Source organism: Homo sapiens, chromosome 1, assembly GCF_000001405.40.
Source record: "Homo sapiens chromosome 1, GRCh38.p14 Primary Assembly".
NCBI classification, from domain to species: Eukaryota; Metazoa; Chordata; class Mammalia; order Primates; family Hominidae; genus Homo; species Homo sapiens.
This window is the reverse complement of record NC_000001.11, coordinates 212544762-212817036: the sequence shown is the minus strand read 5'-3', so window position 1 is coordinate 212817036 and position 272275 is coordinate 212544762. Positions and strand designations below refer to the sequence as shown.

The 272275-nt window shown below is 42.9% G+C and overlaps 5 protein-coding genes, 2 long non-coding RNA genes, 1 other non-coding gene and 1 pseudogene across 33 annotated transcripts, besides 53 other annotated features; 3 read left to right on the top strand and 6 right to left on the bottom strand.

Annotated features, from left to right (window-relative positions):
• Window positions 1–206: 206 nt before the first annotated feature.
• Window positions 207–25143, bottom strand: TATDN3 (TatD DNase domain containing 3). Of its 12 annotated transcripts, none has more exons than NM_001146171.2 (10): window positions 25050–25143; window positions 21910–21942; window positions 20447–20520; window positions 19841–19925; window positions 14274–14336; window positions 12608–12717; window positions 12386–12441; window positions 9189–9301; window positions 4709–4810; window positions 207–2024 (listed from the first exon to the last, which is right to left on the bottom strand). In NM_001146171.2, exons 1-10 carry the CDS (start codon window positions 25113–25115, stop codon window positions 1881–1883), a joined length of 846 nt encoding a protein of 281 aa, NP_001139643.1. In that variant the 5' UTR covers window positions 25116–25143; the 3' UTR covers window positions 207–1880. The 12 variants fall into 12 exon arrangements, with proteins under 12 accessions (NP_001139643.1, NP_001139641.1, NP_001036017.1 ...); NM_001146169.2 differs by having other exon boundaries at window positions 207–1990; NM_001042552.3 differs by having other exon boundaries at window positions 4709–4789.
• Window positions 22082–22131: an enhancer, noted in NCBI's record as "active region_2519". NCBI's record gives its function as "activates an Ori minimal core promoter by ATAC-STARR-seq in GM12878 lymphoblastoid cells {active_cell/tissue: GM12878}" and the evidence as "EXISTENCE:reporter gene assay evidence [ECO:0000049][PMID:35858748]".
• Window positions 22420–22920: an enhancer, noted in NCBI's record as "H3K4me1 hESC enhancer chr1:212967459-212967959 (GRCh37/hg19 assembly coordinates)". NCBI's record gives its function as "activates a minimal SCP1, AML or CMV promoter by ChIP-STARR-seq in naive H9 embryonic stem cells {active_cell/tissue: H9 hESC(naive)}" and the evidence as "EXISTENCE:reporter gene assay evidence [ECO:0000049][PMID:30033119]".
• Window positions 22472–22541: an enhancer, noted in NCBI's record as "active region_2518". NCBI's record gives its function as "activates an Ori minimal core promoter by ATAC-STARR-seq in GM12878 lymphoblastoid cells {active_cell/tissue: GM12878}" and the evidence as "EXISTENCE:reporter gene assay evidence [ECO:0000049][PMID:35858748]".
• Window positions 25055–25334: an enhancer, noted in NCBI's record as "active region_2517". NCBI's record gives its function as "activates an Ori minimal core promoter by ATAC-STARR-seq in GM12878 lymphoblastoid cells {active_cell/tissue: GM12878}" and the evidence as "EXISTENCE:reporter gene assay evidence [ECO:0000049][PMID:35858748]".
• NSL1 (NSL1 component of MIS12 kinetochore complex) lies at window positions 25260–90884 on the top strand. 5 transcript variants are annotated; one of them, NM_001042549.2, is made up of 7 exons: window positions 25260–25507; window positions 29400–29478; window positions 32544–32674; window positions 34611–34665; window positions 50764–50848; window positions 77436–77503; window positions 78351–90884. In NM_001042549.2, exons 1-6 carry the CDS (start codon window positions 25274–25276, stop codon window positions 77491–77493), a joined length of 642 nt encoding a protein of 213 aa, NP_001036014.1. In that variant the 5' UTR covers window positions 25260–25273; the 3' UTR covers window positions 77494–77503; window positions 78351–90884. The 5 variants fall into 5 exon arrangements, with proteins under 5 accessions (NP_001036014.1, NP_056286.3, NP_001284668.1 ...); NM_015471.4 differs by lacking the exon at window positions 50764–50848; NM_001297739.2 differs by lacking the exons at window positions 50764–50848; window positions 77436–77503 and having other exon boundaries at window positions 89858–90884.
• Window positions 25809–26587: an enhancer, noted in NCBI's record as "H3K27ac-H3K4me1 hESC enhancer chr1:212963792-212964570 (GRCh37/hg19 assembly coordinates)". NCBI's record gives its function as "activates a minimal SCP1, AML or CMV promoter by ChIP-STARR-seq in naive H9 embryonic stem cells {active_cell/tissue: H9 hESC(naive)}" and the evidence as "EXISTENCE:reporter gene assay evidence [ECO:0000049][PMID:30033119]".
• Window positions 55935–56783: an enhancer, noted in NCBI's record as "H3K27ac-H3K4me1 hESC enhancer chr1:212933596-212934444 (GRCh37/hg19 assembly coordinates)". NCBI's record gives its function as "activates a minimal SCP1, AML or CMV promoter by ChIP-STARR-seq in naive H9 embryonic stem cells {active_cell/tissue: H9 hESC(naive)}" and the evidence as "EXISTENCE:reporter gene assay evidence [ECO:0000049][PMID:30033119]".
• Window positions 56784–57633: an enhancer, noted in NCBI's record as "H3K27ac-H3K4me1 hESC enhancer chr1:212932746-212933595 (GRCh37/hg19 assembly coordinates)". NCBI's record gives its function as "activates a minimal SCP1, AML or CMV promoter by ChIP-STARR-seq in naive H9 embryonic stem cells {active_cell/tissue: H9 hESC(naive)}" and the evidence as "EXISTENCE:reporter gene assay evidence [ECO:0000049][PMID:30033119]".
• Window positions 73024–73224: a silencer, noted in NCBI's record as "peak688 fragment used in MPRA reporter construct". NCBI's record gives its function as "represses an SCP1 promoter by STARR-seq MPRAs in K562 erythroleukemia cells {active_cell/tissue: K562}" and the evidence as "EXISTENCE:reporter gene assay evidence [ECO:0000049][PMID:32103011]".
• Window positions 79064–79264: a silencer, noted in NCBI's record as "peak687 fragment used in MPRA reporter construct". NCBI's record gives its function as "represses an SCP1 promoter by STARR-seq MPRAs in K562 erythroleukemia cells {active_cell/tissue: K562}" and the evidence as "EXISTENCE:reporter gene assay evidence [ECO:0000049][PMID:32103011]".
• Window positions 103939–104492: an enhancer, noted in NCBI's record as "NANOG hESC enhancer chr1:212885887-212886440 (GRCh37/hg19 assembly coordinates)". NCBI's record gives its function as "activates a minimal SCP1, AML or CMV promoter by ChIP-STARR-seq in naive H9 embryonic stem cells {active_cell/tissue: H9 hESC(naive)}" and the evidence as "EXISTENCE:reporter gene assay evidence [ECO:0000049][PMID:30033119]".
• Window positions 117180–117259: a silencer, noted in NCBI's record as "silent region_1805". NCBI's record gives its function as "represses an Ori minimal core promoter by ATAC-STARR-seq in GM12878 lymphoblastoid cells {active_cell/tissue: GM12878}" and the evidence as "EXISTENCE:reporter gene assay evidence [ECO:0000049][PMID:35858748]".
• BATF3 (basic leucine zipper ATF-like transcription factor 3) lies at window positions 117197–130620 on the top strand. Of its 2 annotated transcripts, XR_001737289.2 has the most exons (4): window positions 117197–117364; window positions 119972–120076; window positions 128616–128910; window positions 129138–129167. XR_001737289.2 is itself a non-coding variant. In NM_018664.3 (3 exons), the coding sequence occupies exons 1-3, from the start codon at window positions 117275–117277 to the stop codon at window positions 130244–130246; spliced, it is 384 nt and encodes a 127-aa protein (NP_061134.1). In that variant the 5' UTR covers window positions 117197–117274; the 3' UTR covers window positions 130247–130620. The 2 variants fall into 2 exon arrangements, 1 of the variants encoding a protein (NP_061134.1); NM_018664.3 differs by lacking the exons at window positions 128616–128910; window positions 129138–129167 and adding an exon at window positions 130058–130620.
• Window positions 117450–117899: a silencer, noted in NCBI's record as "silent region_1804". NCBI's record gives its function as "represses an Ori minimal core promoter by ATAC-STARR-seq in GM12878 lymphoblastoid cells {active_cell/tissue: GM12878}" and the evidence as "EXISTENCE:reporter gene assay evidence [ECO:0000049][PMID:35858748]".
• Window positions 124670–124773, bottom strand: LOC124904694 (U6 spliceosomal RNA). Its single transcript, XR_007067233.1, has one exon. It is a non-coding gene; the product is annotated as a U6 spliceosomal RNA (small nuclear RNA).
• Window positions 129801–130300: an enhancer, noted in NCBI's record as "H3K4me1 hESC enhancer chr1:212860079-212860578 (GRCh37/hg19 assembly coordinates)". NCBI's record gives its function as "activates a minimal SCP1, AML or CMV promoter by ChIP-STARR-seq in naive H9 embryonic stem cells {active_cell/tissue: H9 hESC(naive)}" and the evidence as "EXISTENCE:reporter gene assay evidence [ECO:0000049][PMID:30033119]".
• Window positions 132115–132638: an enhancer, noted in NCBI's record as "H3K27ac-H3K4me1 hESC enhancer chr1:212857741-212858264 (GRCh37/hg19 assembly coordinates)". NCBI's record gives its function as "activates a minimal SCP1, AML or CMV promoter by ChIP-STARR-seq in naive H9 embryonic stem cells {active_cell/tissue: H9 hESC(naive)}" and the evidence as "EXISTENCE:reporter gene assay evidence [ECO:0000049][PMID:30033119]".
• Window positions 133038–134237: an enhancer, noted in NCBI's record as "MED14-independent group 3 enhancer chr1:212856142-212857341 (GRCh37/hg19 assembly coordinates)". NCBI's record gives its function as "activates an origin of replication core promoter dependent on BRD2, BRD4, P300/CBP and CDK7 cofactors, and independent of MED14, by STARR-seq in HCT116 cells {active_cell/tissue: HCT116}" and the evidence as "EXISTENCE:reporter gene assay evidence [ECO:0000049][PMID:35650434]".
• Window positions 133086–133586: an enhancer, noted in NCBI's record as "H3K27ac hESC enhancer chr1:212856793-212857293 (GRCh37/hg19 assembly coordinates)". NCBI's record gives its function as "activates a minimal SCP1, AML or CMV promoter by ChIP-STARR-seq in naive H9 embryonic stem cells {active_cell/tissue: H9 hESC(naive)}" and the evidence as "EXISTENCE:reporter gene assay evidence [ECO:0000049][PMID:30033119]".
• Window positions 133616–133765: an enhancer, noted in NCBI's record as "active region_2516". NCBI's record gives its function as "activates an Ori minimal core promoter by ATAC-STARR-seq in GM12878 lymphoblastoid cells {active_cell/tissue: GM12878}" and the evidence as "EXISTENCE:reporter gene assay evidence [ECO:0000049][PMID:35858748]".
• Window positions 134686–134745: an enhancer, noted in NCBI's record as "active region_2515". NCBI's record gives its function as "activates an Ori minimal core promoter by ATAC-STARR-seq in GM12878 lymphoblastoid cells {active_cell/tissue: GM12878}" and the evidence as "EXISTENCE:reporter gene assay evidence [ECO:0000049][PMID:35858748]".
• Window positions 137982–138191: an enhancer, noted in NCBI's record as "active region_2514". NCBI's record gives its function as "activates an Ori minimal core promoter by ATAC-STARR-seq in GM12878 lymphoblastoid cells {active_cell/tissue: GM12878}" and the evidence as "EXISTENCE:reporter gene assay evidence [ECO:0000049][PMID:35858748]".
• Window positions 138272–138371: an enhancer, noted in NCBI's record as "active region_2513". NCBI's record gives its function as "activates an Ori minimal core promoter by ATAC-STARR-seq in GM12878 lymphoblastoid cells {active_cell/tissue: GM12878}" and the evidence as "EXISTENCE:reporter gene assay evidence [ECO:0000049][PMID:35858748]".
• Window positions 144793–145405: an enhancer, noted in NCBI's record as "H3K27ac hESC enhancer chr1:212844974-212845586 (GRCh37/hg19 assembly coordinates)". NCBI's record gives its function as "activates a minimal SCP1, AML or CMV promoter by ChIP-STARR-seq in naive H9 embryonic stem cells {active_cell/tissue: H9 hESC(naive)}" and the evidence as "EXISTENCE:reporter gene assay evidence [ECO:0000049][PMID:30033119]".
• Window positions 144793–145470: a biological region, named in NCBI's record as "Sharpr-MPRA regulatory region 1202".
• Window positions 145176–145470: a silencer, noted in NCBI's record as "tiled region #1202; K562 Repressive non-DNase unmatched - State 20:ReprD". NCBI's record gives its function as "represses a minimal TATA promoter and a strong SV40 promoter by Sharpr-MPRA in K562 cells {active_cell/tissue: K562}" and the evidence as "EXISTENCE:reporter gene assay evidence [ECO:0000049][PMID:27701403]".
• Window positions 149553–149772: a silencer, noted in NCBI's record as "silent region_1803". NCBI's record gives its function as "represses an Ori minimal core promoter by ATAC-STARR-seq in GM12878 lymphoblastoid cells {active_cell/tissue: GM12878}" and the evidence as "EXISTENCE:reporter gene assay evidence [ECO:0000049][PMID:35858748]".
• Window positions 151328–151637: a silencer, noted in NCBI's record as "silent region_1802". NCBI's record gives its function as "represses an Ori minimal core promoter by ATAC-STARR-seq in GM12878 lymphoblastoid cells {active_cell/tissue: GM12878}" and the evidence as "EXISTENCE:reporter gene assay evidence [ECO:0000049][PMID:35858748]".
• LINC02773 (long intergenic non-protein coding RNA 2773) lies at window positions 151392–188109 on the top strand. Of its 2 annotated transcripts, none has more exons than NR_183482.1 (4): window positions 151392–151694; window positions 152350–152450; window positions 184474–184665; window positions 185574–188109. It is a non-coding gene; the product is annotated as a long intergenic non-protein coding RNA 2773 (long non-coding RNA). The 2 variants fall into 2 exon arrangements; NR_183483.1 differs by having other exon boundaries at window positions 151392–151718.
• Window positions 158128–158944: an enhancer, noted in NCBI's record as "NANOG-H3K27ac-H3K4me1 hESC enhancer chr1:212831435-212832251 (GRCh37/hg19 assembly coordinates)". NCBI's record gives its function as "activates a minimal SCP1, AML or CMV promoter by ChIP-STARR-seq in naive and primed H9 embryonic stem cells {active_cell/tissue: H9 hESC(naive and primed)}" and the evidence as "EXISTENCE:reporter gene assay evidence [ECO:0000049][PMID:30033119]".
• Window positions 160227–160316: an enhancer, noted in NCBI's record as "active region_2512". NCBI's record gives its function as "activates an Ori minimal core promoter by ATAC-STARR-seq in GM12878 lymphoblastoid cells {active_cell/tissue: GM12878}" and the evidence as "EXISTENCE:reporter gene assay evidence [ECO:0000049][PMID:35858748]".
• Window positions 160579–161396: an enhancer, noted in NCBI's record as "NANOG-H3K4me1 hESC enhancer chr1:212828983-212829800 (GRCh37/hg19 assembly coordinates)". NCBI's record gives its function as "activates a minimal SCP1, AML or CMV promoter by ChIP-STARR-seq in naive and primed H9 embryonic stem cells {active_cell/tissue: H9 hESC(naive and primed)}" and the evidence as "EXISTENCE:reporter gene assay evidence [ECO:0000049][PMID:30033119]".
• Window positions 166718–169763, bottom strand: RFKP5 (RFK pseudogene 5; annotated as a pseudogene).
• Window positions 170265–170774: an enhancer, noted in NCBI's record as "H3K4me1 hESC enhancer chr1:212819605-212820114 (GRCh37/hg19 assembly coordinates)". NCBI's record gives its function as "activates a minimal SCP1, AML or CMV promoter by ChIP-STARR-seq in naive H9 embryonic stem cells {active_cell/tissue: H9 hESC(naive)}" and the evidence as "EXISTENCE:reporter gene assay evidence [ECO:0000049][PMID:30033119]".
• Window positions 178395–179594: an enhancer, noted in NCBI's record as "BRD4-independent group 4 enhancer chr1:212810785-212811984 (GRCh37/hg19 assembly coordinates)". NCBI's record gives its function as "activates an origin of replication core promoter dependent on BRD2, P300/CBP, MED14 and CDK7 cofactors, and independent of BRD4, by STARR-seq in HCT116 cells {active_cell/tissue: HCT116}" and the evidence as "EXISTENCE:reporter gene assay evidence [ECO:0000049][PMID:35650434]".
• Window positions 180103–180222: a silencer, noted in NCBI's record as "silent region_1801". NCBI's record gives its function as "represses an Ori minimal core promoter by ATAC-STARR-seq in GM12878 lymphoblastoid cells {active_cell/tissue: GM12878}" and the evidence as "EXISTENCE:reporter gene assay evidence [ECO:0000049][PMID:35858748]".
• Window positions 185996–186527: an enhancer, noted in NCBI's record as "H3K4me1 hESC enhancer chr1:212803852-212804383 (GRCh37/hg19 assembly coordinates)". NCBI's record gives its function as "activates a minimal SCP1, AML or CMV promoter by ChIP-STARR-seq in naive H9 embryonic stem cells {active_cell/tissue: H9 hESC(naive)}" and the evidence as "EXISTENCE:reporter gene assay evidence [ECO:0000049][PMID:30033119]".
• On the bottom strand, window positions 190262–192563 carry GARIN4 (golgi associated RAB2 interactor family member 4). Its single transcript, NM_153606.4, has one exon. The coding sequence runs from the start codon at window positions 192157–192159 to the stop codon at window positions 190375–190377; it is 1785 nt and encodes a 594-aa protein (NP_705834.2). The 5' UTR covers window positions 192160–192563; the 3' UTR covers window positions 190262–190374.
• Window positions 190632–191132: an enhancer, noted in NCBI's record as "H3K4me1 hESC enhancer chr1:212799247-212799747 (GRCh37/hg19 assembly coordinates)". NCBI's record gives its function as "activates a minimal SCP1, AML or CMV promoter by ChIP-STARR-seq in naive H9 embryonic stem cells {active_cell/tissue: H9 hESC(naive)}" and the evidence as "EXISTENCE:reporter gene assay evidence [ECO:0000049][PMID:30033119]".
• Window positions 195116–195410: a silencer, noted in NCBI's record as "tiled region #14805; HepG2 Repressive non-DNase unmatched - State 23:Low". NCBI's record gives its function as "represses a minimal TATA promoter and a strong SV40 promoter by Sharpr-MPRA in HepG2 cells {active_cell/tissue: HepG2}" and the evidence as "EXISTENCE:reporter gene assay evidence [ECO:0000049][PMID:27701403]".
• On the bottom strand, window positions 196260–251630 carry ATF3 (activating transcription factor 3). 9 transcript variants are annotated; one of them, NM_001206484.3, is made up of 5 exons: window positions 208107–208276; window positions 206190–206197; window positions 201776–201971; window positions 198803–198910; window positions 196262–197679 (listed from the first exon to the last, which is right to left on the bottom strand). In NM_001206484.3, the coding sequence occupies exons 3-5, from the start codon at window positions 201842–201844 to the stop codon at window positions 197482–197484; spliced, it is 375 nt and encodes a 124-aa protein (NP_001193413.2). In that variant the 5' UTR covers window positions 201845–201971; window positions 206190–206197; window positions 208107–208276; the 3' UTR covers window positions 196262–197481. The 9 variants fall into 9 exon arrangements, with proteins under 9 accessions (NP_001193415.1, NP_001193413.2, NP_001025458.1 ...); NM_001206486.2 differs by lacking the exons at window positions 206190–206197; window positions 208107–208276 and adding an exon at window positions 201977–202019 and having other exon boundaries at window positions 196260–197991; window positions 201776–201889; NM_001030287.4 differs by lacking the exons at window positions 206190–206197; window positions 208107–208276 and adding an exon at window positions 251554–251630 and having other exon boundaries at window positions 201776–202019.
• Window positions 207455–207634: a silencer, noted in NCBI's record as "silent region_1800". NCBI's record gives its function as "represses an Ori minimal core promoter by ATAC-STARR-seq in GM12878 lymphoblastoid cells {active_cell/tissue: GM12878}" and the evidence as "EXISTENCE:reporter gene assay evidence [ECO:0000049][PMID:35858748]".
• Window positions 207645–207784: a silencer, noted in NCBI's record as "silent region_1799". NCBI's record gives its function as "represses an Ori minimal core promoter by ATAC-STARR-seq in GM12878 lymphoblastoid cells {active_cell/tissue: GM12878}" and the evidence as "EXISTENCE:reporter gene assay evidence [ECO:0000049][PMID:35858748]".
• Window positions 207645–208650: a biological region, named in NCBI's record as "H3K27ac-H3K4me1 hESC enhancer GRCh37_chr1:212781729-212782686".
• Window positions 207693–208650: an enhancer, noted in NCBI's record as "H3K27ac-H3K4me1 hESC enhancer chr1:212781729-212782686 (GRCh37/hg19 assembly coordinates)". NCBI's record gives its function as "activates a minimal SCP1, AML or CMV promoter by ChIP-STARR-seq in naive H9 embryonic stem cells {active_cell/tissue: H9 hESC(naive)}" and the evidence as "EXISTENCE:reporter gene assay evidence [ECO:0000049][PMID:30033119]".
• Window positions 207895–207954: an enhancer, noted in NCBI's record as "active region_2511". NCBI's record gives its function as "activates an Ori minimal core promoter by ATAC-STARR-seq in GM12878 lymphoblastoid cells {active_cell/tissue: GM12878}" and the evidence as "EXISTENCE:reporter gene assay evidence [ECO:0000049][PMID:35858748]".
• Window positions 208405–208614: a silencer, noted in NCBI's record as "silent region_1798". NCBI's record gives its function as "represses an Ori minimal core promoter by ATAC-STARR-seq in GM12878 lymphoblastoid cells {active_cell/tissue: GM12878}" and the evidence as "EXISTENCE:reporter gene assay evidence [ECO:0000049][PMID:35858748]".
• Window positions 208651–209608: an enhancer, noted in NCBI's record as "H3K27ac-H3K4me1 hESC enhancer chr1:212780771-212781728 (GRCh37/hg19 assembly coordinates)". NCBI's record gives its function as "activates a minimal SCP1, AML or CMV promoter by ChIP-STARR-seq in naive H9 embryonic stem cells {active_cell/tissue: H9 hESC(naive)}" and the evidence as "EXISTENCE:reporter gene assay evidence [ECO:0000049][PMID:30033119]".
• Window positions 210005–210184: a silencer, noted in NCBI's record as "silent region_1797". NCBI's record gives its function as "represses an Ori minimal core promoter by ATAC-STARR-seq in GM12878 lymphoblastoid cells {active_cell/tissue: GM12878}" and the evidence as "EXISTENCE:reporter gene assay evidence [ECO:0000049][PMID:35858748]".
• Window positions 219955–221154: an enhancer, noted in NCBI's record as "P300/CBP strongly-dependent group 1 enhancer chr1:212769225-212770424 (GRCh37/hg19 assembly coordinates)". NCBI's record gives its function as "activates an origin of replication core promoter dependent on BRD2, BRD4, P300/CBP, MED14 and CDK7 cofactors, with strong dependence on P300/CBP, by STARR-seq in HCT116 cells {active_cell/tissue: HCT116}" and the evidence as "EXISTENCE:reporter gene assay evidence [ECO:0000049][PMID:35650434]".
• Window positions 220314–220793: an enhancer, noted in NCBI's record as "active region_2510". NCBI's record gives its function as "activates an Ori minimal core promoter by ATAC-STARR-seq in GM12878 lymphoblastoid cells {active_cell/tissue: GM12878}" and the evidence as "EXISTENCE:reporter gene assay evidence [ECO:0000049][PMID:35858748]".
• Window positions 220396–220690: an enhancer, noted in NCBI's record as "tiled region #14467; HepG2 Activating DNase unmatched - State 5:Enh, and K562 Activating DNase unmatched - State 4:PromP". NCBI's record gives its function as "activates a minimal TATA promoter and a strong SV40 promoter by Sharpr-MPRA in HepG2 cells, with weaker activity in K562 cells {active_cell/tissue: HepG2 | K562}" and the evidence as "EXISTENCE:reporter gene assay evidence [ECO:0000049][PMID:27701403]".
• Window positions 230292–230421: an enhancer, noted in NCBI's record as "active region_2509". NCBI's record gives its function as "activates an Ori minimal core promoter by ATAC-STARR-seq in GM12878 lymphoblastoid cells {active_cell/tissue: GM12878}" and the evidence as "EXISTENCE:reporter gene assay evidence [ECO:0000049][PMID:35858748]".
• Window positions 247620–247789: an enhancer, noted in NCBI's record as "experimental_3744 CRE fragment used in MPRA reporter constructs". NCBI's record gives its function as "activates a minimal promoter by MPRAs in K562 erythroleukemia cells, with activity observed for both the introgressed and non-introgressed 1:212742675 variant alleles {active_cell/tissue: K562}" and the evidence as "EXISTENCE:reporter gene assay evidence [ECO:0000049][PMID:34662402]".
• Window positions 249529–249578: an enhancer, noted in NCBI's record as "active region_2508". NCBI's record gives its function as "activates an Ori minimal core promoter by ATAC-STARR-seq in GM12878 lymphoblastoid cells {active_cell/tissue: GM12878}" and the evidence as "EXISTENCE:reporter gene assay evidence [ECO:0000049][PMID:35858748]".
• Window positions 250029–250138: an enhancer, noted in NCBI's record as "active region_2507". NCBI's record gives its function as "activates an Ori minimal core promoter by ATAC-STARR-seq in GM12878 lymphoblastoid cells {active_cell/tissue: GM12878}" and the evidence as "EXISTENCE:reporter gene assay evidence [ECO:0000049][PMID:35858748]".
• Window positions 257661–257800: an enhancer, noted in NCBI's record as "active region_2506". NCBI's record gives its function as "activates an Ori minimal core promoter by ATAC-STARR-seq in GM12878 lymphoblastoid cells {active_cell/tissue: GM12878}" and the evidence as "EXISTENCE:reporter gene assay evidence [ECO:0000049][PMID:35858748]".
• Window positions 257810–258547: an enhancer, noted in NCBI's record as "H3K27ac hESC enhancer chr1:212731832-212732569 (GRCh37/hg19 assembly coordinates)". NCBI's record gives its function as "activates a minimal SCP1, AML or CMV promoter by ChIP-STARR-seq in primed H9 embryonic stem cells {active_cell/tissue: H9 hESC(primed)}" and the evidence as "EXISTENCE:reporter gene assay evidence [ECO:0000049][PMID:30033119]".
• Window positions 257971–258240: a silencer, noted in NCBI's record as "silent region_1796". NCBI's record gives its function as "represses an Ori minimal core promoter by ATAC-STARR-seq in GM12878 lymphoblastoid cells {active_cell/tissue: GM12878}" and the evidence as "EXISTENCE:reporter gene assay evidence [ECO:0000049][PMID:35858748]".
• Window positions 258301–258430: an enhancer, noted in NCBI's record as "active region_2505". NCBI's record gives its function as "activates an Ori minimal core promoter by ATAC-STARR-seq in GM12878 lymphoblastoid cells {active_cell/tissue: GM12878}" and the evidence as "EXISTENCE:reporter gene assay evidence [ECO:0000049][PMID:35858748]".
• On the bottom strand, window positions 260971–271343 carry LINC01740 (long intergenic non-protein coding RNA 1740). The gene is made up of 3 exons (NR_125985.1): window positions 271272–271343; window positions 262589–262625; window positions 260971–261194 (listed from the first exon to the last, which is right to left on the bottom strand). It is a non-coding gene; the product is annotated as a long intergenic non-protein coding RNA 1740 (long non-coding RNA).
• Between the last annotated feature and the right edge of the window lie 932 nt (window positions 271344–272275).

The following is a 272275-nucleotide window of genomic DNA, read 5'->3' as shown; positions in this document are numbered from 1 at the left end:
TAGGAGGAGGGGCTTAATAACTGAAACAAACAAATGGATGAATACATGAAGAAAATGGCTAAACAATTTAGAGGGCAAAGATCATGTCTGGCTGGGTGATGAGGCAAGATGAAGTAATTTAACTTGAACCTTAAACGATTTAATGGTAAGAGTCTGACAAAGGGTATGTGTACAGAAGGTAGGAAATAGGGAAAAGAAATACAGAGTTGGAAGAGAGCTTAAAAGTCCAGTTTTAATATAATCTCCTGTTAAATGTAGGAATTTCATTTAAAATGGTGCTGATGAGTCATTAAATACCTCATAAAATACCCTATTCAGTTTCTTAGTCTGGTTTGGACAATCTGACCTAGTTTTGATTCTTCCATAAATGAATTCATTTCAAAATATTTATTGAAGATCATTTCATAAAATCACTTTGATTTAGGAAGTTTATTTTTTTCTATGACAGGTACTTTTTCCAGCATTTTCTGCTTATATAATTTAACAAGATTAAATACCTAAGTTTTGATATTGACCACACCTGTTAAACTACATATACGATTTTTAAAAAATTGTAGTAAATACACATAACATAAAATTTATCCTAATTCGTTATAAGTGTACAGTTCAGTGGCATTAAATACCTTCACATTGATGTGCTACCATCACTACCATCTATCTACAGAACTGTTTTTACACTTGAGATTTTTAATTTTTTTGAGATTTTTATTTATTTACATTTTTAGAGATAGGTGCTCACATCTATGTTGCCCAGGCCTGACTCAAACTCAGGCTTAAAAGGTCTCCCATCTCAGCCTCCTGAGTGGTTGGCACTACAGGTGAATGCCACTGTGCCTGGCTTACACTAACATTTTTAAACTTAAAAATATGAAATATTACTGTTCACAGAGAAATCAGATACATTTTTAATAATGCCATTTACATTCTAAATATGTTGACAAAATTCAGACCAGAACTTACAATTGGTGTATTAACTAAACTTTTGGGCTTGGTATTCAATAATGATTGTTTAAACCACTGGCCTCATAAGTCAAAAATCTAAGATCAGTGTAAAAATCGTATGCATTTTTATCTTAAAGAGAAATAATTCGAAGTACTAAAAGTTCAATTTTACAAACCTAGAAAAGAGATTTCTGACAGCATAGAAAACCAGACATTCTCCCTTCACTGGCTAACTCCTATGGGAAGAAAAATAGGTGGTAAGAACACACTTTAGGCTGGCGCAGTGGCTCATGCCTGTAATCCCAGCACTTTGGGAGGCCGAGGCGGGCGGATCACCTGAGGTCGGGAGTTCGAGACCAGCCTGACCAACATGGAGAAACCCTGTCTCTACTAAAAATACAAAATTAGCTGGGCATGGTGGCACATGCCTGTAATCCCAGCTACTTGGGAGGCTGAGGGAGGAGACTCGCTAGAACCTGGGAAGTGGAGGTTGCAGTGAGCCAAGATCGTGCCATTGCACTCCAGCCTGGGCAACAACAGCGAAACTCCATCAAAAAAAAAAAAAAGTATACTTTAGCTTACTCCATCCTCATCACAGTAGTGCTTATACTCTTCCTGTGGGAGCCACCCTTCCCAGTAGCAATGGTTTCAGTTCAGGTGGTGGTTCTATATAAAAGGGCAATGTAAGAAGTAGCAGTATTTTCCCAATATCCTGCCAGAACTCGGCTAATTGAAAAGCAGCACAAGGCTAGAATCAGAACCCAGGGTTTCAGGATCCAAGCCCAGTTTTATTTCTAAGAGAAATATTTCTCTACAATTACAATCTTCTATAACCCTATAAAACAGCTTCTTCAGTTCAGATTCTTCATCAGAACATTTCTATTTTTCAAATGCTGCCCCCTGCAGTTGATTCGATTTTGTAATGGATGGTTTTGAAGCTATTTCTGGAGCAAGTGTCGGAGCTTAGGAAACAGTTTTAATGCATTCTGTGTCGTCACTTCTATAACTTCTTCCACTGAGATCCCTTTCACCTGGGCAATATATTCTGCTGAAATAGAAATGTTCCAGGGCTCATTCCGTACCTGAAACAAGACAGCAGACACCATGTCAAACATGACACTGAAGGGAAGCAGATCCTTGGAGACTATAGATAGAAGAAAATGAGTTGGTAAAAACAACTGATGGGCTCCTTTTTAATTTTTTTCTTTTTAGGTGGGGATGAGGGCTGGGAGGGAGGTGTGGCTGCAATGTTGATTGTAAATCTGTGCTGCTCCTGAAAAGAACCCTGGGGTATTTACAATTGAAGTCCCTAGCTCCTAGCACATGAAGCAGTCTGCAAACAGTGAACACCTGGTAACCTGCCTGACTAATGGATTAATTGTCCTTTGGTTTGTTGCTTAGGTGAATGCTTGTAAAAGGTCACTGCTCTGCTGCTTGGCCGCCTACCTCACAGGCTACATGACAGTTTGATTCAAGAATTGCCAACATGTATTGGAAAGATGAAATAGATTATGTACTGGCATTTCACTGATTCTAAGATGCATTTCCTCTCCTATTTTAACATCTCTGAAATTGATACAGTATATTTCATTTAGATTCAGTGGTATTTCATAGTATAACTGGCAGTGTTTTTTCTTTCTTAATGGTCATAAAACAATGGTAAACAATGGTGCCTCTACAATCAGTAGCATTTAGATTTTATGAAATAAATTATTATTGTTACTATCAATAAGTATCTACTCAGGATGATAATGTTCAGAAGAATAACATTATTGTTAAAATTTTTAAAATGCACTTTGGTAATGTAGCCCAAAAAAATTAAAAATGGGCATAGAGATTTATGTTAATCATGTTGTTTATAATACAATCTAGATGACCAATAGCAAGTTAAATATGGTAAACTCACATACTGGAATATTATGCAGTTATTAAACATGATGAAGAAAAGTATGTTTATTAATATATACAGAGGTTCAGCCAGGTGCAGTGGCTTACACCTGTAATCTTAGCACTTAGGAAGGCCGAGGTGGGAGGATCACTTGAGCTTAGGAGTTTGAGACCAGCCTGGGCAACATAGTGAGACCTTGTCTCTATTAAAAAAAAAATTAACAAAAAAAATATATATACAGAGGTTTACCACATAAAGATCAGTTATAAAATAATATGTCCAAGTTAATCCTGTTTTTATGAAATATATGTGCACTAAAAATACAAAAATCAGCCGGGCGTGGTGGCACAAGCCTGTAATCCCAGCTACTAGGGAGGCTGAGGCAGGAGAATTGCTTGAATCCAGAAGGCGGAAGTTGCAGTGAGCTGAGATTGCGCCACTGCACTCCAGCCTGGGCGACAGAGCAAGACTCTGTCTCAAAAACAAAACAAAAACAAAAACAAAAACAAGTAGCCAGGCATGGTAGCACATGCCTGATGGAGAATCATCTGAACCCAGAAAGTCGAGGTTGCTGTGATCACGCCACTGCACTATAGCTTGGGTGACAGAGTAGACCCTGTCTCAAAAAAAAAAAAAAAAAGAAAAGAAAGAAAATAAAAATAGAAACATTAATTGAACATCAGTTAGTAAAATTCACATTGCAATCACATATAATCATAGTTTCTGAATAAACGGATAATAATTGCTACTGTTCCCAAACCTCTAAATTTTGAGTGCCAATTCTCTGAATTTGGCAGGCATAGAGACACAGATCTGATGGGTAGTCAAAGGCACTTATTAAACTGCACATTGGGAGGTCATTGTAATAGGTACTGCCTAAAGCAAATAAAGCATATACTGTGGCTTACTTTCAGAAAATTATAATTTAAAATAGTAGCAATATGAAAGAGAGTGAAATTTAAAATATGATTCTTTGTGGCCTACAATAACAAAAAGAGATACTAACAGCAAAGATCATATAAATAAACCCATGATTATATCAATACTTGTATTGAAAGAAATAGAACTTCATTATAACATGCTAATTAAAAGAAGAAAAATGAACACTCATTGAATACCTACTGTATACCAGATACTGCTAGTTACGTTCACATACGTTACTTCATGTAATACTTACCATAATCTTTTCTTTTTTTTTTGAGATGGAGTTTTGCTCTTGTTGCCCAGGCTGGGGTGCAATGGTGCAATCTCGGCTCACTGCAACCTCCACCTCCCGGGTTCAAGCGATTCTCCTGCCTCAGCCTCCCGAGTAGCTGCGATTACAGGCGCATGTGCCACCACGCCCAGCTAATTTTTTTGTATTTTTAGTAGAGACAGGGTTTCTCCATGTTAGTCAAGCTGGTCTCGAACTCCTGACCTCAGGTGATCTGCCCGCCTTGGCCTCCCAGAGTGCTGGGATTACAGGTGTGAGCCACCGTGCCCAGCCCACCATAATCTTTTAATGTATTTATTATTTTACCCATATTTTATAAATGAAAAAGCAGTTTCAGAGAGATTAAGTAGCTTGCCCAAAGTCAGCTACTAGGTAGATAACAGGATTTGAATTTGTCTTTCTGACTGCAGACACTGTGCTTTTTACTACACTGGTCTGACTCTTATTATTACATACATTAGGACATGCTTCATTATCAAATAATATTCTCTGGAGTGCAACAGCTATATTTAGAAAGACCTGAAATAAAGTTAATATAAGCCCTCAATCTGGCAGTATATGAGGATTCCACTGTATTTACACTATAATGAGAAATACAGCTAAATTGAAAAGAACTCAAATGAAAGATACAATCTAAATAATATAGAAATTAGAAAACCATTTACCTGTTTTTCTGGTCCTAGTGCAGGTGAATCTGTTTCTAAGCATATAGAAGTTAAAGGCAATTGTTTCACAAGTTTCTGCTTCTTAGAGAAAAGAGAAAGCAGCTAAGTTTAAAACATGAGAAATAAAGATAAAGAGCATTAAATTGACATACTAATAATGCATTTTATTCTGCAATAACTTAAAATTTATGCTTTAGGCTGGGCGCGGTGGCTCACGCCTGTAATCCCAGCACTTTGGGAGGCCGAGGCGGGTGGATCACGAGGTCAGGAGTTCAAGACCAGCCTGACCAACATGGTGAAACCCCGTCTCTGCTAAAAATACAAAAATTGCCAGGCACAGTGGCTCATGCTTGTAATCCCAGCACTTTGGGAGGCCGAGGCAGACAGAACATAAGGTCAGGAGTTCAAGACTAGCCTGGCCAACATGGTGAAACCCCATCTCTACTGAAAATACAAAAATTAGCCAGGCATGGTGGCAGGCACCTGTAATCCCAGCTACTCAGGAGGCTGAGGAAGAAGAATCACTTGAACCCGGGAGGTGGAGGTTGCAGTGAGCCGAGATCACCCCACTGTACTCCAGACTGGGCAGCAGAGCAAGACTCCATCTCAAAAAAAAAATAATAATAATAATAAAATAAAAATACAAATACAAAAATTAGCCAGGCAAGGTTGCAGTGAGCCGAGATCACGCCACTGTACTCCAGACTGGGCAACAGAGCGAGACTCCGCCTCAAAAAAAAATTATTTTTTACTATTCAACTGATAGGCCGGTTGTGGTAGCTCGCGCCTGTAATCCCAGTACTTTGGGAGGCTGAGGTGGGTGGGTCACTTGAGACCAGGAGTTCGAGACCAGCCTGGGCAACATGATAAAACCCCATCTCTACTGAGAATACAAAAATTAAGCCGGGGTGGTGGCTCATACCTGTCCAGCACTTTGGGAGGCCAAGGCAGGCTGATCACTTGAGATTGGAAGTTCGAGACCAGCCTGACCAACATGGTGAAACCCCGTCTCTACTAAAAATACAAAAATTAGCCGGGCGTAGTGGTGGCTGCCTGTAATCCCAGCTACTCGGGAGGTTGAGGCAGAATCACTTGAACCCGGGAGGCAGAGGTTGCAGTGAGCTGAGATCGCGCCACTGCACTCCAGCCTAGCCAGAGTGGAAAAAAAAAATACAAAAATTAGCCAGGCATTGTGGTACACGCCTGTAATCCCAGGTACTCGGAAGGCTGAGGCAGGAGAATTGCTTGGACCTGGGAGGCGGAGATTGCAGTGAGACAAGATCACATCACTGCACCCCAGCCTGGGCGACAGAGTGAGACTCTGCTTCAAAAAAACAATTCAATTGATAAATGCTAACTGGATGTTCTCATAATTCCACTACTAAAAGTTATGTTAAAATATAAACACTAATTCCTAAAAATTATCCAAAGCTTCTAGGGAAACCAAAGAATAGTAACCATAGCAAAAATGAGGTATACCCAGCAAGCAGAAATCCAAACATCTGGTATCATGTGCCGACATTGACAAGGAAGTGATTTCTGTTGTTTCTCCACCCTCATCACATTCAGTGTTTCTTTCTAACATCCACTTTAAGGCACTCAAAGCTTTATGTTTATAAATCTAAGGGTTTTGTTTGTTTTTGAGACACAGTCTGGCTCTGTCACTCATGTTGGAGTGGAGTGGCACGTACTCGGCTCACTGGACCCTCCATCTCCTGGGCTGAAGACATCCTCCCACCTCAGCCTCCCAAGTAGTTGGGACTATAGGCACACACCACCACACTCGGCTAATTTTTTTTTTTTTTTTTTTTTTTTTTGAGACAGAGTCTCGCTCTGTCACCCAGGCTGGCGTGCAGTGGCGCGATCTCGGCTCACTGCAAGCTCCGCCTCCCGGGTTCACGCCATTCTCCTGCCTCAGCCTCCCAAGTAGCTGGGACTACAGGCGCCCACCACCATGCCCGGCTAATTTTTTGTATTTTTAGTAGAGACGGGGTTTCACCATGTGAGCCAGGATGGTCTTGATCTCCTGACCACGTCGTGATCCACCCGCCTTGGCCTCCCAAAGTGCTGGGATTACATGCGTGAGCCACCGCGCCCTGCCTTCACTCGGCTAATTTTTATATGTTTTGTAGAGACAGGGTTTCGCCATATTGCCTAGGCTGTTCTCAAATTCTTGAGCTCAGGTGATCCGCAACCCTTGGCCTCCCAAAGTGCTGAGGTCACAGATATGAGCCTCCGTGCCTGGCCCAAATCTAAGGTTCTTATGCAATTTAAATTTTATTTTTTTATTAATTAATGTATTTATTTTTGAGATGGAGTCTCTGTCGCCCAGGCTGGAGTGCAGAAGCGCGATCTCAGCTCACTGCAACATCTGCCTCCTGGGTTCAAGTGATTCTCCTGCCTCAGCCTCCTGAGTAGCTGGGATTATAGGCATGCGCCACCACACCCAGCTAATTTTTGTATTTTTAGTAGAGAAGGGGTCTCACCATGTTGGCCAGGCTGGTTTTGAACTCCTAACCTCAGGTGAACTGCCTGCTTTGACCTCCGAAAGTGCTGGGATTACAGGTGTGAGCCACAGTGCCTAGCCCAATTTAAATTTTAGATTGGGTTGTGGATGGTTTTCTTTTTTCTTTTTTTTTTTTTTGAGACGGAGTCTCGCTCTGTCACCCAGGCTGGAGTGCAGTGGCGCGATCTCGGCTCACTGCAGGCTCTGCCCCCCCGGGTTCACGCCATTCTCCTGCCTCAGTCTCCCGAGTAGGTGGGACTACAGGCGCCCACCACCATGCCTGGCTAATTTTTTGTATTTTTAGTAGTGACGGGGCTTCCCCGTGTTAGCCAGGATGGTCTCGATCTCCTGACCTCGTGATCTGCCCGCCTCGGCCTCCCAAAGTGCTGGGATTACAGGCATAAGCCACTGCGCCCGGCCTAGTTTTTAATTTTTAAAGCTATAATTCACATAACCATAATATTCACTCTTTAAAAGTACACAATCCAGTGTTTTTTGCTATATTCACAAAATTGTACAATCATCACCATTATCTAGTTCTGGAATATTTTCATCACTCCAAAAAGAAATCCCATACCCATTAGCTGTCACTCCCTATTATCCTTCCCCTCAAAATTCTGGAAACCACTAATCTATATTGTGTTTATAGATCTGCCTCACCTGGACATTTCACATGAATGGAATAATACAAGATGTGGTTTTTCGTCTGGTTGCTTTCTCTTAGTATAATGTTTTCAAGGTTCATCCATGCTGTAGCATGACTCAGTACTTCATTTCTTTTCATGACTTTATTCCTCTTCATTCCTTTTTATGACTTTATATTCCATTATATGGATATAGCACATTTTATTTATCCATTCATCAGCTGACGGAAATCTAGGTTGTTTCTACTTTTTGGCTATTATGAATAATGCTGCTATAAACATTTATGTACAAGTTTTTGTGTGGACATATGTTTTAATCTCTTTTGGGTATCTACCTAGGGGTGGAATTGCTGGGTCACATGGTAATTTTATTAAGTTTCTAAGGAACTCCAAACTTAGTGGTATGAAGTTGTATCTCTCACTGTACCTTTGATTTCTATTTCCAAAATGGCTAATGAGGTTGAGCGTCTTTTTATGAGCTTATTGGCCATTTGTATGTTTTCTTTAGAGAAATATCTAATTTAAATAATTTGCACATATTTTAATCAGGTTATTTGTCTTTTTATTGAGTTGTAATGGTGCTTTATATATTCTGGATACTAGACCCTTATCAGATACATGGCTTGAAAATATTTTTTATCTTTCTATGGGTTGTATTTTCACTTTTTTGATAATGTGCTTTGAATTATAAGTCTTAAATTTTTTATTGTGAACATTTTAAATTTTGATTATGTCCAATAAATTTGTTTTTTTCTTTGGTTGCTTACGATTTTAATGACCTATCTAAGAAGCCACAGCCTAATCAAGGAGTCACACAAATTAAGGCCTGTTTTCCTCTAAGAATTTTTAGTTTTTTTTTTTTTTTTGAGATGGAGTTTCGCCCTTGTTGACCAGGCTGGAGTGCAATGGCTTGATCTTGGCTCACTGCAACCTCCACCTCCTGGTTCAAGCGATTCTCCTGCCTCACCCTCCCAAGTAGCTGGGATTACAAGCACATGCCACCACGCCCAGCTAATTTTTGTATTTTTAGTAGGGACGGGGTTTCACCATGTTGGCCAGGCTGGTTTCGAACTCCTGGCCTCAGGTGATCTACCCGCTTCAGCCTTCCAAAGTGCTGGGATTACAAGCGTGAGCCCCTGAGCCTGGCCTTATTTGGTTTTATATTTAAGTCTTTGATCAATTTCTGAGTTCATTTTTATATATATGTGAGGTAGAGACCTAAGATTAATTTTTGTAATGTAACTAGAATAGTATCACAAGTATGGAAGAAAAGCTCATGTTTTAAATTTTATTTCATAAGTATTAGATGAGTTTCAATGAAAAAATTTACCTGTCCACTTCTTATGATAGAAGGGGGAATTGAGAAGAAGTACCCAGCTCTTACTCCTTCCATGGCTACAGATGGCCGACCATCAAATGCATGCAGCAGTACCTTCTCAGCACCTTTCAAAAATGAAAGATAAGGCAGTATTCCATTTTATGTCCCATCAATCAAATTAAATAACAGAAGTCTGAAATTTTAAGTAAATGTTGGTCACTAGGATATAAACAAGAGGTTCTATAACTTCTAAAGGGCGGATAAATGTACGGTGTTCAAAGAGTGGAATAAAAATATAGTAAATTTTAGGCCAGGCACAGTGGCTCACACTTGTAATCCCAGAACTTTAGGAGGCCAAGGCAGGCAGATCACTTGAGCCCAGGAGTTCGAAACCAGCCTGGCCAACATGGTGAAACCCCGTCTCTACAAAAAATACAAAATTTAGCTGGGCATGGTGGTGCAGGCCTGTAGTCCCAGCTACTCGGGAAGCTAAGGTGGGAGGATCACCTGAGTCTGAGATGTCAAGGCTGCAGTGAGCTGTGATCGCACCACTGCACTCTAGGCTGGGCATCGGAGTGAGACTCTGTCTCAAAAAATAAACTAATAAAAACATATAGTCCGGGCGCAGTGGCTCACGTCTGTAATCCCAGCACTTTGGGAGGCCGAGGTGGGCGATCACCTGAGGTCAGGAGTTCAAGACAAGCCTGACTAGCATGGTGAAACCCCATCTCTACTAAAAATACAAAAAAATTAGCTGGGCGTAGTGGCAGGCACCTGTAATCCCAGCTACTTGGGAGGCTGAGGCAGGAGAGTCACTTGAACCTGGGAGGCAGAGGTTGCAGTGAGCCAAGATTGTGCCACTGTACTCCAGCCTGGGCGACAGAGTGAGACTCCATCTCAAAAAAAATAAATAAATAAAATAAATAAATATATATATATGTATATATGTGTATATACATATGTATATATGTGTATATACATATGTATATATGTGTATATACATATGTATATATGTGTATATATGTATATATATGTATATATGTGTATATATGTGTATATATGTGTGTGTGTGTGTGTATATATATATATATATATATATATATATATATATATGGAGAGAGAGAGAGAGAGAGAATAAATTCTTAATCTTCAGAATAAAATTGAAATATTCAATAATGTTGGCCAGGCACAGTGGCTCATGTCTGTAATCCCAGCACTCTGGGATGCTGAGATGGGAGGATCTCTTGAGCGAGCTCAGGAGTTTGAGACCAGCCTGGGCAACATGGTGAAACCCAGTTTCTACGAAAAATACACACAAAAGAATTAGCAGGGTGTGGTGGTGTGTGCCCATAGTCCCAGCTACTTGTGGGGCTGAAGTGGGAGGATCTCTTGAGCCCAGGAGGTGGAGGTTGCAGTGAGCAGAGATCGCCCCACTGCAATCCAGCCTGGGCAACAGTGTCAGACCCAGTCTCAAAAAAAAAAAAAAAAAAAAGAGAGAGAGAAATATTCAATTTTAAAGACAAATATAAATTTTCTGCACCATCAGACCTTTTCTAGAAGTCTGTGAGCTAATTGTTTCTAACAGGAGGTTTTTAAGCAGTCAAATGGATTATCTTAACAAAAATGCTAGTGAAAGAAGAAATGGGGAACTAAGTGACACAAACTCAATAGTCAGAGTGGACTTCATAAAACTATCCCCAGTTATTAAAGGGTAGCTGCTCAGCCTGCATAAAAATCATGCTTTCAGTGACTCCAGAACTATTCATCACTGATTTCTAGTTGCAGGCAATTTCATTTACTTTATTATTTGACAGAGTTTTTTCAAATGGTATGAATGACTATTAGACGGTTCTGAACATAAGTGAGTTATGAAACCAACTTAGTTTAGTTTCATAAGCACAACCAATGAGTGCTTATATGTATGTGTGTATGTAGCACACACTTACATACCTATACGTACACACACATATGTGGATTGCTTGTTAAACTTTTGTTAGCTTTCTTTATGTAAATATGAGTCTCAAAATAAACTATATTTCTTACTGCGGATGGCACCTTTAAAATATTGAAAAATAATGCCATAAGATGTAATTTTACTTTAGGAACAACTGGCAAAGAAGAGAGTGTGTATGTATGATGGCCAAAATCTGTATTTCTGCATTTCTGTAAATTCTGCATTTCTGAAGTAGCAGCTATAAAACATAAAAAAACAGTGACGCAATGTGATTGCTGTGATTGCCCTTCTTTTTTTTAACCTTTTCCCCATTAATCAGCTGATTGAGCTGATTAAGAAACTGGAGCTGCTGGCCAGGCACAGTCGCTCACGCCTGTAATCCCAGCACTTTGGGAGGCCGAGGCGTGTGGATCACCTGAGGTCAGGAGTTCAAGACCAGCCTGGCCAACATCGTGAAACCCCATCTCTACTAAAAATACAAAAATTAGCTGGGTGTGGTGGCACGCACCTGTAATGCTAGCTACTTGGGATGCTGAAGCAGAAGAATAGCTTGAACCCAGGAGGTGGAGGTTGCAGTGAGCCAAGATTGCGCCACTGCACTCCAGCCTGGGCAACAGAGTGAGACTGTGTCTCAAAAAATAAAATAGGGTGGGCACGGTGGCTCATCCTGTAATCTCAGCACTTTGGCAGGCTGAGGCGGGTGGATCACTTGAGGTCAGGAGTTCGAGACCAGCCTGGCCAACATGGCAAAACCCCAGCTCTACTAAAAATATAAAAATTAGCTGGATGTGATAGTGGGTGCCTGTAATCTCAGCTACATGGGAGGCTGAGGCAGGATAATTGCTTGAACCCAGGAGGCAGAGGTTGCAGTGAGCTGAGATTGTGCCACTGCATTCCAGCCTGGGCAACAGAGTGAGACTCCGTCTCAAAAAATAAATAAATAAATAAAAGAAACTGGAGCTGCTAATTTTGTTTTGTTTTGTTTTTTATGAAGCTGCTAATTTTTAAATTAAGGGACATAAATTATTGTATTCAACTTTTCATTTACTCTATCTGGGCCTGGGAAATATCATAATTACACTGAAAACCTTGTAAACAATAGCCTGACCTGCAACATCATCTTAGATGATTTCTGCCCCCCTTCTTGCCCCTGCCCTTCAAGAAATCAGATTAAAACATGGCTTGCTTTATGAGAACATAAACTGGAATTGTCAAACTTGAACATTAGGCCTATTTTTCTCAGGAAACGAAATACCTTGCTCTTGTAAAAGGTTGATGGTAGGTCTTCCAGCAGAGCGTGAGTGCACATTTCTGTTTAACGATAACAACATTTCTTTTAAGTACCATTCTGAAAGTATTGTTTTTGATCTATTAAAGTAGTTTGGAGAAAAATAAATGTAGAGTTCCATTTCAGGAGAACTCTGATCATTATTTAATTTGCTCTATAGCTATTAACATAGGAAAATAATTAACCTACACAGGCAAATTTAGTCTTTTGGCTAACTGGATCTGTCTGATTAGGACTTGTCTTTGCTCTTCCTTCTGTTCACCAGTGCCAGCAAATCTGGGGGAGAAATCTAGTCCAACCTAGAGCAGAAAAATAAAAGATATTACATATTTAGGTTTAAGGAACCTCAAAAGAGATCTTTGGATTGATGCTATCCAATAGAAATATATAATGTGAGGCACAAAAGCAAGCCACATAAAAATATTAATTCTAGTAGCCACATTAAAAATATTCACAAAAACAGGTGAAATCAATCTTAATAATATACTTTAACCCAATATATCCCAAATATTATTATTTTAAACATGTAGCCAATATAAAATATTGAGTTATTTTATATTCCTTTTTTTTTGTTTGTTTTGTTGAGACGGAGTGTGGCTCTGTTGCCCAGGATGGAGTGCAGTGGCGTGATCTCGGCTCACTTCAACCTCTGCCTCCTGGGTTCAGGCGATTCTCTTGCCTCAGCTTCCTGAGTAGCTGGGATTACAGGTGCCTGCTACCACGCCCGGCTAATTTTTGTGTTTTTAGTAGAGACAAGGTTTTACCATGTTGGTCAGGCTGGTCTCAAATTCCTGACCTCAAGTGATCAGCCCGCCTTAGCCTCCCAAGGTGCTGGGATTACAGGTGTGAACCACTGTGCCCAGCCTTTTTTTTTTTTCTTTTTGGTACTAAAACTTTGAAATACACAGTGTATTTTACACTTACAACACATCTTAATTCAGAGCAGTCACATTTCAAATGCTCAGAAGCCGTTAAGTGGCCACTATATTGGACGGCACAGACTATAGATGACTCCTCCTGGGACTATTTTGGCATGCATTCTATAATCTATATTCTGAATTTAAGTGTTATTCTTATCTTTTGTCTCTAATTAAAAATGGAATTTATTACCAAGTAATAAAAATATTTCACAATTGGCCGGGCACGATTGCTCAAGCCTGTAATCCCAGCACTTTGGGAGGCGAAGGTGGGTGGATTACTTGAGGCCAGGTGTCCAAGACCAGCCTGGCCAACATGGTGAAACCCCGTCTCTACTAAAAATACAAAAAAATTAGCTGGGTTGGTGGTGCATGCCTGTAATCCCAGCTAGTAGGGAGGCTGAGGCAGGAGAACCACTTGAACCTGGGAGGCAGAGGTTGCAGTGAGCCGAGATTGCGCCACTGCACTCCAGCTGGGATTGTACCACTGTACTCCAGCCTAGGTGACAGAGCAAGGTTCTGTCTCAAAAAAAAAAAAAAAAATTCACAATTATAAATTATTTAAATAAAAAAGTTCTTTAATTACAAACTCTAGCCCATTTAAAGTGTGTTTCTAAATTACTTATGAAGAATTATAGATACTATATTAACTCACCAGAGCAAGGACCCATATTTAAGCATAAGAAAAAAAAAGCAAAGTATTTAGAAATGCTATTATTTTTCTCCAATTAAGGTAGGCCTATGGTAAGGCTTTTGATTGTTTCATCCCCAAGCTTTCTTGCTTATTAAAGAAGTATCAACGAATTATTATTTGGCTAAGTGGGGTGAACATAATTATACAAGTCAGTTATAATCACCAATACTGAACTAAAGATTATTTTCATATATCATATAGAAGTCTGAATTAGAAGCTGTTTGATCAGTTAGTGGGTGTTTACCTCTCCAATTGCCAACAACCGATCCTTATAATTCTCAATAATGGGCAAAGCTACATCCAAATCCTGGGAGAAAAAAAGTAAAATTGTTAAAATGGAAGAAAGGAACTGCTATTTCACAAGCTCCTATTATGTGCTAGGTGCTATGCCATCCTGGTGCTTTACATACATTTAATCCATTTAAGCAGTCAAAAAACTACCAATAGTAATCCTTCTAAAATGGTGAGTACCTCTACCTGTAAGTTTGAGTAGAAACATATCCCATACCCATTCGGGTTACAAGAATATGACTTTTTATGAAGAGCGCCACTTAAACATGGCCTTCTGTTTGGGAGGTATTTCCTGACATTTAGGAGGCATTTGGACATTCTGAAATCACTAAGAAAAAGAGAGGCAAACCACCAGGGAGTCATCTCTGCATGTGAGCTTTGCGATTGCATTGTTGTGTTCTCCCCTTAGAATTCGTCTGGTTGGTGAGTTTATAATGATAATCCCATACTTCCTTTGCACTGTTTTCACTGATTTCATTTGTCTTTATAGCCCTGCTTTGACTACTTGTTCTAGATGCCCAGCAATATAAACAATGAGTATCTCATATATGCTTGTTAAATATTGAAGTAGCTGTGTACCATTAGTTTCAATGATATTACCTTTTCCACTGAGGAGAATTTGCCCTGTAGGGTTCCCTTCTTAGGCAGGGAAAATAAATATATGGAAAATTGCTTCTAGATACCTTTTAGACTACATTGCAAATTTTAGTTTCAGGATATATAAATTGCAAAGCATTTCTCCTGAGGATAATCAGAACAAGAGAGAATTAAGAAAAGGAAGGTAAAGCAGATGATAGAGGAACAGGAGTAGATTTTACAACTATGAGAGAGAGAGAACAAAGATGAAGGAGGGTAAGTTAAGGCCTTGAAATATATTCTAGTAGACTTGAAATATATTCTAGTAGACTTGAAATATATTCTAGTAGACTGGAAGAAGAATTAACATTGTCATGAAAAATGATGGGTATATGACCCTAGATGTCAGAAAAGCTATTTGACAACAAGCTGAGTAGGTTAAACAGTTCCAGGCAAAGCTTTTTCCATATCACACATCCAAACTACTGTATGTCTCTGAGATCTCAGAGGGACTGGAGAAGTAGGAGAAATCACCCAGGAAATGTCTAACACTTAGAAAGCCTGAGTCACAGAAATTACACAGTTGGAGGAAGATCAGATGAAGAAAAAACCATGCCTCTTGGAATATGTATTACCTATGAAAAAGCAAAACAGATTTACAGTGAGACTATTCAAACTCCTAATAAAATAGATCTGGAAGCTTTCAGCAAGTCAAGAATGATAAGTAGAAATTAATAGTAGAATATAATTCATATTACTTATTTAATATGTACAAATTTATTTGTGTGTGTGGTCTTTGTCATTTTATTTTAGTAGATGTAAACATATTTATAAGGCTATTTACAGGTCTATTTCTGCCCTCAGTTCTATCCCCACTCCCTTCATAAGGTCTCAAGTTCCTTAACAGCTAATGGTTCTATTATACTTTTGTGTTTTTGTTTTTTTTTTAAAGATAGGGTCTCAGTTTGTGACCCAGGCTGGAGTGTGCAGTGGTGCGATCATAGCTCACTGCAGCCTTGAACTCCTGGGCTCAAGTGATTCTCCCATCTCAGCCTCTCGAGTAGCTGGGACTATAGGCACATGCCACCATGCCTGGCTAACATTTTAAATTTTTGTGTATGTTGCCTAGGCTGGTCTCCAACTTCTGGCCTCAAGCAATCTTCCCACCTCAGCCTCCCAAAGTGATGGGATTACAGGAGTCAGCCATGGCACCCCACCCTATTACGGTTTTTGTAAAAAAAAAAAAAAAAGATTACATACCCCTATACCTTATGATTGGGCATAATACTACTATATAATTATTCATTATTTACAAATGAGGAAATCAGACTTGGCAAAGGTAAGTAATGTGCCACAGATCACAGAAGTCAGTAGGCCAGGTCCCTCTGACTTCAAAGCTCATGCATGCTGTTTCCACCATGCTGCTGAAAGAAGAAAGGAAGAAGGGACAAAAAAGGGAATGAATGAAAGAAGGAAGGAGGGCAAAAGGGATCAAAGGAGGAGAAGAGATTTATTCAGAATGATTTTAAATAATTACAATAGATTTTTTTATTATAGAAAATGTTTAGTCTTCAGAACCTTTAGAACAGGGGTCAAGTGTTTAACAGAAATTAGTAAAGTGGAACAAGTAGAAACAGTAGCTAACTGGAGAGCAAATACCCTCCATGCAGGGGCAGCAGAATGCCGCCAGTGAATTGTATTATGGCGCCACTGCACTCCAGCCTGGGTGACAGAGCAAGATTCTATCTCAAAAAAAAAAAAAAAAAGAAGTACCTATCATACTGTTGGCATATTAATTACTTTGGTAAGTTAACCAGTCCAATCAATTCTATATTAATGCCAAATATATGCCAAATCCACCCATTTCTCTACCTCCAATGCTAGTACTCTGGTCCCGTCCAGCATCATTTGTTCACCACAGTTCATTGTGGTTTATCCCCAGTGCCTAAACTGTGCCTGGTAATAGTATTTATTGAATGAATTAATTAATTCAGGAATATGTTAAAAGGTTTGTGTGATACTAGGTAATTCATCTTATAAAACAAGTTAATTTGATGAATACTTACTACATACCTAGCTTTGTACCACATATTTTAGAAGCCTGTAAAGGTGCAATGAGGCATACTTCCTGTTTTAAAGGGGTTTATAATCTAATCAGCAGGAGAAAACTAAACTGCAGTATGGACTACAAGTGCAACTGGAATAAAATAGGGCTAACTCTGCTCATCTCTAGTCTATTCCAGAGTATTATCACAACATTTGATAAGTTCATATCTGCTTTGATAATCAAGAATTACCTATTGGCCGGGTGTGGTGGCTCACACCTATAATCCCAGCACTTTGGGAGGCCAAGGCAGGTGGATCACTTGAGGCCAGGAGTTTGAGACCAGCCTGGCCAACATGGCAAAACCCCAACTCTACTAAAAATACAAAAAATTAGCCGGGTGTAGTGGTGCATGCCTGTAATCCCAGCTACTCAGGAGGCTGAGGCACGAGAATCACTTGAACCAGGGAGGCGGAGGCTGCAGTGAGCCGAGATGGCGCCACTGCACTGCAGCCTGGGTGACAGAGCAAGATTCTATCTCAAAAAAAAAAAAAAAAGAAGTACCTATCATACTGTTGGCATATTAATTACTTTGGTAAGTTAACCAGTCCAATCAATTCTATATTAATGCCAAATATATGCCAAATCCACCCATTTCTCTACCTCCAATGCTAGTACTCTGGTCCCATCCAGCATCATTTGTAGCCTTCTAACTTTTTCCCCTTTTCATTTTTTACCCTCTTCAAAACTCACTCTTCATACCTTAGCCAAGGGGTTTTTTTTCTTCACCAAACTCATTTTGGCCAGAGCCAAGAGGATCTTTTTAAAACATAAATTACGTCTTGGTACTTCTCACATTAAACCCTCCACTGCATGTAAACTAAAATCCAACAAGGTCCTGTATGAGATCTCCACCCATCCCTCTTACCCCATCACTATCACTTCCTCTCTTTCTCTAGCCATATGAGCCCTCTTTCTGTTTCTTGACTACACTGAGCTTATTCCTACCTTGGGACCTTTGTGCTTTGCTGTTTCCTTTGCACATAACACCCTGATCCTCTCTTTGCATGGCCAGTTCCTTTGTAGCATTCAGGTTGCAGCTCAATTGTCACTACCAGAGTCCTTCCTTGATGATATCATCTAACAATCAGCATTCACAACACCTACTATATAATCTTGTTTTACTGTCTTCAAAGCACTTAGTGCTATCGAAAGTTTTCCTGCTCATGTAATTGTTGACTGTCTGTCTGGGCCATCTAGAATCTAGCTTCCATGAGCAGGATCTTACTCATTATTGGGTCTGCAGTGCTGACAGCAGTGCCTGGCATGTAGCAGGTGCTCAGTACACACTGGTTGACTACCTAACTAAATGAATGTCTATTAGTATAAATCCCCACATAAATGAAAGAAGTGCTGCCTTGCTATGATTCCACATTTGTAGAATTGTGATTGGCAATGTAGCTAATTTTATCATACTTAACAATTCAGGATAGCTACAGGATAAGCATTTTTACCTGAAATGAATGAATTTTCTTTTCTTTTTTTTTTTTTTTTTTTTTTGAGTTTTTGAGAGATAGCGTCCATGTTGCCCAGGCTGGTCTTGAACTCCTGAGCTCAAGTGGTCCTCCCATCTCGGCCTCCCAAAGTGTTAGGATTACAGGTGTGAGCCACCATGCCTGGTCATGAATTTTATTTTGAAATAAGTAGAGCTAGCTACCTAAGGTATCTTAATATAGGAAGAGAGATACATTATTATTATTATTTTTTTTTTGAGATGGAGTCTCACTCTGTCACCCAGGCTGGAGTGCACTGGAGCAATCTCAGCTTACTACAATCTTCGCCTCCTGGGTTCAAACGATTCTCCCACCTTAGTCTCCCGAGTAGCTGGGACTACAGGTGCACGCCACCACACCTGGATAAGTTTTTGTATTTTTAGTACAGACAGGGTTTCACCATGTTAGCCAGGAAGGTCTCAATCTCCTGACCTCATGATCCACCCACCTCAGCCTACCAAAGTGCTGGGATTACAGGCACGAGCCACTGTGTCCAGCCTACATTATTATTTTTTAAATGGCACTATATCTTAATTTATTCATAGGTAACAAAAAGTCATTACTTCTTTGAAATGGGGCTATCAAACCCATTATGCAATAAAACACTCATGAAACTGTGGATCTTCCTGATGCTGAGTCAGGAGACAAGTGTGAAATATAAGACATACCAACTATCGTGAGTCAGTGCGGGTAGGATGTTTTTAGAGAGGGTACAAAATCAGTGCAATTTAATAGCTGGAGAGCAATCCTGTAACAATGGTTCTATGTTCAAAGATAATACTACTTACTTGAACTAATCTGTTCCCTAATAGTATATGGCACCTCTGAATTTGTATCTTTCTTTTTCTAGATATTCTATCACTTTTTTGCCAAAGCAACATGACTACAGTACCAAAAAAATGTGAAAAAAGTTACAGATAATTCTAACAGATCATCACAATTACTATCATTTCTGTGTTTTCTCTGCAGTCTTTTCCTTATGAATATATGCTTATGTAGATGTCACTCATAGTGAATATGCTATTTGGTATCCTGCTTTTCTCCCTATATTATACAGTAAGTATTTTCCATGTGCTATAATACTTTATAATCCTCATTTTCTATAAATGCATTATATTTAACACTCTACAACTTAACTAATGATTCCTTTGTTTCTGAACCTCTAGGCTGTTTCTACTTTTTCTCTATTACGAATAATGTTGCAACAAACATCTTTGTTAAAGAAGGTAATGTTTCCTTCTTTTGGATTATTTCCTGAGAATATAAATTAGAAAGAGGAGGATTACTGAGTCAAATAATTCTTTCGTTTGTTTGTTTTTAATGGTTCCTGTTTTGTATGACTGTTACCTTTAGTGTGACACTTCTTTGGTCTTCTGGTGGAAGTCCTTGAACTGGATGAACACCCAAGCATGGCAGGACAAACCCATTATACCTAAAAATGTAGAACCAACTGAGAAAGCAGGAACAGTAGACTAGTAGATTACAACGTATTCTAAAGAATAAGTAGAGGTCGGGCATGGTGGCTTATGTCTGTAATTCCAGCACTTTGGGAGGCTGAACCAGGTGGATCACTTAAGGCCAGGAGTTTGAGACCAGCCTGGCCAACATGGTGAAATCCTGTATCTACAAAAAATATAAAAATTAGCCAGGCCTGGTGGTGCATGCTTTAGACCCAGCTACTTGGGAGGCTGAGGCAGAGAATTGCTTGAAACCAGGAGGCAGAGGTTGCAGTGAGCCAACATTGCGCCACTGCACTCCAGCTTGGGTGACAGAGCAAGACTCCATCTCTCAAAGAAAAAAAAAAGGAATAAGTAGAAAATAATCTCTTTAGGGCTATGTTAAAATGCTTTTTCCTCTTTATTCTCTTTAAAAATGGATCTTTGATATTATAAACTGGATGTCATAACTGTGTTCTTATTAGCAACCCTTTAAAATCTTAATTAAAAGTAGCACCTTTCTGAAAGTTGCATAATCTTTTCAAATTCTCCTGAATGTTCGGCAACTGCCACAAGGGCCACAACATTGGCCTGAAAAAAAAAAAAAGAATAAAGTTACAAACAATATACATTTAATATAAATTATAGAAAATTTTAAAGTTTTCTCTGCATTTTAGTTATCCTTGTTCAGCCATGCTTCATCAATACAATCAGAAGGGCTATCATTGAGTATTTACTATGTTTCAGACCTTATGTTCAGTGAATATAAATATTGCCTCATTTAATTTACAGAAACCTATAAAGTAGGCTATAGTCTACTGTATAGATCAGGAGACAGAGTTTTGGATGTCGAATAACTTGCCCAAGGTCATCAGGTCTATATATGTCCAAAGCCCACATTCCTAATTAAGCTGCCACAGTGAAAGTTACCTGTATGTAAAAATGCACTACAACCATTTCTGGCTGTATCATTTTTTGAGATGGCCACAAAATGCTAGTTACAATGAATTTCATAAACACTTCCAAAAAAATAATTTTTCTAAGCAAATCAAAACATCTCAGAAAACTTTAATAATATATCCCAGATCTCCAGAACCACATGAATTTAAAAACTGAAAGATGGACCAATTTGTTCCATAGGGCTGTTGAGCATGGTAGCTATAGGAACATGTTTTGAATTCAGACTAACTTGTCTCTATCAGTTCACTAGCATGTGTCTTTGGACCAGTTACTCATCTCTAGGCCTTAGATTCCTCATCTATAAAAATGGGGAATGATTGGCTATAAATTAGTAATTTCCTCAGAAGGCTATTGTGAAACATTGAATGAGGTAAAGTCGAGAAAGGCCTTAGCTCACTACCTGGCATGTAGCAAACACTTAATAAATGCTACTTAGGCTGGGAGCAGTGCCGCATGCCTATAATCCCAGCATTTTGGGAGCCCAAGGTGGGTAGATTGCTTGAGCTCAGAAGTTTGACACCAGCCTGGGCAATATAGTCAGATCTTGTCTCTATTTTAATTATAAATAATAAAAATTGGCTGGTCGTAGTGGGTCACGCCTGCAATCTCAGCACTTTGGGAGGTCGAGGTGGGCAGATCACCTCAGGTCAGGAGTTCAAGACCAGCCTGGCCAACATGGTGAAACCCTGTCTCTACTAAAAATACAAAAATTATCTGGGTGCAGTGACGTGTGCCTATAGTCCCAGCTACTCAGGAGGCTGAGGCAGGAGAATCACTTGAACCTTGGAGGCAGAGGTTGCAGTGAGCTAAGATCACACGACTGCACTCCAGCCTGGGCGACAGAGCGAGACTCTGTCTCAATAAATAAATAAATAAATAAATAAAATAATAAAAATAAAAAATGCTACTTACTATAAACTACTGAAACATCAAGGTAGTATATCTAAATTTCAAGCTGTTTTGGCTTGAAATGATAGTTAAAATAAAAAACCAAAAGAGCAATTACAAATATTGACTTACCTTCTTGGCTTTCTCCAACACATCATCCAAATCCTAAAACAAGCATAAGAAATCACCATTATTTTAGATGAATAAGCAGCTAATCTTGGACTGTATATGTCAATGTAGTTGTGGCATCACAAAAAATAACAATGATAGCAACTAATGGAGTGGTGGAAAACAAAGAGCCTACACTGACCCACTTCCTGTTTACTCTTACTATCAGTAAAGTCTGGCTACTGTTCCCAGCACTAAAACAGAAGCCTCTATTGTCAAATATACAGGGTATTTCTCTGTCCTCATCTTACTCTACTCCTCAGCAGCATTCGGAATCCCTCACTTGCTTACTCCTTCCTTCTTGAAATGCTTTCCACCCTTCACTTCTGCAATACCACTCTCTCATTGGTGGCTACTTGTCAGTCTCCTTGACTAGCTCCCCTTCCTCTTTCAGACTTCAAGAACATCTGCTCCTCTCTCTGCACTTGCCTTGAGTGATTTCACTTCCTCTCATGGTTTTATCATCATTATGCTGAGGCCCCCATTTTTTTTCTTTTTTTTGAGATGAAGTTTCACTCTTGTCTCCCAGCTGTAGTGCAATGGTGCGATCTCGGCTCATTGCCACCTCTGCCACCCGGGTTCAAGTGATTCTCCTGCTTCAGCCTCCAGAGTAGCTGGGATTACAGGTGACCGCCACCACACTCAGCTAAATTTTGTATTTTTAGTAGAGATGGTGTTTCACCATGTTGGCCAAGCTGGTCTTTAACTCCTGATCTCAGGTGACCCACCCACCTTGGCCTCCCAAAGTGCTGGGACTACAGGTGTGAGCCATCGAACCCAGCCTGAGTCCCCAATTTTTTTTTTTTTTTTTGAGATGGAGTCTCGCTCTGTCACCCAGGCTGGAGTGCAGTGTCACGATCTCGGCTCACTGCAAGCTCCGCCTCCCGGGTTCACACCATTCTCCTGCCTCAGCCTCCCAAGTAGCTGGGACTACAGGCACATGCTGCCATGCCCAGCTAATTTTTTTGTACTTTTAGTAGCGACAGGGTTTCACCATGTTAGCCAGGATGGTCTCGATCTCCTAACCTTATGATCTGCCCACCTCGGCCTCCCAAAGTGCTGAGATTACAGGCATGAGCCACTGCGCCCGGCCCCCAATTTTTATCTTTAGCTTGTAATTCTCTCCTGAGCCCATGACTCATGTTTAAAAATTATGACATCTTCATTTGGATGGGATTAGGTTTCCCAATATGCCCCAAACATAAATCTTTATTTTCTCCCCACAAACCTATTCCTTCTGCTGACCTCCCCACCTCCACCTCAGACCTTGGTCTTCCCTTATCTCAGTAAACCAGCACCACCATCTTCCCTATAGCACAAGCTAATAATCTGAGTCATCCTTGACTCCTCCCTTTCCCTTGCTATCCACATCCAATTCTTCAGTACTTACTGTGGATTCTCTCTCTAAAATGTATCTTGAATCCATGTATTCATCTCAAACTCACCTGCTATCATCATAGTACCAACAGCCAACATCTCTTGCCTATATACTGCAAAAGCCTCCTAACTAGTCTTGTAGCTTCCACTCTTCTCCTCCACCCATTTGCCATACAGCAGCAAAATGGTGTTAAAATGGATAGCATCATGCCTATCCATTTTTGTGTAATCCCAGGACTTTGGGAGGCCAAGGAGGGTTGATCACTTGAGGCCAGAAGTTCAAGACCAGCCTGGACAACATGGCAAAACTCTGTCTCTATTAAAAATACAAAAAATTAGCCAGGCGTGGTGGGACACACCTGTGATCCCAGCTACTTGGGAGGCTGAGACAGGAGAATTTTTTGAGCCCAGGAGGTGGAGGTTGCAATGACCTGAGATCATGCTATTGCATTTCAGCCTGAGGGACACAGCCAGACTCAATCTAAAAAAATAAAAAAATGAAAATAAATTTTAAAAAAGCCCTTTAATGAATCTGCATTGTGCTTCAAATGCAATCCAAATTCCTTACTGACCCACCTCATCTATCCCCTGCAAACCTCCCCAGTTTTGTTTCATGCCTTTCTCTTTCTAGCTCATCAGGCTCCACTTAGCTTTTTGGCAACTGAAATGTGCCAAATTCTAGCTTGTCTGGGGGCCTGCAACCTATCTGTTTCCCTAACCAGCATACACTCACCCCCTTGCTTGGGTGGCTCCTTGTCTTTTCAGCCTTAAGTGTCAGCTCCTGGGAGGATTTCCCCCTGAAATAAAACCCCCCTTAATCCTCTATTATTAGTCTCTAGTTTCCCACGTAATGGGTAAAACAGTTTGTAACTGATTTTACGTGTGTATTATTATTTTAATTGAGACGGGGTCTCACCACATTGCCCAGGCTGGTCTCAAACTCCTGGGCTCAAGCGATCCACCCACTTCGGCCTCTCATAGTGCTAGGATTACAAGTGTGAGCAACCACACTCGGCCATGTATTTTTGTTTGTTTGTTTGCCTCTCTCCCCCATTTGTGAATTTTTTTTTTTTTTTTTTTTTGAGACAGGGTCTCACTGTTACCCAGGCTGGAGTGCAGTGGCTTGATGTCAGCTCACTGCAACCTCCACCTCCTGGGCTCCAGCGATTCTCCCACCTCAGCCTCCCGAGTAGCTGGGACCACAGGCAAACGCCACAATCACCGGCTTTTTTTTTTTTTTTGTAGGGACGAGGTTTCACCATGTTGCCCAGGCTGGTCACGATCTCCTGGACACAGGAGATGCGCAGCGCCCGCCTCGGCCTCCCAAAGTGCTGGGATTACGGGCGTGAGCCCGCGCCCGACCTCTCCCCGATTTGAACGCGTTTCGAGGACCGCTTCCCACAAAGAGTGGCATCTCAGCCAGGAGGTGAGAGCCCCGAGGGGAAAAACAGGCCAGCCAAGGGGAGTGAGGGAACGATTCCAGGAACTCAGAAGAGCAAACAAAAGCCTTGTGGAGATAGCTTACCGCTACTGAATCAGGAAAAAAAAATCGGTATGTCTGAGGTTAAATAGGGAATAGGGAAATGAGGGGCAAGGTCATATGGCCATAAACAAGGGTCTGGGCGGGGGATATGGGGTTTCGTCCCAAGGGAGGAGAGCAAAGATAACACGAGGGGAAAGGACGGGGGCCTCCCTGCTCCCTCTGGTCCCGTATCGCCCTCACATACGCGGTCAAAGTCCGGGGCGGAGAGGTGGCAGTGACAGTCCACCAAGCCTACGCCAGCCGCTCGCATTGCGCCCCGGCGGCTGCCGCTTTAGACCGGCCAGCAGAGCCGGAGCCGGAACGTTTCAGCTGCAGCGTCCTGAGTTTCCAGCCGGATGCATGCTGGTTACACCAGTGTGAACCCGCTTTTCCGCTCCCAGAGTGCCCCGCCCACAGTTCCGACGAAAAATGGCGGGGTCTCCTGAGTTGGTGGTCCTTGACCCTCCATGGGACAAGGAGCTCGCGGCTGGCACAGAGAGCCAGGCCTTGGTCTCCGCCACTCCCCGAGAAGACTTTCGGGTGCGCTGCACCTCGAAGCGGGCTGTGACCGAAATGCTACAACTGTGCGGCCGCTTCGTGCAAAAGCTCGGGGACGCTCTGCCGGAGGAGATTCGGGAGCCCGCTCTGCGAGATGCGCAGTGGGTACGGGACCAGTTAGCCAGTTCTTTACTCATCATCCTCTTACCCAACACCCAGGATCTTAGGATTCAGAAAGATCCCACGCCAGGCCTTGGCAGAATTAACGGTGCCCCAGGCTACTGTAGAACCAGTTCGAGAAACGCTAGAGGAGAAAGAAATAGATGCTAATGTCAGCTGGGTCTTATTAATTACTTAGACCAGCGCTGTCCAGTGAAAATACAAGGCAAGCTAATCTTTATGTAGTTTTAAACTAAAAGTAAGAAATAGGTGAAGTTAATGGAAATAAGACATTTTGTTTAACCCAATAAATCCAAGGTATTTTAACATGTAATAATATCAAATGAATGAGATATTTTACATTCTTTTGTTCGTACTAAGCTTTTCAAATCTGGTGTGCTGCATTTACGGCACATCTTCGAACTAGTTACATTTAAGCGCTCAGTAACTACAAAGTGGCTAGTGGCTCACCTGTTGGACAATGCAGCCGCAGACAATGAGGAATTCTCCTGGAAAGGGTAATTCTGGAAGTCAGCCATTCACCCAAGCAGCATTTGATCTTTCCTTTTGCATGTTTTATTTATTTATTTATTTTATTTTATTTTTTTTTTTTGAGACAGAGTCTCGCTCTGTCGCCCAGGCTGGAGTGCAGTGGCGCGATCTCGGCTCACTGCAAGCTCCGCCTCCTGGGTTCACGCCATTCTCCTGCCTCAGCCTCCTGAGTAGCTGGGACTCCAGGCGCCTGCCACCACGCCCGGCTAATTTTTTTGTGTTTTTAGTAGAGACAGGGTTTCACCGTGTTAGCCAGCATGGTCTCGATCTCCTGACCTCGTGATCCGCCCGCCTTGGGCTCCCAAAGTGCTGGTATTACAGGCGTGAGCCACCTCGCCCGGCCTATTAACCTTTATTTTTACTGTTTGCACTGTGGTCATTCATAACTCACAAATGTGCGGTATTATGAGCTTTTAAATTTTTTCCGCTAATATAAGTAGATTGGTGCCTGTTATAAGGAAGCACACAATCCCTTTATTTCTTGTGTTCCCAAAAAACTACCACCTTCAGGGCTTTGCAAAAATATTTAAGAAAGGCTTGGGAAATGTGGTATAGAGGCAAATGTATGATCTTAGTAAAGTTTTCAACCAACACAATTTTTTTTAACCTATTTTAGTCTTGTAAAGAAAATGTTTTCACTCTAAAACAGGCAAAAGGGGTCGGGCGCGGTGGCTCACGCCTGTAATCCCAGCACTTTGGGAGGCCGAGGCGGGCGGATCACGAGGTCAGGAGATCGAGACCATCCTGGCTAACATGGTGAAACCCCGTCTCTACTAAAACAATAATAATAATAATACAAAAAATTAGCCGGCCATGGTGGCAGGCACCTGTAGTCCCAGCTACTCGGGAGGCTGAGGCAGGAGAATGGCGTGAACCCGGGAGGCGGAGCTTGCAGTGAGCCCAGATCTCGCCACTGCACTCCAGCCTGGGTGACAGAGCGAGACTCCATCTCAAAAAAAAAAGGTTCAGTGGAAGAATGAAGAAACACTTCCTGGGTTGTGACTCTGTATGTAGTTTTGTATATAGTGACTCTTACGTCATTCCCTCCTTGCAAGCAAGGCAAGAATAGGGATATATCTCAGGACGTTTTTAGTAGTTTTTTGGGAGAAGACTTTTGTTGTATAATCTTAGAATTTGTCTGATTCTAGGAAATGCTAAGGTATTTAAAACATTTAGGTGTCTTACAGAAAAAGAGGAACTTGGCTTAACCTATTATATCCTATTTAGTGGGACGATAAAGTGAATTATAAGATAAAGTTTACAGGGCTTAGACTACCACAGGAATTCACTTGTGTTTTATTTTAAATAAAGCAGAAGCTTTATTTTGTATCTCTGTTTAAAACTGCATATTAAGTAGCAGATTTTCTTTAAAAACAGTATTGGTAGCAGTCTGCAATGAATGTTACAAAGACAATATGTTTTCTCAGCAATTCTTGAAAGTAATTCTAGAAAATAATTTTAAAACATACATAGGCCGGGCGCGATGGCTTACGCCTGTAATCCCAGCACTTTGGGAGGCTGAGGCGGGCGGATCACCTGAGGTCAGGAGTTCCAGACCAGCCTGGCCAACACGGTGAAACCCTGTCTATACTAAAAATACAAAAATTAGCCGGGTGTGATGGCGCTTGCCTGTAATCCCAGCTATTCGGGAGACTGAGGCAGGAGAATCGCTTGAACCTGGGAAGCGGAGGTTGCAGTGAGCCAAGATTGCGCCATTGCACTCCAGCCTGGTTGACAAGAGTGAAACTCCATCTCAAAAAAAACAAAAAACAAACAAACAAAAAATAAAATAAGGATTTTACTTTATGAAATCTTTGAAATGTAGAATATGTACTTTAACTCATAATTATCAGTAATTTGGTTTATGTTATTTTTAATTATACAAAGGGTACAAAATATATGCTCATAAAAAAATTCAAACAGTAGCATAAAGCAAAATTCTTTGAGTTCCCCTTCCCCATCCCTCTTCCTTCTAGGACATAAGGTACTATTTTGGAGAGTACTTGGGGAGAGTAAACTTTCTATACCCCCTTTCTGTGGCTTTACCTCTTTCTCTCTGTTTATGTTTGTTTGTCTCCATTAATAATGTCATGCTGATGAATTGTTATTGACCTGCCTTTTTTGAAACCAAACATGTCTATTATTTGTTAGTGTTACGTAGAGCTTGTCTTCATCCTTTTTAGGTACTGCGTGGTATGAATATTGTCTATTTAACTCTTCTAATTTTGACTTTAGGTTTTTTCCCACAATTTTAAAAATTTCAAACAGTGCTGAAATGAACATTTCTAGCACATTCTCTTTAGTTTTTATGAGAGTAGTCCTTTAGGATGCATTGCTAGAAGTGAAATTGTTGGGTAATAGGAAATGTGTACTGCCGAATTCCTTTAGTCCATCATTTAAAAAAAATTTTGATGAAGTCCAATTTGTCTATTTTTTGTTTGTTTTTGTTTTTTGTTTTTTGGTTCTTTATCTTTTAATGTATTATGAACATTTTCAACCTTACAAAAAATTAGTTTAGTACAGTGGACACCCATATATCCACCACCAAACTCAACAGTTGTCAAAATTTTGTTACAGTTGCTTCTCCCTCTGTCTCCCAGGCTGGAGTACAGTGGCAATCATAGCTCACTGTATTCTCAAACCACTGGGCTCAAGTAATCCTCTAGCCTCAGCCTTTCAAGTAGCCGGGACTACAGGCATGTGCCACTGTGCCTGGCTAATTTTTAAATTTTTTAGTAGAGAAGGTTGTCTCAGTGTGTTGCCTAGGCTGGTCTGGAACTGGCCTCAAGCAATCCTCTTGCCTTGGCTTCCCAAAGTGATGGGATTATAGGCGTGAGCCACTGCACCTGGCCTACGTTTGCTATTTTAAAGCATATCTTAGATCTCATGTCATTTCATCGCTACATAAGTGTTCATCTCTCAAAAATACAGCCCTTTATAAAATATAATTTTATTTTTAAGCATGTATGTTTTCCCTCTTGTTAACATCAACAGTCATTCAGCAGCATATATAGTACTTATACCCCTGAGATTCAACTGAGCCTAAATTTGTTAGATTTTATTTTTTCTTTCATTCTAGGAGTACTTTTTTTTGTTTGTTTATAAGAATATTCCAAAATTTTAAATCAGATTTTCTCTTGGGTAGCATAATGGCTATGAGACCCAAAATGTAGGTAGAATCAATGATTGAAGTGGAATCTTCATTGAAAAGAATAGATATACTAATTAGCTATTCTGCTACTTTTATTTCCTCTGTCACAAATCTGGAAGTATTATTTTGCTAAAACGTTTGAATTTAGTATTTAAAATTATTTTTAGTGACTTGACTACTGTGAATTTATTGCAGACTTTTGAATCAGCTGTGCAAGAGAATATCAGCATTAATGGGCAAGCATGGCAGGAAGCTTCAGATAATTGTTTTATGGGTATGTGACTTTTTCCTTCCATTATTAATTTCTGGGTTATTTTTGCAGCTAATTTTGTTTTGAATGCTGTTTTTTAATCTCCATATTTAGTGTCATTTATTTTCAAGAAGTTGTTTACTAGGGGAGTAATAAAGAACTGAGATTATGACTTCAATAGTCTTCTTTGTCAATAGTTTATTGGAAAATACTGTAGAGCTATCTCCAGATGACAAAAGAGGCCCAGGGAATTTCTGTAATTATTTACAAAGCAAGTTGTATTTTTGTAAGTGATCTCTAGAGTGAATAGTGAAGTACCCTTAAAAGTGTGAAGTTATTATTAATTATACAAGTACCGTGTAAAGGATGAGGTTACATCTTTGTAGAAGGTTCCTTAAAAAGACAATTTTTTTTTTTTTTTTGAGATGAAGTCTCACTGTCACCCAAGCTGGAGTGCAATGACACAGTCTCAGTTCACTGCAACCTCTGTCTCCCAGGTTAAAGTGATTCTTGTGCCTCAGCCTCCCTAGTTGCTGGGATTACAGGCATGTGGCCACCACGCCTGGCTAACTTGTATTTTTGGTAGAGGACAGGGTTTCATCATGTTGCCCAGGCTGGTCTCAAACTCCTAGCCTCAATCTCCTAAAGTGCTGGTATTACATATGTGAGCCACTGCTCCTGACCTTGTTCTCAACTCTTGGCTCATAGTAGGCACCTATGAAATATGTTAAATTAATGAATAATTCTTTCCTGTTCAATTTTTCTTTTCTTTCTTTTTAGACAGAGTTTCACTCTTACCTAGGCTGGAGTGCAGTGGCGCGATCTCAGCTCACTGCAACCTCCACCTCCTAGGTTCAAGCAGTTCTCATGCCTCAGCCTCCCAAGTAGCTGGAATCACAGGTGCTTGCCACCACGCCTGGCTCATTTTTGTATTTTTAACAGAGATGGGGTTTTACCATGTTGGCCAGGCTGGTCTCGAACTCTCAAACTCAGGTGATCTGCCTGCCTTGGCCTCCCAAAGTGTTGGGATTACAGGCCTGTGCCTGGCTTCTGTTCAAATTTTGTGATACATTTTAATTGTAGCTTTATCACTAGGTAGTGCTAAGAAAGCATGTTCCTCTCTACAAAAAAGATTTACCTGGGAGACTTTTCTTTTTTTTTTTTTTAACTAATTGTGAAATAGTACATTATTTTCTTCAGGCTAATTATTTAACTTTTTTAATGGATAAATGAAAATTTAGGGAGGGCTGCTTATATAAATAATTATTCAAAGTAAGAAATAACTATTATTTCTTGCCCTCAAAAGAAGGGTACTTTCACAATGTATACTACTGGGTGATGAGTGCACTAAAATCTCAGACTTCACCACTGTACTATTCATCCATGTAACCAAATACCACTTGTACCCCAAAAGCTATTGAAAATCAATCTGTGTGTGTCTCTCTCTCTATCTATCTATCTAGGAAAGAAGGAGGGAGGAAAGGAAAGAAAAGAAGGAAAGGAAGGGAGGGAGAATGAATGGGAAGGAAAGGGAAAGAAAGAAGGAAGGAAAGAAAGAGAAAAAGGAAAAAAAGGGTGCCCTCAAAAGAACTAATTTAGTGGGATTCAATTAATATTTGTGACATGAATGAAAGACTATACCTGATATACTTGATTATCTGATATGTATATACCGAAACATATCAGCAATTTCTCAAAATGTTTCAAAAATTATGTTTCAGATGTTAGATTTCTTCCTAATAAAGCTTCTGATCAATAAAATAAATAGGTCCATTTCTAGCTTAGACTTTGACACAACAGAGCAATATGAGGACCAGTTAAGCTAAGAACTTAGCTCTTTAGTATTTGTAACTACTTAGTATTTTTACTCTTTAAAATGATTTTCAAAATAAAGTTAGATGGATCACCTACATTCCTTTCATCTAGGGTGCTTCATTTCTGGGCCCCATCTCAGACTTACTGAATCAAAATTCTGTACTCCTGAAAACCAAACACCGCATGTTCTCACTCATAGGTGGGAATTGAACAATGGGAACACTTGGAAACAGGTTGGGGAACATCACACACTGGAGCCTGTTGTGGGGTCGGGGGAGTGGGGAGGGATAGCATTAGGAGATATATCTAATGTAAATGACGAGTTAATGGGTGCAGCACACCGACATGGCACATGTATACATATGTAACACACCTGCACATTGTGTACATGTACCCTAGAACTTAAAGTATTAAAAAAAAAATCTGTACTCCTAACATACTCGTTAGGTGATTCTTCTAACATTTGAGAATCACTGTTTTAAAACATGAAAAAGCATATGATAAAGTAGAGTTAGCTAAATGAAAGAAACTCTAAACTCACTGTATCTTTCAGTTTTTCCTACCATCAATCCAGTTGAGTCCTATTTCAGATCTAGTTACTCCACTCACTGCTACTGTCATAGCTTTGGGTCAGTTCATAATAAGTCAAAACTTCTTAGCATCCCTGATATTAAATACCCTTTACAGCCTGGTTCTTATATATTTTATCATCCATTTCTCCTTTACTTTATTCTGTAGCCATTTAGAACTTTTCTCAGGTCTCCAAAGACTAGGATCTTGCAAATACTGTTTCCACTGCCTAAAATGCTTCTCCCTATTCCTTTTTTCCCGTACCACTTTTTATCCATTGGACTTATACTTCTATTTCAAGCTCAAATGTTACTTCTTTAAAGTCTTATATTTCACAGTCAGTCAGTTTTCCATTGTTCTGTGTCCTGATGGCATTTTGCTCATACCTCTATTGCACTTATCAGGTTGCCTTGCAATTGTCTGTTTCTTTCAGCAAACTGTGAACTCTTAGAGAGTAGGAATCATGTTGTGCTCATCTTTGTATTTCTCTTGTTTAGGCCTGGCTTCTTATAGATGCTCAATAATTGATTGTTCAATGCGTAAATAAATTAATCACCAAAGTGGGGGCATTCATTAACTTGCCATATTTGTTTTCCTTCATTATTTTGTGTTTTCTAAATTTAGTTTATAGCACATTTCCATACAGAATGTAAACAATGAGTTTTAGGGAACTTTTTATATATACATTTTTTTTTCTCAAATAGATTCTGACATCAAAGTACTTGAAGATCAGTTTGATGAAATCATAGTAGATATAGCCACAAAACGTAAGCAGTATCCCAGAAAGATCCTGGAATGTGTCATCAAAACCATAAAAGCAAAACAAGAAATTCTGGTAAGATGATTTGCCTTTAAAATGTTATAGTATATTTTACCACAATAAAAACATTAAAATATAAGGCTCTACGTGGAGATAAGTGACATTTTGTTGTCTTTTTCTTTCCTGCCTCAATTAGTATTGTTTGTCTCTTGTAAGACTTTACTCTTCTAAGTTGTACTATGACATAGTATAGTCATACTATACTGTGTTTTGAACACACTGGTTCAAAAATGAAAAAAATGAAAGTTATAGTGAGTGGTTAAAATTGAAATTGGTGATGGAAGACTGACAATGACTTTATGATTCTGAGACAAGGATGGAAAAAGAAGCTTTTCTTTTAACACTTTTCTTTCTGTTTGTTGTTTTTTTTTGGCATATATTTGTATGTTTGTATATTTTGGAAGACCATTTAGTTAAATTGATGATGAAGATTGTTTTAGTACCTGTTCATAACACTGAAATTTGCTTTATGAATTGGGTGTAATTTGTTTTGCTGCAAAAATCATGAACATCTGGGTGACAAGACCAGGAATTCAGCTCCTTCAGCACGAGCTTTTTAGACAAGCAGAGCCGTAGACTTCCTTCTTATAATTACTATAGATATCAATGACCAACCATATCACACCCTCATCTTTTCAGATTTATTAGGACTAGAATAAATAAAAAATAGGAAATCCACAAGAAAATTGGACCCAAATCTTCCCTTGGTGGGGAGGGGAGGTTTGCTGGGAATAGCATTGTCCCTCCAGTGAGGTACATGTTGTGTTTAGATTGTGCTATACTATTGCCTTTAGTTTTTGAAATTAGTACATAAATGTTCACATATAAATCTTCTAGTTGCCTCAGTTTCAGGATTGTTTCAGGTCATTATATGCCCGGCTTAATATTGTATCTAAAACATTTTAGTTATTCTGTGAAAAACAGTATTCATGAGCAGAATTTTTAATTTTCTTTATAGCAGTTCTCAAATACCGCATTCCATCACTTCCCCCACCCCTCCCACTTGAAAGTTTTTTTCAGGAAAAACATTGAAAGTGTATTTTTCAGTGTTGCCCTTGTTACTGCCCCACTACCCCTAAACCCCCAAAACTAGTAATCAATATTGCAGAAAAGAAAGATGGCTGGCCTAGGTGAGGTACTGCTGTGGTAGTTTAAAAAGTAATGCAAAATAGATAAGGTGAGGATACCAAAGACCTTTTCAAAATTTTTTCCTGCCCTGCCCTGCCCTGCGTCTTTCCTCCCTTCTTCCCTCCTTGTTGCTCAGACTGGTCTCAGACTCCTGAGCAAAAGACATTCTCCTGCCTGGGCCTCCCAAAGTGCTGCAATTACAAGTGTGAGTCACCACAGCTGGCTGAAGACCTTTTTTTCTTCTTGTTTTCTTTCTTTTAACCTTTTTGGCTTCTGCTGGCTTTGGGCAAGAATAAGGAAGAGCAATTTCCTCTTTCTTTTTGCCTGCATTGTAGATTCTGTGCCAGTAATTCTGCTACTATAATTTCAGTGTGTCGCAGGATATATAGGCTTAGTGTGGTGGTAATGTAGCCTCGCCACCTTTTAGAACTGAGTTTTCATGGAAATATGCATTTTGAGTTCTAAACACTTGTCCTGAATGAACTTTTGAAACACAGTCCCTTCATAATTGGAGACTACCCTGTACTTTAAACATAAAATTCAGTTTCTATGCTTTTAATTTGCTTGATTGCTTTTTCTGATTATACTTTTTTATGGTGCCACTTCTTAGTATATGCAGCAGGTGGCAGTACTGTAAAAGACATAATTCAGACTTAGTTTGGTTTTACCTTCTCACCTCCTCTTCCCTACAGACAGTAGGATTTAATTTTTTTTCCTCAAAAGAATGGTACTGACTCTATAGTATATCTCCCATATTAGCTGAAAGAGATGTTTATATGAAGCATTAAGTGATTAAATCTGTTTTAATTTATGTTATGTTTAGAAGCAGTACCACCCTGTTGTACATCCACTGGACCTAAAATATGACCCTGATCCAGGTGAGTCAGTATCCATTTGTGGTAAAAATGAAGCATCTGCTTATAATTTTTATGGGTTTCTGATATTCTTCTAAAAGGGTCAGCATCAAGGATATTCTCCCTTTGATGCTTTAACTTCCTACCAGTCATTCATGTTTAGCATTTCATCTAGAATTAAGAGGACTAGCTTTACACCCATTGACTCAGAATTCCAGGGGTGTTACCCCGGAATCTGAGCTTTTATAAAGTTCTTGCCTGACCCAGACTATTATAACACATACCCATCTCTAACTTCTAATACCCTCCTATCTCTGTCATTGTACTATCTATTCTTTGCATTACAGCCAAAGCTATACTATTAAAGCATTCTCTCATAGTGTCACACCTGGTGCAGTAACCATCATTGGTTTCTCATTATTTCTAAAATCAAATAAAAATATATTGAATTTAAGAAGAAATAAGTATACTCATTATGCCTTTGAACTCAGTTTTGTTTCCATTTATATGTATCCCATACAACAGGGAGAAATAAACTTGACACAAACAAATTTATGTAAATCCAGCAGCAGAACTAGCATTGCTAAAAATGTGGATTATGTATATTTTCAAATGACTGTATTCTCACATTTAAAAATTTATAACAGTTTTTCTAAGAGTCCTTTTGGAATTTCCTTTTGGCACTTAAAATGACATTTCTAAACTGTTAGGATAAAACAGTTAAATCCCGGATTTATTTATATGGGATATTTATACTTAAAGCTTTGAGTACTTTGTTGAATTCTGAACTACTCTTTAATATGTTCCTCCACCTTCCCCAAATATCCTAAGCTAATGGGATAAACTGAGAGGGGGGGAAGTATAAGCATAAAGCTACTCTGAAGTTGACTAAAATCACATCACTTATTGTGTTTGACATTAAAAATTGACCTAGGACCTAACACTCCTCAGTTTTCATGGTTCACTAAAAAGGGGTAGTTGCCAATATGCAGTGGTTGACATATACTTGTTTTGGTTTTGAATAACAAAAAAACAGTAATTGAAACTTGTGGTATTATGATATACTCAAGTATTACTTTTTAGATACAGTTAATTTCCCTCTAAAGAAACTTGGTTACCGTTTTATCGTAGGGAAAACACACTTAGTTAATGACCCTTTGAAATGTGATTTTACTTTCACTGTTCTGATTATGTAGTATTAGTGGAAGAATCTTCTGTATCATATGATTCAGACTTCAAAAGTAAGCAAAAGAATTAGAATCTGTCTTTTGGATAAATTTTGAGTTTTTTCATTATGCATTTTCATAATGTTAACAAGCTTAGAATAGCATCAGTTCCTTAAGGAGAGCAAAATTAGCCTACAGTTATTAGCTTTATATCTTTGGCCAAGTCACCTGACTTCTTCAAGCATCAGTTTCATTATTAGTAAAATGACGAATTCTGGATTTGCCGCCTGATGCTTTAGGCGTGAATTCCAGCTCTGCACTAAATATTACAGAATGTCTTGCCTACTTATCTAGGTGGTAGTATAACCAAGCCACATAAGGGGCTGTATAAACTATATAACCAAAACAATACATGACTAGTAGTTTATAAGGATATATTGTATAATAATAACCCTATTATAAATTGCATCCCATTTATAATAGTATACATTATAGTATTGTATACCTTATAATCTACCGAACTGGTAGAATCATATGAAACTGATTAAAATGGCTTAGTAAGAAAGTGGAAAGCATAAATTTCTATGGGCCTTAAAAGTCTGAATCAGCAGCATAGGAAAACTTTTGTGGGAACCTCTTGAAAGTTTTTTTTCCTTTATTGTAATATTAAGTGATATAAAATGTCTTTGAAAACTGACACTTTTTTTTTTTTCCTTTTTTTTTTTTTTTATTGATCATTCTTGGGTGTTTCTCACAGAGGGGGATTTGGCAGGGTCATAGGACAATAGTGGAGGGAAGGTCAGCAGATAAACAAGTGAACAAAGGTCTCTGGTTTTCCTAGGCAGAGGACCCTGCGGCCTTCCGCAGTGTTTGTGTCCCTGGGTACTTGAGATTAGGGAGTGGTGATGACTCTCAACGAGCACGCTGCCTTCAAGCATCTGTTTAACAAAGCACATCTTGCACCACCCTTAATCCATTTAACCCTGAGTGGACACAGCACATGTTTCAGAGAGCACAGGGTTGGGGGTAAGGTCACAGATCAACAGGATCCCAAGGCCGAAGAATTTTTCTTAGTACAGAACAAAATGAAAAGTTTCCCATGTCTACTTCTTTCTACACAGACACGGCAACCATCCGATTTCTCAATCTTTTCCCCACCTTTCCCCCCTTTCTATTCCACAAAACCGCCATTGTCATCATGGCCCGTTCTCAATGAGCTGTTGGGTACACCTCCCAGACGGGGTGGCGGCCGGGCAGAGGGGCTCCTCACTTCCCAGTAGGGGCGGCCGGGCAGAGGCGCCCCTCACCTCCCGGACTGGGTGGCTGTTCGGGCGGGGGGCTGACCCCCCCACCTCCCTCCCGGACGGGGCGGCTGGTCGGGCGGGGGGCTGACCCCCCCACCTCCCTCCCGGACGGGGCGGCTGGCCGGGCGGGGGGCTGACCCCCCCACCTCCCTCCCGGACGGGGCGGCTGGCTGGGCGGGGGGCTGACCCCCCCACCTCCCTCCCGGATGGGGCGGCTGGCCGGGCAGTGGGGCTCCTCACTTCCCAGTAGGGGCGGCCAGGCAGAGGCGCCCCTCACCTCCCAGATGGGGCAGCTGACCGGGCGGGGGGCTGACCCCCCCACCTCCCTCCCGGACGGGGTGGCTGGCCGGGTGGGGGGCTGACACCCCCACCTCCCTCCCGGACGGGGCGGCTGGCTGGGCGGGGGGCTGACCCCCCCACCTCCCTCCCGGACGGGGCGGCTGGCCGTGCAGAGGGGCTCCTCACTTCCCAGTAGGGGCGGCCGGGCAGAGGCGCCCCTCACCTCCCGGACGGGGCGGCTGGCCGGGCGGGGGGCTGACCCCCCCACCTCCCTCTGAGATGGGGCGGCTGGCCGGGAGGGGGGCTGACCCCCCCACCTCCCTCCCGGACGGGGCGGCTGGCTGGGCGGGGGGCTGACCCCCACCTCCCTCCGAGACGGGGCGGCTGGCCGGGAGGGGGGCTGACCCCACCCCCCACCTCCCTCCCAGACGGGGCGGCTGGCCGGGCGGAGACGCTCCTCACTTCCCAGACGGTGTGGTTGCCGGGCGGAGGGGCTCCTCATTTCTCAGATGGGGCGGTTGCCAGGCGGAGGGTCTCCTCACTTCTCAGACGGGGCGGCCGGGCAGAGACGCTCCTCACTTCCTAGATGGGGTCGTGGCCGGGCAGAGGCGCTCCCCACATCTCAGACGATGGGCGGCCGGGCAGAGACGCTCCTCACTTCCTAGATGGGATGGCGGCCGGGAAGAGGCGCTCCTCACTTCCTAGATGGGATGGCGGCTGGGCAGAGACGCTCCTCACTTTCCAGACTGGGCAGCCGGGCAGAGGGGCTCCTCACATCCCAGACGATAGGCGGCCAGGCAGAGACGCTCCTCACTTCCCAGACGGGGTGGCGGCCGGGCAGAGGCTGCAATCTCGGCACTTTGGGAGGCCAAGGCAGGCTGCTGGGAGGTGGAGGTTGTAGCGAGCCGAGATCACGCCACTGCACTCCAGCCTGGGCACCATTGAGCACTGAGTGAACGAGACTCCGTCTGCAATCCCGGCACCTCGGGAGGCCGAGGCTGGCAGATCACTCGCGGTTAGGAGCTGGAGACCAGCCCGGCCAACACAGTGAAACCCCGTCTCCACCAAAAAAATACGAAAACCAGTCAGGCGTGGCGGCGCGCGCCTGCAATCGCAGGCACTCAGCAGGCTGAGGCAGGAGAATCAGGCAGGGAGGTTGCAGTGAGCCGAGATGGCAGCAGTACAGTCCAGCTTCGGCTCGGCATCAGAGGGAGACCGTGGGGAGAGGGGAGAGAGAGGAGAGAGGAGAGAGCGAAAACTGACGCTTTTAAAGAGGGTTGTCTGTTTTTCAAAACTAGGCAGTGTGTATAACATTGATTCAACTTAGTTACATTATGAACTTTGGGGGATACAAAGATAAAGCAGACAGATTCTCCCCATAAAGAGCTTATGTCTGAGTAGGAGAAATAAAAGATGAACATAAAACAGGATTCTTTCATGCCCCCTAACTGGTTCCTTTGCCACCTTTCCCTGTTTGAGTAAGTGGCATCTATGCCTACATGTTGCTTTAGCTGAAGTTAACCTTGATTCCTTCTTCTGTCAAGCTCCTCATACCCAGTCCATCAATAAGTCCCATAAATTGTTCTTAATATAATCTCACATTCGTTGACTTCTCTTCATTTTGTTATTGTCATCTCTATTCTAGGTTACCATCACTCTAGCCAGGATTTCTACAAATGCTCTCTTAGAAGGTCTTCTTGTTTCACTCTTGCTCTCTTCCATTTCATTCTGCATACATAGGGCAGTGTGATTATTTTATTCTTCGAAATATTTCACATATTTGAAAGAAATATAGAAAATAAAGAATGCAACATAATGAACATCTCTGTTCCCACCACCCATATTTAAGTGTTAATCACATTTTGTCATACTTGTTTCAGACCTTTTTAGGAACTAAAATGTTCAGATATAGTTGAAACTTTCTTTGTGTCTTCCACTATTCCATTCCACTCCCTCTCTTACCTCAGAAGTATAACCAGGATCCTCAAGCTGTGTAAATCCTTGCTATTCATGTTTTTATACTTAATTTATAGATACATATCCATAAACAATGTATGGGATTTAAGTTTTTATATAAATTGTATCATACTGATCATATCATTTTGTAACTTTTTTCTCCATCAACGTTGTGTACACGCAGAGCTCTCTATTCATTTAGCTATTGTATATAGTATTCTAGTTTATGAATATTCCACTATCCATTCCTTTACAGGGGGACTAACTTAGATTGTTCCTTTTTTTCTTGACATCTTGTTCTAGGTTCCTTTTTTTTTTTGAGGCAGGCTGAAGCCACCCAGGCTGAACTGCAGTGGTATGATCATGGCTCATTGCCACCTCAATCTCTTGGGCTCAAGTGATCTTCCAGCCTCAACCTCCTGAGTAGCTGGGACTTCAGGCATGTGTCACCATGCCTGGCTAGTTAAAAAATTTTTTTTTGTAGCGATGGAGTCCCACTATGTTACCCAGGCTGGTCTGGAACTCCTGGGCTCAAGTGCTTCTCCTGCCTTGGCCTCCAAAAGTGCTAGGATTACAGGCATGAGCTACTGCACCAGCCTAGGTTGTTTTTGTTTTTGTTTTTTTTTTTTTAGTCTTTTCAGAGAGTCAGCTTTTAGTTTTGTTGCCTTCTCTAATTTTTTTGTTTGTTTGTTTTCTGGTTCCTTGATTTCTAATCTTTATTATGATCCTCCTGTTTTTGTGAGGTTCCCGTTATTTTTAGCTTCTTGAATTGAGCACTTAATTCATTTGTTTGTCTTATTTTTTAATAAATTCATTTAAGGCTACACATTTATCTCTAAGTCCTGATTTAGCTACATACCACAAGCATTGACATGTAGAACTTTCATAGTTCAGCTCTATTTTTTAGTTTCCAAATACTATATAGAAGTTTTTGTTGTTGTTGGTTTTTTTTGTTGTTGTTGTTGTTGTTTTGTTTTGTTTTGTTTTACCGTTTTCCTTTTATTGCCTTCCATTGTGTTGAGTGAATTTTCTTTTTCCTCTTATTTTTCTCTTTCTCAGTTTGGAAACTGTATACTGTGTTTCTGTTCCATTTGTGTTTCCTATAAATTTTATTTAATTTTAATTTTTATTTTATTGAGACATAGTCTCGCTCTGTCACCCAGGCTGTAGTACAGTGGTGCAATTACAGCCTCACTGCAGTCTTGACCTCCCAGGCTCAAGCAGTCCTCCCACCTCAGCCTCTCAAGTAGCTGGGACTATAGGTGCAAGCCACCATGCCCAGCTAATTTATTTTATTTATTATTATTATTATTTATTATTTTTTTTTGAGACGGAGTTTCTCTCTTGTTGCCCAGGCTGGAGTGCAATGGCGCGATCTTGGTTCACTGCACTGTCCGCCTCCTGGGTTCAAGCGATTCTCCTGCCTCAGCCTCCCAAGTAGCTGGGATTATAGGCATGTGCCACCACACCCAGCTAATTTTGTGTTTTAAGTAGATACAGGGATTCACCATGTTGGTCAGGCTGGTCTTGAACTCCTGACCTCAATTTTCCTTATTGTTAAAAAACACAATTTACGGGCTGGGCGCAGTGGCTCACGCCTGTAATCCCAGCACTTTGGGAGGCCGAGGTGGGCGGATCACGAGCTCAGGAGATTGAGACCATGGTGAAACCCCGTCTCTACTAAAAATACGAAAAATTAGCCGGGCGCAGTGGTGGGCGCCTGTAGTCCCAGCTACTTGGGAGGCTGAGGCAGAAGAATGGCGTGAACCTGGGAGGCGGAGCTGTCAGTGAGCCGAGATCGCGCCACTGCACTCCAGCCTGGGCGACAGAGTGAGACTCCGTCTCAAAAAAAACAAAAAAAAACCACCAATTTATGGTTACTACTTTTTTTGTACTCAATGATTAATTACATTTATGAATCAAAATTCCCAAATTTTGTAAGTTGTTTCTTGAATTTTATACCTTTTTTTCTGTGTTCACTTTTATTCTTGCTGAAGTGCCTCTGTAGATACTTTAAAAGTCTGTGGGTAGTAAACTCCCTTAGTTTTTCTTTCATCCTTGGTATTGAGTTTTGTTTTGTTTTTTTTTTCTGGTAGAGGTGGGGTCTTTCTATATTGCCTAGGCTGGTCTCTAACTCCTGGCCTCAAGTGATCCTCCTGCCTTGGCCTCCCAAAGTGCTGACATTGCAGGCTTTTGAAATTTGTTTTATTTACTCTCATTCATTATACTGAATCTATTACATCATTATCTTTGACACTCTTTATAAATGGCTTTATCAAGATATAATTCATATACCATACAGTTCACCCACTTAAGGTGTACAACTCAGTGGCTTTAGTTTATTCACAGAGTTATGCAACATCATGATAATCAATTTTAAAAATGGTTTATTATTCTGAAAAGAAACCCAACACTCCTTAGCCATTATTTCCAGTCTCTCATCTTGCTTCCCTGGTCCTAGGCGGCCACTAATGTACTTTCTATCTCTATAGACCTGACTATTCTGGACATTTCATATAAATTGAATCATGTGGTATGTGGTCCCTTGTGATCAGCTTCTTTCAATTAGCATAATGCTTTCAAAGTTCATTTATGTTGTAGTATGTATCAGTACTTCATTTCTTTTTATTGCAAAATAATATTCCATTGTATGGACATATACTATGTATTTTATATATTTATATATTCATGAGTATACAGACTTTTTAAAAAAACTTTTCTTCTTGTCACTTGTTAACACTAGAATGTACAGACATTTTACTCAATGACATTTTACTCATTTTGGCTACTACGAATGATGCTGCTGTGAACATTCATGTACAAGTTCCTGTACGGATATGTTTCCAGTTCTCCAGAGTATGTATACCCACAAATGGAACTGCTGAGTCATGTGGCAACTCTTTATGTAGCTTTTGAGGAACTGCCAGACTGTTTTCTAAAGTGCCTGCACCATTTACATTCCTCCCTCAGTGTGTAGGGGTTCCAGTTCTTTATGCCCTCACCAACTCTTGTTACTGTCTGCTCTTTTATCAACCTAGTAGGTATAAAGTGGTATCTTATTGTGATTTTAAATTGAATTTCTGTAATGGCTAACAATGTTGAGCATCGTTTCATGTGCTTATTGGCCATCTGTATATCTTCTTTGGAGAAGTATCTATTCAGATCCTTTGTTTTTTGAGGGAGGTATTTGTCTTTTTATTGTTGAGTTATACTGGTTCTTTATGTATTCTGGACGCTAGTCCCTTATCAGATATATGATTTGCAGATATTTTCTCTCATTCTCACTTTCCTTAAATTTTTTTTAAATTGGTACATAATATTTGTACATATTTATGGGGTACATGTGATATTTTGATACATATATACAATGTGTAATGATCAAAACAGGTATTTAAGATATCCATTACCTTAAATATTTATTGTTTCTTTGTGCTGGGAACATTTCAGATCTTCTCTTCTAGCTATTTTGAAATATATGACATATTATTTTTAATCATTGTCACCTTACTGTGCTATCAAGCACTGGGTCTTATTCTTCTATCTAACTGTATGTCTTTACCCAAATAATTCTTTTTTAAACCCCTGCCCCACCCCCAACTAACTTCTCTGCATCCTCTCCATACTCCCTTCCCCGCTCCGCACATACCCTTCCCAGCCTCTGGTAACTATCATTCTACTCTCTACCTCCATGAGATCAATTTTTTTAGTTCTCACATGTGAGTGAGAACATGAGATTTTTTTTTTTTCTTTTTGTCTTTCTGTCCCTGGCTTATTTCACTTAACCTAATGCCAGTTCCATCCTTGTTGCTGCAAATGACCGGATTTTCTTTTTTATGATGGAATAGTATTCCATTGTGTATATACACCACTTTTCTTTATTCATTCATCTGTTGATGGACACTTAGGTTGATTCCGTATCTAGGCTATTGTGAATAGTGCTGTAATAAAAATGGGGATGTGGATATTGCCTAGATATACTGATTTTGTTTCCTTTGGATGAATACCCAGTGGCAGGAATGGTGGAGCATATGGTAATTCTATTTTTAGTTTTTTTTTGAGGAACCTCCATATTGTTTTCCATTGTAGCTATACTAATTTACATTCTGACCAACAATGTCTAAAAGTTCCCTTTTCTTCACATCCTCACCAGCATTTGTTATTTTTTATCTTTTTGATAGTAGTCATATCTTAACTGGGGTAAGTTGATAACTCATTGTGATTTTGATTTGCATTTCCCTGATGTTTAGTTATGTTGAGCATCTTTTCATATATCTTTTGGCTATTTGCATGTCTTCTTTTGAGAAATGTCTATTCAGATCCTTTACCTTCTTTTTAACAGGATTTTTTTTTCTTTGCTGTTGAGTTATTTGAGCTTCTTGTGTATATTGGATACTAGTCCCCCATTGGATGAATAGTTTGCATATAGTTTCTCCCATTCAACAGGTGTCTCATTACTCTGTTGATTGTTTCCTTTGCTGTGCAGAAACTTTTTAGTTTGATGTAATCCCATTTGTCTGTTTTTGTTCCCTGTGCTTTTGAGGTCCTAGCCGTAAAATCTTTGCCTGGATGTCCTAGAGTGTTTTTCCTATGTTTCCCTATAGTAGTTTTATAGTTTTGGGTATTATGTTTAAGTCATTAATCCGTCTTGAGCTGATTTTTCTATGATGAAAGATAGGAGTCTAGTTTTATTCTTGTGCATATGGATATCCAATTTTCCCAGCACCATTTATTGAAGAGGGTGTCCTTTCCCCATTGTGTGTTCTTGGTGCTTTTGTTGAAAATCAGTGGCTATAAATACCTAGATTTCCATGCATCTGTTCTGTTCCACTGGTCCATGTCTTTTTAAATACCAATATCATGTTATTTTGGTTACTGTAGCTTTGTAGTATATTTTGAAGTGAGGTAGTATGATGTTTCCAGCTTTATTATTTTGGTTCAGTATTGCTTTGGCTATTCGGACTCTTGTGGTTTTGTACTAATTTTAGGGTTTCTTTCTTTCTTTTTTTCTTTTTTTGAGACAATGTCTCACTCTGTCACTCAGGCTTGAGTGCAGTGGTGCAGTCTCAGCTCACTGCAACCTTGGCCTCCCGAGTTCAAGTGATTCTTGTGCCTCAGCCTCCCAAGTAGCTGGGATTACAGGTGCACACTACCACACCCAGCTAATTTTTATTTATTTATTTATTTATTTTTGTTTTTTGGTAGAAACAAGAGTTTCACCAGGTAGGCTGGTCTTGAACTCCTGACCTCAAATGATCCACCTGCCTCAGCCTCCCAAAGTGCTAGGGTTACAGGTGTGAGCCACTGTACCTGGCCTAGGATTGCTTTCTCTATTTCTGTGAGGAATGTTATTGGTATTTTGGTAGGAATTACATTGTATTCGTAGATTGCTTTGGGTATTATGGTTATTTTATAATGTTAATTCTTCTGATTTGTGCACAAGGGATGTCTTTCTATTTGTATCCTGTACTAGTCTGTTTTCATGCTGCTGACAAAGACATACCTGACACTGGGTAATTTATAAAGTAAGAGTGGTTTAATGGACTCACAGTTCAACATGCCTGAGGAGGCCTCACAATCATGGCAGAAGACAAACGGCACTTCTTAAATGGCGGTGGCAAGAGAGAATCAGAGAGCCAAACTAAAGGGGTTTTCCCTTATAAAACCATTGGATCTCATGAGAATTTATTCACTGTTACAAGAGCAGTATGGAGGAAACCGCCCCCATGATTCAATTATCTCCCACCAGGTCCCTCCTGTAATATGTGGGAATTATGGGAGCTACAATTCAAGATGAGATTTGGGTGGGGACACAGCCAAACTATATCATATTCTCTTCAATTGCTTTTAATAGTGTACTGTAGTTTTCCTTATAGAGGTCTTTTGCTTCCTTGGTTAAATTTATTTCCAGATATTTTATTTTTTTTATAGCTATTATAAATGGGATTGACTTCTTGATTTCTTCTTTAGCTAGTTCATTATTGGTGTATAGAAACACTACTGATTTTTGTGTTTGTTTTGTATCCTGCAACTTTACTGAATTTGTCTATTAGTTCTAAGGTTTTTTTTTTTTTTTTTTTTTGGTGGAGTCTTTAGGTTTTTCTCTATGTAAGAACATGTCATCTGCAAAGATGGACAGTTTGACTTCCTCATTTCCAGTTTGGAAGCCTTCTGTTTCTCTTGCCTGATTGCTCTGGCTAGGACTTCCAGTGCTATGTTGAATAGGAGTGGTGAAAGTGGGCATCTTTGTCTTGTTCCAATTCTTGAAAGACTTTTAGCTTTTCCTCATTCAGTATGTTAGCTGCAGGTTTGTCATATGTGGCTTTTATTATGTTGAGGTACATTCTTTTGTTGAGAGGTTTTTTGTTTTTTGTTTTTTGAGATGGAGTTTTGCACTTATTGCCCAGGCTGGAGTCCAATGGCACAATCTCAGCTCACCGCAACCTCTGCCTCCCAGATTCAAGTGATTCTCCTGCCTCAGTCTCCTGAGTAGCTGGGATTACAGGCATGCGCCACCACGCCTGGCTAATTTTTGTATTTTTAGTAGAGATGGGGTTTCTCCATGTTGGTCAGGCTGGTCTCGTACTCCCAATCTCAGGTGATCCGCCTGCCTCAGCCTCCCAAAGTGCTGGGATTATAGGCGTGAGCTGCTGCGCCTGGCCTGTTGAGAGTTTTTTTTATCATGACAGAATGTTGAATTTTATCAAATGCCTTTTCTGCATCTATTGAGATGATAGTATGATATTTGTGCTTCATTCTGTTGATGTGATGTATCACACTCATTGGTTTGCACATGTTGAGCCATTCTCATATCTCTGAGATAAATCCCACTTGATCAGGGTGTATTATGATCTAGTGGGACTTTTGATGTGTTGTTCAATTCAGTTTGCTAGTATTTTGTTAAGGATTTTTGTGTCTGTTCATCAGGGATATTGGCCTGTAGTTTTCTTTTTTGTTGTGTCCTTGTCTGGTTTTAGTATTAGGGTAATACTGTTCTCACAGAATGAGTTAGGAACAATTCTTCCCTCTTGAGGTTTTTGGAATAGTTTGAAAAGAATTGATGTTAATTCTTCTTTATAAGTTTGGTAGAATTTAGCAGGAAAGCCATCTGGTCTGCAGCTTTTCTCTTTTGGGAGCCTTTTTATTACTGATTCAATCTTGTTATGTGTTATTGGTCTATTCAGATTTTCTGGTTTTTTTGTTTGTTTGTTTGTTTGTTTTTTTCCTGGTTCAATCAACGTAGGTTGTATATGTCCAGGAATTTATTCATTTCCTTTAGGCTTTTCAGTTTGTTAGTGTATAGTTGTTCTGTTTTAATAGTCTCTGATGATCATTTATATTTCTGTGGTATCAGTTATAATGCCTCCTTTTTTTGTTTCCAATCTTGGTTAGTCTAGCTAGCCATTTATCAGTTTCATTTATCTTTTCTGTTGAGAGTGGGCTGTTGAAGTCCTTGACTACTATTGTGTTGGTGTCTCTCTCTTTAGATTGATAATATTTGCTTTAATCTGGATGCTCTAGTGTTGGGTACATATATATTTAGAATTATTATATCCTCTTTCTGAATTGATCCCTTTATCATTATGTAATGGCCTCCTTTGTCCTTTTTTACTGTTCTTGACTTAAAATCTCTTTGATCTAAGTATAGCTACTCCCCCTCACTTTTGGTTTCCATTTGTGTGGAGTATCTTTTTCCATTTTTTCACTTTTAGTCTGTATGTGTTTTTACAAGTGAAGTGAGGTTCTTGTAGGCAGCATATAGTTGGGCCATACTTTTTTATCCATTAAGCTATTATTTGTCTTTTAAGTGGATAATCTATTTACATTCAAGGTTATTATTATTGATATGTAAGGGCTTATTCCTGTCATTTTATTAGTTGAGTTCTGGTTGTTTTATATATCCTTTGTTCCTTTCTCTCATTGTTTATCATTGTGGTTTAGTGGTTTTCTGTAGTGGTAACATTTGAGTTTTTTCTCTCTCTCTCGTTTGTATGTCTGTTCTACCAGTGAGTTTTATACTTTTATGTGTTTTCACATGATGGTAGATACTGTCTTTTTGCTTCCAGATGTAGAACTTCCTTAAGCATTTTTTGGAGGGCTGGTCTAGCAGTAATGAATTCCTTCAGTTTTTACTTGTCTGAGAAGACTTTATTTCTCCTTCATTTTTGAAGGATAGCTTTTCTGGGAATAATATTCTTGGCTGACAGGTTTTTTTCTTTCAGCACTTTAAATATATCATTGCATTCTCTCCTGGCCTGTAATGATCCTGCTGAGAGATACACTGTTAGTCTAAAGGAAGCTTCCCTTCTATGTAACTTTAGGCCTTTCTCCTGTTTTTAGAATTTTATCTCTTTCTTTGCCTTTTGATAGTTTGAGTATAATGTGCCTTGGTGAAGACCTTTTGGGATTCAATCTATTTGCAGAATTTTGAGCTTCCTGTATCTGTATGTGTATATCTTTTGCAAGATTTGAGAAGTTTTTAGCTACTATGTTGTTAAATAGATTTTCTTTTCCTTTACCCATCCCTTCTCCCTCTACAACACCCAAAATGCAAATATTTGGCCAGTTTATGCTGTCCCAAAGTCAGTTAGGCTTTCTTCATTTTTTTTTTTTTATTCCTCCTCCATTTTATTGTCATTGTTTGTTTTGAGACAGGGTCTCACTCTGTCACCCAGGCTGGAGTGCAGTGGAGTGATCATAGCTTACTGCAGCCTCCACCTCCTGGGAGGCTCAAGGGATCCTCCTGCCTTAGTCTCTTGAGTAGCTGAAGTTCTGAAATTCTTTATTCTGCTAGATCTAGTCTGTATATTTTTTAAATTTTATTTCAATAGTTTTTGGGTCACAGGTGGTTTTTGGTTACATGGATGAGCTATTTAGTGGTGATTTCTGAGGTTTTAGTGCACTCCTCACCCAAGCAGTGTACACTGTACCCAAAATGTAGTCTTTTATTCCCTCAGCCCCACAACCTTACCCCAAAGAGTCCCTAAAGTCTATTATATCATTCTTATGCCTTTGCATCCTCATAGCTTAGCTCCCACTTATAAATGAGAACATACAATGCTTGGTTTTCTGTTCCTAGGTTACTTCACTTAGAATGATGGACTCCAACTCCATCCAGGTTGCTGCGAATGCTATTATTTTGTTCTTTTTTATGACTGAGTAGGATTCACATTTTCTTTATGCACTAGTTGGTTGATGGGCATTTGGGCTGGTTCCATATTTTTGCAGTTGCTAATTGTGCTGTTATAAACATGTGTGTGCATGTCTCTTTTTCATATAATGATTTATTTTCCTTGGGGTAGATATCTAGTGGTGGGATTGCTGGATCGAATGGTAGTCCTGCTTTTAGTTTTTTTTTTTTTTTTTTTTTTTTTGAGACGGAGTCTCGCTCTGTCACCCAGGCTGGAGTGCAGTGGTGCAGTCTCGGCTCACTGCAAGCTCCGCCTCCCAGGTGCACGCCATTCTCCTGCCTCAGCCTCCTGAGTAGCTGGGACTACAGGCGTGTGCCACCATGCCTGGCTAATTTTTGTATTTTTAGTAGAGACAGGGTTTCACCATATTGGCCAGGCTGGGCTCAAACTCCTGACCTCAGGTAATCTACCCTCCTCGAACTCCCAAAGTGCTGGGATTACAGGTGTGAGCCGCCGTGCCCGGCCCTGCTTTTAGTTTTTTAAGGAATCTCCATATTGTTTTCAATAGTGGTTGTACTAATTTACATTCCCACCAGCATTGTGAAAGTGTTCCCTTCTCAACACAGCCATGCCAACATCTATTGTTTTTTGACTTTTTAATTATGGCCATTCTTGCAGGAGTAAAGTGGTATCTCATTATGGTTTTAATTTGCATTTCTCTGATGATTAGTGATGTTAAGCATTTTTTTCATATGTTTGTTGGCTGTTTGTACATCTTATTTGAGAATTGTCTATCCATGTCCTTTGCCCACTTTTTGATGGGACTATTTGTTTTTTTCTTGCTGATTTGTTTGAGTTTCTTGTAGATTCTGGATATTAGTCCTTTGTCAGATACATAATTTGTGAATATTTTCTCCCACTCTGTGGGTTGTCTGTTTACTCTGCTGATTATTTCTTTTGCTCTACGGAAGCTTTTTAGTTTAATTAGGTCCCATTTATTTATTTTTGTCTTTGTTGCATTTGCTTTGGGGGTGTTAGTCATGAATTCTTTGCCTAAGCCAATGTTTAGAAGAGTTTGTCTGATGTTATCTTCTAGAATTTTTATGGTTTCAGGTCTTAGATTTAAGTCTTTGATCGATCTTGAGTCGATTTTTGTATAAGGTGAGAGATGAGGATCCAGTTTCATTCTTCTACATGTGGCTTGCCAATTAGGATGTCCTTTCCCCACTTTATGTTTTTGTTTGTTTTGTCAAAGATCAGTTGACTGTAAGTATTTGGCTTTATTTCTGAGTTCTCTGTTCTGTTCCATTGATCTGTGTGCCTATTTTTATACCAGTACCATGTTGTTTTGGTGACTGTGGCCTAACAGTATAGTTTGAAGTCAGATAATGTAAAGCCTCCAGATTTGTTCTTTTTCCTTAGTCTTGCTTTGGCTATGTGGGCTCTTTTTTGGTTTCATATGAATTTTAGGATTGTTTTTTCTAGTTCTGTGAAGAATTATGGTGGTATCTTGATGGGAATTGCGTTGAATTTGTAGATTGCGTCTGGCAGTATGGTCATTTTCACAATATTGATTCTACCCATCCATGAACATGGGATGTGTTTTCCATTTGTTTGTGTCATCTGTGATTTCTTTCAGCAGTGTTTTGTAGTTTTCCTTGTAGAGGGCCTTCACCTCCTTGGTTAAGTATATTCCTAAGTTTTTGTTTGTTTGTTTGTTTTTGCAGCTGTTGTAAAAGTGGTTGAGTTTTTAAATTTGATTTGATTCTCAGCTTGGTCATTGTTGGTGTGTAGCAGTGCTACTGATGTGTGTACACTGATTTTGTACTTTGATACTTTACCAAATTTATTTATCCAATCTAGGAGCTTTTTGGATGAGTCTTCAGGGTTTTCTTTTTTTTTCTTTTTTTTTTTTTTAAGATGGAGTCTCGCTCTGTCACCCCAGGCTGGAGTGCAGTGGCACGATCTCGGCTCACTGCAAGCTCCACCTCCCAGGTTCACACCATTCTCCTGCCTCAGCCTCCCAAGGAGCTGGGACTACAGGCGCCTGCCACCATGCCTGGCTAATTTTTTTTGTATATTTAGTAGAGACAGGGTTTCACCATGTTAGCCAGGATGGAGTCTTCAGGGTTTTCTAAGGTATACGATCATATCACTGGCAAACAGTGACAGTTTGGGTTCCTCTTTTGCAATATGGATTTTCTTCATTTCTTTCTCTTGTCTGATTGCTCTGGCTGAGTACTATGTTGAATAGAAGTGGTGAAAGTGGGCATCTTTGTCTTGTTCCAGTTCTCAACGGGAATGCTTTCAACTTTTCCCCATTCAACATGATGTTGGCTGTGGATTTGTCATATATGGTTTTTATTACTTCGAGGTAAGTCTCTTCTTTGCCTAGTTTGTTGAGGGTTTTTTTGTTTTTTTTTTTTTGAGATGGAGTCTCGCTCTGTCGCCCAGGCTGGAGTGCAGTGGTGTGATCTCGGCTCACTGCAAGCTCCACCTCCCAGGTTCACGCCATTCTCCTGCCTCAGCCTCCGGAAGAGCTGGGTCTACAGGCACCCGCCACCACGCCCAGCTAATTTTTTGTATTTTCAGTAGAGACAGGGTTTCACCGTGTTGGCCAGGATGGTCTCAATCTCCTGACCTCGTGATCCACCCACCTTGGCCTCCCAAAGTGCTGGGATTATAGGTGTGAGCCACTGCGCCCAGCCCGAGGGTTTTTAATCATAAAGAGATGCTGTTTTTTTTGTTTTTTTTTTTAAAGACAGAGCCTGACTCTCTTTCCCAGACTGGAATGCAGTGGTGCGATCTGGCTCACTGCAGCCTCCACTTTCCAGGTTCAAGCGATTCTCCTGCCTCAGCCTTCTGAGTAGCTGGGATTACAGGCATGCTAATTTTTGTATTTTTAGTAGAGATGGGGTTTCACCATATTGACCAGGCTGGTCTCAAATTCCTGACCTCAGGTGGTCTGCCTGTCTCAGCCTCCCAAAGTGCTGGGATTATAGGCATAAGCCACTCTGCCCAGCAGAGATGCTGGATTTTACCATATGCTTTTTCCATCTCTGTTGAGATGATCATATGGTTTTTGTTTTTAATTCTGTTTCTGTTATGTAGCATGTTTATTGACTTGCATATGTTAAACCATCCCTGCATCCCTAGTTTGAAACCCACTTGATCATGATGTATTATCTTTTTGACATGCTGTTGGATTTGGTTAGCTAGTATTTTATTGAGGATTTTTGCATCTATGTTCATCAGGATATTGGTCTGTAGTTTTCTTTTTTTGTTATGTCCTTTCCTAGTTTTGGTATTAGGGTAATACTGGCCTCATGGAATGATTTAGGGAGGATTTCCTCTTTTTCTGTCTTTTGGAATAATTTTAGTAGGATTGGTAATAATTCTTCTTTGAATGTCTGATAGAATTCAGCTGTGAATCCACCTGGTCCTGGACTTTTTTTTGTTGGCAATTTAAAAAATTGCTGATTCAGTCTCACTGCTTGTTATTGGTCTGTTCAGGGTTTCTATTTCTTCCTGATTTAATCTAGAAGGGTTATATATTTCCAGGAACTTATCTACCTCCTCTAGATTTTGTAGTTTGTGCACATAAAGGTGTTCATAGTAGCCTTGAATGACCTTTTGTATTTCTGTGGTATCAGTTACAATATCTCCAGTTTCTTTTTTTTTTCTTTCTTTCTTTTTTTTTTTTTTTTTTTTTTTTTTTTGAGACAGTCTTGCTGTGTCACCCAGGCTGGAGTGCAGTGGTGTGATCTTGGCTCACTGCAACCTCTGCCTCCCAAGTTCAAGCAATTCTCCTTCCTCAGCCTCCCAAGTGGCTGGGATTACAGGCGCCTGCCACCATGCCTGGCTGATTTTTGTATTTTTAGTAGAGAGAGGGTTTCACCATGTTGTCCAGGCTGGTCACAAACTCCTGACCTCAAGTGATATGCCTGCCTTGGCCTCCCAAAATGCTGGGATTGTGGGCATGAGCCACCGTGAATTGAGCTTATTTGGATCTTCTGTCTTCTTGGTTAATCTCACTAATGGTCTATCAATTTTGTTTATCTTTTCAAAGAACCAGCTTTTTGTTTCATTTATCTTTTGTATTTTTTGTTTTTTTGTTTGTTTCAATTTCATTTAATTCTGCTCTGATCTTTGTTACTTCTTCTCCTGGGTTTGGGTTTAGTTTGTTCTTGTTTCTCTATTTCTTTGTGATGTGACATTAAATTGTCTGTGCTATTTCAGGGTTTTTGATGTAGACATTTAACACTGTGAACTTTCCTCTTAGCACTGCTTTTGCTGTATCCCAGAGGTTTTGATAAGTTGTGTCACTATTATTCATTTCAAAGAATTTTTAAATTTACATATTGATTTCATTGTTAACCCAAAAATTATACAAGAGCAGATTATTTAATTTCCATGTATTTGTATAATTTTGAGAGTTCCTTTTATAGTTGATTTCCAGCTTTATTCCACTGTGGTCTGAGAAGATACTTGATAGGATTTTGATTTTCTTAAATTTATTGAGACTTATTTTGTGGCCCATCATATCACCTATCTTGGAGACTGTTCCATGTGCTGATGAGGAGAATGTATATTCTGCAGTTGTTGGGAAGAATGTTGTGTAAACACCTGTTAAGTTCATTTGTTCTAGGATATAGTTTAAGTTTGTTGTTTCTTTGTTGACTTTTTGTCTTGATCTTTCTAGTGCTGTCAGTGGAGTATTGAAGTCCCACACTATTATTGTGTTGTTGCCAGTCTCATTTCTTAGATCTAATAGTAATTGTTTTATAAATCTGGGAGCTCCAGTGTTAGTTGCATATAAATTTAGGATTATAGTATCCTTATGTTGGGCTAATCCTTTTATCATTGTATAACATCCTTCTTTGTCTTTTTTACTGTTGTTGCTTTAAAGTCTGTTTTGTCTGATATAAGAATAACTACTGCTCGCTTTTGGTTTCCATTTATATGGAATGTCTTTTTCCACCCCTTTACCTTAAATTTTTATGAGTCCTTATATGTTAGGTGAGTCTCTTGATGACAGCAGATACTTGGTGGTTTTTTATCCATTCTGTCATTCTGTATCTTTTAAGTGGAACATTTAGGCCATTTACATTCAACGTTAATATTGAAATGTTAGGTACTGTTCTATTCATCATGTTAGTTGTTACTTAGATACTTTGTTTTTTTTTCATTCTGTTGTTGTTTTTTAGGCCCTGTGAGATTTATGCTTTCAGGAGGTTCTATATAGGTGCATTTCAGAGCTTTTGTTTCAAGATTCAGAACTTCTTTCAGAACTTCTTTGAGACCTCAGGCTCCTGGGATAATGTTCCAGAGGGTAGTTAACTGCATCTGCTGCATAGAAGAGTTCCCAAAGGGAGTGGAGAGTAGTGGGCAACAATGAGCCTCACCCAGCTCTTTCACAGTTGGCGACGCTGGTCTCACTCCCACAGTGCTTCGCTTACTGGATTTAGTTCCAGGCAGTCTGCGCACGGAACTCAGACCTGCCCAAGGCCATAACCATGCCTTTCTCCATATGCCCATAAGGCCGGACGCCCAGCTCCTCTGCTCATGTCTGTAGCACACTTTACACTCACCCTGTGGGTTCTGTTCAGGAGAGCTCATCCCTACTCAAGATTATATCGCAAAATTCATCTGGGAGCTTCTTTCACCCTATGACCCCTCCCTGAACTCATTGACTGCTTCTTCGAGGGCCCCTATGAGATGCAGTCAGGAATGGCTTGCCTCTGTTCATGCTGGAGACTGGGAATGCCTACAAGGCACTTCATGCTGCTGCGTCTACTTTTGTATTTCACATAGACTAAATCCATTCCAGCTCTCGGTAGGGTTAAGGCTTTCTCCCATGGTCTGGATTTTCAGACTTGCAGGTGGGGATGTGTGCTCCGAGACAGGCTCATTCCCCTGCTTACACTCTGGGAACTTAGTTTTTCACCTGTCTCATGCAGTAGGCTCCAGCCTGCTGCTTCTTTCAGAGGGTTTGTGGATTCCTTCCATCTTCCTGTGGTGGTTCTTGGAAAAAAGAAAATTCACAGTGTGACTCTCTAGCCACTATTCTTTCCTTCCAAGTGGGAGAGGCATGCTAACACTGACTCTTATCTGTCATCTTGGAAAGTAAATAAATAAAAGATCTAATTCAAGCTTGTCTAACCTGTGATCCATGGGCCTTATGCAGCCTAGGACAGTTTGAATGTGGTCTAACACAAATTCGTAAACTTCTTTTCTTTTTTTTTTTTTTTTTTTTGTTTCTTTTAAGACAGAGTGAGACTCTGTTGCCCAGACTGGAGTGCAGTGGAGCGATCTTGGCGCACCGCAACCTCTGCCTCCCGGGTTCAAGTGATTCTCCTGCCTCAGCCTCCCAAGTAGCTGAGATTATAGGCATGCGCAACCATGCCTAGTTAATTTTTGTACTTTTAGTAGAGACATGGTTTCACCATGTTGTCCAGGCTAGTCTCAAACTCCTGACCTCAGGTGATCCACCCACCTCAGTCTCCCAAAGTGCTGGGATTACAGGCATGAGCCACCGCGCCCAGCTGTAAACTTTCTTAAAACATGATTTTTTTTTTTTTTTTTTTTTTTAGCTCATCAGCTGTCATTAGTGTTACTGTATTTTATGTGTGGCCCAAGACAATTCTTCCAGTGTGGCTTAGGGAAGCCAAAAGATTGGACACCCCGATCTAGTCTGTTTCTGAAGCTCTCAATTGTATTTTTTATTTCATTCATAGAACTCTTCAGATGCAGGATTTCTGTTTGATTTTTTAAAATGATATCTCTTTGTTAAATTTCTCATTCAGATCATGAATTGTTTTTCTTATGTCCTTGTGTTTGTCTGTGTTCTCTTGGATCTCACTGAGCTTCTTTAATATCAGTAGTTTGAATTATTTTTCAGGTATTTCATGTTTTCTTTTATTTTTTATATTTTATTTTTTCAGACAGGGTCCCAGGCTGGAGTGCAGTGGCACAGTCACAGCTCACTGCAGCCTTCCTGAGCTCAAGCAATTCTTCCACCTCCGCCTCCCAAGTAGCTGGGACGACAGGCATCTGCCACCAAACCCAGCTATTTTTGTGTTTTTTGTAAAGGCAAGGTTTTGCCGTGTTGCTAAGGCTGGCCCCAAACTCCTGGGTTCAGGCGATCCTCCTCCCTAATAATTTTTTGTAATTTTTGTGGAGAGGAGGTTTCGCCACGTTGCCCAGGCTGGTCTCGAACTCCAAGGTTCAGGTGATGCACACACCTTAGCCTCCCAAAATGCTAGGATTACAGGGGTGAGCCACAATGCCTGTCCTATAGATTTCTTTTTCACTGGAATCTTTTGCTGGAGAATTATCATAGTTGTTTTGGAAGTGTCATGTTTCCTTGCTTTTTCATGTTTCTTATGTCTTTAAGTTGATACCTGCACATTTGGTGAAACAGTTACTTCTTTCAGATTTTTAGATTGGCTTTCATAGGAAAAGACTTTTGCCTGTAGTTGTATCTATAATATTGATTGGGTAGGGTGCTTTAGCTTTGATTCCGGGTGTGTGCAATAGTATAGTCTCTGCATGATTTCTTTGGGTGTAATCAGTGTCAGTGATGTTTGTGAGTTCCTTAGTGACTTACGCTATGGTTGGTACTAGAGGGTATGATAGGTCTTTACTTGGGATGGGGACTCCAGGCAGGCCTGTTCTTGGGCCCCACTGGTGGTGATGGCATGCCAAATACATCCATTTTTGGTTCCCTTGGCAGTGTACACAGATACTAGTGTTATCAGGTCCAGGCAGACCAATTCTTGGGCCTCCAGGTGGCTTGCTCAGGTACCAGCAGTGACAGCAATGGGATGGGCAGGCAGGTGGTTTCATGAGTCCCTGGGCAGTATGCGTGGTGTTGGTGATGGCAGTAGCAGTGGCGGGTCAACCGTCAGGCCCCCAGGCAGCAAGCACAGGCGGCAGTGGTGGTGGCAATGGACTGGGCTGGCCAGTCCCCCCAGAGCACATTTAGGGGGGTCCTGGCGGTGATGGTGGTGGTGATGATAGGCTAGTCAGGCCCGTCCTCAAGCCCTGGGGAGGAGTGTGTGGATGCCGGCAGTAGTGGCCAGTGGGGTGAACCTCAGGACCTCAAACGGTATGCTCAGGCACCCGCAGTATGTTGGCTGGGCCTGTTATCAGGCCCCTTGATGGCTGAGTGTGTGCACCTGCCCACAGCAACAGACAGAATGAGGCTATTCCTGGGCCCCTAGATGGCGCTCTCAGACACTGGTGTGGTAGAGTGGTGCAGAGCAGGGTGGGCCTGATCTTAGCCTCCTGATGGTGTGCCTAAAGTTGTGGTGGGCAGGGCAGGGCTATCCCTTTGCCCTTGGTTAGTGTGCTCAGGTACCAGTGGCCCACAGGCTGGACCTGCTGTTAAGCTCCCTTATGGTGTGTGTGTGTGTGTGCCCCAGAAGCAGCTGGCGGGGCAGGTCAATCCCCAGGCCCTGGACAGTATGATTGGGCACTGGCGATGGTCTGTTGTCTTGGTGGTCTGTTGTCTTGATGTGCTCACACACCCACCATGACAGATAGGGCAGGGTGATTATCAGGATCCCAGGACAGCATCTGGGTGGGCCTGTCCCTAGGCACACTAAAGGCACATGCCAGTGCGCAGTAGCCTTGCTGCTGGGTGGCCCCAGGGAAATGGCTCTCAGGCTCTGAGGAGTGTGCGCTTCAGCTCCCTCTGTCCCACGGGCAGCCTCCCTGGTGCACTGCACTGCTGGTTCCTTGGGGTGTAGGACACTGTGTAGGCTAGAGTGCCGGGGACCTGGTTTTACTATTGGGTTCAGTCAGTGTTGTGCCACTGCAGCTCTCCAGGTGGATGCAGTGGGGATGTCAGCAAGGCTCCAGGGATGTGGAGATGTAGGGGCTTTTGGGCCCTAGGGAAGGATACAGTCTGGTGGGGGTTGAATTCTCAAAATGGTGCTATGCTGCGGTGTCTTGGGCCTTGGGGGTATGTGAGGTACCCAGTGCTATCTCTCTGGAATTAATGTTGTATGGACTCCAGACAGCTCCCTATACTAGTCTTAGGGCCTGCAGGGGCCAAGGGGCTCTCCTGTGGTTAGTACTGCAGGATTCTGCAGTAGAAATGTGGGATCTCTCATTTACATTTTCCCTGCTTCCCTTTCTTCCCATGCCTCAGTTGTTCCCTGTCACTGTTCTGCTGAATTCCACTGTTTTTTCTTGGATGCTGTCTTTGACATGTGATTATCTACCCACTGTTTAGTCCTTCTTTGTGGAGGAGGCAGGTGCCAGGTGCCCCTAGTCAGCCATCTTGAAGCCCCCTCCCCATCTCACTTTCTTGATGATGTTCTTTGAAGCACAGAAATTTTAAATTTGGCAAAATCTAATTTACCTATTTTTTTTTCCTTTGGTTGCTTTGGTTTTAGTTTTATATTTTAGAAACTGTTGTCTAATATAAAAGTATAAAGATTTATGCTTGCCTTTCTCCTAAGAGTTTTCCACCTTCATTCTTTTGTATGTATATATCCAGTTGTTTTAAGCACCATTTGTTGAAAATGCTTGAATGGTGTTGGAATCTGTGTCAGAAATCAGTTGACTGTAATATGTAGATTTCTTTCTGAACTCTCAATTCTGTTTCATTGATCTTTGTCTGTCCTTAGGCCACTACTACACTGTCTTGATTATTATAGCTTTGTAAGAAATTTTGAAATCAGAAAGTATGAGTCTTCCAACCTTGTTCTTCTTTTTCAAGGTTGTTTTGGCTCTTCTGATCCCTTACATTCAAATTCCATATGAATTTTGGGATCAGTCAGTCAATTTCTGTCAAGAAGTCAGCTGGGATTTTGGTAGGAATTGTGTTGAAATTGTAGATCACTTTGAGAGTAATGCTATCTTAATGTTAAGTTTTCTGATCCCTGAATAATGGATGGCTTTCCATCTGGAAATTGATTTATTTCAACAGTGTTTTCCAGCTTTTAGCACTTCTTTTGTGAAACTTATTCCTAAATACTTTATTCTTTTGATGCCCTTGTAAATTGAATTATTTTTAAATTTTATTTTTGGTTTCTTCTTTGCTACTGTGTAGAGATAGAATTAATTTTTGTATATTAATCTTGTATCTTACAACCATGTTAAACTCATTTATTAGTTCTAATAGTTGTTTAATGGATGTTTTAAAGGATTTTATATATAAAAGATCATGTCATCTGCAAACAGATATTTTACTTCTTTTCTTTCTAATCTGGATGCCTGACATTCATTGTTGATGAGCAGTGTCTTGAGAATCTGATTACCATTCCTTTATAGATATTGTTCTTTCTCTTCTGACTTTTCGGATTTTCTCTATATTCTTAATGCTCTGAAGTTTACCACAGTATAGCTAGATGTTTATTTTCTAGTATGGTGTTTGATATGTACATTTTCTGATTTATTTCACACTGAAAATAATATTATTGCTTTTTCTTGCTTGTATGAACAATACATGCACATTCCAAAAATGTTAGAAGCATAAGAAACAAGTTTAAATCACATGAAATCATATGCCCAGAGATAAACACTATTAGCATGTTTATGACCAGTAACCAGTATTATGATATATTGCATGATGCCTGTACATCCTCAGTCCATCAGTAGATCCTGCTGCCTTTACCTTGGAAACATATTTCAAATCCTGCTGCTTACCAACCAAATCTGTCTCTCCTGCTCTTATCCATGTCACCATATTCGCTTAGGACCACTATAATAGCTTTCTCACTGATTAATATGGTTTGGATGTTTTGTTCCTTCTAAATCTCATGGTTGAAATGGGACCTTCAATGTTGTAGATGGACCTAGTGCAAGGTGTCTGGGTCTTGGGGGCAGATCCCTCATCCGTGGCTTGGTGCCCTCCTTGTGGTAATGAGTGAGCTCTCCCTCTGAATTCACCTGAGAGCTGGTTGTTTTAAAGACTGTGGCACCTCCCCACATCCACATCCTTGCTCCATCTCTTGCCATGGATGTACCGTTCCTCCTTTGGCTTCCATCATGATTGAAAGCTCACTGAGGCCCTACCAGAAGCTGAGCAAATGTTGGTGCTATGCTTGTACAGCCTGCCGAACTGTGAGCCAATTAAACCTCTTTTCTTTATAAATTACCCAGTCTTACATATTCCTTTATAGTAATAAAACAGACTAACACCCTGGTCTCCTTCCATCCAGTTCTACTTTTCACACAGCATCCAAACAATTTCTTTTAAAGCATAATCAGATTATGTCACTCCCTGTTGAAGGCCCTCCAGTGGCTCCCCATTATAATTCCTTTGGTCTAAGAGGCCCTCAATGATATGGTCCCCGGCTGCTTCTCTGATCTCATCTCTGACAGTGTTCACTTACCATCTCACCCTCGCTTACTGTGCTCCACTAACACTAATATTCTTGCTATTTCAGGACATACCAAGAACACACTGGCCCTACGACTTTCATACTCGCAACTCCCTGTATTTGAAACTGCTCTCCGAAACTACCTGCCTGACTCTTGCACTTCATTCAGCTCTCTGTTCAAAGTGTCACTTCATCTGATACACCTTACAACCTGTGTCAGATTCTCTTATGACTCCCTTGATCATACTGTATCCCTTTAACCTGCTTTATTTTTCTCTGCCACTTACAGATATTATATAATTTCTCCTTATTTTCCTCTTCCCTCCCCACAGTATTGTAAGCTCCCTGTGAGCAAGAACTTTGGGATGCCCAGTTTTCCCTCTTTTTTCTTTTCTTTTCTTTTTTTTGAGACGGAGCCTTGCTCTGTCGCCCAGGCTGGAATGCAGTGGCACGCTCTCAGCTCACTGCAACCTCCACCTCCCAGGTTCAAGTGATTCTCCTGCCTCAGCCTCTAGACTAGCTGGGATTACAGGCACCCGCCATCACACCTGGCTAACTTTTGCATATTTAATAGAGACAAGGTTTCACCATATTGGCCAGGCTGGTTTCAAAGTCTTGAACTCGGGTGATCCTCCCACCTCGGCCTCCCAAAGTTCTGGGATTACAGGCATGAGCCACTGCGCCCAGCCCCTGACTCTTAAGATTATTTTCTGACATGGTACACTCAATAAATATTTATATTTTTGCAAACAATACATAATTTTATATAAATAGGATTGAATTACATATTACATTGTCCCTTTTAAAAACCAAAGTCGGCCGGATGCAGTGGCTCACACCTGTAAGCCCAGCACTTTGGGAAGCTGATCGCTTGAGCACAGGAGTTTGAGACCAGCTAGGGCAACATGGCAAAACCCCGTCTCTACAAAAAATACAAAAATTAGCCAAGCATGGTGGTGCATGCCTGTAGTTCCAGCTACTCGGGAAGCTGCAGAGGGAGGATCATTTGAACCCAGGAGGTCAAGGCTGCAGTGAGCTATGGTCCTGCCACTACACTCCAGCCTGAGTGACAGAGTGAGAACCTGTCTCAAAAAAACCCAACAAGGATAGCATTGTATTTTTACTTTTTGTTTTTGGTTTCTTCTCTCTCTTCCTGTCACCCCTTTAGATATCCAACATTAACCTGGTATGAATTCATTTATCCTTTTTTCTGTGCTTATATAATTGTTACAGGAATAAATATGCACTGGACATTTTGGGGGCATAATTTACAGAAAATTTATTCATGTGTTCAAATTATCTGCAATTTCCTAGCTTAAGTTTATGGTAGACATCCTCCATTCGACTGCCGTAGCTCTAACCTTATTGTTTTAAATTGTGGTTATCTTTTAAATTGTATTTCTTGTGCTTTTAATAAATGCAAGCTTAATGTAAAATTTTTAATAATTACATATAGATATATATGAAAATATATACATATTCATATTTATATGAAATATACCATAACTTCGCCTCCCAATCTGTCACATCCCACACATCTTCAAATAGGCAACTATTATCAGTTTGCTGTGTCTAATTTTAGATCTTTATCAATGCATTTGTATGCACATAGGTAGACACAGGGGTTTTTTTAGTTGTTTATATAAATATTACATAATGCATTTTATTCTGTCATTGTTTTTCTTTTTTCACTCAACATGTAACATAGTTCAACTCCATGGTTTTTATTGGTAATTTTTTTCTTGCTTATATACACAGAGACAATTTTATTTAAATAATATTATATATGTATTTTTGTTTTTTGTGAGAGATTATTTGGTTTTGCTAGATTCCTCTTTTCTCCCATCTTCCATTAACATCTCCATATATACTTTTATCTGAGGACTCCTATATTCTAGAAAATCTTTAACCTAATCCTTCAACTTTGCTTCTTTCTCATTTCTTCTATTTTTGTATTTTATGTTTTTATTTTATAACCTATTTTTCTTTTGCAATGTCTTATGATTTTCTTTAGCTATTGGAGCTGTGTAGCATTTTAAAGTCATTTTTATATTGCTCTATTTTCATTTCATCTGCAGTAAATTCCTCTCCCTGACATTGGTTATACTGGCTGTCTTTCATGGTTTTAATTTCTTCATGTATTTTAGACTTTTGATTTGCAAGTGCTTCTTGACTAGAATTTTTCATGTGCATATCTGTCTACCACTGCTTTCACTCCCTCTGTCTAGTAGGTTTGGTTGCCTTCCATCTGGCCCCAAACAATCCCAGGCTGGAGCCATATCTTAACACTGGCAACAGAGGGCCTCTGTCCCAGTGTGACACTGGAGATTGGTCCAGGCCCAGGCTTGGAGGCATTATCTGCTTCCCATCATTTCTGGTTTAGCTTTAAGTAAGCTTTGCTTCCTGGCAGCGGTTAGGAGCAGTTTTGTCTTTTGAGTTGGTTTTTTTTTTTTTTTTGAGACAGAATTTTACTCTTGTTGCCCAGGCTGGAATGTAATGGTTGCTCACTGCAACCTCTGCCTCCTGGGTTCAAGTGATTCTCCTGCCTCATCCTCCTGAGTAGCTGGGATTACAGGTGCCCACCACCACGCCCGGATAATTTTTGTATTTTTAGTAGAGGCGGGGTTTCACCATGTTGGCCAGGCTAGTCTCCAACTCCTGACCTCACGTGATCCACCCATCTCAGCCTCCTTAAGTGCTGGGATTACAGGTGTGAGCCACCGCGCCGGGCTGGTTAGTGGCAGTTTTTTTCAGCCACCTTTTCAGGGTGGGTAAACTCTGTCTCAGCCCTCGGTTTCAAACAGTGAAGCTGTCTCTTCGTTTCCTGTTCTTCTGGAGCACTTCGAACACCTTTTATCTTGCAGGAGGCCAATTCCTGGCTACTTCTGCTTACCGGTAGGCCTGCAGCTTTAGCCTGACTTGCAGCTTTTTCTCTTCTCCTTTTTTTCTGGTTCATTGAAATGTTTTATTTTGTATATGCTTTAGGATATGTCATTTTAATTTTCTATATTCACTGATGCTTTTGGACATAGGAAGGGAGTTTTATGCACTACTGAAATCAACTTGACTAGGAAGTCTTAGGATACTTTTAAAAATGCAAATCAGTTTTCAGTCCTCTGCTTAAAATCCTAAACTCTAGACTTTTAGCATTCCCTTAGGTGATCTGGCCCCTACCTACCTCTCCAGATTTATTTCAGGCACTTTCCTGTTTGCTGCCAGTCTTTCAGTTCTTTGAAAGTGCCTCACTGTCACACATGCATGCCCCCTTGCCCAAGTTTGACATCTTCCCAGTTCTCTTTTCTCATTTAAATGTTACCTCCTCAGAGAGATCTTACCTAACCACCCTCATTAAAATACTCTCCCCAGTTGTTTATCATGACACCTGTTTATTTCCTTAATAGTACTTGTTACAGCTTATAAGTATTTGTGTTTATTTTCTTGTTTATGCTCTCTCACAAAACTGAAAGCTCCATGAGTTTTTTAATATTATATTTACATTATATATAGCCAGCATATAGCAGCATGCCCAATAAATACATCATGAGTGACTGTTACTCATTGGTCCATTCAGTTGTATATATTGAATGGCTACAGTATGACAGAACTGTTCTCAATGTGGCAGATGTAATATTAGTGAGCAGCACAAAGTTCTTACTCTATAGAGTTTATATTTTAGTGGGAGAAGAAAAGTAATAAATATAAAAATAAATAAGTGACATCAGTGCTTTAGGGTGGTGTGTTTAGGTGATGGGGAAACACTTTTCTGAGGTAGTAACAGGAAGGAATTTATCTGGTGATGATCAAGAAAAAGAGCTGTCAAGCAGAGGGAAGAGCTAGAATAAAGTTCTTAAATCAAGAATGAGCTTGAGTATTCATGGAACAAAAGACCAGAGAGGCTGTAGTGAAGTGAGTAATAGAGGGAAGAAGCATTGCAAGACAATGTCAAAAACTTGGCTGAGGCCAGATAATAACGAGCGAGGGTCAGGAGTTTGAAAGTGTGCCTTAAGAGAGGTGCAACATGGTACTGAAGGAGGTGGTGAGGTGTAGGTGGGAAGGTGTGCTGCAGAGGATTTCATCTACTGAGCAAATGGGTTCAACACATCTCTATAAATTGTAGCAAAGGGTTATCTTTCAGAAAATCACAAATCACTGCTGTGTTTTTGGTTTCATTTTCACCAGGGATGCTGCTTTCTAATTCTTGGTTCTAATGGCTTAATTACCTCTTTAGAAACCAGTAGAAGCCACACATCTGATGCTGTGCGTGATTGCTTGTTTATATTCATAAAATACATTGGAAATAGAAAGGAAGTACTCACTTAGTGCTTTTTTTTTTTTTTGCTGAATTTCTGAATTTGGGCAGGCTTTTGGAAGTTCATGTTTCCTAGTTTAGTCAGTACAGTGACCTGAAAGCAAAACTAGGTTGATTACTCAATCTTTCATTTCCACTTTTTCATTTCCCTGTGTTTTAGAAAGCAAGTGACTAGGGAAGGCAGTGTTCTCAAGGATGCCTAACTTCCACATTTTTAAGAGCAAACTCTTTTTAAAAATATCCTTATAGCAATCTACTGATGAGCTGTCCACCAATAAGATGTGGTCTCATTTGACATTTACAACCTTTTATAATCCTGTTGTAATGAATAATTGCTTCCATATTGCCTTTTTTTAAAAGTTCTTTGAAATTAACTGAAGATCCCTTTTTTCCCTGTCCTTCGCTAAACATGTAGCGATGGCAAGGAGCTATTTTAAGTTTCTGTATGGTAAACTTAATGATACTTCCAGTTCTTTTGCTGACCCTACAGGCAGAGGACTCAGAGGCAGTTCCGCTTCTTTCCTAATAATGCTGTCTTGCTTAAGCCACTGTCACAATATTTACAGGTAGCCACTCACAAATAGTTACACTTTAAAAATTCATGTAAGTCTGAGTTTTGGAATTTGAAATACACTTCCCACTGGGAAAAAAATGTATAAATAAATAAATAAATATGTTTCTAGGCAACCCTTTACAGGCTTATTAAACCTTAATCTATAATGTAGCTGAAATACTATACATTTATGATGAAAAAATTAGGAAAATCATATTTCAGATGCATATTAGTTCCACTATATGACATTTAAGTAGGATTTTATATGGAATAGTTTGGCTCCTTTAACACCATTGTTGGTGGTGAGAAGGGTAAGTAGTGGTGTCACGAGGTTCTAGAGAGAAGACATTGAGAATGGTCCTCGAGAAAGCCCATCCCATCTCCTGTGTGGCATGGACCAGCCATCTGCATGTGAGACAGTCTTAAGTCACATACTTGTATATCAGGAGTATTGTATGATCTTACTAGTTGCAAAATGTGAAAAAATTCATTTAGAATAATCTTGAGTGAGGGAGTGAAAAGTATATATATTTTGAAATTTCCTAAGCAGATATTGTTGGAAAAATGCCTTTTTCATGCATTTACAGATAATATATTCATATATTTAGTGACCATTTTTAGTTGTGTTTTCCTTCTTTTGTCTTTAAAAAAAATGGTTTTATTAATTATTGGTGCTACTTAGTTTTAAATGTAAAGGACTTAATTCATTTAAAAAGAAAAAAAGGTACCATAAAGTTAATAGTTTAAACATTTAATTCTATAATTGTTCTAGAGTTTTAATGTTTTAGTTCTTTACCAGGCACAATTATTTCAAGAGATTTTCATTATGTTGAAGCTAACTTTTTACCATTAGTTAACTTATATTCTTATGAGGACAGTATAATTCCTGACAAAGCAGTATTTTGGAAAGTTATAGAATGTAGAAGAGTGTGTGCTTTGGATTCTAGGAGGGAGATGTGAGTTCTTATTCAAGTCTAGATACATTTCTCAGCTTCTGTTTCTTTACCTACAAAAGGAGGCTGATGAAACCCACTTGCCTCCCAGGGTTGCTAAAATTGCATAAGATTGATTGAGAATGTATGTCAGCCCATACTACTATAGGAATGGGCTGTCCATGGAACAGGTAGGGAAAGTTTTCATGCCATTGTGTTTTTCTTCCTTGTACCCTTCTTCCTTTTATAACTAAGTTTCTCAAATGAATAATCTATACTCAGTAGCTTCACTTTTAATCTTTCATTCTTGTAAAAAAAATCAATAGTATTTCATATTTGTATTTTTATGACTATGTAAGTGTTCTTCAATCTGAGTCAGGTAATTATTATTTTGTTCCTGAGTCAGATAATTATTACTACGAGTATATTCTTTCTTGAATAGCTTTCTACCCCTTTTGGAACAATAATTGCTTTATTATTATTTTTTTTCGTTTGAGGCAGTCTTGCTCTGTGACTCTGGCTGGAGTGCAGTGGCGCTATCTCGGCTCACTGCAACCTCTGCCTCTCAGGTTCAAGCCATCCTCCCACCTCAGCCTCCCTAGTAGCTGGGATTACAGGCGCCCGCCACCATGCCCGGCTAATTTTTTGTATTTTTAGTAGAGACAGGGTTTCACCATGTTAGCCAGGCTAGTCTCGAACTCCTGACCTCAGGTGATTTACCTGCCTCTGCCTCCCAAAGTGCTGGGATTACAGGTGTGGCTCACCATACCTGGCCTATTTTTCTGTTTGCTTTGTTTTCTGTTGTGTCTAACAGAACTGTAAAATTCATCTCAATATGGCAAACACTTAAGGTTATCTCTCAGATCCATTTTTAAACTTTATCTTTTCCTCGGAGATACTTCTCTGGGAACCTTCTGTCCTCCTATTCCAGTCTGGACTGGCTGCTGTCTAGGCCTGGTGCAAAATTTTCATCCTGCCTGTTCCTTTCATCATCGTCCTGGGAATTTCCCTTCCTTCTCTCATGTTTTAAATCGTGTTTCCTGGTTCCTGTTTTCTACTCTTTCTTGATTTATTCTCTTGTCTTTGATGTATCACATCCTCTACCACCCACCTCCTCCCAGCTCACCTAGCCCCAAATCCTCTATTAAGGCAACTTTCTTACATCACCTGTGAAGATTTCCCTCTCCCTTCGGTTCCCTTGTTAGATTGATCTCACCCTCCTTTGTGCCTCCATGGCACCCTCTATCATAGCCTTGGTCCATCATGACTACTGAACACCTACTGTACACGTTAGGCACTCTGTTCAACATTAGGGATTCTGAGATTAAAAGAATGTGTTTCCTGTTCCCAAGGGAGTTCTGGAAGCTAAATGAGAATGCCAGGGTTCTCACTGGGGTTAGTACTGCCCTCTAGTGGACCCTTTGAAAAAGTGAAAGAAAGTTTTTGGTTGCCATATTAATGGGAAAGTGTAGCTGGCACTTTGTAGTCAGGGGCCAGGCATACTAGATGTCTCATATGTCCAGCACAACTTTAGGATATCTCACTAGACATTCATTTGTTAAAATATGTTTATAATTATTCAGCCTAGGACCTAATTCCATTTTACACACAAACCCAAACTACTCTTAGCACTTTTTACATTGTCATTGCTTGTGCAACCGATAGAAAACAGCTGTTGTTCAGCAATGTGAGTTTAGAGACAAATTTCTTTTTAAGGTAGCATGAGATATTTTAAGAATTCTTTATATTGGTCATTGATGGCGCTTAGTCTCTAAGAATCCTAGTGAGAGGCTTCACAAATCAGTGAATATGGTTATCAGTGCTGTTAATTAAAAAATAAAGTGTAGGCTGGGCATAGTGGCTCACACCTGTAATCCCATCACTTTGGGAGGCTAAGGCAGGAAGACTGCTTGAGTCCAGGAGTTTGAGGCTGCAGTGAGCTATGATCGTGCCACTGCACTCCGGCCTGGGTGACAGAGTGAGATGCTTGAGCCCAGGAGTTTGAGGCTGCACTGAGCAGTGATCACATCACTGTACTCCAGCCTGGGTGACAGATCGAGACCCTGTCTCAAAAAAAAAAAAAAAAAAAAAAACACAATAAAACGCAAAATCCCTTAAGTGATGGATTATTTTGTAAAGTTTGTAATGTAAACAATATAATAACAATGAAGAAGAATATGATTTTACCTTACCCTATTCATAAAAGATAACTTTTCATATTAAATGTTAATAAATATTTTGTTCATTATTGTATGTGTGTGTGCACATATATTGCAGTATAACATATAATGCACAGCTTTATGAATTTATTTACATGCATACACCTACACACATGTAACTGCCACCATGATCTAGAAATAGAATATCTGCATAGTTGGAAAATATAGGATAAACTTATTTTTAAACAGTATATTGATTATATTTTTTTAATACTGTGCCTATTATGTTTTCATGTATACAATAAATACAATTCAGAGTGTCCAAAAAACCTGGAAGCATAAAGAAAACAGTGCGTTTATTGTATTTTTAAAAATATTCACAATTGGGGCCACTGCTTTAAATTTAGAAGTGTTTTACTTGGAAAAATATATTGAGGTTGAAGAAAAAGATATTGAACATATTATTTGAAAATGTAACTAGCACATATTTATCCTGTTCCCCAGCCTTATGGATACCCTGTATAACATTTCCAGTACCCCAAAATGTTTCCCATACCCCTTTTTAGTCATTATACCATTTCTATCAGGTATAACCACTATTCTGACTTACATCATCATAGATTTTTGTCTTTTCTTGAACTTCATGTAAATGGAATCATATAGTATGCATTCTTGTGTTACCTTCTTTAAATTGGTGTTATTCCTATGAGATTCATCCACGTTTTGAATGTAGCAGAAGTTCTTTGTTATTGTTGTGTAGTATTCCATTGTGTGTCTACAGACAATTTATCTCTTCTGTTGTTACTTGATTTGTTTCCAGATTTTGGCTATATGAATAAAGCTACTATGAACATTCTTATACCACATTTATACTCATCTCTCGTAGATATATATCTAGAAATAGAATTTTTGGGTCACATGTAGGCATATGTTTGGCTTTTATAGCTATTACTAAAAAGTTTTCTGAAGTGGTTATTTCAATTTATACTTCTAACAGCAGGTATGATAGTTACAGTTGTTCCATATCCCTAACAACAATTCATAGTGTTACTAGATTACATAATATTTATTCAATCAGTGATAAGTAAAAAGTTAACAGATATTATCATATCATTAAATATATTTGAAACTGCAAGAAGATGACATAAATCACATTAAAGTGAAGGAATTATAGTATTTATCTACAATCATATATTATTTGAAAGTAAGGCTGGTCACAGTGGCTCATACCTGTAATCCCAGCACTTTGGGAGGCCAAGGTGGAAGGATCACTTGGGGTTGGGAGTTCGAGACCAGCCTGACCAACACGGTGAAACCCCATCTCTACCAAAAAATGCAAAAATTAGCCAGGCCTGGTGGCACATGCCTGTAGTCCCAGCTACTCAGGAGGCTGAGATATGACAATCACTTGAACCAGGAGGCAGAGGTTGCAGTGAGCCGAGATCACACCACTGCACTCCAGCCTGGGTGACAGAGTGAGACCCTGTGTCAAAAAAAGAAAAAAGAAAATAAATCTCACTAGGAATTTTATTTCTACCTAAGATAAGCCTAAATTTATTCCTTTGAAAATATATTGCTCTCATGTTGTATTAGTTATCTATTGCTGCCTAACAAATTATCCCAAAGTTTAGCTGCTTAAAACAATAAATGTGTTATCTCTTACTGTTTCTGAGGGTCATTAATCTGATAGCAGCTTAGCTGGGTAGTTCTAGCATAGGGCTCTCACAAGGTTGTAGTCAAGATGTCATTTGGAGCTGCAGTTATCTTTCAGGGCTCACCTGGGACTGTGGGAAATCCACTTTCAAACTCACTCACATAGTTGTTGGCAGTACAGCCCTGGCTGGTGTGTTAGAGACTTTAGTTCCTTACAACGTGGGCCTCTCCATAAGCTTCTGTAACATGTCAACCTACTTCTTGCAGGACGAATGATCTGAAAGGCATAGGGAATGAATGAATAAATGAATACCCAAGACAGAAGTTGTCTTTTTTATAACCTAATCTTGGAAGTGATTTGCTATTACTTGAGCTGTTAGTTACTGGTCATGCAGGCTGACCTAGTACACTGTGGGAGAGGACTGCACAAGGAGGCATGAATACCCTGCACAAGGCAGAGATCACTGGGGGCCATCTTTTTTTTTTTTTTTTGCTCTGTCGCCCAGGCTGGAGTGCAGTGCGATCTCAGCTCACTGCAACCTCCGCTTCCTGGGTTCCAGTGATTCTTGTGCTTCAGCCTCCCTTGTAGCTGGGACTACAGGCACACACCTCCATGCCTGGCTAATTTTTGTGTTTTTAGTAGAGATGGAGTTTTGCCATGTTGGCCAGGCTGGTCTCGAACTTCTGGCTCAAGTGATCCACCCACCTCAGCCTCCCAAAGTGTTGGGATTACAGGCCTGGGCCACCGCACCTGGCCACAGGGGCCATCTTGAAGACTACCACACATATGGATGCTTATTTTTTGTTGTGGCAGTGGCAAAGTACACATAAAATTTACCATTTTAACCATTTTGAAGTGTATGATTCACTGGCAGCACATTCATAAAGTTGTGCAACTCATCTAAGCAGTTTCTTACCTTTGGCATGGAGCATCTTAGTTTATTTTTTCATTTTCAACCTATGTTTGTCTTTGGATCTAAAGTGAGTTATAGACAGAATAGAGTTGGAATCATGTCTTTCTTATCCGTTTGCCAACTTTTGTCTTTAATTGGAAAGTTTAATCCATTTACACTTACTGATAAGGAAGGACTTTTGCTATTTTGGTATTTGTTTTCTATACTTTTTTACTTCCACAATTCCTCCATTACTGTCTTCTTTTTTGTTTAATTGAGCTTTTTGAAGTGTGCCACTTTTATTATTTTCTGTATAGTTCTTAGGGGTTTTTTTTAGTGGTTTCCTTGGGGATTACAATTTGCATCTGAAATTTATAACAATGTAGTTTGAATTAATACCACTTTAGTTTTAATACTGTATAGAACTTCTTCTATACAGCTCTGTTTCTCCCCCTTTATGTTGTCATTGTCACAGATTTCATCTTTATACATTGTATATCCATTAATGTAGATTTATAATTGTTGTTTGATGCATTTGTCTTTTAAATTATGTAGAAAAAAAGGAGACGTCACAAACTAACTTTTATATTTACCTATGTAGTTACCTTTATTGGTATTCTTTATTTGTTCGTGTGGCTTCAAGGTGCTGTCTAGCATCCTTTCATTTCAGCCTGAAACACTGTTAGCAGTTTCGTAGTCCAGGTTTACTAATTATTAACTCCTTCAAGTTGTTTTGTTTTGTTTGTTTGTTTGTTTGTTTTTGAGATGGGGTCTTACTCTGTCATTCAGGCTAGAGTGTGGTGGTGCCATCATAGCTCACTGCAGCCTCAGCCTCCCTGGGCTCAGGTGATCCATCCACCTCAGTCTCCTGAGTAGCTGGGACTACAGGCATGTGCCACCAAGCCCAGCTGATTTTTTTGTATTTTTGGTAGGCATGGGGTTTCGCCATGTTGTCCAGGTTGGTCTCAAACTCCTGGGCTCAAGTGATCTGCCCACTTCAGCCTCCCAAAGTGCTGGGATTATAGGCATGAGCCACTGTGTCCAGACAATTCCCTCAGTTTTTATCTGGAAATGTCTTAATTTCACCTTCATTTTTGAAGGATATTTTTGGCAGATAGTGAATTCTTGGTGGACAGATTTTTTTAGAAGTCTTTCAGCACTTTAACCATATCCTCCCAGTGCTCTATTCTTCATGGTTTCTGATGAGACATTGGCTGTTAATCTGATTGAGGATGTCTTATATGTAATGAATCACTTCTCTCTTGTTGCTTTCAGGATTCTGTCTTTAGCTTTCAGCAGTTTGATTAGTATGTATCTTGATGTGGCTTTCCTTGAGTTTTTCTGCTTGGAGTTTGTTGAGCTTCTTGGATGTGTAAATGCTTGGAGTTTGTTGAGCTTCTTGGATGTGTAAATGCATGTATTATCAAATTTGGGAAGTTATTGGCCATTATCTCTTAAGATATTTTTTCTGCCCCTGTCTCTTCTCTTCCCCTTCTGAGACTCTTGTTATGCATATGCATATGCATATATATATATATATATATATATATATATATATATATATATAGTTTGTTTGTTTGTTTGTTTGTTTTGAGATGGAGTCTCACTCTGTTGTCCAGGCTGGAGTGCAGTGGCACAATCTTGGCTCACTGCAACCTCGGCCTCCCAGGTTCAAGCAATTCTCCTGCCTCAGCCTCCAGAGTAGGTGGGACTACAGTCATGCACCACCACGCCCAGCTAATTTTTGTATTTTTAGTAGAGACGGGGTTTCACCATGGCCAGGCTGGTCTCAAACTCCTGACTTCACGTGATCCGGCCGCCTTGGCCTTCCAGAGTGCTGGGATTACAGGCGTGAGCTATGGCACCTGGCCTTGTTATGCATATATTGATGGGCTTGATGGTACCCACAGATCTCTTAGACTTCATTTGGCCTACCTTCAAGTTCCTTAATTCTTCTGCCTGCCCAAATCTGCTGTTGAACACTCACCGTCTCCCCTCTGAGTTTTTCATTTCAGTTATTATACTTTTTAGCTCCAGAATTTTTTTTGTTCCTTTTTATAATTTCTGTCTGCCATTGGTATTCTCTGTTCGGTGACACACATTATTTAGGTTTTCTTTAGTTCTTTGAGCATATTAAGATAATTGATGGAAAGTCTTTATCTAGTCAGTCCAGTGTCTGAACCTCCTCAGTGACAGTTTGTTAATTTCCTTTTTTTCCTGTGAATGGACCATACTTTCTTGTATTTTCGCATGCCTCATAATTTTTTGTTGAAAACTGGACATTTCAAATATTTTAATATGGTAACTCTAGAAATGAGATTCTTCCATCTTCCCAGGATTTGTTGTTGCTGCTTGTGGTGAGTTGTTTGTTTGTTTAGTGACTTTTCTAAAGCTTTTTTGGAAATACCATGTTTTTTGTTGTTTGTAGTCACTGAAGTCTCCATTCCATTAGCTTAGTGGTCAGCTAGTGATTTGTCAGAGATTTCCTTAAATGCCTGGAGCAAAACAAAACATTAAACTCTGTAGGTGTATGTCGGGATATGCCTTCAGCTCTCAGCCAGGCAGTTCATAACGGCCTTTGCCTTCCCATCCTGCTTGTTTGGAGCTTTTCAGCAAGCAGTTTGTTTGCCCCAACTGACTTCCTGTGCTGCACGCTGCATCTGCTGCTTCGTTACCTTTCAATGTTTTTAACAGATAACCTCCAGGTAACCACTTTTCCACCCTGAGAGAGTTCCAAATCAGGTGAAATAAAGGCAAGCCTTTTGTGTTAGTCCTTCAGAGAGCCACTCACCAGGTCAAAACAATACAATTCTTTGAGAGCAGAGTCTACTCTGTTATCTCCAGCACCAGTAACCCACTCTGGGAATTACTGCCACCGAGCCAGGAAGAAGGGAATGGGGCAAGGGTAAATTAAAATATACCAAGTTCTCCTACCAGATTTCACTTGCTCTTGCCTTGATTAAACATTCTGTTGATTGGTGAAAACCCTTGACTGTTTTCCAGATTTTTGATAAAGTTGATTGTGACAGATTTTGCCAGCTTTTTTCTGTGGAGGGATGGGCCTTTGGAATCTCCTATGCCACCATTTTTGATGATGTCACTCCTATGCATGCTATTTTTAAGATAGGGTGATTATATTTAAAGATTGTATATACAAGGTATTTAAGAATTTGAATATACATGAAGTATATTTGGAGTATACATGGAACCTGTTAATGAACATGTGGAGGAAGGGAAAATTGAGCTAAAAAAAAAAAAACAAATAAGCCAGGCGCTGTGGTTCATGGCTGTAATCCCAGCACTTTGGGAGGCCAAGGCGGGCGGATCACAAGGTCAAGAGATCGAGGCCATTCTGGCTAACATGGTGAAACCCTGTCTCTACTAAAAATGCAAAAATTAGCTGGGCATGGTGGTGCATGCCTGTAGTCCCAGCTACTCAGGAGGCTGAGTCAGGAGAATCACTTGAACCTGGGAGGTAGAGGTTGCAATGAGCTGAGATCGCACCACTGCACTCGCTGCTGGCGACAGAGGGAGACTCCATCTCAAAAAAAAAGAAAAAAAAACCAAAGTAAACAAAAATCTTTGCAGCTAGAGCTACATTTAATCCGTAAATGTTTTAGATTCAGTTGAGACTTTCATACCTGTTTTTTCCTAAGGAATTACTTAGAGCATTTCCAACAATTTTAATTAAAAGGGATTTTAATTAAATGCAGTATTTAGTTATTGCAAAAGCAGCAAAGCTGATGGAAAATATGTAACAAAGTTTGAGAGTCCTTAGGACTAGAACCAAATGTTACTGAATTAACAGAAGCACACAAAATACAGGGATCTCATTTTTTTTTAAGCAAAAGTGGTTTAGGTATATTTGCTATTGTCAAACTAAATATTAAAAATTATATTTTTGTACCACAATGATAAGAAATTATGTGAAGATTTAAAATGTTTAAAGTATTCTAATTATAGTTTTGAATTGCCTGTTTTGAGTGTCAGTCAGATTAACTACAGAGGTCAGCCACATATCATCTCTATAGTTTCTTGTATTAATATTTTGCCTAATCCATCCTCTATTTCTCATCACCTTTCGACAGTATGATCTTTGAAGTCTTTTTAAGTTAATGTATATATTGACTATAGTCTAAATTATGGGAATTTTGAAGCAGGAGATATGTTTTCTGGTAGACTTTAATCTCGCACTTTTTCATGTTATAGGGGATAATTTTGACACTACACTTTTAATAAGGACATTTCATTTGTAGAAATAATGTACTTCCTAATTTTCACCAGTTCAACAGTCAGTACTTTGTCTTGGTATGTTATCTCTATTTCAGTTTTTCTTCCTCTTATATTCAAATAAATCTAATCTATTATTTCTTATGTAACATTAAGTTTTATTCAAGTTCCATCCATACTTCTGATCTTCTGCTTTCTGTATAGAATGGCTTCAAATGTAAATTTTCTTAAGTCCAAGCTTACTCATTATAAGTAGGCACAAGTCTGAGAGTACTTCATTATGTCTTTGGTATAGTTGGGTCTGAGCATATTTAAACATATTAAGTACATATTTTGATGAATATTATTTCTCCCTTTATTTCTATTTATATGTGTAGAAATATTACCTATGAATTTTGCTTTAGAATAGTAATGGGATCTTTACAAAATATGTTCTGAAGTGGGGGGTGGTGTTGGGTCGGGTCTGATAGGGTTGAGAAATTTATTCTACACAAATTAGTGCAATGATGTCTTCCAGGCATTGTACTAGAACTGTGCAGGACCCAGTGGGAGCCTGTAGCAAGGCAGGGTCCATTCAGGCAGGAGGTGAGGTATGTGTTAACCGAGATCATGGAAACATGAGACTACCCAGGAAAAGTTTGAGCTAATTTTGAAGAACTTCCTGTGTTTCTCTCTTCTAAACTGAATGTTCCTTGATGGGCAGGGACCATTTTTACTTATTATAAGTACCTACTGCTCAGCTGTATTAGTCTCTTCTCACACTGCTGTAAAGAAATATCTGAGACTGAGTAATTTATAAAGAAAAGAGGTTTAATTGGCTCACAGTTCTGCAGGCTGTACAGGAAGCATGATGCTGGCATCTGCTCAGCTTCTTGGGAGGCCTCAGGAAACTTATAGTCATGGCAGAAGGCAAAGGAAGAGCTAGCACCTCACATGGATGGAACAGGAAGAAGCTGTTTTGGGGGTGAGGTGCCACACACTTTCAAACAACCAGATCTCATGAGAACTCACTCACTATCATAACACAGTACCAAGGGGGAAATCGCCCCGTGATCCAATCACCTCCCACCAGGCCCCACCTCTAACATTGGGATTATGATTCGACATGAGATTGGGTGGGGACACAGATCCAAACCATATCATAAGCCTAGCCCATGGAAGATACATCATAAATGTTCGTTGAACAGATAGCTCCTACACAGGTGTGCAAGCTTGAAGAGAGAGTAAGTGTGGGCCTGGCTAGAATCCATATTGCCACAGGAGGACCAAAGGATGAATTATTTATTTGCCATACCACAGAGAAAATTTAACAATTGTTATGCCCCTGAGTACTTTTGGGGAATCTCCTCAAATCGTAAATAATAGAAATTATGATGTTATTTCAAGGCAAGGATCCTTAGGACCCTCCTGTGAACTTGTATAGGAAAAAAAATACATTTTTATTTTTACTAGCCTCAAACTGAAATTTAGCATTTCCTTCCATTTTGAATGTAGGTAATAGTGGTGATGTTATCAGTATCACTAACTTTCTTTCTGTTACTTAAAGCTACAGATATTTTCATTTTCTGTTGTTGTAGATACCTCACACTGTTGTTTACACTCATTGTTTTTATATTATGGTAATCACTATGCCATCAATTTTGTTATTTAAATCATCAATAAAGAAGCACATATATTACCTATCACAATTTTCTACTTACATTTTAAATTTTATTTTAAAACATTCTGAAATTTTAGAATAAGCAAAACTAATGTATAGTGATTAAAATCAGATAAATGGTTGCTTCTTATGGAGAAAATTGACTGGGAAAGGGGCACAAGAGAACTTTCTAGGGTGATGAAAATGTCCTGTGTCTTGGTATACACTTGTCAATTGAATGCTGAACTTACTGTCTATACATTTCACTATATATAAATTATACCTCAATTTAAAAAACAAGTACATTAAAAATTTTTCTGAGAAGGTGTTCATAGGTTTCACCAAATTGCCAAAGAAATTTCTGGTACAAAAAAAAAACCCTTTTCTGAGATTATCCTGTTGCCATTGTCTGTCTCCTTCTTTGAGTGCCCTCTTTCAGTAAGCTGTTTTTGTGGTTCATTTCCATTTTTCTAAATGTGTTCTCACTTTTTAAAGATGAACCTAAGACAAGTCAGAAAAGAAAAATAGCAGTTATGAAAGAAATATTTTGCCTGGGTTATTGACCAATCTCTTCTAGCCAGTGAAAATGTGGCCCTCCTAACATAGTTATGTACTTGCTTTGACTCTAAGAAATTTCTAGTGAGAACTACTCTTCTAAAAAGTAATTCATAGATGATTTCATAATGGAACAATTTTTTCTCATTTTCAGTTTTGTTTAGAGTTTTAGTAAGATTTTTATCTTTCTGTATCATTGAATATGCAAAGATTGGAAGAAGAAAATATGTATTAGGAAGTAAGGAAAGAGAAAGTAGTATTACTGATAATCTGTTCCAGATTAATTCCATCTAGGCATGATCTCAGTGCAGTGTGATTGTATATTCTAAGATCGAATATGTGTTACTTTTATAAAATTCAGAGTAATATAAAAAGTATTTATTTAAAAATGTGATGATAGTGCTCAAAGATGTTAAACATAGTGGTAGGTAATGTATAGAATGAACATTGAACTCTCTTTTAGGGGCACACAGTGTTATGACTACTCGTAATAGAATTTTGTGTACCATCTTATGCTTATAACTTTTAGTTTTACTCTATTATTATAATGGTCTCACTCTGAGAAAGATTAAGCTGAGGTGAATCGTCCTAGCAGATTTTTGTCCAGATAGCATCTATATGCCTTTCAGATAGTATCTATATGCCTTTTATGATTTGCTATTAGATAAAAACCTAAAATACTGTTTGGCAATGTTTTTGCAGCCCCTCATATGGAAAATTTGAAATGCAGAGGGGAAACAGTAGCAAAGGAGATCAGTGAAGCCATGAAGGTAAAAGCTATGTGCTAAAAAAATTATCAAATGAACAAAATGTATGGCTAGGTATTTGCATTCAACATTCATATGTGTTTTAGTCTGCTCTAACAGGAATTCTCAGCGGTCCTTTAAATAAATCTTTAATGAATTTATTAAGCAACAGTAACATTTAGAATAGCTGCCATTTATCAGGTACCTACTATGTGCCAGGTAATATACCTGTCTTCTTTAAAGGTTGATTATATTTTTGTGTTCTGGGTGTTAGCAGTTCACCGAACAGTTTTGGATAATAATACCAGCTAAAATGTATTGAATAATTGGTATGGGCACCATCCAACTGCTTTACATGTATTGTCTCATGTAATCCTTACATCCTATGAGACAGATACTGTTATTTCTTTTGTAGATGAGGAAGCTGAGGCACAGAGAGGCTAAGCAGGTTGCGCACATAAGTAACCTACAATCCAGCATTTAAAGCCTGGATCAGCAAGGGCACAGTGGCTTACACCTGTAATCCAAGCACTTTGGGAGGCCAAGGCAGTCAGATCACCTGAGGTCAGGAGTTCAAGACCAGCCTGGCCAACATGGTGAAAGTCCACGTCTACTAAAAATACAAAAATTAGCCAAGTGTGGTGGTGCGCGCCTGTAGTCCCAACTACTCGGGAGGCTGAGGCAGGTGAATTGCTTGAACCCAGGAGGTGGAGATTGCAGTGAGCTGAGATCACACCACTGCCCTCCAGCCTGGGCAACAAAGCAAGACTTCTCAAGAAAAAAAAAAAAAATTAGAGTACTGCATCCATCTTTGTCTGTTTGTGTTTCAACCTGAGATTAATGTTGAATATTACTGTTTGTTTGTTTGAAGTCCTTGCCTGCATTAATTGAACAAGGAGAGGGATTTTCCCAAGTTCTCAGGATGCAGCCTGTTATCCACCTCCAGAGGATTCACCAAGAAGTCTTTTCCAGTTGTCATAGGAAACCAGATGCTAAACCTGAGAACTTTATAACACAGATAGAAACCACACCAACAGAGACTGCTTCCAGGAAAACCTCTGACATGGTACTGAAAAGAAAGCAAACTAAAGACTGCCCCCAGAGAAAATGGTATCCATTGCGGCCAAAGAAAATTAATCTTGATACATGAGCTCTTTCTGTTTATTTTGGGAGTTGAAAATAGGCACCATCAACATTTAGATTACAGCCTAATTAATACCTAGATAAGACTTCATTTGAAATAAGAAATAACTCTTTTACTAGTGATTCATTTATACAGATATAGTATCTCTGTGCGGGGATATGATATAATATTGTATTTCCTTACTGTTTTATCTATTGTAAATAAAAAGCATTTTAAAAAGTATTGACACAAAGCCCATCAGTGGGCATTAAAAATATTAAAAGTGCAGACTTTTACTGTCCTTAAGTGCCATCAACTCTCAGCTCCCTTGTAGCTTTTGTGGGATTTAACAAGTAACAAATTCTGTTGTGTTTCCCTGGTATACATCTTTCTAGGAAAAAAAAAAAAAAGAGAGAGAGCTGTATAATGATTTTTCGTTTACATGCTGAAAAGTAATTATCAGTTCTGCACAGCAGCAGATGCAGGGTTTTTTTTTAAAGATGTAGTTTGATTTATCAAATTAATGTGCTGATGATAATACTGGCTTTGACTTTGTTACTCCATGTTCAGCTAATTTAGGTTTGTGAGATTAACTTTAGGATTTTTTGTTGTGTAAGACAATGATAACTATTATTTGTGCAACATTACTCTTTGAAATAAAAATTGGCATGTAGCCAATGTTTCCTGCCCACACTCACTTTTTTCTATAGACCATTAACATAATTTGACTTGGAACTAATGGTTTCTTTTTAGGGTTTCTTATTTATTTCTTTACAAATCATTCCAGTTCAAAATATATATCAGATTAATACACTGGCAAAGTGTCATTGTGTTATTGAACTATTTCACATTTGAAGATGTTTATATATCAGGTATATAATCACTGGGAGAAGTCTGAGAAAACGATATTGGCTTTACTTCTAACATTTAACTATAGTTTCTTATAGCTCTTATTGTGTGTCTTACATTATACAGTGTAGGCAGGGCCATCAAACTTACCAACTGTTTCCCCTTTTGATGACTCTGATACCTTCATTCATTTTTCAAAGGAATTTACTGATCATGAGGTTGGAAAATCTGTATTTCTCTTGCTTATTATGTATTAATAATCATAAATGTCTAGATTCACCAGAAGTCACCAGAAGGTCTGTCTCAGTGAAGAAAACTTATAAAGCCACTTTGTTGCATTTTGTGTTTCAGTGTTACAGTTTGAGATCTGTATATTTGTACACAGCTATGTGTTTTTCATTGAAATAATGTACAAAGACTGATCTTGATGCTGTGTATTTTTATGAGTTGTCTTAGGCATTCCTGAGCTCAGCTTCAGTTGGATGGTGGGTCAGCACCCTGCGTTTCTGAACATACTAGACTTCAGTTTAAAACTGTTTTGAGGCTGTATAATATGTTGCTGTTTTTACAGTGCTAATGTTTTTATAGTATTAAAATTCTGTATGATTTGTTTCACTTCAGAGGTCCCCAAACAAAAGAGTTATTGTTAATTCTATTAGATTATATAAGCTACTTGCATTTTGATTATATAAGAACATGGTCCCTCCCTTTTAAGAGAGGTATATTGTGCTACATAGAGTTTTTAAATGACATGATAGATTTGCTCTGAAGTATTCAGCAGAGAAACAAGGAATCGATTAAGGAAATGTGACAAAAATCCTGTTAATGTTGAATCTGTGTAATGACTATATTCTACTTTGTGTTGGAAATTTTTATAAGTTTTTAAAAAATGGTTATATTTTAAAGTCCCCAGGCAGACAGCTGAGATTTGAAATCCTCTTGAGAGCCCAAAGTTTTACTCCATAGTTATAGCAGAGTTTAAAATAGAAATACCACTGGGAAAGACAGTACGTATTAGCATTATTAACTAAGAAAAGCATGACCAATAGCAGTAATAATATTGAATAAGTATACTGTGTAAGAGGAGAAGTTGCATTTCTGCATAGGCCAAGAACTAGTAAGCTAAGGATTAAAAGCAAGAAAGTCTGTAGTTTTAAGGAATTGGAAAGGTTGAAGGAAAAAATTGAAAATCAAATCTTGCTCTATGATAAAAAGAGTCTGGATTGAATAGGGTCTTAAAATTATCTTTCAGAAAAGAAATAGCCAGGCGCGGTGGGCTCATGCCTGTAATCCCAGCACTTTGGGAGGCTGAAGTGGACAGATTACTTGAGCCCAGCCTGGGCAACATAGTGAAACTCCATTTCTACAAAAAATACAAAAATTAGCAGGGTGTGATGGCACACACCTGTAGTCCCAGCCACCCAGGAGGCTGAAATGAGAGGATCACTTGAGCCCTGGAGGCAGAAGTTGCAGTGAGCCAGGATGGCACCACTGTACTCCAGCCTGGGTGACAGAGTGAGACCCTGTTTCAAAATAATAATAAGAAGAACACAAGAAGGTTAAGTCTAGTCCCAAAGAAGAGAGAACACTGTCAAAGCTGGTTTCTGAAAACTGGTACCAAAATCTACATTTGTTTATTTAGGCTACTATAACAGAATACCACAGGCTGGGTGGCTTAAACAACAGATACTTACTTCTCACAGTTCTGGAGGCTAGAAGTCCATGAGAAGGTGCTGGCAAATGCAGTTTCTGGTGAGGGCTGTCTTCCCGACTTGTAGATGACCACCTCCTTACTATGTCCTCACATGGCCTTTCCTCAGTGCATGCATGTGGAGAGAGGGACAGAGTGCAAGCTCTCTGGTGTCTCTTCTTATAAGGACACCAATTGTATCAGATCAGAGCCCCACCCTTATGGCCTCATTTAACCTTAATTATTTCCTTAGAGGCCCCATCTCCAAATACAGCTATAGGCACATGGGAGTTAAGGCTTCATCATACAGATTTTAGGGGGACACAAACATTGAGTCCATAACACAAGCCCACAGAAAATCTTATCCTAGACCTCTTTCCCTGGCCCTTTATGGCTTGGGCTCCGTAGAGGACAAAGTGAATAAAACCAAATTTTTTATTGCTTCAAACAGTATGATTTCATCTTGTAAGATGTACTTTTTCTTTTCTAAGGCTGAATTTGTTTGATTTCTGGTGAACACCTATCTTCTCTATCCACCTTCATTCATTTATTCATCTGTTCAACACATACAGTTGGACACCTACTCGGATCAAAAGTCAGAGATCTTAAGAGCACAGCCTCTAAGCCAGATCATCTGAGTTCAGATTTCAGTTCTACCATTATTAGTTCAATGATATTGGACAAGTTACTTAACCTGTCTATGATCAAAAGTCAGAGATCTTAAAGAGCATAGTCTCTGAGCCAGATCATCTGGGTTCAGATTGCAGTTCTACCATTATTAGTTCAGTGACATTGGGCAAGTTACATAACCTGTCTATGCTGCAGTTTTCTCATGTGCAAAATGGGGATAATAATTATGCCTACCTCATAGCGTTATTCTGAGAAGTAAATGAGTTCATAATGTGAAGGCCTTAGACTAATAACTGGTGCATATGAGTACTCTATGATCACTGTTATTACTTCTTTTGATAAAGGAAATGAAAACACTCAGGACAAGTGTTGCCTTCAGGAAGGTCATATTCCAGTGAAGAGGATGAGTGTGCAAACAATGATAATGCCATGCAGCAAATGGTATGATAGATGTATGTGTGGAACTTAGGGGAGTAGTCATGGAAGTCTTTGTAGAAGAGGTGGCATTTGAGCAGTCTTGAATGTTTTAGGCAAATAATCAGGGAAGGAATACAGGAATAAAGAACAAATTACTGTTATAACAATGTGGATCAATATCAAAGATACTATATTGAATAAAAGAAGCAAAGCCAGGCACAAGAGAATACATCCTGTGTATGGAATCACAGAATGGGCAAAACTAAGCCATGGTGGTTCCCTCTGGGGAGAGGGGAGATATTAACTGGGAATGGCACGGGAAACATTTTTGGGTGAGCAAAATGTTCTGTATCTTGATCTGAGTGGTGCTCACATGGCTGTATATGTATGTAAAATTTTGTTGAACTATACACTTAAAATTTCTGCACTTTATTTAAGTTTTATATTTTAAAAATGCACAAAACTGATTCACCAAATATTTGAGGAGCGTCTCCAGCATCAAAGACAGACCCAAAAACTGTAAGTCCCTTAATGGCAGGAATCTTTGTTCCATCCACCTGGAATAATTGCTGGCACATGATGGGCCCTCGATGCATAGTGGTTAACTGAGTGAATTAAAACAAAAACCAAAGAGAATAAAGGACCTCAAAGAAAACAGATACATACAAAGCAAAATCCCAGAATGATGACTGTACTCCCAGAAAGAAGAGAAAATCATACATTTTTTGGAAAATCGGAATGCTATTAAATAATGTTCAGTAAATAAGAAAAAGTTTTTGAAAATTAAAAATATGAAAGTTGAAATAAAAATTCAGTGGGAGGGCTGGGAGATAAAATGAAATTTTCCCAAAAATAAAACAGAAAGATTAAGAAATGGCAAATTAGAAAAGTAAGAATAAAGAGAATAAGTTCATAAAGTTCAAAGTCTAATCGATACCCATTCCAGAGATAGCATGCAGAAAAAGCAGCAGAGTCAAAATTATCAAAGAGATAATGCAGTTACCATATGGCCCAGCAATTTTACTCCACGTTCTAAACCTAAGAGAATTGAAAACATGCTCACACAATAACTTACACACAAATGTTTGTAGCAGCAGGTTGAACTTTCATGAACTGATGAATGGATAAATAAAATGTGGACTATCCACTCAATAGAATATTATTTGGCAATAAGAAGAAATGAGGTACTGGTAAATGCCACAGTGTAGATGAACCTTAAAACATGCCAAGTGAAAGAAGCCTCTCACAAAAGACTGCTGAATTTTGTAGACTCCATGTAAATGAACTGTCCAGAACAGGCAAATCTACAGAAACAAAAAATAGATCTGTCACTGCCTAAGGCTGGAAAGATGGAGAGGGTGGAAGGAATAGGAAGTGACTGCTAATGGGTATGGGATTTTTTTTTTTTTTTTTTTGTGAAACAAGGTCTTGCTGTGTTGCCCAAGCTGGAGTACAGTGGTGCTATCTTGGCTTACTGCAACCTCTGCCCCCGCAACTCAAGCCATCCTCCCACCTTAGCCTCCCAAGTAGGTGGGACTATAGGCATGCACCATCATGCCCAGCTAATTTTTGTATTTTTTGTAGAGACGGAGTTTCGCTATGTGGCTGGTCTCAAACTCGTGAGCTCAAGCGATCCGCCCACCTCTGCCTCCCAAAGTGCTGGATTACAGGCGTGAGCCACTGCGCCTGGCCTGGGATGTCTTTTGAGGGTGATGAAAACCCTCTAAATTTGATTATGGTGATTCACGACTGCTTGTTGAATATACTGAAAACCATTGAACAATACAGTTTAAAAGGGTGAGTGAGATGGTAAAGTATATCTCAATTTAAAAAGAGAATAAAGAAATAGAAATAACACAAGAAACATTCCCAGACCTGAGGAATACCAAGAGGAATTGGAATGGCATCAGATTACTAAACAACAATCCTAAAATCTAGAAGCATCTGGAGAAATATTCTCAGCATAAATGATATACAACCTAGGCTTTTATACACAGTCAAACTAATAATCAAGTGCATGATTAGCTAAAAGATATCTCAGATATGCAAAGCGTCAAAAAAAATTACCTCCAAGGCATCCCGTTTGGGGGTTCTACCAGGGGCTGTGCTCTATTCCAAAGGGTAAACCAAAAAAGCAGCAGCCATGGGATCTGGGAAACTAAGGCTCCCAAAACACAGCACACTCGAGTCTACAGGCTACTAACTAATCAGCAGATTTGGAGACTAGGCAGACCAGGTTGGAATAAGACTATGTAGGCCGGGTGCGGTGGCTCACACCTGTAATCCCAGCACCTTGGGAGGCCGAGACAGGCAGATCACCTGAGGCTGGGAATTGGAGACCAGCCTGACCAACAACTAAAAATACAAAATTAGCTGGGCGTGGTGGCGCATGCCTGTAATCCCAGCTACTCAGGAGGCTGAGGCTGGAGAATCGCTTGAACCCAGGAGGCAGAGGTTGCAGTGAGCCAAGATCACGCCATCGCACTCCAGCCTGGGCAACAAGAACGAAACTTCATCTCAAAAAAAAAAAAAGGACTATGTAGGACTCCAAAAGAGATATTTTCAGAAAAAAATAAAAGTGACAACACGAGTGATAATGTTAACTATGCAGAAAATTGTATAAAGGAGATGTTTTGTAATATGATTAAGATGTTCAAAGAAACAAAAAATAAGGCAGTTATTCACTACAGTAGAGGCAGAAAGCTGTACAAAAAAAGAAATGTAATCATGGTTACAAATTAGTTCTCCAGTGAACAATATTTATATAGCCATAATAATAAAAACCCTGAATCTGAATTCAGTAAAAAAAAAAAAAAAAAATTGGGACAGTTACACTGGGAGGCTAAAGGATGGGAATTAGCAATTAGTACAGCACAGGCACTGAACAGTTAGATGGACATTGGTTAAAGCAGTAAGGTGGGGTGTGGAGGCCCTTATAGCTGCTGGGTCCTGGGGCAGGGTAGGGTGTCCCAGGACATGGAGCTGGAGCAGCCAGAGTGGCAGGGATAGTGAGGAGGCTTCTGTGCCAACCAGTACAATCCATATGTTTGTAACAGTGTGACTGTCTGAACACCAGCTTTGACATGGCAGTGGGGAGTGAAATCTTCACCCACCACAACTGGAAGTCAGTGGATGTCTAAAAAGCTGATTCAAGATCATACAATATGGATATAATTTAGTGCAGCAGAATAAAGAGCTGACGAAGTGGGAAGTATTAACTCTGTGGATGAACTTAGGTGGGGGAACTGGGCCAGGGACTGATAATTTTTGATAGAAGCCTCATAGATTTGATTTTTAAAATTAAATGCATATAGTAATTAAGGGAAAATAAATTTGGTTTAAGAGACAAATCATCCCCTAGAACCTTTCTCGGGGTTTCAGTTTTTCAGGGTTTCAGAAGCTTTCTCAGGGTTTCAAAACAGGCGTGTGCCACCATGCCCGGCTAGTTTATTTGTTTTAGAGATGGGGTCTCGCCATATTGCCCCGGCTGGTCTTGAATTCCTGGGCTCAAGCCATCCTCCTGCCTCAGCTTCCCAAAGTGCTGGGATTACAGGAATGAGCCACTGCACCTGGCCTATCACAGTATATTTCAGATAAGACTTACTATTCTCTGTTTTTGGCTGATAATTCTAGTTTTGGTTTCTTCAGGTTTTTTTTTTTTTCTCCCCTCTGACCATTTGTTTTGCAAATAGATTATATTATGAAAGTCTCTGAAGAAAAAAATATCTCTCTAGAGAACCACTGAAGGGGGTTCTTGGGGATTTTATATGAAAGGATTTGAGAAAATTAATGTTATATTCATTTGAAGCTTCAGGGGTAAAGAATCCCTTGTAATTCGTTGCTGTGTCTCTACATTGCTCATACTTTGCCCATGGGCTGTAAACTAATATTCGTTGAATGAATGAGTTCATATTGCAAATTTCTAACTTGTCGGTTTCCCTGGATCACAATCTCACACATTAATGGCTTGTGGCATTTATATTCATTATTAATTGAACTTAGAAGGTGAGTGTGGGGAGGGGAGAGGTAAAAAACTGAGGACAGATCACTGGGAAACTGACCTGAATTAGGACTCCAGAGTCTCCTGTCTACTAGAACTACGTCTACTAGAACTAAGTCTAATTCCCATATCCCTGCAGGACATAAGAGCAGAGGATGGCATTGACATCCCTCAGTGACATCACTGTGCTAGCAGGTATAGTTGCCTTCTGATCACCTTTTCCTTTGGTCACATCCCCTGACTTCTGGGTGGCCTGGGATAGCTAGAGAAGAAAATTCAACTTCTCCCTGCAGGTCTTCTGCTCCAGCTGACTCCTGTGCCTGTGTAAAAGATTGGGCATTTCTATCATCACCTTGACTAGCCTTACTCAGAGAATGGCTCCAGTGCCTTTGGGCTCATACCTAGTTGCAGATTTTAAGACCTCCCTTGGTGCCCATTCATGTAGCTCTGTGGCCCACATCTTCTACAATGATGTCATTGGAGTTCTTTTGTCCATTTCTGCCCCTGATGCCACCTTGATGGGAATGCCACCCTCCACACAACTCTTCACCAGTCCATAAATACCTGAGACTTGGCGCATTTCTTTTTTTTTTTTTTTTTTTTTTTTTTTTGAGACTGTCACCCAGGCTGGAGTGTAGTGGAGCGATCTCAACTCACTGCAACCTCCACCTCCCAGGTTCAAGAGGTTCTCATGCCTTAGCCTCCCGAGTAGCTGGGATTACAGGCGCGTGCTACCATGCTGGGCTAATATTTGCATTTTTATAGAGATGAGGTTTTGCCATGTTGGTCAGGCTGGTCTCGAACTCCTGACCTCAGGTGATCCACTCGCCCTGGCCTCCCAAAGTGCTGTGATTACAGGAGTGAGCCGCCACGCCCGGCCCATTTCATTCTTAAAAAAAAAAATCCTTCCGGAGGTTTAGTTCCTCCACAAGGCAGCTTCTGGTTACCTGCCCCCTCAGGGTCCTTGCTGCCTGGGTCACCCCAGCAACCCCTTCGTCCACACATCACTGCCCTTTGCAGCACCAGCTGATTACATTGCTTTTTCCATGTTCTAGCTGTTCTTTTGAGCCGTTTTATAGCCGAGCATCTCCACCAGAAGAGCGGATAGGAAAAAGGAAAAGAGAGGAGGATTTGACCTTGGTATCTTGCTTCATTTCCTTCTCTGACAAAAATTTGGTGAAAAGGTTAAAATAAGTGTTCGAATTCTCTCTGACTTGTCATATTCTGTCTATGCCCTGTGTGCCTGCCTCTGATCCTGAGGAAGTGTAGAAATGAGGGGATGACACTGGCAGAATAATAAAAATGGGCAAAGTTGTAGGGCACCCCTGCTCCAGGTCCCATACACCCCAGCTCCAGAGCCTCAGGATCTTTCCCAGCCATGTGCCAGACAATATTGTAAAATGATTTTTCGTAGCCACACCTTTTATTACACACATACTCGATGAATCTAAATACTGTGCTAAGAGCTGTGTGGATGTACACCTGTAAACCAAGGCACAGACCCTGCCCACAAGCAATTTGCCGTCAGTTAGGGGAGCCATCAGTAGCATCTAGGGATCCATTAGAGGGAAAAGAGGGAGCTGAGGGAGAGGCTAGGAGCCCAAGCAAACCTGCACTTCTGCTCCTAGAGGGAACCTGAGAGTGAAACTCATGGGTTTGGAAACTTCTGTGGAATTACCTGCTTGCAAGAAATGATTTTGTCTGGTTTTAGAAACTACGATGGAACACTAATATATTCCTGTAATTGACTGGCAAGTTTTAACACTTACTGCAATTTATTTTTCTTGTAAGCCCAACCCAAGTATTCTTCCTTTAAAAAAAATTTCAGATTGACAAATGACTGCTTCTTTAGAAATCCTCCTTACTAAAATTACTCCTCATTTCTTTTTCTTTCATATTCAAAGGGAACAAACGTTCAAACACACAAATAAACACTGCTCTTTGCCAGAGTGGTGGACTCTGGCCTCCCCACCCCCAGCACTCCCAGTCTTGCCCTCCTGCAAACACTAGACTTAATTTTCTCTGCGCTGAGGGCCCTCCTCGAGTCAGAGTGAGAGGAAAAACAGAAGGGAGAAGCTGCGAGATGTGGCAACAAAGGGGACGGTGATCAGGTTTATCCCTGATGTTGTCTGTGAAGGTGTTCCATTCTCCAGAGATCTCACCAAATGGTATAAGTGATGTGCAGATAAGCCTGTGGTTCCCTTCACTCATCAGATCAGAGCCTCAGAATTCTCAGAAACCATTTTTTTCCTAACATAAAACTCCTTTTCTCATTTCTATCCCTCTGTAAATCTGATTTGAAAAAATTGTTTGAACAAACCAACAATGTCAGATTTGTTCCAGCTATATGAGCTCACAATTCATCTACTCTTGGTAGTTCAAGATAAAAGATTACCCAAAGAAAAGGAAGAGATTGAGTAAAGCCACAACTGTAATAGTGTCCCAGATTGGGTAAAAGGCCATTAATAAATAGCGTGAATTGTAGAACTGTTTAAAGCAGCATATTTTTAAAACAGGCATATAAAGAATCCACTTTATGCCTGGAATTGTACAAAAATACTTTAAATAAATGTTTACATATATAATGTTATCAACTTATTTGCTGAAGGTAATATCAATATAATGCTAGTAGTTACCATGTATTGAGTGCTTACTACATGCCATGATCATGCTAAAAGCTTCACATGCACCATCTCTTTTAATCCTCAAGACAATCCATGAATTAAGGGCTATTACCACGCCCATTTCATGAGAAAGAGGTGGAGATGAGAAGGGAAGTGCCTGGCCACCTTCCCAGCGGTCTATAGACCATGTAGAGCAGAGCGAGGCCTTCTGACCACAAACTCTGCTTCCACCTTCTCCCCGTGGTTCACAGCAAAGGCCTTGTCCAGAGTCTCAGACGCTCTCACCGCTACACCACAGCGACCTCGTTGGTTCTTCTCATTTTTTTTCAATGACACATAGCAACAGAGAGTATCAACAAACATTTTTAAATTTCCCAGCAGTTAACGAATAGTGAATATTACTATGTAATACTAGTGTCTAAGAAAGTGCTCAAAGTTGTTTAAAGCAATTTATTATCTTAATGAGGTTAAATATGAACTTTTGCTGTTAATTTCTTGGGAAATATAAATCATCATAGCTAGTCATTCTTTCATCGTGGGAAGCTAACAGTCCTGATTGTTCAGGATTATAATTATAGTAAATTCTGAATTTGTGACGTGTGAATTTTAGAAGGTTACAAAACAACTTCCAGACAACTGAGTCATAAAGTTTTTGAGAGAAGTATGTGGCACACGTCTAATTCATTGTCCTTTCTCTCCAGTGGTATAGTTATGATATTAACCTAAATTGCAAAAGGAATCGTTTTAGTTGACTGCTGCTTGAAATTGTGTCACTTTTCCAAATTTAGGTAATGTCTGTTACAAGGAGTATATTTTGGAAACATTAACTTGACTGATACTTATTTCCCTGGTTAAGTGACCTTCCTGCCATGTGCTGAGTGCCAGGACTTACTGCCCCTCAGTAATTTGGAAGGGGATCCTGGGCCCTGCCTGGAACAAAGGGTTGTGAAACAGCTCTGAGTCTCAAGGCAAGTCTTGAAAGCCATATATAGTTTTCAGAAAAAGAGATCTTCTAAATTCCATTCACCCCCATTTAACACATTAGGAGCCAAGCCTGGTGGACTAGCTCTAGGGGCAGTTTAGGAGAGAAGGGGATCGGGGAACCTTCATCCCTTCTGCCTCTGGTGAACTGGCAAGATGAAGAGGATGAAGCTGGGTGACCCAGAGCCCGCCCTCCCTCTCTCGGCAGTCATCTCCAAGGCCGGAGTAGACTGGACTGGAGGGCCTCTGAGAGGACACAGCCAGGAAGCACACTCTCCCTGTGCTCTTCACCCACCATGAAGAGACAGGACGGGAAAGTCCGTGCTGTGCTGGTGTCCATCAGAGGGAGGGACACCATCCAGCCCCTGGGACCGGGCTCGGCTCTGTTGTTGCACAGAAGTCATTTGGAGATCCCCACGTGCCACATGGAGGATTGTGGGAGGACCCCACCGAGGTGGCTGGCAGCCTCTCATGGACACCATGGAGAGTGACCCAATCACTCTGCATTTGAGGACTGCAGAGTGGCTCAGCGGTCTGGACATTGAAGAGGAGCCAACCTCAGGGGTAACACAGTGCCGCTGGGAGCTGAGATGAGCCAGGTGGTCGGTGGGGGACACAAGCCTAGAACAAATTCAATAAACCAGCCACAGACGTTATCATCAGATGTGCCCAGAGACAAGGTGGACAGGGGCATTTGCTGTGGAGACCAGAGGGCCAGAGAGAGTACAGGGACCTGGATAGATGGCTCCAGCACCTCTTCTTCTCCCTACACCCATATGCCATCTTGATAAACAGCAGGGAAATCTGAAAAATACCAAGTCTTCCCATAGGGACAGTGTTACCTCCCAAAAACTGTTTGAATAATTGGCTTGAACTGGATTTTCTGAACTGAACTAATGCTATTGTTTTGTGGGTTTTTTTCTTCCTACTGAGTAGAGTAGTTGTTTATGGGGGACATCTGATCCTTTCATTTTCTTCCAGAGAGCTAACCACCTGTTCTGACACCATTTATTGAATAGTACCTCTTTTCCCCCACTGATGTGAGAGGCTGCATTTTTCATCTAATAAAATCGAATATATATTTAGATCTATTCCTAGTCTGTTCTTTTCATATGCTCATACCGTGCTGCTTTAACTTGTAGAGCATCATGATAGATTTATTTTTTCTTAGGACTATCTTCCTCCACTTGTTATTACTATTTTTCCATAAAGTTCCTGGCTACTTTGGCTTATTTATTTCCCTACATGAACTTTAATATCAGCTTGGCTGAGATGCCAAGGATATCCTGTTGGTAATTTTGGGGGATTGCATTAATTTCATAGTTTATTTTAGGGAAGATGGACTTGGTAATTCTTATCTAAGAACTTGATATGGGCTAGGTTTTTTTTTTCTTTTTTTTTTTTAAAAAAGATTAGTATGCTTTTTATTTGAGTAGGTAAACATTGAGAACTGAAGTGATTTTTCTTTTTTTTTTTTTTTTAGTATTTATTGATCATTCTTGGGTGTTTCTTGGGGAGGCGGATTTGGCAGGGTCATAGGACAATAGTGGAGGGAAGGTCAGCAGATAAACATGTGAACAAGGGTCTCTGGTTTTCCTAGGCAGAGGACCCTGTGGCCGACCGCAGTGTTTGTGTCCCTGGGTACTTGAGATTAGGGAGTGGTGATGACTCTTAAGGAGCATGCTGCCTTCAAGCATCTGTTTAACAAAGCACATCTTGCACCGCCCTTAATCCATTTAACCCTGAGTTGACACAGCACATGTTTGAGAGAGCACGGGGTTGGGGGTAAGGTTATAGATTAACAGCATCCCAAGGCAGAAGAATTTTTCTTAGTACAGAACAAAATGGAGTCTCCTGTGTCTACTTCTTTCTACACAGACACAGTAACAATCTGATTTTTCTTTCTTTTCCCCACATTTCCCCCTTTTCTATTCGACAAAATCGCCATCGTCATCATGGCCTGTTCTCAATGAGCTGTTGGGTACACCTCCCAGACGGGGTGGCGGCTGGGCAGAGAGGCTCCTCACTTCCCAGAGGGGGCGGCCGGGCAGAGGCGCCCCCCACCTCCCAGACAGGGCAGCGGCTGGGCGGAGGCGCCCCCCACCTCCCGGACGGGGCGGCTGCCGGGCAGGGGCTGCCCCCCACCTCCCTCCCGGACGGGGCAGCTGGCCGGGCGGGGGCTGCCCCCCACCTCCCTCCCGGACGGGGCGGCTGCCAGGCGGAGACGCTCCTCACTTCCCAGACGGGGCGGCTGCCAGGCGGAGGGGCTCCTCACTTCTCAGACGCTCCTCACCTCCCAGACGGGGTGGCAGTCGGGCAGAGACACTCCTCAGTTCCCAGATGCGGTCGCGGCCGGGCAGAGGCGCTCCTCACATCCCAGACGGGGCGGCGGGGCAGAGGCGCTCCCCACATCTCAGACGATGGGCGGCCGGGCAGAGATGCTCCCCCCTTCCTAGACGGGATGGCGGCCGGGAAGAGGCGCTCCTCACTTCCCAGACTGGGCGGCCGGGCAGAGGGGCTCCTCACCTCCCAGACGATGGTCGGCCAGGCAGAGACGCTCCTCACTTCCCAGATGGGGTGGCGGCCGGGCAGAGGCTGCAATCTCGGCACTTTGGGAGGCCAAGGCAGGTGGCTGGGAGGTGGAGGTTGTAGCGAGCTGAGATCATGCCACCGCACTCCAGCCTGGGCAAGATTGAGCACTGAGTGAGCGAGACTCCGTCTGCAATCCCGGCACCTCGGGAGGCCGAGGTGGGCAGATCACTCACGGTCAGGAGCTGGAGACCAGCCCGGCCAACACAGTGAAACCCCGTCTCCACCAAAAAATACGAAAACCAGTCAGGCGTGGCGGCGCGCGCCTGCAATCCCAGGCACTCGGCAGGCTGAGGCAGGAGAATCAGGCAGGGAGGTTGCAGTGAGCCGAGATGGCGGCAGTACAGTCCAGCCTCGGCTCGGCATCAGAGGGAGACCGTGGAGAGAGAGGGAGAGGAAGAGGGAGACCGTGGAGAGAGAGGGAGAGGGAGACCGTGGAGAGGGAGAGGGAGAGGGGGAGGGGGCTAGGTTTTTTTAAAAGGTTTATTGCTACCATGACTCTGCTTGTTTTATTTTATTTTATTTGTTGATTGTTTGTTTGTTTGTTTGTACAGGCGAGGTCTCACTGTGTTGTACAGGCTGATCTCGAACTCCTGGGCTCAAATGATCCTCTTGCCTTGGCCTGCCAAAATGCCTAGGATTACAGGTGTGAGCCACCACACCTGGCCTCTGCTTGATTTTAAATGTCTAAACATGTAATCTATCAAATTATCTTGAAACTGCTTTGGAAGATCGTATATTACTCTCCTGTCTTCAGAAGTGATGAGATTTTTAAGTTACCAGTTGCTCGTATTAAAAAAAAAGAAATCCCCAAACTAGTGGCTTAAAACAACCAAGTGGTTATTTGCTCACAATTCTATAATCTGAGCTGGGCTTAGCTGGATGGTCTGCTGGTCTTGCTGGTGTTCACTCATGTGTCTGTATTCAGTTGGGTTGGCTGGAGACTGGGTTCTTTGGGACACTGGAATGTCTGAGCTTCTCTCCCTTTCCCTGTAGTCTCAGAGCCACTCCCTTTCCAAGTGGACTCTCCACACAGTTTCTCCAGCAGAGTAGCAGGTCTTTGCTCATGGTAGCTAAGGGATCTCAAAACCACAAAAGCAGAAACTGCCAGCTCTTCGTGGCCTTACACCTGGAATTGGCACAACACCACTTCTACTATATCCTGTTAATTAAAGCAGATCACAGCCCAGCTCAAAATCAAGAGGGATAGGAGACTACACAAGGGTATAAATACTTAGAGAAATAGTTCAGTGTGGGCCACCAAATTGGTGGTCCACCACAATAATCTTAAAAATTTCAGCCAGGCACAGTGTCTCATGCCTGTAATCCTAGCACTTTGGGAGGCTGAGGTGGGTGGATAACTTGAGCTCAGGTGTTTGAGACCAGCCTGGGCAACATGGTGAGACCCAATTTCTACTAAAAAAAAAAAAAAAAAAAAAAAAAAGGCTGGGTGTGGTGGTGTACGCCTGTGGTCCCAGCCACTTGGGAGGCTGAGGTGGGAGGATCACTTGAGCTGGCAGGCGGGGTGGGGGAGTGGTGGGGAGTGGAGGTTGCAGTGAGCTGAGATCACTGCAGCCTGGGTGACTTTTATATATAGATTTGTTTTATGAAACTTGCCTGAAATCACTTACTTTAAAAATGACATAAAGTTCTACCTCTTGGGAGCTTGGTAAAAATAAAATTTCTCAAAGAAAAATTCAATGGGCACTACATCTCCAGTACCTAACAGTACTTGGCTCATAAAAGGCTCTCAATAAGCATTTGTTGAATGAATACTACTGAAGAATCTGGCTAATGCTGCACATATAAGCAGCACCACTGGAAATATAGAACAGGTTCTGAAGGCAAAGTCTGAGCAATTACTTGCAAAGTCACACCTGTGGCAACAGCCTTTGTTTGCTGCTGATATGTTGGGGCCATTTGCACATCAAGCTGGACACCATCCTACTTCTCAGAAGTCATCATCTATAATTACATCCTTCCTGAGAGTCTAAAAACACACATTAAACTAATAAATAAATTGAAGCATTTATGTTCTGTGAAAACAAAAAGGAAGTTATTTGAGGAGAGCGGTTAGTGTAGAAGGAAGCCAGGAAGTTTCATTGTTCTTGTTAGTCAGGGAAGACTTCCTGGAAGAGGTAATTTCAGGAGCCCTGAGAATGATGAGAGAAGATAGAGGTTGATTGGGGGTGTTCTGAGCAAGTGGTATGAGCTTAAATAAAACGTCAGAGACACAAGAGCAAGATGAATAACGGGAGTAGTGAATAACTTTCCAAAGAATAAAGGGCCAGTTTTGGAAGGTGTTTGACAGACTAGTTCAGGCACTTTCTGCAAAAGTAAAGGCCTTGAGTGCCTCTGCAAAGGTTGAATGTTGATGAGTCTGAGCTCTCAAAAGATGATCATTTTGGCCCCATCACTCCACTGCTTGGGCTCCCTCCTGCTCTGGCCTCCCAGTTACTTCTAGAGAGATTCCATGTGAGGCACAGAGTGAGCACGGCTGTATTTCATAGGTTCACTGGCACTGGGGTGCAGCAATACACAGTCTCAATGCCATCACACTTAAAAGTGGCTTCCTTAGAAAGAAACGAGGAAATGAGAAGGAGTCCACTTGAGTGAACCCCTCTACCTAGACCTCCCTTCCAAGTTGAGTGAAAGCCGCCCCTAAGAAGCCTGTGCTCCTTGAGGAACACCATCCGCAGGACACACTCCCTGCCAGGGAACACGTTGCCTGGGGTCTCTGGGGTCTGTCTTATGGTCTTTGTGACCATCCCTTTGTGACCAGGTGCATATACGGAGAAGTGGCTGGGAAATGGGCAGGAAGCCTGCATTATTTTCCCTGCTGCATCCACCACTACTGAGTAAGCAGCAAATTCCTGGAACTGCTTTTACTGTTTTCTGTGACTCTTATTAGGAACCACACTCATGAGTCATACAACCAGTAAGGCTTACCAAATATTTACCATGAGCAGAATCCTAAGCCAGGTCCCGAGAGGGCGCACATAAAGTCAAAACTGAAAGGAAGTCCCCAAAGTTATCTGATCCAGCTTCCTGCTTTCAGGTAGGTGAATGTCAATAAAGTGAGCTAGTTGTTAGAAGAAATATGCCTTGCGCTCAACCTCTCAGAAGGCTCAGGGGATGCCCCAAAGTGGCAAAACAATTGGAGAATGAGACTCACCTGCCAAGAGGAAAGACACTGAATTGATTCACCCCTGAGGAGAGCAGGTTAAGGTGTGGTAGTTTAGTTCTGCAGGAAAATCATAGGCAGAGCTCGAGGCCAACACTTCTCTGCCTCTGTTGGGGAAAGAACAAGAGGAAATGGGTTTGAAGAACAACATGTAGGACCAAAAATAAACGCAAAGAACTGCCGATCATCCGTGTTGTTAAGTCCTGGAACGCTGAAAGCAGTGCAGAGTCCTTCGTTAAAAGAAAAACAAAAACCAAACCTCAGGTATAATCTTGCCTAGACGCAAACCAAAAAAAGATCTAGGACAATCTCTCTAAGATCTATGTTATCAGCAGTTGCCTCTGGGTAAAGGGATTATTGGTGGTAACAATAACTGAATTATTTTCACTATGTATTAATTAAATATATAATTTATTATTAATGATCAATAATTATTGCTGTTTTCTGAATTTTTAAATTTTCTGTGGTGTCCCTTTTTATAATGAGAATCTTCATTTTTAGGAATCTCTTCTAGTCTTCTGTGACTTAAAAATTTATGATTCAATTTTTAATAAAGTCTGGAATCGCCTGGTATATAAAATTGTATCCATGCAAAATATAAAAATTCATGGCTACTTTTATATATAGATATGTTGTATGAAACTTGCCTGAAATCACTTACTTTAAAAAATGACATAACATTCTAGCTCTTGGGAACTTTGTAAATAATAATAATAATAATAAAATAATAATGATATAAAGGTGTATTTAGACTTAGTCTTTGTAAATCCCTTTATATTATGCAGACCACTGAAACTATCAGCTAACAATAATTACTCCAAAATCTGCCATCGGCTAACTAGCTTGAAGATACAAAAGTTCAAAATTCGGTGGAGTGTTGCCCACTTTGACTCACAATAAAAGTCAGACTTTTTTTTTTGAGACGGAGTTTTGCTCTCGTTGCCCAGGCTGGAGTACAATAGTGTGATCTCGGCTCACCGCAACCTCTGCCTCCCGGGTTCAAGTGATTCTCCTGCCTCAGCCTCCCAAGTAGCTGGGATTACAGGCATGCGCCACCACGCCCGGCTAATTTTGTATTTTTAGTAGAAACGGGGTTTGTCCATGTTGGTCGGGCTGGTCTCAAACTCCCGACCTCAGGTGATCCGCCTGCCTCGGCCTCCCCAAAGTGCTGGGATTACAGGCATGAGCCACTGCACCTGGCCAAAAGTCAGACTTTTAAAATAGATTTTTTGAAATGCTCAACACCACTAATCATCAGAGAGATGCAAATCAAAACCATAATGAGATACCATCTCATACCAGTAAGGATGGCTGTTATTAAAGTAAAAAAAAAAAAACCAGATGTTAGTGAGGTTTCATGGAAAAGGGAATGCTTATACACTGTTGCTGGGAATGCAAATTAGTACAGTTCCCGTGGAAAGCAGTTTGGAGATTTCTCAAAAAACTAAAAGTAGAATTACCATTCAACTCAGCAATCCATTACTGGGAATATACCCAAAGGAAAATAAATCATTCTATCAGAAAGATACCTGTATTCATATGTTTATCACAGCACTATTCACAACAGCAAAGACATGGAATCAACCTAAGTGCCCATTAATGGTGGATTGGATAAAGAAAATGTGGTACATATACACCACGGATTACTATACAGCCATGAAAAAGAATGAAATCACATCCTTTACAGCAACATGGATGCAACTGGAGGCCTTTATCCTAAGCAATTTAATGCAGAAACCGAAAATCAAATGAACTATCATGTTCTTACTTATAAGTGGGAGATGAACATTGGGTACACTTGGACACAAATATGGGAACAATAAACCCTGGGGATTCCAAAAGGAGTAGGGGAGGGAGGGGAAATGGGTTGAAAAACTACCTATCATGTACTATGTTCACTACTTGGGGGATGGGATTCTTAGAAACCCAAACCTCAGCATCATATAATTTACTCATGTACCAAACCTGCAAACATATCCCTTGGATCTAAAATAAATAAATACACAAGTAAAATACATTTTGTCGGTTGTTTTGCTACTGGTAGTTCATCTCCCACATCTAACTGACATGTATGTGGAAATCACTTCATAGCATGAGTTTATCAGCATTCTGAATAATTTATTCCTCCAATCTATCATATTAGTAATATTTCTGCTGAACAAGTTGGCAGTTTATCCAATACACCACTTTTGGTGGATATAGTCATTTGAGATGGAATTTTAACAATGTTCACTACGTGAGTTAGAATATTAATAAAAGAGGCCAGGCACAGTGGCTCACGCCTGTAATCCCAGCACTTTGGGAGGCTGAGGCAGGCAGATCACCTGAGGTTATCAGAAGTTCGACACCAGCCTGGTCAACATGGCGAAACCCCGTCTCTACTAAAAATACAAAAACTAGCAGGGCGTGGTGGTACACACCTGTAATCCCAGCTACTCAGGAGGCTGAGGCAGGAGAATCACTTGAACCTGGAAGGCGGAGGTTGCAGTGAGCTGAGATCGCACCACTGCACTCCAGCCTGGGCAACAGAGTGAGATTCCATCTAAAAAAAAAGACTATTAATAAAGGAAAGGCACTTCACCTACAAGTCAATAAAATAGATGTAAAGAAACAATAAGACACTTCTGCTCTGAATCACTGAGACCACCCAGTGGTTTCCCAGCTGTGTGCATTATGATACCAAACCATGCAGTCATTATATGACAGACGTTCTATAATCTGTTGTTAAGAGGAAGAAGGCAATCACTTCCAGTTGGAATGATCAAGAAAGTCTCCATAGAGGGAGCATTTGAGCCACATTTAAAGCGTAAATAGGATTTTGGTTGACAGCACTGTATTCAAAGAAAATGACATGGCCAAAATCGTGGAGGGAGGAACAAGCTAAGCTGGGAAATAGGGAGGCATTGACACAGCTGGATTAGGTAAATTTAAAGTGTGCCATATACGACTTAAAAGTCAGCCTAAAGTTTTGGATTATATTTGTCACAATATGGGGAATAATTGAAGGGTTTTGACCTAAGTGTGTGTCTAATTGTTTGTGGCACTGTCCCAGGTAGAGATACACAAGGAGAATTACCCATCTCTATTCAGATCCATTGGCAGAGGTCACTACATATGTAAAAACAAGACCAAAACCAAAACAAAAACAGGAAAAAACAAGGAAAAATAAAGCAATAAATTTGAATAATTATTAGGTTGGTATAAAGTAATTGTGGCTTTTGCCATTACTTTTATGGCAAAAAACCGCAATTACTTTTGCACCAACCTCATAAGCTATATCATTGGTAAAGTATCAATGATATATTTTTAAAAGTACAATTAGGGATAAAAACATAATTTGATAACCAATCTCACTAGAACTCAAGGAAATGCAAATTAAGATCACAATAAGATAACATTTTACACCTCCTAGATGGGCAAAAATTAAGAAATCTGACAATGGTTGATAGAACCACTAGACAAAAAAATCAGCAAGTCTATAGATCTCAGCAACATCATCAACAAACAGGATCAAATCTATATTTATAGAACACTCCACCCAATGACAGAAGAATATACATTCATTACAAGTACCCATGAAATGTATACCAAAATAGACTATATCCTGGGCCATAAGACAAACCTCAATAAATTAAAAGAATTAGAATCATACTGAGTGTATTCTCTGACCACAGTGGAATGAAACTAGAAATCAATAACAGAAAGGTAAGAGGACAACAAGATAACACTCTTCTAAATAATCCATGGGTCAAATAGGAAGTTTCAAAAGAAACTTTTTATAAAATGCCTTGAACTAAATGGAAATGAAAGCACAATATATCAAAATTTGTGCTACAGCAGTGCCAAGAGGGAAATTTATAGCACGAAATGTTTCAAAACTTTCACCACAAGAACCTAAAAAAGAAGAGCAAAATAAGCCCAAAGCAAGCAGAAATAAGAAAATAATATTAAGAGCAGAAATCAATGACGCTGGTAAAAAAAATAATAATAATAAAGCAAACCACTGAAACAAAAAGCTGATTCTTTGAAAAGATCAATGAAATTGATACACCTCTAGCAAGACCAACAAGGAAAAAAAGAGAGAAGACAAAGGACACTAATATCAAAAATGAAACAGGGACTATCACTAGAGAACTTGCAGATAACAAAAGGATAATAAAAGAATACTAAGGACAATGAAACACACATAGATTTGACACCTTAGATCAAATGGACCAATTCCTTGAAAAACACAAACCATCACAACTCACCCAATATGAAATAATTTTAATAGTCCTATTACAGCTAAGGGATTTGAGCAATATAAAGAATTCAGCAGTGTATATATATAAATTCGCTAGGTGCAGTGGCTCACACCTGTAATCCCAGCACTTTGGGAGGCCGAGGTGGGTGGATCACCTGAGGTTGGGAGCTCGAGACCAGCCTGACCAACACAGAGAAATCCCATCTCTACCAAAAAAAAAAAAAAAATACAAAATTAGCCAGGCTTGGTGGCGCATGCCTGTAATCCCAGCTACTCGGGAGGCTGAGGCAGGAGAATCGCTTGAACTTGGGAGGTGGAGGTTGCAGTGAGCCGAGATCGCGCCATTGTACTCCAGCCTGGGCAACAAGAGCGAAACTCTGTCTCAAAACAAAAAAGAAAAAAAATTTATAACTAAGCAGAGTGTATTCCAGGAATGGAAGTCTGGTTAAATTTTTGAAAATCAATGTAATCTACCATATTAATAGTCTAGAGAGGAAAAATCACATGATCATATCAATTGATACAGAAAAAGCATTTGAAAACAAAATCAACAATGATTCATGATAAAAATTCCCAGAAAAAGTAGGAATGGAGGGGAACTTCCTCAATTTGATAAAGGACAGCTACAAAAACCCCACAGCTAGTATTATTATACTTAATGATAACAGATGGAATGCTTTCTCCTCTAAGATCTGGAACGAGGCAAAAATGTCCACTCTCAGAAGTTTATTCAACATAGTGCTGGAAATTCTAGTTGGTGAAATAAGGAAAGAAAATAAAAGAAAAACTGTATAGATCAGAAAGGAAGAAATGAAACTGTCCTATTTGCAGATGACATGATTGTCTACACAGAAAATCCCAAGGAATGCACCAAAAACTCCTAGAACTTACAAATGAGTTTAGCAAGGTCACAGGATATAAGATACACCTACAAAAATCAGTTGTATCTCTCTATACTAGCAATGAACATGTGGACACATAAATAAAAATACAATACCATTTGCAATCACTCAACAAAAAGTGGTTGAGTGTAAACCTAACAAAACATGTATAGGACTTATTTGCTGAAAGCTACAAAACATTGATGAAGGATGTCAAACATATAAATAAAGAAGAGACACAACATGTCCATGGATGGAAGACTCAATCTGGCCAATTCGCTCCAGATTTATACACATATTTAATGTAATTTCTATCAAAATCCCAGTAAGTAAGTAAAATCCCAAAATACATATACACAAGATTATTTTAAAATGTATATGGAAAGGCAAAGGAATTAGAATAGCTAAACCAATCTTGAAAAAGAAGAAAGTAGAGAGACTCAGTCTATCCAATTTCAAGACTTATTATATAGCTATAGTGAAGACTGTGGGATATTGGCAGAGAGGTAGACACACAGATCAAGACCACACAGAATAGAGAACCCAGAAGTAGACTCACACAAATATGGCCAGCTGAGTTCTGTCAATGGTGCAAAAGCAATTCAAGGAGGAAAGATAAGTCTTTTCAACAAATGGTACTGGAACAATTGAGCATCCATGGGTAAAAGAAACAAACAACCAGCCAGGTTTGGTGGCTCATGCCTGTAATCCCAGCACCTTGGGAGACTGAGGCAGTAGATCCCTTGAGGCTAGGAGTTCAAGACCAGCCTGGCCAAAATGGCAAAACCCCGTCTCTACTAAAAAAACAAAAATTAGCCATGTGTGGTGGTGCATGCCTGTAATCCCAGCTATGTGGGAGGCTGAGGCATGAGAATTGCTTGAACCCGAGAGGCGGAGGTTGCAGTTTGAGCCTAAATCGGACCACTGCACTCCAGCCTGGGCAACAGAGTGAGACCCTGTCTCAAAAAAAAAAAAAAAAAAAAAGTAAGGAACATCCACCTAAGTCTCACGCTTTATGGAAAAATTAACATGGGTCACACACTTAAATATCAAATATATAACTGAAGCATTTAGAAAAACTAGGAGAAAATCTTCAGGATCTAGGGCTAAGCAAAGAGTTCTTAAACTTGACACCAAAAGCATCATTCATTTTTAAAAATGGATAAATTGGATTCGTTAAAATTAAAGATTTTGCCTTTTGAAAGATGTTGTTAAAAGGATGAAAAGACAAGCTATAAAGTGGGAGAAAATATTTGCAAACCGTGTATCTGACAAAAGATTAGTATCTTGAATATATAAATAACTCTTGGCTAGGCATGGTGGCTCATGCCTGTAATCCCAACACTTTGGGAGGCCAAGGCAGGAGGATTATTTGAACCCAGGAGTTCAAGACTGGGCAACATAAAGAGACTGTATCTCTACAAAAAGTAAAAAACAAAACAAAACAAAACAAAATTAGCCAGGAGTGGTGGCACACAGCTATAGTCCTTGCTACTTGGGAAGCCGAGGTGGGAGGATCACATAAGCCCAGGAGATTGAGGCTACAGCAAGCCGTGATTGCACCACTGCAATCCAGCCTGGGCAAAAGAATGAGACTTTGAAAAAAAACAAAAAAGCCTCTCAGAACTCTGAACTGCAAAACAGCAAGCAACATAATTATAAAATGCACAAAAGACATAAACATTTCATGAAACGGCATATATGGATGACAAATAAACACCTGAAAAGATGTTCAACATTAATAGTCAATAGGAAAATGCAATTTAGAACCATAATAAGATATCATTACACACCTATCAGAATGAATAAAATAAAAAATCATGACAATATCAAATGCTGGAGAGCATGCAGGGAAATTGTATCACTCACATATTGCTGGTGGGAATTAAAAATATACCTCCACTCTGGAAAACACATTGGCAGTTTCTTAGAAAACTAAATGTTCAACTACCAAGTGTCCCAGCAATTGCACTCTTGGGCATTTATCCCAAAGAAATGAAGACTTATGTTTACACAAAACTCTGTACCCAATTTTTTTTTGAGACAGAGTCTCACCGTGTTGCCCAGGCTGAAGTGCAGTGGTATGATCATGGCTCACTGAAACCTCCACCTCCTAGGATCAAGCAATCCTTCTGCCTCAGCCTCCTGAGTAGCTGGGTCTACAGACATGCACCACCGTGCGTGGCTAATTTATCTATTTATTTATTAGAGACAAGGTCTCACTATATTGCCCAGGCTGGTCTAGAGCTCCTGAGCTGATGAAATCTTCCTGCCTTGGCCTCCCAGAGTGCTGGCACTTACAAGCATGAGCCACCATGCCCAGATACACAAATGTTTATAGCAGTTTTATTTGTAATAGCCAAGAACTAGAAAACAGCCCAGATGTCCTTGACAAGGTTAAACACACTGTGGTACATCCCTGCCGTATATGGAATACTACTCAGCAACAAAAAAGGAGCAAACTATTGATACAGGCAACAACTTCCATGAAATCCTCAGAGAATTGTGAAGAAAAGCCAATCTCAAAAGGTTATGTGCTGTAGGATTACATTTATATAATGTTCTTGAAATGACCAAATTACAGAAATGGAGAACAGATTTGTGGTCACCAGGGGTAAAGGAGCGGGTGGGCAAAGCATGAGCAAGAAGTGGTTGCGACTAAGAAAGGGCAACAGGAGAGATCCTCGTGGTGATGGAAACGTTTTGTGTCTTGGCTGTATCAATGTAAATATCCTTTCTGATTGTCATATCATACAGAACATAGGTTTGCAAGATTTTACCATTGGGGGAAACTGAGTATAGGGCACATGGGATTTCACTGCAAGAGAGTCTACAAATATGTCAAAATAAAAAAGTTTAATTTTTAAAATGTGACAAAACTATAAACACAAAATTTAGGATAGACAGATGGGGGAGAAAGGGGCTGGAATAGTGAAGAGAACAGAGGTAAATAAAAGGGATTGTCAGTGTTCTGGTTCTTGGATTAGGTGATGAGTTTAGAGATGTCTGTTATATTATTAACAAACAAATGAGTAATAAATAAACACAAGAAGTATATTCATGAAACAACAATGTCAGAGTAGCAGGAACCAAGGATAAAGGTTAATCCAATTTTGCCTACGTGAGGTCTATTGGAGGGAAATAACAAACTGGCTCTGCTTTTTTGAAAAGAAGACTGAGATGCTAATTTTTTTTTTTTTCCTGAGACAGTCTCTGTTGCCCAGGCTGGAGTGCAGTGGCATGATCATTTCCTCCAACTCCTGGGCTCAAGCAATCTCCTGCCTCAGCCTCCCAAGTAGCTGAGATTACAGGTGTGTGCCATTTTTCATAGAGATGGGGTCTCACCATGTTGCACGGCTGATCACAAACCACTGGGCTCAAGCAATCCTCCTGCCTGAGCCCCTAAAAGTGCTGGGATTACAAGCGTGAACCACTGGCCTAAGGCTCTTTCTGCCCTAAACTATCAAAGAGCATGGGCTATTGTTAAGAAAGAAAAGAGATTTCTTGAAACAGCCCCAGGCATCCACTTTGAGTGTTAGGGGAACTACCAAAGTTGTTAGTGTCTTTCTAAGGAAATCCACTGCTGTCAGTAGAAGTCATTTGTGGTTTATTCATTCAGCAGATGTGTGACCAGGATTGTGAGCACAGCTCTGTGCCAGGCACAAGAAGTTGGAAATGGATCCAAGAAAATGCAAATCAGTTGTAGGTGGTAGTAGGTCCTACAGGAAATGAGTGAAATTATTTTTTTAAGTACGTCACAAATGGCACATATCTTATTCATGGTTTAAAACAGGATAATGAGCAATCTCTTCAGATACTACACTACTAGAATTCCTATGGTGTGGCATCATTTAGGGCTTCAGTAGAAACCAGCATTACATGATTTTAGCAAAAACACATTTTTGCTAGGCGCCTCTCCCTTAGAAACAAAATTGGGGAAAATAAGAAAAAATAAGTTATTGTTGGTTGTGGTGGCTCACGCCTGTAATCTCAGCACTTTGGGAGGCCAAGGTGGGTGGATCTCTTGAGGCCAGGAGTTAGAGACCAGCCTGGCCAACATGGCAAAACCCCGTCTCTACCAAAAATACAAAAATTAGCCGGGAGTGGTGGCGCACCCCTGTAATCCCAGCTACTCACGAGGCTGAGGTACAAGAATCGATTGAACCTGGGAGGCGGAGGCTGCAGTGAGCAAAGATCCCACCACTGCACTCTAGCCTGGGCAACAGAGCAAGACTCTGTCTCAAAAATAATGGTAATAATACTTTCTTAATTTTTGAATGAAGTATGCCACCATGATGCACGTAGAAGTCATTAAACATTCTCATGTGTACTTTGATAGTATGTGCTGGACCTCTTTTTGGGGTAACTCTTCTATCTAATCCAAATGTCACTTGCTGCAACATGACTATTTATTCATTATTGACCAATTAAAATTGTATTAAGTGCATGCTCTGCCTGAGTTTGAATCCCAGCCCAGTCACTTCTCTGGGTAACGTGGGCAAGTTTCTTCAATTGTCTGCGCTTCAATGCATCATTTCTAGTGCTGGTTATTACTACAGCTAGCACTGAGTTGGGAGGGGCCAGCATAATGAAGACATTGCCTTTGTCCTCATATGGTTTGTAATCTAGGAGGAGGAGACAGATTTGTAAATGAGGAGTATGTATATACATATTATAAAATCTGGAAGGATACACACAAAATTAATGACCAGAATTGAAAGTGATGATCATAGCTGGGCACGATGGCTCACCCCTGTAATCCCAGCACTTTGGGAGGCCGAGGCAGGCGGATCCCTTGAGACTAGGAGTTCGAGACCAGCCTGGCCAACATGGTGAAACCCTGTATCTACTAAAAATACAAAAATTTAGCCAGGTGTGGTGGCGGGCGCCTGTAGTCCCAGCTACTCAGGAGTCTGAGGCACAAGAATCGCTTGAACCCGGGAGGCAGAGGTTGCAGTGAGCTGAGATTATACCACTACACTCCAGCCTGGGCAACAGAAGGAGGCTCCATCTCAGGAAAGAAAAAAAAAGTGCTGATCACTTTCAATTTATCTGTAATGGTTAAATTCCATTTTATTCTGGGAATGCATTCATATATTTCTTTTAAAAAATGTTTTTCTGTACTTGCTTCCTTCACATATATTTCTTATTAAATAAAAACAAAATTTAAAAAACTTTATAACAAAGTAGAGTAGTGGAAAAAAGAAATATGTGGTTAATTCTACCTGATTGTCAAGGAAAGGCTTTCTGGAGGGAGAGATGTTGAAGCTACTTCTTGAAAGAGGAGTACGTGTTCATGAAGCCGACTGAGTTAGGGGTCGGGAAGGGATAAGCGTGGAGAAAAGAAGAGGGACCGAGAAAGACAAAAGCCATAGAGAGTAGAGACATCCTGGCATGGTCTAGAGGTTCCTAAGCAGTCCTTCTATTTCATGAGCATGAGGGTGAGGCGAGTCGGGGAAGGGAAAGTCAGAGCAGCCTCTAGAGAAAGCCTTGGAGGCCAAGCAGAGCCGCTGGGCTACATCCTGGCAGGATTTTAAATACTGGAGTCACATGACAAATTTGCAGGTCAGATGGGCCGGAGGCCCTTGAGAGCAGAAGGAAGGCCTGTCACAGGGCTGTTGCTGTGGCCCAGATGAAAGGAGGAAGGAAGGGAGGAAGGAGATGAAAGGAAGAGGAATAGAGATGTTGCGAAGACAGAAGTGAAGATGGACTCACTGTGAAGCTACTAACGTTTAAGCTTCAGCCCATCCACTTCCCAGGCCCTGGGAGGTGACACAGTACTGTGTTCACCTAGACAAATTTTATTTTGCAAAATTTGCAAAAGAAAGATATTTCGACTTCAATGAATTAAGATTGCTGTCTCTTTCCACTCCAGCCTTCCCTTTGACATATATTCTTTCAGGGCAGGTGGCATGGGTGGCCATGGGCATTTTTGAGAGAGAGAAGGGGAGTTGGATGAGTTTGCAGTGAGTTTGGGTTTCACTTGGGAGTAGAGTTGCTATTGCTAGGATACTGGTGAAAGCGAAGCTTCCAGGATACATACTCCTAACACACACCAAGCCAACTTACCTGGCATGGAGATGCCGAGGTGCAGGGCCAGAGGTGATTGGATATGAACATGTCCTACAGTGCCAAAAACAGAAGTAAGTGGGCAGTGGAGGTTTGAAATATATGCAGTGGAAGCTAGCTGGTGGCAGAGGCTTCCAATCATTAGATAAGTAAACATGTAGGATTCTGTTTGTTTTTTTTTTTTTTTGGAGACATGTGGTCTCACTTTGTGGCCCAGGCTGGTCTCTGAACTCCTGGGCTCAAGCAATCCTCCTGCCTCAGCCTCCCAAAGTGTTGAGATTATAGGCGTGAGCCACTGTGACTGGCCTGTATATACTCTTTGATGGGAATCATAGAAAATAGAACTGATTGGAATTCCTGAATTTTGGTGAGTGATCAGCAACTATACCTCTGGGTAGAATCAATCACATGATTTATGTAATCTCAAATATCAAAAATATAATTTTAATCAATTACAAGAGTGAGTTATCTTTCTATTATCTCTATAAAAATAACTTTCAAAAGCATTGTTATATGAAGAGGTGGTCAAAAAGCTTGCAGCCAAAAACAGACACAGTAGAGTGTGTTAGCCATTAATGAAAATAAGTATGCAATCTTCTGGAATTTTATATTTGCAATATTTTGTTAAGATTTATTTTCTCATTCTACTTAACATTTAACTTGAATATCTAGATTTGAATGATTTTTCTTAAAGAGGCGGCTCCTAGTAGTATCAGCTTTAGGCCCCACAAAACCTGGCTCAGCCCCAGAGTAGGTGCTATAGCTATAGAGACTGAGTGTGGGGTCTACAGAAAATGTGGCCATGCCCTCCACCCCAGTGGCTGGGCAGCCTTTGGCACAGGTCCCTGAGATGGTGCATGAAGAGGAGCACATTTGGTTTGATAATAAACTTAATGCTGAGTATGCCGAGTCTGAGATGTCTGTGGGATATCCCAGGAGAGGCCCAGGAGAGAGGTTGGTCTCCTTGGAGACAGGGAAGGAGAGGAAGAGGAAGGGAGGGAGAGGGAGGGAGCATAAGAGGGAAGGAGAGAGACGGAGAGAGGGAGAACACCAGGACAGAGAACCAGTCACTTAAACTTCCCAGTCTCTATTCCAGAACTTTCTATGGCCCAGGTAGAGTCACTTGCTGGCATCTCACCATGAATACCTTCTTTACTCTCTTCTTCCCCGCCACCCACTTTTTTCTCCTTCAGATTTTTCTTTTTTCCTCTATCCTTTTCCATAACCAATGCAATGCATGGAAGTAAGAGGATAATAACCTGACATAATGTGATTAAGTGTTCTCCCCCAAATCACTCCCCCATTCTTTAGCAGAGGTGAGATGAACACCCGGGTTTGACTTGCTTTCTTCCTAGTCTTTCCTCTGTGAAAGTGGGAGAGAAAAGCCTGCCAGATGAGAAGTTTGGTTGGAGCAAATGTGGTGATGCATTTTGGATTAGGCTGCAGAACTAAGGTTGCCTGCCCCTTGGGGAATCCTGGGCTCCAGGGACACAGCTTCAGGGAGTCAATGTAGAACTGCCTGTGGAAGTTGGATGGGGGCGGAGGGTGGGGAGGTCCCCATCGTATATTTATCTGTTCCTGATTTCTTCTCCTTCATCAGGATTCAACAAGTGATCTGAGAAACAAGTTGAGTTCTTCTGATCTGGAAATGTAGCCCACCTAAAAATGTTACCTAATTAGGTAGTACGATTTTCACACAGTGCTGGCAGGACTCTTAATTGCAAGGCCATTTGGTAATATGTGTCCAATACCTTGCAAATACAAATATTCCTTATTCTCAGCAATTCTATTCCTAGTGATTAAACCTAACACCTGTCTGGGTGCAGTGGCTCATGCCTGTAATCCTAACACTTTGGGAGGCTGAGGAGGGTGCATTGCTTGAGGTCAGGAGTTCGAGACCAGCCTGGCCAACATGTCCAAACCCCGTCTCTACTAAATATACAAAAATTACCTGGGTATGGTAGCGCGTGCCTGTGATCTCAGCTACTCGGGAGGCTGAGGCAGGAGAATTGCTTGAACCCATGACAGTGGAGGTTGCAGTGAGCCAAAATCATGCCACTGCACACCAGCCTGGGTGAGACTCCGTTTCAAAAAAATAAATAAATCCCAGCACTTTGGCAGGCCAAGGCTGGCGGATCACAAGGTCAGGAGTTCAAGATCACCCTGGCCAATATGGTGAAACCCTGTCTCTACTAAAAATACAAAAGTTAGCCGGGCACGGTGGTGGGTGCCTGTAGTCCCAGCTACTTGGGAGGCTGAGGCAGAAGAATCACTTGAACCTGGGAGGCAGAGGTTGCAGTGAGCAGAGATTGCGCCACTGCACTCCAGCCTGGGCAACACAGCGAGACTCCATCTCAGAAAAAAAAAAAAAATCCTAAGGCCATAATCAGACAAGTGCAGACATACGTGAGTACAATGATATTAACAATCTTGTTTCATCATATGTAAAAATTAAAAACAACAGAATAGTAAGGACTTACTTAGACCATCTATGGCATATCTGCTATGGAAACTGTGCATATTTAAAATAATGGCAGGTGTATATTTATTGTCATGAAAAGATGCTCTGTAACACTAAGTGAAAAAGCAGCTCAGAGTATGATTTCTTTTCTTTTTTTTTTTGAGACGGAGTTTGGCTCTTGTTACCAGGCTGGAGTGCAATGGCATGATCTTGTCTCACCGCAACCTCCACCTCCCCAGTTCAAGCGATTCTCCTGCTTCAGCCTCCCGAGTAGCTGGGATTACAGGCATGCGCCACCATGACCAGCAAATTTTGTATTTTTAGTAGAGACGGGGTTTCTCCATGTTGGTCAGCCTGGTCTCGAACTCCTGACCTCAAGAGTCTTGAGGCCCACCTCGGCCTCCTACAGTGCTGGGATTATAGGCATGAGCCACTGTGCCTGGCCTAGAGTATGATTTCATGCATATAAGTATATATGTAGTATATACTTGCATAGAAAAAAGTGGGAACGCAATAAATGCCAAAATATTAGCAGTTATCTCTGTGTGGATGCTTGGATTATGGAGAATCTGTTTCTTCTCTATGCTTTTCAATTGATTCTAGATTGTATTATTACGGATGACCAAGTATCATAAAAATATGGACCGTTACGGCTCATATATGTAATCCCAGCACTTTGGAAGGCTGAGGTGGAAAGATCACGTGAACCCAGGAGTTTGAGACCAGGCTGAGCAACATGGCGAGACCCCGTCCCTACAGAAAATACAAAAATTAGCCACGTGTGGTGATGTGCATCTGTAGTCCCAGCTGCTCGGGAGGCTGAGGTGGGAGGATTGCTTGAGCCTAGAAAGTTGAGGCTGCAGTGAGCCCTGAGCATGCCACTGCACTCCAGCCTGGATGACAGAGCAAGACCCTGTCAAAGAAAAAAAAAAAAAAAAAAAGAAAAGAAAGAAAAAGAAAAGAAAAAAGAAAATATGGAAGGTTGTGAAGTTAGCTAGCTATTAGATGCTGCCCATCTCTACCACAATGTCACAGACTGTCGAACAGGGCTCTGAGTTAGGAAAGTAATTTTCTCATTCTAAAAAAAAAGTACAGGGCCAGGCAAGGTGGCTCATGCCTGTAATCCCAGCACTTTGGCAGGCCAAGGTGGGTGGATCACTTGAGGTCAGGAGTTCAAGAACAGCCTGGCCAACATGGTAAAACTCCGTCTCTACTTAAAAAACACACACACACACAAAATTAGCTGGGCGTGGTGGTGGGCGCCTATAATCCCAGGTACTCAGGAGGCTGAGGCAGGAGAATTGCTTAAACCCAAGAAGGTGGAGGTTGCAGTGAACTGAGATTGCGCCACTGCGCTTCAGCCTGGGCAACAGAATGAGACTCTGTCTCAAAAAAAAAAAAAAAGTACAGCAGATTACAAATTTCAAAAGCTGACTCTCAAAAAAAAAAAAAAAGTACAGCAGATTACAAATTTCAAAAGCTGACAAACACCAAAAATATTAGAAAATCAGGAAGAATACTGTTTCAATTAACTTCTCCACATACCTCTTTAATACTTTTTTCTTATACTATAGTTTTTGGCAGCATGCTTTTGTTCTCCTATTCATAAGACAATGATTCCATAATAACATTTTCTACAGACTAGAAAGATAATTCAGTCTTTCCATGTAATGGGTGAAAAATTAATGTAAAAAATATTCAGATAATTTTGTTTCAGCTTCACAACACATTCTTTATTGGTAGTGTCATATAATTTTTAAGAATTGTAGGGCCGGGCATGGTGGCTCACGCCTGTAATCCCAGCACTTTGGGAGGCCAAGGCAGGTGGATCACCTGAGGTCAGGAGTTTGAGACCAGCCTGACCAACATGAAGAATCCCCGTCTCTACTAAAAACACAAAATTAGCTGGGTGTGGTGGTACATGCCTGTAATCCCAGCTACTCAGGAGGCTGAGGCAGGAGAATCATTTGAACCCGGGAGGCGGAGGTTGTGGTGAGCCGAGATCATGACATTGCACTCCAGCCTGGGCAACAAGAGAAAACTCCGTCTCGAAAACAACAACAACAACATCAACAACAAACAAAAAGAATTGTCAGATTTGGAAAAAACCTCTATTTTTTTTATTTATGAGTTGTAACATTTCAGCGTATTTCATATTTTTCTTTTCCTGTGATTCATTTTAAATATTCTTAGAATTGATGACACTCATTAACCAATTTGTTATAAATGTCCTCATCGTGTTGGCATATTATGAGCTTGGTATTATCCTCATCAATGTCAATATTTCAGCTGAGAGCAGTAAGAATTGTAAATATTTTCCTATTGTGTTTGTATGATCCATCCTTCCTCATTATTGAATCATCAAACAACCCAAAAGCCTGCTCATTGCTTCCATTTGACATTTATCTTTTTCTCTGAATAAACTATTGCTTCTAGTATAATCTGAAATATGTTGTTACAAATTGTTTATTAATATCAGAAACATTTCTATTGATTTCAATTGCTTTTCCTTAGGTCTTTCTTACATTTCATTAATTATATATATTTTTTCTTTCAGTTCTTTAACACACACATACATTTAGAGATGAAAAAGGATGGTGCTCTTCATGTATGAACAAATGTTTCACAACACATTTCCAATAGCAGTTAAAAAGTCAAATATGCAACTCCAGATAACAAAGGAAAAAACCCCTCTGGGTTTTTCAAAATGCAATTTGTAACTGTATAAGCTGTATTGTTGCTTTCATTCCCGACAGGAGATAATTTGGTTTTGACTAGATGCAAATAAGAAATGAATCCTCTGTTTACAACTTAACACGTATGTTGATTTGAAGGATTTTCACAGACTGCTTCTGGGGCTCCCCTCCACCACCTTGATACATATATGTCTGGTGCAGGGCAGTGTAGGATATATGCATGTCTCAGTACAATAGATGTTGTCAAGTGAGTTAGCACAGTGGGCAGTCAGAATATTCTGGAGGCCATACAAAATGTGTAGCAAATATGTGACTGTATACAGGAGTTTCTGAAACCCACATACCCTACTATATTAATATATCTGGTTAAACCTTCCTTTGCTAGGTCCCTCAAATGTCCATAGCCATTGCAATACCACTAGATATGAAGAGACTGGGGGAAGCTGGGGTGAAAAGAAACAGTGGCCTTCACAGTTTATGGTTTAAATATCCCCTTTTTGCACATTTTATTAAAATATATCACCATGTGGACACATTGCTAGGGCCCCTTCTGAGCTGTCGTGACAGGGGCCTGTGTAAGTGAGGTGCCCTGAAGCTTAAGCCCTTTAACTTCCTGGCAAATTTGCCTCGGCCTTCCCACTCCCAACATCTCCCAAGCCCCTATCCCAGCTATCCTGGACTGCTGCCGTCATTTCCTGTTTCTTCCTTGCCCCTCTCAGTCTGTTCTTAACACAGCAACCAAAGCGATCTCATAAAAAACTCAAGTCAGATCACGTCATACCTCAGCCCAAAGGCTTCCAATGTTTTCCATCTCACGCGCAGTAGAAGCAAGTAGCCCAGGAGGCTCCGCAAGACCTGGCTCTTACCGCCTTTTTGACCTCATCTCTTGGCCTCCACCCCTTCCTCACTCCACTCCAGCCACATGAGCCTCCTGCAGTTTCTGGAGTGCCAGGCAGGCTTTCATAGGGCTTCTGCATTTGCTGTTGGTGCAGCCTGGACCACATCCTGCAGGTATCCAAAGGGCTCCCTCCCTCTCTCACCTCCTTCCAGAAGCCTGGCTGGACCTCCCTATTCAAAAGTGCACCTCTCCCCACACCTAGTCCCTATTCCCTGCTTTGTATTCTGCCATAAAATGTACCACCCTCTGACACACTACTAAATTTTGTTTATTGTCTGCCTTCCTCCGCTGAAACGAGAGCTCCGGGAGGTATGGACAGTTTTTTGTCCACTGCTGTATCCCAGTGCCTAGAACAGGGCCCCACACACAGTGGCTGACTTCTGGCAAATACAGCGGATTCTGCCTTCAGCTTTCTATTCTCCAGCCCCACCAGGAGCCCGCAGGACCACCTTCTAAGGAAGGGCAATGAGACTACAATGACTGAAAGGCCAATTTTCCTAAAAGAGAGAAGCAAAGGTGAACCAGTGACAGTGTTTGCTAGAACTGGAGTGATGCGTTTTTATAAAGGGTTGTCTTTTGTGAAGTGAATCACCAGAGGATTTGGTCACTGAGCTATAAACCTCTTGCACCTCCTACCCCCTCCCCAAAGATGTAATCCAGGGTAATTGTGGTATTAATCGGAAATTGCCAAATCATATAATTTCTCTTCCCAGTTCAAGGAAAATAATACAAATAAAAAGAAAATAAAAGGCTGAAGAAAAGGAGACATTTGAAATGCTTCTTCTTGTTTATCTTTTCTTTACTTTCATTTTTCTTTCTCCTTCTGACTAAAGAGAATAAAACAAACGAGAAGATATTACAGAAAAGCAAGGAAAAGTCTGTTATTAGAGCAAACCACTTGATCAGAGAAGTGCTGGCATTCTGGTGAGGCCAGTGAGCTTAGTGCCATACAAATATATTTATATCACTTATACATATGAAATGTTTTAAGATGCTAACATAATAAAAACCATTTTTCAACAAGTACAGGTAAAAGAAATTATAATGCCACCATTATAAGAGAAAGGCTACCATCAGGGTACGTTTTCTTCCAATCTTTTCTCATATGCATACATTCGTACATACTGTTCATGTCATATATGTACTTTTTGTATCCTGATTTTTCTCACTCTACTTCAGATCAAATAAACATTCCAAGTGGCAAATTTGTCTGCATGTTTGTAATTTTTTTTTTAAGAGACAGGGTATCACTCTGTTGCTCAGACTGGAACTCAGTGGTGCAATCATGGCTCACTGCAGCCTTGCACTCCTAGGCTCAAATGATCCTCCCACTTCAGCCTCTAGAGTAGCTGGGACTACAGGTGAGAGCCACTGCATCCAGCCTGCATGCTTGTAATTTTAAAGATGCATAACATTCTATCCTGTGGCAATAACATATTCTGTTTAGCCATTCAACTATAATCGGACATTTATGTTGCTTACATTTTTCACTCTTAAAATGTTATTATGAACTTCTAGTGCATATAGTATTTTTCTCCCTAGTATTTTCAATGATGTTTCTAGGATGATTTTCTAGCAGTAGGAAAATTGAGTCAAAAGTGATGACTCTTTTATGGTTCTTGAAAGTGACAGTAAAACTGCTTTCCAGCAGGTTTGTGCCAATTTACAATGAAGCCAGTGAAACATGTGAGTACCAATTTCACCATACTCTCCCCAGCATTTGATATTACTTTTTATTTTGCTAACTTAAAAAGGGTTCTTATTTTAATATATATTTTCCTATACCTATTTTCCTTGATTATTTCTTCTGCTGGGAAATGCCATTTCATATCCCTTCTGCAATTTACCTTTGCGGGTTGTCTCAATATTCTTCTTCTTCTTTTTCGTGGGCTGTATATTAACCCTTTCTCATATGCACTGTATTTATCCAATCTGTTTGTTTTACATTCCTGGTTATACTGTCATCTAAAACAATTTAGCCCTTTTATATAGTTCAGATCTTATCAAGTCAATTTCTCCTATTACATGTATTCTTATAAGATCCTTTCCTTATCTTATCTCCACAACTTTATTTTATTTATTTGAGATAAGGTCTTGCTCTGTTGCCCTGGAGGCTGGAGTGCAGTGGTGCAATCATAGCTCATTGCAGCCTCAAACTCCTGAGCTTAAGTGATCCTCCTGCCTCAGCGTCCTGAGTAGCTGGGACTACAGGTGTGCACCACCACACTCAGCTAGTTGATTTCTTTTAATTTTTGGTAGAGTTGGGGGTCTCACTATGTTGCCTATGCTTCCATGACTTAAATAAGAATTTAATTCTGCTTTAGCTCTCTGATTTTCATTTCTGTATCTAGCTATTTAATCCATTCATTTTGATGTATGATCTTTACATCAAATTGATCTCTGCCCTAAATGCTACCTAGTTAACCAAGACTAAATGTATTTGAAGAAACCCTTGCGTAACACAAGACAGTAGACTATGCCTATATAAAGAGTTCGTGTGTGCTGGGACATGGTTTCAGGCTCCCTGGGGAGAGACAGGGAAGCAGCAGCCCCAAAGGACTTAAAATGTGATGTGGTTCAGTGAGAAAAGTGGGCATGACCAGAATAAAGTGTAGGAGTGCACGGGAATGTTCCCGAGGTGTTTCTACCTTGCCTTTTCTGTGCATAAAAAACACTGGGGAATGAAATCACTTCTGAAAATGATAACCCCTTGACCCAGATGTTTTCCTAGCTCGTTAGAGCCCTTTTAGTGCTTCAGGAATGAGAGCTTTCAGCTGACCTAGTGCAATACATATACTGAGCACCTGTTGAGTGTATGTAGCGTGCTATGCTAGGCACCTTGTGTGGGTACCTTGTGGGATGCAAAATAGTCCTGGGGCAACCACCAGTTAAGCTGAGTGATGAAATAACGGAGAGGAAAAGATTAATCCGGGCAGATAACCCAGCGTAGCGCTGGCTCTGCTGCGCAGCCTTGCTGCTGTGGAGTGTGGCGCTGCAACTCTAAAGGGCTGCGTCCACCCTCCGTCTTCCTCCCCGCCTCTCAGTTGGCCGAAGCTTCTGATCACACAGACAAGAATCTCCGCTCGCTTTCCCGCTGGCCTCCAGGCAGCCAAGTTCACTCAAGCTCTCTCAAAGCTTTTGCAAGAGTGGGTCTTAAATCCTGGCGGGGGGCACGTGCACTCATTTAAGACTTAAAAAGGAATCGGAAATGACTGTCCCCATGCCCACTGCTGCCCACAAACCTGAAGACCCAAGCGACCACACTTGGTAGGCACTTCTGCCCTTCTGGTCTGGTTCCCACCCGCCCATCCCGAATCGCGGTTATCTTTCCCGGTGCTCACAGCATGCAGACCACAGCCTGTGGCCGCTAGTGTTTCCTTCGCTAGGACCACGGGTAATTGTCTTGGCTTCGCATCTTTTGACTGGCAGGCAGGTGGACAGGGACTTGCCCTACCTCAACCCGGTCCCCAGCTTGGCACGAGCAGATAAATCTTGAAAAAGAAAAATGATCTGGGCCGTTTAACCGTGGCATGGCGGGTCCAGATCCCCAAACCTGTCACTAGTGACGTCCCACGTGGCAGATTCGCTCTCAGGGAAGCCCGTCACCGTTTTTGTCCGGGACATCCTCCCCATGCCCACCCTCCGCTCCGGGAATTCACCCTCGGGGCCGCCCCGCCTCGTTCCCTCCCACAGCCCGGCGGACCCGAGACGGGAAGGGCAGGCACTCCCTGCAGAGTCCCTGGGGCGCCCGTGGCTCGGGGTGCGCGGTGGGACTCGGTGAAGCCGGCGTCTTCACCCCAGAGCCGCGGCTTCGGGGCCGCTGGAGGAGCGAGAGTGGCGCCCGGATGACTGATCGCCGCGGAGAAAGTCCCCCGGGACTGTGACCCCCGCGCCGGGGGGCGGACGCAGGGCGTGGCTGAGGCGCAGGAAGATGCCGCGATGGGACCGGGAAAAAACACCGACCCCAAAACACCCACTGTGTTTCTCAACCTGAGTTCCCCGGCAGCCGCCGAAGGACCCCAAAGGCTGCATGGCGCCCCCCTGGTCCCCACCCCCCCGGGCGTCGCCTCGCGTGGGTGGGCTTCGCGTTCCCTCCGGGGTTTCAGAGCCACCACGTGACTTCCACGAAGCGCGGGGCGCCGGCGGAAAGCCGCGGCAGGGGTGGGATTTGGGACCCCGAGGTGCGGAGAGAGGGCGGGCAGAGGAGGAAACGAGGCGGGGGTGGGAGAAGGAGGGCGGGGCAGACGTGGGACGGGAAGGACGGCTGCCGGGACTGGCGCGCGGGGACACTGGGCCGACGCGTGGAGTAGCGGGGAGAGCGGGAAGCCTGAGGGGGCGGGGCCGGCGCGAGGCCGTGGGTGCGGCACGAGGATGCCGGCGGCGGGACAGCGCCCGTAGGCAGCCCCACGGGCAGGGCGCGCGGGCGGGGCGGGGCGGGCCGGGCCAGAGGAGCGCCCGGCATGTCGCAAGGGCTCCCGGCCGCCGGCAGCGTCCTGCAGAGGAGCGTCGCGGCGCCCGGGAACCAGCCGCAGCCGCAGCCGCAGCAGCAGGTAGAGGGCGAGAGGCTCAGGGAGGGCCGTGGGGTGCGGGGACCGGCGCGCCGCGGGGGGCGAGGAGGTGGGTGCTGGAGTTCCGTGGTGGTGACTGCGGAGGTGCAGAGGTGGCGGGTGCGGCCGGAGACAAGCAGAGGTAGGGGCGTAGGGATGTTGGGGAATGGGGGCGATCCAGGGACCCTGTCGTGCGCACAGTGTCCGCGGCTCCTGGAATGGCTCCTGAGCCAGCTCCTGCGCCCTCTGGGGGAAGAAGCCCGAGGGCGCCGACGCCTGGCTGGGCCGGGCATGGCCGGTGCTCCCCGGCACGTGGGCTCCGCACTGCCCTGAGGGCCGCCCCATCCTGGCGCAGCCAGCGACTGCCACCCCACCACCCGCGCCTGTAGCCCCTCCAGGATTCCCCCGGGTGGGGGGGGTGCTGCCGCGGGAATGGAGAACGCCGGACTAGTCAGCCTGGGCGGAGGGAACCCACAAAGGGCCGACTCCGCCCCCAGCTGGTGGAAACCCTTTGCCCCTTCCCAGTTCGCTGTCCCCTAGCAACGTTTACAGCGGCGCAGTCAGGAAGGAGACCAGGTTGGCCACAGGGACGGCCGTCTGGAAACTTTGCCTGGGTCTTGGCCACCTGCCTTACGACGAAGACTGGGTCTTTTCATCCTTACTCCCCACCTTCCCAATTCAGCGCCCGGCCCATGTCATCAGGTGTCGCTGGAGTGTCACAGAGATCTGAGTTTGGGCCTGGGCTTTGCCACACACAGGCTGAGCAGCCTTGAGCAATTTGTTTAACCTCTCGGACCGTCCATTTCCCCATCTGTAAAATGAATATAGTAACATCAACCTCTCAGGATTTTTGAGACTGAATCAGATATGGTTAATAACATAATACTATCTCTAACTTTCGCTCACCTCTTTCTGTCTTGATTAAATGTTTCTGCTGGGTTGGCAGGTGTGATCATGGTGATGAGTCCAGTTTAGAGTCAGCTCCCCGAGGGCAGTATGCAGGCTGCTTTCTTGTGCTAGTGACTTTTTGATTACAGAGAGCAAAGAGGCATGAGAAGCACTATGCAGAATACATTTTTTTTTAAAGTAGCAACTTCAACAAAGGCAGGTAACTTCTTGAGGGCATACTGTATGCTGGGAGCTTTAGGACAAAATCTCATTTCATCGCATCCCAATCCTAAGCATTAGGCTGTTAGCACCAAGTCTGCAGAGTTCACTGACCCTTTGTTTAGGGCTTGTATCCCCAGTGTCTAGAACAGTGTCTGGCACATGGTAGGTGCTCAGTTAATACATATTGAAAGAATGAATGAATTATGCTTACAATAAATGAGAAAACTGAAAATTTAGAGAATTTAAACCATTTACACAAGACCATGTTGACACTAAGAGACAAAACTAGGATCTGTGTGATTCTAAAGCTAAAGAGCTGTCTTCTAACCACATGTTCCCCTGTAATGTTCTGGTTTTGTTTATCAAGACTTCTTTGCCTCTCTAGAAGACTGTATTATCATACTTTGTTCCCTTAAGCTTCTATTTGCTATGTATGTTATTTATTCCTCTCCTTTTTATGCCTTTATATTCTTGCATATCTGAAACTTCTTACCTGCAGTAACTTGGGAAGATGTGTGTCTTATGTGGAATACAAGATGAGATCAAATGATAACTGAAAATATCCTTTTTTGTGTTATTAATATTTGCATTCCGTGAATATTAATAACTGAGTAGTTTTCCTTGTTTGTACCTCTTGGCTCTTAAACTCTGTAAGTGTGGTATTTTTCCCGCTTGGTGGTGTCTTCTCATGGGGTTCTAGAAAGCAAATACTGCTCTCCTTTTTCATGTTTTCTATAGCTGATTGAAGTGTTTTTACCATGGTCAGTGCATTTTTCCGCCTGCCTGTTTCATGATCACTATTGAGGGATTTGACTGAATTTGGTTAAATCTTACATATAGCTAACAGCTTTCAAGACACATAAAAAATTTGCTGACTTCTGAAACAAAATGTCAGCCAAGCATTGTTCAAATGAGTACACTGTCAGTGGGGTTTAAGATCATTTGGTGTGTTGGTAGAGTTATGTGGCTGCAATTAGTTGTAAGTGTAATCATGATTTGCATGCAGTATCAAAAGTACCTTTCATGTGTGGTGGTATAAGGACTGGCAAACAGCAAGTTCCAGATAGCAGATCTCTCCACCGCCCCCCACCCCCACCCAGCTTTCCAGTCTCAGATGGACGACATTGACACCACAGCTCTTCCAGGCACACGCCCTGTGGGCTAGAGGTTTATGAACGTTGATTTGGAGACCAACAGACCTGAGTTCCACTTCCCACTCACCCACTTAGTGGCTGTAATACCTGGAGCAAGGTCCTTAACCTCTCTGAGTTTCTTATTCCTCATCTTTTAAACGGCGGTCACACCACACACTTCACACACTCACATGGTGAGTGCTCCTGGGCAAGGGGCTGTTGTGAGCCCATTGGTATAGCAACTAGTGGTGCTGTCTACTGCAAAGCAAATGATGAAGCTCAGTGAACAACGCTGAGTGATGAGACAGGGCAGAAAAGGGTAAGGCGAGGGGCCACGACATCACACCCACCCAGTGTTTTTCCCCAGAGCCCTGAGGATGATGACAGGAAGGTCCGAAGGAGAGAAAAAAACCGAGTTGCTGCTCAGAGAAGTCGGAAGAAGCAGACCCAGAAGGCTGACAAGCTCCATGAGGTGAGACCGTGGTAGGGGCAAGCCACCTTAGAGCCACACAGCCTCTGCCTTGCACGGGAGTGGGGGTGATGACTGTTCTCTTTATCACGATTTCAGCAACACTCATATCTAATTTCTGCCAGGTCCTTCCAGCCCAGTGTTCTCACTGTTTGCTCACGGACGTGTTCATTTCTCCCTCATCCACTGAGTGCTTCTCATGGTCAAGTTTATTTCATTATAAAACAAAACAGAGCCTCTTCTGGACCCTGATTCCCTTTCAAGTTCTTGCTCCATTTCTTTTCTTCCCTCACGTCCTTACTTCCTGTTTTGTTTTGTTTCCCTCCAAAGTAATCCGCTAACATCTTTGCTTCTTAAAAAAGAGTAGTTACACCTGTTGTCTCTGTGTCCCTGGTTCCTGGTTATTCCCCAATCCTCTGTGATTTAATTTCTGCTACCCCCTTTCCACTCAACACACATATATATACACACAAACAAACACACACATTCACACATGTACCCAATGTGTGTGTGTACACACACACACACACACACACACACCCTACAGAAACTGCTCCCATTGCAGCCATCAGTGCCCTGGCACTGCCCTATCCAGGACTCTCTTTCTGGTCTCATCATCCTTTACCTTGTTAGAACATTCGACACTTTGGACCCATCTCTTCTTAAAGCTTTCCCCTCTTTTGCTTCTAAAAGACCACATTTCCTAGTTTTCCTAACCCTCTTCGCCGATTTTTTTCTCTATTTCTTTGTTAGCCTTCGACCCTTTATTGGCTTAAATGTTGGTGGTGACCAGTGTTTCAAACTCTGCCCTTTTTTTTTTTTCTCACCCTGGAAGACTTAATCTATTAATCTGTTCTCCCAGCATCAGCTCCCAACATTGATTACTCCAGGCAGGCCCTCTGTCCTGGACCCTAGACCCCATAGCTTCAGTGTCTGCTGAGCTGTTTCTCCATGGGTCCACTGCAGGCTCCTGTGATGTACCACATCCATAAAAGAGTGTTATTGTCCGTTTACCCTGAGACTTTCTCTTCTCATTGTCTTCAAACTGCAGTTAATGGAGCGAACCATCTTTCTCATCACTCAAATCAGAAGCCTAGGATTTATCCTAAGCCATTCCTTTTCCCTCCGCCCTCATGCATACACCTGCATAATCCTGCAGTTGGGACGTGGAGCTGCTCCATACCAGGAACTGGCCTTGAAAGCATCCAAGGATCTATCTGAGGAATGGGCCACCATTCCATGTTCTTGTCTTTGTCGGGGTTGGTGTGTGTAATTAAAGATTTTAGTTTAGCTCTCTCCTGCTATACTTTCTTGTCTTTTTGAGACGGGATCTTGCTCTGTTGCCCAGGCTGGAGTGTGATGGCATGATCATGGCTCGCTGCAGCCTCCACCTCCCAGGCTCAAGCAATCTTCCCACCTCATCCCCTCAGCCCTTATTTTTGTAGGTTTTTTTTTTTTTTTTTTTTTTTTTTTGAGACAGAGTCTCTGTTTGCCCAGGCTGGAGTGCAGTGGCATGATCTCAGCTCACTGCAACCTCTGCCTCCTGGGTTCTAGCGATTCTCCTGCCTTAGCCTCCCGAGTAGCTGGAACTACAGGCGCCCGCCACTACACCCACCTAATTTTTCGTATTTTTAGTAGAGATGGGGTTTCACCATGTTGGCCAGGCTGGTCTCGAACTCCTCACCTCGTGATTCACCCGCCTCGGCCTCCCAAGTGTTGGGATTACAGGTGTGAGCCACTGCGCCTGGCCATTTTTGTAGTTTTGTAGAGGTGGGGTTTTGCCACGTTGCCCAGAGTAGTTTCAATCTCCTGGACTCAAGCGATCCACCTGCCTTGGCCCTGCAAAGTGTTGGAATTACAGGCATGAGGCATTGTGCCAGGTCTCCTGCCATGCTCGTCTCAGCAAGGCCATTCTGGGGCATTGGCAACATGGAAACTCTGAGGTGTGTTGGGGAGAGGAGAGGAAAAGGGCAATCTTAAAACTCTAACAATGAACAGAGAACAAATTTAGAATGTACATACTCCACAGAGAGGTGACCTTCCGATATAAATTCACAGTGTGGCATAAATCATAAATGTCAGATTCTTTCCTAGAAGTAAGAAGGCTGGGCCCTAGAAAGAGACTGAGGTCTCTAGACTAGTGTCACAGAAGGTGCCTCCTAGCCTTTGTTCTGAAGAATTTCCACAGAAGAACGGCAATGCCCTTTGCCTCCTTTCTTTCTTCCCCCTTGCTCCTGAAGCAATTGTGGTTCTAGTGTCATGTTACCAAAATAGCCCCCAGAGGGGACCTGTGGCTCCCAGTTAGTGCATGGCCCTGTATTCAGACCACATGTGCTGCTGGATGGCCAAGGCATTACTCCTGAAGAAGCTCCTAGTCCCAGCCAGGTACATTAATATTTTTAAAAACTAGTTTTAAAAACATCAGTTGTAAATCTGGACTGAATACGTATCTGGAGGACAATATCTTGGACAAGATCTTTCATGGAGCACAGTCGAGTAGATCCATTTCACAAATACCAAGGCATTGCCATTGGGTCACAAAGAGAGGAGGAAGATCTCATGCCTTGCCTGTCGGTGGGAAGCCTAGAATTTCCCAAGGAAAGGATGTTAATTTCCTACTGCTGCTGAAACAAACTCTCACACATTTGGTGGCTTAAAACAACACAAATTTACTATCTTCCAGCTTTGGCAGTCACACATCAGAAGTGGGTCATATTGGGTCAAAATGAAGATGGCAGCAGGGCTGCCTTCCTTCTGGAGGTTCTGGAGAAGATTCGTTTTCTTGCTTTTCCCAGCTTCCAGAGGCTTCAGTGTTCCTGGGCTTGTAGTCTCCTTGAGCCAGCAATGGCCGGTTGCGTTTTTCTCAGGCTGCGTTACTCTGGTGCTGTTTCCGTTGTCACATCTTCTCTGACTCCCCGACACCCTCTTTCACTTACAAGGACCCTTATGATTGCGTTGGGTCTGCCTGGATAATCCAGGATAGTCTCCCCATCTCACGCTTCTTAATCACATCCGCATAGTCCCTTTTGCTATGTAAGGTGACATAGTCGCAGGTTCAAGAGATTAGAATGTAAACTTCTGTGAGGAGTGAATCGATTATGCTGCCTAGCACAGAAGGTAAATGTAAATACTCACGGAATTTTACTACAATATCAAAAAAGTACCTGTATGAAGCGTTGGCTCTCTCGCACTTTCTGTCACTGCTGCATTTGATAACTGAGTGAACCAGGTGCCTGGGAACTTCAGAGTGGTGCCACCTTTACCCCTATCTGACCTCTCTTGGAACTGTGGGGTGGAGACCTCTTCTGTAGGGTCCCTGGCCTGCTCTCCAACCCAGAGACTGTGTTGCATGACAGTCATGCCAGCTGCCCTTTTCAGAAATGGGGTGGGTTGATCTGAAGCCCAGACACTCCACGGAAGAGCACCCCCTTCTCCTCTCTCTCTGTGGGGCTGAAGGAATGGGTCAGGATTACTCTCCACTGGCAGATCACCTCAGCAAGACCAGCTTTATTGAGAATCACAGGGTCAAAGAGGCCAGGACAGCGGCTCCACCTGTATACAGACCCCAGAGCTGTAGCCCTCACCTTAGCCTCACTAGCTCCACACAAGTGTCGTTGGTCACAAGCGGGTGAGGAAGCAGACGACTGGCTTAGGAAAATGGAAGTATATCCCAAACCTTCTGCAGAACCAAAGGAACATCATCTCTGAACCAAATCATTACTCACCACGTGAGTAATCCCTTCCCTGTTCCTTCCAGGAGGGCATTGTAGCTGTGTGTATCATTGGATGACTAAATCTACTATTGGAGGCAAGGTATCTGGTTTAAAAATGGTGTAAAGAACCCTTTTGTCAAGCTCCAGTGAGTTGAGCACAGAGCGCCTTGCACACTACTGCGGGCCATGACAGAAAGCCCCTTGGGACCCCTGGACCTCCCAGGCCAATCTAGGGTGGGGACACCATGCATAGGAACCTCCTCCTCAAATCTGGAGTGAGGCCAGCTCATTGGGAGACACCAGAGGGCCCAGAAAACAGCCACTGACAGCCACTGCCTGCTGCTCCCTGGAGACTGTAGCGCATCAAAGGGCTTTCTTCATGTGTTCCTCTATCCCACACTGCAGGGATTGCATTCCTGAATATCTCAAAGTAACTCAAGCTCTTTACTTGCATTTCTTGCATATCCTGAGGGGGGATATTTGGAGCAAACTTGTTTAAAGTTTCCACTTTTTGGTCAGGCACAGTGGCTCGTGCCTGTAATCCCAGCACTTTGGGAGGCTGAGGCGGGTGGATCACTTGAGGCCAGGAGTTCAAGACCAGCCTGGCCAACATGGCGAAACCCCATCTCCACTAAAAATACAAAAATTAGCCAGGTGTGGTGGCGTGCGCCTGTAGTTCCAACTACTCGGGAGGCTGAGGCAGGAGAATTGCTTGAACCTGGGAGGTGGAGGTTGCAGTGAGCCGAGATCACGCCACTGCACTCCAGCCTGGGCAACAAGAGTTTCCACTTTTCTCTCCTCACCTCACTCACATACTCTACCTATACTTGAGCCTCTGGTTTTTTTGGGTTTTTTTTGCTCTTTCGTCTTCCTGGGTTTTTAAAAAAATATGGAACACTTTATGAATTTGCATATTATCCTTGCTCAGGGGCCATGTTAATCCCTGTATCATTCCAATTTTAATGTATGTGCTGCTGAAGTGAGTACTTGAGCCTCTGTTGCCTCCAACACCCTGAGAAACTTGCCCCAGCTGCAGCTCTTAGGAGTTTTTCGGCCACCTCCCTCCCCTCCTTGTTCTCCATCTCCAAAGTCCTAGGAGTGTCCGTCAAGGCGAGCCCTCTGTGGAGGGGAGAATGGGGGAAGAGGCTGCACAGGCCAAGCCAGAGAGGCAGGGGCTGGGGTTCCCCTTCACGCAGAGTTTTCTGGGCAGTGGTTGCTGGCAGTTGGACTACGGTGATGAGAAGCAGTTCTTAACGTGTGTCTGTAGACCTCAGAGTCCACTGTGGGCTTTCAAATCATCCCTTCAACCCGCTCACACCTCCCGTGGGGATTTCGACCTGCATTCATCTCTGAACACTAGGCGTGTGCCAAAGTCCACACTGACAAATGAGAACCAAAGTGAACAGTCAGGGTCTCGTCTCATCTCACCCAGGCTGAAAGGTGGCTCAGAAGTGGGTCAGACTGGCTCGACCAGGCACCCCAAAGGTGTAAGACTGAGAAAGAATTTTGAGTCACAAAAGGAAAGCAGCAGTGCCATCCTCAGGAGCCCCAAATGTCACAAACTGACAAATGACTTGGGCAATGTGATTGTGGTATGTGTTGCCATGGTTTTTTCAGATATTGCATGTTCTGAGAGCTTCATGGCAGCACCCATGTGGCTTAGAAACTGATTGTGGCACTCATTTGTACAGCCCTTGCTGGTAACACAATTTTTCTGCTGGGAAGTGCATCAGTGAAGGCTTGGGAGTAGACTTATTCTGAAGTCCTGAGATCTTATGGCCTCTTACTTCTGGTAACCATCATGGGGAAATCTGGACCCAGGCACTGCTAACTAAAAGCAGAATTGTTGATGCTACAAGAGAGTTGCAGTTGACCTTGAAGTTAGGAGTCAGATCCCAGGTCTATGTGACCTTGGAAAAGTCACTGTACCTCTCAGAGCTTCAGTTTTCTAACTTGTGAAATGGGGTCTGTGTGTGGCTATGGCCTCCTGTTAGCCTGTTCCTACTTCTTTCTTTCTCACCTTAGTTGTCATATCTGGTCCCTGGTACCCACTTCTTTACCAGTCCTTGATCCTGTCTTCAGCCTCAGAGGCATCCTGGACCCTGCGTATCCCTAGGCAGCCCGTTGATCCCAGTCACCTGCTCCTAGATGCCCAGAACAGGGTTTCTCAGCCTCAACACTGTTTATGCATGGGGCAGCATAATTCCTTGTTGTTGGGGGCCTGTCTTGTGTGCTGCTGGATGTTGAGCAGCATCCCTGGCCTCTAGCCACATGATGTAGTAGCACCCCCGACCAGCTGCGATAACCCAAACTGTCTCCATACACTGCCAGTGTCCCCTGCAGACTGCCACAATTGCCCTACTTGAGATCCACTGCCTTAGGCAGCTTAATTTCTGAGGCAGAGCTGGGATCCACAGTGATTTCACCACCTCTAATTTTTAGGTGTCTGCTTTGAAACTGTCCCGACAAATACCCAGAGAGGGAGCACAGCAACCTCAAACCCTCCCATGGCAAAGGATTTGGAACTTGGCAGAATTCGAGCTAGAGGGGTCATATTTTTGGAAATAATGAAGGGTTTAATGTTCTTTGCTTGCTTTTTGTTTGCGTTTACTCCAGGAATTTCTTCTGGGTGTGAGGTGGGTTTCATTTCTTCCCCCTTTGCTGCTATTCAGTGTTCTCTGGCCTCTTCTTTCTTCCCTCCCAGCTCCTCTTGTTATTTTCAAAGGGCTCGTCTCACCTAAAGATTTTGACTTCTTCTCTTCTTGTTATTCCCTCAGCTCAATAAAAGTCCCTCAGCGGGTTTATGAGTAATGCTTAAATCCTAGAAGAGAAAGTCCTTATGGAGAAGGCAGATGAGGGGCCCGTGGGGCACCTGTCGGGCGGCTCTGAAGACTCTAAGCATGGGTTGGGGGAGGGCAGTGGACCTCAGGGAAGCCTCAGGCCACAGGGCTGCGCACGGCTTCCAGAGACAAAACTGGGAAGCTCAGAGCGTCTTGCTGCGGAATTCAGTATATGTAGAAAGGCAGCTTGGAATATTCTACCAAAGGAAGAGGGCTTCTTGTCCTTTGGAATCTACTTAAAATGTTAGCACATTGGAACTATTCAAATGTACTCTCCATTTTACTTGAAAGTCAAGGGCATTTCCTGCTGCAGGGTGGAGTGTGTGTGTGTGAGTGTGTATGTGAATGTGAATGTGGGGAGTCTGCATGTGAGTCTGAGTTTTTGTGAGTGTGTGTGACTGTGTGAGGTGTATGTATGTGTGTATGACTGTATGTGTGTGACTGTGAGAGTGTTTGTGTGACTGTGTGTTGATTGTGTATGTGTGTGAGAGTGTCTGTGGCTGGGTATGAGAGTGTGTTTGCAGATGTGTGTGTGACTGTGTGTATCTGTGTGTGTGTCTGTGGTTGTGTATGAGTGTGTGTGTGTGAGAGTGTGTGTGTCGGGCTGTGTATGAGAGTGTGTGAGTGTGTTTGCGGACGTGTGTGAGTGTGTGTATATGTGTATGTGTGTAAGAGTGTGTGAATGTGTATGAGAGTGTGTGAGTGTGTGTTTGCAGACGTGTGTGTGTGCTGCAGCTTTTCTCATCCCTCTGCTGCCTGCATGATTCCCTTGACGCCCTGGCTTCCATCCCATCCTCCCATCCAGACTCTCCCCTTGCCCACGGAGAGCTTATGGCTGGATTTGTAGACAGAATTCTCACTCCAGAACTAGAGCTTGTCAGAGGTCAAAGGAGGGCATGAAGGCTTGGGAGTGGGAGGCAGGGAGGAGGATAGAGGCAGAATGGGGCCAGTGTACTGGTGAAGCCACATGGCCCCAGAACAGCTTGCTGCCCTGGAGAGTGCTCCAGACCACCCTGGGAACCTGCCTGGGGAATGGCTCAGATAGACCCTACAGGCAGCCCCGCCAGACCCCTTGGTTCTTAAAGGGAGGAAGATGCTGAGAGTCCCTTCTGAAAGGAAAGGATGGGGTTAAAGAAGAAACAGAGGATGAGGGCTGAGGAATCACTGAGCATGTAGGTGCTGGTGCTGTGGCGCATCAGGCAGGGGGTAGAGGAGAGGAGTAGCAGAAGTTCCTAGGTCCTTTACATTTCTGATCTTTGGGGGGAGACATTACTTCATATGAGTGAAATTGAATATGATACAAAATAGAATAGAACACATAATAAAAGATGTGGTTCCTGTAGGTGCTGTGGTCAGGGAAGCCTTCCTGGAGGTGGTGGGCTTGAGCTGGACCCATGCAGAAAAGGAGGAAGGCAGTCCAGTTGAGGATAACTGCAAGAGCAAAGGGGCAGGGTTGAGAATTTGCATGTGTCTTTGGGGGCTATAAGATCACATTTCTTTAGTGATACTCCCTTAAAATTACTAGTCAGAGAGAAAGTGTGATGAGTAACGCAATTGGGCCCTGAGCTTGGGAAATGCATGGTGTGCATGGTACAACAAAGCCTTACTATAAACTAGAAATGAACGAAAACATTTCAGCAAGATTTAAATGAGATTGCCAGCCTAGAGAGGGTCTCTATTGGCATGCCGTAGAGCTCTGCCATTGGCTATTTTTTGTAGAACTTATTAATGACTTGGATGAAGAAAAGGAAGACCTGTGTGTTAAGTTAGTGGATGGCTTAAAGCTGTGTGCTGTCACCATTCATGAGACGATGCAATTGAGATTCCAAAAGATTTTGCAATTTTGCTGGTCTGGAAGATGTCCAAATAAGGAATGAAATTCAGTGGAGATGGATGTAAAATCCTACCCTTAAGCCCCATAGCATCCATCATCATCCAAGGACGGACGGAGAAGCAGCACATGCAGATAAAGCTTGCATTTCTCTGCAGGCTCAGAGAGAATCCTCAGCGGCTTGGGCCCAGCACAGGAGAGGTCACTGCCACACATTTGCCCTTGGCATGGTCTCCAGAACCATGCATTGCATCCTGGGAGCAACATTTTCTGAGATATTCTGGTAAATTGGAGTGTGTGTTGGTGAGGGTCCCCAGAATGGCAAAGAAGAGCCTGATGCAAGGAACTCAGAGGACCTGAGATGCTGTATCCTAACATTTCAAGAACTGCGATATTGAAAAAAGCATTGGATCTACTAGATGTGGTTCTATTAAATGGAACCAAACCCAACAGGTACATTTGAAAGTGAGAGTGTTTGGATCAGTACAAAGAAGAGCTTTTTCTTTTTTTTTTTCTTTTCTCTCTTTCTCTTTCTCTCTCCTTCCTTCCTTCCTTCCTTCCTTCCTTCCTTCCTTCCTTCCTTTCTTTCTTTCTTTCTTTCTTTCTTTCTTTTTTTTTCTTTCTCTCTTTCTTCTTCCTCTTTTTGTTTTTTTGAGTTGGGATCTTTCTCTGTTACCCAGGCTGGAGTGCAGTGCTGTAATCATGGCTTATTGCAGCCTCGAAATCCTGGGCTCAAGCAATCCTCCTGGCAGAGCCTCTTGAGTACCTGAGACTATAGGTGTGCATCACCACACCTGGCTAGTTAAAACAAATTTTTTTAGAGATGGGGTCCCACTGTGTTGCCCAGGCTGGTCTCAAACTCCTGGCCTTAAGTGATCCTCCCACCTTGACCTCCCAAAGTGCTGAGATTACAGGCATGAGTCACCATGCCCAACAAAGAGGATTTGTCTAGTAGAGCAGCCCAGAAATGACAGTCTGTCCATTGAGGGCAGGAGTGCCCAGAACAAGTTGGATATGGATGGTTTCTACATTGTGTGGATTGGGCTAAGGGACCTCTCTGATACCCTGCAGTTCTACGCCTCTGTAAACCCTGATGGAGAGGAAACTGAACAGGTGAGTGCTGGAGCAAAGCCAAGGCAAGGGATGTTTTCATTCATTTGTTAGTGCAATCAACAAACATTTGTTATGTTCCAGGTACTGTTCTAGGTGCTGGGGATATAGCTGTGAACCCAATAGAGATCTTCGGAAAGCACATCAGCATTTGGGGGGACTAACTGCACAGGGGCATGGGGAACTTTTTGGAGTGATTGAAATGTTCCGTGTATTGATCAACACAGGTGTATACATTTGTCAAAACTCACTGGATCATACTTAAAATAGATACATTTTATTTTACGTAAGTTATACCTCAATAAATTGTTTCTCCCAGTGGGAGGGGGGAGACACTCATCAAATAGACAAATATCTGAATATCTGAGCAGTGGAGGGGACATGCGTAATGAGACAGCTTTCATGGGCAAGAGGTGAACAGCGCGGCACAGGAGGACGGAGGAAGGGAACGCTGCACCAGAAATGATTTTGCCCATTCTGTCTCCCCCAGGAATATGAGAGCCTGGAGCAAGAAAACACCATGCTGCGGAGAGAGATCGGGAAGCTGACAGAGGAGCTGAAGCACCTGACAGAGGCACTGAAGGAGCACGAGAAGATGTGCCCGCTGCTGCTCTGCCCTATGAACTTTGTGCCAGTGCCTCCCCGGCCGGACCCTGTGGCCGGCTGCTTGCCCCGATGAAGCCGGGGACACTCCTCTGCCCAGCAAGGAGCCTTGGTCATTTTCATACCTGGGAGGAAGGCTTTTCCTTCACAATTGTATACAGGGGGCACCTGTGGCCAGGCCTCCTCCTGGGAGCTCCAGGACCAGCCAGCTGTGTTCCCTGCAGACTGGGCTCAGCCCGACATCCAACAGGCGCCAAACTCACAGAGCCCTTGTGCAGATCCAGCATGGAGGCCACCCTCAGGAGTGACTTCTCATCCACCCTGGCAGCTAGTAGGTTCTGCTGTTATGCAGAGCCATTTCCTCTAGAATTTGGATAATAAAGATGCTTATTGTCTCTCCCTTCTCCAGTTCTGGGAATTTACAGGCACAATACACTTCCTTTTCCTGGAGAGGTCGTCTTCTGTCTTCTCTGGGTGTTCTGTGGCTCATGGGTCTTGCCTCCCTGCCTGGCCACTCTCCCACAGCCACATCCACAGCAGACAGGGGAGGTGGCTTTAGGGGGCTGTGGTGGAGCATAAGCCAATGGGACTTCCTTGCCACTTCTAGGCCTTCAGAAGTCTTTGACCCAGCTGGGTCACAAAGTTGCATGCTGGGTGTGACCCGTGTGTTTGTCATGCTCTGCACAGCCTTCCATCTTGGCCAACTCTCACACTCATGCTGGACTGGCGTGGGAGATTTTCTATTCCAGGTTGGTTTTCTCAACTGCACTGTCCACTCTGAGGCCACCTTCTTGTTCTATAAGTAGGTGTAGGATAGGGGAGAAACTTTGTATTAGTCTGAGTCACAATTGAGTGGAGAAATTTGTCTCCTTATTTAAACAAATATTCGGGTAGATGAGAAGAGGAGCAATTTCTTTTCAAAAAGCCCTGTCTGCCCGACTCTCGTCTTTTGGGAAAAACAGAACCAAGCCAGGAAGAAGCTGGCCCCAGCAAGGAAAACCAATTGGGAAGACACTCCCCATCCTCCAATTCTCTTTTTCCCTGGAAGAGAGGTGGTTCTGGAGGGTGGAGCCATTCCATCATAAAGGGAACAAGAAATGGGAACAGAAAGGAAAGTGCTTGGCTGTAAATGTAGATGGTTAAAGAAGTAAAAAAACAAGAAAGAAATAGAAGGCAGCCCCTCCCAGGGGTGAAGGACTTGCTGACTCTTGGCTACTCCTCTCAACACCCCCTTTCCTAGGGAGAGTTCCCCTTCCTACTGGAGGCCTGCCTGGTCTCTAACACTCACGGGCTGAAGGCTGCAAACTTGCCCTTGTCAGACGTGTTGGAAGGCTGCTGTTAGAGAACAGGACTCATACCTGCTGGGAGTTCAGGGGCAGAAAGCATGATGCAAGGTTTTAGAACAAGAGACATTAAAATCATCCATTCTGACCCCTCCACTTTGCAGAGAAGGGGCTCAGATGCAGCGAGGGGGAGAGACTTGCTCAAGGTCCCCTGTGGGTGAGCAGCAGAACCAGGCTAAGACCTCAGGTGGTCTCCCACCTGATCCTCTATGAATTGAATCAGGCTGATGTAACAAGGAGGTACTCTGGGTGCGGCTCAGGTAGTGTCTAAATGTGGCCTGTCCTTCCATCTGCACGGTTCAGATGAGCACCCTGTCTGTAATGGTAGGCTTAGAGCCAGGATCCCAGGGGTCTCTGCAGTGGTGAGTAGGAACATACAAAGTGTGTGCCTGGCACGTGCAGGAGTTTTACTGCTGCTGACTTTCAACTCCAGGAATTTGTGGCCCTGCAGGAGTCTCAGCCTGATCCTGCAGAACTTCCAAGTTCTCCCGGCTTGTGGACCTGGACTCTGGCTGACCCGACTTCCAAAATCCAGCTGTCCTGACTGTCCGCTGACCTGCTCCGACCCTTGCGGTTGTTGCTGTTCTACTGCCTGCTCCCCTACTCCACTGCTAACTCAGGGTGTCCAGGCCTGCTGGCCCCGTTGGCCTGCTTATCCTTAAGCCCTATTCAGCCTGACCTCAGGTGTGATCCCCTGGCTCCACATCATAATCCTCGTTAGTCCCCTAGCTTCCATTTGCTGTGCGCCCTCAAGGCCTTGCCATCCCCCAGCCCCTCTATTCTGGCCGGGAGGCTGGGGAGGAGAGGGTCCATGGGGGATGAGGCAAAGGACTATGTCCTGGAGGTGACGGTGTATCACTTCCCCACAGTTCAATGGCCAGAACTCGGTCACCTGGCCCCATCCAGCTACAAGGGAGGTCAGGAAATGAAATTTAGCCAAGGGCTCAGTGGGAGGAAGAATTGGGTTTGGTGAATATCTGTCAGGCTCTACCATAAGATCCAGCCTTTTCTCCCACCCCCTCACTGAAACTGACTCCTTGGAGTTTACCAGTAAGCTCTGGTCACTAAATCTAATGGTCACATCTCAAGTCTTATTTTCCTTTACTTCCCAACAGCCTATGAAAATGGCCTTTACCTTTGTTCTTTGCTCTACCTGCTTCTTCTCAGCCACCATCTGTCTCTATGCTGGTAACTTTCCCATCTGTACCCAGAGCCCAGTCCTCTCTCCAGCGGGCAGCCCTGTGGATCCATCCAGCTGCCTGTTAGGTGTCTCTCGGAGGATGTTTCCAGCACATTCCACTCAACGACTCAACGTGGCGCAAGATACACTCATGATCTCGTCATCTTCCCCTCAAACATGCTTCTCAATCTGTTTTTACCTATTTAATCAAGGGTCCATCACCCACCTGGCTAGAAACCTATTGATTTCTCTGTGTTCCCAAGCTAATCTACCCAGTCCTGTCCATTATGTCTCCTAAATATCTCCCAGATCCAGCTACTTTGCTGCAATTTGTCAATTGCTTTATCTGTGATTGAGAACTTTATTCAAATTAGCCACTGAATCAGGCGTCCTCCTCCCTAGCTGCTGTGTTGAGCTTGAGGTTGAGCTTGAATTTTGGGAGGATCAAGACTGCCTCCACTTTCAATGTGAAAGCAATATATTTGGAAGCAGGGAAGCAAAACTAAGGCAGCCCATGGTGCTGAGGGTCATGTCCCCTCTGAGATAACTGGAGATGGGACCAGAGTCCTGAAAAACAAATGTCCCCTGGGCTACTCCTACCTGAAAAAGTAAAAGTTCTGCAGAGTATAAGCCTGAGAAGGTGCTGTATTCTTCCAGGAGGGACTAGGGTAGTACACAAGGTGCTGAGGACTGGATTTGCGTGGTTCTATTCGTACTGCCGCTGGGCACCAGGACTTGTGCTGGGCATCTGCATCTCAAGTCTCAGAGCGGCTGCCTGCTGGGCTGAAGGAAGGAAGGCAGCCTGAGAAAGGCCCCCTCGGCATAGAAAGTGTCAGAGAGGGAGGAAGTCCTTCCTTCACACCCACACAGCCACACCACTTCCTGTCCGCAATCTCGCCCTGTATTGCACCAGCCAGCCTTGAACCTTGGGGTTTCCATTCAGTAATCAGGACCCAATTTTGACCCCAAATCTTGGTAAAGAATGATGACTCTTAACAGACAGGAAAGCGACAGTCCCAAAAGCCCCTCTCTTCTTTCCCACCAATGCTGGGGTCTCCGCCACCCGGGAGGTATTTACTGACACAGGGCTGTGGGCTTTGCCCCAGCAAGAACTAGAAAAAAAAAAAAAAAAGGGAGGCCCCAGCTCTCAGTGACACACCTTCCCTCCCTTGAGGTCCAGGAAGTCCTGGCAGGGTCATCCGTGCTGCATGAAGGAGGCCTGTAGAAGAGAGCCAGGGAGCAAAAAGAAAGCAAGAATGGAGAGGAGGAAGAGAAGGAAAGAGGGTTGGAAAAGGGAAGGAGGGAATGGGGATCCTTGTTCTCTGAATCTAAATCATCCCTTCTCCTGGGACGGTTTTGCTGAATCCACAGGAGGGTGTGCTGGGGGAAGTTCCCTCACACCCCCATAATGCTGCATAATTTGAGGTTTGGGGGTGTGGCCAACCAAGGCCCAAATCTCGAAACTGTTGTATGCTTGGAGTCAAGGGAACTTTTCTGGAGTGCCCATTTGGAAATGGACCACCTTGATGAAAGCGTCCCACCCTATTTTTGTGAGACAAAGGAGATAGGTGTGGTCAACACCACCACCACGGACATCATCACCATTAGCGTGACCCACACCAAAAGTTTGTATTTAGCAGTGGTAGTGCTCTTGGCGTGGTATGCTTGAAGGGCTTGAACCCTAAGTCCAAGGCTGTGTTCAAGACAAACTGCCCCTTGAAACAGCTCACCTGTTCTCTTGGCTGTTCTAGCATCACCTTTTTCTGGTATGATATTCTTGAGAAGACCAGAAATATCATCACAGATCAGAACGAAGGCTACTAGCACAGAATTCTAACCACAGCCCTGAGGGAAAGTGCAAGGGAGAGTCCATTGTTTGCATTCTACCACACCATCCTGAAAGGCCAGAGATGGGCTCTGGAACTTCCCTGATTTCCCTTAATAACCTGCTACTTATCTATTCATTTCTTAGTCAAGACTCATCTGGAACTGGGTTAAGTTTTCGGTTGCCTTGTGTAGGATATAAGCTTCTGCTGTGCTCTGAATTGGCCCCTGTGTTGTTTGAACTTGGGGGTGGCAGGTTCTTGGACAATGTGTAATCATTACTGTTGCCCAGAAGCCTGAGAGAAAGGACCATTTTCCAAGCATCCTCAGCTTTCACAGAGCTTCCTTAGGCTTTCCTTCAGGCTAATGGCAAGACCAAAAAGTACCTTCCAGAATGTCACAAACCCAGAGAAGGCTCAATTCACCAGGCAGTACTTTCTGAAATTGAGAAAGCAAGAAAGTTTGAGAAACACCAGTGGCGGACAACAACCTGAGGCTGAGAGTGGAAAGAATAAATGAAAGTACCTCCCAGAAGTTCTTTAATTGTTACAGCTAATTTGCAAATTAGCTGTAACCATTTGGAATATCGAATCTTTATTAGTAATAAATTAATTATGCTAATCATAAATCATATTAATTATAAATATTTAAATATTAATCATTTATGCACATTATAAACAATATTACTATCAATAAACTAATAATTTTTATAAAAATAAATACTAATAATATAAAAATGATTAAAATACTGATTAGTTATTAATTTACAAATTATTGTTCAAACAATGAAAGCTTAAGTCCCCATTGTGTACATCGTGGTGAAACAAGACACACAAGGGAAAGACACATCCCTCACCCACATACACCTTAAAGGGTCCCCTTATCATACAACTTCTGAAATCTCACCTCCAGACCTGTCTTGTTTTGGTCAGAGGAAATCTAATGCTTTCCCCCATCTGGTCTGAACAGGGAACATACCTACTAAGATTGTAAGCAACAGGTCAGAGAGTGTTTTATTCATTCCTATATGCCTGCTTGCTTAGCACCATGCCTAGCACATGGTAAGCACTAAAAATAAAAAAAATAAAAAAAAAAAAAATCTGTGTGACTGACTGACTGAATGGGTACTCCCTCCCTAGTTGTCTTCATCCCAGTTAAGCCTTCACCCCTACTCCAACCCCTACAAAATCACTTTCATATTTGTGATATGAATTTCTCATTGTTGTTTCCCCATTTAAGAGCATGGACATAACCTACTTTCTTTGCTCCTATAATTCATCATCTAGGTCAGTTTGCCTGTTGTAAATGTGGAGTTCCCATAAATCAGCAAAGACGTTGCTTAAGAAAGGCCTTGTAATAACAGTGATGAAAGTGACAATAGGTTGATGATGATAATGGAGATGTGAGACAGAAATAGACCCAGGACACAAATCTCTTCAGTTGTTAACTTTAATTTCATTTAAATGCTGTAAATATAGTTATCACATTTCTATCTGTTCAACATCATTACCGTGTAAGTCCTTAATATTTGCTTAGGATTACTTCATTTATCATGTGTGCACAGAGGAGTTGGGTACACAAATCACCCGTGGTCCTGGCCAGAGGAGACAAAAAGCAAGAGAATTTGACAGGCTGGCCACGTAGGGAAAATATGCAAGAGGAAACTATGCATTGTCTAGGGGACACCCCTCAGGTTATCTGATAAGAGTCTTGCAGTGTCTTTGAGCTTTGACAACTCTGTCAATTGTAGCTGATTCAAAACAATGCAAAGTCATTATCTGTAGACATGCAAATTATGTCCTGCCCATAGATGATCAATTTATTTTCCTCCTCCCTCTCCCTTGGAAAGACCAGTTTGCCTCCATTTGCACATTCATATTGATATTCCAAATCCGGAAACATGCCTGTTTTTCAGATTATCTTTTGAACTGGTTACAACCACTTGGCTCCCTCATTGATTAGTGATTTCCAATAAATAAAAGCCTTAACACTTGCATATTTCATGTATAAATAAGAACATGATTTTGCCTTTTTAAAAAATATATTTAAACAGTGTCAAATGAAGCTAGTGTTTTTGGAAGATGTTTATTTACCCCCAAGTGCATAGAGACACTGAGAAAGTCAGGGCATGATGTATTGACTGTGTAATTTCCAAGGAGCAGAGAGTCCCCGAGCCACCTCACCTGTTCTGCTGTCCTGGGCTGCCTTGTCCTGAATTAGGCCCTCATAGCTGCTATTCCTCCCCGTCATTTCTCTCCAACTCCTAAGCACCTTTAGGGCACAAGCTAGACACCGCTTCCTCAGAAGACTTCTGTGATCTCTGACAAATTTGATGAGAGGCTTTTCCCATTTGCTTGCCTTGACTCTGAATCACAGCATGCATCCCGTTATGTTGGTTGGGTTTGTTTGTTTGTTTGTTTTGTTTTTGTTTTGTTTTTTTTGGGGGTTTGTTTTGAGACAGTCTCTCTCTGTCACCAGGCTGGAGTGCTGTGGCATGATCTTGGCTCACTGCAACCTCCGCCTCCTGGGTTCAAGTGATTCTCCTGCCTCAGCCTCCCATTACAGGTGCGTGCCACCATGCCCAGCTAATTTTTGTATTTTTAGTAGAGATGGGATTTCACTATGTTGGTCAGGCTGGCCTTGAACTTCTGACCTCAGGTGATCCACTTGCCTCAGCCTCCCAAAGTGCTGGGATTACAGGCGTGAGCCACCGCACCTGGCCATATTGTTGTTGTTTATTTAAGTAAATGAGTAAACAAATGACTGTGTTCTGATGTGAAAGATGCCACAGCATCTTGTATCCACCTCTTCCAGTGTCTGGTGTCTGACTTCAAGGAGAAAAACGCCTTGGGCCTCAGTGAAATCTTTGTGGTAGCGTTTCCCTTTCCTCTTCCTCAGTGGACGCATCACCTTCTTTCTTTACTATGTATTTCCACGTGCTTGGGAACCCTTGCTAACCACCTGTTCCACCTTTTCTTTTTCTTATTTTTCTCTTTGTCTTTTTTGTTTCCCTCCTTTATCCTCTTTAAATAAACTGCAGAACACATATTTGAACGTGTATTTGTGACCAAACACTTTGAAAGCAGCAAGATCCCAGTCTCTGTCTGTCCTCCCAGAGGACAGGGACACTTCATAGGCACAGTAAGGGAACGAGCAACTCCCTGAGCTTGACCTGTGAGTAACTTTGAAGCCAGTGTGAACAGGCCCTTCCCACCTCCAAAAGAAAACAGTAGCATGTGCTCCTATGAGGCATCTGACCCTGTAGAAACTAGGAAGGTAGAAAACTGTAGAAAACTAAGAGGCCCTCTGGGACCCAGAGCTGACTGAGCAAATCTGTGCACTTACCTGGACCAATTCTCTACATTAATAAGGAGAAAGATGACACATGTTGGAAATATTGGGACCCCCTTTCAAACCCGGATTCCAGAAAGGCTCTGCGGTACAGCCCCATTTCACCCCAGGGCTGTGCAAATGTGGTTGGTGGTCACTGAAGCTTCTTTGCCTCCAGCTTATTGGGTGAGAAAATATGGAATCCTGTGTCTTTAAGAACTGAAACCATCTAGAAACAGGATTTGATACCCTGTAGGAGACAGGAGAACTTCCCTTTTGCTGTTCAAGTTTCATCTTCAGTTATCAGGAACTGAGCAGGGGGCACCAGGACTTGGAGCTACAGCAACACGGGTCTGTGAAACTGCTGCTCTCTGGAGATGAATACTCTTCTTTCTTTTTGAATATACCTCACCACCGTGAAAAGTACGTTTAAGAAAAGTCCCTTGTTGACTCTGCATGTCCCATGGGTTTGCTGGAAAAGAGGAGCATCAGCTCTAGTCCCAGATGCTGGCCAGTCCTAGGCCTCCCCGGCACTCCCCTCGCCCAGCACTACTCCTCTCTGCCTGGGGTCGAGCCACAGTCTGTGCTTGGTGGGAGGGCCAGCTGACTTACAGCAGGGTCAGAGAACTCTCTGTGGAAGGCCACAAAGTTCACTCAACTGAATGGTCCAGCCTACTCATTTTGCAGCCAAAGCAGTCGAGGCCTAAGATGCCAGCAGCATGCCTCCCAGGACGCTCAGTGTGCGTTGGGGCAGGGATCCAAGAGTCCTGACTTCTGTGCTATGGTTTTTCTGTCATTCCTCCGAGTTACCCATGCCCCTGCTTTTACACAGGCTGTGTTCCAGTGTGGCTGTGTTGGTATCTTGCTTGCCCCTGACCCCACACACCTGGTCCCTTCCCTACCGTTCTTTGCTCATGCTCCCCTGATTGCTGGCTTCCAATCGGCATTAGCCAGTGGGAGGCACCAGTTGGAGACTGAGGGGTGAGGAGGGTGGTGATAGAGGATATTTTTTGTCTGCGCCCTCTTGATTCAGAGGCTTGGCCTGGCAGTGGCTGCATTCTTCCAGGGGCCCAGCTCCTCCTCCATGGCTGTAATCTCCACTGGGCCTCAGTAATACCATCCTCTCCCTCTGCCCCTTCCAGCCTCCACGTGGTAATAGCTTCCACTATGGAGAGCTCCTGTGTGCCTCCACATCCCTGGTCGGCTCCCTAACCTGGCTCTCATCCCTGGAAATATCCCTTTATTAAAATCTCGTCAGTGGAACAATGTGAGTAGAATCCTGGAACTGGACTCCACTGGTCAAATTTGTTCCGGCATTCTAAACCAAGGGACAATTGTCTAGAGGCTAACAAAGTCCATGCTAAACAACGAAACCATGGAGAAAATTGCTTTATAGTAGCTCAGAGCCCTAAGATTCAGCAGCTGTCCAGCTAATGCTCAGAGCACAACTTCCTCAGCAGCAGGGTCTGCCCCACGGAGGCAAAACCTAAAGGGCAGCTGGGGTCAGCCTGTCTCCAGCTCTCTGCACTGCTGGACCCACTTGGGAGGACTGAGTTTCTGAGCTCTCTGGAGGGCATATAGAGATCATTTTTCTCTCAACCTCTCTCTCATCCCCACTGCCATGTATAAAACTAATTTGCTTTCCATTTCCCAAATCCTGGAATATGAAATCATTATCCACCCAGCTTCCCAAGCTGGAAACCAGAGTTAATTGGATTTTTTTCTTCCACCAAGTCCAGTTGGTGTTCATGTCCATCCTGTCTTCCATCTGTTCTCCCGTCTCTGTCCCCACAGGCACCACCTTGTTTGAACCCGTAGTTCTCAACCAGGATCAAGCAGGGAGTTTTTTTCAAAAGTCAGTTGCTTACCTGAGCACCCAGATGCTGGCGCTGTTCAGTCACCTCTTTTGGGGAGCCTCCCTCGAGTCACCTAATCAGAGCTATTCTTTCTTCCTCTGTGCCATTGTAGAACCTCATGTGTGTCTCTGTCACAATCTTGGTCTTATTTTTTTTCTATTTTAGATTCATTGTATTATTTTTAAAATTCTATGTAAATTTATATGTCAGAATCAGCTCGTCAATGTCTAAAAACTCCAGCTGTTTTCACATAGGATTGTACTGAATCTATAGATCAATGTGGAGGAAACTGACATCCTGCTAATAGTGAGTCTTCACTATTCATAGATGGTAATACATCTATTCATGTATTTAAATATTCTTTAATTTTTCTGAGTGATTTTTTTTTTTTTTTTTTTTTTTTGAGACAAGGTCTTGCTCCACCACCCAGGCTGGGTGGAGTGCAGTGGCATGATCTCCTAGGCTTAAGCGATTCTGTCGCCTCAGCCACCTGAGTAGCTAGGACTTCAGGCGTGCACCACCATGCCTGGCTAATTTTTGTATTTTTTATAGAGATGGGGTTTCGCCTTGTTCAAGACCCGGGCTGGTCTCGAACTTCTGGGCTCAAGCCATCCGCCCACCTTGGCCTCCCAAAGTGCTGTGATTACCGACAGGAGCCACCATGCCCAGCCTCAGTTATGTTGTATAATCTTCAGTGTAGAAGTCTTACAAATCACTCATTAAATGTATGCCTAAATATTTCATGCTTTCCAAGGCTATTGTAAATGGGATTTATAAAATTTTAATTCTTCAGTTCTTTGTTGCTAGTATATTCATTTTTATATATCACCCTGGTATCCTTTAACCTTGCTCAATTCACTTATTAATTCTAGAAGGGTTGGGATTTTTTTTTTTTTAGATTCCATAGGATTGTCCACGTAGACAATCATGTTACCTGTAATTAGAGAAAGTTTTACTTTTTCTTTCCAACCTTTTATGCCTTTTATTTCTTTTTCTTGCCTTAGACATTGCTAGGGGCTCCAGCACAATATTTCATAGATATGTTCAGAGCAGTTATCCTTTCATTGTTCCCTGTCTTAGGGGAAATCATTCAGTCTTTCACAATTATGTTGTTAGCTGTAGTTTTTTTCAGATTCGCCCTTTGTCAAGTTGAAGAAGTTCCTGTCTATTCTTAGTTTGCTGAGAATTTTTATCATAAAGGAATATTAGTTTTGTCAAATGCTTCTTCTGCATCAATTGAGATGGTTATTTGATTTTCTCTTTTATTCTGTGGAGAATTATTAATACTTGATTGATTTTTTTTTTTTTTTTTTTTGAGATGAAGTCTCGCTATGTTGCCTGGGCTGGAATACAGTGGCAGTTCACAGGTGTGATCAGAGTGCACTACAGCCTCACATTCCTGGGCTCAAGTGATCCTCCTGCCTCAGCCTTTCAAGTAGCTGGGACTATAGACATTGATTTTTTAATGCTGAGTCAGCCTTTCATTTGGTCATGCATATTCATTTTTTATATTGAGGATTCAATTTGCCAATATTTTGCTGAGAATTTTTGCATCTATGTTCATGAGGGATATTGGTCTGTATTCCCCTCCCCTCCCCTCCCCTCCCCTCCCCTTCCCTTCCCTTCCTTCTTTCGACAGAGTCTTGCTCTGACGCCCAGGCTGGAGTGCAGTGGTGCGATCTCGGCTCATGGCAGCCTCTGCCTCCTGGGTTCCAGCAATTCTCCTGCCTCAGCCTCATGGGTAGCTGGGATTACAGGTGCACGTCACCACGCCTGGCTAATTTTTGTATTTTTAGTAGAGAAGGGGTTTCGCCATGTTGGCCAGGCTGGTCTCGAACTCCTGACCTCAGGTGATCCACCCACCTCAGCCTCCCAAAGTGCTGGGATTACAGGTGTGAGCCACTGCACCCAGCCTGTAATGTTTTTCTTAAACTGTTTTTGTCAGATCTTAGTATAAAGTTTTATTTTTTAACATTACAATTTAATTTTTGATCAAAAAATGCATAATTTAAAAATGCAATAGTGCTAGAAGGCTTATGGAACAATTAGAATTACTTTTAGCAACAAACAGCAGAAAAACTCAAAATATTTGTGCTTAAACAAGATATATATATATTTTCTTATAAAAGCAGACTAAGAGGAAGGTAGCCAAGCTGGGAGCAGCTCCACTGTGTCATTAAAGGCCCAGGCTCATTTTCTTTTCTGTTCATCCTTAAGGTCACTTCATACTCCAAGATGATTGCCAGAGCTCCATCCATCAGGTCCACATTCCAGGCCAACAGCAAGAGAAAGGAGAAGAAAAAGAAAAGGGTGTCTGCTCCTCACTTTTACAGAAGCTTTTCCAGAAGTCTCACATGACTTTTCTATGTATGCTTCATTGGGCGTCATTTTGTCATATGGCTACGTCTAGCTGCAAGGAAGGCTGGGAAGCGTAATCTTTCAGCTGGGGATATTGCCCAGGATGCAGTTACTAAGGAAGAAGGAGAGGATGGATGTGGTATTATGCTGAGGAAAAGGAGCCAGGACACAAAAAGGGTACATAGTATATGATTCTAATTCATAGAGACAGAAAACAAGATATAACTTATAGTGACAGAAAACTCATCATTGATTGCACACCAGGATGGAATGAGAAAGTACAAGGAAACTTTTTGGGATAATGGAAATGTTCTGTGTTTTGATTGTGGTGATGGTTATATGAGTATATAAATTTGTCAAAATTCCTCCAATAGTATACTTAAAATGGATGCATTTTTGCATATAAACTATATACATCAATAAAGTTGGTTTCTGTAACTATGGAAAATCCCACTGCTGTAACATAACTACTCTTAAATTTTGTTCATTTTTCTTTGAGTCTTTTTTTATTTGCTCATTTTTACATAGATGACATTGGAATGCACGTACTGACTACGGATGTTCGCTTTTCTCACTTTACATCATAAAAATTTTTCATGCTGCTATATTAATCTTCATAACCATAATTTTTAAATGACTATATAATCCTTTGGGAATTTAAAATGTAATATATACAGACAGTTAAAAAAAAGTCAAAAGTACCAAATAATACACAGTGAAAGTAATTCTTCTCCCAGCTCCGGCCTTTAAGACCCTTTACTTGGTGGCTCACGCCTGTAAGCCCAGAACTTTGGGAGGCTGAGGTGGGTGGATCGCTTGAGCCTGGGAGTTCAAGACCAGCCTGGCCAACATGGTGAAACCTCTTCTCTACAAAAAAATACAAAAACTAGCTGGGCGAGGTGGCGTGTACGTGTAATCCCAGTACCTAGGAGGCTGAGGTGGAAGGATTGCTTGAGCCAGGAAGTGGAAGGATTGCTTGAGCCAGGAAGTCGAAGCTGCAGTGATCCGTGTTCATGCCCCTGCACTCCACCCTGGGTAACAGAGTGAGATCCTGTCTCAAAAAAAAAAAAAGACCCTTTGTTTAGAAGCAGTGGCTATTCCAGGTTCTAAGATATACAACCAGCAATATTCTGTGCACATAAAGGCTATACATGAAGATCGTTTCCTCTTCTTTCAGGCACAAATGAGGTAATACTAGATACAGTTGGCCCTCTGTATCTGAGAATTCCACATCTGTGGATTCAACCAACTGTGAATTGATAATATTTTTAAAACCCAATATAATAATAAATAATACAAATAAAAAACAACATAGTATAACAACCACTACATAGCATTTACACTGTATTGGGTATTATAAGTAATCTAGAGATGATTTAAAGTATACGGAGGATGTGCATAGGTTATATACAAATAGTATATACCATTTTATATAAGGGACTGGAGCACTTTCAGATTTTGGTATTTTTGCGTTGTTCCTGAACCAATCTCATGTGGATAGGGAGGGATGACAGTATTTGCTTTCTCATGTAATACATCCTGGACACTGTCTCATGTTCACACATTGAGACGGGCCCTATACTTTTTAACTACTGCCTAATACTCTATGGCATGGATGTTCTATAATTTATTGAACCAATAATTGGTAAACACTTAGGGTTTTCCCAGTTCTTTTTCTATTATACATGCCACAAGATGTAATGTTGAAGTTTTGAATCAGCTACCAAGTTACAATAGATGCTACTTTCTAAAGGAAGTGCTAGGCTGTATACAAAATTTACTACAAAAGAAATTTAAGACCGGTTACCTGACTGGTGAAACCTCTCAGTTACACTGAAGATATAAAAGAGTGGAGACAGGAGAAGATTGCAAAAGGATTTGTGAGGGCTTCCTCCTTTCCCTGAAGTCAAGAAAGGGGAATCCAACAGGTAGCTCAAGAAATGTCCTTGTTGCTCCTCCTGATCTGGAGGCCAGCTGCCGAGGTCATGGTGTGTGAACCCACCCACTTGATCTGTTTTTGAGGCCAAACCCCAACAAGGTCTAGTACCAGCTGTCCTCAGAACACTACCACTTGCTCAGAGAGAACCAGCCCTTCTAGCATCATTGGGAGCAAAGCAAAAACTCTCAAAGTCAGGCCATTGCCCATGAGGACGATATCCAACAGGTGCTTCTTGAACTTCAATGTGCATTGAAAGCACCCGGAGATCTTGCTAAATTGCAGCTCCTGGACCAGGAGAATCAGGAACTGAAGATTCTGCATTTCAATCAAGCTTCCAGGTGATGCCAATGCTGCTGGTCTACAGACCAAACTTGGAATGTAGAGGACTTACAAATGCACCCCAAATAATACATTCCAAAGCCAAAGTCACTTTATAAAAACATGCTTTTGAGTTATCTCATCCATTCAGAATAATTGAGGTAGGGAAGATATTCTGAAAATTTGAAGAAGTAAATTATTTAAAAATTGTAAAACACAAGTGCCTTTTTAATTTTTTTTGAAGGCTATGTATTTTCATTGCATGGAGTGAGAGAGGTTGACAAGAAGGGGGTTCTGTGAATCTACCTCAATAAAGAGAAAAGCATTATTTGAAATTTCTAGGTCTGTTTTTTTACTAAACTCAAGACCCTTGAAACAACTTGAAAATGCCTAATTCTCTCCCATAGGCTAAAGTGCTACAGCTGATTTTTCATGCTAATAACAGCCATTTTTAGGGTTTTTTTTTTTTAAAAAAACTCTCCTTTATTGTGTTGTCATGTATACATTGAATAAATGAGCAAATAGTTGAGTTCCTTTGCTTATAAATTAGTTCCCTCATAAATGGCACAAAAGTAAGCTTTGGTTCCATCACTAAGTTGTTACAAAGTCCGTGCACTGTCCAGATGAATGACACTTTTCTAAGACCTGAGCCAGCCTGGCACCAGTTTCCTTCCCATGCCCCACATGCCCAAGAATTAGCCAGGGCTGGGGGAGTATGTTCTCCTGAACAAGGCTGAGCAATCATTTTCGCTGCCCCTGCAAAGACAGCTGGTAAGAGCCTGCTTATTATCACCTCCCCCTGCCTGTGCGGGGGTGCGGGTGGGTGAGGAGGGTTGGCAGGGAAGTGAAGAGGCTGCTTCTGGAGCCTGCTAGGTAAATTACTGTGTGGTTTCTCCCTGAGTCATCAGGGCAGGGATGAGGCTGGAGGAGCGGGCTTTTCCTACCAGTATTTGTGTTTTCTTTAGGTGTGAGAGGACACAAATGGCTCTGGCAACCAGGCCCACAGCTGCTGCCTCATTTGCATGACGATTTACACAGCTGAGGCTTGGACGCTCAAGGGTAGGCATTTTTCTAAGGTGTTTAGGCAGACTCATCCTTTATGCATATATATGCAAGTAAGGAGTTGTCGGGGGTGAAGAAGGATCGGGGAACTCTGTTTTTGGCTGTTTCCTCATTTCTGCATTTCCACCAGCGGTGCCAGCTGCTGATGTCATCCTAGCTGTGAAGTTGCAGCATCGAACCAGAGCCTACCTTACGAAGAGCTTTCTGTGGGGCTCTTGGAGTTAGAGAGGAAGGACGTGAAGAGAACTAGTGAGCACAGCCTTGGCTTTTGAGGAACTGACAGGCAGGAGCAGAAGCAAATACAGATCCTGAGAACCCTCATGAAGCAGCTTCTGTGCAAATGGGTGTAGAGGGCACAAGGGTGGTGACCACGTAGAAAACTTGGGTGCTATGGCCTGGGGAAAAGCAGAGATGAATTCACTGTGGCCTCTAGGTCTCAATTTCCTCCTGGTACAGTGAGACTAATAATACCTACCTTGCTCAGTTGCTTTGAGGATTAAATAAGATCATGAATGTAAAATGCCTAGAACAGTGTCTGGCTCTAAGTGGTATCTGTCATAACATCAATTATTATTGATAAGATGAAACCATGGAGCAACCAAGATCCTGTCTTGCATATCCTACTTCTTTGCTGCCTTTTCCTTTGTGAGAAAAGCCTGCCTTGAGCTCCCTTACTCCTTCCAACCTTGGGTTCTCTTTGGGATCTGCAATATCAACAAATGGCTGGACAGACTGCAAGGTGCCATCTGTGGCCCCCAAACAGGACAGGCCAAGGTGTGACTGAGTAGCTCACTTGAGGGTAAAACCTGGGACTTCAGCCTCAGGGACAGCATAACGTCCCACTCTGCAACCAGCAGGTTGTAATGAGTTGGGAAATTGGGGCTCCACGGTAGAGTAGAAAGAGCGCAGAACCAAACTGCTTTCAAATCTCGGCTCTGTCACCAGATGTATGACTTTGAGCAAGTTGTTTAACCTCTTTGTGCCTCGGTTTCTTGATCTGTTAAATGGGGATGATAATATTACCCACCTCATAGGGATGTTGTGTGAATCAAAAGTGTTAACACATACAGTTGTCTCTCAGTATCTTCCGGGGATTGGTTTCTTCGGGTAAAGAGAACCCAAATACTGGCAGGAAAACCTCGCTCCTCCAACCTCATCCCTGCGCTGATGACTCAGGGAGAAACCACACAGTAATTTACCTAGCAGTCTTCATGGACATCAAAATCCAAAGACGCTCAAGTCCCTGACATAAAATGGCTTAGTATTTACATTGACTTATGCACATCCTCCTGTATACTTTAAATCAACTCCGGATTACTTATAATTCCTAATACAATGTAAATGCTATGTAAATAGTTGTTATACTTTATTGTTTAGGGAATAATGACAAGAAAAAAATGTAGATATTCAGTACAGATGTTTGGTTTTTTAAAAATATTTTCTATCCACTGTTGGTTGAACCCACAGACATGGAGGACTGAATGTATGAAGTACTTGGAATTGTACCTGGCCCAGAGTAAACCCAAGACAAATGATCAAATTTGGCTTTTGATCATTTTTGATTGGGGGGTGACTAGGGTGTGAAGGGTGTGTGGCCAGAGGACTGAGGACAGCCGGGTGGGCAGGCAGAGACCTCCACTTGCCATGGTTTATGCGTCTTTAAGGAAGGAAAGGACAAAGATGGTGGCTGGGATGGAGAACGACGCGCTTGTGCAAAGTCAAACAAACCTCCCAAGGACTCTCACTAATATCCTAGGAGCTTCCACAGGATCTCAGGGCTCTGCCCAGGCCACCATCGCCTCATCCTGCAGAGGGAGGATGGCTTGCGTCTGCATGACCCTTCTGTGAACCAGGCCTGCCAGCTGCAGCCTGTGCCGCCCAGCCCTGCTGGCCTGCTCCTCCTCGGGTACATTGGTGCATGAACCTTGCCCTGGGGATGTCTGACGTCTCTATCATTATTTTTCCTTCTTTCCATTTCTGCTTTGCTTAACAAAACTTGCTGAATGATATGTATTAATATTTGATAAGCCATCTTAGGTTATTCCTGGAATAGGCAGAGAATAAAGAAATAAACCACCTAGTTCCTAGAGATTTTAACTTTCTTAAAGTTTTTATAGCAGTGGTTTTCAAATTCATTTTTTTCAGAGGATCCCCCTTTTAAAAAATGAAATCTTTTCTAGAAACCCTACCATATGTAAACAGCCTGATCAGGTTAAAGCAGGGAAAAGGACCTCAGCACCCACTTGCTGCTTACCCCCCGGCCACTCCCTGCCCGCCTTGCCTACCCCCTTGTCCCCCAAGGTGTCTTTACCAAGTCCTGTCTCTGAGGGGCACTGTTTGTAAACCATGAGTCCTTTCCATGGAAATCACACTGCAATGTTTGGTATGTCATTTTGGTGCAAAAATAAGGAAGTGAGATGGTTTCCTATGACCTTTTGGACAATTTCCTAATTATTGCTGCTAAACAGCAATATCTATACCTGCTACATCTATGTCTGCTATATAGACATAAACTGCTAAAGAATGAATATTAGTTAACCTCTAACAGGAAATAACAAAATGAACAAAAACAAAAGTCCTGTTTACCTTTCTATTACAGAAGATAATCATTTGTGAGTTTAAGTAACAATTGAGCTTTAATTATCACTGACAGAATGAAAACAAATAACAGCTAGATGCAGATCTTCAAAGTGAAATACAAACAAAATACAATTCAAAAGTAGTTTAGAAACCGAGTTTTAACTAATAATTAACACAACCTCTACATCAGCTACCCCCAGTCTCCCCCCATACAGGGAATTCTCCATTCCTCAAATTGTCTCTACTTTCCCATCCTTTCATGTTTAACCCTCTTCTCAAATCCCAGCTCCTTCGTGAAGCCTCGTGTGATCTACCTAGTCAAAGCCCAGTGGCACTTTATTAAATACAGTCTTCTCTATCTTAGGGTGTGGGCTTAGTCCCCTCAGTGAGGGGGCTGACGTGGCATCTGGGCCACTTTCACACAGTGGTCAGCCCCGCCGAGCACAGTGGACACCCAACCACTGCTCCTTCCATTCTCTCTCTCATTCTCCCTGGTACTCAAGATGGTGCTGCTTCTGAAAGGGTTAAACTTTATATGACTGTGTTGGTAGAAAGACAAATACATTAAATTCTCTTTCAACATCAAGTTCATTTTTTCTGATTTTAAAAGAAATTAAAATATTTACATAGGCCCCTAAAAGCAAGATAGGCCCTTGGTGATGCTACTGTGCACGTATATAAAGCTGCCACTTTACTAGCTATGTGGACTTGGGCAATTTACTTAACCACTCTAGGCTTTAGTTTTCTCATTTGTAAAATGGGGATAATGATAGCACCCAATTCGCAGAATTAAATGTCAGCTATGACTTGCCTGCATTGCGAAGTTAAAAATAGGGAAACACAAAGGATAATATCTTCTTGATTTCTTTTTATGCTCTGATCCAATATCAAATCTAGCTTTTCAACTTATTTTTGGCAAACATAAACTTCCTATTTCAAAGGAAAAGCACTAGAAAGAACAAATGAAACCAAACCAAAAGCTCTTCCGAGACATCCAAGGACTCTTGCCAAACAGCAACTTGATGAGTTCACAGTAAATGAATCAGAGACATATGGTTTAGATTCCCCACTCAAAGTCCTCAGGGGGAAACAGGAAGGCCGAGGACTCCAGAGAGCAGCTGGCCGTGTCAGCCCCACTCTGCCAGCTGAGCAAGAGATTACGATGCCCTGGAGCCCCTCAGGCATCTCCCGGATGATCCTTTCCCCTGGGCTCAACTCACGTTTCTCATTTGACTCTGTCTTCCCCCAGAAGGAAGATGTCACCCAGGAACCCTAACTGGAAACCGGACAGTTACCAGGGCACCCAAAACCCAATATTTGGTTATTACTTCATCCTTGACCTTCATTCCATTCATTCCCAGCTGCAGACAGTAGGATTTCTAAGGAAGAGTTAAGAGGGTAGAGGTGGTGGACTGTCTCTCTGTGATTGTTGTTTTCCAGGAACTCAGCTTGTTGCCAGGGAGATGTCACACACTAGAATGTTCCCACTGACCAGCAAGGGAACTCTGGAATGACTCATGTGAGGACCTGCCCCAGGAAAGGGAGGGTTATGGCCTAAAACCACACCACCCCCCTCATTGTATCAAACTCCATCCTTTTCAATGACAACTTCAGCCCCTCCCCTTCCCCCACCAGGAAGCCTTCCTAGATGAACCAGAAGCACTGTCTACCCCAAGCCACCCTCACACCTCCAACACTTCATTTGCATATGTGGTTAGCTTTTTAATGATATCAGAGCAATCTGTGAACAGCTTCAGCAGGGGGCCCTCTGGCAGAATTGAATAAATTGGACGGTTAAAGACCTGATTGAGGCCAGGTTTGTTGGCTCACTCCTGCAATCCCAGCGCTTTGGGAGGCCTAGGAGGGAGGATTGATTGAGCACAGGAGTTTGAGATCAGCTCCAGGCAACATGATGAGATCCCCATCTCTAAAATATAAAATAAAAATTAGCCAGGTGTGGTGGCAGGCACCTGTAGTCCCAACTACTCAGAAGACTGAGGTGGGAGGATCGCTTGAACCCCAGAGTTCGAGCCTGCTATGAGCCATGATTGTGCCACTGCACTCCAGCCTGGGCAACAGAGTGAGACCCTGTCTCAAAAATTAAAAAAATATATATATGACTGAGAGCCAGCTTGGTAAAGCCTTCAGAGCCAATGTGCCCTGCAGTCCGTCAACACACATGGAATGATTGCGCACTGGGGAACTGCAGTGCAAGACAGAGATGTGGAAGAAAGACTTGACTCTCAGAGATAGAAAAGTCAGGAAAGACACAAATAAAAACCCCAAAGAACTCCCAGACACAGACCTCTACAAACTGACTTGTTAACCTTTTGGGCCCGATCACAGCAGAAGCAAGGGCTCCACACCATACGAACCTGGGTCAAGGCTAAGGTGCCGGGGCCGGCTTCTTCTCCTCTGCTCAAGCAGGCTTTATATGGAGCACACTCTCTCCAGGACACAAAACAAGAACCATGCCCCTTCCACCCTGGCCCCCCTTACCCTCTCAGAAGGGGCTCCCTGGCCTAGCAGAGAGCAAAAGGCTACAGGTCTCACCACTGAAAGCTGGGCACCACCCGCCCCAAAGCAGAGAAGTGGAGGAGAGGACACTAGGTAGCTGCGCTAGCAGGGTTGTGCATGAAGCCAGCACCTGAGAGAAGACAGGAGGGAGGCAGAATTGAAGCCAGAGGCGGTGGTTTTTGGTGGTCACTATGGCCCACTCTAATTACTATGCACCAGGCGAGAGTCTGTGCTGGGTGCTCCTGAACATACAGATATGCAAGACACGGCCCTTGGGGGTGGGATGTCCTATAGGAGAAATTAGCCAAAAACGCAAGGCTGCCTGCATTGAATGCCAAATGATGGACACACACCATAAGTGTCAGAGGAAAAGAAATAATATTTACTGAGTACTTACTATGTGTTAAAGCACCTGTAAATGGTTTAGATGTATTTAATTTTTCCAACAGCCCATGAAGTGATTACTGGTATTATTTCCACTTTATGGATGAGAAAATTGAGGCTCAAAGAGTCTTAAAACACTTGCTTGGTGTCACACAATTTTTCATGGTAGATTCAGATTTTCAACTCAAAATTCTACCTCTCCAAGTGCGCGCGCGCGGACCCACGCACATGCATGGTTTTCTTGATGGGAGAGGATTTTGGGAAAGAGAGGTGACACCAGGCACGGGACTCTGGCTCCTACGCATAACTTATTTTTGACACATAGAGGGAACTTCGACGGCTACGTTTTCAAGCAGAGGGATGTCTTCTAACGAAGAGTTCATTTTTGATGTTTAGTTGTGCAGTCGTTAAGTCTGCGAGTTGCGATCCTGCTTCAGTTGTGCTGTGGGAGCGCAGTGGCCCAGGACTGGCTGGCCCGGCTGGGGAGGAGCCCAGGGAAAGAGGAAGGGAGGGCAGGGGAGGGGAGAAGCAGCTGTCCCCGGGCTGCCTGGGAGTCACTGGGGAGTCCTAGCCCGCCCTTGGGCCTAGGGCTCCCTGATGCGGCCTCCACTCTTCGCAGGGCCAGGGGGCGAGGAAGGAGGAGGGAGGGAAGAGGGAAGCTGGGGAGTGGGAGAGCGTCCTCCACGACCGCTTGGGTCCTCCGCGGGGCAGCCTCGGGGAGGGTGGCTGCAGGGCCCGGAGTCGCCTGGATCGCAGCGCCATCTCGTGGCTGCTGGCAGGTCTGCCTTGGGCCCTCTTGGCACAAGGCAAGGAAACAGGAGCTCTTCCCATCAGTGACAGGTGCCCGCCGGCCCGCAGTGAGTCCCAGGGGGCTTTCTCCTGCGTCAGGGAGCCAGGAGGGGAAGGGGGCATGGGTGCTGGGACCAGATTTCCCTGACTCTGTGCTCCTGGGTAAGGACTGATTGTCAAGAGTGGGCTTCCAGTTCTACCCCAGGCCCTGAGGGTCTTGTCCTTTTGCTGGGAGCCCCCACCGTTCTCCCCTACTCCCTCCTGTCTTCTCAAACGATAGCATAATGGAAGAAATCATCCTTAGAGTATGCAGGCCAGAACCCTGCCCCGTTGCGTAAGAGCTGTTGTCCCCGCGTCTCTCTGAGCCTCAACGGTTTTATCTGTTAAAGGGCATAATAACACCAGGAGAAGAATATATTGTAAAGCCTCTAGCACAGTGCCTTCAAGTAGTAGGAACTTAATCCATCCTTGAAGGCGACATCATTGTCAGTGGTTACAACAGGTCTCAATGTTGCGGAAGCTCATGCTTAGCAGATGGTAGGTGCCCTGGGAATATTGCAAACTAGTAGCGATGTCTTCTTAGCTCCAGCCCGAGAATGGGACAGTCCTAGTGCTAGATGTTTGCCTAGTTTCATAGATGATAACAATCCAGCTGGTCTTGCAAACCTAGTAAAAATAGCTGTCTATTCTACCCATCAGCCCAGGAGAATGCTCCAGTGTCACCAGTGACTCCTGCTCCCACATCTGCCTACAGGAAGCCCTCTTGGAACAAAAGCATCTCACTTCTGGGAGGCATCAAGGTAGTGAGGGGAGAGGGCAGTGGTGTGGGTTACACAGACCTGGGGCTCCCTTACCAGGTGAGGACCTGGAGCAGGCCACTAACCTCTCCAAACCCCATGTTTGTCATCTGTAAATCAGGGATATTATTATACTTCCCACCTCTTTAGGCTTGTATGGAATTGAATGAGATTATTAATGTAAAACACTTAGCACGGTGGTTTTAGTGTGCATCAGCATCACCTGAGGATTTATTAAAATATGAGTTGCTGGGCCCCACCTCAAGTTTCTCAAGCTGTAGGACCGTGGTGTGGCTCAATAATTTATTTGCACTTCTAATTTGCATCTCGGGGGATGTTGGTGCAATCTGTCCAGGAACCAGGCTTTGAGAAGGACTAATCTGGCACATACTAGATCTGCAATGAATTTTTTTATTATACTTTAAGTTTTAGGGTACACGTGCACAACGTGCAGGTTTGTTACATATGTATACATGTGCCATGTTGGTTTGTTGCACCCAGTAACTCATCATTTAACATTAGGTATATCTCCAAATGCTATCCCTCCCCCCTCCCCCCACCCCACAATAGGCCCCAGTGTGTGATGTTCCCCTTCCTGTGTCCACGTGTTCTCATTGTTCAATTCCCACCTATGAGTGAGAACATGCGGTGTTTGGTTTTTTGTCCTTGCGATAGTTTGCTGAGAATGATGGTTTCCAGCTTCATCCATGTCCCTACAAAGGACATGAACTCATCATTTTTTTATGGCTGCATAGTATTCCATGGTGTATATGTGCCACATTTTCTTAATCCATTCTGTTATTGTTGGACATTTGGGTTGGTTCCAAGTCTTTGCTATTGTGAATAGTGCCGCAATAAACATACGTGTGCATGTGTCTTTATAGCAGCATGATTTATAATCCTTTGGGTATATACCCAGTAATGGGATGGCTGGGTCAAATGGTATTTCTAGTTCTAGATCCCTGAGGAATTGCCACACTGACTTCCACGATGGTTGAACTAGTTTACAGTCCCACCAACAGTGTAAGTGTTCCTATTTCTCCACATCCTCTCCAGCACCTGTTGTTTCCTGACTTTTTAATGATCGCCATTCTAACTGGTGTGAGATGGTATCTCACTGTGGTTTTGATTTGCATTTCTCTGATGGCCAGTGATGATGAGCATTTTTTCATGTGTCTGTTGGCTGCATAAATGTCTTCTTTTGAGAAGTGTCTATTCATATCCTTCACCCACTTTTTGATGGGGTTGTTTTTTTCTTGTAAATTTGTGTGAGTTCGTTGTAGATTCTGGATATTCGCCCTTTGTCAGATGAGTAGATTGCAAAAATTTTCTCCCATTCTGTAGGTTGCCTGTTCACTCTGATGGTAGTTTCTTTTGCTGTGCAGAAGCTCTTTAGTTTAATTAGATCCCATTTGTCAATTTTGGCTTTTGTTGCTATTGCTTTTGGTGTTTTAGACATGAAGTCTTTGCCCACGCCTATGTCCTGAATGGTATTGCCTAGGTTTTCTTCTAGGGTTTTTACGGTTTTAGGTCTAACATTTAAGTCTTTAATCCATCTTGAATTAATTTTTGTATAAGGTATAAGGAAGGGATCCAGTTTCAGCTTTCTATATATGGCTAGCCAGTTTTGCCAGCATCATTTGTTAAATAGGGAATCGTTTCCCCGTTTCTTGTTTTTGTCAGGTTTGTCAAAGATCAGATGGTTGTAGATATGCAGCATTATTTCTGAGGGCTCTGTTCTGTTCCATTGATCTATATCTCTGTTTTGGTACCAGTACCATGCTGTTTTGGTTACTGTAGCCTTGTAGTATAGTTTGAAGTCAGGTAGCGTGATGTCTCCAGCTTTGTTCTTTTGGCTTAGGATTGACTTGGCAATGCGGGCTTTTTTTTGGTTCCATATGAACTTTAAAGTAGTTTTTTCCAATTCTGTGAAGAAAGTCATTGGTAGCTTGATGGGGATGGCATTGAATCTATAAATTACCTTGGGCAGTATGGCCATTTTCATGATATTGATTCTTCCTACTGATGAGCATGGAATGTTCTTCCATTTGTTTGTATCCTTTTTTATTTCATTGAGGAGTGGTTTGTAGTTCTCCTTAAAGAGGTCCTTCACATCCCTTGTAAGTTGGATTCCTAGATATTTTATTCTCTTTGAAGCAGTTGTGAATGGGAATTCACTCATGATTTGGCTCTCTGTTTGTCTGTTTTTGGTGTATAAGAATGCTTGTGATTTTTGCACATTGATTTTGTATCCTGAGACGTTGCTGAAGTTGCCTATCAGATTAAGGAGATTTTGGGCTGAGACAATAGGGTTTTCCAGATATACAATCATGTCATCTGCAAACAGGGACAATTTGACTTCCTCTTTTCCTCATTGAATACCCTTTATTTCCTTCTCCTGCCTGATTGCCCTGGCCAGAACTTCCAACACTATGTTGAATAGGAGTGGTGAGAGAGGGCATCCCTCTCTTGTGCCAGTTTTCAAAGGGAATCCTTCCAGTTTTTGCCCATTCAGTATGATATTGGCTGTGGGTCTGTCATAGATAGCTCTTATTGTTTTGAGATACGTCCCATCAATACCTAATTTATTGAGAGTTTTTAGCATGAAGGGTTGTTGAATTTTGTCAAAGGCCTTTTCTGCATCTATTGAGATACTCATATGGTTTTTGTCATTGGTTCTGTTTATATGCTGGATTATGTTTATTGATTTGCATATGTTGAACCAGCCTTGCATCCCAGGGATGAAGCCCACTTGATCATGGTGGATAAGTTTTTGATGTGTTGCTGGATTCGGTTTGCCAGTGTTTTACTGAGGATTTTTGCATCGATGTTCATCAGGGATATTGGTCTAAAATTCTCTTTTGTTGTTGTGTCTCTGCCAGGCTTTGGTATCAGGATGATGCTGGCCTCATAAAATGAGTTAGGGAGGATTCCCTCTTTTTCTATTGATTGGAATAGTTTCAGAAGGAATGGTACCAGCTCCTCCTTGTACCTCTGGTAGAATTCAGCTGTGAATCCATCTGGTCCTGGACTTTTTTTGGTTGGTAAGCTATTAATTATTGCCTCAATTTCAGAGTCTGTTATTGGTCTATTCAGAGATTCAAGTTCTTCCTGGTTTAGTCTTGGGAGGGTGTATGTGTTGAGGAATTTATCCATTTCTTCTAGATTTTCTAGTTTATTTGCGTAGAGGTGTTTATAGTATTCTCTGATGGTAGTTTGTATTTCTGTGAGATCGGTGGTGATATCCCCTTCATCATTTTTTATTGAGTCTATTTGATTCTTCTCTCTTTTCTTCTTCATTAATCTTGCTAGCAGTCTATCAATTTTGTTGATCTTTTCAAAAAACCAGCTCCTGGATTCATTGATTTTTTGAAGGGTTTTTTTGTGTCTCTATTTCCTTCAGTTCTGCTCTGATCTTAGTTATTTCTTGCCTTCTGCTAGCTTTTGAATGTGTTTGCTGTTGCTTCTCTAGTTATTTTAATTGTGATGTTAGGATGTCAATTTTAGATCTTTCCTGCTTTCTCTTGTGGGCATTTAGTGCTATAAATTTCCCTCTACACACTGCTTTGAATGTGTCCCAGAGATTCTGGTATGCTGTGTCTTTGTTCTCATTGGTTTCAAAGAACATCTTTATTTCTTCCTTCATTTCATTATGTACCCAGTAGTCATTCAGGAGCAGGTTGTTCAGTTTCCATGTAGTTGGGCGGTTTTGAGTGAGTTTCTTAATCCTGAGTTCTAGTTTGATTGCACTGTGGTCTGAGAGACAATTTGTTATAATTTCTGTTCTTTTACATTTGCTGAGGAGTGCTTTACTTCCAACTATGTGGTCAATTTTGGAATAAGTGTGGTGTGGTGCTGAGAAGAATGTATATTCTGTTGATTTGGGGTGGAGAGTTCTGTAGATGTCTATTAGGTCTGCTTGGTGCAGAGCTGAGTTCAATTCCTGGATATCCTTGTTAACTTTCTGTCTCGTTGATCTGTCTAATGTTGACAGTGGGGTGTTAAAGTCTCCCGTTATTATTGTGTGGGAGTCTAAGTCTAAGTCTCTTTGTAGGTCACTAAGGACTTGCTTTATGAATCTGGGTGCTCCTGTATTGGGTGCATATATATTTAGGATAGTTAGCTCTTCTTGTTGAATTGATCCCTTTACCATTATGTAATGGCCTTCTTTGTCTCTTTTGATCTTTGTTGGTTTAAAGTCTGTTTTATCAGAGACTAGGATTGCAACACCTGCCTTTTTTTGTTTTCCATTTGCTTGGTAGATCTTCCTCCATCCCCTTATTTTGAGCCTATGTGTGTCTCTACACGTGAGATGGGTGCAGCATCTGAATACAGCATTCCTGAATACAGCACACTGATGGGTCTTGACTCTTTATCCAATTTGCCAGTCTGTGTCTTTTAATTGGAGCATTTAGCCCATTTACATTTAAGGTTAGTATTGTTATGTGTGGATTTGATCCTGTCATTATGATGGTAGCTGGCTATTTTGCTCGTTAGTTGACGCAGTTTCTTCCTAGCCTCGATGGTCTTTACAATTTGGCATGTTTTTGCAGTGGCTGGTACTGGTTGTTCCTTTCCATGTTTAATGCGTCCTTCAGGAGCTCTTTTAGGGCAGGCCTGGCGGTGACAATCTCTCAGCATTTGCTTGTCTGTAAAGTGTTTTATTTCTCCTTCACTTATGAAGCTTAATTTGGCTGGATGTGAAATTCTGGGGTGAAAATTCTTTTCTTTAAGGATGTTGAATAGTGGCCCCCACTCTCTTCTGGCTTGTAGAGTTTCTGCCAAGAGATTAGCTATTAGTCTGATGGGCTTCCCTTTGTGGGTAACCCGACCTTTCTCTCTGGCTGCCCTTAACATTTTTTCCTCTATTTCAACTTTGGTGAATCTGACAATTATGTGTCTTGGAGTTGCTCTTCTTGAGGAGTATCTTTGTGGCATTCTCTGTATTTCCTGAATTTGAATGTTGGCCTGCCTTGCTAGATTGGGGAAGTTCTCCTGTATAATATCCCGCAGAGTGTTTTCCAACTTGGTTCCATTCTCCCCATCACTTTCAGGTATGCCAATCAGACGTACATTTGGTCTTTTCATATAGTCCCATATTTCTTGGACGCTTTGTTTATTTCTTTTTATTCTTTTTTCTCTAAACTTCTCTTCTCACTTCATTTCATTCATTTGATCTTCCATCACTGATACCCTTTCTTCCAGTTGATCGAATCGGCTACTGAGGCTTGTGCATTCATCATGTAGTTCTCGTGCCATGGTTTTCAGCTCCATCAGGTCCTTTAAGGACTTCTCTGCATTGGTTATTCTAGTTAGCCATTCGTCTAATTTTTTTTCAAGGTTTTTAACTTCTTTGCGTTGGGTTCGAACTTATTCCTTTAGCTCAGAGTAGTTTGATCGTCTGAAGCCTTCTCTCAACTCATCAAAGTCATTCTCTGTCCAGCTTTGTTCCGTTGCTGGTGAGGAGCTGCATTCCTTTGGAGGAGGAAAGGCACTCTGATTTTTAGAGTTTCCAGTTTTTCTGCTCTGTTTTTTCCCCATCTTTGTGGTTTTATCTACCTTTGGTCTTTGATGATGGTGACGTACAGATGGGGTTTTGGTGTCGATGTCCTTTCTGTTTGTTAGTTTTCCTTCTAACAGTCAAGAACCTCAGCTTCAGGTCTGTTGGAGTTTGCTGGAGGTCCACTCCAGACCCTGTTTGCCTGGGTATCAGCAGCGGAGGCTGCAGAACAACGGATATTGGTGGACAGCAAATGTTGCTGCCTGATCGTTCCTCTGGAAGTTTTGTCTCAGAGGAGTACCCGACTGTGTGAGGTGTCAGTCTGCCCCTACTGGGGGGTGCCTCCCAGTTAGGCTGTTCGGGGATCAGGGACCCACTTGAGGAGGCAGTCTGTCCGTTCTCAGACCTCCAGCTGTGTGCTGGGAGAACCACTACTCTCTTCAAAGCTGTCAGACAGGGACATTTAAGTCTGCAGAGGATTCTGCTGCCTTTTGTTTGGCAATGCCCTGCCCCCAGAGGTGGAGTCTACAGAGGCAGGCAGGCAGGCCTCCTTCAGCTGCAGTGGGCTCTGCCCAGTTCGAGCTTCCCAGCTGCTTTGTTTACCTACTCAAGCCTCAGCAATGGCGGGAGCCCCTCCCCCAGCCTCACTGCCGCCTTGCAGTTTGATCTCAGACTGCTGTGCTAGCAGTGAGCGAGGCTCTGTGGGCATAGGACACTCCGAGCCAGGTGAGGGATATAATCTGGTGTGCCATTTGCTAAGACCGTTGGAAAAGTGCAGTATTAGGGTGGGAGTGACCCGATTTTCCAGGTGCTGTCTGTCACCCCTTTTTTTGACTAGGAAAGGGAATTCCCTGACCCCTTGCGCTTCCCAGGTGAGGCAATGCCTCGCCCTGCTTCAGCTCACACTCGGTGTGCTGCACCCACTGTCCTGCACCCACTTTCCGACACTCCCCTGTGAGATGAACCCGGTACCTCAGTTGGAAATGCAGAAATCACCCGTCTTCTGCCTCACTCACGCTGGGAGCTGTAGACTGGAGCTGTTCCTATTCGGCCATCTTGGCTCCATCTGCAATGAATTTTTGTTGTCATTCCCCACCCACCCACTTACAAATCAAAAGGGAAAATGAGGATATATGGGGAAATACAACCCAAATCCAGTCAAGTAAAACTATGAAACCCCACATCTAGCTAGACATAAGAACAGTTCAATTTAACAAATGTTAGTTGAATACCTTTTTCTATTTCTTCCATATATTTTGTTGGTTAGGGATTCACTCAAATGCCCCATCTCTTTCGATGCTCATAACAATCTTGTGAAGTATATCATGATCTCCATTAAGAGGTGAGTGACTTGCTTACAGGCACAAAGCTCTGGAAGGCAGAGCACAGCCTCAGTTGGAATTTGCTGACCCGGCTGCGCCCTTTGGAGTGCGTCTCAGACACCTCAGCATGCTCGTGGAGGCCGGCTGGTCTGATGTCAATCTGTCTCAGGAGCTGTCTTCTAAGGGCTTCCATCTTGACTGACTTTCCTGGCCAAGCTCACTCCCAGCTCACACTGCTTTGGGGTCAAGTGTGGACTGGTTTATCCTTGCCAGGCTCACTCGCTCTCTCTTCTCATCCACTGTACTTTCAGAACATGGCTCCCAGCAGAAGGATGAGGCCATCAGGGCCTGGGGTAGACTAGAGGCTCACCTTATCCAGGCCCTCTAGGTCTTATCAGTCCCTATCCAGGCCCTCCAGGTCTCAGGAATAGTCCTTATCCAAGCCCTCTAGGTCTCAGGAATAGTCCCCTTCTCCCCCATCCTGGACATCTGAGAGGCCTCAGTAGCAAGCCACCTGGAGACATGGGAGGAGCTGCCATCCTTCCCTACTCAGTGCCTCCTTTGCCTCTCCTAAGTGGGGTGAAGGAAGGGAAGCCCACTAAACCTGGGTGGGCTCTGGGACGCCAGGATTTTCTCTTCCAGTTTCCTCCTCCAGAACCCAGATGGTTTGGGTTTTTATGTTTGGTGGAACGAACATGGCCTTAAGAGCAAAACGACCTGATTTGAACCAATGCCAGGTCTCTGCTACCAGAATACTTTGTGGTCATTAGGAAGTCTCTTAACTTCTTTGTCTTGGTTTCCTCATCAGCAAAAATAGGCACAGGATGACTCGCCTTTCAAAACTACTGTTTGGTTTGTGTGACATCTGCATGTTAAAGTTGCTGGCACCTAACGAGCAGTGTCTTAGTCCATGCAGGCTGCTATAATGAAGTACCATAGAGTGGGTGGCTTACACACAATCGAAATTTATTCCTCACTATTCTAGAGGCTGGGAAGCCCACAGTCAAGGTGCTGACAGATTCAGTGTTGAGTGAGGCCTGCCTTCTGCCTGTGTCCTCGCATGGTAGAAAGGGTGACAGGTCCCTCTTGGGCCTCTTTTATAAGGACACTAATTCCATTCAAGAGTGCTCCACCATAATCACCTCCCAATGGCCTATGATTGGGAGGTAATCACCTCGATAAAGCCCCATCTCCTAGTACCATCATGTTGGGGTTAGGATCTCAACATCTGAGTTTTTTGGGAGGGGTGGGGGCCACAAACATTCAGACCAGAACAAACACCAAATAACTCTATTTTCCTTAATTTGGTATTTACTAAGCACCTACTGTGAGCCTGTCCATGGGGGTACACAGGTGAGTAAGCCAAAGCCCTTGCCTGCTGAGAGCTTCCACCCCATACCCTTGGCCTGTGTGGACAATGAGGCCGGCCTGAGACCAGATCTCACTGGGGTAGTTGGGTGTAGGAGGCAAGGCTGCTGGTCTGGGGATGGGCGCTCAGGGTGTGAACTCTGCAGCCAGGGTGACTGAAGCTTGCTCTGTGCCTGCTGGGCTTGAATTGCAGCTAATGGTTTTCACAGCTTTGCCCTGGAGGCATGGAGAGCGCTGTGACTCACCGAAGCCTCCTCCACTCAGCAGCCTCTGCTCTGGCATCCTTTGTTGCATGTCCATTCTCCCATTCATTCACTCATTCACTTATTTATTCATTCATTCCACAAACATGTGTCAGGAACCCAAAGTGTGCTGGACTCTGGGGCCTGGAGTGTGGAACACAGACTTGACGGGGAGGCTGAGAGGGGATTATACCCCACCCATCCCACCTCTCCTCACCAGGCCATAAGAGGGGTTGGGGGTAGGGGAGTAGGAGCTTTTCTCCTAGTTCTCAAGGTTCACCTCATGGGGTCCAGGGAAGCCTGATGAAGGAGAAGTTTCTGAAGTTAATTGGGCTGGATGTGGCTCCTGAAGGGATACAGGATGAGGAAGGAGGAGCCATCATGCTGGGGGACCAAGAGAGGGGGGTACCACTGACACCTGGCTTGGAGGGGAAGGAAACGAATTTGGCTTCAGTGTAAGTGTTCCCTTGAATTTCTTTTCTTTTAGAAGATGAAAAAAGAGTGAAGAGGCACAGAGTGGGGAATTGGTGGATAAAAGTGAGCACAGAGAGAGGGCGAATGCTTCCAAGGCCCTGCTCCCTCGAGCCCTCATGCCCTGTCCCTCTGTCTCCTCCACCTCCCTCCCTCTGCAGGCCATCCTCTACTCTCTCATCTCATCAATGTCTCCCCTACCCTCCAGACTATGTCTGAAGCTCCCAAGGAATAGCTGAAAAGTGCAGTGACCCCTAAACCTGCTCCCTCCTATCCCACTCCACCTCTGCATCCAGATTTTGCTTCGAAGTTCTGTCCCAAGACTTACAACCAGAAAAGAAGTCCTACTTAGAAAAACAAGTTGTCTTCATTAGAGGGTGGAAGGAGCAAACAGCCTCCTTCACGCTGAGTTGCGGGTTACTCTGCTAGTGAGCTTGTGAGCTGTTGTTAGTGGGTTGTCAATGCCAACTCCAAACCCCATTTAAATCCTGGGGAATAGGGAAATTGCTCTTAGAGGTCTCATTCAAGGTTAGTTGACAGATGGTGACAGTTCAGCGACTTGTCTAATGATATGCCATAAAGATTCGTTCTCTTCTCTTCCTTTTCGAATTTCATTAGGGAGGTCCCATACATTCTTAAGATCTTCCTTGTCATCTCTGTGGCCACAGACCAGCTTCTGACCTCTTCCCCAAGCACCAGAGCCTCATGGTGGTTAGGAGCTTTGGAGCCAGGGGCGTGGGTTCTTACTAGCTGTGGGAACTTGGGCAAGTAGCTAACCTCTTGGAGCTGTAGTGTCCTCATCTGTAAGATGGGGATAACAATATCTACCCTTTGGGATGTTATGAGAATTAAATGAGATAATGCATGTGAAGGGCTTAGCATGGTGCCTGGTAGAGAGTAATCTCTTAATGTTTGTCAGCCAATACTAATGACAATAATATTATCTCCACTTGGATGACCTACAAGTACCTTAAACTCGGTATTTCTTCACTATAAACCAGTTTTCTGGCCTCACTTTCTAGTTCCCTTTAAAGAAATCAGCATTCTTCCTACATGTCTTTGGGGACAAGGTCACCTGGATTCTACTTTGTGCCTTTCTTGTGACCTTTCTACCTATTCCTTTATGGCCATGTTCAGCCCTTCATTATGTCTTCCCTGGAGTCCCTGATGCCAGTCTCTCCATTCAATCCTCTCCACATAGCCATCAGATTTGACTTTTGGATTATGTCACTCTCCTCCTCAAGAACCTTCAGTGTCTCTCTAGTGTCCACTACCAAAGTAACCACATACTTCTTACACTTCTCTCCACAATATGCCCCGATATACCTGACCACCCACCTCCATGCCCTTCCCCTTGCCCAGATTTTCTCCCTGGAAGTTTACATAATTTTCTCCACCACCCTCTTGTTCTCCAGTATGTGCATCACCAGCAGGACAGACTTGCAGCGCCTATTCTGAGTGAAAAAGAGAATCTTTTGGTGCTACCCTCAACCAACCTCATCCTTTCTCCACTTGGATTCTTCTCAACATTGACCCTCTTGAAAAGATCATAAAAACTCACTTTAAGGTGTATATGAGGAGTTTTGTCTCCCAGGAAGGTTTGCATTGTATCTGTAATGGTGGAGTCTCAGGCATTGACTTCCCAGGTGAAGGAAGGGTGATTTTGGGATGGGGGGGCCTTCCTGAAACCTCTGAAGAAACAGCACACCAGCACCTCTGCCAGCCAGCTGCATCCAGGATCAATGTTCCCCCTAGTTCTGGTTCACTCTTTTGAAGCTTTCCAAGTCCCAGAAGTGAATTCTTAGCCTTTCTTTGAGCTCTCTTTGGTCCAGGCACAGCTGTAGGAAAAATTGTACAGTGGCATGAAAAAAGTGAAGGGTTTAGTGTAGTAAATTCTGCAAATTTTCTTTTAAAAAAAACTGCATTTTAAAAAATAAAAATACTATGTCCTATTGTAAGGTAAATGTATTTCTACATATGCATGTACACAAATGTACTTAAGGGATAATTCAGTTGAAAGTCGTTATAGATCTTTACTGTAAAAATCCTTGGTTTACCCAAATTAATGTTTCTCCTGAAAATGAGAATTCTTGAATTACATTGGATTTGGGGGAACAACTGCTAATCTATAGGACGTGAGCATCTGGTAGGTGCCCAATATATTTTTTATACACCTGCATATAAAGTGCAAATACTCTGGGCTGGGCAACATGGTTTTCAGTTTTTGCACATGTGCACACACACGTGTGTGTATGTGGTAATACGTTCTTATGCGTTCTATCCAAATGGTATTCAGAAACAATACTGTGGCTTTATTTGATGCACTTGTATTTTTTTCCATTATGGTTGGTTTTGAATACACTCACAATTACTGTTTTCAAAGCAGTTCCCATTTCACCCTCTATAAATGTAGATTTATACAGTGGTGAAATTTATACAGTGGTGATTTCACAGTGATGAAAATTGACACTAAAGAGCTGTTCAGCCCTGTTCATCTCACCTGCTGACTACAGGTGTACAGGAAGAGTGCTGATTTCCTCTGTGCCAGCCTGGACATGGCTGGTTACCCAGACTGGGCTTCCAAGGCAAACTGGTTCTAGTTTGTAAACTGTAAATGGAAATGGCTTTACTTCCTTACATATACACTTTCTAAATAAAGCTCTAAAAGGTGGAAAAAAAGAGAAAAAAGAAAAAAGTAAAGGGCATGAAACCAGCCAGAAACTGCAAAAAGTACTCATCCATGAGAGGAAGAGGACATTGCTGCCAGGCTGGTGGGGAAGCAGGAGATCCTAGAGACTGAGGGAGGCTGAAAAGTGGAACCCAGGGCAAAGGTTTGTGTGCGCCCATGTGCACACACACATGCACACACTCATGGATACAACAGGAGCTCCAACAGAAAGAGCTAGGAACACAGCTCTGGCATCTTATGTGTCTCAGTCCACAGCCTTGCCCAGGCCCAGCAGAGGCTCACTCTGCCCCTTCTTATTTGCCCCTTTGCCCATGATTCTCAGATGCCAGAATCCAGGCTCTATCCCCATGGCTCCCTGTGAAATGTCCTGGGCACCTCCTCAGGGTGCTGGGGAGACCACCATAGGAAAAGGCTTATCACAGGATAAGACTCAGGAGGCCTGGGTTCTCCCTCTGCTTCTGCCTCCATATCCAACTCAGATTCTTCTATTACAAAGAAACTCAAAGTTCTCCCAGATCTCTTCCAGCTCCAACAACAGATGATTATTTTAGAAAATAGTGAAACTCAGAGAATCAGTTTATCAGAATGTTTTGGCTGCAAATAACAAAGCACTTAGTATAAGAGAACTAAATGACGAGGGTTGATTCATCAGAGAAAACCTGCAGTTCAGAGGGAGGTGATTCCAGGGTCATTGTGGTGGCTCCGAGAGATCAAGGACCCAGGCTCCCTCTGCTTTCTTTAGGGCTGCTGCTGCCTTCCCTCATGGTGGCAAGATGGCTGCAGTGGCTCCAAGCTTTTCTTCTCATGTGGTGGCTTCTCAAGCAGGAAGAAAGGGGCCAGGGACACAATGAGTGAGGAAAGCCTTTCCCAGAAGCTTCCAGCATTTCCCCTCAGGTCTCTTTGGCTAGAGCTGGGTCACAGGCCTAACCTTAGACCTGTCGCTGAACAAGGGGATAGGACTGACCAGTCATGGTCCCTATACTTGGGCCAGGTAGAGATATGAAGAAATAAAAACTTGGGGTTCTATTAGCAATAAAGGGAAGGGGAGCAGCCACTGGGTGACCAACAGTGCCTGCCACAATCAGGGGGAACGCGTTCAGGAGCAAGAAACCAAGACTATCTGGTGGTTGTAACCAGGAAGGACATTTATTGGAAGAAATGTGTGGTGTGAGTCTGGAGGAAACAGCCCAGAAAAAAACCAGGAAGCACAATACATGCCTTTTAGCCGGAGTGGCCTGGTGTGGATTCCTCATCACGGCAGAAGAATTCTACTGCTTCTGGGCTATGTGTCACTTGTTCAAGATTGAAGTCTTGGCAGCAATATAGTATTGGCTCAGGCTGGGGTTCAGGCCTATGACCTGGATAGCTGAGTGCAGAGAGAAGGAAGACTTGGCCTTTTTAGTCTCCAAAATGGCCACCCACCAAGACTATATAATAGGAGATTTCCCTCCAATAGGAAAGAGGAGTTGGATGCTACTCGGCCAAAACAAAGCCAGATGGCCCAGCTAATATCCAGGAATTTGAAAAGCCCTTATTGAGCCTGTAGCCTGGGAAATGGGAAGGCAATGGCTGGACTTACTTATGGCCACCATGATTAATTACCAGGAAGCAAGTCACGACTATATGCTTCATATGATTTTGCAAGTTTTATTAACAGCTGGGTAAGTTTACTTTGATTATAATGTGAGTATCTATGTCCACCAACTTTGTAGTGTGGTTAGTTGTTCACAATTTTAAGAAATTGTAAGAATAGAGTTGTTAAAGAAAAAAAAAGACTTAGAAGGAACATTTAAAAAAATTACTTAGTCTCAGAGATTGCCAGCTGGATACATCACACCTGAGTGAAGCTGTGGAAAGGCTCCGAGACACCAGAGCTGGAAACAATGCCCTCAGCTCCCGAACACGCTTGCGAGTCCCTGGAGGATCTGAGGTTCCTTTTTAAGCAGAAAGATAAGTAATGCCTTTTCACCTCAAAGTAAGGCCATTAAGCTCCAGATCATCCTCAATAAGGGACACCATCCTCTCAATATTCAATAATCACCTTCTACAGGGGCCTCTAGACTGCCCATTGTGGGATATGACAGAGGCAAAATCCTGCTTCTGTCTTCTTTGGACCTGGTTCGATACCACTTTCAGCAACTCATGGAGCCAACTCAGCCTAGACAGTGAGAGGCTAAGACTCACAGAACCACCACCGCCCCTCTGTCAGCAGGAAACAGTTACAGAAGACTGACCTTCATCCACTTTCCACCAAAGATTTGGGGTCTTGGACTCTTAAGGCAGGGGTAAATGTTACAGTAGGTAGCTAGTCAGGTATGAGCAGGGCAGGAGAGGGCTCCCTACCACACACACACCAGAAATGTTGGGCAACCATCAGGTGATGGCCAGGCGGTTGTTAACAGTTTGTTTAAAGTAATAATTAGTCACAGCTGGTGCCAGGGAAAGGTAGGCTCCTAATAGATAGAAAACACCTGAAACTGATCAGCAGCTTCCCAATAAGATCCTGGAAGTATGCCAACAAATAAAACCCCAAGTCAAGATGTTAAGCTGTGCACTTGGTTTCTCGAGTCGCCTGCTTGGCCCTCTTCCAAGTTGCATTTTCCTTCTTTCCTTTCCTTTTTTTCCTTACTGGCCTAAAGCTTTTAAAATAAACTTCCACTCCTGCTCTGAAAAAAAAAATTACTTAGTCAAAATTTATTTCAAGGCCTGAAAACATTCAGACTAATCAAAATGGCACTACTGTAACTTTTTTTTTTCCTTCTTTTTTTTTTTTTTGAGACAGAGTCTCGCTCTGTTGCCCAGGCTGGAGTACAGTGGCTTGATCTCGGCTCACTGCAACCTCTGCCTCCTGGGTTCAAGTGATTCTCCTGCCTCAGCCTCCTGAGTAGCTGGGATTATAGGCGCACGCCACCACGCCTGGCTAATTTTTTGTATTTTTAGTAGAGACGGGGTTTCACTGTGTTAGCCAGGATGGTCTCGATGTCCTGACCTCGTGATCCACCTGCGTCGGCCTCCCAAAATGCTGGGATTACAGGCGTGGGCCATCGCGCCCGGCCTTGTAACTTCTTATAATAGTTAATATAAAACTTTGAAAAATGTAGATACAGTTAACTAACCTCTACGCACCATACCATCCATCTTAAAAGCAATGGCTATTTAACAAAATGTAAGGTGGCTATAAAGTATAAAAGAACATTCACACACTTAAAGAGAACATAATTAACAGCAAGCTAGTCAGACAAACAAACACAAATATTTTCACATTTTCTATGTTTGTTTTTAACTTTGCTTCATGAAGCCACTTATAATTGAGGCTTCTTTCAAGTACAGGATTTCTAATATGAAAAATAGTATTTTCTACATAGCTCTATAAAGAAATGAAAAGCCACAAGCTGCATTGTTTGCCATAAATTCATACACCAAAGAGTAAAACACAATCCAACTAAATTTATACATGTTTCCCTCTTCTCCAACAACTGCTTCAGATGTTTTTCTATGTACTTTCAAAATATTTTTATTAAAGTCAGTTCAAATTCATTTATGCAGATTAGGAAAAAATGATCCATAGTGAATTATTTTTAAAATTACCTTCTGTATACTTCTATCCCTCCACCAAACCAACCACCAAATCTATTGCTAAAGTGAACTATAATGCAATATACTGTTTGAAGGGGCCCAACGCAATCTGTAATCTTAATTTCCTAAATATCCAAAGATTTCAACATTCTGCCAATATCAACAAAAAGACTCAAGTGGCCAAAAATCACAGTCAGTAGGAGGAAAAAATCTACAGTATGAAGATTGTTTAACAAAATCTGTGCCTTTCTCTCAAGCTACAAGCATTCTTAGACTAGCATTAAATTACATTGTGTGTATACAACTACGTCAGTTTAGATTTGTCCTGGAACATATAGTTACATTAAGAATAAATAATTTTCTAAGTATTTTATAGTTTAATTGGCTTTAAATAGTTAGGCTAGAGGGAAAACAAGCATTTTATGTGTGTGTTTTTTTAAGAAACTGGTACATATAAACTAATGGCTATGTGTTCACTTAAATCTTGAGGAAACCTAAAGATGAAGTCTGTTGTGTCTTTGTTTTTCCTAAAAAAGGAAAAAAATCAAAGTCAAGAAAAATGTTAAAGTCTTATAGATATCTACAAGAATATCTACTCTGAAGAAGAAAGAAGTGTTATCCAACAAAAAGGAGAACCTATAGATTCAAAAAACATCTATCTTACTGTCTTAACAACAATAAAGATATGCAGAGGGAGTCTAGACCACTTAGAACCGAAGCAGCTCTATACAAAAATGAAAATGGTGCAATGATGTGACTGCCCAGATAATGACTAAAGGCCAGGTGCAGTGGCTCAGGCCTGTAATCCTGGCATTTTAAGAGGCTGAGGCAGGAGGATTGCTTCAGCCAAGAGTTTGAGACCAGCCTAGGCAACGTAGGGAGACCTTGTCTCTACAAAAATATTTTAAAATTGAGCTGAGCACGGTGGCTCACCCTGTAGTCCCAACTACTCAGGAGGCTGAGGTGAGAGAATTGCTTGAGCCCAGGAGGTCAAGGCTGCAATAGACCTTGATCACCATTGTATTCCAACCTGGGTGACAGGGCAAGACCCTGTCTCAAAAAAATAAACAAATAAATAAAAATAAAAATAAATAAATAAATAGAAAGAAAAAAGAAAATGACAAAAAAAGTTTCACAAATGTCTTCATGCTTATAATAATATATTAATGCATCATATATCACAAATACAAAGTCTGGAGTTTTCCCCTTAGGTTTATAATAAACTATACAACTCCTATTTAATGTATTTACTTTTATAAGCCTTCTCTGTTTAGGACTATATGCTATGCAAGTACATACATGAAGGTTTTTGCCATGAGAACTATAGTTCTCATCTCAAATTAGTGGCTTGCCTTTTAACCCATACTTATATACATTTCATTTCCATTATAAGACACTTAATACCCTTCTAGTGGTACATTCTAATCAACATATTTTGAAAATCTTTATTTTTAGATAAAGCTTTTTATGTATTTAAATAAATAAAACCTGTTAACAATTTAACAATTGAAGCACAATATAGTAACTGTGTTGTTTTGTTTAAACTAGTTCACAGCTGTGGGAAAATGTTTGATTTTAAGACTATAACCAAGGTGAGACTGGACAGTTGTAAGCAGTGAAATACTAGAATACAGTGAATGAATAAATAAGATTTTTTTTTTAATCAGTGGCCGTTCATTATTTTGCTTTTAGGAACCTGGAAGAAATGGTCTTCTTTAAGTTTCAAATGTTCTGGTAAATGTAGGCGTTTCTTAGCTTCCTTAATATCACCTTGAATTGCCGAAATAAGTGACTCTAAAGAAGCAAAGTTCTTTCGGGTCTGAGGTAGCCAAGGATGGCCACATTGAAGATCTCGCCACGCAAGTCGTTTTTGAAGATACCCATGATATACGTTTCCATGGACTTCTTTGTTTTCTTAGAGTATGAGTTCCATCCTGTCCTCATAATCATCTTATAGACATCTCCACTTCCAGCACTGGCCCGACCATAATAAATGCCAGTGCACTCATCAGCTGGAAGAGTACTACTTGTTCAGGGAAGTTCGCTGTGGCCATGCCCAGTGCTTGGATCCACAGCTCCTGGCCTGGGCAGAAATAGAGCAGGTGCCTCAGAATGCAGTCCATTCGCTTGGGGCACGGGCTGTGGCCCAGTCCATGCATTGCCCAGACCCCCGCACAAGGGGGTCCTGGGGGACGGGGTGTGAACTCTGTGCTGGGGCAAATGCCCACGACACGTGGTGGTGGGTCCCTCACGCCGCCGACCCCAGGAATAGTTTCTGAGGCAGATGGACTAGGGAGGACTGTGACCTGCACCTGCTTCTCCCACACCCTTCTCTGATGGGGTCCCCCAGGGATGACACTGATGGGAGCAGAGGCTTCTCACGGATGATTTGGGGATGATTTGGATGGGGAAGGCAGAGAAAAGAAACAGGTGGTCTTGGATTATGCAAGTTCTACCGTATTGATGCAAAACTTTGATTCGTCCGCACCACCTCCATTTAAACTGAATCAAACACGTGTTCGCACAGCATCAGTTTCACCATGCTGAGGCCCCGGACCCAGGTGGGGGCGAGGTTTGCCTAAGCACGCTGCAAGACCGCGCACAGCCAGCGATGTGCATGCGCACACCCGCACCTGCACATGCGCACACAGCCCAAACACTTGCAGTCGCACAGTGCTGCCTCTGGACCGACAGACTGCGATGGGAAGTAAAGTGAGACCAGAGCCAGGTGCCAGGCCAGTGAAAGTCCTGAACTGGCTGCTCCTGGCTCCAGAGAGGGCAGATTCAATAGGGTATGTTGACGTGAATGCCTGGATTTTAATCCGTGCTAAGTGACCTCTTTAATGGAGGTTTCAGGGTAAGGTTCAATCCTTACACTTCATGTCAGCCCTGGCTCCCACCCCGGCCATCATCTTAGGACATGTTACATTTCAGATATTTAAGTTCTTCCCCTTGGTGCAAACAAACCCAGCAATGGTGGTTATTGCCTCATCTAAAAAGAAACATTCTCTTCTCAATTAAACTCATTCTTGAGTATTCAAATCCAGTGACTAGGCAATTTTAATCATCTTCTCTAAACAAACAGAAATTTCCGCCAGATTATCAGGCCCAGTTAACTTCCTGAAGCCAGTCCCTGAAGGAGCGTCACCAAGTCTCCTGCTTAGACCACCGGGCTTGAGGCAGCTCTGGACACCTTGGGCACAGTCCGGGGGAGTGGGAGAAGGGGGCGGAGGGGCGCCACCTCCTTCTGCCCTCTGGGTCCCTCTGTGTCTCAGTCCCCTTCAGCTGGAGCTCTCCCACTGCTCTCATACACCTCATACTCAGATTTCCATCTCAAATCCTCTTCTCCCTCTCTGGCCAGGCCACAGGCTCTTTCTTGTCTCGGTGGAGCCACAGGTGTGTGACAGCTTGGTCTCCATCTGCCCACCAAACCCAGCCTCCTCCCCACTGGCCCCTCAAGTCCTGCTCGCCTCGAGACTTCTTTCCTGACTATCCTGCCCCCAGTCGACCTTACACCCCAACCTTACTCTCCTCTCCACCATCACTAAGGAAGGCTTTTCTTGCCTACCAGACAACAGGCTTCTTCCCCAGGCAATTTATTTTCCCTAGCTCAAAGGTTACCATTCACCCTTGGTGTTTATTGACATGATTTCACTGAACTATAGATGTAGTATGTGTGGCAGCTGGAGTGTGGGGGAGAAACAAAGGTGGCCTATACCATCTGCATGTGACATTCCTTTTAGTTTTCCTTCCCAGTTCGTTTGTTTCTTTGTTCATGCATCAAACATTGCCCGTTTATCATTTGTCTGGTATTGTGAAAGACATTGGGCATAAAATAAGATAGATAAGATACAATTTCTCCCCTCAGCCCCCAAGAAAGCTTGGAGTCTAGTAAGACAGTAGTTTGAGGTTCACAGCAGATAGGTACAATACAGTGTAGTGAGTGCAGTAATAAGGCATTATGGGAGTAACGCAGAGGGGCTCTGAACCTGGGTGGGGAGGACACTCAGCTGAATGTTGAAGGATGAGTAGGCAATAGTCAGAGGAAGGTTGGGGCAGGGGAAGGGAGATCAAGGGATAGTGGTGTAGCAGGGAGAGGGAACTGCGGAAGGCACCATGACGTGTGCTGAGAACTGAAGGTAGTTTGGAGTTGCTGGAACTGAGGTTTGAGGCAGAGAGTGGTGACCGATGAGGACAGAACTGCTCTAACTCCAGGGGATGCCATACATACTGCAGTCATCATGATAGGTAGCCCCTGTTGTGCACAATTTTCGTGGCCTTAGTCCATGGCCCTGAATGTGGCTGAGAGGTAAAGCTAAGCTTGGTGATAAGGACTACAATCTGATAAGGGCTGAAGAACTTGAACTTTAGCCTCATGCTATCCCCAGATGACTGGGCCCCCACCGTGCTGTGTCCCTCTGGGCACCCATCTGCTGGTCTTTTCCTTCTCACCCCTTGCTCCTTAGATCACAGGCTGTTAGAACTAGAAGAAACCTTAAATGCCATCAAGGGCAATCCCCTTCTTTCAACAAATAAAACAACACTAAAACAAATAAAGGCCCAGAAAAGAGATTGGTTTGCCAGAGGTCACATAGTCAGTGGTAAAATCTTCCAGGTCTGTTCTTCCCCCAGACCCACTTACCTACTGGCAATATCCCCAACGTTCACCCTGCCCCCCAACTTCTCTTGGTGTTTTCTTTCAGGCATTTGGATATGGCTGAGGCTGATTTGCCAAGTCCCCTCCCTAAACCTTATGGTTAATGAATTGGGGGTGGGTCCTGGCAGTTGGATGATGAGGCCCTGGGAGAGGTTCATTGGGGAACTGTAGGAAATGCACTTCCTTCCTCTTCTGAGCAAACTTCCAGAAGTGCCAGGTGCTCCTGGATGTGTGGGAAGGACCTGCACACAGCCACTGGGTAGAAATTCTCAAAGGAAGTTTGGAAGAAGGGGAGCCTTGGGAGACACACAAATGTAAGGCAGCAGAGCTCCCAGCTTTAACATTTCCCCTCACCCCTTTGGGAAAGACTGCCAGAGACACCTGTACAGCCTGGTGTGTGGTCTGGGGTGACTGTAGAGAGGGGCAGTCAAAGGAAGAGAGACTTTCCTGTTGCCACCTACTTGGTAGTGTCCTTGGGGTTGGGGTGGGGGGCAAACACTTGGAATTTCAGGCCATGATCAGGGAGGGAGCAGTGGTCCCCCCACCCCGCCTCAGCGATGCTGGGAGGGCTGGAAGGAGCCCAGAATGTTCAGAAGCCCCTGGTGCCTGTGAGCTGTAGGCCTGGGTTGCACATGTATCAATTCTGTGTATCAACAGCATGTGTTTATCCTTTCTTCCCCTATTTTCTCTCCCCTTGATGTCAGGCTGTCTTGTGACTTGTTTTGGCCAATGGAATATGAGAGAAACACTAGCAGGAGCTTTAAATGGGTTTGTGTGTTTTGGCTTCATCTCCTGAGCTTTACTGGTCATGAGGAGAGCTTGTCCTGAGTGTCTGCTAGAGCTTGTCCTGAGTGTCTGCTAGTCCCAGGACAAAGACCCACAGCCTGAAGCGGAGCCACAACATCCGATGTGCAGGCTATTGAATGAGAAATAAATACAATTGCCATCTGAGATTTCAGGGTTGTTTGTTAAGCAGCATGGTCAGAGCAAACCCTAGAATACAGTTATTTTGAGAAAGACTGAAAACACAAATGACCAGTGACTTAACACAAAAAGGTTTTCTTCTCTCATGTAAAAGTCCAAAGGTAGGCCATCCAAGGAGTCACCGAGACCCAGGACCCTTCCAGCTTTCAGTTTCACCCTCTTCAGGTTGTGGCCCTCATCTTCATGATCCAAAGTGGAGTGAGTGATCAGGGTCCACATTCTAGCCAGCAGGAAGGAAGACTGAAGGATGGCAGAAGGACATGCCTGTCCCTTTAAGGAGACTTCTTAAAAGTTTTACACCGGGAGTAATTTTGGAAATATTTAACGACCAGTAAGGCATGGGTTTCAGTTAATCAGAACGAATACCAGCTATAAACAACAGGTACATCTCTATCTGGGCATGTGGTGTAACTATCAGCCCTGATCACATCTTTCCATTTACAGATCTCATTGGCAGATCTTAGTCACATGCCCACACCTAGCTGCAAGGAAGGCTGGGAAGCATAGTCTTTACTCCAGACAGCCTTGGATCCAGACACAAGTTGGAGGTTGTAGTATTGAGGGAGAAGGAGAAAGTATTTACAGTGGGACAGCTAGTGTCTCTGCTACACAATTAAAGACACTTAGCGGCCGGGCGTGGTGGCTCATGCCTGTAATCCCAGCACTTTGGGAGGCCGAGGTGGGCGGATCACAAGGTCAGGAGATCGAGACCATCCTGGCTAACTTGGTGAAACCCCCTCTCTACTAAAAATACAAAAAATTAGCCGGGCGTGGTGGCAGGTACCTGTAGTTCCAGCTACTTGGGAGGCTGAGGCACGAGAATCACTTGAGCCTGGGAGGTGCAGGTTGCAGTGAGCCAAGACCACATGACTGCACTCCAGCCTGGTTGACAGAACGAGACTCCATCTCAAAAAAAAAAAAAAAAAAAGAAAAGAAAAAAAAGAAACACTGGCATAGTGCAATGAGCAAGGGCTTTGGAATCAGACAAAGCTGAGTTCAAATCCAGCTTCCGCCACTGTGGTCATGGGCCATTACAAATTTCTCTGAGTCTCAGTTTGCCCATCTGTAAAAGGTGAAAATTGAGTAAAAAAAAATATATGTAGTTGTTGTTGTTGTTGTTTTGAAGGGTAGCATTTTGCTCTGTTGCCTGGCCTGGAGTGCAATGGTGTCATCAGCTCACTGCAACCTTAAACTCCTGGGGTCAAGTGATCTTCCCGCTTCAGCCTCCCGTGAGTAGCTAGGACTACAGGCACGTGCCACCATGCCTAGATAATTTTTAAAATTTTTGTAGAGAGAGATTCTCACTATGTTGCCGAGGCTAGTCTCAAACTTCTGGCCTCAAGCAGTCCTCCCGCCTCAGCCTCCCAAAGTGTCGGGATTACAGGTCTGAGGCACGACACTCAGCCAAAACAATGTATTTAAAGATCCTGAAACCATAATTGGCAGATTATAAGGACTCAATAAATATTAATTCCCCCCAAGTCCGGAATCACAATAAAGCATAATTGATTAATAAGACAGTTGTGGGTTACTCTTCCAGAGAGACCAGCCCAGCATTTAAAGGGGGAGGGACAAAGTGTTAAGACCAAGAATCAATTCTCTCACTGGGTACAGTGGCTCAACACTCATAATCCAAGCATGTGGGGCTGCAGTGAGCTGTGTTTACATCACTGCACTCCAGCCTGGGCAACAGGCTGTCTCAAAAAAAAAAAAAAAGAAAAAAAAAACAATTAATTATTCTCTAGACCTTGGTGGAAATGTTTGAGGGGAACAGGAGAGATCTTCCTAGCCCCTGTAAATTATGCCTAAAGGATTTCTTATCTTTTTTTTTTTTTTTTTTTTTTGAGACAGGGTTTTGTTCTTGTTGCCCAGGCTAGAGTGCAATGGCACGACCTCGGCTCACTACAACCTCCACCTCCTAGGTTCAAGCAATTCTTCTGCCTCAGCCTCCCAAGTAGCTGGGATTACAGGCACCTGCCACCACACCCGGCTAATTTTTTGGTATTTTTAGTAGAGACGGGGTTTCACCATGTTGGCCAGGCTGGTCTCTAACTCCTGACCTCAGGTGATCTGCCCGCCTCAGCCTCCCAAAGTGCTGGGATTATAGGTGTGAGCCACCTCGCCCGGCCAATTTCCTATCTTAATGGAAAAATTTTAAAACCTTTACCCTTTATTTTTCCCTTCTTGCCAATAATCCTTTTCCTGCCCCTCATTTCAAAATCAGATTGGTCTGATTCTATCATGCCAAAACTACTGGTTAATCTTAGCTTATATTTTGTAGAATGACAGCCTATGGGGGAAAGGCTGATTAAGTCTGTTTCTTTTGTCATGATCATAGTGTAGTCTTTATATGATATTTACTCAGCTCTCATTGGCTTGGGGCAGGGATGACAGGATGCAATGGTGAGCTATCAATCACTGATAATGGCTTTGGTAGGTTTTCATGATGGCAACAACCACGTTCCATGTCTTTGGTAGGCTTTCATAATGGCCACAACCATGTTCCATGTCCTCTAAATTCATAGCTCCACATACATGGGATGAAGCCACAGGTGGACGTGGTTCTTGGACGAAGGTGGTGGAGAGGACTCTTTTTGGCATGAATGCTGAAAGGGTTTCTCCAGCTCTCCAATAACAACAAAAGCAGTTTTTTCTCCCATGTTGTTGTATGCAGTCAACAAATATTTATCAGTTACTTGCTTGATTTTATGTTTTTGTATAGGCAATTTCTCTAAAATCTTTAGGAATCTAAAGTTCTTGGTTCTAGGAATCTAGTTCTTGGTTATGGGAGACGCACAGAGGGGGAGAGACGAAGTAGATAACATTTTATAGTTTAACTTTTGCATTTCTGCTATATTGTTTGGCCATACGGCTTAATGAGAAAAGATGGTCTTTGGAGTTTGACATGCTTGGTTTCAGATCTTGACCCCAACACGCTGTTATTGAGGATAAACTCTCAGTGGCATAACACAGTGAAACTTTATCTCATCTAAGTCATAGTCTAGTGCAGGGGGCAGAGGGCAGGATGAAGGATGCTCTGTTCCATGTAGTCATTCAGGGATCCAAGCTCCTCCCATCTTCATCACATGGCTCCATGGTACCCTGGGTCATCCAGATAGTGATGTGAAAAAGGGAAGTGGAGGTTCATCTGCAAAGTCTTTATGGGCCAGGCCTGAAAGTGGAAAAAAATCACTTCTGTCCCCATTTCAGTGGCCAGAACTCAGTCATGTGGCCTGCCTAGCTGCAAGAGAGCTAGGAAATGTAGTTGAGCATGTGTCTAAAAATGAAGAAAATGGATACTAATGAGCATTAAGAGGTTCTGCCACAGCTATTCATCAGCTTTGTGACATTGAGCAAATGACTTCAACTTTCTTAGCCTTAGTTCCCTCATCTGTATAATGGGAGTAATACAGATCTCGTGGGACTGTTGTGAGACTTAGAGGAAATAGTATACATGAAGTGCTTGGTACCCAGTGCGCCCTTCCCATTTTAAATATACAGATGAGCACTTTTTCCTTCCTCTGGCCAATCCCAAATATTGGCTAGTTGAAAGTTGTCCTTCAGCAAACTTTTATCTCATTAGGGGAATATGGATCAGCACACACAGCTCCTATGCCCTGGGAGTAGAGGGTTGAGTTTGAGTGATCTTTCAGGGAGGCAGCAAGGTGGTCCCTGAAGCTTGAGGGAGTTTTTCTTAAGGTCTTTTCACAACATATGTGAAGGTTTTGCTGAGCTATTATCTGAATAACCAGGAACAGTGGTTCTTTAGTTACCTTGAGGAAAGTACCAGAACAAAATGACTTCCATGGCAGCACCAAGCATTTATGTTAATAGAAGGAAAAAAATCTGATGAAACTACTGGACTATTACAAAGACTTTGGAAAGAAGACTCTTTCCTTCTCTTGAGATCTTTAAGAAAAGGTCAGTTTCTTTTTTCTTCTTTTCTTTTCTTTTCACCTCCCTCCCTTCCTTCCTTCCTTCCTTCTTTCTTTCTTTTCTTCTTTCTCTCTCTCTTTTTCTTTCTCTCTTTCTTTTCTTTTCTTTTTCTTTCTCTCTCTCTCTCTGTCTCTCTCTCTCTGTCTCTCTCTCTCTCTCTGTCTCTCTCTCTCTCTCTCTCTCTCTCTCTTTCTTTCTCTTTTTTGACAGGGTTTGGCTCTGTTGCCCGGGCTGGAGTGCACTGGTGTCATCTCAGCTCACTGCAACCTCTGCCTCCCAGGCTGAAGTGATCCTCTTGCCTTAGCCTCCTGAATAGCGAGTAGCAAGGACTACAGGTGCCACCATGCCCAGCTAATTTGTTTGTGTTTTTGTACAGACTGGGTTTTGCCATGTTGCCCCGGCTGGTCTCGAACTCCTGTGCTCAAGCGATCTGCCAAGTGCTAGGATTACAGGCATGAGCCACTGCTCCTGGCCAGAAGAGGTCAGTTTCTATATTTTGGGGTCGTTCAGCACATTTCTGTTTAGGATCAGAAGAATGGGCTGAGGCTTCAGGGGCCACCTGCATCCCTCCTGTCCTTTCTCAGAGTGGTCCTTTTCTCCCTTCTTCAAGAAATGAGGCACCTAAGCCTTTGTGGCTGAGTTGACCTGCCCCTTAGCAATCCTCTGAGGGCTGCTTTATAGGAATCTCCAGAATGCCTAACCCCTGATCGGGTTCCAGAACAATGTCCCAGAACATTCTGTGCACTTGACAGGCCATACCCAGTGAGAGCCAAGTTCAAGAGGGTCAGTGTAGGGAGATGTAAGGGAAGAGGAGAATAGTGAAGTGCTGTCATGGGAAGTAAGATATAAATAAAATGACCCTGTTTCCAAAGAGGCAGTACAGCCCAGAGGCTCTGTTCTTGGGCATGCACATTGTTGGGTGGTTTTGACAGGCTGTGGAGCTAAACCAGAGCTCAGAGTCAAGACAGGAGAAAGGAGGCACAGGCTTGGCAGCCAGATGGTTTTTCTTCCTCTGCCTTCTGTTGGGTGGCTTAGAGGATGCACACGGAACCCAGACTGTGCTCTTTCCTCTGAATGACTTCTAGCCACATCCCTCCCTGACCCCAAACTGAAAGCCATTCTATTTTAATATTTCTCTTGGGAAGTAGATTCCAAAATTTCCCTAAGTCTTCCCGTAAGGGGAGCCTCTGATTTCCAGTAAATCAAGGGTCACATAGTTTTCTATATTCGTTTGCATTTGGTTTGCATAAATTAGCATGCTACAAAGTCCTGGACTCTGAGTCAAAGCAAGCCAGGGAATTAATGCAAAAAGGCTCAAGCTTCTGTGCCCCTGGGAAATGGCAGAGGAAGACAGCTTCAGCCTCAGAGCACACAGCACTGAGTTGTAAGAAACAGGTCTCATCATCCCCTTGGCCAGCAGATTTTCACCCTGGGCCCACTAAGAAGCCTGCCAGGGGGTCCTCTGTTGTCTGGACCCTGAGGCTTCATCCTCAATGTGTTGGAGCCTAGGAGAGAGGATTAGAGTTATGCGGTAGGTGTGGGAGTTGTGTTTGATGGGCTAGGAGTTGGGTGAGGAGGGATCCTCAGTTTTGGGTAAAGGCAAAAAGGCAAGGAAGCCAGGAAAAAGCAAGGAGTTGGAATAAAGACAGAGTGTGGGAGAAAGAGAGTGAGCTGGGTACAGGGGTGGGAGCAGATGTAGAAGGAGGAGGACAGAGAATCTGACTCAGGATTGAGACAGCCCGTGGGAAGTGGATCCCTAGCGTAGGAACAGGAGAGAGCCAGAGAGGAGAGGTAAGAGGGGGCAAGATTCGGGGGTTAAGTAGAGGCAAGCCGGCAGGCAAGCACTGCATGGCTAGTTGAGAATGGAAAGGGGACGTGGTGATCTAGGAAGTTTCTGTTTAAAGGCAGAGAGTGTATGGTCAGGCAGGGGCTGTATCTATTTTCTTGTTTGTTTATTCTGTTGTTTGTTTGTTTGTTTGTTTTGAGACAGAGTTTCCCAACGGTGCAGTCTCTACTCACCGCAACCTCTGCCTCCCGGGTTCAAGCAATTCTCCTGCCTCATTCTCTTGGGTAGCTGGGATTACAAGCATGCGCCACCACTCCCAGCTAATTTTGTATTTTTAGTAGAGATGGGGTTTCTCCATGTTGGTCAGGCTGGTCTCGAACTCCTGACCTCAGGTGATCCGCCCAGCTCAGCTTCCCAAAGTCCTGGGATTCCAGGCATAAGCCACTGCGCCTGGCCTGTTTCTATTTTCTTTTGCCAGGCAGGTTATGTTATACTGGGGTTTCTTGCTGAGGTCTGTCCTGGGACTGTCTGAGGTGTCACAAAGAGCCCACAGGTACAGACGAGAAATTTGAAAGTGAATCCAGACGCAGCAGATGACAGCAAGATGGGACTCCAAGTTCTCTTTCTAGAAATTACAAGCTGCTCCGCTACCCACACATGTAGCTCATTCTCCCTGTGGCCAAGACACTCCTGTGCCTGAGGGAAAGGCAATGCCTGCGGCAGAAACGGAGCGGTCCCCCAGCCAGGGGAGAGAGTGGCACCTAGTATGGTACCCAATGCTCTAAGGCATGGAGCTGATTGACTGCTGACTGTAGACCAGCCACTCACCACAGTGTAGGTTGGAAGCCTTCTAAGGCCGTGCGTTCTGCAGAGTCAGCCCATGATGGGGCCAGGAGTGTGGGCTCCAGTGTCACCCCCTTGGGATTTAATCCTGGCTGCACCTCTGGGGGCCTTGGGTAAGTTCTTGTAACTCCTCTATGCCTCAGTTTCCTCATCTGTATGGGAACAATAATGCCTACTTCATAGAGTTGTGGGGAAAGAACTAAGCACAATAATCCCTGTAGAGCTCTTAGAAGAGTGGCTGGCAGAGAGGAAGCACTCAGTAGAGGCTGTGATGACACACGGCAGCCCTGATAAGATGCAATAGAAAGATTGCAGAGCTTGGAGAGAAACACCGGATGGGCCCCCAGTTGCTTGGCTCCGTGCCCGATGTGGCAGCTGCTCTTACAATTTCAACTTCAGTTGCTGCAGCCACGGCAGCACACTGTGTGGATGAGGGCCAGGTTCAGGCTCTGGCCAACCACAGGTTGGGAAATGACACTGTTAGCTGACGATGTATCATCTGGTTTAATGATGTTTCTTCCTGTTTTAAGTTTTCCTTTCCTTTTTTAGGAGAGTATAAGGGAAAGAAATAGTCCCTTCCTTTCTTTGGAGAGAAGGAATCCACAAGCTGGAAGGAGGGACCCTGGCACGAAGAAAGGCACAGGCCCCTCCATAACTTGTTTCTACCACTCCCCTTTGAGGGCCCCTGGGGAAGGTTGGTTAGTCTTGAATCTGTGCCCAGGAGAAACCAAAAATCCTTAGTGGGGTTTCTCCCTGTCCTAGGCCTCCTGTCAGAGCTAGCGGAGATCTGCTGGAAGGAGGCCGGGAGGAGGGGATGTACGGATGCCATCATGCCTGGATGGAGGACCAGAAGGTCTTTATAACAAGTATTTGTGGAGCTCCTAATATGTGCCAAACTGTGGTAGACCTGGATACCCAGAAACACGGCCACTCCCCTAAAGGAGGTTGCAGGCTATACCAATTAAAATAATTATCTCAGTCCCTTCTTATCAACAGAGTCGTCCATGGAGACTATTTCTCCCCCTGCCCCAGGCACACAGAAGCCTTGAGGCTTTCATTGTGGCCCCACGGTGACAGCACACCCAGGTGGCACTCTCAGCTTATCACTGATTTGCAGAGCTGCTGTCTTGCAGCTAAAAGCAATGTGCTGGTGGATTTTTAAAAAGAAGTTCTGAGAGGCTTCTTAGAAGGTCTTTCTCCACATCACTAACTATTCGGATTCCGGAGCACGGTGCCAAGCCCCTCCATTTACTGCAGCCTTGCCCTTCCTCTCAAGATCCAGCCGCTAATGCTATGGGATGGCTGGTGGCCCCACTTGGGCTCCCCCAACCCCCACCTCGACCCCTAGCTTCCGCCTGTTTGGAGCTGTTATCAGAGGAAACAGACTTGAACATGACGGAGTTGCTGTCTCTTGGGCCTGACCAGAGAGTTGTGTTTTCTTGGCCTATATCACCTCAGATTTATCCTCGGCCTGACCGCAGTCATTATCAGCTAAATTCACCATCTCTAGATGCCCAGAAGATTTCAAAAGTGGACTATAGGCTGCCAGTTGGTGTTAGAGTTCAGAGAATCCCTGGACTTCAGCACTAGAAAGGAGCAGCTGCTATGTCGGGGGTGTCAGGGGCTGGATGCAGGGGCTGTTGCACTGATCCCAGCTTGCTCCATTCACAAGCCCCTCATCCATCTCTGAAGACTGGGACCAAAGCCAGGGCTGGGGCAGGCCTCTCTGGGCACAGGGGCCTGTTAGCATTGGTTTCATTCCTTCACCAAGAGGCCTAAAGACATTGGAATGATGAGGCAATTAATGTGAAACAGAAACAAGTGGCTTTAGTTCCAGGCATTTGAAACTGAAAGGAAGCTGTTGACATTCTTTGAGACCCACTCTAGGCTATGATTTTTGCTGTGCTAGCCAGAACTCTGCTACTTACTTGAAGTAGGACCTTGGGAAAGTCCCTTCTCTAGGTCTCAATTTCCTCATATGTAAAAGTGCATCTGGGATTAGTCAAGACCCTTCCAAGCCTGACATGCTATGGTCTAAGTGTCCCAGTAATCTCTCTGTCACCCAGGGATCAAAGATTTACAGATGTGTAGGAGAGATGGGGAGGAACACACTAAGATATGTCCTTGTGAGTTTAGTTAACTAAAAGACTGGGGGAAAGAAAGGGAAGTAAGAAAATAAAGTGAAAAGGTGGAAGAAGGCAGAGTGTAAAAGAGGGAGATAAGGAAAGTACAAAAGATAGAGATGTCTGCTGCAATTTCTCAGTACTCTTCAGATACATCCTGGCCAGGTTTACTTTCTTAGGGGCAGGGTAGATTGTGAGGGTGTGGAAAATGGTATTTTTTCAAAGAGAGTCACAATAGTATTGCCATCTCACATGCTGTTATACAATGTGATCTTGCCATTTCTCTACCAAGATAAATGCAGTCTAGTTTCTCTCCCTTTAAATCTGAGCTGGCCGTAAGACTTGCATGAACAATAAAATGTGGTGGAAGTTATTCCAAGTGACTTCTGAGGCTTGGTCAGAAGCAGCTTTCCCTTAGTTACTTTGAGACATTTGTTCTGAGGGAAGCCAATCTGACTACCTGAGGCCATTGTGCTGGAGAAGCCACACATTGGCATTCCTGTTGACAATCCTAGCTGAACCCTGCCTTCTAATCATTTCCCTCAAGGCTTATCAAATAAGTGAATGAAGCTATCTTGGACTCTCCAGACCAGCCCATGCTGCAGCTAAGTATTACTGATCAATTTCACTTTATACCACAGGGAGCGGAAGAATCACCTAGCTGAGCCCTACCCAAATTCCTGCTGTGTTTGTGCCTAGATTTTTTTTATAAAACAAAACACACTGGAACAGGATGGCAGGAGATTTTTTTGTTTTTGTTTTTTAAACGCTTGTTTCAAACAGCAATGAAAAATCCTTAAAAATGTATAAATAAGACTTCAAGATTTTAGAGGTGTGAAATTTCAAAAGAAATCTGGAGGCTGGGCGTGGTGGCTCACGCCTGTAATCCCAGCACTTTGGGAGGCTGAGGCAGGTGGATCACAAGGTCAGGAGATCGAGACCATCCTGGCTAACACAGTGAAACCCCGTCTCTACTAAAAAATACAAAAAATTAACTGGGCGTGGTGGCAGGCGCCTATAGTCCCAGGTACTCAGGAGGCTGAGGCAGGAGAATGGCATGAACCTGGGAGGTGGAGCTTGCAGTGAGCCAAGATCGTGCCACTGCACTCCAGCCTGGGTGACAGAGTAAGATTCCGTCTCAAAAAAAAAAAAAAAAGAAATCTGGAAGCCAACTTTCAATTTGCCCATTAAGGACTTTAGTACAAAACTACCATCTTCTATAGGTCATTATATCGTTTTTGTTTTTGAGACAGAGTCTCACTCTGCCACACACATTGCAGTGCAGTGGCGCAGTCTTGGTTCACTGCACCCTCCCTGTCCCAGGCTCAAATCGTCCTCCCACCTCAGCCTTCCAAGTAGCCAGGAATACAGGTATGCACTACCATGCCCAACTAATTTTTAATTTTTTTTTAGTAGAGATGAGGTCTCAATGAAGCAGTGTTGTTGCCTGGGGTAAATACCCGGGTTCATCATCTCGAGCCAAGAAGATTAAGGACATGAACACACATGAAGAGTAAGTTTAGGAGCAGAGGTTTAATAGGCAAAAGAAAGAGAAAGGAGAACAGCTCTCTCCCTTGCAAAAGAGAGGGGCTCCCAAAGGGGAAAACCCAGCCTGCGGTGGACTACACCCGATTTTATAGGCAAGCTTGAGAAGGCAGTGTCTGATTTATGTAGGGTTCACAGATTGGTTTGACCAGTATGATGTTTACATAGTATTCACGGAAGGCTGCATGCCCCACCCTAATCTTATTATGTAAATGGAGTCTTTGCCTGGCTGGCGCCATATTGTCTTCTCCTTACTGTACATGTGGTTTGACAAAGGGAAGGGAAGATGAAGCTGCCATTTTGAACATGCCTAGTCCCAGGTAGCCTTTTCCTGTTGGCACAACTGCTGGCATTCACCTGTACAAGCTTCCAGCTTGCTTACCTATGTCTGCAGCTCGATTTTACAGGCTGCTCTTTGTAGAAAAAAAAACAAAAAACTATTTTGAGACTGCTTTTCATGAAAAGAAAAACCTTACCAAGGACTCCCAGACCCTCACTATCTGCCTAAGTAATTTCTTCTTAACTCCTGTATCATTACTATATTGCCCAGGCTGGTCTCAAATTCCTGGGCTCAAGTGATCCTCCCACCTTAGCCTCCCAAAGTGCTAGGATTACAGGCATGAGCCACTGTGCCCAGCCATGTTGTATTTTTTAAAGTACAGTTTATCATGAAAAAGGGAGAAAAGGTACTACATCCAACCAGAATGGCTAAAATGAAAGAGATAAACACTATCAAATTTTGACAAAGATATGAAACAACCAGAACTCTCATATATGCCTGGTGGCAGTGTAAAATGGCATAGCCACTTTAGGAAATAGCTTGGTAGTATCCACTAAAGCTGAAAATATGCATATATTCAATTGTATTCTTAAGTATATATCCTACAAAAATTTATGAGCGTTTTAACCAAAAGATCTGTGTACAAATGTCCATAGCAGTAATCTTTTCTTTTTTTTTTTTTTTTTTTTTTTTTTTTGCTCCAGTCAAGGGAGAAGCAGTGATGTTTTAGTATCCAGAAAGTGGAAATAACCCAAATGCCCATCAACAGCAGAATGAAATTGTACTATATTCACACCATGGAATATTGTATAGCAAAGAGAATGAATGAACTATTAACAGAAAAGACATGGACAAATCTCATAAACATGATGCTGAAAGAAACCACAGTCAAAAAAGTACATTATTTTGTGATTCCATTTATATATAGTGGGAAAAGGAAGCAACATTAATTTATGGTGTTAGAAGTTAGGATAGTGGTTACCCTTAGGGGTAGTGACTGAAAGAGAACATGAGAGGGGTATTGGGGGTACCGTGATGTTTTGGTTCTTCATCTGGGTGCTAGTTGCATGGGGTTGCTCACTTTATGAAATACCATTGAGTGGTATGCTTTTGACCTGTGCACTGCTCTGCATGTGTGATATACTTCAAAATGAAACATTAAGATACAGGAGGAAGGACATAGTCTCAAAGCAAAGGACAGTTTTTTTGTTGTTGTTTGTTTGTTTGTTTTATTTTGTTTTGAGACAGAGTCTTGCTCTGTTGCCCAGGCTGGAGTGCAGTGGCGGGATCTCGGCTCACTGCAACCTCTGCCTCCCAAATTCAAGCAATTCTCCTGCCTCAGCCTCCCGAGTAGCTGGGATTACAGGCGTGCACCACCAGACCGGCTAATTTTTGTATTTTCAGTAGAGACAGGGTTTCACCATGTTGGCCAGGCTGGTCTTGAACTCCTGACCTCAGGTGATCTGCCTGCCTCAGCCTCCCAAAGTTCTGGGATTACAGATGTGAGCCACCATGCCCAGCCAGAACAAGTCTTTAAAAACTAAATTTAACTTTATGAACAGTTTTACGAAAAATGTACTATATTTGTCCACATTTTCCTCATCTCTCCTTGAAGCAGTGTAAATTGCTTTAAGACAGGGTTCTGGGGCTATGCCAATGTCAGTGGGAAAAGAAAACAGGGGTGACAAGACTGGCATCAACTGATGCTGTGAGGAACAGGCCAGCTCTTTAAGGAAGGTGCCTCTCATCTGCTCCTGGCTTCTGTGCTCATAGTTCACACTCACGGTGTTGTGTGCATGTCTAGGAAGATGCTTCCCAACCTTTTGCAGACCATGGCATACGCAGAAAATGACAACATCGGAATGGCACACTGGCATACCAGTTGGGGATCCTTGCAGTCAATGCTGACTGGACTCATCCTTCAGCCGCCCCCAAGAAGAGAGAGATCAATACCTTGGCACATCTGTGGGAAAGCTCCCATTAGAGAGTGTGGGGAAGACACAGGCCTCCACAACACATTTCAGGTTCTCTAAACTGGCAAAGGGGAAGAGTCTGGGCTTCCTTTGCCCTTTTGTTCTCAAAGAGCCCAGCTGTGCACACCCCTCACCCCTGCACTATAGCTCCCATTTGGGTAGTGAAAAATCACAGGACTCAGGGGAGTTATGCAGCATTCGGGAATGGAGACCTGGAAAGCCACACACTCCTCCTTGCTTTCCTGTGAGCCTCTCTTCTTGCTGTCCCCTTTACAACCAACAGTCCCTGCAGGGGGAAGACACTCTGCTTTAGTCAGTTCCACCTCCCTTCCAGATCTCATCCTCCTTTCAGCCTAATTTTCCTCACACTGTCATGCTCCTTCCCACTGCTCGCCCCCCACCCCCTACTCTCCTCCAGCACATCACACATTGCGCCTGGGCACACTGAGCTTGTCTGCCATCTATGAAGAGGCCCATGTCACCCAAGCCCTTCTCTTTCCCTGTCATGCCATAGCCTCTTCCAGGAGCGCTCAGCCTGCTGTTTCTGCTCAGACCTCCCCTCCTCTGCAAAGCCTCCTTCTGCGTGCTGCCCGAGAGCCATCCCCCACTTGGGTTTGTGTTACTGCTGTGTATGGCAGCATCTTCACTGTGCCTGATTTCCCGTCTTGGCCCATCGTAGGTGCTCAACAATTGTTTCTCAAATGACCAGCGCCTGCAGAGGGACCCTGACATGAACTCCACCCCACCCCGACTCTTGGCAGTTACTCACTGTCCCCTTGAGTCGGGATCCCAGCCCCTCAGGGGACCTGTCTTGCAGCCATTCCACGCTCTGTCACCCCACTGCCAGGAGACTAGAGCCACACTGCCTGGATGACGCTCATCTTTACCAGCTCGCAGCTCTGCCAGCTGCCTGCTCAGGGGTGGCCGCCAGCTGAGGGATTGAGCTGATTATAGGTGAATCAGCACCAGGCTGATTGTGGTGTGAAAAAGGGGAAGGGTGACTGTGTCTTAGCCTCAATCCTGGCTCCCCTCCTTCCAGCCCTGACCTGCAGTAACAGCACAGGGCCACCAGAGGCTCTATTGGGCGACTCATGCCCCGCGGAGAAAGGCCCAGTAGGAGAGCATCTGACCCAGTTCCCAGCAGATGAGAAAGGAAGAAGAGTTCAGGAGGCTTCTACTCTCAGAGGTCTCCAGCACTGAAACCCCGCAGCCGCACCTGGCTGCCTTATCCTTGTGTTTTGCCCCTCATGGGTCTAGAAGCTGTTGTGTTACACCTTAACATCTTCCTCCTTGCTTGCCATGAGCCCCTCTGCTTGCAGCCCCCTTTACAGAACAACAGTCATGGTAGAGGGAAGATGTCTCCACTTTTGTCAGTTCTGCCTCCTTTAGGAGAGTGTCAGGCCTAACCCATGTGTGCTCTGTCTTTCAGGGCATGGAAAAGACTATTGTCCTGTTTCGTCTTTTCAACACCTCTTGACTCTCTCCCCCTGGTTTCCTAACAGCCAGCTAGGTTCAGGGCCTCCCATCTCTGGCCAGGATTAGTGCAATGGCTTTCTGAAGGGTCCCAGGCTCCAGGGAGCCCCTTGCCCATCAAGTCTCTACCCTGGAGCCAGACAGCCCTTACTTCCATCAGACATCAGCCTCCAGTGGCTCCGAAAGGCCAGGCATCCACACAGCACCCCACGGCCCCAAGAACTGGCTGCTTGATTTTCCTGCCCTGTGTCCCTCCTCTCCTTGGCCCTCTACCCAGCAATCACCCCAAAACACTGTGATGTTTCAAGCCTTTGTACTTTGCACACATTCTTCTCCATGGCCTAATTCCCTCTCTCCACCCCTCACTCCACACCTCCTCCACCTTTACCCTTTCTCCCCATTCTTTCTTCACCGGGCACAGCCCTACTTATCCTTCAAAACTGCCACTTCCTCTGCGAAGCCTTTCCTGACCCGTGTCCCAGAATCCCTCCTCTGAACAAATCCTGTTCCCTAAACATGCATCTCTCATTGTATCTGTCACTCAAGGGTTGCAATAATTACACACACGCCTGTCCTTTGTCCTCCACTGGCTCTGTACCTCCATGTGGGACCCATGGCCAGCACACATTGGTGGTGCCCGAAAGCTGTTGCACTGGAGTTGTTCCTTCTGCCCCATCACCTCCCACCTTGAACAAGTCCTTTAGATGACCTGAACTCCAGTTTGTTGATCTGCAAAATGGAGAGATGTGAGAATCAGAAGAGAACACGTAATGAAAGGGTGTTATAAACTGCTAAGGGCTGTACAAATGTTTGTATTGCATTTTTGTCTTCCAGACTAGTGTTTACCTACACTTGCCTGTGTGGAAATCAGAAGATTAAAGGAATGCGATGTGATCTTTTTGTAATTTCCCCACTTGGGTCAAGGGAAAAGCTGGTCAAGAGTAAACCATTAATTCATCCCCCTGCAGGCCCCCCAATCTTCCCTAGAATTCTGGGTTAATGATTCTGAGGTTGTTTTCCTCACAGAGCCAATTCATATCTAATCTTTGGCATGTTCCCCCCTTTATTAAGAATAACTTGACTCACCCCATTAATTCCTCATCCTGGGGTCACGAGCCTTGTTTTGCAGAAGGAAATGGTGGCTGTGTGTATGTCTTGGGCCTTCTTTCTTTCTCAAACCCCTTTCTTTCATGGATTCATGCCTACAATTCCCTCTGTGGACAGAAGAGACCTCTCCTTACCTGCATAATGAAATGTGTGACTTTTCTCAAAAGTAGCTTTAGGAATTAACTGTGGAGGTCCAAGTAGCAAGGATGCTGTGACCTAACTCGTTACCCCCTCACGTGTGGTTTGGAATCCCAGCAGAAAAAATTTCCTGAAGATCTGGTACGGAGAAACCATTCTGGGCCTGGCTTTTAAATGTTTTATTAGCAGCTGGGCGAGGACTGGGCTGCAAAGAGATGCAGCCCCCGTCAGAAGCGATCCCTGTTGGGGAGCAAGGCCTGGAATTCCAGGAGGGAGGTCTGTTTATAGCTGAGGCAGAGGCTGGGGAGCGAAGCCTGGGAGCCAGACATGGCTTAAGGGTGGTCTGGACACTCTTGAGATAAGGCCAACTAAGGACTATGAGCTCATTGAAGTTCCAAAGCCAACTCACAGCAGCTCACCACCAGACATGTCCCCTGCCCCCACATTCCCTCCTCTCAATCCAGGAATTTTGGTGCTCATCTCTATAAAGTTTTAGACCATGGTGGTAGGAACCTGGTAAGTCTCAGGTTCTTGCATTGCCCGATTCTCCTTGGATTTGCTGGGTTTGCCTCCTTCCCATGTCTCAGACAGGGCTTTGCATAAAGAAGTGGGCTGGTAGATCTGCAAAGGTCCCTCTGTGTGACTGGAGCAAGTTACCCTCTTGAGCCTCAGTGTCCTCTTCTGTAAAATAGGGATATCATTCTTTCTTTCCCAAGGCTTTTGGTAATAATGTCATTCTCATGTGATTCTTAACAAAATGGGCCTTTCAGACTTAGATCACTTTTGTGCATGCATAAAAATGAAAGCATTGAGGAGAAGGAATTGGTGAATATATGTCTGGAGCAATAACTTCATCAGAACTGCCACGGTGGTTGTAGGACCATTCTGATTCCAGAGGTATTAAAATGCAAAACACAATGTTGAAATGCAAAACCCAACAAAATAATAAACAGCCTTGTACCTACCGCCTCCCTTAAGAACTAAAACAATTCCCAACACCACTGAAAGACTGTGTTCACCTCCTTGATCCAATCTCTTGCCTTTCCACCCCAGAGAAAACCACTGTCCTGAATTTTTTCCCACTCCCTTGGTTTTGTTTTACCAAACATGTATCCAATATGTAACATATTATTTGTATTTGATCTTGTTTTTGAATTGTCCTGTAGGTAGAATTATATCTTATTCTGCAATTTGCTTTTTAAAGTTTTTGAAAGAGCAAAACTTATCTATGCTAATACGCTAATGTGTGTAGCTGCCATTTATTTGTCACTGCATATACCCCTCTCAATTCTGTTGATGGAAATTTAGGCAGTTTCCAGTATTATTTTGCTACAAACATTCTCATGGCTGTCTCCTGCAACATGTGTGTTTCTTGGGAGTATACTTAGGGGTGGAATTGCTAAGTCTAGACAATGCTCCTCCCTGTTCTGGTTGCCAACACATGCTGCTGCTCCCTTACTCCCTCCTATGAATAGTGCAAGGGGGTGAGAGTTCTGTTCTTGCTTCGTCTTTGGATTTTCCAGGGTTGGGAGGGGGCAAGTTTATAAAAAGGATGGGGAGATGGTGGAGGTAGAGCTTCAAGCTCCCAGCCTGACTTTCAGCCATAGTCCTGGCGAACCAAAGCCAGGAAGGGGTTGAGGAAAGCTGGAGCACTCATCTGGGCTCTGCTGAGCATGGGTGTGAGGTGGGGCTACCCTTGACTGGATCCTGGGGTCTCAGGCTGCAGCACAGTTGACATCACAGAATCCACTGTGAGGTCACTGCTGGGCTGTGGGACACAAAAATTCAGCCAGCAAGCCACTTTCAGATGTATGATTCTTTATTTAAACGGCAGTAAAGAACGCTGGAATAGGCTTTCCAGGGACACTCCCATGAGCTCTGGGCTCCTTTGCAGCTTCCAGCTCTGGGTCTTATTTAATGGGCTTCAAAGGTCACTGTCTCCATGATGTCCGGTGTCATAGAACCAACCGTCTCCAGCCCCTGGCCACCCTCTGCTGTCTCGGCGATGGCCACGTTGGTGCTCCTCTCCGCCATCTTAGCCATGACGTTCACATCTCTGCCATGTGGTGTGCCCACTACTTTTGTAGTAAGGTTGGCTCTGACGTTCCTCAGGAAAGAGCTGACCCTGCCAAGTCCCTTGCTGGAACCGGAACTGGTGGTCCATAAGCTCCTCCCAGATTTGTGAGAGGTCCTGGACTCCTTTGAGATGGGCGTGTGGCTGACACCTTTATGCGAGTCCCTGTGCCTGCTGCTCCCCGGGTTGCCACAGCCTTTCTCCTTTTTGTCATCTCTATTGGCTCTGTGGCTGAATGAGGACCTGCTGGAGGACTTTTGGGCAATCTTGTCTCCCCTTGTTTTGTGGCGGCTTTCACCTGTCCTGCGGCGATGGGAACTCCTTCCGAGAGCCCTGTCCTTTTCCCTTCTTTCCCTCCCCTCCTTGCAGCCTTCAGCGCTGGCCTGGGTTCGCTCCCTTCCATGCTGTCCACTCAGGCTGCTCTTGCTCTGCCGGGTGGAGACGGGAGGTCCCGCTGCTGCATCCATGTCTGCTTCTGCAGCTGTCCTGCTGGTCAGTACTACTCCTGCAATGGCCAGGCTCACACTGCCCTCTCGGGAAAGGCTCATGGATGCGCTGGAAACATGCTCTGAGGACTTGCCTGCAGCCCCTGCCACAGCCACCTTCGTGCTGTTTGGAGCCATGCTGGCAGTGCCTGCAAGGGCCATGTTGCCTTTGTTTCCTCCTGCACCGATGGTGGCCGCCCCAGCTATGGCTGCGCTCACCTGTCCAGGGGCAGAATTGGCTGCTGCCACACTCAAGGCACCTGCTACGGTGCCTGTTGCTGCCCCTGCAGCTGCCCCTGCTGCTGCTGCCTCTTTAATCCCCCCTGTTGCTGGCTCCTCAGCAAGTTCTGTAGATGTTTTGGGGATGGATGCATTGAGCACATTAGTGGGTTTGTTAAAGTCATTTTGGAGTCCCTCCCCTCCAGCATAAGCAGCAGAGGTGGCCCCACACACCTCAGAGACCATGTGGAGGCTTTGGATGCTGACCTGGTCCTGATCCCCCTTTCCTTGAAGGTTCACGGCTCCCAGGCTCCTCCTGTCTTCCTGAAACACAGGCATCCACATCATGTCTTCAGCTGGAATGCCACAGGTACTGCTGTTACTCTCCATGGGTGGCCGCAAGAGGTAAATTAGTTTTTCCCAATAGGCAAAGAGGTCATCCCGTGTGTCAAGAGCGGGACACAATTGCAGATAGCAAGATCTGCCAGTGGCGAACTTCAGGCGCAGCTGTTGTTTCTCATGGTCTTGAACAGAGATCCGTACAAACCTCAGGGGCAGAAGCCTGGTGAGCTCTAAGTTCTTTGCTGCCTTGCGTTTTTTTCTCTTGGTGGCCTGGCCATGTCCAGCATACTCTTCGCAGCCGGTGGCCGGTCGTGCCAGTAGCATGACATCTGGGAGTGGGAGGATGGGGCTGGTACGTGCAATGCCCATGGTCACCATACGGACACGGTTGTGCACATCAATCACTTCTCCCCTTTTGGTGATCTGGATAAAGTCGCTCTCAAATATCGGTGCATACTTGAATATATCGTACTCCCCCTTGTACAGTTGTCGCTGCAGTTTCCCCATGGTGGTGTTGAACATGCTCATGCTGGAGCCACTCTGGGCCGTATAATACGGCAGCAGAAAATCAGCATTCATGGTTGTCTTTCAGCACAACGGCAGCACTGGTGAGGCAGGTCTCTGGGTCTTCCTTGGCCTCGGTGGCAGATGAGGGACCAGTGGTGCTCCTGGGTCACAAAGATGTCTCTGCAGCTGGTCTCTCAATCCCACCCCACCCCACAGGCCCCCACTGTTGCCTCAGAGCCTCCCAGAGGCCGGGGTGGGGGTGGGAGCACGGATGATTGCTGTGGGGGGTGCTGTAGGGTGCCTGGACTCCAGACTCTTCCAAGACGTAGAGATGCAGGGTGGGCTCCAGAGAGGTTTTCTTCTGGACCTAACCCCCTGACCTCCACCTCTGATTTTTTTAATTACAGTTTGTAGTCTCTCTCCCTGAGAGAGACTACAAACTGTAGTCCTAGTGACAGGAAGTGACGACCCTCTCTGCCTAAACCCCCTGTGCAGCCATATTTATCTTCTGCTTCCCTTTGTGACCTGTTGCTGTCACATACCCCTTTGTTCTCATCCCCCAGGCCAGGGCCACAATGCCCTCACTAATACTCCATTGCCCCCATAGAGGACAGCCCCACCGTGCCAGGTACTCAAGTGGGTGCCAAAATAAAAATTTTTCAAATGAGAAAATGTGTGGTTGCTTCCCCTTCCTCACCCCAAATTCAAAAGATTCAGCAACTAGGCAGAGTCTACAGGAACGCAAGATGATGGGATAAATTTGAACCATTTGAGTACACGGTTTAAATTTTTTTTTAACCTAGAATTCGCAGTCTTGGTTCTTAGCCCACTCTTCCATAAAATCTCAGTTCATGCTGACAATGGAAATCTTTAGTAATAACCTCAACCTTTAATAATAACATGAGAGATTGCTTCTTCTAGGCGCCATACTATGTATCAAACTCCATTCCAGTTTGATACTATTGCAACGCTTCTCATCTTACAGGTAAAAAAAACCTGAAGTTGTGAAACATACCTGCATTTGTAGAACTCGTAGGCAGTGGAGGTATTATTTGAATACAGGTCTTGCTGCTTTTAAAATCTTCCTTCTGAACCACTACAGAACTTACAAAAAAAGCTTGGGCAAGCCAAATAAGTTGCATAATTAATTCTGTGTGTGTGTGTGTGTGTGTGTGTGTGTATGCATGCATGTTATGGAGAATCCAGGACAACCACTTCAGAAAGGGGCTGGGCTGAGTGGGGGATTAAATTATCCAAGGGGCCACCTCTATTTCTCCTCCATCATGTTTATACCAACATCCTGTGTCAGGGAGCCCAAATATTTTCTCAAGGCCCCCAGTGTTTGCCCCGTGCCTCTTCTTACCCCCTACCCTGTGAAATGCCGGGAGAAGAGGGTAGGATGGAAAGTGTGAGCTTACATTCCAGGAGCCTATCAAAGGCCCTCCTCTACTAACCTCTCTACTATGCAGAAGTACTTTGGAAGCCATTTACATCCATGGGGAACAGGTGCTACTATACCTCCTGCCTTGCCATGCCCACAGAGCGAGCCCAGGAATAAGTAATTTCCAAGCTGTTACCTGGAAGTCCTGAAAAGGAGCACCTGCTTCCAACTCTCTTTTCTCCCAGCTTGACATCAGGCCTGAAATCCTACCTTAGAGATTCAGTTCTTGAAGATAAAGGCTAGCTGTTTCTTAACATACACACACCTGTCTATCAACTGATGAATGGATAAACAAAAAGTATAGTATCCATACAACAGAATACTATTCAGCCATAAAGAGAAATAAGGTACTATTACATAATACGCTAGGCTGACACTTGAAAACATTATGCTAAGTGAAAGAAGCCAGCCGTATTGTGCGAAAGGCCACATATTGTATGATGCTATTTACATAAAATATCCAGCGCAGGCAAGTCCATAGAAACAGAAGACAGATTAGTGGTTGCCAGAGACTGGAAGGAAGGGGAATGAAGAGTGACTCCTTAATGGGTACAGGATTTCCTTTGGGGACAGTGAAAAAGTTCTGGAACTAGATAGTAATGGTTACACTGCATTGTGAATGTACTTAATGGCACTGAATTGTACACTTCAAAATAGTTACAATGGCAAATTTTTTGTATATCTTACCACGCACACACACACAAATGTATATACTCTTGTTTGAAATCATTGCTGTTGAAAACAAGCATAGGCTTCAGCTTTGGAAAGATCCACTGTGAGACCTCGAGCAAGTTACTGAGCTCTCCACTCCCTCATCTGTAAAATGGGGGTAGCAGTTGTTGTGAGGATTAAATGGGATAATACATGTGAAGTGTTTAGTGTATTGTCCTACGCAATAAATGTTAGCTTCTGTTAGCATTAGTCCTCAACAGTCCTTTTAACCTCAGTGTAAATTCCTCCCTGAAAGCAGTGTTTGATGAGACTGTGTTAAAATCTTCTGGAGTTAGAGCCACCATGAGAACACAGGATGCTCAGTGGGCAAATGGGACCTCCTTTCAGGCAGATTCTAATTGGAAACGCTGTTCACGCCACAAAGAAACAGTACATGAACCCAACCAGAGGTTACGGGACAGGGAAGAGAGGAGAAAGCTTGATATGGGTTGGAGTGTTGAGGGTTTATTCAAAGCCCATGGGGAGAAATTAGGATACAGATGGAAAATAGTATTTTAGTTAACAGAAAGTGGAAAGATTCCATTCCAGAACTCCTGTCCTGGGCCAGAACCCTTTAAAAGCTCTTGACTCTGAAACAGGTGTCAGGCCAGCTCTCAGGGAAAGCCAAAGGGGCAGGTGGAAGGCAAGAGAGAGGAGGGAGGGTGGCTTTCCACACCCTGGCAGTGTGACATCACCACTACCAACAGGAGACAGCTCAGTGCAGACACTGCCAAACCGGGTGCTTGATATTGGTGGTGGCCCCATCTAAGTTTATTCTCTCAGATCCCCCCACCTTCCCTTTCCTCTAAATGTGAAACAAAAGAAACTAAATGCCTTGATGGTAAATGCATAGTCATCATCCTTTTTAAAATTAAAGTATCAAAACATAAACTTGGCTACATAAAACAATTTTTAATGCATTTGTGATAGACCTTCATTTACACTTACCATACACATCAAGTTTTCTTGCCATAGCCACCATCCGCCCCCAACTTCCTTCCTCTCTAATCCATTGTTGTTCCTGGCAGCTTACAAATTGTCTTGCGTTTCATAATGGCTGGTGGCTGGTGCCTCTACCCATAACTAGAAGGTAAATGCAAGGGATGTTTTCCCCTCCACCAAGAAAAGGAACATAAATTATCCCCTGAAAGAAGTGCTGAATGGTATTAACATCAGATGGCTCTTGATGGATTAGGAAAGACCCCTGATGTGCAATTCAGAGAGTAAAATGAAGACACCTGTGTCTTAAGTGATCATTTAAAGGAAACATACATGAGGTCAAAGAAGTAGGCACAGAATTCATGTGTACGAATCTGACATTTAACGAAGACATTCTTCTCTGAAGAATGGCACCAGCGGCGAGTGGCCAGTTTTTATGTCTAGCCTGTGAATGTTATAGAGAAGCACAAAAAGCAAGGGGGCCTGGCTCTCTTGCAGGCCAAAGGAATCATACGCCCTGGAAATTCCAGGAAATTCAGTGGAATGTCTTTCTTTGAATTATCACACCCATGCTGTCTAAAATGGTTCTTTCTTCCTCCGGTACCCCTTCCCATTCTTTTCTGATATGTATTTGCAACAATGAGACACACGTTTAGACATGAAACAGATGTAACTCAAGTGAGTAACTCTCTGAGACGAGTTCTGTGGCAGAATGTTAGGGGTCAAAGGTTCAAGCTGAACAACAGGTGTATGTTTTAGGTGTTTGTACATTCAGAGAAAATAATTAAGGTATCTAGCAATTCAGTTGTACATCAAAATTCTAAACACCAAACTGTTGATCTAAAGGATATATTTGGTGCCATGTTTCAGGGTTTGTCAATGAAAAATTGAGCATCAGGTGCCCAAGACTGAGGAACAGGACTGAAAGCCAACTATCCCATCTAGTGATGCCCCAAAGAGCAAAGGATGACATCTGGAGAAGTTTAAAGCTAGGCACCCCCCATAATGGGGAGGGAAAGGCAGGGAATCGCTAGGTCTCAGCAACCGACAGATTTAAATGAACAGAAACCAGCACAACACATGTTTACCATGTCTTGGTTCCAATATTTATTATTCTGACAGGTTAGGAATACTAGGATAAATAAGTAATATTTTCTCTTACAGAAAATTGTAATGATACCATTGAGTACAATTAAACACTCTGAGAATTTCACAGAAACATCAGAATTTTAATAGACAGTAGCCAGCGTCCTTGTGGCCAGTGTGAGTGACTTCTCACAGCTGCAAACACCCTGGGCCAGATTTCTTAAAACAGCTACATGACAAAAACAATGCTATTGACATCCAATAATGCTAAAGCCTGGGTACCACCCAGGCTCCACTGACTGTGGTTTCCAAACATCTCTCCACTGACTGTGGTTTTCAACCACAAGGAAAGGAAAATGGAATATTCTTTGGCTCTTCCAGCCTAGACACAACTCCTGACCTAAGACATTGAGTGGAGAGTCCTAACCCTTTGGAAGTTGAACTTTCTGCTTTCTTCCTGTGACTTTGGAACTGAGTTTGCAACAGAGGACCTGCCATCATACTGCCCATGGATTTTGTGTTAACGCTGGGAGAATTCTGTCCTCCTCTTGCTGACAAGCTCTTCTGGCCACCTGAATATCTTGAGATACTGCACGTGGTGACAGCCCCGCCCCCCAAAACTCTTAGAAACCAGATCTGAGAAAAAGCATATAAAAGTCACATCAGTGTTGTGTGACACAAACATCGGAAGAGTACATTGCCTAGTTTTCTTGCACACACAATTTCTGGACATAACAGCATATTTGCTAGAAAGCACAACCCTGGCCGTTGCACAACTTCACTAAATGCTGTTCTCACTCCACATCCCCTACGAGTGACAATGGTAGCCACGGTGAAGGAGATGGCCCCATCCCTCCCACCCGAGGTACAGACACTGCTGCCTGAATCCTAACGGTGGGCATCCTGGTTTTTTGTAGAATCCAGATGAAAGGCGGGCAGGACACCAGCTGGGGGCCATCTGGAACATAAGAATGGCCAGTGTGTTAAGGCCTAAATCCTGGAGTTGAGGCAAAGATGCACTTGCCCTGGTCCAAGACCCACTCTGGGGCAGAATGGGAAGGGCCTGCTGAATCACTGCAGGCCCTCCCGCCTTGATGGTTCTCTGCTGCTGGGATTCTAGAGGTACACAGGAAGACAGCTCTCCAATGGCTTCAGGGTTTTGGGTATAAAATGAGGATTCAATGAGGACTCCCCAGTCGCCCCCATACCACGACTGCTTAGCTCTGCAATGTTCCTTCTTTTATCTGTTGGATAAAGAGGTTTCTCTCATCTTCTGGAGTCCTCCCATTCTGAGCCCGGACAATACACGTGGGCCGATGAAGGTTGAGCATGTATATCAAATGCTGCTTCTCGTTCTTGAGCTCCTCAATCTGAGCCTTCAGTTCAGCATTCACACTTTCCAGCTTCTCCGACTCCTGGGGGACAAGCAACAGAGGCATCAAGAAAGGAGCCAAGGGCCAGTGAGGAGGGGGTGGCCTGGGCTGCTGCCTGGATGCAGGGGTGTACCTGGGACACACCGGGGCTCATCAAGCTGCGAGAGGAAGATGGGAGATGGGAGAGCAGCACTGGGTTTAGGAAAATGCAGACCCTCTTCTTCAGAGAAACCCTGGTGATGCCACAGAGGCGGCCTGTGGCTCTGCTAATACTGAAGCTGCAGTTCAGATACCTCATTTGCATGAGTCAACAGCCCATATGCAGGTCTTCTGGACCCAAAAGGGCCTTGGGAGCTGGGGAGAAATCCAGACTTATGGTGGCTTAGTCGATTCTGAGTCACAGATCTCAATGAGAAGCTCATCTCCCCAGAAAAAATGTATATAGCAACACACAAAATTCCCTAATTTTCACTGATCCCCTGAAGCAATCAACAGAACTTTTGGGGATCTGTGGGACTTGGGCTAAGACTCTGTCATGGCCTGTCCACATTTGGAGGAGGGACACAGCCACTGGAAAGACTGCTGAGCACCACCGGCCACCCTGCTTGCCCACAAAAGCTATTTCCCCTAGTGTCTCTCAGGCGGGCCGGCTGAACGCAGCCAGGGGCTCAGCTTACTGGCTAAGCCAGGGAGAAGGGCTCTAGAGTTAGGAACCAGACAAGAATGCAAAGCAAGTGTAACCACTGCTTGTGGATTAAGGAAATAACTTGTTTGAAGAGATTAATTAAAGGCTTTTCATAGTGAGCCAAATGAGAGCTGGCAGCTTCCTTTTCTCAGGAAAACAGTCAAGTGAAGCCTCTTTAACTGGGCTGGCATGTCCTGCAGCCTGGAAGCTGATGGACATGTATGAACCGGCCGAGGCTGCTGGGAGTCAGGCATCAGACGAATTCACACACCTGTTTTTATACATCCACCGTCACATCCATTGTGTTAACTGCTTTGCCACCTCCTCATTCTGCAACTGGCATTTCTGCTACCAGCTACAAGGCCCTTCTTGGGAAACTATAACCAAGTAGGGGGTTTTCTAACTCTTCTTCTGATAGCCACATGAAGCTGGTGAAGACAGGCGTGAGCGAGAGGAAGGGTAAGGCTAGAAGGCACTCACTTTCTGCAGGCACTCCGTCTTCTCCTTCTTCTTGTTTCGGCACTTTGCAGCTGCAATCTTATTTCTTTCTCGTCGCCTCTTTTTCCTTTCATCTTCTTCAGGGGCTACCTGTAAAATCCAAAAGAAACACATTTAAAGGGCAGTAAGAAATGCCACCTACCTCAAATACACTGCCTTTTACTGCCAGCAAAAGCTGGCAGACAAGGGCAATGCTAGCGCTAAAAGACCCCGAAATACTAAAGCTCTAGACTTTTGTGTGAAAACCCCTACACACACACACACACACACGCACACACACACACGTGAGTGAACAACAAAAATCAAAGTTAAAATTATACCGGCAATATATTAGTAAATTAAAAGTTAGCCAATTTTAAAAATGCATTTGGATTTTGAGATGAGGATAATATGCAAATTGATAACTATTGGTATTAACTATAATCATTTAAAGCCGAAACAGATTCTGTCTGGTAAACATCTCCTTTCTTTGAGAACCAGGAATGATCTCAGGATCATTACCTAGCCACCCACTCCCGGCCTCTTCTTCAATTCAAGACCCAAGGGCAACCCCATTCACCTCTGACTTCACCTGGAGCATCAGAGCACCAGCTTCCCAAATTTGGGAGAAGCCCATGATGCTCCTGTAGAAAAGGCACCTAAGCCCATTCCCAACCAAAGCGGCATTAATCGGCCCATGCTGGGGTGCCACCTGCAAGTGGTGAACTAGGACAGTCTTTTAGGTCAGTCCCACTACTCCTTGCCCAAAGGCTGCAATCATGCCAGTTGAGTAAGCCTGAAACACTTCCACTTGCCACCATGAGGAAAAGGCCAATAAAATGGTGGAACCTCAGCTCTGACATCCTTAAGCCACTATGGCATCGCCAGAAGCCACCTCCCAGACTTCTCACCATGTTTATTATTCCAGGAGTCTTACCCAAGGTTGCCAAGCGTGGAACAGTGCAAGTGTGTCAGACAGAAGTGAACCTGGAGCAACACCTGGTCCCAAGGCTGTGAACATTGCTACAGGGAAGGGTGGGGCAGGCTGCCTGGTCCTTGCTCTACTGTCTGGGTGCTTGGGTCCTAGTAGTGATAAAAACAGGGACCACCACGCTCCAAGCTTCTTCAGAACAACTGGACACAGAAGGTGGCCTCATCCTGACTCATGGCTTTAAGTGCCATCTATATGCCGATAATTTCCAACTCTATTATCTCTAGCCCAGACTGTCCTCTGAACTCCAGACTCACATATCCAACTGCCTGCTTGACATCTCCACAGGGGTCTGCAGAATAGGACAGACCTCCTGCTCTTGCCACCACCCTAACCCCTATAATCCCAAATCTCAGCAGCAAATGGACGCTCCATTCTTACAGCTATGCTGGCCAGAAAACTCAGTCACCCTTGAGTCTTCCCTTTCTCTTACACCCCACATCCAATCTATCAGCAAATCAGCTTTACCTTCAAGTCAGATCCAAAGCCAACCACTTCTCAGCACCTGCACTGCTCCCTCCTGCTGCAGGCCCCCTGACTCACGTGGATTCCTGCCACGGCCTCCTTTCTGTGCACTCAGCTTCTGTCTTACCCCTACTGCCCATTCTCAACATGACAGCCAGGGTGATCATTTAAAAATATAAATCAAGGCTGGGCGTGGTGGCTCACACCTGTAATCCCAGCACTTTGGGAGGCCGAGGCGGGCGGATTACCTGAGGTCAGGAGTTCGAGACCAGCCTGGCCAACATGGAGAAACCCCGTCTCTACTAAAAAAATTCAAAAATTAGCCAGACGTGTGGCGGGCACCTGTAATCCCAGCTATTTGGAAGACTGAGGCATGAGAATCCCTTGAACCTGGGAGGCAGAGGTTGCAGTGAGCCAAGATCATGCCACTGCACTCCAGTCTGGGTGACAGAACAAGACTCTGTCTCAAAAAAAAAAGTGTGTGTGTGTATCTGTGTGTGTGTGTGTGTGTTGAATCTTGTTGCTTCTCTGCTCAAAAGCCTTCTGTGGTTTCCCACCTCACTTTGAGCCCAGGGCTGCATCTATACAATAATAATCTGTAAGACCCAATATGACCAGCCCCTATTTATCTCCCACCCCTATACTCTGCCCCACTGCACAGCCCACCAGGCACCAATACTTCCACCTCAGTGCCCTTAATTTCTTTTACCAGATACCCACGTGGCTTCTTCCCTCTCCTCTTTCCTTCTTCCTTTCCTTTTGACCTCTGCTCAAAAGTCACTATCAGTGAATCCTTACCTGACTTCCTAATTTAAAACAGCAACCCCGGCTGGGTGCAATGGCTCATCCCTGTGATCCCAGTGTTTTGGGAGGCTGAAGCAGGAGGATCGCTTGAGCCCAGGAGACTGAGGCTACAATGAGCCGTGATCACCCCACTGCACCCCAGCCTGGGTGATGGAGCAACACTGTCTCTAAAAGCAAAATGAGTCTTGCTCCATCACCCAGGCTGGAGTGCAGTGAGGTGATCACGGCTCATTGCAGCCTCAACCTCCTGGGCTCAAGCGGTCCTCCCACCTCAGCCTCGCAAGTAGATGAGACTATAGGCCATGTACCACCTTGCCCAGCTAATACTGTCATAGAGATTGGGTTTCATTGTGTTGCCCAGGCTGGTCTCAAACTCCTGGACTCAAGCGATAATCCCATCTTGGCCTCTCAAAGTGCTGGGATTATAAGCGTGGGCCACCATGCCTGGCCTGAAAAGTTTTTAAACCCAGCAACCCCATCCCTACCCGTTCTCTCTGCCCCGCTCCCTGCTTTTTTCTCCTTTGCACTCATCTCTTAACGTGTACTTACGTATGTTATGTACTTCTGTCTCCTCCCAGGAGAAGGTAAGCTCCCTGAGGGCAGTGGTTTTGTTTGTTTCACTCTCAACAACAGCCCCCTGCCTAGAACATGCCCAACACACAGTGGCTGCGAGCGAAACATGTGCCGAAAGAATGAATACCTGTGATAGAACCCACCTCGGCTTTTGTGATGGACACCCCGAGGGGTCTGTCGCTGACAGTGACTGATTCCAGCGCAGAGGACATCCGGTGGCAGAGGTGCTTGTTCTGGATGGCAAACCTCAGCTCTTCCTTGACAAAGGGCGTCAGGTTAGCAAAATCCTCAAACACCAGTGACCCAGGAGGGGACAGGCAGGGGACGATGGCAGAAGCACTCACTTCCGAGGCAGAGACCTGGCCTGGGTGTTGAAGCATCATTTTGCTGAAAGACACATTGAAACCCAAACTGTTTCAGGGGCTCTGGGGCATGGGATCAAGTCCCCCTCCCCCACCAGACCTCCAACACCAGAGCCCCACCCTCAGAGAAAAGTCCCATAAGCCCTTGGGTTTCTGTTTTGTTTTCATTTCATGCCATCCTCATCTTAAGTAAAGCAGGTTCTTAAAATACACATAGCTCAGTGACATGAACAAAATGCCTATTTGAAATTTATAAGGGATGATGTTTCAGGCTACTCTGAATTCACAAGATCTATGAGTTTTGGCTGGTGTGCCTATGTGCAAATGTGGCCACAAACAGTCCTGAAAGAGGAAGAACATTTTTTAAAAATCAGTGAGGCCATTTTAAAAATCATGAGTAATCTCATTTTCAGCTTCTTTTTCTTTCTCTCTCTCTCTCTTTTTTTTTTTTTGTATATTACTCAAAATAAAGTTTCTTTCACTTAAAAAAAAAAGCCTCTTTTTCAAAGAGGCTTGACGTCAAGCTGAAACTATCAGTGAGTGGAAGTAAAAGCAAAAAGTGGGGAATCCTTGAATTTAGCAAATACATCTCTGAAGCTTCTCCCCCGAAGTTGGGCCCAAGCAATGGGAATGAGAAAGGTAACTGTAGCCAGGTGCGTTTCTTCACCCCAGTCTTTGGCAGGGGATGGGGAGGTGGATTCTTAAGGTTAAGGTTGGCAAAGCAAAAGGTCTTAAAGAAAAGTGAGGCACTGTATTGTGGGGGAGTTGTTCAGGCCTGTGGTATAGGGATAGACTTAGGCTGGGTGTGGGGGCAGGGAACCCTGGGGCTGGCTCTGGCACTAAACAGCAGTGACTTGAGCTAGTAATTTCAGCTCTCTAGGACCCAGTCTGTGTCTGGTAAATGACTGACAGCTCCTCCAATGCAAGCATTGAGTCTCCACCATTGCTTTACCCAGAGCCTGGCCCAATGCCTGACTCGCCATGCCTCATTGGCCAACTGATAAATGAAGTGGGGATGGGGTCATCAAATCAAATGGCCCCCACGGTCCAAGGTTACCTTTCTCATTCCCATTGCTTGGGCCCAACTTCCGAGGGAGAAGCTTCAGTGATGTATTTGCTAAATTCATCTCCCTCTGTTATTCTATAGCTCGGTGAACCCAAAAGGATGACAAAAGGAAAATAAAGAGTAGAAATAGTGACAGTTCCATGGCCCCAATTTGGAAGAGTCCCCCATAAGTCTTGGCCTGCTGTGTACTCCCTCCAGTGGTGGCCATTTCCCCTCCTCCCTGCAGTTGGTTCCCAAGGGACAATGAGTATAGGGATGAGTGTAGGATGAGTGTGGTCTGGGCATTCCTCTCAACCGGGGATCTGTGGTCATTAGCACAGTCCAGACAGAGAAGAAGCCCTCTGGCAAGTCTCGAACATTTAAGGAGTGCCTCCTTCATACCAGAAACCTTAGGGGCACTATCTCATTTAATCCTCACGAGAACCCAGTGAGTTAAGATCTAGCTGCCTTTTATAGATGAGATAATTGAGGTTTAGACAAACTAAGTCATTTGCCCGAATTCACAGAATTAATATGGGGCAGCATCAGGATTTGGAATTAAGTTAGTTTGGCTCCAGGATTCATGCCCTTAATTTGTACATTGCAAAAAACAAACAAATATTATTCTACATTACAAAAACAAACAAGCATTATGTTATATTGCACAAACAAACAAAAAACCAGAGCAAATTTTCTCGGGGCAGGCCTTAAGGTAGGTGGGAGGCCTGGAAATGAAGTGATAGAGGGGAGGCTAAGTAAAGATTCCTCGGGATAAACTGAACTCTGTTTAATGAACTGCTAATCTTTATGTCACGGTGCATACCCAGGCTGCTTGCTAACTGCCTTCTGGGAGTGTGAGCAAGTGGGTCTCTTATCCACAAAATTCCCAGACTGAGGTCAGAAGATGAAGATTTGAAGCCCACTTACTCCATTATGTGTTATCATTGTACCTCCCCGTGGCTTTTTCTCCTCTGTTAAAGAGGGCTTGTAATAATCGCCCTATTTTCCCATAATATCCTATGAGGAATTGAGGAACTAATACATGAATATGCCCTGGAAAACATTCTTTGGCCAGGAGCTCCATGATTACTAGGCCTCCCAGAGATCTCTCCAGCCCAGGGCTGGCTCTCTGACAGAGGCTCTGTGGAGTCCAGGAAGGAGGGCAGCTGGTCACCCACTTTGATCTCAAAGGCTTCTGAATAGAATACCCTGACTTCAAACTCCCCCTGGAGATCTAACATACACCAATGGAGGCAAGACTTCCAGGCCAATGAAATCTGCCCTTGACTAGTCAAAGAAACCCAGGCTATGTATGTAATTCTTTTCCCAAAGCCCTGTGTCATGAGTCAGAACTGAAGTTCTTCTCTCAATTTAATCCTATAATCTTAGGATGCTGGGAGGATACTTGTCGCTGTCAGGCAATAAACTCTGAGAAACTAGCCTTCTAAAGCCAGAGGCTTAAGATTCTCCCATGCATTCATGTTTCCCTTCCCTTTCCAAGTTTATTAAAAACTCAGTGATTCGGGGATGACATTCAGAGCTGCCACTGGGCTGGTCTTTGTTTGGAGGCCTGGATGGCTCCCTTCTACACGGGGACTTTGAATTCCACTGCAGTAGAGTGTAGTTCCATTTTGCCATCCAACTAGGTTTATTAATGAGCTCTCAGGGCTTGGGGTCTGCTGTTTATGACTCCCGCCCCCTACCCTTCTTCTTATGTAAAGTCAGCAGTCCCAATGAAAGAAGCTGAAGAATGTCAGTGGTATGGAATGCTTTTATGAAAAGCATTGGGTGGGCTTCCTTGGGGACATAAATGGTTGTAAAAATGTTAAAAGCCTTTCAGAAAATAAAACAGATGTATCTGTCGAGATTTGGGTTTTCTCGGCACTAGGCTAAAGCTTAACTTCTCGGGATACTTTCTAGTTATTCCTTTACTCAGTCTCTCGAGGTATGATTCAGCCTAGACTACGGCTGTGTCCCCACAAGGAAATGAAGTTAAATCTTCACACAATTTTTCAGAAAGTTGAGATCCTCAAACATCCCGGTCATTGAAAAAAATTGTTTGGGGACCTCAGATCAGAGTTGACTTTCTATGCTGATCATAAAATTGTTCAGACTTGCTACCAAGAACTTGCATTTTGTTTCTGCTTGATTATTTCCAATCAGAAATCATGTTGTATCATTGGCAGTTTCATCATTTTCAAGAAAGTGAAAGTTTACTCATGTATTCCTTTAACTGGAAATTCAGCTCCCAGATTTTTATTTCCTAGTAGCTACAGCTACATTGAATTTTCACTTTTAATTTTCATCCTCTTTCCACTAAGCATTGCTTGCTAACCATCTTATGTTACTAGGAAGCCAGTACTGGCCTTTCACTAACTCTTCATATCTTGGTCTTCCTCCCAGACCTCTTGAAGAGGTGCAAAGCTGGGCATCAAGGGCCAGAGACAATGTTTCTAAGCCTATCAGTGCCACTCATAAGCTGAGCATCCACCAACAAATCACTTAGGCTTTCTGGGCCTCTCATTCTCTTCCTCTGTAATTTGAGATCAAAACTGCCTTCCCCAAAGGGCTGTTGAGAAGGACATATGAGATTTACATACACACCGGGTAGTCATTACTACTGTGACTCCATCTTCTCCATTTCAGGAAAAACTCATTCTGTTGTTATCAATTCAATAAAGCCCTGTTAGTGAGGAATTAACTGGAACCTTCAAGACATTCAGGTCAGTCAGAGCCTCTTTTGTACTCTCATTGACCCCAAGTTCTTCACAGACCAGGTAGGTTTCACCCCACTATTTGCTGATGCCAGCATTTCTGCATTACATATTTGAAAGAGAACCAATTCTCACATATAAACCATTTCTCCCTTGGAAAGCTTCTGAGGCATCTTGGCTATGTCCTTCCTCCTCCCCTGGCTGGGTAAACACTCGAAGCCACTGGCCCTGTCCCATGCCCAGCCAATTTTAAAAAGGAAGGAATCATGGACTCTATCTAATGGAAATCACACCCTCTCAATATTAGAATCATCTAGGTCAGATTCTCATTTCATAATGAGTACATTGGTCCAGGGAGGTAAAAATGACTTGCCTGAGGTCATAAAGCTGGTGAGTGGCCCAGCCCATGCCAAGCTGCTGAACACCCACCGACTGCTCATTTTGCTCCATCACCAATAGGTATCGACCGCCTCAAGGGATCAACCAACAAGGCAACCAGAGAACAGAGCCATTAGCCAGGTAGATAAGGGGTCAAGAGTCCTGGCACCTGGTACCAATCACAGAGGAGACTTTGACAGGACTGAGATAGGGAGGGGCTATCGAAGAAAACGGCCATGGAGAAAAAGGAATTCTATAATGGCTAAAGGGCAAGGAGGAAGAGAGAGAGAAAAAGAAGGCTCCCATCACTGCCACAGATGCTGGGTGCTGTATCTTATCCCCACTGCGGGCGTGGGGTGCTGCCTTCTTTGCTGTCTCTGAAACCATTCCGACAGTAACTGCAATCCTCACCCCATCCCATCTTTGCCCAGGATATCCTCAAAGCAGGAGCCTGTATGTTGTAGCATTATTCTACAACCAATGCTAACTGCAAAACAATGGGGACAGTAATACCAATTTTTTGCCTTCACTTTAAGTTACAGAGACAGAAACTTCGAACAGAAGATATGACTGTCACCTACAACGAAAGGGGTACACTGAGAGAACATCCAGATTTTCTGGCTCTCCTTTTCTTTCTGGGTTCATCAAGGATTTAGTAACTATTTTATTTGTAAGAAAGCATATGTGACCTATGCAATGAAATTAGGGAAAAGAAAATGTTTAGGAGGAAAGGAAGTAGATGAGAAATGAAAATGGGAGTGGGGGGAGCAGAGAAGGAGAACGAATCCAGTGGAAAGAAAGCTGGTGAGGGAAAAGATGCCCTGCAGAAAAGTCCCCTTTCCCCCACTGTCTGGACACTGGTGAATGACATTAGATAGAGACCCACCCCATTCAAGTCCCCTCACTGGCTCCTTTTCTCCCCACTACACCACTCCAAAATCTGAAAATCTCCAGACAGAAAGGACCTTAGTAGTTATCTGGTCCAACCACTGCATTGTGCCCTCCAACACGCAGAGGGGGCCGGTACTGCCCATGTGCCCTTATTTCCCGGCTCCGCATACTGAGGCCCAACGACATCGATTGCAGTGTAAGCGCTCAGAGTCCTGGCACTAGACCACAAAGCCATTCTCTCAAATATCTGCACAAGTGGCTCCACACCCTCGCTTCCCCGCCACGGTGGGTCTCCCGCGGACCCGCCGAAGGAAAAGCCAGAGTGAGAGTCCCAGGTGTGTGGGAGTCCCGGGCTCGGGGTCCGGACACCAGCCGTTGCCGGGAGCCCTCCCCGTCTTCCGCCCCGGGACAGCGCGACACCAGCGCTCGCCACTTCCAAGCTTATCCCAGCTAACTTTTTCTCGGGGTTGCCTTCACGGTCCTGCCGCCAGTGCTGCGGGGTACCCAGGGCGACCCCCAGCGGCCGCGCCCGGGACGCCTCCCGCCCTCTCGCCCCTTCCCCATTCATTCCTCTCGGCGCGTGGGGCAGCCCTCCCGCAAGCCTCCGGCCTTCGTGCCTCTCTGCGCCCCCCCCCCCCCACCCGGGAAGGATCGGCTCCCACAGTGCCGTGTCTCGAAGCGAGGGATGGAGCGGGACGGCGAGCGAGGCAGCCTCGGACACCCCAACGCACCCGCCCACCCACCTTACGCCCTCTCCCAGCCGGGCAAGCCAGCGCCGTCGGCGGAGAGAAGCGGCGCTCGAGGCTGGCGGCAGAGTGGACGCCCGACCTCCGTCACCAGGAACCTTTCGCGCCCCAAGTCAAAAGAGAAAGTTAGTTCTTTCGCTTTGCGGGAAACTTTTCGAAGCGCCGAGGAGCAGCGGTGGCTTAGAAGAAGTTTAAGCCAGAGTTATTTCCAAGCCGGAGGCTGGGGGCGCGGATCCGGGGTGGGTCAGGGGTCGGCGGACTGGTTACTTAGAGGGGCGCGAAGGGAATGAAGGCGAGCAGCCCTCGTCGCGCTCACTCCCTCGGCTTCCAGCGCTCACCTCCAGGCTCCGCTCGGGGCGGCCAGGGTCGGGACGGGGTCGGGCGGGCTGTTTGTCTGGCCGGCGGGCGAGCACCGAGGACTCACGGCCGGCGCGCGGGCTGAAGGGTGCGCTCGGGCGGCGGCGAGAGAAGAGAGCTGTGCAGTGCGCGCCTGGCTGCGTGCGACTGTGGCTTGGAGAGCGTTGCATCACCCCTTTTATAGCCCTCAGGCTGGCGGCGCGGTCGTTTACTCCGTGTTGCCAGTCCCAGGCTGACGTAATGCTATTAATAGCTTCCCGGGAGAACCGGCCGAACGGAGCGGAGGAAGGGGGGTGGAGGAGGGGCCAAGGCGGGGCCGAAGGCGGGTGGAGAGAGGGGGCACTGGTGATGCAAGTTCGGGGAGGAGCCAGCCCAGGCGCGTTCCCCCAGCCTCGCTCACTGAGACACACACCAGCCCGCCCTCTCTCTCCATATCAGGACCGGAGCCGCCCGGGATAGCCGCCAGATGTGCGTACTCGCTGCTGCGTGTTCCAGGCATGACCAATGGTGCCCAAGCCAGCGGCATGACTCCACCGCGCTGGCATCTGTCCCTCCGCTAGGTTGAAGAGCGGGGGGGGCGGGGAAGGTGGGGAGGCGGGTCCCGGCCCCAGCCCAGACTAGGTGAGGCTGGGAAGCGGGCACGACCTTTCTCTAAAATGCGTGGTCATTTTCTGGAGCTTCAGGAAAATACCCCCTCCCCCACTGGCCTCCTACTTCTCTAGCAGGGGCGGAGTAGGGGCAGAAGCGTTAGTCTGTGGTGTGGGGAAGGTGTCCAAAGTCACCCTTCGGTGTATCCACGCCGTTACCCGCCGGGTGTGACCTCTGCGGCGGGGACCGCGAGAAGCCCGCCGGTTAACACAAAAGCGGAGGGCAGCCCTCGGCTGGCACCGTGCGCCCGAGCCCGCAGCCCCGGACACTCCACATGGACGCACACGCAGGACAGCTCCGGGCTCCGAAACTAGGGCGAGTGGTAGGACCGTATCGGTTCGATTTTTTTTTTTTTACAATCACAAAGCGTTTGAAATTGACAAGAACATGTCAGTGAAACCAACAAGAGCGTGAAAAGATCGGAGTCCAGGAGGAATCAGAGGCAACCCGGTGGGAGGGTAGGAGGGGGCGGAAGCCAGCGGCCAGGAGGAGGGGGAAAGAGAAGGTGCTTTGGGGTCCGCGAACCTGCCCAGGCCTGGGGGTCGCCCCGCTCTCAGGCAATATTTAGGGAAAACCCATGTTCAGCTTTCACGTGTTCTTCTGCTCCCAGAGCCGATTGGACTGGGACCGGACGGCCCGGAATGGGGACGCAATGACCACAGGCGGAACCCGCAGCAGAAATCCCCTCTGCCCTCAAGCCAGGGTGGCGGGAAAGGCGGGGCCCCGTGGTCCGAGATTCGAGCTGAGACCTCAGCAGAACTGGGTTTGAACCTTAAAAACGATTTCCTGGTTCTTATTCCCCGACCCCAACAATTTCTGCTCAGAGAGCGGCAGAACCAAGGAACCTTCTTGACTGCCCGTGGATGACTATTTGTAGACACAAGTGTGGCCTGGGACTTTCGCACCTGCCTGGGAGGGAGACCTGCGCGGCCGCAGGGTGTGGGGGCACGGTGAAGGGCAGAAACACCTGCTCCTTTCCACCTGCCTCTGGGAGAGAGGCGGCCGAAGGTCACAGTTTGGTAATTTGGGGTAGAAACTAGAGGTGTCTGGAGCCTGGGTCTCACTTGAAGTCCCCAGTTCCCCCCACCGGGGTTCCTCGCCGCCAAGCCCGACCTCACTCAGACCACCCACCTCTCCACGGGCCTGGGAACACGCGGAGGGCGGCCTCGGAAGTCTTTGCGCCCCGGCGGACCCGGGAGCCCTGGAGTTCCACGCGGGATCCTCCGAGATCCTGCTCTGGACCTGAACCGATTTCCAGCGGCGTCGCGCGGGAAGTGCAGGGCGGGTGTTTTCGCTTTACTTTTCGCCCTGGTAACGGCTCTCCGGGCCCCACCCTCCGCTTCCACGCCCTCACCCCCGCGCGCCGCTCAGCACACCTCCACAACCCGCCCTCCCGCTGGAGTGCGCGCAGGTAAACCCCGGGCGTGTCGGAGCAGCCCGGCGGACACCGGGCGGGATTAGGTGGAGGAGTGTTTGCATTTGAATGAAGTTATTTGTTATCTCTACTTAGCTATTTTATCTACTTATAGATTGTTCTGGAATAAATAGCACCATTATAAAGTGAAGCAAGGAGAGGAGGGAGAACACGTGAAGCTTTTTACTCTTTCTGCTGTGAAACAGAAATTTTGACCAGTTTACAGGTTGAACTATGATTCCATTAAAACACCCAAGCCAGATCTGTGGAGATCTGCTCCTGTCCTTAAGGGGAAATTCAACTTAGGGCGTCAAGTAAACAAACAGCCAGACCGTCCTCCACAAAACAATGCAAGGGAAGGATAATTGGGGTGGGGGGAGAAGCCCCCAACACCCCGGTCGGGTTATTCTTATTACCATTGTGCCTCCAGTTCTTTTTATCAATCTTGCTTCATTCTAATTACTCTTAGTTTGGAATCTCCAAGTTGGATAGAAATGCTGTCAGCTGTTCACGGAAGTCTGATCCTGATATTCTAAACCCGAAAAGTGATAAGAATCTTGACAGAGAACTAAGTCCACTCCCACTTGAATGAAACTCTTACCCAGGGAAAACGAAAACTACTCCTGCCTGCCTCCCTCCCCTCAGCCCCCAGGAGAACCGTGAAATGCCTGCTGAATTGAGAGACTGGAAAAGAACAGAGCAAGGCAGAGCCCCTGAGGTCTTTGCCACAGGAGAGTGATCAACATCTGAGTCCTTTGCATCCTTATTTTACCCTGACTTCAGTTAATGCCACCAATGTCCAGTGTGCACACTCTCAGCACACACACAGGCAGTGCCATGAAGTGGAGGGGACAGAAAAGCTTTCCACACCAAAACTCTTCTCCATGCAAACAAAAGAATGGCTGTCTCGCCTTAGAAGGAAGCCCTGGCTAGGGTGATTTCAGGGGTTAATCCTCAATGAAAGAGGGTTAAGCAGAGACTTGAAGATTGCTGAGGTTTTATGATGGTGAATTGCCTGGGGAATCCACATTCAGATCAGCCTTGGTATGTTTTGCTGAGTGAGATAAGAGTTGGAGACTTCATGCTGGGACATGTGCAAAAGGAAGGGAAAAAATTAAAAGGGGAGGGGAAGGAACTAGGCAACTAAAAACAGCCCACTCGTGGCAACCAAATCTAAACAGAAAAACATTGCAGGGAGCCAAACGCAAAAGAAAAAACAAAAAAGTTTGAGATATTTAAAGGTTCTAGCAGTTTCTTAGTTCAGTGCACAGTCCCTTCCCACATTCCTCTGCCCCATTACTCTGTTCTCTAAACCCTAAGACTGTATTCGTGCCCAGAATGCTAGAAACACAAGATAAGATCTGCCAGAGAAGCGGCAGAGTACTAGCAGCTCTGTCTGCCTGGCTCAACCTACTTCTTCGCTTTGGAACGGGAGTGGAGTCCATTTTCTTATACTTTATTCTGTTTCCGAAGCTCACTCTTTCTACAAAGTCAGTTTGAATGTGGGGATTGCTAGTTTAATAGTGTCCAAAATTGGCATTGTCAGGAAACAGGGGCAGCATCACACAGTAGGCACCAAAGTGTGGAAGGCACTTGGATTCTGGATTCAGCACTTAGATGCTGTGTCACCTTAAGTAAGTTATTTCCTCAAATGAAAAATGGCACTAACAATAGCACCTAATGCATAAGATTGTTGTGACATTTCTCTGAGGATGTGGCACCCAGTCAGCCCTCAGTAGTGGTATCATTAATTAATTATGAATCAAGAGAAGCTTTCTGAGGTACCCTTGAATCTCTCCAGGAACTCATTCAGTATCACTTGTCAGTGGAAAATAGTGGATGAAGTCAAGCGATCTCCAGGAATGACAATCAAGAGGGGGCGGGAGTGAGAGCCCAGGCAGACACTGATGAAAGCCATCCTCGTTCCCCATCACAGCAACTCCACCACACACCTGGGGCTCTCCTCAATGCTGGATGGCCCTGCCAAGTATCCTGGGCTAGGAGCAGGGGATTTGGGTTTGGGGTCTGGTTCTGTCTTTGGTATTCTTGAGCAAGGCACTCCCCGTTTCTAAGGCTCCCAACTTTTCTGAAGTGAGGAGCCTTGGGCTGAGCTCTGACGGTCCTGAATGGGGACCCTCTGCCAAAGCCACCCTATGAGCTTCTGGCAACTTTCCCTAAGAGAGATGGGGAGAGAGAAGACATCATAGGTAAGGCACTGAATAGAACAAGGACAGACCCATTTCTGCAACCTTTCTTCCCCTCCAAAAACTAGAGTTAAGAAATGTTGTCCAACTTAAACACAGCCTGTCCTTCTCCCACCTCCAATACTTCCAAGAATTTTCACCCCCATGGACTAGGTGCCTTGTGAGAGAGGGATGTGGCAGAACACCCCAGGCATGGATTACATCTCTGGTGACTTCTTGTGTGTAGCCCATCATCAACAACCATAGACATCTACCTTGGTCTACAGGGCCAAAACCCAGGTAGCAGATATTCCCATTTGAGAGATTGAATCCAGAGACCCCAGAATCCAAGATGAAGTCCTGGAAGTCAGTAGATTAGCAGGACTCAGGAGACCGGGGATTCATCCACAGGTTTACCTCCAGTCAACTGAGTGAGTATACAAGTCATAAACACGATGTCTCAGTTTCCCAGTCTATAAAACGTAACCACTTAGCATTGACTCCCCCTAGGTTGTTGTAAGAATCAAATGAGATAGTAGATGTGAAAGTGATTTGAAGATAAAAGATTCATAGTTTTAAAGATTTCTTTGGGGAAAGTTTTACTATAATTTTTTTGTCATTATGAAAATTTGGGAAACAGACAAGGGAAAAATATTACCCACAATCTCAACACTATTAACACTGTAGTGTGTTTCCCTCTAATCTTTTTTCTCATGTACATGATTTTAAAATACAGTTATGATTTTAGATTGCATGCACCTTTGAAATTTGCTCTTTTGCTTATTACCTCGAATGGTATATGGTCTTTCTTCTTAAAAATATGTCTTATTATAAAGTATAGCATATATACAAAAGATTATATAGAACACACACACACACACACACACACATATATATACACACACATTTTAATAATCAAACACATTAGGAACTCACCACTCAAGAAGTAGACCTCTTTGCTTCCCAGAGGTAACCACTATCCTGATTCTTATTACCATAACTTGCCAATGGATGTTCTATGATTTACTTAATCATTTCCCTACTTTTAGAATTTAGAGTGTTGCTAATATTTTGCTTGAATGCTATACAAATTCAAATATTTTTATAAGAGAAAGGATATCAAATACCATCATTGCTCAGGATGCTTAAATGGGGTTAAAGAATGAGTCTTGATGTCTACCTTCAAATGCTACACACGGCATATATATGGTGGAAGATGGAAGGACCCCCAAAGATTGTGACTACTTGTGCATTTTCCTTGTTTCCTAACATCCAAACAAAAAATCCTGCAGGCGCTTTTTCCTTTTTTTAAATCCCTGCCCCTCTCTGCTTCCCATCCTCCTTTATTTCCTCTTCATCTACCTTGAAGCAGAAAATGTAGTCTGCAGCATGGGCTAGTAATACAGAATTAGAGCAGCCAGGCTGTGCTTCTCCCTGTGCCTTCAGGCAAAATTCTCAGTGTAGCTCGGGCAGCTCTAGCATCTCTATGCCAGTTTGGTGACATGAGTGGCTACCAGGTAGCTGGTCACTTCAGTCTGCACCTGAGCAGGTGTAGATGTTTGGCGGTGATTCTCAGAACTAAAAGACACCATAGCCAAAAGGACCCTAGAAGTCATTCACTTCCATTTTCTCAAACTGGACATGAGCACACACAGGTGTACCAGGGCCATGAGATAAACAAAGGAGATCTTACTTGAGTGTCTGCCTTAAATAAAAAATCCTTAAAATATTGTGTTGTATTAAACATATATAGATATGTGGAATTTGAATGTAAGTCATGCAAGGATTTCTAAGGAAAGAGAGAAGATATCAAATACATTCTGGGTCTAGCATCGGCTGCCAAAAGTTTTATTCCTGGGACCTTGAGAGGATTAGTTCCCTCCCTTCTTTCTAAGTGTAAAATGTTACTATGTAGCATTCTGGGTGTTCCGTGCTATGTACTAAGCCCTTTACGTACAGTTAATGCTTTTAATTATTGTAACCACCCTTTGATGGACCGTAAACATCTCCATTTTATAGATGAGGAAACTGAGGCACAGACAGGGTAAATAACTTGCCAGAAGTTACCTAGCTAGTGAGCAGTAGAGCAGGACTCAACCCAGGCAGTCTGACTCCCAAGTCTGAGTGCGCAACCACGATACCTACCACCTCCTGGCAAGTGCTCACGGGAAACTTGGGATGCTCTGATGCAGTTCAGGGCCCTCCTTTGATGGATGAGGAAACTGAGCTTACAGAGAAAAATGTGGCTCTACATCGTGTCAGAATCATAAATTCTCATACCGAAAGGAACCTTAGCAGCCATTGAGACTCGTGAACCCCTTTTTTGCCCTCCACCTGGGGAGATGCTGCTTTTGCTAAGAATAGGGCCAAGGTGAAAAAAGCTGATTGTAAGAAGAGCACCCTAAAACATTTTAGGGGCACCTTAGCTAGTGGCTGGCAAGGCATACTATCCTTGGGGCTGAAAAGGGGATGGTGTAGGGTAGAAGCCAGGGATGGCAGAAAGAACCTGTGGTCAGATAGAACTGAGTTCAAATCCTCTTTCTGCCACTGCTTATTTAGTTTTAAGAAGGTCTTATAACCTCAGTTTCTCCTGTAAAATGAGGATAATGTCTGTTTCCTCATTTATATCTGTTTCCTTAATCATGGGATTAAGGAACAATACACCTTTATTATACATTGTATGCCTGTATCAAAATATCTCACATGCCCAATAAATATATACACCTACTATATACCCCCCAAAATTAAAAAACAATTCACCCTCAAAAGTGACATTCAATAAATATTGCTTTTTTCCCTCTTCACGCCTTACCCTTGAAGCTACCAAGTCATATGGAAACCTGAGACACCAAAGTGTCTAGACCCTCATGGAAAGTTCCATCTCTCAGGCTGGCTTACTGACTGATTTTAAAACAAATTTAAAAAAACTTGATGTGTGGCCAGGTCCTATTTAGTAATTACTATTTACTGAGCACATACTACATGCCAGGCACAATAGTAAGCACTTTTAAAAATACCCAGTATCTTATTTCATCCTTATAATAACCTGTGAGGTAGGTTTTTTATCTCGGTTTTACAGATGAGGAAACCAAAGCACAGAAAGGTTAAGAAAATTGCTCATAGGTACTTGATTTAAACACAAATCTAACTTATTTCAAAACTTACATTAAGCGATACTGTCCTCAAAATCTTAGAGAGCATGATGTGTGTTTACTTTTCTTTAGCCTTCCCTACCTTGTTGAAAATGAGCACCCTCGCTTTACCAAAGTCTTGCTGAATGCACAGATGCTTCTAGAGTTGACCTTACCAGAAAATTCTTACTCCTGATGTCCCAGAGGATACATGCTTAATAAATTCCAGATCCCTGTGCCCTCAGGGATACTTTCCCCCCTGCCAAATTTGCAATTATTTCATAATTTGCTTTAACCACAAACATAAGCCCTGTTATTGACTGAGTAAACTGAGTAGGGCTTTTTGGACTTTTATTCTTTTCCCAAAATACGATGAACTTGAATCATCAGATGATGAACTTGTACTTGAAACTAGAGTGGCTGAGGGCAAAGTGAGTCACTCCAGTGAGTTTATGCCTATCAATCAATGCATCAAATTGTGTCCTATTACCGGACACTGCTCTCAGCAGTCTACTTAGACACCTTGGGGTTACAAGGACAATATAAGAGCATTTCTTGACCTGAAGAGTTAAAAATCTTGTTTAGGTGGCAAATTAATATACATGAAGCAGAAGTCCAGCAATATAGTAGGTATTTTATATATATACTATATATATATGTATGTATGTTTAGTCCTCCAACATTTTAACGAGCACCAACTATATGCTGGATACCGTGTCAGAAGCTGCAGGTACACAGTGATGCATATCTGCCTTCCAGGTGCTCACAGCCCATGGGGAGACAGACTTGATAACAAATAGTTACAGCCTGATGCAGCAAGGGCTAAAGTGGGGCAGGACGGCTCTGCCCAGGAAAGCTGGCAAGAGCTGATGGCTGAGGTGACTGTCGAGCTGGATGTTGAGCCGACCGTTTTCTAGGCAAGGGAAGTGGACAGGCATTCCAGGCATAGAGAAAGTCATATGAAGAGGCTGTGAGTGCCAGGAAGGGGCTGTGCCCTGCTCATCTCTGTCCTTATTTCCAGCTCTTTGCACAGTTCCAGGCACATGCCAGACCCACAGTGAATACGCATTCAGTGGATGAAAATACGGAATGGAGAGAACATGCACAGTGTTTGGAGAACAGTGAGGCAATTGCTGAGCAGGAGTATTTGTGGAAGGGAGGAGACGTTAGGGAAGCAAGTCTGGGAAGAACAGACTGTGATAGCCTTTGAAGATGTAATAATCAGTTTGGACTCTGTCCCCAGGGACAAAGGGAGGGGGTCTGTCAGTGGCAGATGGACACAAACAGATGTTTTTCAGGAAGACTGCTGGTAGAGGGCTGAGGGTGGGCTGGATGGGAGAGGAAGATGCCCATGGAGGGCCATCAGGAGGCTGCAACACTGGTCAGGTGAGGCCATCGGAGGCCAGATGAACTGTGAAGATGGTGGTATCCCCACTCTCGTATGTTGTTCACTCAAAATAAAAATTATTCACAAAACACAATGCTCTTATGTGTACTGAAATTAAAATAGCCTTTTTCCCCTGGATCTTTTCATTGCAAAATTCAGGATTGCTTTATTAAAACTGAGCTTCCCTCACTTTCGGGGGCCCTCCCCATTACAGGTACCCTAAGCAGGCATCTGATCAGTCTTGGGAGTACAGCAGTGTTGCCTCACCTGAGGCAGGGCTGGTAAGGAGAACAGGAGGGGATGATTTTGGGAAACTTCTAGGCAGACATCTTTGGATTTTGGCAGAAGCTTGGTGTTAGGATAGATGGAGAGGGGAGGAATGCCCCTATCTCAGATGTTATAGAGCATAGCATTGGGGTGGGAAGGAACTGATTGGGTATTGTAGGCAGTAGAAGTGGGAAAAGACTAATAAGGGCATTTCGGGACAAAATGCTTAGCAGTGGGATGTCAAAGAAGGGAATGGCCCCTAGCCATCAGCATGTTGGGGATATCAAAGTAATGGAAAGACTCAGAGGAGAGAGGAGAGAGAGGGAGGAAGAAGAGCCAGGTTGGGGCCTAAGGCATAATGTAGGAGTCAGTGTGGATTATTGGAAATTTACGGATAATTACCAAGTACCATGAAAATCTACCTCACTGGTTCACAGCTGTAATTTATGCTTTCCCTCAGGCTTTGGATAACAATATTTATTCCAGCTAGCTTTCTGATAAAGTGATTAATGAAGACCAGAAATGGTCCCTCAAGAACCAGGAAAAGCCAATGATCCTCAGCCTGACATAGTTGAGAACTGACAAACTAGACACTTATTTAAACAAGTCTTTTTTCAGTGCTATGCCACTATTTTAAAAGATATTCACAAAGAGATTACAACTTAGGGAATGCTGTAGAGATAATGTGGGTTTTAAATGCAAGATACATATCATCTCACCCCAGTTAAAATGGTTTTATCCAAAAGACAGACAATAACAAATGCTGGTGAGGATGTGCAGAAAAGTTAACCCTCGTACACTGTTGGTGAGAATGTAAATTAGTACAGCCATTATGGAAAACAGTTTGGAGGCTCCTCAAAAAACCAAAAGTAGAGCTACCATATGATCCAGCAATCCTACTGCTGAGTATATACCCAAAAGAAAGGAAATGAGTATATCAAGGAGATATCTGCACTCCCATGTTTGTTGCAGCTCTGTTCACAGTAGCCAAGATTTGGAGGCAACCTAAGTGTCCATCAACAGATGAATGCATAGAGAAAATGTGGTACTTATACACAGTGGAGTACTATTCAGTTATAAAAAAGAATGAGATACTGTCATTTGCAACAACATGGATGAAACTGAAGGTCTTTATGTTAGGTGAAATAAGCCAGGCACAGAAAGACAAACATCATATGTTCTCACGTATTTGCAGGATCTACAAATAAAACAATTGAACCCATGGACACAAAGAGTAGAAGGATGGTTACCAGAGGCTGGGAAGGGTAATGGGGGTGGGGGAAGGTGAGGATGGTTAATGGGTTACAAAAAAATAGTTAGAATGAATAAGACCTACTATTGATAGCACCGCAAGGTGACTGTAGTCAAAATAATTTGCTTGTACATTTAGAAATAACTAGAAGAGTATAATTGGATTGAGATACAAAGGATAAATGCTTAAGGGGATGGATACCCCATTTCCCAAGATGTGATTATTCCATCTTGCATGCCTGTATCAAAGTATCTCATGTACCCCATAAACATACACACTTACTATGTACCCATAAAAGTTAAAAATAAATAAATTTTAAAAAGTAAGATATATATCAACACAGAACAATCATAACTCAATAAAAGCTATAAATAAACAACAAAATACGTAGAATAAGGGAAATAAAGAAATTTCCATAAAATATTAAAAGTATTTAGTTGTTGGAAGTATGGGTGGGTAACTTTTTTTCTCTTCTACTTATATATTTCTGAATTATCCCATTGTTCTATAGTGCGGATGTGTTAATTCTTAAAAGATGAAAGTATAAACTTTCATGAAGGCAAAAACTAATATTACTGTGTGTCTTTCGAAGAGTGTATTTGCCTACTTTTTTCCAGTCCTGCCATTAAGGGGTACCTAAGACTGAGATTCCATCCAAATCAAATCCTGGCTTAATTATGTATCAAGCACTCCTTGAATGCCTACCATGTGCCAGGGGCTGAGATGGAATCCAGGAAAGAATAAAATTGTTTCTAAGGTAGGAGATGGAATGATGAATTAATCTTCAATAAGCTCAGTTTTTGTCCTGCTAAACCTCATAGTGACTTATATAAGCGAAACGGAAAGAAATCCAAAGTGTACTCATCTACACTGAGAACACTGTGGTAAGTGGAAACAACACTCGGGCCAAGGTTCAAGTTCTGGTTCTGCACTAGCTGAGAAACCTGAGGTCCCTCTCTGAGGGTCAAATTCCTCCTGTGTTAGTCAAGGAGGCTGTGCTAAGGGAAGGGCTCCAGAAGGCAGCAAGAGTCTCAACCTCTGCCACTTACTGGCCTGGAACATTGAACATAAAGCTAATACGACCCACCTTGCAGGGTTGATATGGGGCAGGGGGTGAAAAGATAGATGATTGCTAGATAGATGAATGGATGGATAGCTAGCTAGATAGAGAGATAGATGATAGATAGATAGATAGATAGATAGATAGATAAATAGATGTAACTCAGTACCCAGAATATAACAACACATTAGTAAATGGGAGCTTCTATTATTATAAATTCTGAAATTCCTTACAGTTCTTCAATTTTGTGATTATAAGCGCTGTGTCTACAGTCGATGATGAAGATGATGATCATGATGGTGATATTATTTTCTAAGGGCCCCTTTTTTCTTGTCGTCATTCCCTATTGACCAAGTTTCTACAGAAGAGACACATACCTAGTCACATAAAAGTGAGTCACCGAGGAGGCCCCATATTGTCTCTGTCTGTGTTGGACATGCCTTGCTGGACAAACCACCTCTTTCTCTCAATTTCCAACACTTAATGTCTATTTTCTTATCTGAAGATTGCCCCCGCATCTTCCTCACATAAAAGTGCTGTGAGGAATAAATTCATACACTCATTCCTCGTGTATGTATTGAGTGCCTACTGTATGCCTGGCATTGTTCAAGAGCTGGACATCCAAGAATGAACAAGACAGAAAGAGGCTCCACACTGGGCACTTAGCAGATACCCCAACATTAATTTCTCCTCTTAAGCTTAATTTAAATGGAAATAAGACAGCAGTGGGAATTCAAAGAGATTCTCAATTCAGAAGAACCAGTGTTATCTCTTCAGCATTCCTTTAAAGAATTTGGGAACAAAACACTGACTGTTAACTAGCTCACCATTCATGTGCCAGAGGGAAGCCACCTTCTTTTTCCCCCTTGGCATTGGCCTTGAAAGGGGAGCCAGTGGGTGAGAGGGGACATTGTCCTTTCTTTCTGGCATATAGAGCCTTAGCTTTAACTTTCACACCCCCCACAGCACTCTTCTGCCTTGGCTCTGTTACATGTCCTGACATGTAGAACCAAAGGAAACACAAAGTGAAAATGAAACGAATGTTCCACCTGAGTCACTGTCTGTGTTTCTCTTTTATCACCAAAGCAATGAACTCCCACACAACTGAGGCTTGTTCTATTTAGGTTGTAAAACGTCATCTTTGTAATTAAAGCACACTATTATTGTTATAAAGTAAACAATTGGAAAACATGTTCTTAGAAACATCTCTCTGATTCATAAATATTTGGATGGTGAAATCACAGAAGTGGAATGCTAACCTTGCTAACACGCTAGTGATAAAGATCAGTAGGCACTTATGTTACACAGGGGAAAGTTAGCCTTAGTGTGCAGTAGAAAAGTGAGGTGGAAAATAGGAGTTATCTTGTAACGGCCATTTGGAATCATGGAGGTTTAAAAAATATAAACTATTTTTTCTCATGTTAAATTTCACTTCACTTGTGTTTATTAATTCATTGAAGGAATATTAATTCATCGAAGGAATATTTTGTTCCCACTCCACTGGGGCCACACCCCACAGTCACTTTAAGCCCCAACCACTTGAGGCGCTAGTGGTTTCATTTTCTCATCAAGCCTCTCACGTCTAACATTCTTGCCTATGATGGAATTTCCTCCTCCTCCTGCCACCCAAACCTTTCCATTTACAAAACTGCTGTTTCATTATATCTTTCAAAATCCAGTTTCAAAGTCACTTCCTTGTGTAGGTAATATAATGTTAGTCACCTCTAGGACTAGCCATGTAATTAGTGGGGCCTATTACCAAACGCAAATGTGGAGCCCCTTGTTCAGAAATTATTAAGAATGTTGAGTCAGTGACAGCAGAGCATTAAGCCAATGTGAAACTTGTTAAGGGTGGGACTGAACAGGTCATCCGGCTTATGAGGCTAGCCGTGGACGCACCTTTTCTGTGTTCCCATAGTTCTTAGAGGATATTTTTGTTTCTTGGCCATTCAGCATCTATCCATCCCAATTCGAGTAATGGTTTCCCAGTTTTCGTCCGAGAAAGCCACTCCCCGCACATTTCCGGTCCCTGTGCATTGGGTGACCAGTCAGAGCAAACCAGGCCAGGGACCACTGTGGTTGGTCCAGGAAGGGGCTCAGGATCCATGTAGAGCCACTGAGCTGCGGGAGCACCGGGCTGGGGCTGCTGGAGGCAGCTCACTAGCTGGACTTGAAGGCAGGGGGCTGTAGCCTGGGGCTGCTGAGGTTGCCATGGGCAACTGGAGAAAAAGGTTAGAGCCAAGAGGCTCTATATCAAGCTGGGTGGCAGCCACACTTTCTGCAGAGTTTTCAGCTATATGAACCGGCAAATCTCCACTTTTTGTTAAGCCATTTTGTACTGTTTTTTCTAACGAGCCAAAGAGTCCTAGGGGCTACACATCTATTTGGTCTTTATATACATATTTTTATACATGTGTTTCCCTACAGTTTTATGAACTCCTTGGGAGTGGGTATCCTATTTTGCTCATCTTACCATCCTCAGTGGTTGAGATATTATTAAAATATCCTTTTACTTTTTAAATAAATATAACTGTAATAGTAGATGGCAAAACAATAATTGACAACCCTGCAATTATCCTCAGTTTTTGTTGTGAAACTTAACCAGTCTTTAGAATCGGAATGGCTGTGAGCCCCTGCACATGTATTCAGTTCAATACATGCTAAGTCCAGGTGGCCAGGCAATCAGCCAATGGGTTAATTCTGCTCACAGGTGCTGGCAACACTCTCTTCTTTCCCCTGACCTGTAGGCCTGTAAGGGGCCCAGTAGCTTCAGCCCACAAAGCACATTCACACCCATTAGCTCCTCTGCATCTCCCACAACCCTAAAAAGGGATCAGGCGGGGCGCTTCATCTCCATTTTACAGACTGGAGATTGAAATAAAGAGTCTGGGCAGTTTCAGCAACATGCTCTGTTTCTGTCTATAGACCCAGGCTCTCTTGTACCCCTGCCACCCTCATCTGAGACTCTTCTGCCCTGTGTCTCTGCTCTGTCTTCTCCCTCCTTGCTCTTTGACCCTTCCACCCTAATAAGGCAAAATGTTTAAGAGGTAGAGTGACTTTTTAAATCTGACACCAGTAGGACTCTGTTCATCTATAAAGGCACAAAATAAGCACAATGCCAACTCTGGAAAATTGTTAGGTTTTTTGTTTTCTTTTTTGTTTGTTTGTTTCATTCATAGTCTCTGAATATTTACTTTTTAGAAATAAGTTATTTGTATTTAATTTTAAAAGAAAAATAATGAATCCCAGCTAGAAAGTTGCAATAAAACATATTCTAGTCCTTGCCAGTCTTCCATTAAATTCATGAAGCATGTAGACTACCTGGAATGTGTCTTAGCCTCATGCATCATTTCCCCAGGCCTCATCTGCAGGGGCTGCTGGCCAGCTGCTCGTCAGCTCCACCGAGCCCCGAACTGGAGGAAACAGAATTTAACTTCACAGGGAGGGCTAGACCAGACAGAGGGAAGACTTATGCTCTGGGAGTGCTTAGACATTGGAACAGGCTACCAAGGCAGGTGGGTGATGATTCCTTCCAGGTGGATGTGTGTGACTCTGAGTGAGCACCCATGTGCAGGCAACTCAAGGACTAATTGGAAATAGGGTGCTATCTTACATGAAATCTGAGAGCTCAAGAATTCCAGGAGTGGCTACTCAACATCACAGATTGAACAGGGACTTTGGGGAGTTTTAAAGATCTACAGAAAAATAAAGACAGCCCTAGGGCTAAGAATGGTGACTGATATAAATAGAGACACAGACACATAGGTATGCTTACAATCATTTACAAAGTCTTAAGAACACTTTTTTTTTTTTTTTTTTTTTTTTTAAAGAGACAGGGTCTCTCTCTATCATCCAGGCTGGAGTGCATTAGGGCAATCATAGCTCACTGCAGCCTTGATCCCCTGGGCTCAAGTGATCCTCTAGCCTCAGCCTCCCAAATAGCTGGGACTACAGGCACATGCCACCATGCCTGGCTAATTTTTTAATTTTCTTTTTTTTAGTACAGATGATCTCACTTTGGTGCCCAGGCTGGTCTTGAATGCCTGGGCTCAAGCCACCCTCCCACTTCAGCCTCTCAAAGTGCTATGGTTACAGGTATGAGCCACCACACCCAAGAACACTTTTTTTTTTTATACTTTAAGTTTTAGGGTACATGTGCACAATGTGCAGTTTTGCTACATATGTATACATGTACCATGTTGATGTGCTGCACCCATTAACTCGTCATTTAGCATTAGGTATATCTCCTAATGCTATCCCTACCCCCTCCCCCCACCCCACAACAGTCTCCGGTGTGTGATGTTCCCCTTCCTGTGTCCATGTGTTCTCACTGTTCAATTCCCACCTATGAGTGAGAACATGCGGTGTTTGGTTTTTCATCCTTGTGATAGTTTGCTGAGAATGATGGTTTGCAGTTTCATCCATGTCCCTACAAAGGACATGAACTCTTCATTTTTTTATGGCTGCATAGTATTCCATGGTGTATATGGGCCACATTTTCTTAATCCAGTCTATCACTGTTGGACATTTGGGTTGGTTCCAAGTCTTTGCTATTGTGAATAGTGCCACAATAAACATACATGTGCATGTGTCTTTATAGCAGCATGATTTATATTCCTTTGGGTATATACCCAGTAATGGGATGGCTGGGTCAAATGGTATTTCTAGTTCTAGAACCCTGAGGAATTGCCACTCTTACCAAGAACACTTATCTTTAAATGCCATGTTATCAATGGATGTATCGGGCTGGCAGCACCCAAACCCACAGATCTGTTTTACTATCTCAAGAAGTGAGACCATCAGATACAAGGGCCTCTTGCTGTGATGTAATAGAAAGCACACAGCCCACCAAAGTAGTTGAACCTGAATGCAATCCGGCCCCTAGATCTGACCATTTGTTTTTGTGAAATTCAGAGGATAGAGGAAATGGTTAAACAATGCTGAGGATGTAATCAGCCAAATCCAGAATGAGGGAAATTCTACAGGACAAATTAACTCATTTCTTCAACAAATAAATAGCATGAAAAATAAGGAGAAAGAATATGGTAGGTTAAAATAGACTTAAGAGACATATCAACCAAATATAATGTGTGGACCTTGTTAGGATCCTGATTCTGTCTAACTGTAAAATGACATTTAAAGACATACTTTTGGAAACGTGAACATAGATTAGCTAATTCGATGATATTAGAAAATTATTATTAAATTTTTTAGATATGTTGTGATTATTATCTTAAAAGCCCTTATCAGTCTTTAAAAGGAATAAAATACTTAGATGAACGTTGAAAACATGAGTGAAATAAACCAGATTTTTAAAAATGCTGTATGATTTCACTTAGATGAAGTGTCTGGAATGGTCAAATTCAGAGACAGAAAGTAGAATAGTGGTTACTAGGGGCTAGGTTGAGGGAGAAATGAGGAGTTATTGTTTAATGGGTACAGAGTTTCAGTTTATGATGCAAATGTTCTGGAGACAGATGGTGGTGATGGTTGCACACAGTGTGAAGGTACTTAATGCCACTGAATTGTACACTTGCAAATGGTTAAAATAGAACATTTTATGTTATGTACTTTGTACCGCAATTTTAAAAGAAGTCCTTATCTGTTAGAAACATACTCTGCGATGCCTATGATTTGCTTTAAAATACTCCCACCCGGCGGAGGTTGCAGTGATCCGAGATCGCTCCATTGCACTCCACCCTGGGCAGCAGAATGAAACCCTTTCTCAAAAAATAAATAAATAAATAAAAATTTAAAAAATGCCCATCCTACCCTACCACCCCATAAAAGAAAAGTGTGCGGAAGGGGAGATGAGATAAGATTGGCAAAGTATTGATAATCGTTAAAGCTGGATTTCAGGTATATGAGGATTTATATGTGTACGTTTGCAAATTCCCATGATTAAAAAGTTTAAAAATGACTGCAGAATGCCTTACTATCAAGGATAAATGAATACAGTGCAAATCTGCCCACAAACGTAGCTGAGCCCAGCTGATTGGAAGAGTGCACACAATGGACTGGGGCGGGGGGGATGGAGAGCATTCCCCATGGCCAATCCTTGGCCATCGAGTGTCTAAAGAGCACTTACATTTTCAAAACTACATCCTGACCTCTGCTCTTGCCAGAACATCTCAATGACCTTCTCAACTGGTTTCCTGAGCTTCTGGATTATATTTTTCCCACAGACATAAGCCAAGATATCACTTTAGATTTTCTCCCTTGCAAGAGGAGCCTGGTGGCAGTTGTTGAATATAGTTGAGGAACAGAATGTCACAGGCTGGCAAGAACAGTCAGGAGAGGACCTCTCTGTCTAAGGAGCCTGGGGAGACTGCGGTGCAGGAGGCTCCGTTAGGAAGATGGGTCTTAACACATGCCCTTAAGAAGGTGGGGAAAAGCATTCCAAGTAGAGGATCAGAATATGCAAAGATATGGAAGCATAAAGGAGTATGTATCTCTCCAGAAAGGGAGAGCAGCCACATGTCCCTGGTACAGGATACAGGGGAAGAGGCGGCTGAAAAAGTTGGGATCAGATGGTGGACGGTCTTGTGTGTATTGCTATGAATTGTATTCTTTCAACAAACTGAGAGGCTACCAAGAGCCATGTTCTTTGCAAAGATGCACAAGAAACCAGGCACATGATAAAGGAATATTTTTCACTTCTGTGAGGTCTTTCCTCCTCATCTAAGTGGTTGGCGCCCTTACCTTATAGTAAGAGCCATGAAAGTACATTATCCTGCTTCCCTAATGCTGCCCATATCCAACGCTAACTCGGTAAGTCTTTCAACAGGAGACCCATTAAGCTTATATTACCATTCAAAGTGGTGCCTGGGAAATGTGCAATTTCTGATGGCACAATAATACAGATGGCCGTTGCAAAATGAGTATCCGCATTTATGGCTCTGTGTTCACACTGAATTCAATTTTTGAGTATTTCCACCTGTTACGTTTTAAAAATTGAAGTAATATATGCACGAGATAAAAGAAATCAGATTATAAGGAAGTGTTTATACTGAAAACTAGCAGGGCTCACCCCACACACATGCCACCAACCAGAGACTACTACCTTTAACGACCTCTTTTAAAAATTATTTGGATGGTGAACTTCCTAACTCCAAAAAGTATGCTTATGTGACATTTTTTTTTTGCAGTTTTTAAAAGGATTTATTTGACAAGTTTCACTTAGCGCAATATACCTAAAAGGAAATCACAATACAATGAAAGATTTAAATCAGGGCCTCAGAATTTCATACAAACACCAAGACCAAAATCCTAAGTATTGGTATTGTGTCTCAAATTTTTCCCATTAACTTAAAAAAAAAAAAGCTTAAACTTACGTGCCTTACAGATTATTAAATGAAACTAGAATTAACAAACATGCCAAAATGTTTCACTTTTAATTGTAGACACAGTTCCTATATTGTTTTACAAAAAAATAAAAGCATGTCTTTCAACATGCAACCAAACAGTGTTCAATGTAACATGGCAAAGGGCAACATTTAACATAATTCAACTGCTTTTACCTAAATACACTTACTGCTTAAGTACATCCTATAACTAACTTGAGAAAAGCTGGAACTTAAGTTTAACAGTTATAGTTTACTCAGCTTCACTGTTACATCCTAGATGAGTATTCTATTAAAAAATACTGGGCCTTAAGTCTTCATAACAATCCTGATATCCACTTAGAGAGTAATCATAAATCACAAGCTTGCATTGCAGAAACGTTAAACTGAAGTTTTGTTTTTTCCTTAAAAAAAAAAAAAAAAAGTTGACCAAGAGTCAGTGATCAGGACCGATCAATTAGCTTATGTGACTTTTTAAAAACAGTTTCTTGGTCAATTTAAGACATTCTTTTTTTCTTCTTCTTTTTCTTTCTTTTTTTTTTTGAGACGGTGTCTCACTCTTGTTGTGCAAGCTGGAGTGCAGTGGTGCAATCTTGGCTCACTGCCACCTCCACCTTCCTGGGGTCAAGCGATTCTCCTGCCTCAGCCTCCCAAATGGCTGGGATTACAGGTGCTCTTTGGACTCACCTCTATAAAATTGAACATAATCTCTTATTCCTTTCCCCCAACTTTTTTATTTATAATTTAGTTCTTCTATGGGTTCCCTCTGTACACTTATATGATATACTTAACCTTCTATTTCTTCCTCCATCTAGAAAGTAACTTTTGACTCCCTAGTACATTAGCTGAGGATATCAGCACAGTTCCCTTCTGTCTCTCCCTTGCTCCCATTATCTGCTATTTGTACCTTTAATTTTGCATCAAGAATGAAAACATTTACAATGAGCTCTGTTTCCATTCTCATGTCTTCCTTGCTTTGTGGGTAGGTTGATTTTAAGAGTGGAGAGCTAATAGACAAGGTTTGCATTATTATGACTGTGTCAACCCGGGAGTGCTGTGATGCCGAGTGTGCTAGGATCACATTTCTCCACCCGGCCACAGTCACCACTCATGGCCACTTCAAGGAGAATGTGCCTAGTGAAAGCAGAAAAACAGACTCTCTCTCATGACCTGGGTTCAAATGTTCAAAGCGATGCTATATTTTAGATGGCTTCAGATTAGAAGAATAATTTTATTTAAAAATATAAATATGTCTTCATATTCACACAAAAAAGCTATATACATGTATTACTTATATTTTTGAAAAGGAAGTTATTGCCAAGTATGAAGGCGACTAAAATATGGCATCATTTTGAGCATTTGAAGGAGTGATTATGTGGATGGTGGAGGAAGAAAGCAAAATTCGAAATGTCCAAAATAAGAAAGAAATAGATAATGTCCAAATGGAAAAAATCAGGAAATGAGCAGTATACACACATGATTTATAAATATGGAGAAGATACAGTGAAAAGAATTGAAAGCAATTGCCTTCAGGGAGTGGGAATCAGGTGTGGGGTTGCATGAGCTGGGAGACTGTTTTTTTGTTGTTGTGGTTGTTGTTTTTTCATTATAAGCCTTATAGTATTGTTAGAGTTTTTAAACTCTGTACATGTATTACTTTGATAAAAAGTAAATTTAAATTTAAAAAGAGAGTAACTGTCCTTCTCATCCTACCCACAAGGTAATTACTGCTGCCCCAATCTGATAGGCATGAGGCGCTAAAAAGAGACTCCAAAGCTCTTTGTGTGAAATGAATTTTGTGTCCCGGTGGTGACACCCTAGGGTGACGAGATGTGATTCTTTATTGGTGGACACAATGTCAGCAAACCTGTCTTCACTCTTGAGCCAACTGGTTCTACCTTTTCCCTGGTGGTTGCTGGTGGAAACATGCCGGGTTAGGGCTGTTTCTGAGCAGGGTGGGGAGTGGAGAACGTGCAGTTTCAATTAATCCCCTTGTTTTCATCCAATCCACACCCTGCCGGGAGTCTCCTAGTCCTAAGCCTCTTCTGTTGGGTTTCAATGTCTCCTTAAAACAAGCTTCTCAAGGAGAGAGGGATAGACACCTGGCTGCAGGGGTAGAAGAAGCTACCGAGGAAAGCAAAATTGAGTCAGACTTAATGGCTAATTTTCCCTGGTCTCAACATTCTCCCTCTCACTCACCTCCCATAATCGCTGTCACCCCACATGCTGAGTCTCACAGGGGTCTACAGAGGGAATGAAACCCGCCCCCACCCCCGCCGCCCCAGCAGGTGCCTCGCTTGCACTGCTGCATTGCTAAACTAAGTACAGGCACCGTATCCCACACTCCCCATTTCCCACAATTCTGTTGACATCTCTTGTCTGCTGTTATCTGTCTTCCTGTCCTGTCTGTCCTTTAAGATAATTCATTTTTTAAATCCCTGCAGAGTTATTTGCAGGATACTTGGGACGAAAGGCAGGAGATACACACATATGTATGAGTGAGTGAATGAACGGTTAATGCTTCATTTTAACTGGAGTTACAACTGAAGTTCCATTTGAAAGGCTGGATTTTATTTCAATGGAAAGGCTGGATTTTATTTACTGTTTTCTGCCCTGTGTTTTAAGTTCATATTCTGGGGTATTTCCGTGTTAGCAAAACTTTGTTCCTTGACCAATGGCAGCTTCCCTGAGTCCAGCCTGTGGGCTTCTAAGCATGTGGGTTGGTCACAAGAGGTACAGACTAGAGATTGTGGTTTGCGTCACATAACCCACCCCCATGGCAGCAATCCTGACTTCTGCAAAAGCCCACTCACAAGTCAGTTGTTTGGAATGCAAAACATATTTTCCCATAGAAACAATATCATAAAGGAATATTTTAGTTCTCAGGTCAGCTTTCCATAAAGTCTGTCTAATGCAGATAAAAACTCATAGGTACAAATATTCTTCATTTATTAATGTATTCATCCCAAGCATTTATTGAACGCCAATTATGTATAATTTAAGCACGGTATTATTATTGTAGGATTCTATCAAACACGGTCTTTTAAATACATCACTTTCCTCTATTTTTTAGCTTCCATTGTTTTCAACTTGGAAGCTCTTCTCCGAAACGTAATCTTCTTCTCCCGCCTTCCCTCTAACTCACCCATTCCACTTTAAGAGAAAAAAGCAAAACTTGTGTCAGAGTTGGTGAAAATGTTCATTCGTCAGAGACAGAAAGTCCCCAGAGCTTCTCTGCACCTGGAGGGCTCCTCTGCCCTGCGGAGGGCCCAGCCCAGCGTCACTTTCACAGTAAGAAGCTGCTCATTGTACTTTCCCCAGGGCCCTGCAGGGACTTGGGTGAAACTGAGAATTGGCTCCCCATCAATTACCTTTGGGATTCTTAAGGTTGCAGCACTGACCTGATCAAAAAGTCACTTTTTAAGGCTTAGCGTGATAACTGTTGGTTATTTTTTGCCTTCCCATAAAATTCAAAGGTAACTGGGGCATGTTGCCAGCTCAGCACTTCACATGTTTATTTTCTCCCACGTCAATTCATGTCTGGCTTCCAGAGGGCTCATGCTGTCACTCTTGAGGCATGGATGACAGCTACTTTGTGGTGGAGATTGGAAATTCTCACCAAATGAAGTTCTTTGGCACTTTCTCCAAAGTTATTCAGGGCAGGAATATTATTCAAGATGGCAAACTCATACCGATGTAGTCATTCATTCATTCACCGAATACTCCTTTAGTGCTCACTGCATGCCAGGCATTGCTCTTGGTGCTGAAGATGCCCCATGGAGTCACTGCTACGTCATTAACTCTGCACTTTGAGCAGCAAAGAGGAAGAAAGTGCCATGTCCTAAGAAGAGTATTCCCTCCCACTGGCTTGCCCCAAATAAAAATTCACCAGCTTAGCAGAAAGGGAGAAAGGGGAGAGGGAGACATAGGGGAGCTGCCTGTGTGTGTCCTCCTTCCCCAGTCAAGCTCTGGGTCAAGAGATAATAGAAACTTCATGACAAATTAGGGAACCCCAGGATGGAGGTGCCCTGAGCCCCCTTCCACAGGTAACTTCCCCCAGAATCCTGTGTGTGAAGGTAGAAGAGGCATGGCTGAGTGAGGCATCCAGGCTGAGGACAGACTCACAGTCTGGTGCAAAAAAAGGAGCCAGGACCTCCCCTGCCCACGGGCAGGACCCCAGAGGGTTGAGAGGGGCTGGAGGACCCAACAATTTTGGGAAAAGGAGAATGCCAAGGCCACTGGAGACCACAACATATCCTGGGTCATTTGGGAGGAAGTCAGGAGGATGGGTGCCAATGACTAAAGGCCCGGGGAACCTCACACCTCAACAAAGCCACTGTGGACAAAGAGCAACAACCATGGAGCAGGTGCCTCTCTCTCTTGGCACCAGGGCAAAAGTAACCCTCATTACATGCATACACACACACACACACCTAGAACTGAGACCCCTCCAGGAAGAATGGGAGAAAATCTGCCTAGGTCGATAACCAGAAATGATCCTGTAACCCTTCATTTGGCTGAGTTTATCTGAAGAAGACTCTGTTTTCTGTGACAGAGGGAGGGTTCAGAAACTAAGAATTACAAAATATAATCGATTACAGTTTTGCACACATGAATATGTGGCCTATGAAACTTGCTCCTGCTTCACACACAGATAAATCTTTAAAACCACATGTCTTCATAAATTCTCCGGGAAAACAGAGGCAAGCCCCTACATCAGATGGGGTGGTTTGAGGTGGCCCCTCCACAGAGAGCTCCTCTGATGGTGAAGCCTGAAGGAGAAGGTGCCAGCCATGCAGAGAATCCTAAGAAGAGGGCTCTAGGCAGAGGCAACAGCACCAGCCAAGGTCCTGAGGCAGGAAGGGATTCAGCTGTTTGATGAACTGAAGGAAGTTCGCCAGGACTGGGCACGGGGGCAAGGCAGAGGAAGCCAGGCTGAGTCTGGAGAGGTCGACAGGTAGGAGGCTCCAGCAGCGCCTTCACGTCCCCTGGGCTCAGCAGCCCCAGAGCTGCCACACACAGGAGCCCCGCTCACCTTTCACCCCCCAGCTCTGTTAGTAATCCTTTCTCTCACCATCCTGTGGATCTGCCTCACTATTCAGGCACTTCTCTCTGTCCCCTTAGAGGCCCTCCCACCCCTCCGACACTCAGAACACATCTTATCTTGTAGGGTTTCTCTTCTCCTCCTTTTGGTATCTGACAGGTTGGAGAGGGGACACCATAAGGTGATCACAGGGCTGGAGAATGGGCAGCCACAGGGCTGTGTTTACCATGCAGATTTCTGAGTCTCTGTCCCAGGTATCCTCACACACAAAGCCTGCCTGGGGCCCTGCTATCTGAGTGACCAGAAAGTTCCCACAAAGGTTCCATCCAGGTGGCCCGGGAGCCGTACTTGGAGAGACTCCAGGTGAAAGAGAGAGGCCATGTTAGGCAGGAAGGGGAAAGTGAGGGACAACTTTATAAAGAATTTTAACTCCAGCATAGCATGATGATGAATTTTATGTGTCAGCTTGACTGGGCCATGGGGTGCCCAGTTATTTGGTCAAGCATGATTCTGGGTGTTTCTGTGAGGGCATTTTGGGTGACCTTAGCATTTAAACTGATGGATCAAGGGAAGCAGATCGTCCTCCCCCTTGTAGGTAGGCCTCATCCAGTTGTCTGAAGTCCTGAAGACAGCAAAAAGGCTGAGTAAAAGGTAACTCCTCCTGCCTGACTGCCTTTGAGCTGGGACATCAGTTTTTTCCTGCCTTTGGACTTGAATTGAAACATCAGCTCCTCCTGGGTCTTGAGCCTCCCAGCCTCAGACTGGAACTGCACCATTGGCTCCTCAAGCTTGCTGACTACAGATCTAGTGGCCCACCAACCTCCATAATTGCATGAGCCAAGTCCCTTACAATAAATCTCTTATACACATGCATCTTATTGGTTTTGTTTCCCTGGAGAACCCTGACTAACACAGGGAGTAACAGCTGTTTTCTGCTTTCAGGATGCTCAGAACTTTGTATTCCAGTGGGAGAAAATCTGTCCGGACGGTAAAAGTTGTTCATAAATACATATTGGTATAAGAAATCAAGAAGTGGTATGCAGCATAGGTCTCTTTGGGGGACTTTAAGAAATAATTATAGCTACTATTTACAAGTACTATGAGTACCCTGTGTGTGAGAGGTGATATTTTATCTCCTCCCCCTTGTAAATACTTATGTAACGTCTGGCTTTCTTGCGTTTCACCTACCATGAGGGCAGAGATACGGTCTGTTTTGGTCATCACTGTATCTGTGGGAGAGAGCCCAGGATATGGTAGATACTTGGTAAATACCTGTTGAATGCGTCAGTCTATGTATTTCTAATCTTTACAACAATGCCACATGGTAGATACTATGATTCCCATTTTAAAAAAAGGAAACTGATGCCCAGCGGGAGTGTTGTTATTCTCCGATTACTATGCCCCACCCCTTCCATCCACTTCCTGCCCTCCTCTGTGCCCTGAGGGGCTAAACTCTACAGACTTATAACCTGCACTGCTGGCTAGGGAAGGAGAGAGGTCAAGGTTGGGACCTCTGTTCCAGGGTTTTGTTCCGACAGTGGTCGTGTTTCTTCAGGGCCACAGCCCCTGTCAGTTGGCCCTTGTCCATGATGCCAGCTTTCAACAGGATCCAATAAAATATTCCCTCCTCTTGCCCTGTAGGCCTGGGTGGTGACAGCTTTCTGCAATTACTAGTTCCTCAGTGCTTCACCATCCCCTGTGGGTTCCTGTAATCCTGCCCAAGCCTCAGTTAATAGTCCCTTTGCTAAACTCTCCTCAGTTAAACCTGCTGTGTGTGCCATCAGTTTCCTGCTGGCATCTTGACTGATAAAGAGAAATGAAACTCGGGAGGCTGAAACAGGAGGATCACTTGAGCCCAGGGGTTCCAGAGTGTAGTGCACTATGAGCATGCCTGTGAACAGCCACTGCACCAGCCTGGGCAACATAGCGAGATCCCATCACTTAAAAAAAAACAGAGAGAGAAATTAGGTAACAAAGTCACACAGCTAAAAAGCAGTGGAGGCAGGCTTCAGACACTGAAGTGTCTAGCTATGAAGCCCATTTTCATTTTGTTATACCTCATATTCTTCTCTCAGAAACCAGTTAGGAGTGAGCCTGCCCCATGACAGCCTATGCTCTCCCCTAGAACATTCCATAACCCTGGCATTCTTTAGCGCTTTCCCTTTCCCTGGAGAGATGAAGGGTGGTACCATGGAAATAGGGGTCAGCCTTTTGCAACCCAAGAGACCTGGATTGGAATCCAAGCTCTGCTACTGGCTCTGCGACTCGGCAACAGCTTGACTTCTCTGAGCCTCTGTTTCTCGGTGTGTAAACTGAGAATTATACTTCAGCGGGAGCTAATGAAGATTAAGTAAGCAAATGTATTTCTATCAAGAGCTCAGTCAAGTTGGCCTTTCCCCTCCTTTCTCCTAAGTGCAGGTCTCATGGAAAGGCCGGAATACTTGCCTGAAATCACTCAGTCTCTGGTTTAAAAGTGCTGCTCAATCCCTCTGCAGGGAGAGATGTCAGGAGCTTTGACTGTTGAAAAAAACGCACAGGCATGTTTCAGAAGGTTACTACCAGAGTGCTCAGTGCAGGGGACGGAAGCCCAAGCCTTCTTTCAGGCATTATTTTACTGACTTTCTTGCGACATGGCAAAAGGTGAATCCCATGACCAGTGTGTGTTTTCTCCAGCACTAATGACTGTGACTAAAATAGAGCTTTGTGGGGGAGAACCCACACAGCCCTCCCCTTGGAGAAGTTCTGAAGGCTGCCCTGCTTTGCTTTGCCAGGGTGCATTGGGTTTGAGAGCCATTGGTTGGCGACTTCAGTCTCTTTATGAGCCTCAAGATGTGCAAAAGAAAATGCATTAATACGAGCTCACCAATACAGAATTTACAGAGGCTGGCCTGGTTCCTTCCTAAAAGGTGGTGCACAATGAAGGTTAACTTCTGAGGTGGGAAGGGTTGCCAGATAAAGTACGGAGCACCCAGTTAAGTGTGAATTCCAGATAAATCGCAAATATAAGTCTGTCCCCTTCAATGTTTGGGATATAGTACACTAAAAATTCTTTGTTTCTATTTGAAATTCATGCTTACCTGGGCCTGATGTATTTTCATTTGCTAAATTTTGCAATCCTGTAAGTGAGGGGAAGGGAGATGTTTCACTGGCTTACAAAACATTGTTTTCAAGCATTCTTCACACATTTCAGAAGCTTCATTTTACTCAGAAACCAATGTGCTTGTTATGAATTGCTTTTTTTATATTCATTAAAAGAAGACCCCAAATAGCATCCTCTTAACTGAGTTCTGATGTCTATTCCTCGAAAATAATAAAACTATATTTCCTTAAGAATATGCAATTATATCCTTTATCTAGAAGCCATGTATCTGAAAACTTCAAATATCAAAATGCTGGCAAGCTTTTATTATATCTGTGTGTAAGATATTTCACATGTATATATTAAGTATGTCTCTGGGTACTGAGTAATTATTTTAGGATTTTCATTTTATGAAAATCAAAATCACCATTGTATGGTTTGCATTTTCATAGTATGGACCATATTTTGTTTATGCTGTCTATTTCTCTTCAAACCATTAATTTTACGATAAAGTATAATTTTCTATTGCAGTGCAAGTGTCTAAGGAACCACAAACAGTTTTTGTATTTCAAATTCCATAAAACATTCTTCCATTGACACAAACAACGTCATCAACAACAAAATAAAACTCCTATGACACCCATAAGAAATGCCATGGGTTCATGCAGTTCACTCAGGGCACTGCTGAGCTTTTCTTACATATCTACTCAAAAAGGTCTTGGTTTTTTGACTTTCTGTCTCAAGCAGGTGCAGGGGAACAAACTAGGAATGTGGCTAGGACTTCCACTAAAGTCAGGTACACTGAGAGCATACGAGCAGAAACCCCACTGAGACACAAGACCAAGAACTCCAAGAGCCCTGCAGGGGCCGGCAGACCTGCGCACGCGCCAGCCCTTAGGCAGCACTGTGTTACTGAGTCACATAACCGTGTTGCATGTCCTCATGAAAACTTTAAATTATATCCAAGTCAAAAGTTTTGTCTTCCCATCCCTCTCTGGAAAAAGTACCACAGCACTGTAAAATATACTATTATATGGCCAGGTGCAGTGGCGCACGCCTGTCATCCCATCACTTTGGGAGGCCAAGTTGGGCAGATCACTTGAGGCCAGGAGTCCGAGACCAGCCTGCCCAACGTGGTGAAACCCTGTCTCTACTAAAAATACAAAAATTAGCCGGGCATGGTGGGGGGCACCTGTAATCCCAGCTATTCGGGAGACTGAGGTGGGAGAATCACTTGAACCCGGGAGGTGAAGGTTGCAGTAAGCTGAGATTGTGCCACTGCACTCCAGCCTGGGTGACAGAGCGAGACTCTGTCTCAAAATAAATAAATAAACAAACAAAATATATTACTACAGTTTTGGAAATCCTAGACAATGTCACAATTTTCTCAGAAAATTAGAGTGCTGCAAATGTGGGATAATTACTGGATTTTAATGTTTGTCCTCAGTAGTGAACACAGAGTGAAGAATGACTATCATATATTACATAAGAAAGTGAAGGCTGGGTATGGTGGTTCACGCCTGTAATCCCAGTGCTTTGGGAGGTGAAAACAGGTGGATCATCACTTGAACTCAGGAGTTCGAGACCAGCCTGGCCAACAGTCTCTACTAAAAATACAAAAATTAGCCTGGTGTGGTGGTATGCACCTGTAGTGCTACCTACTCAGGAGGCTGAGGTGTGAGGGTCACTTGGGCCTGGGAGGCGGAGGTTGCAGTGAGCAGAGATCGTGCCACTGCACGGGCAACAGAGCAAGACTCCATCTCAAAAAAAAAAAAAGTGGAAATTTGAAAGTAAACAGTAGTGAAAATGAAAGCATTCTTCCTCCCAATAGAGCTCACACTCTGTAGAGAAGAAGGATACAAGTAAGTAATTGTATCCATCAGTATAGCTTAAATTATGCTGTAGTAACAAACAACTCTACAACTGTTTCTTTCTTTCTTTTTTTTTGAGACGGAGTCTAGCTTTGTCACCAGGCTGGAATGCAATGGCTCGATCTCGGCTCACTGCAAGCTCCGCCTCCCAGGTTCAAGCCTGAGAGGCAAGATTCTCCTGCCTCAGCCTCCAGAGTAGCTGGGATTACAGGCACACAGCACCAGGCCCAGCTAAGTTTTTTTTTTTTTTTTAGTAGAGACGGGGTTTCACCATGTTAGCCAGGATGGTCTCGATCTCCTGACCTCATGATCCACCTGCCTCGGCCTCCCAAAGTGCTGGAATTACAGGCGTGAGCCACTGTGCCCAGTCTACAAATCTGTTTCTTAACCAAGATAGTTTATTTCTCATTCACCCTACTCCACATCGGCTGGGATCTGCTGTTTTTCTCAGAGCCCAGGCTAATGAAGCAGCCATCACATCTGGATACAGCATTGTTATTCTACCATGAGATACTCATTTTACAGAAGAGGAATCCTGGATTTAGGGTGATTACGTGACTTAACTAGGCAAGGGCAGAGCCAGCCCTAAAACCAAGGTCTTTTAACTCTTACACCAATGCGTCTTCTCTTCTACAGATAAAAGTTGGGCTGTGTACTAGGCTGACCGTTCCCCCAGAGGGACTGGGAGTAAACAAAGCTCCAGATTAAACTCCAAAGGTTCAGTCCTTCAGTTTTTGACATGTTAGCCATCATTCATTCACTCAGTTTACCATGTGTTGGCACTATTTTATGCACTGGGGATATGCTGGTAATAAAAAAATATATACTGCCCTGCTCTTTGTGGTGCTTAGAGTTTTATGATGGGGAAGGTACATGGAACTGAGTTTCCCAAGCTTGGAAAGGAAGGCTAAATAAAAAGGCTCCAGAAGTCTGGGAGCCATGCCTGTAATCCCAGCACTTTGGGAGGCTGAGGCAGGTGGATTGCCTGAGGTCAGGAGTTTGAGACCAGCCTGGCCTACATGGTGAAACCCCGTCTCTACTAAAAATACAAAAATTAACCAGGCATGGTGGTGCATGCCCGTAATCCCAGCTACTCGGGAGGCTGAGGCAGGAGAATCACTTGAACCTGGGAGGTGAAGGTTGCAGTGAGCTGAGATTGTGCCACTGCACTCCAGCCTGGGCAACAGAGTGAGACTCTGTCTCAAAAAAAAAAAAAAAAAAAAAAAGTCTCCAGAGAGCTGCCTGGGGCTCTAGCTCCTAGAAGTTGCTTGTCTAGGGGTGTGGAAGGACACAGACACAGCCTGGTGGTTGGGAATGAGTCCATGCCTGGGTCTGCTCTGTCCCTATCGTCACTGAGCAACAGTAACCCTGAAATGCCCCCAGAGACTCTGGTTCTGGGACGGGGAGCTGGAGGGCTGAGTGGACCACTGCAATAGTGGAGAAGAAGGAGGGATGAGCACCGAGTGAGGGAGAAAAAGACAGAAAACCAAACAAAACAAACATCACTTTCCCCTGAAATGAGCCTGCAAACTCAGCTTTCAAAATACATGAAGAAATCTAATGCTAAGGAAGACAGCCAACAAAGTGAATAGTCAGGACAAGATTCTACTCCCGGTTAAAGGTAGAAAAAAGAGCCAACTAAAAAAAACCTCAGAAATGATTAGTATAAACATTGAAATTTAAAATGCACCAGATAGAAAATTTCTGCCTGGATAAAGTTGAAGAAGGCATTAGTGAAGTGGAAAATGGTGCGGAGGAACACATCCAGAATACAGGCAAAGAAGAGAAAGTATTAAGAGACATGGAAGATTGATTGATCATATTGTACACTATAAATACGTATCATTTCATCTGTCAGTTAAAAAAGATTAAAGAGTTAAATGAATTTATCTACAAAGGGATAAAAATTAGTCTGACAGCAAGCAGCCTTCTCATAGATACCAACTCTAATGTAACAAAAATTCTGAAAGAAGAGAAAGGAGGAAATGACAGTGATGCAATATTTAAAGACATAATGGCTGAGAATTTTCTAGAAGTGAAGATAAATTGCAGCTGAATTGCAGAACACTATGAATAAAGAGATAATCATAAGTTAACAGGTATCACCTCACACATCAGAGTGACTATTATCCAGAAAAGATAGAAAATGTTGGTGAGGATGTGGAGAAAAGGAAACCCTTTCACACTGTTGGTGTGAATATAAATTGGAACAGCCATTATGAAAAACAGTATGGAGGTTCCTCAAAAAATTAAAAATAGAATTACCATATGATCCAGCAATCCAACTACTGAGTAATGTATTCAAAGGAAATGAAAACAGTATGTCAAAGAGATATCTGCACTTCAGGTTCATTGCAGCATTATTCAGAATAGCCAAGATATGGAATCAACCTAAGTGGCCATTAACAGATGAATGAATAGAGAAAATGTGGTATATGTACACAATGAAATATTATTCAGCTGTGAAAAAAGAAACAAATCCTGTCATTTGCCACAACATGGATGAATCTGGAGGACATTATGTTACATGACATATGCCAGGCAAGGAAAAACAAATACTACGTGATCTCACTCATATGTGGGAATTGAAAAAAGTTGATCTTACAGAAGCAGAGAGCAGAATGGTGGTTACCGAGAGCTGAGGCCGTGGTGGGGGTAGGATGGGGGTGGGGCTGGTGAGTTGAAGCGATGTTGGTCAAAGGATATAAGATTTCAGTTAGAAGGAATAAGTTTGAGATCTACTGTACCACATAGTGACTATAGTTAATAACAATATATTGTATTCTTGAAAAATGCTTAACAGAGTGAATGCTAAGTGTTTCCAGCACAAAAATGATAACTATGTGAGGTAATGTACACGTTAATTAGCTAGATTTAGTCATTCCATGTTATAATTTTACTTTAAAAATCACATTGAACACTATAAATATATATCATTTTATCTGTCAGTTAAAAAAAGGTTAAAGAGATAAATGAATTTACCTACAAAGGAATAAAAATTAGTCTGACAGCAGCCTTCTCATAGACATCAATAGATTCTAGGAGATAATAAGGGTAATATGTTCAAAGTGCAGAGGGAAAATAAATACCAGTCTCAAATTCTATACCCTGAAAAATAAAGAATTTCAGGCATCCAACGATGAAGAGAGTTTACCAACCACAGACTGTCACTTAAAGAACTACTAAAGAATATTTTATTTTGGGCCGGGCTCGGTGGCTCACGCCTGTAATCCCGGTACTTTGGGAGGCCAAGGCGGGTGGATTACGAGGTCAAGAGATGGAGACCATCCTGGCCAACGTGGTGAAACCCCGTCTCTACTAAAAATACAAAAAAAAAATCAGCCGGGTGTGATGGCACGTGCCTGTAATCCCATCTACTCGGGAGGCTGAGGTAGGAGAATCACTTGAACCCGGGAGGCGGAGGTTGCAGTGAGCCGAGATCACACCATTGCACTCCAGCCTGGGCGACAGAGCGAGACTCTGCCTCAAAAAAAAAAAAAAAAAAAAAAAAGAAAAGAAAAGAAAAGAATATTTTTTAATAACTTTTTTATCTTTAAAAACTTTAACTCTGGAATAAAAATAAGATGGGGAACAGGGTCCACATGTAATCAAAAAGTGCTGAGGTCCTTGCTGTGGTCAAAAGGACAAGTAGAGTTCTACTTAAGAAAAAAAATCAGTAAAAGCAAAATGAATAAACAAATAAAAACAGCACAATAAATAAGTAAAGTGTTCAACTTAAGAAACTAGGCAAGCACAATAGAGAAATCTAAACTAGAAATAAGAAAATAATATAAGAGAAGAATGAAAGAAATTATATTTAGGGAAGATGAATAAAACACAAAGTTAGTTTTTTGAAACAACTTACAGAAAAAGATCAACCCTGAGCTCAACCAATCAATAAAAATGAGAAAAACACAAACAGAAAGTGGCAATAAAAAGGGATAGAAATAGATACAGTGGAGATTTTAAAATACATAAAGAATACTATTAACTGCATCTGAATAAATATGGAAACTTAGGAAAAATAAATAATTTTCAAGAAAAAAATAAAATTTGGTAATTTATTCAGATAAAACCAGAACTAAGCCTTAGCTACTAAAGAAATTAAATTATTAATCAAAAGTTCTTCCATCTCCAAAGACATCAGGCCCAAACATTTACCAGATTTTTAAGAAATAGATAAGCCCTGCTTTAAACGACAAAAATTCTTTCAGAGGGTAGGAGGAAAAAGGAAGAGAATTTCCGAACTTATTTTTTGAGATATTAAAGCCAGACAGGGACAATCCAAATAAGGAAAATTATAACTTAATCTCATTTTTCATGTAGATACAAAATCTTAAAGAAAATATCTTGACCAAGTGGAATTTCATCTCAAGAATGAAAGAATAATTCAAGATTTGAAAACTTATTAAATTAACAAATTAAAAAGAAAGGCCTTTTTCCTTTATCTTTTATCTTTTTAGTATCTCAAGAAATGCAGAAAAGGCATTGACAGAATATAGCATTCATTCGTGGTTTTAAAAATCTTAGCAAACTAGGTATAGAAGGCAACTTTCCTTACCTGACAAAGGCTATACATCAAAACTCTACAAGCAAATATTATATTAATTGGTACTATTTTAGAGACATTTTCATTAAAGTCAGAAATTACAGAAGGCTATAAGTTATAAGCCTCTATTCAGCATTATACTGAAGTTCTTAACTGATGTAATATAAAACAATGGAAAAAGAGAAAGATTAGAGGCTGTTTTCGTTTGCTGAAAATGTGATTGTCTACATAAAGAAGTCAAGAACATTCACATACTCTTAGAACTAAAAACTGTCCAGCAAAGGTTGCTAGATACAAAAAACATGCAAAAATCAATAGCATTCTTAATAGTAATAACTAATTAGAAAATATAATTGAAAAAATCCCATTTATAATAGTAACAGAAATTACATGGCACCTAGAAATAAATTTGTTAAAAGGTATGAAAGACCTCAAAGAAGAAAACTATGAAAGTATTATTGAATAAAATACAAGAAGACCTAAATAAATGGAGAGAATTACTATGTTTATTGATTACAGTACTCAGTAATATAAAAATGTTAGTCATCTTGGTGGCACCTCTGGTGTCGTGGTATCATGCAAGATTCCCATAAAAATATTAGCCATCTCCATATTTATTTGTAGATTTGATGAAATTTTCATATTAAAAATCTTCAAAATGCGTGTGTGTGTGTGCACAATTCTTAAGAAGCTAATTCTAAAATTCATGTGAATGGGCCAGGAAGAGCCAAGAAAATTTGGAAGAAGAAGAAAATAGGGTAGCAGGACTTGTCTTGTTAGATATTTAGACTTATTGAAAAGATTGTGGTAGTACTGGCATAGGGAATAGAAATAGATTAATGGAACCGAACAAAAGCCCATAAATAACCTATATACACAAGGAAGCTCTGTACATGACTGAAATAGCCTCACAAAGCAATGGGAGGAACTCATGAGACTGGGACAACTGGTTATCCATATGGGAGTAAGTTAAATTAGATTCTCACTCACATCAGCCATAAAGATTAAAGACACAGATGTGAAAGGCAAAACTTTGCAACCTTGAGAAAAAACAATATATAGGAAGATACACTCATTATCATCAAGTGCAGAAATATTTTATATAAGATACAAACATACAAACAATAAAATAAGAGGGATATATTTGATTACATTAAGAGAAAAAAACTATGTGTTAAAAAAGACAACACAAACAAAATGAAAAGATATTATAGAACAGGAGAAAGCATTTGTGATGAATATACCAAAATGAGAGATATTTTAAGAAACAAAAATTATATAAGCTTGATTATTTGATCACAGTGCAGTATAACTAGCTATTAATAATAGAAATTAAAACAAAAAATCATTAAATATAAGGACAGAAAATTAAAACAGAAATTAAAGTATAAGAACATAGCAGTTAGAAGATAATTAAAATAAGAGCACAATATATCAAAAGGTATGAAATATTGTACTAAGAAAATATGAAAATATGAAAGTTGTACTAAAAGTTGAAGTTACAATCTTATTTGTTTTTATTTTCAAGGAAAGGAAAAATAAAAGCATTCAACCCAAGGGTTTATAAAAACAACAATGACAACAAAATCCCTAAGAAATCAGTAGACAGAAAAGACTAAAGGCAAAACCAAAACTAACTGAATTAGGATATAGGAAAACTTACGGAATTAATTCAAGAGCACTTTTTTTAAAAAGTAATAAAGTAGACAAATATTAGAGAAACTAAAGAAGAAAAAAAAACCCTATGAATAATAAAATTAGAAATAAAAAGGGGAGGTTCAGCACCAGATAAGGAGGAGATATTTTAAATATAAGACAATACTTTGCAAAATTATAAATTATAAATCTGAAAACCTAGATGAAATGAATAGTCTGAAAATATATACATTATCAAAATTAGAAGTATAAAACCTACATATGCCAATCACGGCTGAAGAACTTAGAAAAAAAGGAAAGATTTCCCTCCAGGAAAAAAAATGTGTCTAGGCCTAGAAAACTTTACAGGAAAAAAATCTTTCAATTCTTAAGGAATACGTAATCACTATGTTTCAGTAATTTCAAACATTGACAAATATGGAAAATCTATCTAATTTACTTAACAGAGATGACCCTGATATAAAACCCTGAAAAAGACAGCTCAAAAAAAGAAGATAATAAACCTATCTAAATTATGAACATAGAAAAGAAAATCCAAATTCAGATAACAGTATCAAAATAACCCAAGGAGGGTTTAATCTAAAATAAAAAGATTTTATGTTTTAAGATCTTTAAAATCCAATAGTATAATATATTACATCCACAGGCTAAAAAAGAAAATCCAAATAAGATTCTCAATTAATGCAGGAAATACATTAGAATTCAACAGCTGGTCCCTATTAAAAAATAATTACAAATTTAAGAACTTTTATTAACATAACAAAAAGTGTTTATTTCAAACAGTCAAAGTCATCTTTAAGGATGAAATACTAAGGCAATATTATTAAAATCAGGACCAAAACAAAGATATAGTTTGTGGCCATTTTTACTAAATTTTGACCTGAAAGTTCTAACCAATGAAATAGGGCACTTATAAAAATAAGATGCACAAACACTGGAAGGGAGAAAATAGATTTGCAATTACTTGTACATGATATAATTACATTCCCGGAAATTCAAAAGAACAATTCAACTAAGAATTATTAGAATCGATATGAGAGCCCAAGAAAACTGCTAAATATAAAAAAGACACAAAAGCCAAGTACCTTTTGTATATACAAATTGTCTGTATAAAAATTTGTATGTAGAAATTTGCTACATTGCTTTTCTATATAGAACTATTATCCAATTAGAAAATACAACTTTTAGAAAAGATAAAATGACAACAGCAAATATCAACAATGATGACATTGGAAACTTCTATGGAATGCCTTGGAAAAGCTATAATGAGAATGCGAAGGACCCGTATGAAAAAATTATAAAATGCTATTGGGAAATGCAGGTTTGAATACTAAGCTTTATGGCAACGAAGTCAGTGCTTTGCAAATTAATTTGAATGGTCAATATAATTTCAATAAAAATCTCAATAGTATTCTTTTCAGAATTTCACAAAATCATTCTAATGTTCAACCAAAATAATAATTAAGTATGAACAGCAAATAAAATGTTTTTTGTTTTGTTTGGTTTTTGAGACTGAATTTCACTCTTGTTGCTCAGGCTGTAGCTCAATGGTGCAATCTCAGCTCACTGCAACCTCCGCCTCCCGGGTTCAAGCCATCCTTCTCTGCCTCAGCCTCCTGAGTAGCTGGGATTACAGGCATGCGCCACTATGCCCAGCTAATTTTATATTTTTAGTAGAGATGGGGGTTTCTCCATCTTGGTCAGGCTGGTCTCGAACCCCCTACCTCAGGGGATCCGCCCGCCTCTGCTTCCCAAAGTGCTGAGATTACAGACGTGAACCACCACGCCCGGCAACAAAGAAAATGTTGAACATGAAAAGGAATGATGAGACTGGGGCCTTGCCAGCTCTTAAATCATTTTTAAAAGCAAGTATCGATAAGAGTATGGAACTTGCAAAAGAACAAGTGTAAAAATGTACATATCAAGACATAGAATAGATATTCTGAGACCACTGTACATATGAGAACTTTATGGTAAATAAAGCATCACAAATTAGCAGAGAATAAAAGTATTGGCGGCCGGGCGCGGTGGCTCACGCCTGTAATCCCAGCACTTTGGGAGGCCGAGCCGGGCGGATCACGAGGTCAGGAAATCGAGACCATCCTCGCTAACATGGTGAAACCCAGTCTCTACTAAAAATACGAAAAAATTAGCCGGGCCTGGTGGCGGGCTCCTGCAGTCCCAGCTACTCAGGAGGCTGAGGCAGGAGAATGGCGTGAACCCGGGAGGCGGAGCTTGCAGTGGGCCGAGATTGCACCACTGCACTCCAGCCTGGGCGACAGAGCCAGACTCCGTCTCAAAAAAAAAAAAAAAGTATTGGCTGGGCGCGGTGGTTCACGTCTGTAATCCCAGCACTTTGGGAGGCCAAGGTGGGTGGATCAACTGAGGTCAGGAGTTCAAGACCAGAAGAAAATGGCCAAAATGATGAAACCTCATCTCTACTAAAAAATACAAAAACTAGCCAGGCGTGGTGGTGGCTGTAATCCCAGCTACTCAGGAGGCTGAAGCAGGAGCATTGCTTGAACCTGGGAGGCGGAGGTTGCAGTAAGCTGAGATCGCACCACTGCACTCCAGCCTGGGCAACACAGTGAGACTCCCATCTCAAAAAATAATAATAGTAATAATAATAAAAGTATTATTTAATGCATTGTTCTGGGTTAACTGATTATTTAGAAAAAAATTAATTTAGAGATTTACCTCAAATCATAATCAAAATAACTTTTGATGGATAAAGAGATATAGTTAGATGTAAAATACATACACATTAAAATAAAATAAAGAAAAACCGGAAGCACATGAAAAAATGTTCAATAACTTTATCAAGGGAATGCAAATTTAAACTACAATAAGCTACCACTGCACACCCAACAGAATGGCTAAAATAGAAAAGTCTGACAACACCAAATGTGGACAAAAATTTGGAGCAACTGAATTCTCATGCATTGTTGGTGGGAGTGTACAATGGTATAACACCTTTGGAGAAAAGGCTGGTAGTTTCTTATAAAATGAAATATACATCTATCCTATGCCCAGCAATTCCACCCATAGGTATTTATCCAAGAAAAATGAAAGCATATGTCTATAAAAGGACATTTACAACAATGTTCATAGTTTCATTATTCATAATGGCACCAAACTGGGGACAGCCTAGGTGTCTATCAATAGAGGAATAAATAAACTGTCATATAGACATACTATAATGAAAGCTTACTTTTAGTAACAAAGACACAAATTCCTGAAGCTCACCAACACAGATGAATTTCAAAAACATTATGCTGTCAAAGAAACCTTATGCAAAAGAGTTCATGCTGTGTGACTCCATTCCATATAAAGGTCAAAAACAGACCAAACTAATGATGAAAAAACTAAAATCTGTGGTTGCCTATATGGGTAGAGTAGGAGTGAGGACCAGCTGGGAGAGAACACGAGGGAGCTTTCCGGGATGATGGTAATTTCCATTTTTTAAAAAAGTCTATAGATATGATTTATATAACACACTTATTTAAAGTGTACAATTCATTGTTTTTTCGTATCCTCATAGATATGTGCAACCATCACCTGAAAAAGTCATACCCTTTGAGTTTTATATCTTGCTAGGCATATGCATCTGTCATTTGTCAAAACTTACTGAATGATCCATTTAAGATTTGTGCATTTCCCTGTAATTACATAAAATATGGAAATTTTACCTTTAAAAGGCTGTTTTCTATTAGAAGAAAATATGAAATAATTTTAAAAGTTCTAAGTGGAAAAAGTAATTCTCCAGAAAAAAAAATTGACAGATTCGATTGCTTTAAATCTTAAAATCTCTCTGTGCCAAAAATATATAAATATAACTTACATTCAAATGTAAATGTCAAGCCAGGGAATTATTATTACTTTAAAAAAATAATAGATAGGGAGGTCTTTGTTGGTATATTTTACATATTATAAAACATTTTAAATCACTGCAGATATTAAGATTCCAACAGATGTACAGGCAAAGGCTCTGAACAGAAGATTCATAAACAGAAAATAAACCTGTTAACAAACATGTGGAAAATTTCTTTGTGTCTATAGAAATTAAAATTACATCAAGAGCAACATATATCAAAGACTATGATTCATATATTATTTGGTTTATTTATTTTTGAGAAATATGTTGATTCTTTTTGAGGAAATATATTTAAAGTAAATAAGAATTGCCATGAACATAGATTTAGCTACAATAATGTTTATTACAGTACTATTTACAATATTGATGAATCAGATATTACCCAAATGTTTAACATAGAGTATTAGTAAGGTAAACTACATTAAAAAAATTACATTAATTGGAACTCCTGTACAATCATTAAAAATTATGTTGTAGAAGAAGAAGAATTCTTATGAGGTGGAAAGAATGAAGTGGGAAGATGTTTACATTTCGAGTGAAAAAAAAAAGCCAAAAAAAAATTTACTGGTTCTATTACACTAGCTCTTTCCCCTGCGTCTCCACTGTGGACACACAGGCATTGAGCTTCTGTCTACTGTCTCCTTTCTCTTCTCCCCATTTTCCTTTGGAAGCCATTCCTGTCTTTCATCCTAGTAAGGAGGAAATAGGCTCGCATTAGAAAAGTGGAAAAATGAAAACAAGAAGGGTGTACAACTCTGTTCTGGTTAACTTTTTTATTGGGGAAAAAGTATTGCCACTATTAAAAATTCGAAGTCAGAAAGTGTATATGATGAAAAGTCTCTCTACCTCGTCCTAGGCTCTTTAATCAGTTTCTCTTATCTCTTTCCAGACATACTTTTTAGAAAGACGTTTACCAAAAGCAACAAAGAAACAAATGAAACACAAGATAATAAAAAGAAAAGAAGGCAGGGAGGAAAAAGACGGAGGGAGAGATGGGAAAAGAGGAAAGGAAGAAAGAGTAGAAGAAATAAAGAAAAGGGTGCCAGGGGAAAAATTCAAATAAGTTTATTCTGTAAGGGCTCTAAACAGCCAATGTTTATTTTAGAATATATGTTAAACATTTAGATCCTTCAGCAACCTGCTACTAACTTAAAAACCCTATTAAATTAATATTAAATTTACAAGTATTTTTAAAATAAATAAACCAGGATCAGAAGTAAGGAGCCTTTTTACTTGAGATGCCTTAAGGAATAGTCACCCACACCCAAATTAGGATGCCGGTCCAACAAACATTAATAAACCTACAGTAACGACGGAGTTGGGGAGGTGAAATTATGACTGTGTTGGACAGGCAATTTTGAGAGAAAGAGAGCAGTGGAGGTTTAGACATTAGAAATGCCCTAGCCTGTATTTACCCCCATCGGAGAATCGGCCTAGGACAGAAATACCAAATGACAGTCACCAGGAGGACACACTAAATTTGCTTTCTGGCATCATCTTCAAATATTTGGGATGGGACCACAGATCCTGACTCTCCTTAATGGCCATTTTGGATTGATTTGCCATGAATGGACTGGCTTAAATTTACTACTTGAAGTAAGCCTAACAATAATTATTAATGGGTCCAGGAGGAAGAGATCACTCAATACAAGTAGTCCACAAAAACACGCCTGAGCCCCTTAGTTCAGGGTAGGTCGATGTTTTTGGTGTGCTCTTTCTCTGGGGCTCCTTTTTCCATGATGCAAATGTGGAGCATGCAAAGGATATATACTCAAGAGACGAGGCTTAATAAAATTGTGTTGGTCATTAAAGACATTCTTAAGTAAACAGAAATATTTTTGTGTGTAATTCAGCTTGGTAGCCCCAAAATAATAACCAATTTGTTTATGAATAACTTATGTATAAGTGAATGTATAATTAGTTCATGATTTTTTTCTTAACACATTAAAAAAATTATTGACCACTCTCCATGTGAATGACACCTTGCTAGATGCAGTAACAAACCACAAGAGCAGAGCTCTGGCGTTTATAGCTTTTATCTCATTCATTAATTCTGCAAATACTTACTGAGCACCTTCTATGTGCAGGCTCTAAGTTAGAAACTGGGGCTATAATAGTCGGCAGACCCTGTCCCTACCCTACAAAAGTTCAAGGCTCTTCTTCTGACATAGGCAAAGAAAGTGTTATTAATATTCTCATTATGAGATGAGGAAATTGAGGCATTCCCATTCCAATATTCAGTTCTGGAACAGGACTGGAGCCCAGTTTTTCTCTCCTGAGGTCTAAATACTTGGCACACTGCACTCCACGGCTCTCAGAACTTTTCCCATAATAATGAGACAAAGGAGCTTTAAGAAGACATTTCCCAGTCCCCCTCCCCATGGGCTTCTGCCCCCATCTTTAAAACTGGGGGAAATGATTTTTGTCCTTGTTCCTATTTTAGAAGCAGCAGCACAACCTTAGACTATTATTATAATTATTAACACCGGTAGCATTATAAAAAATAAATAATTTGCTAAGCTCTTTAAATCCACCTTTCCCTAGAGTTGAGTAAATGGAAAATAAGCTATAAAGACATTTTTTTCCCTATAAAAAGATCAGACATCAAGGCATTCAGATAACAATGCTAGATCTGGATTGGTCCTCAGGGAACTCTTAAGTTCACCTGCCTTTCATGACATCTGAATCCTTTGCACAGAAACAGAGACAAGAGAGAAGGGCTGTTTTTCCTGAGAGCATTTTCTTATTTCTTCACTCATTGCAGCTGTTAACAGCAGCTGGTTTCTTGAGTGTGCTGAAATGCCCACTGCCGTGTAAACACTCTCTCTAACACCCTGCATTACTCATAGTTTGAAAATCACTTTGACTTCTGAAACATAATTATGTTAATGTCAGATGAGTCAGCAGGGGGACAGCATGCTGCTCCTACGGCAGCTGCACCTCCTGCCAACCTCTGAACGTCTCAGTGCCTGGGGCTTCAAAAAAAAAAAGAAAAAAGAGAGAAAGAAAGAAAAAGAAAACCCCTTTCTGTGGGCGGGAAGAGAAATTATATTTATGGCTCAAAGAACAGCTTCAAAGAAGTGGCCAATTTCGCTTTCGCTGCAACATGAAAGGAAGAGTTAAGTAAAATCGCTACCCCTAGGTTAATCTGTTTATGTGAAGAATAAACAGGAATTTGGAGACTTTCTCTAGGGAATCTGTGACTTTCCCTCAGAGATGGCTCGAGACAGGTCACTCTGGTCACTGTTCAGTTGTGATCCATTACTCGCCGTACGAGGTTTTACTTTCCCAGGAAGTGATGCCAAGCAGTGCAGGAGGTGCATCCTCTTGGGCACCAATAGGAACCAGGAGGCTGCTCAATTTTCAGGGGTCCCCAGACCCTGGATGGGCTTCCCAGCGCGTGCTTTGCTCCAGCAGCATGACCCCCTCAGACACTTTTGTGAGCTGTTTTCAGCGTCATTTATAACCTCTCAACTGTTTCCCCTTCCTCGGCTGCTGGGAAAGGAACAGGAACTGAGCAGGACAGGGCAGGAGGTTTCTATGGCACAGCTGACCGTGACCTCCACCCCCTCTATGCCCTGGTCACAGTTCAACCTGCCAGTAACCCCAAACATCACCCCTCAGCCTGCCTTACCCCACCTGCCCTGTCCAAACTCAGGGTGTTGCTTTACATCCACATTGTGCCTCTGAAAAGGCTCTCAGCTTCATCCTCACTGATGTCTCATAATAACCCATATTTTATAAATGGGAAAATTGAGTTTCAGAGAAGGGGTGTCCTTGTCCAAGGTCGCACAGCAAATGGCAGAGCCAGACACTCAAACTTGTGCCCTTTCTGGTGTGCCAACAACAGAACCACAGATCCACACTTAAAGGACAGAAGAGGACTAGTGGGGCTGGAAGAACCCCAAGTGCACATGTTTTTACAGATGAGAGGAGTAACCAAAACTTAAAGAGAAACAATGACTTGCCCAAGGTCACACAGCTTTTACTTGGCAGAACCAGCTGCCAAACAAGATCTCCTGACCCTCACTCCAGGGCTTTTCCTCTCTAACCTCTTTACTTCCTCACTCTGGACTTATTCCAGTTTAAACACAGGAAGAACCAGCTCTCCCCATATCCAGCCCATATCCAGTTAACCTATCCATGTTACACTGCTGATACAAAGCATTCTATTCCCAAAACACAAGGGCCCCAGAACAGGCAGGAATGTCAAGGAGGAGAACACACTAGAAGGAAGGGGTTAACCAACTCCAATGGCTTCCCATTATGAGTAATCAATGCCCTACATTGACTACAGCACTGACTAGTGGTATCCCCAAACCACGGTTTCATCCTGGATGAGACCGAGATGGCATCGCTGCCTCACTGGGATGCCACAGGTCGTCCCACAGGTGTTATGTAACCTGCAGAGGGGTCAGTAAAAAACTTAATCCAACCTAGAGATTCTGCAGCACCCTAACTCCAGGACTTTTCGATCCCTATCCCTCAGATCACTTCATTGGGTACCATATGCACCGAACTGCTCACTTTCCCACCCCTCTTCTGGGTGGCACCCACCCAGCAGGGCCACAGTGGGTACTCCCCCAACTGGAGGCTTCCTGACCAAACACCTTTCTCCTGTAACATTTTTCCCACTTAGCCCCAAAGCCAGAGAAAAAGTCAAGACTCACATTTTGGGGCAAGGTGCTGAAAATCCTTAGGAAACAGCAGAGCATCCTATATAGAGGAGGATTTCTCTTCTTGTCACATCTTCCCATCTGATCCCATCCAATTTATCCTCAAGGCATGGTTGGTCAACTGAAGCTAACCCCACCTCCGCCCCACAAAGCAACCAACAGCTGTTACTATATTGAGTGGCCATATGATGTCATATCATAGGTGACTAACCCACCGAGGCTTCCCTTCGAGCCATCATCTAAATATGACAGCCTTCCATCATCCTGACCTTTTCACGGGAGAAAGCTGAGTGAGGGGCTTGACACTGATCTGGGGCTCCAGTGCATGTCTGGCCTTCTGTAGCCAGCACCTCTGGGGACACACATGAGCAACTGAGGACACACATGCCCCCATGCACAGATTCCTTTCCTAGTAGAAGACACTTTCACCTAGTAGAAGACAGCTTTCTTCCCCTGGCTGACTTTGAAAATAGTAGCCATCAGAAGAGATAAGAATCACAGTCATAGGGAGGAACGGGGAGGCCTGTATATATTTACCATGCTGTATATCCAGGTGCTGGATTAGATTCTTTACATACAGTTTTGCATTTAGTTCTCAAAACACTCTGAGGAAGGCATTACAATCTCTATAAAGTTAGAGAAACTAAGATTAGAGGGGTAAGTAACTTTCCCCAGGTTACAGGGCTTGGCTCAGATTCCAGCCCAAATCTATGTGACGCTACAGCGGAATGAACTCTACAGAAAGGTGTTACCACATCACTTGGCTTTTTTAAACATCAACTTTATTGTGTAGAACAGTTTTAGATTGACAGCAAAATTGAGTGGAAAGTACTCAATTTCCCATATACTTCCTCTTCCCACACTTGTATAGCCACCTCCTTTATCAATAGCCCCCACCAGACTGGCACGTTTGTTACAATCAATTAACCTAATTAACAAATTATTAATACCTGAAATCCATAGTTTACACTGGGGTTCACTCTTGGTGTTGTACATTCTATGGGTTCGGGCAGATTTTTAAATACAAGTATCTACCATTATCGTATCATACAGAATAGTTTCACTGGCCCAAAAACCCTCTGTGCTCCACCTGTTCATCACCCCCACTCCTCAACCCCTGGTAACCACTGATCTTTTTAGTCTCCATAGTTTTGCCTTTGCCAGAATGTCATATACAGTCATTCGTCACTTAACAGCAAGAATATGTTCTCAGAAATGTATCGTTAGGTGATTTCATTGTTGTGCCAACATCATAGAGTGTACTTACACAAACCTAGGTAGTATAGCCCACTACACACCTAGGCTGTATGGTATAGCCTATTGCTCCTAGGCTACAAACCTGTATAGCATGTTACTGTATTCAATACTGTAGGCGACTGTAACACAATGGTAAGTATTTATGTATCTAAACGTATCTAAACATAAAAAAGTTAATAGGTTGGCTGGGTGCGGTGGTTCACGCCTGTAATCCCAGCACTTTGGGAGGCTGAGGCAGGCGGATCATGAGGTCAGGAGTTCGAGACTGGCCTGGCCAACATGGTGAAACCCCATCTCTCCTAAAAATACAAAAAATAGCTTGGCGTGTTGGCAGGTGTCTGTAATCCCAGCTACTCAGGAGGCTGAGGCAGGAGAATCGTTTGAACCCAGGAGGTGGAGGTTGCAGTGAGCTGAGATTGTGCCATTGCACTCCAGCCTGGGTGACAGAGTGAGACCCTGTCTCAAAAAAAAAAAAAAAGTTAATATGTTTTACTACTATGTTATGACAACTATATCACTAGATGACAGGATTATTTGAGCTCCATTATATCTTTTTGTTTGTTTTTTTGATTTTTGTTGTTGTTTGGATACAGAGTCTCACTCTTGTCGCCGAGGCTGGAGTGCAATGGTGCGATCTCAGCTCACCGCAACCTCCGCCTCCTGGGTTCAAGCTATTCTCCTGCCTCAGCCTCCCAAGTAGCAGAGATTACAGGCATGTGCCACTGTGACCAGCTAATTTTTGTATTTTTAGTAGAGACAAGGTTTCACCATGTTGGCCAGGCTGGTCTTGAACTCCTGACCACAACTAATCTGCCTGCCTTGGCCTCCCAAAGTGCTGGGATTACAGGTGTGAGCCACAGCTCCTGGCCCATTATATCTTTTGGGACTCCTCTCATATCCGCGGTTCATTATTGACTGAAACGTCATGTGGCATATGACTGTATGTCCATGTGTTTTCTATCCAATTACCACACAGGTTTATCTTTTTTTATTCCATCCATTCATACATCCAATATTTATTGAGCACCAAATAAATGGGATGAATGTTTGTGTCTCCTCCAAAATTGTATGTTGAAGCCCTAACCCGAAGTATAATGGTATTTGGAGGTGCAGCCTTTGAGAGATCATTAGGTTTGGATTAGGTCATGAGGATGGTGCCCTCATGATGGAATTAGTGCCCTTAGAAGAAGAGGAAAAGACAGGAGAGCTCTCTCTCTCTTCACAGGCACACCACCAAGGAAAGGCCACGTGAGGACACAGCAAGAAGGCAGGTGTGCAACCCAGGGAGCCGGTCCTCACCAGACACTAATCTGCTAGCACCTTGATCTTGAATTCCCCAGGCTCCACAACTGTAAGAAATAAATATCTGTTGTTTACAACACCCAGTCTTCGGTATTTTGTTATAGCAGCCCAAATTGACTAAGACAAGCACCTACCATATGTTGATCTTAGATAACAAGTCCTTAGAGGACATTGAATCTGTTTAGGTAAGTTTCTGCACAGAGTTGCACCCATTACAGCACCTAATTCCATTAATAAATGCTTCCCCCGCCCCTCATCTTCACTATGACACTTAAAAACAATTTCTGGCCAGGCGTGGTGGCTCACACCTGTAATCCCAGCACTTTGGGAGGCCAAGGTGGGCAGATCACCTGAGGTCTGGAGTTCGAGACCAGCCTAAACAACATGGAGAAATCTCGTCTCCACTAAAAATACAACATTAGCCAGGCGTGGTGGCACACGCCTGTAATCCTAGTTACTCGGGAGGCTGAGGCATAAGAATAGCTTGAACTCGGGTGGCAGAGGTTGCGGTGAGCTGAGATCATGCCACTGCACTCCAGCCTGGGCAATAAGAGCAAAACTCCATCTCAAAAAAAAAAATTCTTTAAAAATTGAGATGAGGTCTCACTATGTTGCCCAGGCTGGTCTCAAACTCCTGAGCTCAAGCAATCCTCCTGCCTCAGCCTCCCAAAGTGCTGAGATTAAAGGCATGAGCCACTGTACCCAGCCAAGAGATACTTTTTGATTGGGGTTGGGGAGAGGTGGGTGAGGGGATAAACACAAAGATAGTGAGTGACTGAAAATATGAAGCCTGTGAGGCCATCTGCATGAATAATTATCATCAAACTATAATATAATATTTGTTATGTATAACAATATAGATATCAAATTATTGTGATTATTATAACAAACCATTATGCAGCACTTCCTGTGTTTTAGAATTAAGTGTTTTTACATAAATGGTAAATCTACTTGTTGCCTGAAAAGGCTGTACAGGCTGAAATATAAATAGAATAAAGAAAGTTTCAAATAAATTCCTGGAGGGCAGATCCAGAACAAGTTATTAAAGTGGAGTTAGAAATAATCAGGGTGCATTCCTAACCTATGAGAATGATGTCACGAAGGGCAAGTGCCACAATCCAGTCCAAGCCATGGTAGTGTCTCCATTGGAGGCACAGCTCATGGCCATTACTAAGGAGTTACTATGGAACTGGATTCCAACAGGGACCCCTGAGCTTCCTGCATGCAGGGAAACCCCTCCACCTCTGTCAGGGCCCAGGCTATGTGTGTCTCGCTGCCCCACAGCTCTCCCTCCGCAAAAGTGGAGCTTTGCTTTGTGTCACACAGTGAGTCACAGGCACAGTTGGAAACTGACCCAGGATTCCTGTTCTTTTGCTTGCCGGGGCTGTTTGCCGGAGATCACAATCCTTCCACATTAGTGGCCAGTTACATTTATGGCTCTTAATGACATTTAATGGGGCTTCTGGGATAAAGAAATGATGGAGAGTAAAGACTGGACGATAAAAAATTAAAACTGAAATGACACACAAGATCTTTATTATTGAAGGTTTAAAAATGGCGATCCACTTCACCGTGTCATTCCACTGGGAAATGATTCCTGGGTCTGAGGAGGAACAACTCCTCACCTGTCTTCAAACAAGGTGGGAGGGAGAAGCAAAGAGGAAGTGGGAATAGCTGGTGGTCATCAGAAATCGTGATCTCCAATTCTTCCCTATGATTTCATGTCTATATTTACTTCATGTCATTTGTCTTCCCTTCCATTGTATATATGACATGTTCCCATTTGCCGTGCATGTTCATTTTGCCATGCATGTTCATGCCCTTTGTCCTACCTGTGTCTTGTAACAGTAGTGTGTGTGTGATCCATGGAAAAGAAGCAGGCTGGAAGTCAAGTGACTAGAAATCTCTACCCCTAACAGGCCATGGGACCCCGGGCAGGCCACCTCACCTAGACCTTAGTTATAAAACAGGGACTTGCCTGGTTGGCCTGGAGGTAGTACACCGCTCTAAGTTTCCGTGTGTGTGTCCACCCCCAATACAGAGGAAGAAGTTCCTGTCCCCACAGAACCCCCATCCTCCCCACCCCCAACAATACCTGAGGCTGCTAGCGGTTTTCTCTCCTGGGGAGCACACACAAGGTGTTTGGTCACAGGCACTAGGAAACCTGTAAGAACAGGAAGAACAGCGGGCAATGCTTCTATCAGCATGAGGGGCAGGAGCTGGGGACACCAAGGAGAGAGCTTGCTGGTGGCTGGAGACTGGGGAGGGGAGAGGAGTCAGCTCTAAATATCTCCCAGAAGTGAGCTGGAGGCGGAAGGTGCTTCTGGTACACCTGACATGTGTAGCCTGAAGAGGTGGCTGCAATATTTAGCCAAGTACCAGTAGTGATTGTCAGATGTAACAGTGACAGTGGCTCACTCACTTTGCTCCATTTCCAGAACACGGTCACCATCATTTTGCTCAAAATTTTGAGAAGTTGTTGTTGTTTCTAATTTGTTTTTGGCACAAGCATGCTGTTCCGATAGGAAACTTTCTGTTGTTTTATGCTCGAGCGGGGACGATGAAAGAGGAGATAACCAAGTGTTTCTTCTGCACTTGGGCAGATCTGGTCGCTGGTAGGCCAGGTGAGGACTCTTTAAGTAGAAATGGCCTCTCGAGTTTCCAGAAAGGAAACACAGAGTCAAGGGTGGGTCTGGCAGGGCTGGGACGAAGGGGAGCCAAGTGGGGTGCCTAAGGTGTAAAACTGAAGGCGGCGCTCATGGTCAGGCCCTGCAAGCACAGGGTGGGCGCCTGATGCGATGCCTCCTCATACACCTTCTCATGGCTGGGCCCTGAGGCCGACCACCTCCATCTCTGGAGATCTGGTCTGGCGCCGGTTACCTGCTGAAAGGCACTGAGATTGTGTTCCAAGTGGAAAAGTTGGTTCCAGCGGACTCACATGCATAGAATAAGACACACATTTCACAGCCCACCTTCATCACCAAAACCATGGACTTCGGAGTCTGATGACCTGGGACTGACTTCCAGCTCGCCATTCATTAGCTGTGTGACCCAGGGAAACGCTTAATCGTGTGCCTCGATTTCCGTCCTCATCAGTAAAATGGGGAGGACTCAGAGAAGAGGACTAAACGACAAGGGGATGGAGGATCATGAAAACACCTGGCACAGAGCAAACCTCAGTAAATTGTGAGTTCCCTGTGAGGCCCTGATGTTGTTTACGATCACGTGTTGGCCAGGGATCCTGGCCTCTGGAAACTTCCATTGGCAACATTAGCACAGTAGGAGGGTTTGGAGATCAGTCCACGAATTTACCACCCAGCGAAATTAACTGGTTTCTAGTCACACCACTAATGACAGTTTAGACACAGTCAAAACGGTGATAAATGGACCTAGTTGGCCCAAGCTGATGGATTCATAAATAAATATTTAAACCACAGCCTTTCTCTGACAGCAGAGGCATCAGAGAGCAGAGACGCTATAAGCAAAGAGTTAAGGAGTCAAGGGCCATAGAAAACTCTTCCTGACACTTGGTTCAGGCTCAGAGGGCAACTGAGATGTCCATCTGGTTAACCAAAGAGGGCTTCCAGGAGGAGGTTCTGGGACTTCAAAGAGCCTCCAACTAGGCTCAGTTGTTCTTCCGTTTTCATCATCATCTCAACAGTCAACTCTCTTAAAGTATAACACGGTACAAGATGGGCTCTCAGTCTGCAGGTGAGTGAGTGGAGTCGTTTCCCCAGATGTTTCACGATCCCAGGCCTGGTCCCTTTAAGGCATCGAAACTCAGAACATTCTATCAGCTGCCTCGGCCTCCCCGTGGCGCGCTTACGTCACCCTTCGGGGAAGCGGCTGACGTCAGCGCGTTCTTGGCGAGTGGGGCGGGGCCGGTGACTCACCCGGACCGCGCCCCTTGCTCCCCGCCCCCGCCGGGCCGCGCGCACGTGAGCGCGCGCTGCGCGGGTTGCTAATTTTAGCTCCGGCGGCTTCCCTGGGGTCCCGTGAGGTGAAGGGGAGTGGAGGGGACGAGGCGGGCAAGGAGCGTGGCTCTCCTCGTTCCTTCCTGCCCCGCCGTGGGTTTTCCTCGAGGACCGGGCCCGGCCCGAGGGGTGGGGGCCCGCGGGCGACTCGAGGTGCTGGAACGCGGGCGCTTACCGAGGCGAGAACCTAGGGGGTCTCCCCGCGTGGAAACCCCGCCCCTCCCTCGGCCTTGGACACAGTCGGCGCTCAATAAATGAATCGAAGTTTCTTCCTGGACGGCGACCCTGGGCTTTCGGGAGAAAGCCAGAGGGGCAGGGTTCTGGAAGGTTCCCTGGCGGCTGGGGTGCGGTGCGGGCTGAAATCCGAGCAGGAGCTGGGCGCGGCCCTCGGGGACCGACTATGGGGGACGGCGCCGCGGGAGTGGGGCAAGTGCGGGCCTGGACCCTTGGGGCCACCGCGTCAGCAGTCGGCGGGGCCGTGGGAGGGACGGTGCCCGCCCGCTGTGAAGGGCGGTGGCCCTTCTAGGGTCAGGCCAAGCGCAGAGGCCTGAAGGTCACCGGGTGAGGAGCCAGCGCGGGTGCCTCAGAAGCCAAGCGCCCCGTCCCGAGCCCTGCGCGAACCAGTATGACCTTCCAGGAACCAGATGAGAGCTGCGTTTTCAAGAAGCAGTGCCAGACACCTTGGGAAATCGACACTCTCCTGTCCTTGGGTGGGGGTGGGGGTCCTGGAAAGAAGCTCCGTCAGCGTAAAGTGAACTCTTAGCTTTGACTTTGCAGAGGGATCCGTTGTGTCACAGTGACCCGCATTCCTGTCATTGGTGTGGTGTGTTTCACAGCCATTGCCTCCCTAGGTAGATTGTAAAACGGCGTTCGTAGAGCCTTTGACCTCATAATATTATGTTGGAAATTACACGATAGTAAACATAATGATAAATGGGGAATGTTAAATGGTAGTATGGGAACATTTTCTAATGGTTGCATCCTTAAAATTTTCTGTTTCAAGTTTTTAAAGGCTATAGCCTTAAAAAAAGCTGACTGTAGGAAAATGGTGGAAAGAGTCGTGGAATAAAGGTAGCTTTGGGGATTATGACGTGAATAAATGACAGAAATTAGTATGTGTCATTTTCCTTTGTTTTCCAAAAATACCACAATGTCCTTTGTAAATTGGAAGTTTTTCAGATGTGCATGTGGAAGCTGCAAGATTTTTAGGGCTTTATATCCATCTTAAAACTGGTTTTAAAGGATTGGCAATTACAATCTAATACTGGTATTTGTAGCAAATACATCCAGAGGTAGGCATACTGGTTTTTTAATATTGTTATATGGCAACAAAGGTCTCTTTGTCCTAATTTGTAGGACAAAGTTGCAACCACATTTTCCTCAATGTAATGCTTATGGGGGGAGGGTCTTAAATTGATTTGAAAGCAGGTTGTATTAGGATTCTCCAGAGAAACAGTACCAATAGGATATACAGGCATACCTCATTTTATTGTGTCTCACTTTATTGCACTTTGCAGATAATGTGTTATTTACAAATTGGTACCGTTGGTACCGTTTTTTCCAACAGCATGTGCTCACTTTATGTCTGTCAGCATTTTTTTAGCAAGAAAATATGTTTAAATGAAGGTGTGTACTTTTTTTAAAGTCATAATGCTGTTGCACACTTAAGACTACAGTGTAGTGTAAACATAACATATATGCACTGAGAAACCAACAAATTTGTGTGGATCCCTTTACTGTGATATTTACTTTACTGCAGTGGTCTTGAACCAAACCTGCAATATCTCTGAGGCATGCCTGTGTGTGCACATATATGATTTATTATAAGGAATTGACTTATGCAGTGATGGAGGCTGGCAAGTCCCAAGATCTGCAAGGTGAGTAAGCAAGCTTGAGACCTAGGAGAGCTGATGGTGTAGTTCTAGTCCAAGTCCAAAGGCAGGAAAAAGCCCATGTCACAGTTCAAAAGTAGGAAGAATTCACTCACTTTGGGGAGGGTCAAACTTTTCATTCTATTCAGGCCTTTAAATGATTGGATAAAGCCCACCTACATTATAGAAGGCACTCTGCTTTCGTCTGTCAATTTAAATGTTAGTCTCATCCAAAACACCCTTACAAAGATAACCCCAGAATAATGTTTGACCAAAATATCTGGGCACCCCATAATCCAGTCAAGTTTGACACAGAATTAACCGTCACACTGACCTATCTGATTTCTAAAGATCTTGGCCTTAAAATTGTGACTTTGGTCTCTAAGGCAATTATGAGGGTGAGTTCTTTGTAAATGGTTTCTCGGATGTATTTGCTTCTATTGAAACCTTAGTAGAGAGGACCCGTCATTTAATTACCTCTTCCTATGTTCTTGATAGTCTTTATTTTTAAAATCTAGTTCAGTTGAATATAATAATTTCTTTCACCTTTTTTAGAAGCTGAGCTACAGTTATGTTTTAGGAAGCTAGTTGATCTATCCAGTAATCTATCAAGTAATGTTGATCTGTCAAGCAAGTTAATCTATCAAGTAATGAAGCTAGCTGGTATTAAATAATTCTTTGTTTTTAACTATTAAATACAGGGCTTTGGGTATGTAATATAAGCAGCATTATGGTAATATTCTGGAAGTTTCAATTATTGCAATGATTGAGAGCATTAGAGTGTTATTTTCTGTTTGAGATATTTTTTAAGATAGTGTTGCTTCAGGAACATTGTAGTCATAATATTTTGCAGTCTAAATCCTTATTTTAAAAAATCTCATAACTTTTTATATCCTATTTAAAAGTATTGATATTGATATATTGGATTGGATTATTAGCTTTATAAATAAATACAATCACTGGACCTCTGTCAGTCCCAAAAACAAAACTTGTTTTGCACCTAAATTGTTTATTTTATTTTATTTTATTTTTAGCTGAGTAGTTAAGATTTCAGGCCTTTTTAAAAAGTCATGTGTTTAGGTATAATTTACATGCAGTAAAATTCACCCTTTTAGGTATAAAGTTCTGGAATTTTGACAAACATAGTCATGTAATCATTACCACAATCAAGACAAAACATTTCCATCACCCCAGGAAGTTCCCTTGTGCTCCTTTGCAGTCAATCCCATTCCTGAAAATAAAATTTTAAATAAAATTAATAAAACTTTCTAAAAACATGTCTGATTCATGCCACTGTCTGTCACCATCATAAATGGACTTACTTGGTCTCAATATGGAATTCACAAGTTATCACATCAGTCGAATAATTATGTTCTTGCTGATTTAGTCAAAGTGAGATCATTCAGTGCTCAATGGATGGCTGCATACTAACATTTAAGACTTGAGAGGATACAGCACAGCAGGGGACTATCATGATGACTGTTAGATAGGATTTGGTATTTAGGATAACACCAAAAAATGAAGCGTATTCCTTAACAGGAGCCCTGAGGGACCAAATTGATCCAAATCAAACAAGTCAAAGCTTAGGTAAGTAATATAGGCAGCTTAACAGTATTTGAGTCCATTTGGCCATAATCCTTATTCAAAGTGTGATGGAAATTAAGGACCACAGCTTGCTATAGAATGATCTGATTTAAATAAGTATCCAATTTTGTCATTAACTTGATAACACAAGCCTTAGTAACCTGGAGACCCACTAGAAGAACATAGATTAGAAAACCCTGGAAAAGCCAAGCTTGCCATCCACCACTCAGGATTCCTGCAAACCAACTGTTAGCTGCTGCCATGGACACAGCATGTGTTCCTTTCCCTTAAGAAATTTCCTTCATGTATTTGATGGCAGTGTCTAAAGAAACAGCAGTTTCACCTTTGTTTTTAGTTAAGCTTCCTCTAGTAACAAAATTAGGGGACAGACAGGCACAATATTCAGTTTTGTCAATACTATATACAAGCCTCCAATTTGGGCGAAAAGAAGCTCTAAGTCCACATGATGTTCCAGTAAATGTTTTTTCTTAAAACATATGCTGTCTGGGCGCAGTGGCTCATGCCTGTAATCCCAGCATTTTGGGAGGCCAAGGCGGGTGGATCACGAGGTCAGGACTTCAAGACCAGCCTGGCCGAAATGATGAAACCCCGTCTCTACTAAAAATACAAAAATTAGCCGGGCGTGATGGCACGCGCCTGTAATCCCAGCTAGTCGGGAGGCTGAGGCAGAGAATTGCTTAAACCCAGGAGGCAGAGGTTGCAGTGAGCCGAGATTGCCCCACTGTACTCCAGCCTGGGTGACTCCATCTCAGAAAAAAAAAAAAAAAGTATATATGCCATCATCCACCTTTCTCAAAGGATGACTTCTGCCCGTTTGAACCTCTGGGAGTTCTGGTTAGCCACAAAGTCCAGGATTTTTCCCCAATTTATGGATTGGTTTCAAATTCCATATGACTGATACACTACTACTGCCAAGAGTGAGCCCTCAAGAACCCCATTGGAATCATTCCTCAGTGGAAACTAGCTTATCTTCATAAGCCTAACAGTTGCTCTGGTTTTTTGCTAGAGCATAAGCCTTACCTAAAGCCATCCATAGATTATGGTTCCATGGATTTTCCTGCAAGGAAAAGGAAGTAATTAGGACATAAGGAAACAGGGGAGAAAGAAAAAAGATAGACCACAGTAAACAATTGCCAGCTGAGAATAACAAGACTTCAAATGTTCATAGTTAAAGATCTGATGAGAGTTCATTACGATGATAACACAATTGAGAAGGGAATTTGGTTATTTCTGTTGCATGCAACATTTTAAGATAGTAACCAGAATTATGACTGATAATGTTATTCCAGAACTATCAAATTTCTATGAATTTCACACAATTTCTGAAATATGTTAATAACACATTCATACAAATATAATCCAAAGAAGGTTTAGCCTTACTTCTTATTTGGCAATGCTTCCCGTATAATTTAATATACCAAGTAAGCCCAATTAGCTTAATATTTCTCTTTTCATAAGGAGAAAATCAACTTACAAAAGGCAGATTAATGGGAGAAAAAGCATACAAACTTATTAGCATGCATAGGGGAACTATCATAGAGTGATTACGCCACCATGCAATGGGACACAGATGCTTGTATATACCCTTCTTCTTAGGAGAAAGGGAGATGGGGAAGTGTGGATGATTTTAGGGTAGTAGTAAATGAATTTTGGGGAATTCAGTAGGCGTGAGGAACATACAATGGCCTGAGACAAAGTCTGTTGGGCCCGCAGAGCAGACAATGGTTTGTGACAAAAGTCTGTCCAAATTTGTTGACAAACTTCAGTTTTTCTTCCTGTGATATGAGTTCAGTTACTGAAAACTCAGGGAAGGGACCACAGGTAATTGTTTTCTTCTTTGGTGGACCCAAACTTTAGGCAGATCAGGGAACTTCAGAGAACAGATTGGCCTTGTGCTCTGGGAGAGAGTGCGGAGAGGGGTGGGGCATGCCAGAGAGACCTTGAGAGGCTTCATCTGAAGTTCAGCATGTTAAAGTGCCATACTTTAGGGTGTTGGTTTCTGAACCCCAGCACCATTGAAGGAGTTCAGGAAATGCCACCCCAAAATATGTATATTGGTATATATATTTTTTTGTATATTGATTACTTTGAGCTAAAGGCACTTGAAAAATTTCAAAATGGAGAGGTTCTCTGAGTTTCCCTCCATATGCCTAAAGACACATCCTGCAAGATGAAGTCAATTGTTACCAAACCTCTGATGATTAACTCTTATCACAGGAGAGGAGGCCAGAAGTCCACCACACCCAGACCTTGTCACAAACCATCATCTATTCATCTAAGGACTCATTCATCTTTCCCCAAAACCATTGACTCTGAAGATCTTTCTTTTCTTTACCCGCTGGTCATTTTACCCATTCCGGTAGTGGACTTGAGTCAAGGGACCCTTGCCCTTTTCTTTCTTTCTTTCTTTCTTTTGAAACTGTTTTGCTCTTGTCACCCAGGCTGGAGTGCAATGGCATGATCTTGGCTCACTGCAACCTCCGCCTCCCAGGTTCAAGGGATTCTCCTGCCTCAGCCTTCCAAACAGCTGGGATTACAGGCACCTGCCTCAGCCTTCCAAACAGCTGGGATTACAGGCACCTGCCACCATGCCTGGCTAACTTTTGTATTTTTAGTATAGACAGGGTTTCGCCATTTGGCCAGGCTGGTCTCGAACTCCTGAACTCAAGTCATCCACCTATCTCCGCCTCCCAGAGTGCTGGGATTATAGGCATGAGCCACTGGGGCCTGGTCCTTGATTGGCCCTTTTCTTGATTGGCCTGCCTGATTATTGCCCTATATGATTATTAGCTAGGCTGCTCATTGTAATCTCCGTCTTTTGGCTTTTATAATAAAATTTCTCTACACTGGGGCAAACAGAGCAGACTGAGTTTGGGGCTCCCTCTCTGCCAACCTTGGTTTGGCAGTGGCTGTCCTCCTCTACCTAAGGCCACCCTACCCACACAACTATAGCTCTCTCTGGCTTCTAAGAAGAGCTCTTTCCCCTGGCCTTTTCAGACCTGGGGGTGGAAAGGCTTCTTGCTCTAAGGATTCCCTGGCTGTTCCACCATTTATAGTCAGTTTTCCTTAACCCTAGCCTCACTTTTGTAAACAGTCACTTAATTGAATCATTTAAATCACACTTGAGGAGTTTGCTCTTGTAAGCAGGGCCTAAAGCAATCCTTTCCCGTCCATGTCTATCATTCCACAGAAAAAGTTTCATTAGGGACCATGGAGCAATAAAAAGCACTTTCATGTTTGGTTTGGTTTGATTTTGAAACGATTAGGTTGGTGCAAAAGTAATTGCCAAAGTAATTTTGCCATTGAGAGTAATGGCAAAAACCGCAATTACTTTTGCACCAACCTAATAATAAATGTCTCAATTCACTAGTTGGGAAGCTAAAAGTAGTGCTTGCTTTGGCAGCACATATAGTAAAATTGGAACGATACAGAGAAGGATGACAGGCAAATTGGAGAAAACTAAAAGTAAAAAGTATAAAATGTAGCAAATGTGAAAATAGAGAATACTTCAAGTCTTTACTGTGGCCATGTAAGTGGGGAAGAGAGAAAGGAGGCAAAGCAAATATGAAGGGGAAAGTGACACGTCCATAAAGGTAAAGAGAGAGGAAAGGGGACAACAACAACCCCGAGACAGAAGCACTGAGGCTTTGGAGTGTTAATTAAATGATTTAACTGTACTCTGCTCTCATCACTCTTTGAAATGCCAGTTCTTTATCTGCTTTTTACCCTCAAAATCTTCAGAAACTACCTTAAATAGGATACCACACCTGTCCCTGGTAGAGAAGAATTGCCTTTTAGAATGCAGATGCAGGCGGCTGGAACTGGCCTGTGGGCTCAAGGGGAATAATTACTCTCTGATTTTTCTTTTGGGTAAATGCAGGTTTTCATATATTGGATTTTCTCAGAGTGAGAAAAGAAAGAGTGACAATGGAATGAAGAAAAATGAAACAAGATGGAGAAATTGAGGACGATAATTGTTTATTGAACCAATGATGAATGAATGAGTAAATTGTGAGGGCAAAACACCAAAAAATAGTAACATCATCCTACAACCTACAATATACGCCGTTTTGTCATATGTCACTCATAATAAAAAGAGAAAAGGAACGGGTGTGGTGGCTCACACCTGTAATCCCAGCATTTTGGGAGGCTGAGGTGGGAGACTCTCTTAAGGCTAGGAGTTCAAGGCCAGCCTGGGCAAAATAGCGAGACCCTGGCTCTACAAAAAAAAAAAAAAGTCCGGGCGAGATGGCTCATGCCTGTAATCCCAGCACTTTGGGAGGCTGAGGCAGGCAGATCACTTGAGGTCAAGAGTTCAAGACCAGCCTGGGCAACATGGCAAAGCCCTGTCTCTACTAAAAATACAAAAATTAGCTGGGCATGGTGATGCATGCTTGTAATCCCAGCTACTTGGGAGGCCAAGGTGGGAGGATCCCTTGAACCTGGGAGGCAGAGGTTGCAGTGAGCCAAGATGGTGCCACTACAATCCAGCCTGGGCAAGGGAGAGAGATTTCATCTAAAAAAAAAAATTAGCTTGTATGGTGGGCATGCGACTATAGTACTAGCCACTTGGAAGGCTGAGGCAGGAGGATCATTTGAGCCCAATTCAAGCTACAGTGAGCTATGGTGGCAAAATTGCACTCCAGCCTGGGCAACAGAGTGAGACCCTCTCTGCAAAAATAAAAAGTAAAAATAAAAACAGGAAAAGATTAAGGAAGTTATACAAACAACACAGAGAAAATCCATATCTAAATGTTTGAAAAAAGTAAGTAAGAATGCAAACGTTTACTTTTATAGAGTGTTAATTGGATATATTACATAGTAATAAATCTCAGTAAACAGTGGCTCAAAGTCATATGCCTGCTCTGATTTTCTAAAGTTGCTAAGTAATTTGACCAGTACTATGGTATTAGAGCAGCTAAATTATGAACATAATGAAACAAAGAGTGCCACTTTTTCTTGCCCAATCCACACAGAAAAGAGAATTTTCTATGTATGCCCAGCCAAACTGTCAAGAGTGAGGGTAGAATAAATAAAATATTAAATAAGCCAGGTGTCAAAAAAATTGCTTCTTTTTTGCCCTTTCTCAGGAAGCTATGGAGGGGGTATTCTATCAAATGAAGGAATAAATTAAGAAAGAGGAAGGCAAGGGATGCTGGAACCAGGGGCTTCAACTAGTGCTACCAAAGAACAGAGAATAATCAAAAATACTCATCACATGGAAGATTGAAATAAAAATTTGGAGATAGGGGAAAGAAAAAAAATAGGTAAGAGAATGGAAGCTAGAGATAAGAGGAAAAGAAATGCATACTCTTAGCCTATACAGTTTCAAAAACTGGATGGCAAATCTGTCTCTCAGGTTTCCTAACATCGAAAGCCAAGGAGAAAATATGCCCAGTTGCAAGTTGCATAATATCCTTTACAGTTGATTCCCAAAAGACCTCCTCTGGATCTTATGAAAAAGATCCTTTGCTCTTAACCTCATCCCTACAGTCAACTATTGTGTTTCATTTTACTGTTTCTTGTAGCATACCTTATGGCCCCCAAAGCATTGTTAAGTAAAGGCAATTCTATAAGGACTCAATAGGGATCTCAGAGGTGGACCAAGGGCACGTGAATAGCTGGTCAGGTATTCTGAATTGGCATCCCATAGACTTCACGGGAGGCTAGGAGGAGGATGGCTGTGGCAGGTTAGGCTCTCTAGTATCCTGAACAATTTCACTCTTGCCCCAAACCAGCACCCTCTAAGCAAAACAAAGCGCTCTTAACTGCACTTATCCTCAGGGCAGTTTAGCAGCTGTCTGGTTACTGGAGCATGTTCATTTGGGTTCTCATGCCTCACCCCGCCCCACCCTATCCCACCCCAAATGGCTCACCAGAGTATACCTTCCTACTTTATTTTCTGCTTCCTTCCTTCCTTCCTTCTTCTTCCTTCCTCCCTTCCTTCCTCCCTCCCTCCCTTCCTCCCTTCCTCCCTCCCTCCCTCTCTCCCTCTCTCTCTCTCTCTCTCTCTCTCTCTCTGTCTCTCTTTCTCTCTTTCTTTCTGATGGAGTATAACTCTGTCAACCAGGCTGGAGTGCAGTGGCGTGATTGTGGCTCAATGCCACCTCCGCCTCCCGGGTTCAAGAGACTCTCCTGCCTCAGCCTCCCAAGCAGCTGGGATTATAGGTGTGCACCATCACACCTGGCTAATTTTTGTATTTTTAGTAGAGATGGGATTTCACCATGTAGGCCAGGCTGGTCTCGAGCTCCTGACCTCAAGTGATCCTCTCACCTCGGCCTCCCAAAGTGCTGTGATTACAGGTGTGAGCCACCACTCCCAGCCACCTTCCTACTTTAATTTCTAAGAGAAATTTTGGTAAATAAAATTTACTAATGTGTTACAGTTCCAATAATGTTTTACTACTTTTAGACTAGATTACCTGGCCCTCCCATTAATCCAATTCTGAACACAATCTAAAGGGAACGCTTTCTGATTATCCTTCTTCCACAGGTAACACTCAGCCTATCATGCCCTCAAGCAATCTGCCATAGCATTTATTTCCTGCAACCAGGCTTCTATTAATAAGTGACATTGCATTTAGTTAAACGCAATAAAGTTTGGACAACTAATCAGAATTTTCAGTTACTGATCGCATATCATCTCCCTAAAAAATGATGAGCATTCACTGTACAGCTTTGAAAAAGTCAACCCCTTATCTTTTCATTTGATATACTTTCCATTAATAGTTTTTGAAAAACCAAGTATAATTTTTCTGATCTATTCAGTGTTGGACATTGTTTAACCTATAGTTCACTAGTTATTAAATAAGCGTTGGAAAGAAATATATTCTTTCTTTGCCATTGAAAATATTATTGGCCAGGTGCGGTGGCTCACTCCTGTAATCCCTGCACTTTGGGAGGCCAAGGTGGGCGGATCACCTGAGCTCAGGAGTTCGAGACCAGCCTGACCAACATGGAGAAACCCCATCTCTTCTAAAAATACAAAATTAGCCAGGTGTGGTGGTGCATGCCTGTTAATACCAGCTACTGAAGAGGCTGAGGCAGGAGAATCGCTTGAACCCGGGAGGTGGAGGTTGCTTTGAGCCGAGATCGAGCCATTGCACTCCAGCCTGGGCAACAAGAGCGAAACTCCATCTCAAAAAAAAAAAAAAAGAAAAAAAGAAAAAGAAAATGTGATTATATTATTTCTTTGCCATTGAAAGTAATGGCAAAAACTGCAATTACCTCTGCATCAACTTAATACTTTTAAAATAGCTTCAGAACTAATCTCTAGGAAGATAAAATTGTGTACCATTAGCGCTTTTATGCTTAGTATGTTATGTTTAGTCACAGAAAGATAACTAAGTCTCTCTCACATCCTAAAATTAAAAACCTTAAAAGATTTCTGTTTGTACAGAATGCTGTACAAAAGATTTTTGTACAGATTTCTCTTTGCCAGGAAGCTTATTAATTATCTTTCAGCGTAACAAACTACCTGCCTGCCAATAACAGTCCACTTATATTACTGTGTTAGAATTTATATTGTCTTTAATAAATGCTTGATATCAAAGACTAGAAAATGCTATGGTAGTCCAATAGCATTCATGGTAACATTTTTATTCTGACCTGAAATAAATTACCAGGTATTAAATGAAACGAAGACTCAGGAAAAATATTTCTTCACAGTTAAATCTACATTTAGCATTGTTATAAAAATAAATGTGACCAGTTCTTTTATTTATCATAACTACTATTAATTTTTAGCTCTCTTTAAAAACAGAAAAATGTTTTTCTCAAACTTGATAAGATTTATAAACAATGATCCATGAAGTACTAACTGATGTGTTCCTGTAAATAGAACCATCATAAATTTAGAAATAATTTTTATAAGTGAGAATATATCACAAATGTTGAAGTTTTTTCTTCATAAAGTTTTTTTTTTCCAAATTTAACAGACTATTTTGACTTTGGAAAAATCTATACAATAAGAATATAATTTTCCTTTGTTTGAACCTTGTATTTTCTGCATCCAGAAGCTCTCAAATTCTGTGCTATGTAAAAAATACCACTTAATAGAGAAACTAGTTAACTTGTATGTAAATCTATAGCCATAGGATATTAATAGTGAAAAACGGACTATTGCCTTCCACAATTCCATCAATATTCAAAAGTATATACTAACGCTTCAATTTAACTGACTAAAGACTCTTGCATATATTTATGTCATCCAATTATGGGGAGAACCAATATTACTCCTTGTTTGACTGACTTAGTTTCTCAGTATTAAATTCATTTTATGGATGGAATAGAAACAAAATATTCTTAAACTTTTTAGAAACTGGAAATTCGAAGAATTGCTAAGTACAATGTTTAAAAAGGTTTTGCTTTCTAAAAATCAACTGTCCGGTTAGCTATACTTTTAGCATATGACACCAAATCTTCTTGTTGCCCGACTTACTTATATCTTCCTCTAGACTGTGAGCTCCCTGAGTGGGAAATTATGTCTTTTCATATTTAAATACTTAGTGCTTAAGAAGCAGAAAGCACTCAGTAAATTCTTGTTGAGTGAATTTGACTAGCAAATCACTACAAAAGGTGAATTATAATCAGCAGTATTTTGAAATGAATCAAATAAGGCTCTCTACTCTTATCCTTTCTCCTACAATCTCTATTATATAACCAATAGGCATGGTCTGTTTTTGTCTATATGGTGTGTGTGTGTGTGTGTGTGTGTGTGTGTGTGTGTGTGTGTGTGATGTGAATGTTTCAATGCACCCTTATAGTCTTGGAGCAGAAAGATTTAAGGGACAGCCATGATTTTCACCAAAAGAAGTGTTTTCACATAATTTAGATGTCCATTAAACACTTTCCCTGGTAACGATACATGATTCCGATTCCTTTGTGTTAGATGTGCAATTTCATACAATTAGAAGAGAGAAAAGATGAACATACTGTCATTTTTTTAAAGAGAGTGTTGCCATGAGATGGAGTAAACATCAGATGACTGGAAATAAATGCTCTATTGGGGGGAGGTTCAGTAGTACAACCCAGGCACTGACTGGGGAGATCTGGATTCTAGTCCCACGCTCCTCTGACTTGCTGTGAGAGCTAGACTAGCCTCTGGGTGCCTGTTTTTTTCTTCATCTGTAAAATGAAGATGCTTCATGACCTTTAAGATTCTTTCTAATTCTATGCTTTGAATAACTTCTAAATAACAGAATACTTGAATTGCCAAAATTTAGGCCTTAAGCCTTTTTTTTTCTTTGCTCTATTGTGCCTTCAGTAAATCATTATGATGCAAACGTGAGTTTTTCAGAATTTCCATTTTTCAGATGGGAGTCTGAGCCGCCTGACTTTGAGTCATGTGATAGATTGCCTAACCTCATCTTAGGCAGCTAGCTCCTTTGGAGGAGGAAAACAAGCTAGACTCCTCAGGACAAAAGAGCTTATTCTACATCACTGTGATGCTGGCTCAATCTGTTATTCACTAATATTTTTAGATCAAATTGAGTAATTTCACTGTTCAGATTTTCCTCCTGCCTGTCTTATATGCAAACAAACCAATATTTTTTTGGAACAAATGCAATGTAAAAATCACTGTTCATGCTTCCTGGTATTCCAAACTCCTTCCATAATTCCTTTTACCCTCCCCAAGTAGCTCCCAACTTTTGTTCCCTTTCCAATATTAGAGCATTCTCCTGGATTCTTGATGTTTACCTACCTCTTTTCTACCCTGAACGCTGGATCTCCACTCCTTCCATCAGCATTTTAAAGGCTTTGAGATACAGACCCCCTAGATAAAACACAAGGATATCAAACATTGCAAAATGACATAGCTACTTTTAAAACTTTCTTCTCTAAAGGAAAATTAAAAACTTGTCTTCTTTGAGCAGTATATACTACCTGATTTATAACTATCATCTAACACCATTACATATCATACTTTAATTTTTAAGATAAACAATAAATACAAGTCAGAATTATATTAGAAACAAAAAGGATTAAAGGAGTACCAAATTGAAAGCAAAGATTTGGTCTTGGTACAGGCTCTGCCACTTGAACCAAGCAATCTCTAAGAGCCATCCCCTCAGAAAGTCTGTGATTCTGTGACTTACTACATCTGTGTCTACCCATGGATGATAGAATCCTCCAGAATCACAATACAAATCCAGGTGACTCTTCTGTTAAAGAAAGGGAGGAAGGAAACTAATGTTTTTGAGAGCAGAATGCACCCCATATCTGGTGTTGATCATGATACAGAATTATCTCATTTATGTGTTTGTTTTGTCTTGTTTTTTGTGATGTCCCACAAGCTGCAGTGCAGTGGCACGATCTTGGCTCACTGCAACCCCTGCCTCCTGGATTCAAGCGATTCTCCTGCCTCAGCCTCCCATGTAGCTGGAATTACAGGTACATGCCACCACGCCCGGCTAATTTTTGTATTTTTAGTGGAGGTGGGGTTTCGCCGTGTTGATCAGGCTGGTCTTGAACGCCTGACCTCAAGTGATCTGCCCTCCTTGGTCTCCCAAAGTGCTGGGATTACAGGTGTGAGCCACTGCACCCGGCCTCATTAGTTTTTTAAGAACTTTAGCAGATAAGCCTGTTTCCTGCGTGATGTCATAGAAATATCTTCAAGATGAATTGTTTTTACAAATGGTAAGATACATATGAGCATCCATGGCATAATCTCATTAATGAAAAAAAAAGTAGGTCTTGCATATGCCT

Coding starts and splice junctions, on each gene's coding strand:
- TATDN3 (NM_001146171.2), bottom strand. CDS start 25,115: ATGCGAGCGGCTGGCGTAGGCTTGGTGGACTGTCACTGCCACCTCTCC. Junction 9,302..12,385: donor CAACCTTTTACAAGAGCAAG/GTATTTCGTTTC, acceptor CATTTTTGAAAG/GTGCTGAGAAGGTACTGCTG. Junction 2,025..4,708: donor CACTAGGACCAGAAAAACAG/GTAAATGGTTTT, acceptor GTCTTGTTTCAG/GTACGGAATGAGCCCTGGAA.
- NSL1 (NM_015471.4), top strand. CDS start 25,274: ATGGCGGGGTCTCCTGAGTTGGTGGTCCTTGACCCTCCATGGGACAAG. Junction 25,508..29,399: donor CTCTGCGAGATGCGCAGTGG/GTACGGGACCAG, acceptor AATTTATTGCAG/ACTTTTGAATCAGCTGTGCA. Junction 34,666..77,435: donor AAAATATGACCCTGATCCAG/GTGAGTCAGTAT, acceptor ATGTTTTTGCAG/CCCCTCATATGGAAAATTTG.
- BATF3 (NM_018664.3), top strand. CDS start 117,275: ATGTCGCAAGGGCTCCCGGCCGCCGGCAGCGTCCTGCAGAGGAGCGTC. Junction 117,365..119,971: donor AGCCGCAGCCGCAGCAGCAG/GTAGAGGGCGAG, acceptor GTTTTTCCCCAG/AGCCCTGAGGATGATGACAG. Junction 120,077..130,057: donor AGGCTGACAAGCTCCATGAG/GTGAGACCGTGG, acceptor TGTCTCCCCCAG/GAATATGAGAGCCTGGAGCA.
- GARIN4 (NM_153606.4), bottom strand. CDS start 192,159: ATGAATGCTGATTTTCTGCTGCCGTATTATACGGCCCAGAGTGGCTCC.
- ATF3 (NM_001030287.4), bottom strand. CDS start 202,015: ATGATGCTTCAACACCCAGGCCAGGTCTCTGCCTCGGAAGTGAGTGCT. Junction 198,911..201,775: donor TGTCCATCACAAAAGCCGAG/GTGGGTTCTATC, acceptor TGGATTTTACAG/GTAGCCCCTGAAGAAGATGA. Junction 197,680..198,802: donor AGACGGAGTGCCTGCAGAAA/GTGAGTGCCTTC, acceptor CTTGTCCCCCAG/GAGTCGGAGAAGCTGGAAAG.